Source organism: Cydia splendana, chromosome 20, assembly GCF_910591565.1.
Source record: "Cydia splendana chromosome 20, ilCydSple1.2, whole genome shotgun sequence".
In the NCBI taxonomy this organism is placed as follows: Eukaryota; Metazoa; Arthropoda; class Insecta; order Lepidoptera; family Tortricidae; genus Cydia; species Cydia splendana.
Genome location: NC_085979.1, coordinates 10099658 through 10388015, shown reverse-complemented (window position 1 = coordinate 10388015; position 288358 = coordinate 10099658). Strand labels below are relative to the sequence as shown.

The 288358-nt window shown below is 39.2% G+C and overlaps 10 protein-coding genes, 2 long non-coding RNA genes and 1 other non-coding gene across 17 annotated transcripts in view; 8 read left to right on the top strand and 5 right to left on the bottom strand.

Moving 5' to 3' along the window:
- LOC134800754 (transcription factor AP-2-epsilon) overlaps positions 1 to 56712 on the top strand; it is an 85674-nt gene extending 28962 nt beyond the window's left edge. For 3 of the 4 annotated variants that reach the window (XM_063773297.1, XM_063773295.1, XM_063773296.1), the window contains 9 exons: positions 35748 to 35894; positions 36709 to 36846; positions 38376 to 38486; positions 39403 to 39457; positions 42290 to 42473; positions 53563 to 53681; positions 54569 to 54711; positions 55220 to 55387; positions 56372 to 56712. In XM_063773297.1, coding sequence (XP_063629367.1) covers positions 35748 to 35894; positions 36709 to 36846; positions 38376 to 38486; positions 39403 to 39457; positions 42290 to 42473; positions 53563 to 53681; positions 54569 to 54711; positions 55220 to 55387; positions 56372 to 56479 — 1173 coding nt within the window. In that variant the 3' untranslated portion in view covers positions 56480 to 56712. Of the gene's footprint in view, positions 1 to 35747; positions 35895 to 35997; positions 36047 to 36708; positions 36847 to 38375; positions 38487 to 39402; positions 39458 to 42289; positions 42474 to 53562; positions 53682 to 54568; positions 54712 to 55219; positions 55388 to 56371 lie in introns of those variants that run through there. The other variant, XM_063773298.1, reaches the window with a different exon arrangement.
- Positions 56713 to 65138: 8426 nt separating this feature from the next.
- LOC134800484 (uncharacterized) lies at positions 65139 to 67737 on the top strand. Its single transcript, XM_063772950.1, has 2 exons — positions 65139 to 67288; positions 67558 to 67737. The coding sequence occupies exons 1-2, from the start codon at positions 65162 to 65164 to the stop codon at positions 67660 to 67662; spliced, it is 2232 nt and encodes a 743-aa protein (XP_063629020.1). The 5' UTR covers positions 65139 to 65161; the 3' UTR covers positions 67663 to 67737.
- Positions 67738 to 70657: 2920 nt separating this feature from the next.
- Positions 70658 to 90658, bottom strand: LOC134800857 (probable enoyl-CoA hydratase). Its single transcript, XM_063773414.1, has 6 exons — positions 90464 to 90658; positions 88678 to 88910; positions 87522 to 87672; positions 75640 to 75789; positions 73337 to 73534; positions 70658 to 70850 (listed from the first exon to the last, which is right to left on the bottom strand). The coding sequence occupies exons 1-6, from the start codon at positions 90612 to 90614 to the stop codon at positions 70735 to 70737; spliced, it is 999 nt and encodes a 332-aa protein (XP_063629484.1). The 5' UTR covers positions 90615 to 90658; the 3' UTR covers positions 70658 to 70734.
- Positions 80388 to 81534, top strand: LOC134800866 (uncharacterized). The gene is made up of 3 exons (XR_010145571.1): positions 80388 to 80895; positions 81343 to 81405; positions 81489 to 81534. It is a non-coding gene; the product is annotated as an uncharacterized LOC134800866 (long non-coding RNA).
- A 298-nt stretch (positions 90659 to 90956) lies between the features above and the next one.
- Positions 90957 to 97300, top strand: LOC134800933 (derlin-1-like). Its single transcript, XM_063773466.1, has 5 exons — positions 90957 to 91383; positions 91760 to 91963; positions 92567 to 92715; positions 95966 to 96076; positions 96597 to 97300. Exons 1-5 carry the CDS (start codon positions 91231 to 91233, stop codon positions 96718 to 96720), a joined length of 741 nt encoding a protein of 246 aa, XP_063629536.1. The 5' UTR covers positions 90957 to 91230; the 3' UTR covers positions 96721 to 97300.
- Positions 97301 to 106919: 9619 nt separating this feature from the next.
- LOC134800800 (derlin-1-like) lies at positions 106920 to 114722 on the top strand. The gene is made up of 5 exons (XM_063773354.1): positions 106920 to 107319; positions 110641 to 110832; positions 111642 to 111790; positions 113654 to 113764; positions 114434 to 114722. The coding sequence occupies exons 1-5, from the start codon at positions 107167 to 107169 to the stop codon at positions 114552 to 114554; spliced, it is 726 nt and encodes a 241-aa protein (XP_063629424.1). The 5' UTR covers positions 106920 to 107166; the 3' UTR covers positions 114555 to 114722.
- Positions 114723 to 116443: 1721 nt separating this feature from the next.
- LOC134800932 (NADH dehydrogenase [ubiquinone] 1 beta subcomplex subunit 9) lies at positions 116444 to 117875 on the bottom strand. The gene is made up of 3 exons (XM_063773464.1): positions 117727 to 117875; positions 117157 to 117299; positions 116444 to 116669 (listed from the first exon to the last, which is right to left on the bottom strand). The coding sequence occupies exons 1-3, from the start codon at positions 117852 to 117854 to the stop codon at positions 116479 to 116481; spliced, it is 462 nt and encodes a 153-aa protein (XP_063629534.1). The 5' UTR covers positions 117855 to 117875; the 3' UTR covers positions 116444 to 116478.
- A 14903-nt stretch (positions 117876 to 132778) lies between these two features.
- On the top strand, positions 132779 to 132885 carry LOC134800962 (U6 spliceosomal RNA). The gene has a single exon (XR_010145605.1). It is a non-coding gene; the product is annotated as a U6 spliceosomal RNA (small nuclear RNA).
- An 8544-nt stretch (positions 132886 to 141429) lies between these two features.
- Positions 141430 to 168249, top strand: LOC134800773 (clavesin-2-like). 2 transcript variants are annotated; one of them, XM_063773324.1, is made up of 6 exons: positions 141430 to 141599; positions 163358 to 163623; positions 164457 to 164678; positions 165713 to 165906; positions 166871 to 166987; positions 168002 to 168249. In XM_063773324.1, exons 2-6 carry the CDS (start codon positions 163365 to 163367, stop codon positions 168242 to 168244), a joined length of 1035 nt encoding a protein of 344 aa, XP_063629394.1. In that variant the 5' UTR covers positions 141430 to 141599; positions 163358 to 163364; the 3' UTR covers positions 168245 to 168249. The 2 variants fall into 2 exon arrangements, with proteins under 2 accessions (XP_063629394.1, XP_063629393.1); XM_063773323.1 differs by lacking the exon at positions 141430 to 141599 and adding an exon at positions 152910 to 153031.
- A 2528-nt stretch (positions 168250 to 170777) lies between these two features.
- On the top strand, positions 170778 to 231984 carry LOC134800825 (sister chromatid cohesion protein PDS5 homolog B). Its single transcript, XM_063773382.1, has 19 exons — positions 170778 to 171034; positions 177541 to 177630; positions 179768 to 179962; positions 182059 to 182249; positions 182832 to 183039; positions 183465 to 184511; positions 185741 to 185918; positions 191507 to 191695; positions 192268 to 192361; positions 193355 to 193538; positions 193730 to 193951; positions 199313 to 199450; positions 200661 to 200720; positions 208205 to 208364; positions 209503 to 209618; positions 210419 to 210562; positions 211267 to 211431; positions 224529 to 224624; positions 228322 to 231984. The coding sequence occupies exons 2-19, from the start codon at positions 177550 to 177552 to the stop codon at positions 228421 to 228423; spliced, it is 3570 nt and encodes a 1189-aa protein (XP_063629452.1). The 5' UTR covers positions 170778 to 171034; positions 177541 to 177549; the 3' UTR covers positions 228424 to 231984.
- A 144-nt stretch (positions 231985 to 232128) lies between these two features.
- On the bottom strand, positions 232129 to 233350 carry LOC134800862 (uncharacterized). Its single transcript, XR_010145566.1, has 2 exons — positions 232753 to 233350; positions 232129 to 232343 (listed from the first exon to the last, which is right to left on the bottom strand). It is a non-coding gene; the product is annotated as an uncharacterized LOC134800862 (long non-coding RNA).
- A 30-nt stretch (positions 233351 to 233380) lies between these two features.
- Positions 233381 to 251550, bottom strand: LOC134800848 (facilitated trehalose transporter Tret1-like). The gene is made up of 8 exons (XM_063773404.1): positions 251221 to 251550; positions 247406 to 247617; positions 246112 to 246285; positions 244882 to 245031; positions 243698 to 243830; positions 242858 to 243075; positions 241138 to 241320; positions 233381 to 235910 (listed from the first exon to the last, which is right to left on the bottom strand). Exons 1-8 carry the CDS (start codon positions 251297 to 251299, stop codon positions 235674 to 235676), a joined length of 1386 nt encoding a protein of 461 aa, XP_063629474.1. The 5' UTR covers positions 251300 to 251550; the 3' UTR covers positions 233381 to 235673.
- A 12322-nt stretch (positions 251551 to 263872) lies between these two features.
- On the bottom strand, positions 263873 to 281324 carry LOC134800849 (facilitated trehalose transporter Tret1-like). The gene is made up of 9 exons (XM_063773405.1): positions 281193 to 281324; positions 273521 to 273747; positions 272740 to 272806; positions 271934 to 272190; positions 270653 to 270785; positions 267090 to 267223; positions 266169 to 266264; positions 265404 to 265583; positions 263873 to 264302 (listed from the first exon to the last, which is right to left on the bottom strand). Exons 1-9 carry the CDS (start codon positions 281263 to 281265, stop codon positions 264009 to 264011), a joined length of 1461 nt encoding a protein of 486 aa, XP_063629475.1. The 5' UTR covers positions 281266 to 281324; the 3' UTR covers positions 263873 to 264008.
- Positions 281325 to 288358: the final 7034 nt, after the last annotated feature.

Below are 288358 nucleotides of genomic sequence, written 5' to 3'. Positions count from 1 at the left end.
TGCCGTCCCTTTCTAATATATGGCACTATCCCTTTCGTCTATTTAGGGTTGTCAAAATTCAAGCCATTATCTTTCTGTGGTCGTGCACGCAAAGGGACGTCAAAGTGTGTCAACCCTTATAACTGCTCGGAGCAATGCTGAGCCGAACGGAGCCGAGTTTGCCCGAAGTTAGAAGTTTCGTACCTCTGACGTATGCTAATTTAAAGCAATTATAGCATTCTAGTCTCACTAACTCACTTTCATTGAACTTTATAATCTTTTGCAGTTGTACCTATTGTTGTAAGTACAGTTGAACCCGCTTGTAATAAGTATGACATTGAAGAAAAGTAATAAATGTGTCATTCAAAGCAAAGGTAATCATCTCTCTATTTTTGTTACGTTTTTCAATTTAATCCCCAATTCCTTTGAGAAAGATGGGTTTTGTATTGGTTCCCTTACATTCCACGACTCTTCTCTTTCCGCACAGACTCTACCAAAGATATGTGTAACTGTAAAGTTCCTGCCTAGAGTCTAACAAAAAAGAGTAGAAATTAAAAAGTGGCAATAGGGTATTATACTGTATTTCAAATAAATTATTTAACACCATGCATGAAATAAAATAAAGCACCAGATAATTATTAGAAAAACACAGATAGGAATTATTTTTAAACACAAGTTCTATTTAATAAATCAGATAGAAATATAAAAAGTAGGTGAGTTGACCGTGACGTCACGATGTAATGTTTCATATAAATTCCATATTAGCAAATTTTGACAGTTCAAAAAAAGTAACTGATTTAAACTTTCACGATTATTAAACATTATCAAACTACACAACAGGACTTAATCGCGTATTTAAGTTTTAAGATTTACCTCTGACGTTTCGAGGACGGCGTTGTCCCCGTGGTCTCGGAGAAGACCCGTGGACGCGATTAAGTCCCGTTGTGTAGTTTGATAATGTAGTAGCTGATTTGACTAGTAGGAAAATACCCTATACTGTAGTGTCGTCCATTTCACATCAATCTATATAAGAAAACGGGAAATTCAAAAATGGCGACACCACAAGGGGCCGATTTTTGAATATCTGCCGCTTGATTTCGTGATTTTCCCTTCAATATATCTCCACTACTAGGCATTTAATTTCTACTAATAGAATTGAAACGAGTGGTCAATGCCACTAGATTCCCAATATCTATTGCTCGTATTTCAAAATTATCAATTCGCCGTTTTCCACAGACTTTCGAGTGACGAAATCGAGCGATCGAAATTCAAAAACAAAACCGCCCTCTGTATTGCCACTTTTTAATTTCTACTCTTTTTTGTCAGACTATACGTTACATTTTTTTACTTATTATAGTAGATAATACTTATTTCTTCGCTTTTTAGGGTTCCGTACCCAAAGGGTAAAACGGGACCCTATTACTAAGACTTCGCTGTCCGTCCGTCCGTCCGTCCGTCCGTCCGTCCGTCCGTCCGTCCGTCCGTCCGTCCGTCCGTCTGTCACCAGGCTGTATCTCACGAACCGTGATAGCTAGACAGTTGAAATTTTCACAGATGATGTATTTCTGTTGCCGCTATAACAACAAATACTAAAAACAGAATAAAATAAAGATTTAAATGGGGCTCCCATACAACAAACGTGATTTTTGACCAAAGTTAAGCAACGTCGGGAGTGGTCAGTATTTGGATGGGTGACCGTTTTTTTTTTGCTTTTTTTTTTGTTTTTTTTTTGTTTTTTTTTTGCATTATGGTACGGAACCCTTCGTGCGCGAGTCCGACTCGCACTTGCCCGGTTTTTTTATAGTTTTTATTCACATAGCGGGATAATGGACCCATCAGTTATACTAAAACTGCCCAAACGCAATTTTGGCATCAATCAAAAGCTTCGTCACTTTCCTTAACTCGAGCTCATTAAAAAAGTTCAATTCAATCCCATACACACACACACTTACACACACACACACACACACACACATGCACTATAAACTGGATATGAAAGAAACAATATTATAGATTCGCCGCTGTACGAGGAAGCTTTTGGCTGTAGTATATGTAGAGACGTCAGATGCGGCATGAAAGCTGTATCTTTTTTCTTAATTTCGAGTGAAAGTAGGTACACAACAGCAAAGGTACTTGTGTTTCTTTTTCAGGTGACATAGATGCATATTTTACATAGATAATTTATATGCATTATTTTAGTTTAGTTGATGTGGCATAGACTCAAACTTGTCATAGGTTAGGTAGGTAATTGAACACCATGCTAAATGCTGTTTTTTTTCAAATCTCATGAAAAATATTTAGCTAAAACTTGCATTTCATACTGTTTCAAATGTGTCGACCATCTTCATAGTACCTACTACCTACATCTATAAACTTAATTGTTAGAATTTAAAATGTTACGTACCTAAGTCACAAGTTCTAATTGTACAAAAATAAAAACAAGATTTATTTAAAATAATTAACTGTTTTTTCACAGTACGTTATACAACTCAGGCCGACTTATCGTTCGCATCCATCTCAGCCAGTCAATCGTGCCACTTTTCCGTTTCATCTCACATCTCGTCTTGTACTCGCAGCACCTTTGCCACGGCATGTGATAGCCGCGAGCGCCCGCCGGCGGCCGCGTTCGAGATTCAAAAAATAAAAACGCGCGGGAAAATAATGTTTAAAAAATAAAATCAGCTGATCGTTAGTCGGCCATATTTGTGTGATGTTATTGTAATTTTTTTGCGTTTTGATTTTGCATTTAGAAAATAGTTGTAAATTTTTGTTTTATGTAATTTGTTGATTACCTATTATAATTTTAGTGAGTGTTAAACTTCTTTTTATCGGGTTTGAGAACGAATCAAATTATATTACGGTTTGAAAATCAATCAAAGCTCCTAATCACATATTGAACGTGAGATGCACCGTAGACCAATAACGGGGCAAGGTAAACAATATTATTCATTGTTAAAACGAAACGCAACTAGGCGAAAGAGTGAGATGGGAAACAAATCATCGATCTAAAGAAAATAGAATTCTCATACGAAAGGTAATGGCGGAACAATAATCGTGTAAAAGTTCACGATAGTTGCCCAACGTGCGGTAACAATGCAACGCGCCCAGATAAGTAGACCTCACACTAATCGATTTTGAAGGTACTATAGTCCCGCACCCAGAGGTCAGGGTGAACTGGACCTTAAAAGCGGTCATCTCGGATAATGATCTGCAGATGACTTATATCGCGCTAAACCGACAATGGCGGCTTAAACCCAACAATATGACCAATTAGTTCGCCAAGATGACCAAAACCGACGAAGCTACGATGACTGGCGGATTAGACGACGACATTCTAAACGACAAAAGAAAAAGATACGATTTAGACAAAATGTCTGATAAATTTACCAACAATAACACCATCAAATTAGATACAAACTTAAAAAGAAAAGCTAACGAAGACTTTATAGATAAAATAACAACTGATATAAATATAGAATTAGACAAAGATAAGACTATTAGACTGGAGCTGCGGCAGCCTGAAACTGAGTTTAAGAATAATTTAGAAAAGGAAGTTAATGGAGGTTTGCTTACTGATGACTATGCGGTGCAGGACGAGAATAAAACTATAGGAGATATCGTTAGCAATGAAGATGGATACATACAGAATGGCCAAGATGATGTAAGTACTTAATATAAATAATAAAACCTGTAATATCAGATTCAACTTCTTAATCTGTTGTGGATACAAGTTGGTTACGCTTATTAAGAACAGATTAAGAACATGCTTATTACGTGGAAATCTATGTTGCAAAACGAAAATAGATTACTAGGATATGTTTCAAGCTAAATCTTTATACTCGTAAATCAAAGCTTGAAAAGGAGGGTTTAGTTTTTTTGTAGGTAATACCTAAGATCACATCCAACCCAACTCCCAATGGACGCTTGTGACATTGCTGTCTCGCTAAAACTTGCAATATTCATTAATACCTACCTACATATTGTACACTTCAAGTGTTTAAAACTTTTAAACACCAAAATTTTACATTCCCTCGGTGACATAGTAGACAACTTTTTTTAAATTTGCAATATCTCCATCTATTTAAAGTCAATCATCTGCGTTACCAATCACATTTGTGACAAGTTTTTTTTCTTATAGAGATTTTAATCATACATTTACGACAAAAAAGAAATTATCTAATCTTTTACCCGACATGGACATAACTGTTTCCAAACAGATTCGCCGAGATAAAACGGTCGAAACTTTTTGCAATAAAGTCAAACGCGGAAATAATTGCACTCACTATCAAATATAAAGTAGGATGCAAAGACATTATGTAGCTTTTTGCTAGTTAATGTGATAGTAAAGCCTAGACCAAAAAAAACGACGTCAAAGGAGATCGTCGATTTTCTTAGGCGTTTGGGCCCACTCGCAAATTGAACGTATACATGTAATATATATAGGAAATTAATCGTTATAATTGCTAGATCATGATGATAAAAACAGAATCACGAAATATAACGGGAATTTTGAGAAATACTGCAATAAAATTGAACATGACAAGAAAAACTTTTATATACAAAAGCATATACTACTCACACTATTTTGTAAAAGTGTTTTGACTTTTTAAAAGAAAATAGACAAAGTCTGACATGTAAATGAAACTGAAATCGTATCCGCTTTCAATAAAAAGTTATATTTTGATCTTATTCGGAAGTTCAATGTTACTTCTACGGAGAGTGAACAGATTCATTTTAAATCTTCTTTCAATGAAGTAAGGTTTATTTAAGGTTTAAGGTTGGCGTTACTTGAAAATATTTGACAGATTGTTAAAAATGGTTGCGTTTAGTTAAATAAAAGTAGCATGATATCGTCGTATTCTGAATTCGTTTAAATCTCCAAACTATGTAACTAAATAAAAAGTCAAGTTACTATATTTCTTAACTACTTATATTAGGCATTTTAAAAGTCGATTTAGAATTTAAAAGTAGGTATATATTAAATAAATAATGAATGACACTAATAATATTTGAAAGGTATCGAAACGCACTTATGTCAACTATGACTTATGGCTACCCACCTTATAGTTTAATGCAATGAGATTTTATAACTGCTTAGTGAAAAAACCTCACGGTTTGTGTGAATTTGAGCGTTAAGTATGTCAATGCTAATAAAGATGTTGACGACGGCAAGGCTTTTGTTAATATATAATACATTGATTTACGGAAATGAATAATATAATGTTTTTTAATTATATATTTCTATTTCCCGTTTCATTTTTACCCAATATTATATATTTTTCAGTAATAAAATGCGTATATAATTACTGTAATAGTCTGTACCATATACCTACGTGATAGATAACTCTGGGCCCAAAATCGACGATCTCCTTTCTTTAATTTTTACAAGCTTTTATTTAACTTGCAATGTACCTATGTATGTATGTAAACTATGTAACTATGTTTGTACGGGTCAAATCTTGCAAGTTAAATTTGACTCACTTCCCGGTTTCCGATGAAGCTGAAAATTTGCATGCATATGTAAGTTGGGTGACAATGCAATATGATGGTACCGTCGAGATGATCTGACGATGGAGACAGGAGCTGGCCATATATACTCTGTAATAAAACAACGCAACCTAATTGTGTTTGAGGTTTTTAGAATATTCTCGATGAGTAGGTATTAGTTGTCTATGTAAAGAAAAGTACAGTCAGCGATAGAAGCTTGTACCAAAAATGAATTTTTTGCCAAAAGTTCATTAAAGAGTAGGTACGTAACAAATTATATTTGGGAGTATCATTTATTCAGTCTGTTGTACAAAATCTCAAAACCTTACACGAGCAACGTAAAAACACGAGGAGTGCGACCGGCGCTCAAAGGTTACAATTTGTGGGTCGGTCGCTGACGCATGGTGCATACAGTGCCTGCACATGCGCGAAAGGGTGCACATAACGGTTTCAAAAGCTATTGAAAAGGTTATATTAAAGATCAATATCTGGGAGAGGTCTCCCAAAACTTTGCTCCGAAAACATAAAAAAACTCAAAAAGAATGGCGGTTTAAATGTATTGTTGGAAATAATATGACTTTATAAATATCTGGGAGACCGAGCTTTGCTCTGCTCGGAAAACATATAAAAACTCAAAAATGTGCGTTTTCCCAGAGATAAGACCTAGCTAGATCGATGTATCGCCCCGAAAACCCCCATATAGCAAATTTAATCGAAATCGTTAGAGCCTTTTCTGAGATCCCTGAAATATATATATAAATAAATATACAAGAATTGCTCGTTTAAAGGTATTAGATAGATGGATAAGATATAACCTAGGTATGGACAATTTTCAAACTCAATCAATCTGCCGAAGACCGTCTAAAAGGGAAGGCCGTCTACAATAAGGTATTTCGTTGCTTTTTCTTTAAGCTGTCAATTTATCTCATACCTTTAAATTCTTGTATATTTATATATTTCGGGGATCTCGAAAACGACTCTAACGATTTCGACGAAATTTGCTATTCGGGAGTTTTCGGAGGCGAAAAATCGATCTAGGTCTTATATCTGGGAAAACGCACATTTTTGAGTTTTTATATGTTTTCCGAGCAGAGCAAAGCTCGGTCTCCCAGATATTTATAAAGTCATATTATTTCCAACAATACATTTAAACCGCCATTAATATCTTCAGCCAGAACCCTCAGTCAAGAACTGCACTCTTACTTTTAGCACCTGCGCCGCGTCCGATTTGCTGTGCCCTTTGCCCTATGCCGGTAACCGCCGAATTCACATTAAAATGTCGGCTCGGAACACCGTGGATGTAATTAAGGAAATGACAATTTATCAACCGCGAGTCGCGTACTGACATGCGGCGGTGATAGTAAACATGGTGCTTTTAAAATTTCTCGATTCGTCGGTATCTTTGTTATTTTATGGATATAACTTCGCAACTGGTCCCATAGTGAAGTCAGGAATTAAGGATCTGATATTTAAACTGTGTGCCTCATAAGAAGGCTCAAAGTCACCCAAAGGGCAATAGAGAGGGCTATGCTGGGAGTCTCTCTGCGTGATCGCATCAGAAATGAGGCCATCCGCAGCAGAACCAAAGTAACCGATGTATTAGCCCTCCGAATCGCTAAACTTAAGTGGCAGTGGGCGGGGCACATTGCCCGTATAACCGATGGCCATTGGGGCGGAAAGGTTCTCGAGTGGCGACCACGTACCGGAAGGCGCAGCGTAGGTAGACCCCTCACAAGGTGGACTGATGACCTGGTAAAGGTCGCGGGAGTCAGCTTGATGCGGGTGGCGTAAGGCCGGTCATTAAATTGTGGCAGTCTTTGGGGGAGGCCTATGTCCAGCAGGCGGCTTAGCACGGTCGCGTTTCTATCCCTTGTCACCATACCTGTCACGTTCTAACAAGTATGTAAGTGCGAAAGGGACGCGCATAGTGATAGTCGATAAAAATGGAACCGTGCTGAGCCCGCAGGAGACGTCCTCTGGCTGATATAATGATGATTTTTAAAGGTACTTACACATAGATGTGTAGGTATAGTCTGTGCCGAAAGAGAAGAGTCGTGAATTGTATGGGAACAGACTCTATGTTTTTAGTAGGTAGGTAACGTGAATTTGCCCTCGGAACTGAAAAATATTTTATATTTTATTTTCTAAACTTAATATAACAAGTAGTTTTCCCATATGAAATTCGTGGTATGTTGATGTAAAGAAATAAAGACATCAAAATAGAAAAATTGGGAATGGGACATTTTTCGAAAAAGTTTTTCCCAAAATTTTACGCAGAAAGCTCAAACTGCATTGATATAGGTATTAACTTTCATACGAGTACAGTGGCGGATCTTGGATTTTGGTTTTGGAAGGGCTCGGGGGAGCTTTGCCCCTTTGCCCTTTTCCCTAATTTAATATTTTATTAAAATATTTCATAAAGGGTCTCCAGTGTTTTTTTGGGACTTGAGCACTTTAGTCAAAACCCGCTAGTTAATGCTGTTTTCATACCAGAAATTTTTGAAAATAGTTATCACAACTCGCTGCCAAAGCAACAACCAGGTCACCCCAGATATGTCAACAAAAATTTTATATTCACACTTACTTTTATTACATAAGCATACTTAAATATTTGTTCAATAAACCCGATAAACGCGCGAAATAAGATCGTGAGATACACCGAATATAACCCAAGCGCTTTATTACGCAATTACACCCATTTACACCCATAAATAAGCATGTTTATAATGCCACGGGTGCTTATCTCGAACAGCTTTATTTGCTGTCATTTGTCAAACACTTAAGAGGATAGTATAGTGGATCACCGAACTTTTAGGTTTTTAACCATCTCAAATTCTACGTTAGGGGTTGTGCACAAATCACGCGAGGTGTTTTTGGCTACTTTTTGAGGTGAATACACGTGAGATTTCCTTATACTCCCCCTCCCCCAACGTGATCTGTCGTGATTTTTTCGTGACCCCCACCCCCCCTCTCGAACCTCGCGTGATTTGTGCACAAGCCCTTAGTAAATCAGATATACTATCCATGAGTCTCAAACTGTCATTTAAGGATATAATAAGTTTTTGGCACAAATTTCATTTTTGGTACAAGCTTTTATTGCTGACTGATGTAGGTGCCTACTTTTCTTTCCACGGGCAACTTATACTCATCGAGACAATTCTAAAAACCTCTAACACAATTAGCTTGCGTTGTTTTTTCACAGAGTTCCTAATGGCCACCTCCTGTCTCCATCATCAGATCAGCTCGATGGTCCCATAATATTGCATTGTCATCCGACTTACATATGTATATCGTCGCTGTGCGTGCAAAAGTCGCCATGTGTTTTTAACCTACTTTACAGGAGACACAAAAAACTGTTTATTTCGATAATTATTGAACATATACAAATCAATATTTTTATGACAAAAGTATTTGCACTTTTACATATATTACGGAATTATCTGAAATGATAGTTTAGTTTCAAAAGCGTGAAAAAATTTTTTTTCAAAAATATGTTACATAGCGATTTTTGTTTGAGTCGTAAAAACCTCTAAGTGTCTTAACCCGTACAAGGCCAGATTTAATTATTAAGGACCTTATACAATTTGTGTGCTTTATCGTTACATGGTTATTTAATAAAATGACGTGGGTGTTCAATAAAACAGAAAAAAAATATTTAAGACGATATAATGGAAATTTTATCATGAATGAATAGTTTACGTATTTTTTTTTATTATAACTAGATATTACTACATATTAATATTTCCTTGCTTGTAAATTGAAATTTTGTTGTCTTCTAATATTTCTTTAAACTTCTTTCTCCCAACAGCATACGAATAAAGGATTCAAACGACTCTTCTACATATATTCTGGTACTATTTATTATCTGGTACTAGTTATTTATAATTTTCATTTGAAAAGACATGAATAATATAATAATGTATTGGTCTGATGTTTACTACTTTTTTTTCATTTATTATCTATAAATTTACAATATTAAACACGACGCGATATTGCCTAACTGAGTTTTAGCCGAGTTGAAAATAAACAATTGTCTTTAAGATAGCGACCTTGCCTGTGAAGCCGATGGACCTGGGTTCGAATCCCAGTAAGGGTATTTATTTGTGTGTGATGACACAGATATTTTGTTCCTGAGTCATGGCTTGGTCATGGTTGTTTTCTAATATGTATTTAAGTATTTATATATTATATATATCGTTGTCTGAGTACCAACAACACAAGCCTTCTTGAGCTTACTGTTGGACTTAGTCAATCTGTGTAAGAATGTCCTATAATAGAATATAAAAAAAATGTCTTTAAGTAATGCATAAACGCACTACATGTTCATGTTATAAAGTACATTGCGCTAACTTTATAATTTTTTTTATTAGATATAAATCACAATTACATAATATTTTGATCCAAAAGCATCGTTAAACCAGAATGGTTTGTCTCGATACTCCATTCCGCAGTACTTAAATCATGAAATATACAATAGGCAATACATATTTCTATCTTTTATGTAATTTTCCATTCACTTATTACCTTTAAAACTGCCAACAACTTGTAACGAAAACTCACAAAACTCAATTATTTGTACACACACGTAATTTATTTTGCTTGATGACTTTTTAGTGCCAAATCAATCATGATACACTTTAAAATGAACATGTTAACGTGTTTAGTATACAACTTGAGGGTAAGTAAAAGTACTTACCTATAACGTAATTACGGTAGACTGGATACTGGATTGTTATAAGAAAATTCCGCCATGTGTCGTAAAACGCACGGCCTAGAAACATAGCCTCGACTCCAACCAGTACAAAAATTATCGCTATGTGTGAAAAACTACATATCGGGCGCAAGCGCATCTAATCATTTTTCAATAAACTTGTAGAAAATATCGCTATGTGTCAAGAATGACATAGCGAGCGCACGTCTGTAATTGCTGTTCAAATAAGCTAATGTAGTTATGTGATTTATTCCAGTTAGCGATTATAGGAAGAGCATTCATTGTATAGGCATCACATACCTACATTTGTTAAATCCTTAAATATTGGAATAAGCTCAACGCTGTTTTTGGAGCATATGCGTATGGAAATAAGGTTCAAAATGGCATCAAAACCTAAAAATCGTCAAAAATCACATAGCGACTTTTGTAGGCACAGCGACGATATGCAAATTTTCAGCTACATCGGAAACCGGGAGATGGGTCAAATTTAACTTGCAAGATTTGATTACAGACAACGGGACAGGTGAAACTAAAGAAAAGCTTGTAGAAATAAAAGCTTAGCGAATGTTTTACCTTTTCAGGGTGCTTAGCCAAGATGCCAATCGTTTATGCTCCGTGGCGAACGAAACGATGATGTCTCTATCGCACTAATATGGAAGAGTGATAGAGACACAAAGCATTTCGTTATCGTAGCGCAAACGATTGTCCTGGTCCCGAAAGAACATAATTACAAAATATGAACATAATTTTAAAACTCCCTAAAACAACGTTGGAATTGGTTTTGGGCTATGTGTTAGGTACCTTAACGCCACTTGCACCATCCCACTAACCCGGGGTTAACCGGTTAAATCTGGAGTTACCATGGTTATCAGTACAATTTGACACTAGGTTAACGGTTTAACCGCTTAATCCCGGGTTGGTGGGATGGTGCAAGTAGTACCTATACATACTTAACTTTTTAGCTATATACTTCTAGAAGTATAGCTAAAAACATTGTATAACATGACGATGACAACTTCTAGAACTTGTCATCATCAATCTCGCAATAAAATGATTGGCGAGCGTAGCTTTTTATACATTTTATTGATACGCGTATGTGTGTGTCCGTAAGGTCAATGAACTGTCGTAAATATGTCATGTCAGTCGTCAGGTGAGCTGTTTTTGTGTCACTCTGAGTGTGAAGGCACTTTGCGTTAAATCGAAGTCTGATATAAAGTTTCGATATTTTTTTTCTCACAGTCCCGAATTGACAGTCATATTTGTATAACATTATTTTTTATTGGGTTCCGTACCCAAAGGGTAAAAACGGGACCCTATTACTATTACCAAAGAGAATAGATAGTATAGAGGGCTATTGCCATAGTAAATTTTGTAGTTACGGTACATTTACTGCCATCTATCGACACACGATTAAAACTTAAAATAAAATTGAAAATGTATAAATTAATCAAAATGTGTTTACGGATAAATGATTTCTAATTTTTATTGTCCATACTGACCCATGTTCTTTCACTGATATGTGTTAAAATTGTTAAATATCAAACGGTGGTGTCGTCAACGCCATCTAGCCGAGAATAGGCCAAAGGTATGGCGCCATCTATTCGAGAATGACTTTTTCTTGATTTCCGAGGCACGTTTTTTTCCTAGACTTTATTTATCTTATACGGAGTTAAGTACATATATCTTTGCTATTACTTATACGTCATGTCGGAGAATTTTGACGTTTAAAATAACACATTTGAAAAAGTAGTCGATGGGTCAAAAATATCACTGTGTTATGTCTTTCCTGTAGACATACACAAGAGTTAAGGGCTATAAAGGTTAATTTTCTTATTTAAACCCTAATCCACGTGAAAAGGTCCTCCTTTTATTTACAGAACTATGATAAAATCATTGCTTACATGCCCACAAGCTGTTAACTATTGCCCACAGGAGAGAAAACTAGTGTGTTCGCGCGAACTGTACATTTTTCTCTCCTGTGGGCAATAGTTAACAGCTTGTGGGCATGTAAGTAATGATTTTATCATAGTTCTGTAAATAAAAGGAGGACCTTTTCACGTGGATTAGGGTTTAAATAAGAAAATTAACCTTTATAGCCCTTAACTCTTGTGTTTGTCTACAGGAAAGACATAACACAGTGATATTTTTGACCCCGATAAAGCAATCAAACACTGACAGATTATTAAAACCTATGTCGTAACATGACATCACTATTTTTTATCTCACATAGACAATTTATGCACACACTTGCATTTCATTTTGGTCGCACTTTTGAAGATTGACAGTTGTTCTTGTTCATACTAATTCTATGGTATGTCTGCCACCAGGCTGTATCTCACGAACCATGATAGCTAGAGAGTTGAAATTTTCACAGATGATGTATTTCTGTTGCCGCTATAACGACAAATACTAAAAAGTACGGCACCCTCAGTGGGCGAGTCCGACTCGCACTTGTCCAGTTTTTGTTTTTTAACGTAGTTACTATCGGAGGCACAAGTTTACAGTGTGGCTAGTGGCTACCACCAGTTTGGCACTGACATAAACGCACGTAACTTACTTTCTATGCATCTCGCTCGTACTCGCATAGGTATATTAGTGCGAGCGTGATGTTTAGACATAGACATAGATATACCTTTAATAGCTATTTGTCTCACAAGGCGGCGTGTGGTTAATTCGTTCGATATGTGAAATTTTGAGCGCAGGGAGGATTTCAAGGCACGAGGGTTAAATAAACTTTGCTCCCGAGTGAAACATATTTTTTTACCACTCCAATGCGCGAATAAAATGAACTGTGAAACGTTATAAATCACATTAAAATGAACGTTATTAATTATTTTTCCTACCAAATTACAAGCTGGCCAAAAAATAAGTGCATTCCCGTTGCCAGGGAGGTTTTGGGATTAAGTATACTGAGCAACTTTTACTATGGGACCAACCCCGAAAACGCGGACAAAAAATGTAGGGTACATAGACAATGGACCAGCCAAAATGTATGAAACAGCCAAATTTATTTTTCACGATTTCGAGTTTGATCCCATAGTAAAAGTTGCTCAGTATAATCCCAAAACCTCCCTGACAACGGGAATGTACTTATTTTTTGGCCGCCCTGTATAGACAACTCAATATTAGCATAAGATTAATTTGGCACTCTTGTGGATAAAATGTAACTTTCTCATCAGTATTTAAAGCATAAAGAGAGCCTTTACGAGCTGGTGTGGTGAAAACATGTACAATACTTTTTAGAAATCTGAGTGTCATATTGTCTTGCTTTTCCGAAAACCGGATCTCCCGAATTTCGAATAGATCAGTTAGTTACGATCAGCGGCGCACGATTGCACATTGACAATAGATCACGATTGAAAATGAAGATCTATAACTATTTGCTGCGATGGATGGCATCCTGATTACTATTGGGAAAACCAAAATATTCGGTAAATGTGGGTTAGCTATGCACACAACGACGGAATATAGACGACTCTCGGTTCTTTTTTGCCTTCGAAAAAACGGTGAATATGGCTGCAAATGCTGAAATGGGAATTACACATATAGGTAATTCTACCCCGCCGGCACCTTTATATATTAGGTAGGTACCTATATACTTTCCCGCTATTACAAAAAAAATTCGGGCAAGTGCGAGTCGCACTCGCGCACGAAGGGTTCCGTACCGTATAAAAACAAAAACAAAAAAAAAGCAAAAAAAAAACGGTCACCCATCCAAGTACTGACCACTCCCGACGTTGCTTAACTTTGGTCAAAAATCACGTTTGTTGTATGGGAGCCCCATTTAAATCTTTATTTTATTCTGTTTTTAGTATTTGTTGTTATAGCGGCAACAGAAATACATCATCTGTGAAAATTTCAACTGTCTAGCTATCACGGTTCGTGAGATACAGCCTGGTGACAGACGGACGGACGGACGGACGGACGGACGGACGGACAGCGAAGTCTTAGTAATAGGGTCCCGTTTTACCCTTTGGGTACGGAACCCTAAAAAGCTGTGATTGGTCAAATGGTCAATAAAAGTTGATTGTCTAAAACAAATTCTATACTTATGTCAAACCTGAGCGCTATGTTAAATTTGTTTTCCTAGGATAGCGGTGCCGTCATGTAGCGGCCATCTCCATACAAAATAATACGGCTAAATATGGATGTAGTAGAATTTTGTATGGAGACGGCCGCTATAATATGACGGCACCGCTATCCTAGCGTAGCGAGCTTTCTATACCGGGTGTGGCCTGTAACACGAGCAAAGAATTAAAACATAGATTCTACTCCTCAAACCGTGACACTTTTGTTTAACAACTTTAAAAAATTATGAAGTATTTAGACTCCCTATTTTTCATACAAAATAAATATTATTTTCAATGGACGCCATCGCCACGACATATCATTGTGATTGACGTTGCTTGTCAGCTTGTCACGCCTTAAACATAACAAAATTCGCAATACATTGCGTCTTAGAATAAACTTTAAAGTGTATTAAAAATCAAACCACACGTTATTTTTAAAAGTCGCTGAACAAATGTTGGTCAGTATGAGGAGTACAGCCTACAGTTTAATTTTTTGCTCATGTTACAGGCCACACCCGGTATTTGACGTTGTCAACATGCCCGCTGTACAAATGATTCGCGCGTTCGTTGCGCGCGGCACATTTCCAGTGGGGTCACTTTAGAGCTCTAGTCAGACATCTATAGGTAGTTATTCTAATTCGTTATATGCACATGACGAAATAGAAATGAACACTGACGGGTGTGTGTGACTTTTATATAGCCTTATTCTGATTGTATTTTACATCCAAACCTCGCGAGGTCCTTGATGAAAAAAATTTGCCGACACCTTCGCTGATGCCCTCCATTACCTCCCCCCCCCCCCCCCCCCCCTAGATGGATAGGCCCTTGCTAACGATCCTAACGATAGAACCAAGGAGATCAGTCGAAGATACAGACGTACAAAGACCCCCCCGGTGATAGTGATAGCTATTAAGAACATACGCCATACCTACTGTACGATTGTTCTAGCCATGACGTAACAGCCAACTAGTTTTGAGTCGCGAGCCGCCCACGCATGCGTACTCGACAATTTCACAACGCGGCGGTACGAGCGGTTCTCGATCCGAAGTTGTCGACTGCGTGTCGCCCGCGGTCTCATATATGGACCTAAGGGCAGGCGTGGCTCACTTCGCGATTTCGTCGCGTCGCTACAAGTACATGCGGCCCACACCAATTTTGGTGTCTAGCTATAGTAGTTGCCACGTACCGCTACGGAACGGACGCCTGCTTGCGCTTGCGCCACCTTGCGGTCATATCTGGCGTAATAGATGCGTTTTGTTAGAGAGTGGACCTTTTGTACCTGGTACATAGGTACTATTATTTTTTCTGTGCTATGGGTTCCATCTGTCCAATGTGTATTGTGTCTCACATTTTGCTTAATGAGAGAGTGAGATGCAATGACATTGGACCAAGATATTGGACAAATGGAATACCACCCTAAAGAACACAAGGACACCACGCCACAAAGATAAAACAGTGACTTCACAACAAGCCTATTTTGCATGCACACATTTTTAAGCCTTTCACTTGGCCATTTTGTTTAGCCCAAAAGTTGACTGGTTGAGAATTCCCCGAGGCATTAAGTACGCGTTTTGTACCTTTCTGGTGTACAATAAATGTACAGTGGCGTGCAAAAGTGTACCTATGGATAGATGTCGACCGTATGAATGAATGAATGAATGAACGTTTATTCACAAGAACATATGGTGGTCGTAATGCCTTAATATTACGGTTGAAACATGTCCATGCACGTTTGAACGCCAGTACCTATTTACTGTACTGAGTACTGGATGTACAACGCACGCATGAGATTTTTACGAGAACCAGTGTTACCACACTTAACAAACCATTTGGCCGAATAATAATAATATATGGCCAGTTCATTTGGAATACGTCCATTGTATTTTTTAGGTATGGCAACTATTTGATAGATAGTATAGCAGTATATCATTTTCCGTTACGCCAAGAATGTGATTGGACGTTTTTTTTAAGCGTAGGTGGTAATGTAAATATGACAAATAATCCGTTAGCCACATACGTAGAAATGTAGGGTACAATGTTACATTATGATAATCCGACATTTACATATAAGTAAAATACATGACAAAGTCTAAGAATCTAATAGTAATAAATAAATAAATAAATAAATATTAGGGGACATCTTACACAGATCAAACCTAGCCCCAAACTAAGCAAAGCTTGTACTATGGGTACTAGGCGACGATATACATACTTGTATAGATAAATACATACTTATATACATATAAAACAACCATGACTCAGGAACAAATATTAGTGTTCATCACACAAATAAATGCCCTTACTGGGATTCGAACCCAGGACCATCGGCTTAGCAGACAGGGTCACTATCCACTAGACCAGACCGGTCGTCAATAACTAATAAATATTAAAAGTCACATCACGAACCCACCGCCAATAAATATAAATAATAAATAAATATTCTGCGTCAGCTTCAAGCCGATAATTGGTAGGAAACGGCGCAGAATCGGGAAAAGTGGCATGCTCTCGTTTCGGAGGCCAAGATCCTCTTTGGATCGCTGAGCCATATTAGTTAGTTAGTTAATAAATAAATATTAGGACATTATTACACAAATTGACTAAGCCCACGGTAAGCTCAATAAGGCTAGTGATGTGGGTACTTAGACAACGATATTTATAAATACTTACATAGAAAACTACCATGACTCAGGAACAAATATACGTGCGCATCACACAAATAAACGATGACTCACGTTAGACCGGGCCGTGGCCGGGCCGGAGCTTCCGGAGCTTCGTTTTCACCGATCAACCGTCATAGAAAATGACATGTTGGACGCCTCGGCCCGGGCACAGCCCGGTCTAGCATGAGTCATCCTTAAATGCCTTTACCAGGATTTGATCCAGGAACCATCTGTTTCATAGGCAGGGTTACTAGTAACTATTAGGCCAGATAGGTCGTCAAATACATTTTCATAAACGATTATCATTGCTAGGCCCGAAAAGATTAGAAAAAACTTGGCATTACGCAGCCTCATACATATATAATAAGACCCGTTTGTCCGTATGTAGAAAGTTGATCTACTTGCCCAACCCGAACGTCACAATCAATGTTGACAGATGACAACTTTGACAACGCTGTATCTCGGATGTCATCGCAAATTCGACTTTATTCCGAATGACGTAAGGAAGTTGATATGTTACGGGATTTTCGTAATACCGGAACAGCGTAATATATCTTAAATCGTTACACTTAATGGGTCAAAAGATTTGAAGTTATTCGGTGTTTTAAGAGAGGAAAAAATAAGTTGGTAAAATAACTTTATTAAGTATGCCTATAAAGTTTATTTTTTCCGTTTTAGGGTTTCGTATTCAACAAGCCATGACCTATAGTTTTATAGTCTGTGCGGAAAGAAGAGTCGTAGAATGTATGGGTTCCCTTACATTTCCATGATTCTTCTCTTTTCGAACAGACTATAGCTCAGTGACCCTTCTTCATGACTAGAGGGTAACCGCTTTTCCCTAAAGAGGCAGTAAAAGTAATTAAGTATAGTCTGTCAAGCCATTTCCGTCAGTTGTAAAGAGCGGCAAATTAAAAAATGCAGGCGAGAAGTGTTATGGTCCCATAGAAAATTAGGATTTCGCGCCTTTTTCTACTGACAAACTTATTTGACCGGCTATATCTTATACAAAATATTTGATTGAAAATATTCCAACGTTTTTTATTGGTCTAAAAAAACGCAACTTAATTATCGACCCAATCATCCTCTTGGCCAAAAAACTATTATTAAATATTACGTAATTTAAAAAAACATACAGAAGCTAGTGTTGCCAGCGAAAGCCGAACAACGAATCAATCACGCCCTTCCGCGAAGTAACGGCCACTTCACATTGCGTTCCTTTTTCAAAATTTCGTAATTAACCTGTTTTTGCGGAATATCGCGGGAATGCGGTCCGGCGAAAACAAGAGACGATCAGTGGATTCCCAAGTGATACTGTGTTGATACTCGCGATGTGTATGTGCATAAGTAGGTATGTGTAATGTTAAACTTGTTAAAGCGTTAATAAATCATACTAGGGTATATGTATGGGCAAAAAGAATAGATAGTATAGAGGGGTCCTGTCATTGTAAATTTTGTAGTCACTGTAAATTTACTGCCATCTATCGACACACGACTAAAACTCAAAATGAAAACGTATAGAGTTATCAAAACATGTATATATATGGATAAATGATTTTATTATTTTTATATCATTTTGATCCATGTTCATTCACTGATATCTATGTGTTAAAATTGTTAAATATGAAACGGTGTCGTCACGCCATCTAGCCGAGGATAGGCTAAAGGTGTGTGCGCCATCTATTCGAGAATGACTTTTGCTTCAATTCCGAGGCACGTTTTTTCCTTAGACTTTATTCGTCTTATACGAAGTTACATATGTCTTTGGTATGGGTAAAGGCATCTACAGACCTTGAAACAAATCGCATGTGGTTTTAGATTTAGGTACATTTCCAGCTATGTAGGTTCAACTTACTAAATTGATCGATCAAATGTGAATTATAGGCCTTAATAAGTCAATATTTTATCTTAAGTACGCCCACAAATTCAAAGTACTAGGATGAGAGAAGCTATACTTTAGTACTATAGTTGGTCAAACCAATTTGTCAGTCAGTATAGGTAAGAACCAGGGAAACTATAGGTACTCATCCTTTTCTTTTGGGTGCTAGTACTAGTGTAAGGCCTGAGTTACACTTGTAAGTTTTACTTACGTAAGTAGGGACAAAGCTATTTGTTAGAATGAGATAACGATATTCATCTCTCATTCTGTAGTATAGCCGTGTCCCTACTTACGTAAGTAAAACTTACAAGTGTAACTCAGGCCTAAGACAAAGATAGTATGATTCTCTCTGTCTATGATTGAAATGAGACAGTCCTTTGACAAACTATAGTACAGTCGCCATCAGATATATCGGAGCGGCCAAGGTGTTCACAATATCTGAACACGCGCTCTAACGCCCTGACAATAGAGGCGTGTTCCGATATTTGTGAGCACCTTGGCCGCTCCGATATATCTGATGGCGACTGTACTACATATTATTTATTCAGTGCGAAGCTATCAGCAGGTGAAACTAACTTAAAACCCGATCTGTTTCGTAAGACAGGAAAATGAATCATTTCGACGTAATTATATCTCGTCATTGTAACCCACTTTTGCCGAAGGTATTACTCGGAAATTAATCAAGCGCTATAAAAACCTCCTTAAAAGCTTTAAACGGCCATTGTGTAAAATATTAATTAGTATTAATAACCTGAAAATGAGTGCGAGAAATAATAATTGCCATTTAAATTACAGAAAAATATTTATGTTATCGGTGCAATTTCGATAAAAAGTCTGTGTTGACGTGATATTAAGTAAGTTAAAATGCGTCAGTTTACCGTCCAGTGTCAGTTTCCGTCCACTTGACGGATTAGCAAATAATACATTTCATTTTTAATTTGCTACTTGCGAAATATAATTATTTATAGAGATAGATAAATTGTTTAGATATTAAGGGTTGCAATAAGTCCAAATTTGTGCAGCAATGAAGGTTTATATTCAAATTTCGTCAAGTGGACGAAAACTAGAGCCGGACGAAAACTAGCGCAATGACCCTACCTTGAAGTGAGGTTGGTTCTCTAGGGCTTGCATTCCGGAATTCCGGAATTTCGAAATTCCGGAATCTCGGACAAATTTTCCGATATTACAATTCCGGAATTGATACCACTCAATATCGAAAATTCCGGAATTGGATTTAAGTACTTTTTGTAGGTTGTAATACATTTATTATTAAAAATTGTTAAGAAACTACACTGTACGGGTATTTTTTGTCGTTTTTAAGTGCTTCTTAATCATTCAGTGAACTACCTATAGTATAGGTATATTTTACTTTTCCGTTTGGCAATGGGACAATATAGGCTCATAATAAAAAAATAATAAAGCAGAGCGATTTACTAAGAATATTCAGAATAGTCTGAATCCTACATAAGCCAATTTGTAGAATTGTAATTTAAACATATTTGGACTATTTATCTTGAATTCAGAGAGAAAGAGGTTTTCTCTATTAACGATTTCGAATCCTGTAGAAGCACATAATATATGATATTCTGAATCATAATTAGGAACTAGGAAGGAAAAAGCCAAACTTAGACCATCAACTTCTTAAACAACATCACTACCTACTAGCTTAGGAAGAGTAGGAAGTTATTATATTTAACTATTTTATAAAATTATGCATCGAATGGTTTGATAGCAACTATAGTTTCCCCAAATAAATACCCCGTATCATAGAAGTGAATAATTGTAACCATTTTAATAAGGTGGTATAATGGGTGGTAAAACAACGTACCTACTTCAAATTAAATTTCTCTGAAACATTACTAACTTTAATAAACGTAAAGTATCATAATTTCACATTTTTGATAGTTTTTTACAAAAAAATCGAATAAAAATATGATAAACCCTAATTCCGGAATTCCGGAATTGGACTCCAATATCGAAAATCAGTTCCGGAATTGGAAACCATCCGATATTGCAAGCCCTAGTTGGTTCTTAGTTTCGTTCAGACACTCAAAAGAAGGTCCCAAATTCATATGTTTTTACCTCTACCCTTTATTTACTGACCTTAAAATAGTTATGTATTTGTTTTACAAGGGGGCAAAGTTGTTGTTTAACCGCTCGTGCTAATATTGATACCCGAGCAAGCGAAAGATTCCAAAATTGATTTGATTACTTTGCCTCACATGTGAATAAAATGCAACTTTGCTATCAGTTTTTGAAGTGCAAAGTAAGCCTTTCCGAGCTGGTGTGGTGAAAAAACAATACTTGAGCGTTGCAATACTTACACAATACTTTTATTTAAAAAAAGTGTTGAATAAGCTCACGGAATTCAGTTACCGAAAGGATTTTTAATAGTAATTTAAAAAAAATCGAACAAGCACTGGCCAATTAGAATGTAAAACTACTCAATGGAAAGAAAAATGAAAATCCATTGTAGCAGAAGCAGTTTGAATTTTTGAATAAAGAACGCGCGCCTATTGGTCGTGTAGCCTGAGGCTACAAGCGGGGGGTCGCGTGTTGCCAACCTTTCGGACGGAAATATGAATTCTATTTGTCTAATGAAGTTCGAAATTTAATTCAAGAGTAACAGGAGGTTGAAATGTTTTGAGTGCGAATTATAAGTGGCAATAAATAGAATATAAGTAGGTACATAGAGTTAGGCCAAGATAAGTTTGCAACGATTTTGATAGCACACGCAGTGCAAGTGTTATTTATATAGATGGTCAAGCAAATCTTGTCAGTACAAAAAGGCGCGAATTTCAAATTTTCTATGAGACGATATCCCTTCGCGCCAATTTATTTCAAATTTGGTGCCTTTTTCTACTGACAAGATCTGCTTGACCAACTTTACCTGCGTCATAATTTCATAAAAGTTTGACATTTAAACTAACACTTGCACTGCGTGTGCTATCAAAATCGTTGCAGAATCATCTTGGTCTGTCTTTAAACTAATTTAGCTTGGTCTAAAATCATACTTAGGTCTGATTATATGGCACAGCTTTCTTCCTATATACTTAAATACAACTCTATGTACCATTTCCCTTATTTACTTTGCCCCATAGCCCCGGGAAGGGTGACTGGCGGATATTGCCCAAACTGAATCAATTGACAGATCCGAACCTAGGGGAGAGTTGCCAGATGTAAATGAAAAGTCCTTTTGCAAATCAGTGATTTTTATTGGATTTGAATTAAGTGTCATTATGTATATGTATTAAGTATTTATTGTACAAACTATGTCACTATTTAAATGTAGAATAAAAATAAGTCAATAAAGCTTATAATTTCATATAAGATTATATATAACATTTGTTTCGGATTTTGTCGTTCTAATTCATAAGAATCGTACGCCATAATGTGTTGTATGTTTTTATGATATTGCACGAGACCTGTTTAGTGTACGTAATAAAATAAAATCTTCTCTACTTATCTGTTTGACTACTTATATGGGATTTTAGGTTCTCTTCTATTTCCATTTTTTTAAATAAAATGTAAGAAAACTAATGTTATTAGAGTCGTGGTATTAAAAGTAAAAAAAAAACTGAAAATGTTAACGTTGAGGTTATGCATTTTCATTTTATTTATTTGCATAATCAGGTACATTACAAATTGTCATTTACAATCAAATACACAGGTGTTATCTGTAAAGTATGAGGTAGGTGGTAGGCTTTCAGGGCATTGCAAAATTCTTAAATACTATATGTTTTTATCACTTCCATAAATTGCTCATTTTCCATGTATTTAACTAGATTCTGTTATAAAATTTAACATGTGTCATCATCCCTGTAGTCAAATCGGGGAGACTATTCGGCCACTTATCTTTGACCAATACATAAAGCTCAATCACCGTACCAGGTCAAAAATGCCCAACTTACAAACTGTTCCTATTTGACATAAGCCATTTCTCCACTGGCAACATAATCCACGGCTGGATAGTCGCCAATCGGCGCGCGGCAATACCTACTAATTAATAGAGGGAGGGGCGAGCTACCAGTGGAACTCGAGGGAAAATAGTTCCGAGTTACTTGAGAGTACACTGATCAAGTGATCACCGATGCAGGCCAAAACTATGGGAGAACTCTTACGGGAGTTAAGGCTTATCTAGACTAGTCAATTTATCACCAATCTGATTAAATTGCCCGATCGAATCAGGACGTGCGGACGCAAACGCCAATTTGGCTCGCAGAATTCAACCGCCGATAATGACCGATATTACCGATAAAATGAGGTGCGGACGCAAGAATACCAATTTGTGAGGCCAGTATTTTCGTTCTGGGGCATTTTTCAAATTTAGAGGGCTCTAATATCACCATAAATCTAAAATTGGAATTGACGCCAATTTCATTTCTGATCAAATCGACCGATTTGATCAATCCCGCATGGATGACACTTTACTTGAGAACACTGTTGAAGTGATCACCGATGCTGGCTAAAACTATAGGAGAACCCTTGAGGGAGTTAAGGGGCCCGCAGATTACCAGTTCGCCGGACGATATCAGGCTGTCAGTTAATCGCAAAAGGTGACAGTTGCGAACAACTGACAGGCTGATATCGTCCGGCGTACTGGTAATCTGTGGGCCCCTTTATCTAATAAATGACAAAATATAAGAGAGATTCTGATGGGCAGCTATCTCGCGCAGAAAATTGCAGTCGCACTCCAGCGCGGGAATGCTGCCTGCGTGATGGGCACTTTTCTTAATGCTATAAATGTCCCAAATATTTGTTTTTATAAGTAAATAAACTTTTCATAACGGATGATTAATATACCAGCGGATAATTTGATTCTAACGAGGGCAGCGACAGAGCCTATCATTAAATGGTTAACTTTCATTTAAGTATGATTTAATTGATTATAACACCTCTGAATTTTAACGCGTTAATAATTTGTCCAAACCTTAACACACTATCGCAGGTACCTTTAACGGTATTTTAAATTCCAATTAAAGAAATAGAACTTTACAATTTTTTTTTTACGAGTAAGTTTTACTTTGGTTCATAATTTTTTTTAATGTCAGGTAATCTGGCTTTTTTCGTTAAAACAACAGGTGCCATAGACAATATCGTAATTTATAAACTGATATAAATTTCATCAAGACAAAGTGACCAAGGCCTCCAGTGCCCCAGGCTGGAATCGAACCAGCGTCCTCTGCTATCGCGGCAGGTGCACTGGAGGCCTTGGTAACTTTTTCTTAGTATATGACATTTATATCAGTTTATAATTTATATAGTAGTGTTTCTACTTGAAATAAAAACAAATAAAAATATTTACTGAAAATAATTTAATTTGTTCTAATACTTCTCATAGCAATATCGTAATTTATTTTTTAATCATAGATATTTCGTTTCGGTGCTCAATTTCTGACATTTTCAGCCCATGCGTGATTGATTGATTTTTAAAACTAGCTCTAAATAGGTATATTACAGTTTCTCGAAAAGTAGTAAAGTCACAATATCTCGCTAAACACTAGTAGCGCCAACTACAAAGGTCAGGGCGTAAGGTCGTCGAGAACACATGGTACCCCGAGGGTCCGCCCTCGGCAGTCGGCTACGGACCCGCGGCGCGCGCGGTTGCAATCCGTTTTTGCACTGGCAACATTTTTGGCGGGAAATCGAAAGTGCTCTTTTTAAATTTCGAAATTCTTACACTTAGTACTTGATTGAGATATTTGCGGTTTTCTATCTGGCAACATTGTGGTGGCGGGAGAATACTGTGTTACTGTTTTGACAATTTCAATTCTTGGTTCTTATTTTGAATTATGTACCTATTAATTTGTGTCGTTTCCAAGCAAAAAGTCCTTAGTCGCTTGCCATAAGGAAGATTTGACAGGTTATTCGTATAAAGATACAAGCAAATCTCGTCCTTATGGTAAGCGACAAAGTCGGACCTTTGACTAGACTTCGACAGTTTGACACATTTGTTCCTTATTTAGTATGTTGCTATTTTAGAGTCAGTCCATGAAAAGTCTGCAGCGAATTTGATAGTCCATGCAGTGCACGTGTTATCAAATCCGCTGCAGACTTTTCTTGGTCCGACTCTAACACAAGTCGTCGTCTATGAGATATGACGACCGGACTGGCCTAGTGGGTAATAGTGACCCTGCCTATGAAGCCGATGGTTCCGGGTTCGAATCTCGGTAAGGACATTTATTTGTGCGATGACACAGATATTTGTTCCTGAGTCATGGTTGTTTTCTATGTACTAATTTAAGTATTTATATATTATATACCTCTATCGTTGTCTGAGTACCCACAACACAAGCCTTCTTGAGCTTACCGTGGGGCTTAGTTTTGAGTAAAAATGTCCTATAATATTTATTTGTTTATTAGTTATGATATTATTTATAGCCCTTCTAATCAACTTTTTAACAGTTTTCTGAAATAACGGTTTCATAGAAGTTAATTGCTCCAATCAGTGTTAGTGCAGATTGAATTATATTTTAACTATTAAAGATCAATCTCGTTATTAACCGTTATTAAGTTATACTGTTAATTGGAAGCACTTTCCAATTGAATATCTATTAAATTGATTGATAAATAATTATAGCACGTGTTGAAACTAGGCGTTTGAAAATATTAGACCAGTATCGTAGTAATACTAGAGATGTGTATACACCTATGTACCTACATCACTAGTACTACACTACTTACCGAACTCATGACAACTACTGTAATCTGTGGTAGAATATGTAGTACAGATGGGCAAAATTGTTTTCCATCGTGTTTTCTCGGAAACGTTCGTATTTGTCATGCTACTTCAGTCAACCTCACCTCAGTACTTTTTGTACCGAGACTGACTGAAATAGCAAGATACGTTAGTACGTTTCCGTGAAAATACGATGGAAAATAATTATAGATGGTCAAGCAGATCTTGTCAGTAGAAAAAGGCGCGAAATTCAAATTTTCTATGAGACGATATCCCTTCGCGCCTACATATTTCAAATTTGCCGCCTTTTTCTACTGACAAGATCTGCTTGACCAACTTTATGTACTATACTGTATTCACTTCTACTCATGAAAAATGTTACAGAAATCTTTCTCTCACTTAAACACTTTACTTCTCTACAGTCAAAATATCTCGCCTTGTGCAGTCAAAATATAAAAACATACAATGAGATAAAAACTTTTAAAAAGTGTTACCAGCTTAAAAAAAGCCTGTAGTTTTTCTGTGAAAAGTGAGCCGCAGCCCTGGCACTGGCGTACGTGGACTTATCCAGCGTGATTGAGGTGCAGGTAAAGAAATTTGATTCTTATATGCCAACACTTTGGGCTCATATTAGCTTAGATGTGTTTTACTTTTATAACCACTTTAACAGCTTCAAAAATCTTAAAATCAAACCTGTGATACATGATTGGGTTAAGAGTGTTTTCCTTCTAATTGGTAAGTTACTGTTTTGGACATCATAATAAACTTACGCGTTCCAAAATCCAAAATGGCGGTATATAAACAGAATAACGGTCGAATAACGTGTTAGTTAAGAATCAGCAAACGTAATAAAATCGAGCAATAAATCGATTAGACGAGATCTGAGCAGTGGGGAGACGCTCCTGACTTCAGTCGAACTCGGCTCGGTTCGGCTCAGCATAGCCCCGAGCAATTATTATGGTTAGCACCAGTTGACTTCCTTTTGCGTGCATGACCACAGATAAGAATAGATAATGACTTGAATTTTGACAACCCTAAATAGCCGAAAGGGATAATGCCATATATTAGAAAGGGATAGCATGATTCCACCCTGAACCGCTGTCAAACTTCGGGTTTGTAGGAAGTGTCCTTTCTGTACGGTAGCACTATTATTTCTTCTGTGATCTGAGATGTTCATTTGTCAACGAAGCTCAGAGTCCGATATCTACTGTACAGTCGATAGATATATCGGAGCGGCCGAGGAGCTCAGATATATCTGAACACGCTTCTTTTATCAAGGCGTTAGAGTGCGTGTTCAGATATTTTTGAGCACCTCGGCAGCTCCGATATATCTGATGGCGACTGTACAGTAGGCGAAACTTTTATAGCTACAACTCCATTGCGTTTCGTTATTTTCAGTAAAGTTGAACATTTGTTTGTAGCTCTGAAAGAAAAAAAATAAAAATAATGTTCTATACCATGTCTATGAATATTTTTAACACGTCGCTCCAACTGCTAAACTCGCAAGAAATGATACGGACACTAGTTTTTACGACAGTACCTGACATTTCAGACTAGTAGAAAAACTGAACCTTGTCAAATAAATGTTGTTGTTGTTGTGTAATATTGGTCAAATGGGTTACTAACTTGATATCCTATTATAATCGTCATGGCAGTAACCCTTACAAAATCTAATAAATTTGGCCGAATTAATCACCAAAATCATAACAAAATCAATATGCGATTCCATAAAAGGTTTATGGATGATAAAATCAGTGGAATAGAGTCTTTTAAAACGTATTTTCCTGTCATAAAAATCCTAAATTGAACCTTAACTCTTCACTAACAAGTCCCAATTTCTAAGGAACGAACATTTTCATAGGCATGCCGCATTTAATGACAACATCACTTCGAGCAACACCGGCTTCCGACACATCGGAAGGGAGGGGCCCAAGCGATATCTCACCGTACAAATCTTTCTGCCATTTTTCGCGGGGGGAAAGGTGCACACAGTCGCACTTCTCACACACTTACATACAAAATCCAATCCATAATGACGACACAAATACATAGAAAATGACACACGTCAAAGACAAATCTTGCAAACCTCGATCTCTTTTTGTGTACGGACGAGTGACAAGTGTCACAACACGCACACTAACACATTTTCTTTGAAGTATGTTATTGTATTCTGAGAGATGAGAAGTCGGATTTGTCGCTCGACCGATCCGCAATTTGTACTGAGCGAGCAAAATCGATAAATCCAACAATTACATGAGACTAAAATATAATAATTGTGTTTGAATGTAATTAAACGTATGATATGTAAAAAAAATATTACATGTGAAATGTAACACTTTCTTTTTGTAAATTTGATGTCCCCGACCTCTTTTTATAACAAAAAACCGAGCAAACAGGCATTTTTGTGCAGCAGTGTTCACGCGCTCGTCTGGACTCGGTCTAGTGAAAAATCCAAGTGCAACTAGTTTATTACCCGCGCTAGATTAGATTGACGCGCTAATCTTGTACCTCGGCAGAGGGGAAATAGTGCGAATGCCGCCTGCCTTCCGTGTTGCTCGAAGCAACATCACAATAATTATCCACTTGATTACGACATTTATGTGTTTTATGGTTTTTTTTTTTTATGGATTGATTATTATAATTACTGTAAAGTAGAGCGCCTTAAAATAACGTATTAGTAAAATCAATAGAACAAGTCGATTTTAGACTTGTTCTTTTCAACTTTGTTCCAATACAAATTGGCTTTTTTATCGGCCGACGCCTTCCTATGCGACGACGTCTTTTTCGCTTTTATAGCGCAGACATTAACCCCCTTATTCATTTAAACTTTAGGCCTGATTTAGTTAAATTATGTTTTATCCCTTTCTTACAAATACACAAGTCAAAATGACAGATCAGGACAAACGATTATTAGCTAATTGAGGTTTGTAGCGCGTTTATAAGGGGGTACGTCTATTTCCATCGACTATTGCCGATTCCGCGTCGATAGATTGTGGGCAGACCCTAAGGGAGGAACCCTGTTAATTATGGAACCCTAAAATTTTTGAGAATTATATCAGGAATCAAAAATTGGTGATAAACACAAGTTCCTAAATTAGTTTTATCTAGATATCTATCTATTTAACCTTTTGAACGCCAAACGGCGCATCCATTTGCCGTGCCACTGACGCCACGGGGGTAAAATTTAGTTTTGTGAATAAATAATGCCAACCTAAAAGTGGGTTGTCTTTCAGTAGATTTTCATCAAAAAACGATCGACGTCAGATGCCGTCTTTGGCGTCGATGTCACGATTTTGTGTTGACGTCAATTGCCGTCTGTGGCGTTCAAAAGGTTAAGAAACTATGAATATGGTCGCCTAGTACCCATAGTACAAGCTTTGCATAGTTAGGAACTTGGTTGATATCTATAACATTGTCCACAAACATTAAAATATAACATTTAGTGCCACTTTGTCACTTTAAAGTCTGTATAGCTACTCTACTAGTAAACCCTAAAAATTAAAAATAATCTCAACTATTACACCGTAACCGTAACCGTAACCTGATCTGACCGCATCCGGCCCCCGAATAAATTAAACTAGATCACTTCGTAATCGATTGCTTGTCGTTTGCCAATCGATCTTTTTGTAATGTACACTCGGATACGATTTTAATTACGTACAGATTGTTGGGTGTGGTACATAGCAGGACTGTGAGTCACAAATATCAATATCCAATATTTCCATATGAGCATATTGGAACAGTTAGGAAGCCCCGAAATATTATTACTTCGTAATTCTTTTACAAAATGTGATAAAATAGTTCCTTTTGTACCGAATCCTAATATTTTTAAATGTTTGATGAATTTGCTTTTTATTAGTATTTTACTCCTATGAAGGAAATTACGCTATTATATTTATAAATTACTAGACGGGCCCGCAGCTCCGCTCGCGAAATGAAATAAAGAGTGTGTCAACCCTGCCAGGGTTCATAACGGTGATAGGGATTTCTTATTTGTACCCGTTATTTGGATAACTTAATACGCAAAATATCTGCAAAAAATTATGTGATTTGATAAAAGGCAATTTATACTTTTTCATCTACGTAGTTATTTATTTAAAACTCGTTTCAACATAAAATTATTATTTATTTTTATAAGCCTAATTGCAAAAACGTTCATTAGATTAATTTCCGCCTTAAGACGAATATGGACGACCACCGCCCATAAATCGCCTTTTGGTACAAACGTACGTACTCCCCATTTCCCTTTCTGAATACTAACATTACTTACTACGGTTATGTGAATCCTGGCCTCCGAGAAAAGATCACACCATGTTTCTCGGTCTTGCGATAGCTCTCGCCAGTCCCCATGGCCGAGGATAAGCAGATCTCGAGCAACTACGTCGTTCCAGCGGTAGGTACCTATGACGTCCAATTGGGCGTCTCCCATTTCGTTGTCCCAAGTACGCTCTCGTCACGGCACGATCCTCTCCCATTCTCTCTAAATGTCCGAGCCAATGTAAGCTTAGCCACTTTTGTCTCTCAGTATTCCGCCAGTATATCGGAACACATCCTTATTTCTATATTAGCAACAGAGTTATATTACGATATTTGGCCGACTGCTGACTGTACGTTTGCTTATTTTCACCAGGTCGTTTCGCTCAAAAATATCTGAACATGCACTTAAATTTTATCTACCTACATTATAACTTGCTATCAACTTTGTATTTTTGGCCCATCTCGGCAGCCCGGTCCCCGGACGAATTTGTTTGCCGAAGCTGTGAAAGTAAATCTGAATAACATAACTCAAAAAGAAATTTAAAACAACAAAATACATATTACTATTGATATTGATAAGTCATTATCAGTCATTATATGGCATGTCACTCGTATGGGCATAAACTAAGGTAAAAGGTTGAGGTTGACAGCACTTTTTATTTTACTTCGAGTAAAAAAGGCCGAAATCACTGCATACCAACATAACAAACATAATTTTGGTTATTTAAAGTTCGAAACGAAACCAACCGAGAGTTTCCGAAAATAGCCGATAGTCGTAAAATGAAGAATGTTATGAAAATTTCTTTTGCTTATTGTAAATTAAATACGCATCGAAAGCGATAGTTTTTATGCTCTAGTTATATTCTCATACTTAGATAATAGATTGGAACAGTTTTTTCTTATCATACGTGCGTCGTATTTGAGAAACGTGTCAAAAACTTTTTTAGAAATTTGTAAGGCGCCATCTCGCTTCTTCCCTCGTTTTTTATCCCGTTCTGGTTTTTCAATTTTATATATATGATAGGGTTTTAAATGACAATATATTTTCAAGAAAGTATTTTTGCCAATTCCTTTTATGTCAGCGTTCAATTATTTTGACATTATTGTAAAGACCCTATAGGCAAACTTAAACGAAATCATTTTTTGGAGAGATTTATTTTTTAATGATAATACTTATTAGAAATACGTGTAACTTCTTTATCTTGGCAGAGGACACTGGCCGCGTAGCCAAGATGCCAATCGCTCACGCTCCGTAGCGATCGAAACGCAACTGTCACTGTCACGATAATTTGGAAGAGTGATAGAGAGACATAATGCTTTTCGATGTCGAAGCGATAGCGATTGTAACCTTGGCTAGGCCGGCTGATGATTAAAAGACAAATTTTACTAAACAGATACTCAATGTTTTTCCTACTTATTCGAAAAAGAGAATTTCTTTTCAGTTTTAAAGCGAAATTCTCTATCCTGAGTAGGGTAATTCGCCAGTAACTGGCCACTTTTAGTAACTGGCCGCCCTAAACCAAAAATTAATTATATTCACCTATAAACAGGTATAAGGTTTCAATAACTGGCCACCTTATACTAAAATCAATCCTATTTACTTATAGGTGAATAGAATTCATTTTTGTTTTGGGGTGGCCAGTTACTAAAAGTGGCCAGTTACTGGCGAATTACCCTATTCTGGTTCTTTTTAAAGTTAATGAGTCAACCAAATTTCTGAACAAACTGTACGATTACCTAAAAAGAATAATTGCCCTACTAGAGAAAGCGAACTTGACACTTGTCCGAAACTGTCAGTAAATCTTACATGTTACCATTTCGTTGACAGATCAACGCATTATAAAATGTAGATTAAGCCTGATTTATGTGTAATTTGTTTATTACATTAGCCACTTATATGTTACTAAGTTAAATGTTACCAAATAGGTAGAGCGACCTTTAAACGCAGATTGTGCAACCGTCGCATTAATTACAGTAGCATAAAATAATAATCAAGCGATATATTAATGAGCAACTATTTTTTATTAATAATGGACAAATACACTTTATAGGCTCTTTAAATTTTTTTTACAAATAAGTTAAACACATTATCAAAAAGTTAACTAAAGGTCTATCGCCAAAATCGATTTTTTTATATCGTTATCTGCTCGTTCTTGCTTTTTCGAGCAACAGAGTTGTGGATAACGTTTTTAGGGTTCCGTCCTATTACTAAGATTCCACTGTCCGTCTGTCCGAGACAGTTGAAATTTTCACAGATAATGTCTTTCTGTTGCCGCAATAACAACGAATACCTACTAAAAACTACAGAACCCTAGGTGGCGAGTCCAACTCGCACTTGTCCGGTTTTTCGATGATGGCAATAGACCCTCTGCTATCTCCAGGCGTATGCCAAATTTCCTCCATAAGATTATTTTATTTTATTTTATTTATTGAGAAACAAACGGTCATATACAAAAATGTGTACATAAATATGTTATATCCATACGAGACCTACAGTTTCCTTAAATTGTAACTGTGCTATATACTATATAATACAGTGAAACCTGGATAAGTGAGACTTCAAGGGACGAGCAGATTTGTCTCACTTAAAGAGGTATTCCACTTACCCAGGCTCTCAGTTAGCCAGGTACAAATAAATTTTCTGTCTCATTTACAGAGGGTCCCATTAATAGAGGTGAGAATAGAGGATATATCTCAGTTATAGAGGTGGTTAATAAGGTATTTTGTAATTATCTTTAAATGTTTAGGTAAAATAATCCTTGTCCCTAAATAATTTTTAAGTCAGTTTAAATATTTCTTTGAATTTATTTTGAATGATTTTCCAAAGGATAGATTTTTTCAATTAAATTTGATACGGACTTCATTGCGTCTTAGAAAATTAAATGAAAATTTGTTTATTCTTGTTACTTATCAAGATTTCAGCTTTCGTTTCGATAGTTTTAACTACATAAAGTAACAAAATTAAACTTGAAGTTGTTTAGACACAATTAAGCAAATGCGGAATTTGTGGATAGACTAAGAGTTAGTAAGAATACGGAAATTGATCAATAAAGTCCAAGTTAGAGAGGTCATAGATTGACGTTATCTCAGATACAGAGGTAATTCGTATAAAATTCTAAAAAAAAAAACAATTAGGAAAATGTAATCTTATAAATATAGTCTCAGTAAAAGAGGTAAAATACACTCTCTGTCTCAATTATAGAGGTAAATGTGACTATAAAATCACAACAACTAATCCCAGTTATAGAGGTTCGTTTTATCTCACTAACAGAGGTAATTCAGTGCTAAAGTGTCGGGACCGCACCATGAGTCCCAGCTATAGAGGTTTCTCACTTATCCAGGTCCCACTTAACCAGGTTTCACTGTAATATAATATATAATATATGTAATGTATTTTTTATTGTTTTGTAAGTGTTTTTATATTTTACTTTTATATTCATATTATAAAAACCTAGCCTAAGACGAATGATGAATAAAGAGATTATAATATTATAATAAATAAATAAATAATAATAACGAAAAGGATTTTCTACGCTAGTAATCGCGACTGGGGGCATTATATTAATTAGAGATCGAATGTCACTATAAATCTAAAATTGCTAATTAATTGATTAGATAGGTATACATAAATTGTGTATCTACGTATGGACGCTAGGTGAGATTGGCGCCAACTTCTTTTCTGGCCAATCTGATTATTCCGTGTAGACCTTTAACCCTTTATAAGGCATTAAGGTGTCAGAATCATGCAAAATTGAACTCTACCACTTTGAAATAATGTTCAAAATCAGGTGGGAGATATATTAGCTCTGCCTTATAAAGGCTTAAACGGTCCATAGCTACGACCGAGTCATCATTCAACAAGATTAATCTCAAACGACACCATCGTAGCCTCACATTACATTACAAGAATGCGTGCAATCAATTTAATTCAAACATTTACTAATTCAGAGTTCGCGTGCCCGGAGAATATCATTACCTGTCTGTCTATACGTTCATACAATCATTCTGTCGATTCGTTCGTACATCATACAATTATATGGAGGCTTTGATGGTACCGCTACGTTCCGATTTCCGATTGACATTTGCCTATGTTGAAAAACCGAACAAGTGCGTGTCTCTCGTGTGCCGCGAGAGTAGGTTTTTTTTTTTCAAATAGTTCCCTCTTACGGCTTGGCAAAAAAGAGAAGAAATTAAACAGTGGCAACACTGTAGTGTCGTCCCGTTTTCTTATATAGGTATATTGATTTGAAAGGGACGACGCTACAGTATTGCCACTTTTTAATTTCTACTCTTTTTTGCTAAGCTGTACGCGGAACCTCTTTCCGGCATACGAAAGATAGGGATAATATGAAAATAGTAACATACAATGGGGCGTATCAAATGCGTACTTGCTTTAAGAAGGGAAGTAATTTGGAGAAAACTATTTTCTTCGAAAGTATTTTGTTAGGCTGAGTTAGGTATTTCGATTTGTTTAAATTTTGAATAGTCGGCTCGAAAGTTAGAAGGGACGTTTTTTGAACTTTCTAGTTATTTCCCAAAACACCTTTAAACACCCTTCGACAATTTGAAAAGGACTACCGTGACTTTCTCGAAAAGTTCGTGGTATCTTTAAACATACCACGAACTTTTTAGTTTAAAGTGTCAGCTTCGTATCATGTCGCATGCTTGAGTTAAGTAGTAGGTAGTTAGTTTTAGTCATGTTTTATGAATCGATAATGTTTATAACTTTATACCTACCTATACCTATAGTTTAAACTGATACTATAATAGTAAAAAATAAAAATTGACCTAGGCCTATCTAGTGCCCGGGCTAAAATCGAACATGATGGGTCTTCTGCATTCACGGCGGACACCTTAACCACATGGGCACCCGGACCGGATTACTTACAAGTGGCACTGGTCGAAATGTTTCAAGTATATTAATCTATGCGAAGTTAGGCGCTTTTGAAATTTGTATAAGCCAATAGGGAATATTACGCAAAACTCTGCGTAGGGGGCGCCACTACCACTATCCATCACAATCTAGGGGTCTACCGCGAAACAAGAAAATCAAAATTTCGTTATTTAACCTCTCTATCACTCTTCCATATTCGAGCGATAAAGAAGCAGATAACTAAATTTCGTATTTCGCGTTTCCCGGTAGGCCCTTGTTAACAACCCGCCTTGATGCATCAATGTCATATTTTATTGTCTGTGAAAACTAGTCAAAAAACAGTTTAAGGCACAGTATGTATAAGTTACTCTATGGTTTACTAGCTAGCTTAGTGCTGCACTCTGGCGGCAGAACATTGCAGTAATACCCCCTATTGTGTAGTCGGGTAAATTGCATCTAATCGAGTTGTTTATATCAAACTAAATATGTAGTATAATCTAATCACCTCTAGACAAGTTATCCACCTGACATACACTTTGCACAATAGCCCAGCGCGTAAATTACTCGCTTGTAAAGAGATTTGATTACAAAATTACAATGTAATTAACCTTTCTGGCTTAATATGGTAACGGCTATGACTAAAGAGCAACAATAATTATGATTGCGGCTTAGTCGTGAAAGAAGTCATTAAGCTTTTTGTATGGAAATCAAAGTGACACCGGATGGTTATAGATGAATGGTTGAAAGGGCATTAGACAGTTTGTTGTAAAAATATATGCTAAATTAAGCTTCGATACTAACACGTCACTTCGATTGGCCGATTTAGGTACAGTCACCTGCATTAATGTGTTACTCTTTGAAGGCCGCAAAAATATGTGACACGCTCTTATACTCTCTAGTCTCTACAAATAAGATCGCCTCAGATATTTTTGCGGCCTACGTTATGTAACATATTATTGCAGGTGACTGTACTATACTTAACCGTTCCGCTTGTGTCAATTTTGTAGCAAAATGACAGTTCCAATGGGCAAATTGAGGCAACCGACCTGTCATTCTAGTATGTGAGACATAAATACAAGATTTAGCAATGGAACTTTTTATGTATTTGGAACCGTTGCCTGGTATGCCTTCTAACCGTTTCTTCCTTGTCCTCAGGAGCGCCTGGGCGGCGGCGGGCTGGGCCTGGGCGGCGGCGGCTTCCGCGGCGGCGGGCAGCCCTCGCTCGCCGACTTCCAGCCGCCCTACTTCCCGCCGCCCTTCGCCCCCGCACCGCATCCTGCCAGCCCGCACCATCAACAACAGGTATAGATATATACACACCTCTTAACATGACTATCATACCATAAGCCATCGTTACGCAGAAGCGCCTAGGTGACAGCGGCTTTCGCGGGGCCGGACGGCCTTCGCTCGCCCCCGCGCCGCACCCTGACGCAAGCCCGCACCAACAACAACATGTATAAATTGATAGTACACCTTAATATGCCGGCCAAGATATTGCTTGCCGACTTCCAGCCGCCCTACTTCCCGCCGCCCATCGCCCCCGCACCGCAATCCGCCAGCCCCCACCATCAACGACAGGTGTAGACACTGCACCCCTCAGTATGACTAATTGTCTATCATGTCATAATCACTTGCTTGCCGACTTCTAGCCGCCCTACTTCTGCCCTTCGCCCCTGCTCCGCACCCCGCCATCCCTCTCTACCAATACCAGTGACAGCTAGTTTAGATAGACAATATCAAACCTCACCAATAGTTTTTGAGCGACCATTAAATCAGAATGATATCACAGTCTTATCTGAGCAACCCTACTATCTTTCATCCCTGTGGACCGAAGCCAAAGCACAGAATAAATAATAGTACTAAGTACAGAAGATTCACTCTCTAACACAACGTGTCTGTTACGATTAGGACAGATATGACCGCTAGGTGGCGACAGCGCCACGCGCGGCTTATGGCTAGCCACCAAAATTGGTGTGAGACGGATCGGATGTACTTGTAGTTGTAACTACCTGTTGCAAAGCGACGAAATCGCGGAGTGAACCACGCCTGGCCAAAGTAAAAATATGTTAACGAATATTTTCACAGAACATGTAATAACCGTACCATTTGTCCTCAGAACCATGGCATGGAATACAGCGGCGGCGGCGAGGCGTACGCGCAGCACTACGCGCCGCAACAGCTGCTGCCGCGCCACCATACGCACCACGAACACGCGCGATTGCACCGCGACCATCACGACATTCATACACACCATGTAAGTCACACTGACTGGCACCATCATAGCTCGGCAAAAAGTATTTCATGTGTACGATGAATAGGGTAAAACGGCCAAGCCACATATTTTGACTAAGGTGTAGAGTTTGTGAAGTTAGAAGCTTGGCTCTACAAGAGATCTGATAACTTTTTGGTAGTGCGAGCCTTATGGTTTCGTCTTGGCAACATTTTACATGAAAATGTTTTTGGTGGGATTCTATTCTAGTGCATGTATACAAGCGCCCAAAACCAGAAAATTTAACAAGACAAATTCATCCAAAATATACAAGATGCAAATGTAATACGTATAAAATCTCTTAGTCAAACGCACGTAAGAAGCTAATCGCTGAATAACTAGTTATAATACACAAATCTGAACTATTCTATGCTCGCGAATTCTCCCCTCGAAATATGTTATAACGGGGCTCAAAGGGGAACTGGGAAGAAATGCTGCTTACATTTAAGCAATAATAACGAACTTAACGAGCAATAATTAGTAAGATTAATTAAAATAACGGAATGCTCCTCGCGCTTACCACTTGACTTAAATATTTGGAAGTGTTTAAACAATGAGATTTTTCAGAGAAAGCTAAGATTCCCCCGTCTTACCTACATTCCTTTCATCAGTAGGCACATTGACTAGGTATCCTAATCCTAAGCTAACGTTACAGTAAATTAACTATAATATTAGCAAACCTAACTACCAATTGAAATCTCCGAACTTGAAAATCGAGCCCCGTTGTTCGATTTACAAACCCGATTTCTTTTCAAAAATCGAACGTATAACTTCAACGTATATTTTCGGCCAGCAATACTATGCTTCAGAATTGAAATGGCATATTTTCAATACGTTATCCAATGCATTTGACCATTAGGCGATGAAGCAAACATTTATGGCACTGGCACTTTGGCAGATTAGCCCTAATGTTCCGGCCCAACCGAGACGGGCTGGCAACACAAAGAAATTCACTTTTGGCGGGAAACTCTACGTCATTTTGTGATTTAATGGCGATTGAAGATGAAGTTGAATGGATATTTTAGTTGCTGAAATTGCTTGAACATGTTGACAATGTTGTAATAATTCGCCATTTACTGTTACCGATTCGATTATAGATTTTTGCAATACCTATAGCAATTCAACAGTAATTATTCTAAGCTAAGTACTTAACTATACTTGGTCAAGCAGATCTTGTCAGTAGAAAAAGGCGCGAAATTCAAATTTTCTATGGGAAGATATCCCTTCGCGCCTACATTTTTCAAATTTGCCGCCTTTTTCTACTGACAAGATTTCCTTGACCATCTATATATATCTGTTTTCACATCGAATATTTAAGCAAAGCAACTTGTTTTTTTTTCTAGTTGAATTTTTCGATGACTGGCTTGTCCTAGTTCTAGGTCGAATGCTTACTTATTTATGATTTATTAGACACAAAACATACTTAACTATCGATATAATGTTAGCTTAAAAATGATCATGTTAAAAAAAACATTATAGAGGCTTATTTTCATATTCGTTTGTTTTTACAACAGTTGGGGCACAGTGGTTTCGGCTACGGCGGCGGCGAGCGGCGCGCTGACTACGGAGCGAGGGAGCAGCATGAGATCGCTCTTCATCACGCACTGCACTCAGAGGAGGCGCCGGTCAGTACAAACTTGTGTTTAACAGTAAGGGCACAGTGACTACGGCGCTAACTACGGTGCGGAAACAGCATGAGATCGCTCTACACCACGCACTGCACTCAGAGGAGGCGTCGGTTAGTACAAACTTGTGTTTTAACAGTATGGGCACGGTGACTACGGCTCTACCTACGGTGCGGGAGCAGCATCGGATCGCTCTACATCATGCACTGCATTCAGAGGAGGCGCTGGTCAGTTTAAACTTGGTTAGCAATAAGGGCACGGTGACTACGGCGCGAGAGCAGCAAGGGATCGCGCTGTACCACCCGCTGCACTCCGAGCAGGTGCCGGTCAGTTCAAACGTTAAACATTCCTTATGTTTAATAGTTAGGGCACTGCGTTTTAGACTACGTCACACGGTACTGTGAGTATGAGTAGGTATGACTACGGATTTTTAATTCAGTAAATTAATCCTTAATATTGTCACGTACTTTATACTAAAGCGCGAGTGTAGCAGGTTACTAAATCATAAGGTTTGGCTCAAGTAATATTTTTTTACGTTAATGCGAGAAATTTTTATGTTATCATCCAAGTTTCCAACCTTTTCCTTACGATCTTTTTCTTCAATTTGTAGTCAGATTACATACTTTCCACGCAGATACACCTAGTAAATATTATGGAATATTCTGTATATTGAAATTGTGGCTTCATATCATTTTATCTAAATTACATTCTATTGGTTATAATAAAGTCATAAAACGATCACCCCCGGTCAACAAGGAATGAATATGTCCGCCAATCCGACAGGAATTTAATAAAGCAAATTAAGTCGACCCGTAGTTGGAATGCCGGAATTTCGTCCATATATTTTTCCCTCCAATGTTTTCTTAATATGCCAATCATATCGCGAAACCATAGATAACTTAGTTTTTTTTTTCAGAATGCCGGCATGGATGATACTACAGGGTTCATGACTGATCTACCTTTATTAAAAAGTAAGTTATTATTTTTATAATAATATAGGCAGTGACTACAACTTTACAACTGCAATACGCAGTGTGAATATAATAAAATGAATAATACCTTATATTACAGTATATACAAATAAATGATACTAAACTTGCTAAGCATCAAAAAAATCCTTATCTTTAAGTATAATAAAGTTCTTCAAAGTATAAGTAACGGTGACTTTCCGTCAGAGAAGGTTCCATGTGCTTCATCTGCAATAAGGACGTTTCTATCAGAATTTTTGTTGGAATTTCAGACGAAAACGTAACGTCCTTATTGTACTTGAAGCAAAGGACCCTTCTGTGATGGAAAGCCAATTTTTTTACACACACAAGAGCAATGAAATGAGTCACCTTGTAATGTAGGTATGCATTTGTCGAAACCTACAAGCTGGATATTCCTTTTTCTTCTTTTTACTCATCAATTTGAACACAGGGAGAAAGTAAACTCATTAGAGATTTGTCAGTTGTTTGATTAAAATTATTGATACCAAGCTATAATACCTACAAGTGCCTAGCAATTATCTATCAATATTTAGACTGCACGTCATCCGTTAGTGGAAAGAGGCCTATTCTTAAAAAAAAGTAGTGTTGCCTTATTATTTATTTATTTAATCGAATGGCATAAAAAAATTCAAATGCCTTATTAAGAATAAGAATAAGAATAATTTCATTTACTCATGGCAAACTAAAACTACATTTCATTTCATTAAAAGTATAATTACCGGCTAAATTACCTGTGCTCTTCGATGATGATTTTTGTCGAGTCATCGGTATTTGAGAGACAGACAGACAAAAAACATGAAGTATTATATATGTAAATTGATATTTCATATTTTTTACGTCATTCGATAGTTGAATACCAAATTTTGTGGAACAGGTACCTGTCAACAGAAGCTTCTGACCACAAAGAACGCGAGAAAAACGCATACCTATTTTATAAACGGGAGATGTATGAAACACCAATTATTAAAAATATATATAGGAAAAGTATAAAGTATCTGGAATTTCTGAAAGATAAAAACACACCTATTAAGCGAATAGGTAGGTAAATAATACTTTTTCGTAAGATGCCTTTTTATGGGATACCAACGCTATTAAATATAGGTCATACCTAACAGAAACACGTGGAATAAATGTCATATACTAAGAAAAAGTGACCAAGGCCTCCAGTGCCCCAGGCTGGAATCGAACCAGCGTCCTCTGCTATCGCGGCAGGTGCCTGAACACAAATTGAACACACTTGATAAAAACAAATTAAAATATTTTCTGAAAAATAATTTAATTTGTTCAAATACTTCATAGTATAGAAACACGTGGGCTTAATTTATACAATATTTTACTTACCGTACTGAAATTATTCAAATTGCACGTGCGTGCGTCGATAAAATAAATACATATTATTAACTTATCAAATATTTCATTGTTACCCGCTCAAAGATGACCTCTTAAAGATAAAACTGTAATTAGGCCTCATACCGCACTTATCGGATAGGTGTATCGACTTTTCTAAATAGATTGTAAAAAAGGTCCATCTCATCTCATGCAACGGGCCAATGAATCGATATCGACAATAAAACTATCGATCAATCAATCTATATTTGAATAGAGCATTCGAATTTGGAATCGATACTCGTAAAAACTCGATACCCTAGTATTTTTAATTACACTTCCAAATTTGAAGTTGCATTCCAATTTCAAAACTCGTAGTAGCTAATTGGCTGTTTTTTTTCTTTTTTCAAATGGCAGGGTGTTAAGAGCCAGTATGGTGCAGAGTTAATGACATACTAATGTTTATTGTATTAGGGTTGCCATAAAGAAATATTACAATGTGAATGGCTCACGCTGCGTTCATGTTTGGGGCGTGGCGGACGCGGGGAGTGCCATTGTAGAACACGGTGCTCAGAAATTTGTAATCACCCGTATTTTTTGTGCGAGATACGCATTTATTAGCTGTATTTGTATTGTAGCAGTAATAGGCGCTGGTAGATGGGGTCCGCCGATTTGGGGTACACTGAATGATTATGCAGTTCTTAGAACATGTATCGGAGTAGCTAGATCATTGTTTGAAGTAGGTTCGTTTAAAATTGTAGCGATGAATGTTTTATTTATTTATCGATGCTATTTATTTAGAAAAAATAGTGCGCTGTACTCAGAAGCGCTGGTGGCCTAGCGGTACGAGCGTGCGAACCGGAGGTCGCGGGTTCAAACCCCGCCTTGTACTTTGATACCAGACGCTTTTCTGTGAAGGAAAACATCGTGAGGAAACCGGACTAAGACCGGAATAAGGCCTAGTTTTACCCTCTGGGTTGGAAGGTCGGATGGCAGTCGCTTTCGTAAAAACTAGTGCCCACTCCAATTCCTGGGATTAGTTGCCTAGCGGACCCCATGAGTCGTTGCAAAATGCCGGGACAACGCGAGGAAGATGATGAGTATGCTGTACTCAGTATAGTACCTAGATAAAAATAGGTGTCAGCTGACTCACGAAAACTTTTTTACAATATCTTATTAACAAGTTTTACCTATTCTAATACTTTAGCATATTTATGATGCCCGAATAACCCTAATAGCCAGCAATATTTAGCGTAGATATGTTTTAATTTATCCCCCAAGTTTCCGCTAGTTTAAGAACCAAAAGGAAAACCTAACTTTATCTTCTTAAACCCCTTATAAACGTTTACTAAAGTTGACAAGCCGATAATAATCGTTTGTCCCTTTCCGACGTATTGGTATGATGGAAAGGGACAAACGATTATTATCGGCTTGTCAACTTTAGTAAACGTTTATGAATAAGGAGGTTATGTTTTATCTTTGTCGCAGCGATAAAAGGGCGCGACGGCCTCGGCGGCTCATGCGCCCCCAACGACGTGTTCTGCTCAGTGCCCGGACGGTTGTCACTACTGTCCTCGACGAGCAAGTACAAGGTGACAGTGGGGGAGGTGCAACGTCGGTTGTCACCCCCAGAATGCCTCAACGCATCGCTGCTCGGCGGAGTTCTACGCCGGTAAGTACACTAAGAACAGTACCTACACTTGATACAAGTTTTGGTTAGAAAACTGCGACTAATCACGATAGCACCTCATGTTCTACTCTCGTAACGGGAAAACTCAACTTAACTTTTGTAACTTCTATGAGATTATGACGTTTAAATAACACTTGCGCAGTCTGTGCTATCAAAATCGATGCCAGCTTAGCTTGGTCTAGCTCTACAATGTTATTGATAGCCGGGGAATTCATTATCATAGACAAAGTATAGGTAATGATCTTTATGATCTGCTCAATACTGCGCGTAATAAAAAACGAACTGGAAAATCGCACTCAAACCTGTCTGATAAATTAAAAATAAACACTTCAACGTCACATACTCATCAAAGCTGATCATGATTAAGACATTAATTTAAATCAAGGTTACAAGATTATCTCTAATTTTTACACCTAATTATGATCTGAATGTCTGTGTCTGTTCTTTAAAGTCATAAAGATTTAGTATCTTTTTTAAATAGGACCTTAAAGATATTGTTTCCTAACTTAGATTGACTTGAGTGGTCTTCAAGTCAGATTCATTACAATTAAGTCTGAATTCAGGTATTCTTAAAGGTAACATAAGTCAAGGCCAAAATATTACATATAGCTATACGCAAATATTATTTTTATATTGCGGTTTTGTCTGTGGCAAGATAAAGCTGCTTTTCAAAAGGAAAAAACGGAACCCTTCTATAAGGAAGGAGGAGGAGGAGGGGGAGGGGTGTGATCCTATGATCACTCGTGCTTCTGTCTGTCTGTCACAGCCTATTTTCTCGAAAGCTACTGGACCAATTAAGTTTAAATTTGGTACACATATGTAAATTAGTGACCCAAAGACGGACATTTTTGGGGGGTACATGAGACAATAAAAAATAAAGTTTTTCAAACTATACCGTGTTATATGTCAAATGAAAGAGCTCATTTTTAGAATTTCAAATATATTTTTTTTATAATTTTAAAATTAATAGGTTAGAAGTTATTTAAGAAAACAGCCAAAAAATTACCATTACCTTTATCTCCGAAACTACTGGGTCAATAATTTTGAAAAAAAAAAATACACAAAATAGTTCTTTACCTATAGATGACAGGAAGCCTATTAGAAATGTGCAGTCAAGCGTGAGTCGGACTGAATGTACGGAACCCTTGGAACGTCCGACTCGCACTTGGCCGGTTTTTTTTGCGTCAAGCTAGAATGTTGTCCCTAGAAAATTATCAAAGAAACTGAGCGGCAAAAATTTTCCGTTTCACAGCAAAAAGTTACCACTGTCGGCGGTCAATAAGGCAAATAATTAAATGAAACCCAATAAGAAATCGCACTTATTACCGACGTACAAAGTAGATTCGCTAGAAAACGTCTAGTCTCGTGGCGCCCACCATACAAAATTAATAGCCAAGGAAGTTAGAATCTTGTAGTATTTCCAATTAGGTTGAATTTCATTTGTTCGAAAATTTTACAAGACTAATAAACTAAACTGTTGATACTCATCAAAAAATGTACTTAGTTCTAGTTCTTGTACCTACACAGTTTACACAATAAATATATAAACTATATTTACTATATATATATATATATATATATATATATATATATATATATATATATATATATATATATATATATATATATATATATATATATATATATATATATACTACTTATATATACTTTGTTTTTAATTAAGGTTGACATTCCATCGAAACTGAGTGTACATCCTAATGTACATTGGGCGGCACGAGGCTAAATAACATCTTTCCATAAATCTACATACAAACCATAATAACAATACGCACCTGACGTAAAGCCATTATTATAATGCCTACGATAAACGCTAGATAATATTTCAGTTAACTTCATGCATAATGTAATAATTCATTTTAAATATTCTTTAAGTACAAGCCGCCGCCACCAAGCATCTTGTTTAAGTACAATTAAGCCGGAGAACTACCTATAGCGGCGCGCGAGCGATATTTTTGTTAGCTTTACGAGTTCTATTGAAGTTACCTTTCAACTAAAAATTCAGAGCAAGGAAACATAAAAAAGTCAAGACACACATAATATTCTCGTATAAATTAACGTCGATAAGCGTTTTGGCTGTTTTCTACTATAACCAACTAAAAAACTGGGTATTAAGAAGTTATTGTGATGTAGAAGTTGTCTATCTTGTACGAGATTTTATCTCCTATAACAACGGAAAGTATATGTGATATACGACAAAAATTCGACGAGTCTGACGATAAGCTACCAAAGCGTTGATAAACTTATCGCATCGCATGTCCATGAGCGACAGGCTGTCTGTAATTTTTTTTTGCACTGGCAACACTGTGTAGCTCGGTCAACTCGGTTTGCGGCCAGTGCTTCGTCTGCTATTAGATGCTTTTTATTCGCGGTTGGATCTGGGTCGTGTTTAAACACACATATCCATAACTGGTTTATAACCGCTCTTCCCAAGTTCAATTAAACCCGTAAATTGTAACAAGTATGCGTTATTGGAAGTCCTACTTTAACTGAAGCGCGGTGGTTTTGGTGGAGCGCTGGGTCTAAAGCGCGGCGAAGGATATACTGTGTATCTCACCCAAGGGAAAAATAACCTTACGACATGGCCTTTACGGCCTAGGGATGTTGCGGATGCAGATATTTTGACATCCGCGGATGCGGATGCGGATATTTAAAGTCTCACATCCGCGGATGCGGATGTCAAGATTTGGTACTTAAAAAACGTCAAATACTTATTACATTTTTAGCAATTTTTATTTAAAAAAAACGAAACGTTTAGTATTTGAGCAAGAATATAGGTGCGTTTTATTTAATAAACAGTAACTTGGCCGACTTTTCGGGATCTAGACGATTTCGTTATATATAATGACGAAGCACTTACGCCGCCGGCGCCGCCGCTAATACATTCTGTACCGACTTGGTCGACATCCGCATTATGCGGATGCTCCGCATCGATTTCATGCGGATGCGGATGTTGAAAATCATGCGGATGTTCCGCGGATGCGGATGCGGATGCGAATATCCGCAACATCCCTAGTCTACGCCTTGAAACGCCGCATTTACTATGTAGCATCCAAGAATAACGTAAACGCCAAGTACCTTTCTGTAAACATTTTTTTAGCTGACCGGATGTCTATGAGTATGATGTGACAGAACATAGTAAAAGGTCAGATGGACTCTATGTTAACTACATTGTATGGCATAATATAAAGTATCTCATTAAATGTCAGCGGGGCTGCCAAACCGCTTTGCAACTCACCCCGTAAACACCATACATATTTATTGCTAAAAATAATTAACACTTAAGGATCCGTACTTAAAATAAACCAAGCAATTATTGTAAAAAATAATAATGAGCCAAAATACTTCACACATTAAAAGAGCACATTTAGTTAATAGGGCACATTAATTGAAAGACTGTCGCGCGACAAGACAAAGGTGCTGTCACGAGCGACGGTAACCGACGTGACATGATGATTGAACGTCCGCGAAGTAATTGCCAATAGTGACAATTATTTACGGCCACTTTTATTAGTTACTTCCATAAGGATAACCGGATGTCGGGAAATCGCAATTTTTTTTTTTTACTGCGCACAATTTACCTATGTCAGTTTCGCACTGATGAGGCAGTCGTGGTAAAGCTATGGGTGCCTACACGGATTACATTAGTACGCCATAATCAATAACTCACCGACTTATCTTAATTAAAAACCCTGATTTCACTCCTCTGTCACGAAAATCACGATTCGGCCTCGTTAGTGACATTAGTGAGGCAACACCCTGATAAGTTTAACAATGCGATATTATTTTATGCTAATACTATCTCGCGGGCGACAACTATATGACATAACTACAGTATTCAAAGTTTATTTGCATTGCATTATAAAATTAGATTTATTTACGTTTTACGAAAATATAGAGTGATGTTCCTCTTAGAATAGTTGCGTGTAAAACTTAACAACATTTAAATTTAATGATTAAAAAAACTTTCATGTTATTTCTACTGAATTTATTAAGACGCTTGATTAAACTAACTTATAGATGGTAAGAGATAATAGATAATACTTATCTAATTTAAATTTTAAAATTAAGTTGATAATAAGTTATGTATTTAAACAATAATAATATTACCTATATTTTATATTCTAAAATACTAGCAAATACCTATTTTTAACTTACACGTTTAACTAAATAACAACAGCAAAAATAAACATCTCAAAATGGTTTAAATGCGACTAAAATTATAATTTAACTTAATAAGGTGTCCGCGTAAATTGGCAAATAACTGTTTAATGATAACTACTCCAACTATTTATTCCATTACTGTCACTTCAATGCATTTACAATTGTACTTTACATAAATACATTACATCAGACCTGAATGGGTCATCGGGTACTCGATATTTCAAGATTAACATGAAAATTGCCGTTTTAACGCGTAAATTAGGTGACATGTGACATTTTCTCACTTTACATATATCGTTGCTTTTAATAAATATGTCTAGGTATAATTACGAGGACCAGCCGGCGTATTATGGATGGATTTATCCACGAGATAAAATAAATATCACTTTTTAACATCGCGGGATAGAAAGTGACGGACAACGTTTTATCACGCTGTCACGTAGACAAGAACGACCATCATATCCGTACAGGAATGTAGATTATTCTTTACAGAACATTGCATTGCAGTGTCAGAACACAAACGACAGTTGTTATTTTGCCGCCATTTGTAAGATGTTGTCCGGTATAATGAGGTTAATAGATGTAAAACATAAAAAGTAATTATTTATTAATAATTAAAGACAATATTTAAGGTCCAATCCTCATACTAAATCATTTTATGTTATTAAATTAGAAAACACCCAAAAAATACCTACATAGAGTCAGACCAAGACAAGTCTGCAACGATTTTGATAGCACACGCAATGCAAGTGTTATTTTAAACGTCAAACTTCTATGAAAAAATTAAGACTTATTAATTTATAACAGTTGCACTGCGTGTGGTATCAAAATCGTTGCAGACTTATCTTGGTCTAACTCTAGTTCATAATTAAAGCCGATTGTTAATATTTCAGATATTCGTGCATTTTATATGATTAAAATAAAAGAAGCGTTTTTGATAACGATTAATATTAGTCCCATGTTAAACGCAATTATTTTGGCCCCATTTAGTAAAAACGCTATGATAAAATAGATGCATTTTAAAGCCAAAAATATCTCCGTTTTGACAATCGCCGCGTAATGAGGGCAATTACGAGCGCGTTCGAAATTCAATTTTAAATACCGACCCGCGACAGTTATTTATTGTGTGAAACGGTTTTTAATTTGTAATTACGGCTATTATAAGGATACTGCATGAATTATTAAATCGACCGGATAGATAATGTCATTCAAGCGTAATTTGCCTATTTCTGTGGCATGTGTTAAGAGTCTTTAGTGCGCTTGGCGCTTACGCCATTATTGTGACGATGTTTTCGTTAAAAGTGACGTTAAAGTTGTAAGCGCCAATCGCTCTAAGGTTCATTTTCAAACAGTACGCGACATTTTTATTGAGGTGTAGGCAATTTCTACATCGCTTTTTGACGTACATAAATCTTATACCATTATCTTTGTTTTTGGATCGAGTTTTAAAAACGTGTCAGGTTTTATTTCTGCAACTAAGTAGGCACCTTTATAGAAAGGTTACATGGAAAGATAGACTTGAAAGATTATAAGCAAGACCCAAGATGCGAATGCGAATATCCAAAATATAATAAAACTTTGGCTTAACTATACTCTGTATCTTTTTGTATTTAAATAAAATAAAACAAAATCTACCCTCAAATGGCTCCTTAAGCCAGTTGAGGGTAGAAGAAAACATTACACGATCAAATAATGTAGGTTTAGTCAAGTCGTTCAGTGACTGATCCAGCCGGTTTTGCAATTGGTCGGTTAACCAATAAATGTTATAACTACCCGTAAATGTACAAATTGTTTGTTTGCTTTTATTTAAATACCTAAAGATACAGACTATTACTGGTTGGCTTAGGGCATGGGCGTATCAATACGAAGAACGCATCTTACATAATGCTGACACTTATTAACATTACTATCTACCAACACACATAAAGAACCCACTCGAAATGTCCCGTAAAACCGCCGTCAAAACAGTACAGTACCACGGCCATTATTTCGAAACGCAACACAATGTCTCGTAAGTATAGGCACGCCATTTCGATTTAATCAATCGTGGATTATTAATGGATCTTAAGCTACACAATATAAGTTGCTTATACTATTTTACGTATAACCTTTCAAATTGAACTTAAAGAGATAACAGACATACGCGCCTAAAATAGAAAAAAGCTTTGAAAGCTTTTCAAAAACGGAACGCGATTCGATATTTTTTTAAGAATCGCATTCGGGCTAGAGTCAATAATCTTTAAATCAGCCGCTTGAATCGATACGTACTGGCCATTAGTTTGTGATCTGTCGATTCATCCGATTTAGTTTTCCATTGATTCTAAATTCAAATTCATTGTTTGGCTCGTTAGTCGCGGACGGTTGGATCTTTTGTCGCTGGCTAAGCGGACGTGTGAAAATATTAACGATTGGATGTAACGGTATTTTCTCTAATTGCGGTATTTGGTATCGTTTGATCGGAATATCTTACTCATTGACCGAGCAACGAGATTATCATTATACTTGAATGTGTGAACGACCCAGTAACGTAAAGCATTAAATCGCCCAGCAATTTCGACGGTGTCATGTTTAAAAGCTTTTATTTAACTTTTAATGGTGATTAGTAAGCTTATTGGTGTCTGCTAAATCCTGATATGTTTCTTATACATATAAAGCTGATCTGATAATGAGACCAGAAATGGTTAATAGGATCCATTTGATAAAACTAATTGAATAGGTATTTGGTTTGCATGTCAGAATTGTCTTAATGAGTAGGTATAATAGTAATAACAATAACTGTTAAATATGACAGTAAGCAAGACACTCTTGCATATTTTTTAAACAAAAACGTATTTTTGAAGTGTAATTCGAAGTAGAGGGTGCGTAGCCAACGTGCCAATCGTTAACGCTCCGAAGCGAATTTTTATTTTTTTTATTAAAAAAAAAATAAACAAAAGTAATGAAACGCAAATTACTGGTCGCATTAAAATGCAAGAGTGATAGAGATTAGCACGTTGGCTAGGCACCCTGATGTGCCGTCGTAACCTTTCCAAAATTGCGAAATTTCCACTTTGTACTAAAAAGTTTTTCGCAACAATCTGTAATTATCAGTGATCGTACATTTTCCAGCATTTTTGGTGCAGCGGAGTGGTGTTAACGGAATTGGTATAAATAATTACAACCTTAATGATTAATTAGCGTTAATTACGTTAATATTAACCTTAATTTACCATTTCAGTTGAAATTATCTATAATTACCAATGCCGTTAACACCACTCTGCCGCACCAAAAATGCTGGAAAATGTACGATCTCTGGTAATTATATTGTTGCTTCTAAGTTGCGTAAAGCTTCTAAAAAGATTTCAAAACTTTACCATTTTGTAAATCATTTCTATGTAGGTACCATTTTCTTTCTAGAATTACATTATACCTACCTAATCAATAAGTTAAATATTTATATTTCAACAATAAAATATGATAATTATCTTTTCAAACAACAATAAAATGTCACATTTTATGAGCGGAAGTAATAAAGGACAATAAACATTCACAGTCGTTCACGCTTTTTTAAAACCGCAAAATATTCAATTTGTTCATCTATAATAGTAAATTATGTATATTTATATAGTAAAAATTGAGATTAGTGACGATTTTTTGTACGAGTAGGTGTAAAGCAGGCTGGCTAATAAATAATATTCAAATCGCATGAGTAGAGCCAGAGCGAGGGGGGCGATTTTTGAATTTCGATCGCTCGATTTCGTCACTCGAAAATCGGTGGAAAACGGCGAAATGCTAATTTTTGAAATACGAGCGATATAAATTTGGAATCGAGTGGTGTTAACCACTCGTTTTCAATTCTATTAGTATAATTTAAATGCCTAATAGTGGAGATATTATTGAACGAAATACACGAAATCGTTTGGTCGAAATTCAAAAATCGGCCTCGACCAACTAACAAATTTCAGACCGGCCCTCATATAACAACACAAGTAAGGGTGGTATTCCATTTGTCCAATATATTGGACCAATGTGTATTGCGTCTCACAATTTTTTTATAGTGTGAGACGCAATGCACATTTTTCTTATAGTGTGAGACGCAATGACATTTTTTTTCCTAGCCTATTTGAGTGTCCCACTGCTGGGCAAAGGCCTCTCCCCTTAATTTCCACGACTGCCGATTTGGTGTTTCCTCCGGCCAGTTGTTCAGGAAGCTGTCCAGGTCATCCCGCCATCTCCGTTTGGGCCATGACATTGGACAAAGAAATTGGACAGGTCGATTAACGAACCATCACAAAAATCGTACAAAAAATCTATTAAATAATTTTTATTACGTGATAACCTAAAAACGTTCGAAATACACTTTAATTTCAATCAATCATAATCTACGAGTCGCATTCCTCGCTCGCTTATTCGGAAACTTCATCAAAGAAATTTATCGAAAACAATTTCGTTAACGAGCCTTTATATTCCGGCGGTTAATACTGGTAGCCAGTTTCGGAGTAACAACATCCGACATACATACCGACAAAATTAGCTTTGCGTCTTTAAAACAAAAACATACACAATTTTAAACCTCACCCCGTCGACATAAGCGACATGCCACTTTATTTTAACTACGTAAATCGGAACGGTTTCGAATAACTTTCTATGCGTCAATCAAGTAAGTACATTTGGCGGTAATCGATAGTTTATCGGTAGCTCCATCTGCCGGCCAGTAGCGATACTACACGCGACCTGTCAAAAGTTTGACAAACGTCATTTTTTACTTTTTTTTGCCGCGCGTGGGGTCAACGGCTTTTGGTGGGGTTTGAGTAAGTGGCCTGCTAATATGACATTTTGTTTTAAAAAATAACTCATAAATCATACATGAATTGATTTATACACTCGCATATGGTTGTATATGAATAATTTTCTTTGGCTAGGTCAGGGGTCGGCAAACTTTTAAGAAGAAAAGCCCACCGTAGTAGAAATCACCAGTTTTATACTCTGTATCTTTAGGTATTTAAAAAAGAGTAAACAAAATCTACCCTCAAATGGCTTCTTAAGCCAGTTGAGGGTAGATGAATATTACATGATCAAATACAAACGGGACGACACTACAGTGTTGCCACTTTTTAATTTCTACTCTTTTTTGCCAAGCTATAATGTAGGATAAAGTCAGGGCGTTCAGTGACAGATCCAGGTGGTTTTCTAATTGGTTAATCAATAAATGTTGTAACTACCTGAAAATGTACAGATTATTTGTTTACTTTTATTTAAGTACCTAAAGATACTGAGTATAGGAATCTCAAAGAGCTGCAAATGTTGTTTTCAGTCGTCTAAGAACTCTAAATCTGTTTTCTTGGTCGTTTGAAGAGCTGCAATTGTACCTCCAAAGAGCCGCATGCGGCTCGCGAGCAGCGATTTACCGACCCCTGGGCTAGGTAACTTCAAGCAAAAAATACGACAACACTATTTAATATGGCGTTTTAAGATCTACATATCTAAAGTTCTCAATACATAAATTTAATTACTTTGCGGTCAAGCGACATAATAAACGATTGCCCAGTTATTCATATTGAATTAATGTACTTAGGTTTGAATAGTTCGTTAACGGTAATGTCAAAATATTTGGTGTCGAAACAATTTCGCGCCATCTTACCTTACACTTTCTTTGTCGATCAAATATAGCTTTTATAAGGTTGAAAGGTTAAAGATTAATACAAATGGTGATTTTCTGGTCACACCACACGACATAAATATAAATAATTTGTCCGACTCACGCTTGGCTGCATATTTCTAATAGGTTTTCCTGTCGATAGGTAAATAACTAATTTGTATACTTATTTTTTTTTTCAAAATTTTAGACTCAGTAGTTTCGGAGATAAAAGAGAGGGGGAGATAAAGAATCGTAATTTTTTGGCTATTTTCTGAAATAACTTCTAAACTATTTATTTTAAAATTACAAAAAAAAATATATTTAGGATTCTCAAAATGAGCTCTTTTATTTGATATGTAACACGATATAGTTTAAAAAACATTATTTTTTATTTTTCTCATTTACCCCCCAAAAGTGGCCTCCATGTTTAAAATTCATTTGTTTACGCAAAATGTCCGTCTTTGGGTCACGAATTTACATACCGGGTGTGGCCTGTAACACGAGCAAAGAATTAAAAGATAGATTGTACTCCTCAAACCGTGACACTTTTGTTCAACAACTTTTAAAAATTATGAAGTATGACTCCCTATTTTTCATACAAAATAAATATTATCTTCAATGGACGCCATCGCCACGCCATATCATTGTGATTGACGTTGCTTGTCACGCCTTAAACATAACAAAATTCGCAATACATTGCGTCTTAGAATAAACTTTAAAGTGTATTAAAAATCAAACCACAAGTTATTTTTAAAAGTCGCTGAACAAATGTTGGTCAGTATGAGGAGTACAGCCTACAGTTTAATTTTTTGCTCATGTTACTGGCCACACCCGGTATATGTACTTACCAAATTTCAAATTAATTGTCCAGTACTTTTGGAGAAAATGGGATGTGACAGACAGACTGACGCACGAGTGATCCTATAAGGGTTCTGTTTTTTTCCTTTTGAGGTACGGAACCCTAAAAATAAATGAAAACTATAATTTTAACCTTTTAGCCTTATGAGGATAAAATAAGAAATGGGTAAGGTTTGATCTAGGTTTGTATAGTTGTCTGGCTCATGGCTGCCCGACAATTTCAGTTTCAGCAAAAAGCGGGTTTTAATCGGACAGTAGTTATTCTTATTGCACACCTTAAATAAAATTATAAACGAGCTGATCAAGACAATACATTTTTTGTATTAAATTCTTGGTGAATTGGTATTACGTAATTAGAAAACATCTCCATGTTTTTCTAGTTTTCTGATTGAATTTTTCCTCTATTTGTTACAGAGCGAAGAGTAAAAATGGCGGCCGCCTACTGCGGGAGAAACTGGAAAAGATAGGACTGAACCTGCCGGCGGGGCGGCGGAAAGCTGCCAACGTCACTCTCCTCACTAGCCTAGTCGAAGGTGCATATATCAACAATCTCTATAGTATTTTTTCTATTCGACTTTAATGGTTGAATTAAGACTTTGTAAACTATAATCGCATAATTTTTCTATGGGCTCCCGATTACCATACCACCGTCTTTACCATAACGTCACACGGGGCCCGTGCCCAGGGCCCCCATCCTCAAGGGGCCCCGAAGGATATACAGTAACAGTATATTTGATTACCCATAATAAATAGAGGATCATAGTAGAAAAACGTTAGTTTAATTAGCTTTCTTTACTTTCCAAAAGGGCCCCAAATTCTTATTGGCCCAGGGGCCCCAGAATAGTTTAAGACGGCCCTGCTCCCGATTCAACTATAATGACTTCATAAGGAAACGCTTTAGAGAACTATCTAGAGGACAAAACAAAAGGTTATAGTTAGACCAAGAAAAGTCTGCAGGGATTTTGACAGCACACGACTGGCCAGTGTTATGTATACGTCATAATTTCATAGAAGTTTGACGTTTAATTAAACACCTGCACTGCGTGTGCTATCAAAATCTCTGCAGACTTTTCTTGGTCTAACTCTAGAAGAAAAGACATCAACGAGTTTTTTTTAATGAAAAAGAAGCCCAATGAGGTCTTTTGTTCCATCCATTTATCTACTGAGATACTTACCTAACTTTGTTCAATTATTTAGGTTATATAGTAGAAATAGTGTATACAATAGTTATATAATCTAGCTTTTCAATATCGTACCTTACTTAAGCCACTCAGCAAGCTTCGCTGCACTGCATGTTAACCTGTATGAAATGAATACTGTATAAAATTATCTTTATCATGCACGGCTACAGAATTAGACTCAAATCTTTAAGGCTGACAATTAACCCATTCGACACTCATTCTTGTTTTTCTGTTTCCAGCGGAGGCAGTGCACCTAGCACGCGACTTCGGCTACGTGTGCGAGACGGAGTTCCCGGCGCGCGCGCTGGCGGAGTACCTCGCGCGGCAGTACGCGGAGCACGACGCGCGACGGCGACGCGACCTCCTGCAGGCCACTAAGCAGGTAACTTCATCAATAGCCGAACTGTACTGTATCTGTGGCCATCTTTGGCTACCACCTTCAGAGGCAGTGTAGTTAATGCATCTTTGGCTCATGTGGGAGACGCGACTTACTACATGCCACTAAGCAGATAACTTCAACAGCAGAACTGAAGTCTTAACTTATCTGTGGCTAAGTAGCCAAGGCAAGGCAGTGTAGATAGAGCATCTTTGCGAGAGCGATTGCGTCCGCAGGATGAGAATACTGCAGGCCACTAAACAGGTCTGTATTGTAAATATAGTCCCCAGAATTGAATTGATGATAGTTCCATTGTCTTTCCAGTAGTCTTAAAGATTCGATGCTTTGAGCATTATTACTACAGAAGCCTTATGTTAGCCTTCTACTCTTGACCTTCAAGATTTCGCCGAGGTAACTCACACTGATCTACTCTATGTAAAAAATCCACCTACTCGTATTTCCTCATTATGACCATTTCGTTTATAAAACTCTTATAACAATGTATACGTTTCAGGTGACCAAGGAGCTAATGGACCTCCTGAACCAGGATCGTTCACCGCTCTGTAATACGAGACCGCCGCACCTACTGGAGCCCGCCATACAACGGCACCTCACGCACTTCTCGCTCATCTCACATGGCTTCGGTGGACCGGCCATAGTGGCAGCGCTGACTGCTATACAGGTACTTATACTTGTGACTGGTGGACCTCTGAACCAGGACCGCTCTGTAATACGAGACCGCCGCACCTACTGGAGCCCGCCATACAACGGCACCTCACGCACTTCTCGCTCATCTCACATGGCTTCGGCGGACCGGCCATAGTGGCAGCCCTGACTACTATACAGGTACTTATACTTGTGACTGTTGGACCTCTGAAGCAGGATCGTTCGCCGCTCTGTAATACGAGACCGCCGCACCTACTGGAGCCCGCCATACAACGGCACCTCACGCACTTCTCGCTCATCTCACATTCATTCGACGGACCGGCCATAGTGGCAGCCCTGACTGCTATACAGGTACTTATACTTGTGGCTGTGCGACCTCTGAACCAGGACCGCTCGCCGCTATACAATACAGCCGCCGTACTTGCTAGAGTTAGCCAAATAACGGCACTTTACGCTCTTTTCTCTCATCTCGCACGGCGTCCATAGGTTGGCTATAGTGACCGCGTTAACTGCTATACAGGTACTTATCATAATTGTGATTACTGACTGGACCAGGACCGCTTAGCAATATCCCGCCACCGCACTTACTAGAGCTGACCGTATTTAACGGCATTTTACGCACTTTTCTCTTAATCTCACATGGCTTCGACGGGCCGACCGTCGTGACGGCACTTACTGCTATTCAATAATCTTTAGCCTGACCTGCTGGAATTATTAAACTCACCTTTGAGACACAATTATTAAAAAAATAGCATTACCTACAGTCGTCCCTTACATCATGGCTGTAGTGGATTTATGACGAGTGACTGGATATTCTAATTGTTGACAAACCCTTTATAAATTAAAGAAAATAATAAAATGCGAATAAACAAATACTGGTATTTAATACCCACTAGTATTTTAGAAACCAGTAGGCGCTATCACAATTTATAATTTGCAGATAGTCTTAAAAGGTTAAAATAGTGTTTTGTTATATTTAATTATTTTTTTATTGTTTCAGAATTTCTTAAACGAGTCCCTCAAGCATTTAGACAAATTATACCCCCAAAGCGGTATGGTTTCGTCGTCAATGGATAAAACCAAAATGGACCCCGACATCAAGAAGTAACACCAACATAACGGCGGAAACGTCGGCCGCACCACAGAGTGTAACCATGTGACCAAGGAACTGTCCATACGGACGCGAATTATCTTCATATCGTTCTACTGCCAACATACAAAATTTAAAAGGAGATTGCGTATTTATTTTTATGATGATCTTCGTTTGTGGCCCGCATACAAATAAAGTGCAATTATAATACTCAAGATTGTGAGATTTGTAAATATAGATTTTAAAATGAATACCCATAGTATTAATTAGCATTTAAAGTAGTATTAAATTCTCAGGCCATGATTTCGTGTTTTCGTCGAGACGAACTATTTTTATTACGAGGTTATGATAAATGCAAAAACTGCAATAAGTAACACATATCAAATTGTAAATAATTTATTGTACAGTATGTATACATTACATACTAAGGGATAACATAGCATTTTCACCGATCGTTCGAATTTAGAAACAACCTCTTTAGTTAAGGTTAGATATAATTTTGCTAGTGACTCAATGTGAAAGTGTGCCAATTAGTTTAAAAACGGATACATGTGTCCGATGATTAAGTAATTTAATATTTATTGATAATCTCGCATGTATATAATAATTATGAGTACCGTATTGCCAATTTCTCAGTTGTAGTGTTTGTAGAACTAAATTACTTTGGTGTAAATGGTGCCAATATTCCAAAAACTGGTAACTAAATCATACTTTTAACTATTGTCTGAATATCATAAATTTCGCAAAAATTTAAGTTCGACAAGGTTACACTTTATTGATTAAATGAATATGAATATGGCTCGATACGCACAATTCGCACCACTGAATATTCAGTTTAGTAAAAATATCATAAACTCTATCTCTCATACTTGCTCAACAAATTCTCCAAAATGATCTTTAATCGTGTGCCAAATGATACCTAATTAAAGTAATTAAAAAATTGTATTAAACTTGAAGTAGATTAGCTTTTTTTGTTACTTTTACCACCACAAAGACTACCGAATAAGTTTCATTATTTTTGTAAGACGATTGTCATACTCAATAAAGAAGAATTACATTTTAACCTTTTAACAATATTGTAAGATAGCAACCGTAATATGAATGCAGTCGTGGTAATTAAATATATATGTAATCTCTATTACCATGACGATAAATTTTACCATTGTTTGTTTAATTTAAATTTTTTACTTTTAACCACTAAGTATTTTAATAAAAAAATACATTAAATTACAACACGGCAAAGTGGAAAATTACGATTTTTACGTTTTGGTCTAATCAAAAGGACTGACATTGGGGTTAAAAGGTTAAAATGGTCGCACCTATTCTGTCAAAACAATAACACGTTCAATAAATCGATTTTGCAAATAAAACCTTATACATACTTGGTCCTATTTTGTAAAGCTACTAGGTATTCTAAAGGGATTCGAACCTAAGACCACTAACATCACAGTTATATATGTAGCGGTGTGATACGCGGTTTATATATGTAAAATATTAAATTGTAGATTTATAAAATAGGGCTCTGAAGTAATTTCATTATTCGTTACTTTAAGACGATAGTGGACAACCGCTTCTGTGTTCAGTCAGCAGCAGAAGTTACTAAGCGGGCGAGGTGTTCAAAATTACCTTGACACGCTCTTATTCTCTTAACAATAAAGTCCCGTCAAGATCGTTTTGAACACCTGGCCCGCTTAGCAACTTCTGCTGCTGACCGTACAAACGTAATCCCCGTTTTTCTGCCTGGATATTAACTATTAATTTGTTGTATATTAACCAGAGCCATGCTCCTTCGTTTGACTTTTTTTAGATTTGTTTATTATTATAATGAGCTCTTATAATTTAATTGAGCGAAAAACGAATTCGATATTTTTTTATGAGCTCTAACTCTCCTAACCTTATCTCATGTAAACCTGTGTTGTGTACTTAACATTATTGTACAGTGTATTATACATGTTATAATTATTTAAAAATCTAATAAAAACAAACGCAAGGGCATGGCTGTGGTTAATATACGTCAAATTGCGTAAAAATATTTTCTATAATTTTTACCGCATGTGCAAAATTCCACGCTCTATTATTCCATTATCCTAATAAATAAATGAAAAGGGGGGTCAAGAGTTATGTTAATTTTTACGACTTAGGGCCACTTGCACCATCAACTAACGCGGGGTTATGTGATTAAACCGTTAACCCAGTGTCAAATTGCACTGGTAACCATGGTAACTCCATGTTTAAACGGTTAACCCCGGGTTAGTGAATTGGTGCAAGTGGCGAAGGGTTAATATACAAAGAGGAAAATGTGAACTACATTTGTATGAAGAAGAGAGCACGTGACGTCGTCCACTCTCCTCTTAACAATGCTTTTAGTAGTATATTTTATACTTTTCGGGGATTACCTCATTGTAACTTAAGGCTCTGTGAAGTTTTTGAATCAGAGTAAAATTGTGTCGCACATTTTGTTCAATGCACTATGTTAATGTTAATTCTTTGGACACGGACTTTGGATATGGACACGGTTTGGTTGAAGTGTAATGACGATTTATCATCCTCATGGAGATATTTCTTGAAAAATATGGATAAGATTGTGTTTGTTTCATTTCCCAGAGTAAATGAATGATGTTATTTTAATAATTGTTTAATTTATTTCTGCTGATTCACCTAATTGACCGAGCGTTAGCGAGGTAAAGGCAAGCCAGAGTTGAGTATGCTGTGCCCCTGCTCAGTGGTCACTCCGGCCGGCAAATGAAGGCAAGCCGGAGAGAAGGGTCTGACCGACTTGTGGGTATGGGACCCAATGAATACGTCTAGAAAGAGCAAATACATTTTGATCCTAACTCGTTAAACTTTAGGCCGATTTGTCTCATATAAGTACCTAATAAACTTAAAAATTCTTACCACATGAATGGACCTAACAATATTCATGTAGTCTAACAAACAAGCAGCATACAAAGATGAAAATGACACCTGCGGGCTCAGCACGGTTCCATTTTATCGACTATCACTATGCGCGTCCCTTTCGCACTTACATACTTGTTAGAACGTGACAGGCATGGTGACAAGGGATAAAAACGCGACCGTGCTAAGCCGCCTGGTTACATGATGTTCCGTATTTTTACAGGGTACATAATGGACCTACTAGCGACATCTAGTTTGTTATTGGTGAAATTCATATTTTCTAATTTTGATTTACACATTCGTTAGGTTTTCATAAAAATCTAGGCAACACAAGACACAAGGTTTCGGAATTTTAAAGTTACAGTAAAGCTAAAATTAGGTTATGTCTGCAGCGATATCGAGGGCTACTAGCGCCATCTAACTGCCCTGAGGTAACTAACGATATGGGCTTAGGATGGTGTACACAGATTATTAACTATACTTGGTCAAGCAAATCTTGTCAGTAGAAAAAGGCGGCAAATTTGAAAAATGTAGGCGCGAAGGGATATCGTCTCATAGAAAATTTGAATTTCGCGCCTTTTTCTACTGGCAAGATTTGCTTGACCATCTATAGTTACTTCGTAACGATGGACGGTTATTCTTATACGAACATTACCGAACGTGTTCATACTTATTTCTGAACGTAGCCAGAATGTCAAAATGACATTTAAAAAAATTACCGCTAAACACGGTGCCGTGCCGGTTGCCGCGTTAACTACCAGCCATATTCGAACTTTAAGATACGTCAAATAATAGATATGGAAACGATATAGATTGGATATGTCAGTGTCAAACCAGTGTCAAAAGTGACGTTTTTGTTTGTAGAAACCCACTGAAATATGAAACCTATGGAAGTGAAACGTCAACGAAAAATGCGTGCCAGTGTGACGTCATCCGGTGACAAAACATGGCGGTTTTAGTGCTGCCCCGAAGATTTTTACTGCTACTAGGTTTTATCGATTCACCGATAACTTTTTAACGTGTTCGGCTCATTTTATTTATGTATTTCTTGTTTGAATAAAATGATAATACATTTTAAAATACTAAGTATAAATTATTTGTGTAGTTTATATTTTAATAGGAAGTAAGTAAATATTTTTTGATTATATTGTTATGTGAAAAGATATTTTGATTGAGTAAGATGTGTAAAATCTAAGACAATTTCGTGTTTCGAATTTGACAGGTAAACGAGATGTCGCTGTACAACTCCATACATATTGGGATGTTTGCGGTAACTCTGATTTTCAAAAGTTGACGTTTGACAACTCAGTGACCGCAAAACACATCGCGCAGTACAGCGCCATCTGTTTTGGATGTCAAAATAAGTGTACGTGTTTTTCTTAGACTCTACCTCTCTATTACAATCAATTTTTCACATCACCTATTCGGAAAAGGGATTTTTCTTCACTGCTAGGAGGAATCAAAGTGACACTTTTCTTCCCTGCTAGGAGGGATCAAAGTAACACTTTTCTGTTCTAGCGCACTATTTTACATTATTTTTTTAGCTTAAATAATCTGTTTAAGCATCACATTGGGTCAACACTAAGTTTTTTTTTCTCATAGTTGATGTGAAAAGCAGTTTGTGTCACACGGCATCACAATAAAATTATTTCGTCTTGGGCGTTAACACTTGAATCCTTCATTACGCTTATAATCCGTCGCTTCATTCAGGATTCAATGTACGCCCTTGACGGAAATATATCATTATGATCCGGATCGTAATGATCATTATGACGGGTGAAAAAAACAAAACACCTCCAGAACATTTATTTAATTACAAAAATAAGGAATGACTTCCGCTCTTCAACATTTATTCAGCAAATAGGCCACAACACAAGGGCACTTTTACACGTTAACATTGAATTTACATAGAAGCAAAAATAATAACAATACATCAACAATTTTATAAAATATCATCATCTAACTGCAACTACCAGTTCAAATCAACGTATTACAATTACTTAGAGATGTATAATAGCTCGTGTTAGCGTAAACAGACCAGTCTCCACAAACAGCACCCGTTCACGAGTATGACGCGTATCTCAACCATCTCCTCTAAAATCACTTTATTTTACAGATACAAAAACACAAAAAATGTATCTATAATAATTAGAGGTGTAAATGTCTCTAGGTGTCAGAACTATAACATTATATAGTTTATCAAATTATCCTTAGAGATGTATAGGGTGTCCAAGAGTCAAAGTCCTGTATAATTAACTCATTCATTGAGGACATTACGAAAAAGACTGAAAAGATTATTAAGAGAAAAAGAAACATACGAGAGCACAATGAGGCGTCTCACTGTAATTAAACTCCAAAATAAAGTTACTAAGTATAATAGCTCGTGTTAGCTTAAACAGACCAGTCTCCACTCTCCACAAACAGCACCCGTTCACGAGTATGACGCGTATCTCAGCCATCTCCTCTAAAATCACATGAAAATAGACTTTAAATTTGGCCTTATATTTTCTATTCCAATAGCTTCCAGCCACTTTTTCTTTTTATATTCATTATTTGGTAACCTATAAAACATGTTTTAATTATTTAATTAAGATAATTTAGTTGGTTTTAAGCGCAGTAGCATGATAAAATAAGAAAATATAAATAAGCAATCATAATATATCGATATCAAAGTCGATAAATAATGTACAACCCTAGCTAAAATGTTTACAATATTTAAGCGTAAAAATATAGTTAAATAAGGCAAATCACTTCATGACCTATAACTGCGCATAAGAACCTTGCTATTTATAATGTGAAACATCCTTAAATTCCCCAGGAACATTAACAATAACCAATATTTTTAATGTAAATTATAGCGTACCTGTGAAAGGTTAAAGATGGCTGATTTGCTGTTTTTTTTATGCGGCACCCTAATATACTACACGCTGGCATATTCACGACGTAATTATTGATATTTGGCTTCAATTATATTCAAACACAAGCAAAATCTCGAAAGATAATTGATAATTTTAATTTTCACCACATCCTTTTGACAGGACAAGTACCGGCTGAACTGACTGACAATGACATTTGCGTGACTAAACATGGCGGATTTTCGGCCGCATTAGGTATTTACGTATTTTCATGAAACACTTTATGTACGTACTGAAATACTGTCATCTTTTTTTGCTGTGTAACCCAGTGCTGAGTAAAAACGAGATAGATATATATTTATGTGTGTGCCGTCAAAATGGGTGCTATTTGTATAAGCAATTGTACGTATAGAACAATATGTCTTGTCCCTATTATATAGGTCTATGTAGAAACCTGACTTTTGACACTTGTTTGACACTGACATATCCAATGCATATCGTTTCCATATCTATTATTTGACGTATCTTAAAGTTCGAATATGGCTGTACGTATTTTAGGTAGGTAACACCAAAGAGAATATAATCACTACGTTTTAAGAGACGGGACTTCCATACTAGCGATTTAATTAGTATGTGTGTATGTTTGGTGTCCCAATCATTACCAACATGTATGACAAAGAACTGTCAAAGAACAATAGTACCAACATAACAGACTTAAATAGTGTAGTATGCCACACGCTTGCGTATTTTATCGATATCGATAAATTGGGGAGGATTGAAACATAAGCCCCTGTCAACAAATTTCGTACTAGAAATCAGGTTAGAATCGAGTCCACATTTAAGTCGTATGTTATATATAGTGTGGACTTTTAGTGGACTAATACATGGTTGGACTTAAATGTGAACACGATGTTTATTTGTTAAAATAAAAATATGTATGTCAAATGATTTTTTTTTTATAATATTTTAATATAATTAATTTAAAATACATCCCGATGGTCCGACGGTCCACAGGTTACAGAGGAAAATGTGTGTTCACCTGATTAAATGATTTTTTTTCTATATACATATAATATTCTTGAATAATAAAATTAAGTCTTCCTTTACAACTTATTTGCGCCACTGCCTGCATCTGAAAACATTTAATAATTAAAACAGAGATACATACTTTTTCTTATATTTTAGGTTAAAATCTTAAATAATAGAGAATATCACGCAAAACTCTGCGTAAGTAGCGCCACTACCACTATCTGTCACAATCTGAGGGTCTACCGCAAAACAAGAAAACCTAAATTTCATTATCCTCTCTATCACTCTTGCATATTCGAGCGATAAAAAGGCAGATAACTAAATTTCGATTTTCGCGCTTACCAGTACTTAGGACCTTGTTAACAAAGCGCCTTGATGCATCAATTCAATTCAAATTCAATCAATTTATTGTCTGTTAAAACTTGTCAAAAAACAGTTTAAGGCAGAGTATGTATAAGTTAGTCCATGAATTTACTGGAGTCGGTAGTACTGCACTCTGGCGGCAGAACATTGCAGTAATATCCCCTATTACTAGATTCCAAAAATATATAATGTAATGTCCATTCCATTACTGCACAGATGATAAATAATTTTCCACTAAAAATATTCGGAGAAATAATTATAGTCATGTTGTATAACAGGATATTCACTCATTTTATTTTATTTACATTGATAAAAAATTTGGCTGCAGTCGATATCGATACTTGTAGTACATCACTAGTTCACAATGAAAGTGGATATGAAATATCTAACTTTCGATGTGTTTATAGCCTGCTACACCAAAATAAGGCTAAAAGTATCTAAAGCAATACTTACCGGTCTTCATCTAATGGAAATTTTGCCATAAACTTCCTTTTTTGCGATTTTCGCGAGCGTATCAATTGCCACATATTTCGCACTGAAACAACTTAGTTTTCGGTGGCATTTAAACAAAATCTATTGACTCACTGTATGTTCATAGAGTCTGGCTAGCCAAAAATTGTTGACAGATATTTCGTTGTTGTATCACCAATTGTCTATGATTAAAAAAAAAAGCTAAAAGTCAGTTGTCAATTTATGTCATTCATTCAAATTGTTTGCGGTTTATAAGGGGTTTATTTTAAATAATATTAATAATGTCTATACTGAGTGAGGTTCGCAAAGTATTATTTAAGCTCGTAAATAATTACGACAATGTGCGAAGTCGACGTGTAGCGTTGTATAACGAAAAACTGCAATGTTTACAACTCCTAAAGAAATGTAAACAAATTCGGAGGTTGGTGCTCTATAAATATTTTGATACTTAGCTTTTAGCATATTTGGCATAGTACTTATGTATTTTTTTGGTGATGGATTAATATTACGGTATTATCGAGCTAGATCTTATTTACACTACATTTCATTTTTCGCCTTGTTACAATGGTATATGGTGAGAAAGTGTTAACATATGTGTTTATCGTTGACTGTACTTTACATAGTGGTAGAAATTATGTGAGCTGACTTTGAGTGCACGTCAACGTATATTTAACTTATATCCTTAGGTACCTTACATGTGCACAGAAATAAAAAATATTTTCTAGTATCAAAACTATAATTCCTACTACACAAAGTGTGACCAGCCCAAGATTTTTTGAATTTCCCGCCAAACATTTGTGTAATATTTCAGTAGCCAGACTCTATCACGTTTGACTGTTTTGGAAAATAACAAAGGCTTTTAAAAAAGAAATTCCAAGAAATACGTAAGTAAAACCTACGAACCGCCATGACAAGCAACAAAGTAATGTGGCTGACAGTTGACTTGACAGATAAATAGCACTGACGTTTTATTTTGTTTTTTTGGCTATGGCTAGGTCACTGAAGTCCATACAAAACCTTGTTTTGTTCCTAGTTGCGTCAGCCTGGATAACACAATCAAAACAAGAATCTTAAATAAGTAATAAACATGGATTTAAGCATGGGTGAAATGGACGTCTGTGATGATGAACAATTAGATACGAAGAAATGCTACAGATGTGGTTACGAATTATTGGACAATTTAAACGTAGTGTATAACTCATCAAATTCAATCTTTATCTTCTGGAATAAGTACCAGTTATTTCTGTACGAAAATATGAATTTTAAAGAAGCTAAAAGAATATTCACTCCAGAGTTTAGTGTGCATCAGATTATAATATCGAATAATTACTTAATTTGCCTAGACCGTCGTGGAAATGTGCACGTAACTTCGCTTAAATTCAAAAATACACAGAAACGTTTAAAGACGAGTTTTTCACCGCGAGAACGGAATATTTTAGGCTTCGTTGAATGTGGTGAATATGTAGTGAGTTTGAAGGCAGAATCAGACACTTACTTACTGTGTTTAAATAGAATCAACAGTGATTTCCAAGCAAAAAGAAAGATTCCAATTTGTTATAAAGGTGAGACCGGGATACCGCAGAAAACTAGCCAAGATAAATGCTTGCTAATTGTTTCCAAGGTTACTAGCCATGATGAAGGAATAAAGCAACTGTTTAGCATTAATCTTATAGCAAAGGATACAAATGTTGTAATTATGTCCTTTGACAGAATGAATGTGTTTGCCTGTTTATTCAGTTCTAACATGTCGCAAGATGACATTCAGTTGATCAAGCTTTACTCATGTCCATCGGAAATATGCAATATCCAAGTTGTACAGTTGGAAGAACTTAATGTGACAATAGTTCTCAAGTCCGGAACCATTTTGAAGCTTCCGCTTCAGACAACAACACAAATGGTCGTTCCAATCCATTTAAACACTGCAGTTAACAAGTTTATGTTACTTAAAGATACATTAATATATACAGATGGTCTTTCTATGTGGAAAACCGAAAACACGTTTTCAAAAATAACTTTCAAACAATATTTCCTCCGACAGGTCAAGGACTTTGTCAGGGTCGGAGACCAATTGATCGGCACAACATTTTCGAAGCTCATATACGTGATACCAGATGATGACTTAAGTTATCTCGAACCAGAATCTGAACACTGCCCTGCTGAGAAATTATTAAACAATTCTGAATACTTGTACAGATTATTAGAAGAAGTGGATAAAAACAATGAATTGATTGAGAAACTTAATGAGGAAGGGAACTATATAACGGCATTGGCATTATCTAACAGACAAGATTTAATGGACAGCATTTTGGAAAACACAATCACTGTTTACGAGCATTATGAGGATGCTGTCAAAGAAAATCCAGATTTATCAATAACTGAGGATTTAGAAGAGTATTTCAAAGCAGAATCAGTTTACTTTCTCATAAAAATGAGAATAATGCAAATGGAACATTCAGTAAATCAAGTTATATCTCAATTGTTTAAGAATTCCAAGATACACATGTCACTGTTTTCTGAAGACAAGCTGTTGAAGACTAACAGCCTTAATGTATCGGACTCATTTTATAAAATAAATGTGTTAATACCGCTAGATTACCAAGCGATGACAAATGTGTCAGTTGTTAAAGTAAACATCAGAATAGTCACGCATCTGCCGGGGGCTTTTGATTCAAAAGAACCAATATGGACAACACTGTACAGAAAAGAAATAATTCTAAACTCGGAACACTTCATCAAAACAGATTTAATTTCAAGCAGACCGAGAAGTTTCAAGGAACCTCAAGAATCAATTGATGACATGATTACAAAAACCGCCAGTAATCAACATGGAAATCTTTTTAATTTCACGGATACAACAAATATATCAGATTCTGAATTTTCCATGTACGTTAAATTACCAGTTTATTACACTGAAATATTTAAAAACCAGGAACTACTCAGTAGTTTGAATACAAGAAAAGCGGAGTATCTTTCAAAACAACTTTCTTCGGAAGAGTTTTTGAAATCGAATAGTAACCTAACTTTTGAAATTGGTAGACACAAGCTGGACGTTGAGATAGTAACAGATGATAGCCCGGTACTAAAGGTGTCTGGTACTGATATAAGCAAGGTGTTGGGTGTTCGAAACTTCATTGCCGATTTACTTTATGGAGATTACAAGACAACTGGGCCAGAAATTCAATTTACAGATTACGCTTTTTATACCAATGTTGAGGTATTTTATATTTTTATTTTATTAATAATAATATTTACAATTTGCGCAAATTAGAAATAGATTCTATCTAACTTTGCACCAACATGAACAGAACAAAGTGAGGGAGTGTCACTATGAATATCATATTTTCATAGAAATTTGACATTAATTATAACATTACCAAACTTTGTCATTAGTCAGCTTCGGTTGAACCAAAAGTATTTGAAGTAAGTAAATTATTGAGTTCACTCATGATTTTACCCAGTCTGACTGTATCCTTTTTTTTTCAGAATATGCAAAAGACCATCAAAGGCAGCATGGAGAATCCACACTCAGAGCATCTTCAAGATTTAGCTGAACAGTTACAGAAGATAATAGGGAATTTGCCAATTTGAATTTACCAGTTTCAATAATAATAATATTTTTATAAATAAAGATACTTTATTTATGACAATACCGTTTATAGTATAAATAAATAAACTGAATTTACTGTTGATTTTTATCCTACATTATTATTTTGAATCTGTCTAATAAAACCGATGTTTGTCAGCTCAAGGCCACAAATCTATCTTAGAACAGTCAGAATATATACAAAAACGGAGTCGAGGGTAACGAATTACATAATAAAATAACAATAGGCCGGATTAATACTGTTTTTATTAAAACCTTGTTAAAACATATGCTTTGGTTTAATCAACATCGCCAATAGATGGCATTAGTAGTAGAGCTATTTCCACAGAAAATATTAGTGGCTATTTCATTATGTTATAGTCTGACAAAAAGAGTAGAAATTAAAAAGTGGCAATATTGTAGTGTCGTCCCGTTTTCTTACATAGATTGATTTGAAAGGGTCGTGACACTACAGTATTGCCACTTTTTAATTTTTACTCTTTTTTGTCAGACTAAATGTAGTTGGAATATTATTAGCTTAAATCATGATGGTAATGTTATTAGCTTAAATCATGATGATCTGTTAAACAAAACATGATGGTAATATATAGTTGGTCAAACCAATTTGTCAGTCGGTAACAACCAGGAAAACTATACTCATCCTTTTCTTTTGGGTGCTAGTACTAGTGTAAGACAAAGATAGTATGATTCTCTCTGTCTATGATTGAAATGAGACAGTCCTTTGACAAACTATATTGTTTAGTTTAACAGATAACTATATTGTTTAGTTTGGTTGAAAAATGTTATTTTTAACAAAATTCTTATTCTTCTATAATACATAGAGTAGTTAACAAAAGTTTTTGTGCTATTTATTCAATGTGATAAGTTTTGAAGTAACATTGAATTTCATGTCACATAGTTAAACAGGACTAGAATACTATGCTACATAATACTTAACAAAAACTTATAGTTTATATATTACTAGCCTCATCCACATAGATCATCATAATTTTTATATTCAACGTGTATTTATATAACTTCACTATACTTCGTTTCTTTAGCATTAGAAAAAGACTACACAATCTTGACATTTTATTGAAAAATAAGTCACAGCAAATATGTAACAATTATAATATAGCATACTAGCTTTTGCCCGCGACTTCGTCTGCGTGGAATTAGTGACAGCAGCTAGAGTAGGTATAGCGCCTGGATAATGCTAATCATTCAATTCGAGCATTGCTTACTTCAATCAGAGATATATATAACTCCGTATAAGATAAATAAAGTCTAAGAAAAAAACGTGCCTCGGACGGCCAAGGAAAAGTCATTCTCGAATAGATGGCGCCATTACCTTTGGCCTATTCTCGGCTAGATGGCGTTAACGACACCGTTTGGTATTTAACAATTTTAACACATATCAGTGAAAGAACATGGGTCAGTATGGAACAATAAAAACTAAGAATCATTTATCCGTAAACATATTTTGTTTATTTTATACATTTTCAATTTTATTTTAAGTTTTAATCGTGTGTCGATAGATGGCAGTAAATGTACCGTGACTACAAAATTGACAATGACAGGACCCCTCTATACTATCTATTCTTTTTGCTTCAATTATTAGGCAATTATTAACTCTTTCAATTCCACCCCCCTTTGCACTCTCTTCAGGGATGATTTCCGACATAAAAACTATCCCATGTCCTTCCCCGGGACTCAAACTATCTCTATACCAAATTTCAACTAAATCGGTTCAGCGGCTTAAGCGTGAAGAAGTAACAGACAGACAGACACACTTTCGCCTTTATAATATTATATAGAGTATGGATATGATCATTTACATTTATTTGGTTTCATATACTATTTTTAAAAAGCGTTTTTCAATATTGCAAGATTGTGTAGTCTTTTTTTAATGTTTAAAAAAAACGAGGTATAAGAAATGATCTTTAGAAATGGTTTATACAAAGATGAAATTGCCGGAGGTTAGTAGACATAAGTTGGATGATGTTAAGCAAAAATATGTCAACCCACATTAATTATCAAAGGCTTTTATTTAACCTTTTTGACGCCAATGACCAATATATCCGCACCGCAGGTTCAACGCCAAAGACTGATTAATCGGTCACAAGCCACAGACCAACATAGACTTACGTGCAATGCATAAAGTTCAATTTCAGCTTTGACATTTCGGTGACGTGGCGTCCGCGTGACAGCTTTTGTGTTTGACACGGCGTCGAAAAGGTTAACTCGCAATGTACAGTCACCTGCAATAATATGTTACACAACGAAGGCCGCAAAAATATCTGACACGATCTTATTTGTAGAGCCAATAAGAGCGTGTCACATATTTTTGCGGCCTTCGAAGAGTAACATATTATTGCAGGTGACTGTACGTAAGTATGTTTGTACGCGTCAAATCTTGCAAGTTAAAACAACGCAACTTAATTGTATTTGGGTTTGTTAGACTGAGTATTAAATAGTTGCCTGTTGAAAGAAAAGTACAGTCAGCGATAAGTCTCTATCAAAAATAGGGAATATTACGCGAAACTGCGTAGGGGGCGTCACTATATCACTGTTGCATATTCGAGCTATAACGAGGCAGATAACTAAATTTCGTTTTTCGCGTTTCCCGGTAGGCCCTTGTTAACAAAACGCCTTGATGCATCAATGTCATATTTTACTGTCTGTGAAAACTTGTCAAAAGACAGTTTAAGGCACAGTATGTATAAGTTACTCTATGGTTTACTAGAGGCGCTAGTGCTGCACTCTGGCGGCAGAACAATGCAGTAATAACCCCTATTTAATTTTTGAAAAAATATTTTTTTTGCAATAAAGATGTCGAGCGTATTTTTAACCAAACATTATCCTATTCGCATGGATGACTTAAATTTTCTAATAAGTAGATGGCGTTACTAGTAAGCTAAATGACATCTTATTTAAAATAAATATAAAACTAAAACTAACTAGAATTAAAATAACTAAAGCTAAAAAAAATAATGTAGATTGACACATTTTTGCTTAGCATCCAGATGAACCATCCTCGTAACGCATAACAGACCTTCACACTAGCTGCGTAAGGTTCATTTCTTCTTATCAACGTCGTGCGTGACCACAGTCTCTTCGACCGTGTTTTCCAACTCCCAATCTTCTACCGGCACCTCTGTCAGATTGTGGAACTTCCCGTGCTTGCCGATTCCTGAAAAAAGTACAATAGGCTAGTTAGAGAACCCAAAGGGTATAAACGGGACCCTATTACTAAGACTCCGCTGTCCGTCTGTCTGTCACCAGGCTGTATCTCATGAACTGTAATAGCTAGACAGTTGAAATTTTCACAGATGATGTATTTCTTTTGCCGCTATAACAACAAATACCTACTAAAAACAGAATAAAATAAATATTTAAGTGGGGCTCCCATACAACGAACGTGATTTTTTGCCGTTTTTTGCGTAATGGTACGGAACCCTTCGTGCGCGAGTCCGTCTCGCACTTGTTGTTTTTTAACCCCTTGAACGCCACGCATATTGTGCGCGGCGCGTCATACTGAATCTTGCCGGAATGGAATAAGGTTGATATTGGACTGTAGGCGCGCGCGTCAATTGACGTCTGGCGGTTAAAGGGTGGTATTAGTCGATCCGGTTCGTTTTGAGGGCCAAATGTCTATGGGACCCATTGCATTTATCCGTGTAATCATTAATTAAGCAGAAGAAGTTTTTTATAAATTACACTTAATTATGAACCCGTAATTAATTTTGAATGCAATACAACATTCAGAAACGACAGTCAAGTCTGAGAATCGTACAAAACGCCCCTACTGAACAGTCACGTCACGATCACGAAGCCGTCTTCAAATATGGAAAACAAGAAAATTGCTATTTTGACGGTGAAATAAGTCAAATCTTATAGAACAAAACTAGAAACAGGGGAACCCTATGCTGGCGCCATCTATCGCCTTTGACAGTTGCTTTCAACATTTATTAAACTCTGGCACACCCACCCAAAAAGGCGGCAAGTTAAAAAAATGTCGGCGCGAAAGTTGACTTCCTATAGAAAAATTTGAATTTCGCGCATTTTTTCACTGACAAAGTGGGTGTGCCATATGATCAAGTGACAATCAAAACTCACTAATTACTAAAAAATAATTAACCTTTTGAACGCCACAGACGGCAATTGACGTCAACGCAAAATCGTGACAACGACGCCAAAGACGGCATTTGACGTCGATCGTTTTTTGATGAAAACCTACTGAAAAACACCCCACTTTTAGGTTGGCATTATTTATTCACAAAACTAAATTTTACCCCCGTGGCGTGTGGAAAATGGATGCGCCGTTTGGCGTTCAAAAGGTTAAACAAAAATCAACCTTATTCAACGTGTATTATTCAAATGTTATATTAAAAATCAACCTTATTTTATTACTAATATGGTTCACTACGGCTATGAACTTGAGGTGATATATTAGTGAGCTTTGGTTGTCATCTGACGATATGTCATTCGACGCCCTCCTAGCCTAGTAGGTAGTGACCCTGCCTACGAAGCAGGAGGTCCCGGGTTCGAATCCTGATAAGGGCATTTATTTGTGTGTTTATCACAAATATTTGTTCCTGCGTTATGGATATTTTCTATGTATATAAGTATTTACATATAATTATATATTATATATATATCGTCGTCTAGTATCCACAACACAAGCCTTATTGAGCTTACCGTGGGACTAGATTGATCTGTGTAAAATTATCCTATAATATTTATTATATGTACAGTCAGCAGCAAAAGTTGGTAATCGGGCGAGGTGTTCAAAATGATCTTGACGCGACTTTATTGTTAAGAGAATAAGAGCGTGTCAAGGTAATTTTGAACACCTCGCCCGCTTAGCAACTTCTGCTGCTGGGAGCGTTCAAGTATTACGTAACGCATTTTTTTTGTCATTTTTGACCCCAACCCCCCTAACGCGCCGTAACGTTTTTCGGTACCCCCCTCCCCCCCCTAGTAAAACGTTACGTAACCACCAAGTGACCATTTTTTTTACCTAAAAGCCACAATTATGTGGCGTAAAGTACCGGAAAGTCGCTAAAATATCTTTGTTATTGTTTTAATCGCGTTAATATTATTAATTAACATTTGAAATGTCTAAAATTTTAAGAAAAATCACGTTTTAAAAAATGCGTGAGAGAATCTCTCTACGCGACCGTTCTGAAGGGTTAAAAAAACAATGTTACGTAACGCGTAGTTCAAACCCCCCCCCCCCCCCCTCCCGCCCCTGTAACGCATCGTAACGTTTTACAAGACCCCCTCCCCCCAAATTCGTTACGTAATACTTGAACGCTCCCTGACTGTACTTACCATCTTGGAATTTCTTGACGCCGTCCTTCAAGTCCTCCAGAGCAGCGCCCAGTAGACTCTGCATGACCGCCTCGTCCCGCATAGACTCCTCACTGTTCGGGTTCAGTTGGGAGTTTGCCCGAAGCGAGGAGTTTCGCACCCCTGGCATAGTTTCACTACATCTGTACTCACCATCTTGGAATTTCTTGACGCCGTCCTTCAAGTCCTCCAGAGCAGCGCCCAGTAGACTCTGCATGACCGCCTCGTCCCGCATAGACTCCTCACTGTTCGGGTTCAGTTGGGAGTTTGCCCGAAGCGAGGAGTTTCGCACCCCTGGCATAGTTTCACTACATCTGTACTCACCATCTTGGAATTTCTTGACGCCGTCCTTCAAGTCCTCCAGAGCAGCGCCCAGTAGACTCTGCATGACCGCCTCGTCCCGCATAGACTCCTCACTATTAGGGTTTAGCTGAGAGTTGACCGCAGCCAACTTGTCCATCATGAGCGCGTTTTGGGGGAACTTCGATATGGACTTGGCCAGCTTTATTGATTCTCCTAGGGCTGAAATAAAAGAGTTCCTTGTTAAAACATTGTTAACCGACTTCAAAGTAAAAGGAGTAGCTTAAAAAAAGGCTTTAAATTCGTTGGTTGTTTTAAGGTTTTATATATATCTTTACACATTCATCAAAGTTATTATCACGAGCCCAAACCACAGAATAAGTAATAGTACTACCGTACAGAAAGGAGACTTCCTACAAAACCGAAGTTTGCCAGCGGTTCAGGGTCGAATCATGATATCCCTTTCTAACTTATGGCACTATACCTTTCGACTATTTAGGGTTGTCAAAATTCAAGTCATTATCTTATCTGTGGTCGTGCACGCAAAGGGATTTCAAGTTGTGTCAACCCTAATAATTGCTCGGAGCAATGCTGAGCCGAACGGAGCCGAGTTCGACCGAAGTAAGGAGTGTCTCCCCACTGCCCAAACACAATGAGCGCTATTTTTGTCATGGTACTTCAGTCAACCGTTCGTTCGTACGTTCGTGCGTTTCCGTGAAAATACGATGGTAAAGGATTATTCACTCTCTTTAATAGAATTTCTTTAAGCGCCACCCTAATAAGTAATAATTATAATACAGAGTGAATATAAGGGCATTCCACCTGTCTATTTTTTTTGTGCAATGTGTATTTTGTCTCACATTTTGCTTAACGGAATACTACCCCTAGTAAAAGCATGTAATAAAGTTGTCCCAATCGCTCGCTAGATGGCGCTGTACCGTCGGCAAACTGGCGAACGACATGTCGACAGAGAATAGGTAGTCCGGTTGACCGGCCCACGCTCGGTGATAGACTTCGGTCTTCATCATCAGATCTATTTTTGCTAGGACATCGCGCGACGCCTGCCGTCGCGAGGGATGTCCTCAATTATCAAGTAAAAGATGATTTTAAAACTGCGACCATTATACAGTTGGAAAGCTGGATAGGCATACGAAAGCATTTTTGTACAATCTGAAATGAAGACCTTCGCTTACGATCTGTTTATTCTATTTCTTGTTGTTATTCTGTCCCATCAGCCAGGAGACAATAGTAGCATAGTTTCTTAGAAGAGCTGCTGTACCATGTTCTACAAACGTGCTTAGTGTCCCATTATGGAAAAGCCTTATAACTACCAAAAAATTCAAGTTTGGTTCATTTAAATACGAAATAACTGGTATTTTAAGGGTGATTCAGGAGACCGTAACCATGGCAACTAGTGACAAGAAAAAGTTGATTCACCCTATTAACAAAGTAGAGCAAAGAACGACATCTCTCACTACACCGCGCGACGCCGTACAAAAAATATAAATGATATGATTTGATAAAAGAAATGATATCAATAAATGCAACAAACAGTTCGTTCTTTGTTCGAGACAGTTCGAGATATCGTTCGCTACCTTATACCACAGAATAATTAATAGTACTACCGTACAGAAGGAAACTTCCTACAAAACCGAAGTTTGACAGCGGTTCAGGGTCGAATCATGCTGGCCCTTTCTAATATATGGCACTATCCCTTTCGGCTATTTAGGGTTGTCAAAAATCAAGTGATTATCTTATCTGTGGTCGTGCACGCAAAAGGAAGTCAAGTGGTGCCAACCCTAATAATTGCTCAGAGCAATGCTGAGCCGAGCGGAGCCGAGTTTGACCGAAGTCAGGAGTTTCGCACCCCTGCTTATACACGGTACAGTGCCATCTAGTGACAAATTATTAGGGTATTTGACTGTATTTAAAATAAATTATTTTACACCATGCATGAAATAAAGCACCAGAAGATTAATAGAGAGACGTAGACAGCAGTTATTCTTAGACACAATTTCTATTTTTAAACCCGTATAAAACTATAAAGAGTAGGTAATTTGATCGTGACGTCACATGCTAGTGTTTCATATAAATTCCATAGTAGCAAAATCGTTTTGACAGTTCGAAAAAAGAAACTGATTTGACACTAGTAGTCAAATACCCTATAGTATGCCTGGGCCTATAGCACGAAACTTTACAAGTGTACAATTCGACAGTATTGTTAAATTGTAAACAAAAATACGTACCACAATAATTTTACATATGTCACATGTACAAGTCCACAATTTTTCAATAAAAAAAAAAGTTAAGCTGTAGGCTTAGATTACCTGTGCCCGTAGCGGTGACTTTAGCAGCCAGGCCTTTCTGGTGGGCCTCTGTCCCGGAGACGAGTCTGCCGGTCATAAGCAAGTCTAAAGCTTGTGACAGACCGATGAGAGATGTAAGTCTGCGGCCACCGTACAGTGTTGAGGGTACTCCTGAAAAACCGATACAATTTATAATTATATATAAAACATATTACCAGGCGTGGCTCACTCCGCGATTTCGTCGCTTTGCAACAGGTAGCTACAAGTACATCCATTCCACACCAATTTTGGTGGCTAGCCATAACCGCGCGTGGCACCTATTATTATTTATTATTATAGTTATTTATTATACAAGAAGTTACAACTTTTTTGTAAGGACAATGCTCCACAAAACTACAATTAGTTTGACTGTGGAGTCTCACTATACTATACTTAATAAAATTTAAATATTATAATAGGTTTACATTTGGGAGTTAAAATACTTAGGTAAGTAGGTATGTCATGAATACTCTGTAGGGTAACAACACATCTCCTATAGAGTATTCAGGAGATACCTTTTTAGACTATTTTTAAATCTACTTTTTTTGGGCTCTTTGACTATGTCCGCGGGCAAAGTATTCAGTAAATAGGGTAAACGTTTCTTAAGTGTCCTATCGCCGTAATAATTATACACCCTAGGTACTTCATATTTGCCCGCAGTTAGTGCTCTGGTATTATGACTATGTTTGACTAGATCTCTGTGTTCCTGGCTGCCATGACTGTTTATAGCTAACATATATTTAAGTTTTATTCCCACTGGTAAAATTTTACATAATTTAAATAATTGTCTGTAGTCAGATTTGCAACTGTATTTTATCTTTTTATTAACTAGTAGTTTTAGAAAACGGATTTGTAACATTTCTAATTTATCTATGTTTGTTTTAAACGTGAGGCCATAGCAGTCAAGACCGTAACTAATAATAGACTCTACTAAAGAAGTATAAATACATTTCAACGTGCTAACAGGAACTTTAAAACTAAGATGGTAAAATATGCTTAAAAGTATTCTTAATTTATTACTAATGAAATCTACATGAGTCGTCCAGGAGAAGTTTTCATCGATTTTCATGCCAAGATATGTAAAACTGTTAACTTTTTCTATGGGCTGACATTTACAAGTTCCGGGGTTATTAATACTATGGAAACAATGGAAACTATGAGTGAAAATCGATGGGATATCGTTTTTAGGTACCAAGTATGGAGAATGTATTATCATAAGTTTTGTCTTATCGGCATTTAGTACGATTCCATTATCGTGAGACCACTTGACAACAGCATCGACGTCCTCCTGTACGAGCCTGCAGGTCTGCTCTAGGTCGGTGCCGGCGCGCAGCGTGCACAGGTCGTCCGCGAACATGTGTGCGGAGCAGTGACGCAGCACGCCGCACAGGCTGTTCACGTGCATCAGGTAACAGAGGGGCCCGCAGCCCGAGCCCTGCGGCACTCCGTAGCGGACGACCTGCTCGTCACTGAGCGCCGACCCGACCTTCACGCGGAAGGACCGCGCGGTCAAGTAGTCGCGGAACCATTGGTTCAGCGGCCGCCCCACCCCGCACTCCTCCATAGCTTTCAGCAAAGTATCGGTCTCTAGGGTGTCAAAAGCCTTTTTAAAATCAAAAAAGATAGCTACCACAAACTGTTTATCTGCTAAGTTATTGTTAATCTCATCTGTAAAGGCAGATAATAGTGTGTTCGTACTTTTCTGTTTTTGAAATCCATGCTGGCGACTATTTAGAATATGGTTAGTTTGTAGATAATGTGATATTCGGTCGGTAATACATTTCTCTATTATTTTGTCAACGCTTGATAGTATAGATATGGGTCTGAAATTAGAATAATCTTTAAAACTGCCTTTCTTATGGATTGGACGCACTATTGCCTGTTTGAGTTTTGTAGGAAATTTTTGTTGATTAACTGATAAGTTAATTAGTTTGGCTAGTATCGGGCTTATTTTATCTACAACTGTTTTTAGATCAGACATGCGTATGAGATCGCTTCCTGGTGATTTATTACTGTTCATGTTTCTAATTACTCGATTAACATAATCACTGGATACCGGTTGCCATCGCAAACACATGTCAGACTCATGTACGTAGTTTTCCCTAGTCATCCATATGTCGTTGCACGAGTGTTTTATATTGTCTATTTCTGTAGTAAATGAGGTTGCAAATTTATCACATATATGTTTTTCGTTACTTTCATCCATATTTGATAATATCTTAGTATCTAATGACTGCTTTTCCTTTCCCATCATAATATTAATCCTATCCCATATTTTTTTAATATTTTTATTACAGGCTAAAATACTCTGCTTGTCGTATTCATTCTTGCTTTTTAGTATAGCTTTATTGCACTTGTTGCGATATTTTGTATATTCTAGCCTCTTTAACATGTTTTTTGGATCCATGCTCCATATGTGGAATAATCTGTCTCGCTCAGCTATCATCTTCTTTAAGTTGCCAGTTATCCAACATTTATTATTCCTATTACTATTACTTATTATAACCTGCTTTTTATAACATTCATTGTAAATATTTTCAAATAGTTGCCTAAAAGCTTCGTACAGTTTGATAGGGCAGTCTATTAACATAAGGCTATTAAAATCAGTCGAAAGTAATTTTTCTCTCACTAATCTACTATCTAATACGAGCCGCGTAGCGGTGGCGGGGGAAGCAGGCACGCCGCCGCGCCGTGCGCGCGCGCAGGGCTTTTCTCGGTTCGGAACGGTTGCGGCCGTGCTTTGCCCGCCGTCGCCAACACCATCGCGAGTGTGACTCCACTCCACTGCAACCGATACATAATAGTGGTCCGATAGTTTGTGTTGAATAACAGCTGAGTTGATAGATGCTAAAGGTGCTCTTAGATAAATGTGATCTAGGCAGGATTCTACTAAATTTCCCATTAAGACTTCTCTCCGTGTAACTTGAGATATACATCTGGTAAAGCCGTATTCACACAAAATAGTTTCGTATGTAGATACTGTTTTATCATTAATATTTAATAAGTTAATATTAATGTCCCCACAGAGCACTGCTTTTGTGTTTTGAGGTATGCTAATAAGAAGGGCTCGGAGCTCTGCAAAAAATTGTGTTAGTTTATCCTGTTTGTTTATTTTAGGTGGCCTATAGATTGCTATAATATTGACAGTCTCTCGATGGTTGGTTAGTGTAATGGAGACGCACTCAGCCGCGCGCATGGCGGCCGCGGTGCCAAGCAACGGCGCGCAAGAGCGGACCGGGAGTGAGGCGCGAGAGTACACCATCACTCCGCCCCCGCTTCGCCCCGCGCGAATATAACTATTTATATTAAAGCCATCAATCTTATATAAGTTTAACAAATTAAATTTTATGTTTGGTTCCGTAATCACAATGACATCGAGATCGTTTATATGACTATTCAATGTAACTAGTAAATCGTGAAAATTTTTCTTTAATGATCGTATATTAACATGTAACAAATGAAAATCTTTATTACTAAAAGTATGAAACCAGTCGTCTAAATTACTATAAGTAGCCGTGTTACCTACGGCGTTTGTTATTATATCTATGTTATTAAGACAATCCATTATTTGAAATAAAAAGTTAGTACCTATTTAAGCTGTAGTATCAGTATCGGTAGGTATAATTTCGAATATTAATTTTGGTGATGATAATACATACATACACAACTCAAATCACCTTCCTTTTAATAGGCTGTTTATTTCAGTTTCAGCTCGGACCCATAAAGCCTTGTCACCTTCCGTTTTTTTTACCAGAACCTTTCCGTTGGACACCCAGATGAACTTATATACTCCGTTTAACTTATGCTTAGTATTCCACAGGAGAGATCGTGTAGTCGGCGTCAGGTCTTCATTAATATATATCTTAGTCTGCAGCGCGCCTCCGGTGATGGTGCTGCTGGTGACGTCCTTGAGCATCCGTTTCTTCATCAGCCATGAGTCCCGGGTCTCAGTGCCCGAGGTCTTAAAGCCCACGGTAATTGGCGCATGTTTGTCCTCTGGTTTTCGCGTGTTTCTTCGCTTCACCCACTCGACATCCTCGGTATTAACTTGTATTATGTTGCTTATTTTATTAACTATTTCTTTGATGTTTTCTCCTGGCATCTGCTCTACTCCTATTATCTCTATATTGTTCTGGCGGGTCGATTGTTCGTAATCATGTATTTTTTGCTCAAAAGCAATATTGCATTTCTCTAAGTATGTGCACTTATTGTTCACAGCTGTTACAGTTTTTTCAAGGGTGTTAATTTTAACCTTGGACTGCTCATGTTCAGTTACGAGCGAGTCATATTTATCCGACAGTAAACTCATGCTCGCTTTTATTTCGTCTAGTTGTTTTTTGAATCCCGGTATTATGCTGACTTTTTTCTGAATGTCTTTGAGTATTTTATCATAGCTCTGTCCCTCCTCTTCATGCTCATCTTCATGCTCGTCTGAGTCCTCTTCGTCGCAGTTGCTACAATATATACGGTTTTTTCCTGCTTTCAGGTCAGCGGCCAGCCCTTTTACGCAAGCCCTATGAAATGTACCTTGGCAGGAGCCCTGGCATATAAAATGCGACCCCCTTTTTGATAAAACCTTCCTACATTTGTGGCATTCCATTTTGTCCGTTAAGGCCGTTCCCTGACCCAGAAATGTAAAAATACCCCAATAATTATCCTATTTTTCTAAGAAACGGTGATATTTGTAGACGTGGGAAAAATAAATATAATTCTTGATTATATTATCTTTAATAACACAGCTTTCGATACACAATTCATAACACTTCGCTCGATACAATTTATTCCCAAAGTAACCTCCAATTCGAATTTTTACTCCAACTTTACTCGTTTCTTTACTATGTGACACTATGAAACAAAAAAAGGAGAAAAATCAATCATAAGTATAACAGTAATTTGACAGCTTTAGAAAAACGATAATTAGAGGCAATATTTTTAAAATAAATAAACATCAACTAATTCTATCGTAACAAAATATCGACTCCGGCCTGCATGCTCTATCTCCGTCCGTCTTTCGAAATGAGACAGTGATGGCTGAGCGCTCGTGCCAGACGGACCTGTACTAGGTGTCCCCAAAACAAATATAAGATTTACTTATAAAAACTGTGCTGTGTTGTGTGTCCTAGTGATATACCGTGTGCACCAAAACCTTTAAGTTATAATGGGTAACAAGCAATTGAATAAAAAGAAGACATCTCGAAAAAGACAACTCGGAAGATTCCAACAAACAATGGAACTAACGTAAGTAAAAATGTATATTTATTACACAGTGAAATACGTAATTATTACTTAATTTAATATATACTTGATCGTACTAATTAGTAATCCATATAACTTAAATCATTCTAGAATTTAATAATCGCTCCATCTACCGGTAAACATTGTCATCAATTCATCATCTAAATAGCTTAAAAGGATATTGCGATTCGCGACGTTTACACCACGCGGCACTAGCGCCTTGCACGGCAAAGACAGAAAACGTTGCCGTCTATGTGTGCGTCGTGAGTCGTAGTTACGCGGTTGCGGTGTAGTGGGCCTTCCTATAAATACGAGCACACAGTGATACATGTAACGCACACAATTAGACGCATAAAGCGTTCTTTTAGCAATCCATCCACCTATCGAGGGTTCGAACCTCAGCTCGTGATTTGTCATGCGTCTAAACTTTTTACTTTTTTGTCTTTCTAGGAAAAGAAGAAAATTGGATAATTTCACAGCCGAACATGATACTATATCTTTAGACTACATCGAGTGAGTATAATTATTTGACTTGTGCTTTTTAGCCCTCTACCTACGTAACACAATACACTACTACAATTTATCTTTATTTACAGACTGCAAAATATGGAAATGGAATCTCCGATTTCATCAACCACTGACTTTCAAAGTAACGAGTAAGTTCTAATTCTAATTGTGGCATTATCTATGAAAAGGGACCTTATTGTCTATGGCGCTTACGACGCACTGCGTCGCACGGCGTGGTATTTATATCAGAGCATCGTTAATAATGGCGGAAGCGCCATCGACAATAAGGTCCCTTTTCATAGATAACGTCACAAATACCTACCTACTCAAGTACTCACAGCGGCGGCGTACGAATAGACCTTAGTTAGATTTAGATACCTACTGTTTTCCTATCAGTGCAGATTAGTATTTGTTGTTATAGCGGCGATAGAAATTCAATCATCTGTGAAATTTTAAACTGTCTAGCTACCACGGTTCATGAGATACAGCCTGATGACAGACGGACAGACGGACGGACGGACAGCGAAGTCTTAGTAATAGGGTCCCGTTTTTACCCTTTGGGTACGGAACCCTAAAAATGTACACTGATAGAATGTAATAGGGTTGCCTGAGTAAGTCCCGGAAATTAAAATCCCGGGATTTACCGATTGTCCGTACTTTCGTTATTCTTTTACGTATTTTTTAATGAACTGCTAGTTATTTTATATTATACCTACCCTACACAATAGTAAATGATTTCCTTTTCTTGAGCGTGTTGACCGATTTTTTATTTTAATAAAACTAATAATCTTGGGCAATTATTTCCATTTTCAATTTCTCATTTACCTGTGATAGAGCTTTTTAGGGTTCTGTAGCCAAATGGCAAAAAACGGAACCCTTAAGGATTCGTCATGTCTGTCTATCTGTCCGTCCGTATATACAGCCACTTTTTTCTGAAACTATAAGAACTATAGGTACTGTTGAAACTTGGATTTTTCAACAAAAATAGAAAAAAACAATACATTTTGGGGGTTCCCCATACTTAGAACTGAAACTCAAAATTTTTTTTTGCATCGATCCCATACGTGTGGGGTATTTATGGATAGGTCTTCAAAAAATATATTGAGGTTTATGATATCATTTTTTTCTAAACTCAATAGTTTGCGGGAGAGACCACCTCCAAAGTGGTAAAATGTGTGTCCTTTAACTTCTAAAATAAGAGAATGATAAAAAAAATATATATATATATATGATGTACATTACCATGCAAACTTCCACCGAAAATTGGTTTGAACGAGATCTAGTAAGCAGTTTTTTTAACACTTACGTCATAAACCGCAATTTTATTATGTTACTTGCTAGATGTTTCTATTTGGCTACTTTGTTGCTACAAAGTATTTGACGCCGACTGTACCTGTAACCAGCACAATGGTTTATTTACTTTCAAGTAGTTTTCTCCATTGTCATCACTTGTTATAATATAGGTACCTACATAAAAATTTTGAAATTAGTCTGTCTCACTTTTCGAAATAACTGCATTTCTGGAATGCTGCGTTTCGCGGGTCCATGATCAATTTATGAAATAGTAATGGACTAATTTATAAATTGAGTGATGTTGTAAAGAAATGACTGGCTGCTACAATTCTTCCACCGACAGATTTGTCCGGATGCTTAATGAGAGGCAAAATGTGGCTGTTATTGTTCATCATCACTTGATGATAAAAAATAGTGCGAAAAATAGTTGACATGAGTTGCGTATTACCTATTCTCACATGTACCGTACAACGTTTTACAGTACATATAGCCCTATAGGTTAACTGGAAGAGATCCCTCAAAGGGATAAGTTCGCCTTTGTACTTCTTGCTAATTGTATGTTATTTTTAATATGTCTTTTTGTACAATAAAGAGTTTACTACTACTACTAGCCCTTTAAATATTTGACATAGTTACGTAATGTGTGTGTGCATTATCGTACTAGTGCGGTAAAGTCCATATGTGCTGTAAAACATCATACATTTATTTAATTTTGGTTTTGACAGTGAGGCGACCGGCTCAAACATTTTGAACCCACGCATTGCACAGGTGGATGACACTTATCGGGTTCCTAGTATATTAGAGGAAGAAGATACCCATGAGGTAGGTGATTCATGCTAATTATGCTTATTGATTGTAGAGCAGAGAACAATTTTACCTTTTGTACTAACTACCTAGCTAGAATAACATTGTTTCAACTTCGTGTGCCAGAATTCCATCGTAAATTGATTTATCACACGATTCGTAGTCATTATACAGGGTCTTACTTTTATTTCTCTCGTTGGTTCTTTACCACCGGTGCTTTATATGTACAGTCGACGTCAAATATATGTATACATTTTTCACCTTATTACAAAGGAGTATGCTGCAATAGGTACATATCTTTGACGTCGACTGTACATGATGTGACAAATTGTAAATGCTAACACATACAATATATTTTATTTTCAGTTACAAATATCGTTCAATGTGGAAGAAGAGCTTCCTGACAAAACCGTCGGTCGAAGAATTGTCGCAGTTAGTTACCATTCGATTCGATTCCTCGCATTTTATCCAATAAAAGATTGTATGGAAACTATATACATAAACGCAATATTTCACCGACAAAATCGCAATTTTCTTGTTTTGTTCATACTTCAAGATGGACTCTTTGTGACCTTGACGTCACGGTCACATATCGTTTTGTTCGGGGCGTTTCGCGAGTGAAGTACGACTGTCGGACTTTGACTATCATTTCTGACTTTTGTATTCCTTTAATGCAATGGATCCCATATAGACTTTTGATCCTAAAGACAAACCTGATCGATTGATACCATAAATGAAAATTAGTCATCTATTATCGATAAGTATATATGTTTTCTTCATCAAATTATCAATAATTTTCATTTTTTAGATTTTTCCCTCTATAAACTCCTAATAGTCTACCTTGGTGCCAAATAGGGAATGCAAATCGGTTATTTTTTGTATGGAAATAATCGGTTATTAACCGAAACCGCGGTTATTTCCATACAAAAAATAACCGATTTGCATTCCTTAGTGCCAAATTTCAAGTTTCTAGGTCAGCTCGAAGTGGGTTAGGTTTTTGATCTATTAGTCAGTCAGGCACAAAAATGCCGGTTTTAAAACGTTAATTTATGAATAACTGTTAGAGCTACGTTTACGAAATTTTGTATTCTAGACAAGATAAGGGGCTTGAATAAATGTGCAAAATTGCATGTGAGTAGGTAAAAATGGTAATAAAATTATCAATAGGAAGGATCAAGAAGTTGTTGCAGCCAGAATTAAGAATTTACCAAGGAGAGGACATGTCACTATAATATTTTAATTCATTTTAAAATGTCATTCAGATTATCAATAAGAGTTTCTTATACCGTATTCGAATTAAAAGAAATATTTTATTAATAACACAATTCTCTCTAGTTTTTGCTCGTATTTAGTATACAACTAACTAATTATTCGTATAAAATTATTTATCGTAGAAACACTCGTATAGTTTCAAAATAAGCTATTTTATTTTGTTGGCATTGTCAAACCCATTGACTATTTTTGTTTTGCTTTAATATATGGTCAGTCGTAAAAGTATTAGCGTCAGCAATGGATTTATATAATGTATTTCTTTAAAAAACATGATATTTCATGCTAAGTAACAGAAAACAGTCAAATATTGTACCGGAAATATTAGTCCCGAAAATCCCGAAAGTACCGGGAATTTAATTTTGAAATCCCGGTTCTTTGCTTGGCTCTAAATCCCGGGAATTCCCGGTACTTTCGGTACCGGTATTTCCCGGGAGCAAACCCTAGTATGTAGGACTGTAGGTACTGTAAAACGTTGTACGATACATGTGCCAATAGGTAATTCGCAACTCGTGTCGATTCAAAACACTCCCTTCGGTCGTGTTCGAATTTATCGCCACTCGTTTCGATTTTCCTATTTGCCGCACTTGTAAACGTAATGTAGGTAAGTACTATTACAATATGGTGCTACTTTACCGCATTAGTGCGATAATTAGCACATTACGTAACTATGTCGAAAATTTAAAGGGCCATATTATGTACTGTAAAACGTTGTATGATACATGTGCGAATTACCTATTTTTCGCACTTGTACCGGTATGCCCTAATTAGGGTTCCGTACCCAAAGAGTAAAACGGGACCCTATTACTAAGACTTCGCTGTCCGTCCGTCCGTCCGTCCGTCCGTCCGTCTGTCACCAGGCTGTATCTCACGAACCGTGATAGCTAGACAGTTGAAATTTTCACAGATGATGTATTTCTGTTGCCGCTATAACAACAAATACTAAAAACAGAATAAAATAAAGATTTAAATGGGGCTCCCATACAACAAACGTGATTTTTGACCAAAGTTAAGCAACGTCGGGAGTGGTCAGTATTTGGATGGGTGACCGTTTTTTTTTTTGCTTTTTTTTTGTTTTTTTTTGCATTATGGTACGGAACCCTTCGTGCGCGAGTCCGACTCGCACTTGCCCGGTTTTTTTTTAATAAATATCGATGATATACCTGCACAGTATACCTAATAAATAATGATATTATAAAAAACTTGCAGTCATTAATTTGTTTAAATATAAACTGTATTTACCCTTATAATTAAATATTATTGAAATAAGAGTTGACTTCATTAAAATGAATATTTAATTTGCACTATGTTTCATTTATTTTTCCAATTTAACTTTAACGCCATCTATGAGATGCAGCATGCTTTTTTTCAGTATTTAGTAACACGTTTTACAAATCAGTGTCCTGTTAGTTTATTTAAGTCGCTACTTCTTGCGTGGCGCTGTTGTATCGTCATTGTATCTAGGGGCGGGATGGGTGGCGTGAGGGGAGGCTCGATTGTAGATTTCATTTGGGTACGGGAACGGCCTTAAAAGTTTACCAAAGTTCACTTTAATTCCTGGAAATCGCTCGCATTCCTTGGCAACAGGCGTTAGCGACTTCGCGTCCAAAAGGGCTTAAGATCGGCAAATTTAGTATCCGCTTACGCGTTTCACTGAAATCGGGGTGTTTTTTTGTTTTTCGTTTTAAATTACACACACGTTAAGTCACACTAACTTTATTCTAAGCACTATATTGTAACGAGTGTTTAGGTATAATTTTTGTCTTGTTTAGCACATTTTAAACTGTCATAAACAATTAATTAAACGGAGCAAATAGACCGGCAAGTTGCGCCGGCTCGCCCGCGCTATGAACCTAGCGGCCTAATCGTAACAGACGCGTTTTGTTAGACAGTGAGTCTTCTGTACCTAGTACTATTATTTATTCTGTGATATTACTAACAATCTGTGGATCCTGGTTATGTAAATAAAGAACTTTTATTATTTATTATACCTTTATTTTTATAATAGGGGGTATTACTGCAATGTTCTGCCGCCAGAGTGCAGCACTAGCGCCTATAGTAACCCATAGAGTAACTTATACATACTGTGCCTTAAACTGTTTTTTGACATTTTGACAAGTTTTCACAGACAATAAAATATGACATTGATGCATCAAGGCGGTTTGTTAACAAGGGCCTACCGGGAAACGCGAAAATCGAAATTTAGTTATCTGCCTCTTTATCACTCGAATATGCAATAGTGAGATAGTGGCGCCCCATACGCAAGGTAATATTCCCTATTACAATAGACTCAACAGGAACCAATACATTCCACGACTCTTCTCTTTCCGCACAGAATCTAATCTTTGTGATTATGAAAAAAAAAACCGGCCAAGTGCGAGTCGGACTCGCAAACGAAGGGTTCCGTACCATTATCTATAAAAACGGTCACCCATCCAAGTACTGACCCCGCCCGACGTGGCTTAACTTCGGTCAAAAATCACGTTTGTTGTATGGGAGCCCCACTTAAATCTTTATTTTATTCTGTTTTTAGTATTTGTTGTTATAGCGGCAACAGAAATACATCATCTGTGAAAATTTCAACTGTCTAGCTATCACGGTTCGTGAGATACAGCCTGGTGACAGACAGACGGACGGACGGACGGACGGACGGACAGCGGAGTCTTAGTAATAAGGTCCCGTTTTACCCTTTGGGTACGGAACCCTAAAAATGGCTTATCTCTGTTGTTGTCTCTGTCAGGCAGTATGATACTCACCGAACCTACGGCCGAGGAACCCCATAACAGCCGTGTCCTCTATGACCCGCAGGTCGCACGCCAGCGCTAATTCAAAGCCCTCGGCTACAGCGAAGCCGGTGACGGCGGCTATTGTTGGCTTGTCGCATAGAGGGCGCCGCAGCAACCGGGACTGGAATGGGTTGAATAAATAATCAATATTGGGTAAAAATTTACAGATGGACCAACAAAGTCACAAAGTGGCCAGAACCCCATGGCAAAAGGAAGGCGGGAAAACCCATAACAAGATGGTCCAGGGATATCATAGCCACAGCTGGAGAAAATTGGCAAATCAAGGCTAAAGACCGAGAAAGGTGGAAAGATATGGAGGAGGCCTATACCCGACAGGGGTCCTTAATATAGTAAAATAAACAACAATATTATCAGAAAACTTCTTAATGAAATACTATTTAAGGAAAAATAAAGGCTTAAATAAAATAAATAAATAAATTGGGTAAAAATATTGACATGGAACTATTTGTCACACAAATGCCAAACTATAAAGCATAATTTTATAAACACCCGCCCGCACCCGCCCCGTCTTCGCACGGGTTAGCAAATTATACACTTAAACCTTCCTCAAAAATCACAAAACCGCATGAAAATCCGTTCAGTAGTTTTTGAGTTTATCGCGAATATACAAACATACAGACAGACGCGGCGGGGGACTTTGTTTTATAAGGTGTAGTGATATTTCAGTACAGAATACTTTTATTCTTCCTGAACATTTTTTTATGTTTTTACAAGCTTTTATTTAGTTTCACCTGACCGTTGTCTGTCTGTCTGTAATCAAATCTTGCAAGTTAAATTTGATCCACTTCCCGGTTTCCGATAGAGCTGAAATTTTGCATGCATGTATAAATCGGATGACAATGCAATATTATGGTACCATCGAGCTGATGTGATGATGGAGACAAGAGGTGGCCATAGGAACTCTGTGATGAAGCAGCGCAACCTAATTGTGTTAGGGGTTTTTAGAATTGTCTCGATGAGTATTAGTTGACTGTCGTAAGAAAAGTACAGTCAGCGATGAAAGCTTGTACCAAAAATGAAATTTTTGCCAAAAACTTATTTTATTTTATCAGCTACCTATCCAAATATACAATTAGCAAAATCAATATGTAACAAAAACACTTACAGCAGCATCTTTCAGCACATAATATCCCTTCTCGCTCATCTCATCCATATCAAACCCGGAGCAGAACGAGCCACCCTCTCCGTTGAACACCAGCACCTTAGCCTCGGCGTCCTTGTCGAATGCATCTAAGGCTGCAGCCATCTCCCGCAGTGTGGGCTCGTCTAGGCTGTTGCGAGTCGTCTGACGGTCTATGTTCAGAGTCATTATACCACCATACTTTTCAACTACAATATCTGGAAGCAACGGATTATTATTTTTTTATCTATTTTTTGACGATGTCACCCTCGTAATGAGATCTAATAGTAATAATGATGTAGTAGTGAAGTATTACCTACACCACTACATCACATTTAAGTATAGATTGCACATCAACGGGTTATTAAACTTAAACTTAAATACTTCTGCGGAAATGGCTGGATAGGACATGTTTTACGAATGCCAAACAACCACCTATCCAAGCATGGGCTGACTTGGAAAATTCCCGGAAAAAGGGGACAAGGTCGCCCACGTACCACCTGGAGGCGCACAGTGGAAAAAGAGGCGCACCCGTTGGCCTCGGCTGGGCGGAGCAGCAGAAGGCCGCGCCGGACCGCGAAAAATGGAAATCCCTTCTGATAGCCCTATGTCCCTGATGACAGGATACCATCATCAAAATACTGTGGTATGTCACCGTGTTGCAATAGTGCGTCATATTTCCCAAATTAAGAAAATCTATGCAAGAAGAATATTTATTATTTAGGCTTTGGCTAAGTCTATTGCTAAAATTAACAATAGGTAAAGTATGATCGTGTTGATCAATGGCTTTTCTTACATACATACACAGGCCATATGTAAATCGGGTCAGTATCATAAGAAAGATAGAGTTTCTGTTGTCTCGTACGAGGGAGTTAAAAGGCTGGCCCTAAAAAAAGAAGAGCGGCGACTACTCCACCGACAAGAGCATAGCTCTTAAATCTGATGATGATGATGATGATCATAAGAAACCGAGGTAATAGTTATTTGTTTTACAAGGGGGCAAAGTTGTTGTTTGACCGCTCATGCTAATATTGATACCCGAGCAAGCGAAAGATTCCAAAACGGAATCTTGAGCATTGCGAGGGTTTCAAAGCACGAGGGTTAAACAAAATTTGCCCCCGAGTGAAACACAAAATTTTTCACCACACCAACCCGAAGCCCGAAGTAAATATTAAATGTAAAATATCAAACAAAATCAAACCAAATCAAATCCAAATGAATGTTATTAAATATTTATCATCCAAAGTCATCATTTAAAAGTCGATTCTACCAGCAAACATAAGAAAACAACTCAAAATTTGCATTTGATTACTTTGCCTCACATGTGAATAAAATACAACTTTGCATTGCCATTCAGCGCGGCAATGCCACCAGCCTTCTGGGCACCCTACCATCCGGCGCGGAGCTAGCTCCCATTTTTTATTTGTGAATATGTGTATATAGTTGTTAGTTTAGTTTTAGTTTTAATTTTGATGTTTAGTTTAATTATTTTGTTAATACTTTTGTTTTTTGTTAATAAAAAGTTACCAGGACTTTGCTATCAGTTTTTGAAGTGCAAAGTAAGCCTAATCCGAGCTGGTGTGGTGAAAAAACCATTGTTATCCAATCCAATGGTAATTCAAATATTGGTTTAATAGAAATTACGAGGATTTAGGTAAAGAAAAGAAAGAACAAAAATGTGCTAGGTTTGATAGTTTGTTTCACAAACTTAAAACAAGAATTTAATGCGTTCAAATTTAATGCGTTCCAAAAAAGCAAAAGATAACCTTACTTTTTTTTACCGCTGCTTCCTCTAGCTCCGGCTTAGGACTTTCTTTTTCTTGAGTCTTGGCTTTTGAATCGCTGGAGCTCAATCTTATTGCGCTTAACCGAATGAACGATAGATTTGAGGCCGAAGCCACTTTCTTTATTAACATTCTCATTTTTAATCTTCAAAATAAGTTGCTATGTATAGCTCGAGCTAATGTCAAATTGTGTTTTGCCGCTGTCAAAAGTGCCAAACTGTCAGCTGCGCTGCTCGTTCGAAAACATCAAAACTTTAAAAAAAAGGTCGGTGTTCGATTACCCAAATTCTGAGATACATTAATCTTCAGCCTAACTGTTCTTCCATTTCACAGTACGAATTTTATTTAACTTACTGAAATTTAAATAAATATTTCAAAATAAAATTAGTGTTGTTTAAGTTATCTAAAGATCTGCTAGCCTCAACCAACATGTGAACTGCACGATTTTTTTTGAAGTGATCCAACAAATCCAACAATGAATGTCAAAATGATGTCAAAACAAAACGTCAGACAACAAAATCTACGAAAAATTCTGGACTAATTCGATCGGGACACGTGTACAAAGCTGCAGTTTGCATAGAATTACATCAGGAATATTTATTTATCAAACGACAATTCCTAAAACAGCGAGTCACTCCAGAATATCTCGCGTAACCTTATTGTGTTGTGTTATCTAGCACCGGTGTTATCTACACAGCCCTATATTTGTTTTTAGCACAATAACATAAAATAATTGGCTTTAATTAAATATACAATGACGGAATTTAGAGACTGGTATTATGGGATACCTTTCTTCACCCGTTACTGGTTATCTTTAACTGTTGGACTCAGTATATTAGCCAAATTTAATCTTCTCGACTTCAGGTATTTAATTTTGGATATTGGCGCCTTCATCAACAGATTCCATGTGAGTGCTCTTAATATAATTATCTTTATTTTTATGTGAATAAACTTTGAATATTTTTCTATTTAACAAATCACCTACAAAGCTACAAATACACCTAACAAAAATTCTGACAAACTATAATCTAATATAAATTACCCTAGTACAAGCTTTGCTTTTTGAGGCTAGATTGATGTGTGTAATATTGTCCATACATTTATTGCGTGCCGCATGCATATATACTCAAGTGACGGTTAGATTGCCCAATCAAAATTTTCTCTAAACATAAAATTACTTTGCAAATAGGCTGCTGAAAATAGATAGAAAAAGAAGATTCTTTAAAGAATGATTTTTTTTGATGGTTTTTTTATATGTATATAAAAATATTTTCTTTTTATAGTTATGGCGGCCAGCAACAGCACTATTCTACTATCCCATCACCCCATCAACCGGGTTCCACTTCCTTGTGAACTGTTACTTCCTGTACAGTTATTCCGAGCGGCTGGAAACCGGGATCTTCGCTGGCAAGCCGGCTGACTACTTCACCATGCTGATCTTTAATTGGCTAGTCTGCATTGGTATTGGAGTTTTGGTTGGATTAAGTGTGAGTACATTTTACCATTACAATTATCTGTTTTAAAAGTGTTAACTGTTATCCTCTAGTAGACAACCATACAAGAAATATTGGCAGTCAAATTTGAATTTGAATTAAATATACAAAATTACAAAATTCTTTATTTTTGCAAGTTACAGGATAAATATAAGCTAAGGGATGGAGCCTCCCTGTAAGAAAAAATAGCTTCTGTTGGGAGATAATATAACAATGATTTAAATCTCATTAGAGGTCATTTGTACTAGTATTAGGACTGTGGGATGCTAGGAATTAAAGCCGTAACTCACTACCGCACCGCACCGCGACATTGGTGCGCTGCGGTAGTGTGTATGTATGTATAAACTCTTTATTGTACAAAACACAATTTTATGGCACAGGTTAGGCAGTACAAAGTGTGTTACGGCTATTATACAAAGAAACAAATTGCAAAAACACTTGCTGAGTTTTCAGCTCGGCTCGTTCTGTGTGGACCTGTCTTTTCGTGAATCATAAAATCATAAAGAACAATGTGCACTCGTTATAGGGTAGTTTTTGATCGTTATTTTTCCTTAATCTTTTGTGGGTAAATAATTAACATCGAGTTTCGTTCCTCAGTACGTAATGGACCCCATGGTGATCTCGGTGCTGTACGTGTGGTGCCAGCTGAATAAGGACGTGATTGTGTCCTTCTGGTTCGGGACGCGGTTCCGCGCCATGTTCTTGCCGTGGGTGCTGCTCGCGTTCAACGTTATCGTCAATGGAGGGTGAGTTTTTTGATATATACAGTTTTATTTAATTAAAAAAAGGCTTTCATCAATGGATGATGTTCCGCTACCATACAAGTTTGGCCCAACACTCGCTAAACATGGGTGGTATATTATTAGGCTCCAAACATGAAATGAAAATCCCGATAGTTATTAGAAATTCACGGACACTTCACAGAACATTATAAAAGCGGAATTTCTCTACGATTTTGAGGTTAGGAATTCTGCCTAGCATCGGGCCATGTTAAATATTATTATGCCTTATTACAAGGAAATAAGGTGCCGTAAATAGTGTAAACATATCGATGATATTGGGCGTCAAGGAACAAAAATCGAATGAGTGGGTATTAAGTTATATATTTATAATATATTTTTTTTTAATAATATACTTAATACGACTTCCTTAAATGAATAAGACATAGCATGCGAACCGGAATAGACTATTTCAACTAGAGCTGTTTTATAGTAAGAATAGTTGTTATAGCATCAAATGTAAAACCAATCACATAAGTAAACATATTTACTTCAATTCCAGAGAGAGAAGAAATACAGTAACAATCACAGGATTGTTATAATGAATTCGATAAGTAACTCATTCCAAAAAATAATTTTTCAAAAACCAATGTTTGCCTAAAAGGTACTTAATAATAAACTTAATTTGGCGTAGGGATGTGACGACCCCATCGCCCGCTGGTTTTACCAGTGCAATCGGTCAACGCAGGGCAGCTTGTGGCGAGCTGTTGGGGAGTAGCGACCTCACGTACCCGAGTGCTCCTGGGGAGTTCTGTTACCCGCAAGGAGGGTGGGTGTTACAGGATTCTCTGCCTCTGGCTTGCCTTATCCGGCCGGCCAGAGTGGAGTCGTTAGAGCTATAAGCTCCAGGGGTGGAAGTGAAATATGCATAAGACGCGAGTTGGCACAGTGGCTGTTAACAGCCACTGGGTAGAAAGCGGCGCACACCTCTCGACACCCCTGAGCCGCTCACACCGGTGTTGCCTTTGAGCCATCCTAGATGTCGCTTTTTGTGGGGGCCTATCTTGTGAGGGCGAGTCACCGTCTGCCGGAAATAAAATTGCATACCGTTTTATTAGGCAGGCGTCCGGTTTTTTACCCCATAGCTCAGTACTTAGTCCATCGCTTTCACCCAATAACCTAGTTCATTTTAGATACCATCAACTCTCAATAGCCCTTACACCCTGGCGGGTGCTGCCTCTGCGTTCGTCCCATGACACGGGTAAGGGCAGCATCCGCTCGGTGTACCCCTTACATTTCATTAAACAAAAGGGCCTCTACGTGTTGGCTTCGGCTCCGCGCACGCCTCCCAAAGGTCCGGAACACCATTGTTCCGTGATGGGGAAAACTTAATTTATTTCAAAGAAGTTAGAATTCCTATTTTGTAGGTTTTTTGTATTATCATATAGGTCATTTATAAAATAAAGTTAGATATATATTTTTCCCTTTATTTTAATGTATTTTTAAGTTTTAACCTATTTTCGTGTTATTCATATTCATACCCTGATATTGATATCAAATAAGGTTTAATTAAAAAAGTTAATCAATTTTAAAGAAGTAAAAAACGACTTCATTGGGGAAAACCGGTGAAAGCTAATTGTAAATTGGTGCTCTTCTAGATTTCATACAATACTATCAGATAAATATGTAATAATTAATATGAAAACATAATCCATAGCGACTCTATTCGTTCCATATTCGTTCGCTATTCACTTTTGACGTAAGTCATTTGGGTATGTTACAATTTAAGTCATTGGAATAAAAAGTTTTTACTGTATCGCAGTTCTTTTTGCAATTTTGATACTTAGTGCTTAAAACAGTAGTCGTTAGTGGTATGAATGTTTTTCTTTGAAGTGAGCGTTATTAGCATCAACAGGAACATCGTAGAAGAGTATTTTGCTGCCATACTTTTTTGTTTGGCTCTGGACGTCCATTTATAAAATGTCATTGATTCTATGTGGGATGTGTTTATTTGGTTTAATTACTCTTTATAGTAGTTTATGTGACTGCTACATAATGAAAGGCATTAAAATACGAGTGTGGGTTTATGAAACGAATGAAATGAGTTTCATAATAGTATCACACGAGTGTTTTAATGGCTAATTATGTACAGTTACATACACTGCTTTATCTACACACATATTATAAACTTTCTATGATATATTCACTAACCTCATATTACAGCCGACATTGGGGCACTTTCCTCTCTGGCGGAACTCGCGGATATGAGATGGCGTCTCCGAAATATCTTTATCGTACATTTTACACGAAACTTTTGTTATAGTTACTTTAAAAACAACAAAACAAACTGTACGTCAAATGGCGGCAAATGAAAACTTTTTTCACGCATGTCACGCATCCGTAGTTTTTTTTAATTCAAAGACAAACTAGAGTCGGGGTCGATTACCATATCGTCCGATACCAACTTACAAGCGAGATTTGTCAATATTGTATGCAATTGTCATTTGATTTCGAATAAAACGTCATCTCGACTGATATTAGAATAGGGGTCAAATCAAATTGCCTTTTTTTCCAGAGATGTTCGAAATTTGAATGTCATTACCAAATCGATTTTGATATAGTAATGAAGCTATTACCACATTTTCACAGATAAGAAATTTGCTGTAACAAAACAGTTTATCGTAATGTGGGCCATTATTTACGGATTTTGAAGGTATCATAGAGAGTTTATGATATGTGTGTAGATAAACTTATTTTCTTTACTAAGAAGTGTCCGTTGGAATCTAATATCTGTATGACATTGTAAGAAATATGATTAAATTTATCGTATATATAGCATGCTTATCGAATCGTAGGCCAAATTCGGCATGATCCTTTATGATGATTTCGCCAATGGCAAAAGTGAGCTGTGACGTTGTTCGATAGTTGCCTTTAGTAATGTGATAGCTGGACTTTACAAATAACCACTCCTAACAGTGACAATACGCCATGTATTTCTAGTCCAACTAATAAATATTGACACTAGGCCAGAGTTAATTATCGAACAGGAAACTGTCAGGTGTCAATAGGCGGGTCCACACAGAGCAGGCGGAGACGTGTCTCGCTCGAGGCAATGTGGCCGAGGCACGTCTACACAGACCGAACTGTTTCGCGCGGCATATTGCTGGCGAGGCAGCTCGTTCTGTGTGGACCCACCTAACCAGCGTAGTGAAATAGGCCGTAAGCTGTAATGGTCTGATTATAATGGATTCCATTTAATTAAACATTATGTCTCCAGTGGCGTTGAAGAGTTTCTGGGCATCCTGGTGGGCCACCTGGCCTTCTTCCTGATCTTCAAGTACCCGCAGGAGTTCGGCGGACCCGCTTTACTTACACCACCTGCTATTCTGTAAGTATATCCCGTGCCTACATAGTCTTGTAATGCGAGGGCAAATAAATTTTAAGGCGGGTCCACACAGAGCAAGCCGCCTCGCGAGGAAATTGCCGCGCGAAGCAGCTTTTTCGGTTGAGACGTGTCATGGCCGCATTGCCATGGGCAAAAAAAACCGGCCAAGTGCGAGTCGGACTCGCGCACGAAGGGTTCCGTAACATTACGCAAAAAACGGCAAAAAAAATCACGTTTGTTGTATGGAAGCCCCACTTAAATATTCATTTTATTTTGTTTTTAGTATTTGTTGTTATAGCGGCAACAGAAATACATCATCTCAGAAAATTTCAACTGTCTAGCTATCACGGTTCATGAGTTACAGGCTGGTGACAGACAGACGTACGGACAGACGGACAGCGGAGTCTTAGTAATAGGGTTCCGTTTTTATCCTTTGGGTACGGAACCCTAAAAACTATCGTTTTTCCAATACATCATGTAATTTTTTACCTAAAAATACAATTTTACTTTATTTTGTTTGTAGCAAGAAGTATTTCCCTGACTTCCGTCGCCCGAACAACTTCGGCCCTGCAGCAGCGGCACCAACTAGAGCCCCCGTCCCCGAAGGACACCAGTGGGGCCGCGGGCAAACCCTAGGAGGCCTCTGAATACACAAACTACCCTTTAGCTATTTTACCACCACTTGCACCATACCAGGGTTAAGCGGTTAAACCGTTAACCCAGTGTCAAATTGTACTGGTAACCACGATAACTCCAGATTTAACCTGTTAACCCCGGGATAGTGGGATGGTGCAAGTGGCGCTTAGTATATTAAACTGGGAGAAAAAACATCAGTGAAATATTAATCACCAGCCATACTGCGTAGTGACTTTAAAGGTCTTACTGAACAACTTTTATAAAGGGACCAATGCTGAAATCGCGAACGAAAATTTGGCTGTTTCATACATTCCGGCTGATGTGATGCCGATATTTCTATGGGACAGCCAATTTTTTTCCGCGATTACTGCATTGGTCCCATGCTAAAAGTATGACCTATAAAATCACTACGCAGAGAGAGCTAGTGATTGGAATTTCACCCTGTATTGACGTTATTTTTTAGATAGTGTTGTGTGATTGATGTTAATGATGTTACATGTGTGTTCAGATTAAGATGGTCTCATGTATCTGTTAGGTACTGCTAATAGAACTTCCATCTATATCAGATTTGTTGATGTCAGAAATATAGAGTCTGTTCGGAAAGAGAAGAGTCGTGGAATGTATTGGACCCCATACATTCCACGACTCTTCTCTTTCCGCACAGACTCTATACTGTCTTCTTCTTCCTCGCGTTATCCCGGCATTTTTGCCACGGCTCATGGGAGCCTGGGGTCCGCTTGACAACTAATCCCATGATTTGACGTAGGCACTAGTTTTTACGAAAGCGACTGCCATCTGACCTTCCAACCCAGAGGGGAAACTAGGCCTTATTGGGAATTAGTCCGGTTTCCTCACGATGTTTTCCTTCACCGAAAAGCGACTGGCAAATATCAAATGATATTTCGTACATAAGTTCTGAAAAACTCATTGGTACGAGCCGGGGTTTGAACCCGCGACCTCCGGATTGAAAGTCGCACGCTCTTACCGCTAGGCCACCAGCGCTTCTCTCACAGACTCTATACTGTAATATTAGTTATATCAAAAATATATTTTGTACATAATTATTGTAATATACTTTTATGTATGGACTTACACTAATTTAATTTTAAATAAATAATATGATAAGCAGTCAGTATTTTTAATTAATTTATGTCTAAACTGTGGTGTCGTTTGCAGACGTTTCTGTTTAATACAAATAGTATAGTGCGACATAAATAGTAGAAATTAAATAAAACGGAACTAAAAAAAATCCATAGTAAATTGTTGCCATGTTTAAGCATTTTACGTCAAAATTATGACAGTTACGTAGGAAGTGGCGCCCTCAATAATATTCTACAATTTCTTCTTGGACGACTATGGGTGGACTTCAGCACAAAAAATTTCACCATACAAAAAATTAATTTTTTTAAATGTTTAATTTAACACGATTCTAGCTGGGTAAAGTAATGGGGGGCTGTATATTGAGGATATGTATGGTATTTATACAATCATTTGTGGCTTATATTTGAAGTTATCGCTTTCGGAAAATAAAAACGCAAGATGGTGATGACAACCATGGTATGGTAATGACTCTTTTATAGACGGTAATGACACTGCATGTACGGTAATGACGATTTGGGAACTAATTTACATATATTATGTATTAAAAACGTATTAAAAAAAACAAAAACTTTTTTTAATTGTAAGACTTTAGAACTTTAATAAACATTACAAATAACATGTTTTTGAACATAAGACTAGCTACATAAATTATTTTTAGAAAATTATAAAAAATACATTTTATTCATATAAATAAATATATAACAAGTATTTTTATTGTATAATTTTAAATAATTTATGTTCCGAAATAGGCAATTTATGTATTCATTTATTTTTTTGGGTTTTTTCAATGTTAAATCATATTAACAATATTGTACTCTTATTATCAGTTTAAACCCGCATCTTCTTTTATCTACTGCATAACTTGGTATTTATGTCATATTATAAAATTACTGGCTTACCAATGAGCTTAATTTTTATGATATATTACTTTTTTTTGATAGTTTGATTCATTGCACAAGTTTGTATTTTTGTTGTTTTATTAATTAACTTTAAAAATAGCTATAATGATTTAAATCCATATATATGTTGGTTAATAGCTAAACATTAATATATAATCAGTGTTTTATAAGTTGCAAGACCCCTACTTGTAATGCATGTCATAAGTTACAAAATGTTAGGTATTGGGTCCGGTGACTACCCAATGGTATAATTATTAATTGCTGTAATTATATACATCAATTAATATAATATTATCAAAAAACATAAAGCCATCACGATAGTGAGCCAGTACCGTAGCCTATGGTCGCCTAAAACTTAATATATGTTGCTTGTTTAAATACTTTGTTTTAACACGACTAACATGCAATTACAGACTCTAAGTTGCACGATTTACATTATTAGATTATAAAAAAAAAACATTTGTATGTTCTAAGTTCTAAATGACCTAAATTTTGCCTACTTCAGTCAAAATGTTAATTAAAAACTAAGCATCCTCTAGTGTGAAAGAAATAGTTATATCTTCTTTTACATTTATTCTACATTTATAAGGTAGACATTCTATAGTGTTAGAAGACATAGAGAACGTTTTTCAAACATACAGCTTAATTTCATAATGAATTATAGCAAAATAACTAGAAAAGTTTCTGAGAACCGTCATCACCATACACATGAAATCATCACCGGTCGTAATTTTTTCCCGGTGATGATGGGTATGGTGTTGACGATTTGAGAGTTTCTTGTTTTTATTTCTAGAATACGAATAATAGTAGTTAATGTCTATGCTACACAATAAACTTCATGTAGTTTGCCATTCATTTCAGTAATTATTTCTAATATATGTGACGTTCCACGGGAAAAGGTACCTTATGAGGGTTTCTAGTTTCGGAGATATGAAATGTTTTGTAAAGAGGTGAAAAAATGCTCAATTTTTTTTTATTGTGTGATCTGAAACCTTAATGCGTAACGTTTGTTTACCTGTTTTTATTTTTGTTATAAGTTAGTTATAAGCCTAGTAATGTCGTCTCAGAGTTTAGTAGAAAAGGTACCTTATGGAAAAAAGATTGAAAATTCCCAAAAAAACTAGTCAATACGGGAAAAGAAGTTTGGTAGATTGGTAACTGTATTAGCATTCTGCAAAACTAATTTGATCATTTCAGTTCTGGTTGGGGCGCCTCGCAAATATTATAACCGTACATAGACCGACATCACAAATCCAAGTAGATTGCTATTTAAATACCAAAGTTACTCTCGTCAAGTCTTTCTTAACTAGAATAATCTTCATTTGGTTTGGTCGCATGCAGTAAATCAGCCATTGGTTTGCTGAAAAATGCCAATACCCGACGCATTACCTTATGGAATATCTGAGGTCATTGAACCTCAATGCCGCTTATCTTCAATAGCAACCGAAATATATTATTGATAAGAAATAGACGATTTATACCATCTTAACCCCAAAATATTATTAGTTTATCCTAACTGTTCCATCATCATCATGCCTCATCATGTAACTTGACCACAAGGTACCTTTTCATTACATACAAATTATTGGTCTTTTTTAAGATTATTATGACGAAGAACTAATTAAATTTGGGGCAGTTTAATGTAAATTAATATTTTCTATTCATAAAAGATAAACTGTAATATGATTGATATTTTGTAGTGATGTATTATTAGATTTATTTCCATAAGGTACCTTTTCGTAAATGTATGGAGCAAATACTGTTATTGTTATGTAAGTTTAAAGTGGCATAAGGGGTTAAATATAGTATTTAGTTGGGGTTTTAGGATTTATTTAATTTGAATGACAGAATTTCTTTCATATGTGCTCAGAAAAATTGATTGTGTGTCACATTAAAAGTAAAAATATTCAATTTTGTGATTTTATATGAAAAAGTCAGAAAATACATTTTCACCTCTAAATCGGTATTGTTTTTTGCTTAAACTGTCTGTCAGTGTCGTTTTCTAATAGATAAAATTTAAATCTTGAGAGCTCATTGCAATCAATCGTAAAAATGAAATAAAACTTTATTTTCAAGAGATTGGTTAGTATACACATAAATCAGTCGATATCAAAAGTTTCTATTTGCATTACAGAACAAGTCGCAATATTTTTTTAATCTCAGATATACAATGTGTCTGGTCAACGATGTCGGAGCCGTTAAGGGCGTGTAGTACAATCGATTTCATCGATAAATCGCCACGTGTTTTTTCTTTTAAGTCAACGGTAATGAAATGGCGGCATTTTTAATTTTTCAAACAACTGAGCACGGGTGCACGTGGTATTTTTGACATTATCTGTCATTTTTTCGTCCTACGAATACAAAAAATATCTTATTGGATAGCTAAACATGTAAGCAATCGATTAAAGCTAATAATTGTACGCAAACATTTCAATAACAGGGCAAAAAAAATATTGAAAGTAAATAATTAGGACAGAAATGCATTACTTTTTCAGTTTTTATTTTTTTATGTAAAAACTAGGTCATTTACCTACATTTTTTTCGTACTGCATTTGTAGTACAGGATATTAGCTAGAAATGCATACCAAAATCATAGCTCTATCTTTGATATTTCAAAAATAACACGTGTTCAAATATGACCCTGTTAATTACCATTATTAATAACTTGAGATAATCCCAAGAATTATCATCCCCACTCCCAGTTTTTCTTTTACAAGCAGGTAGATAAGTCAAGGGGTGCTGCCAGGTCAATTAGTCATCCCTCGCTCTGCGTTGTGATAACAAACTTCTGCTATCTTCGGCTTACTTCAGTTCGATTGTGTTATTGTTGAAACTTTTGTTAGTTGTTGGACCTGCTGTTTATTTTCCGTTTTTGTTAAAATGAAAGACGGCCACTATTCTAGTCAGCACACTGCTGACATACATTTCGTTTATGGGTTTTGCAACGGGAACGCTAATGCTGCTGTTCGAGAGTACGCAAGGAGGTTTCCTAACAGACCCATTCCGAATGCTCGCACATTCATAAGAATTCATGCACGGCTCGCTGAGAACGGCATAAGAAGACCCGCCGATGAACGTGTTCGACTTGTAGCACCCCAGGACGAAGAAGAGATCTTAAGATTAGTCACACACGACCCGAGACTGAGCATTAGAAGAATAGCCAACAGGATGAATTTATGCAAGTGGACAGTCTGGAGAGTATTAAAAAGAGAAGGATTACACCCTTACCATTTCAGACGAGTACAAGACATTATTGGACCAGATTACGCTGCAAGATCAGTTTTTTGTTCCTGGATAACAAGAAGAGCACGAATGGATCAAACGTTTTTGAAACGTATTATGTGGACCGAAGAGGCCACTTTCACGCGTTTGGGATACGTAAACCACCGCAACGAGCATCTGTGGCAGTTGGAGAATCCTCATGCTGTGAGACCAAGTTCATTCCAGCACCAATTCTCAGTAAATGTTTGGGCGGGAATCATTGACGATATTTTAGTTGGGCCAATTATTCTACCTGGGACAATGAATGGCCCACGATTTTTAGAATTTCTCCAAACACAGTTCCATGACGCATTAATGGAGCTGCCTGTAGGATACAGGAGGAGGATGATTTTGCAGCTGGATGGTGCTCCTCCACATTTTGCAAGAGATGTGCGAAATTATTTGAATGAGCATTATGTCCCGTGGGTTGGACGTGACGGACATGTCGCTTGGCCACCTCGATCACCGGACTTAACTCCACTCGATTATTTTCTATGGGGCACCTTGAAACAAAGAGTGTACGTCGACATACCGGGAACAAGGGAAGATTTAGTGCAAAGAATAATTGAACATTCAAACATGTTAAGAGAAGATAAGGAGATGATTCGGCGGTCTACGCAGCATATTGCGATAAGAGCAACTGCTTGTCTACAAAATCGAGGGGGCTATTTTGAGCAGTTACTCAACTAGTTAGTCATCTTTAGCCTTAAGATACTTTTGTTATGATTTTTATTAAAATTTAAATTATTATTAGCGCTTTGTTTTATTTTTTCTCCTTTTGTAAAAAAACAACATTTTTAGGTACATCTTGGAACCTCTGTAACTTCTAAAGTTATTATGTCAGATACGTAATTTTGGTATTGATGTCTATCCAATATCCTGTACTACAAACGCAGAGCAAAAAAAATGTAGGTAAACGACCTAGTTTTTACATAAAAAAATAAAAACTGAAAAAGTAAAGCGTTTCTGTCCTAATTATTTACTTTTAATATTTTCTTTTGCCTTGCTATTGAAATGTTTGCATACAATTATTAGCTTTAATCGATTGCTTACATGTTTAGCTATCCAATGAGATATTTTTTGTATTCGTAGGACGAAAAATTTACAGATAATGCCAAAAATACCACGTGCACCCGTGCTCAGGTGTTTGAAAAATTAAAAATGCCGCCATTTCATTACCGTTGACTTAAAAAAAAAACACGTGGTGATTTATCGATGAAATCGATTGTACTACACGCCCTTAACGGCTCCGACATGGTTGACCGGACACATTGTATAAGGTATTATTATTTGTAGTCAACTAAGTATGTAACTTACTTCAGGAACATAGTTTTTTAGGCGGCTAAACTTAAAACTTCTCTATCGTAAAGTTGCTCATTTCACAACATTATTTTCAAAAAATCATATCTCTGTAACTACGCAACCTAGAAGGTTGATCTTTTGTGTTATCGATAGCTTATTTATTGTAGATTACTGGGGTATGCATAACTCCATACCCGCCATAAGGTACCTTTGACCGTGGGACGTCACATATCATTTGTAACTTTTTTAAACCAAAGCATAACGGTGATGATGCTCTGTTGTGACAAACTACGTTTTACAAATTTGTTCGTAATATTTCTCACGATTCAGTGATGTGACTTTATAGTGAAATCATTTTTGGCATTCTATCTTTCCAGTCGTATCCTCATTGCTGAGGGTCGTGATTACCAACGCTTAATACCACTTTCTTCCAGGCACTCCTATCCTGCGCCATTTGCAGGCAGGTCTGGGCCTTGGGTCCTGCATATGCCTTTACTGTGTCTATCCACCGGGTAGGCGCTCTTCCTCTACTTCTCTTCCCTTCTACGTGACCGACCATTATCAATACCTCTAGACTATCTTCGCGTCTAGCCACGTGTCCGAAGAATCGAAGTATGCGCTGTGTGCAAATAGTGGAGAGTCGTGTTCGAATTTTCAGCTGGCTAAGGATTGATTCGTTTGTGCGGCGGTCCGTCCACTTGATCCCCAGCATTTTCCGCCAACACCACATTTCGAACGCATCAATCCTTTCCTTTGTTCTTGCCTTCAGGGTCCACGTTTCTGACGCATATAGAAAGATGGAGAAGATTAGGGTCCGCATTAAATTCACTTTTGTTTTCACGCGTATTCCGCGGTTCTTCCATATCTTCTCCAATCTTTTTACCGCGGCTTTTGCCATCTGACCTCTGCGCACCACCTCTTTGTCGCAGTCGCCATTGGATCGTATTAGAGAGCCCAGGTATATGAAATCGTCCACAGTATCCAGATCTTGGAGTTCGTACGTACGTGGCGCAGTGTTGTTCCTGTCTACGAACATCAGCTTGGTCTTGCCTCTATTGATTCTCAAGCCGTACTCCAAGCTGACTGTTTCCAGGGTCCTCAACATTTCCGCTAACTCCTCCTCGTTCGATCCCACCAGAGTCGTATCGTCGGCGAAGCGTAGATTACTTATGCGATTTCCTCCTATCTTTACACCGCCATTCCAGTTTTCCAGTACTCTACGCATAATGTGTTCTCCCACCAGATTAAAAAGTACAGGGGAGAGTATACAGCCCTGGCGGACTCCACGTTCTGGCTTAAAATTGCCTGAGACGGTGTTATCTAGCCTTACTTTCGACTGTCCATCTAGGTATAAGTTTTGAATCAGAAACCTTAGGTGCTCGGGTATGCCCATCTCATCCATGACTCGCAGCATATGACTCCAGTTAATACAGTCGAACGCTTTTGCGTAGTCTATAAAACATAGTGCTAACGGTATGTTGAATTCCCGACTTTTTTCTATTAACTGTCTCAAGTTAAATATTTGCTCACGCGTCCCTCTGTTTTTAACAAAACCGGCTTGTTCCCTGGAAATCACTTTGTCACTGTAGTAGGCTAGTCTCTCTTTAATAATATAGAGAAGAATTTTGCTCGCATGTGATATCATCGAGATAGTCCTATAGTTCTCGCATTTGCGCGTCGATCCTTTTTTATGCAGTGGTACTACGATCGACTCTATCCAGTCTTCTGGCCACTGGCCCGTACGCCAAACCTTGAGGCATATGGTATGGATCAGTTTAGTACCGGCGTTTCCTAATTGTTTTAGTATTTGTGCTGTTATTCCGTCACTGCCAGGTGCCTTCTGTTTTAGTTTCCCGATAGCAAGTTCCACTTCCCGAAGGAGAATGTCAGGTTCTTTAGTATTGTAGTCCATTCTCTCGTCACCTTCTTCGGATGCGTTACTCCTATAAAGACTCTGACAGTACGATCTCCATCGCTCTAGTACTAATGCCTTGTCAACAATAGGCACTCCCTTTTCATCTTCTACTGTCCAACTCTTAGGTTTAAATTCTCTTGCAAGAAATTTCACTTTTTGAAACATATCTCGAGCGTGAGCTTTTTGGGCGTTTTTCTCTAATTCCTGGCATACTGTATCCAAATAGGCACTTCTGTCTCTTCTGCACAGGTTCTGCACCTTGCTATGCAACTTTGAGTAACGTTGCCGCCGCTCCTCCGTGGTTATGCCACTCTCTTTAAGGGCTTTCCTCTCCAGAACAGCGGACCAGGCTTCATCACTCATCCATTCTGCCTTAGGGCGATTTTCACTCCGGTCTTGCCGTACTCGTTGAACTGTTGTAGTGAGTGTCACCTTCAGCTTCTCCCAAGTTGCGTTGGCTGACTCAAAATCGTCTACTTCGATGTCTTTGAGTGGGGTCTTTACTTGCTCTTTAAATGCTGCTAGTTGAGACTCAGAAAGCGTCACCGTTGCCCTGATGGTGCTGCTCTTGGGTTTTTTCATGTGTTAAACAACAACATGGAAAAGATATAAGTAAAAGAAAAATCGCAATCGTACGATAGGTATGCTATAATTTTCACTGCAAACAAAAAGGTTCAGATTTTTCCGGTCGACGGTGATGATTTTAGACACATAAAACATTTTATATAAAAAAAAACTATTAAGTTATTGGAGATGGTAATTGAAGGAACATGAAGATAATAGTTCTTAAAAACATATAAAAAAGTTGCAACTCGCACAACCTACTAGTTTTTTTTATAAAGACCGAACCATAAGTTTTCGCTGGATTTTGAAATCCACCCCTAACATTATTGTCGAGACTCGGAAGTTGATGTTGAGTAGTGAGTATTATATTCTTTGATGTTGAGGCTGTGCGGAAAGAGAAGAGTCGTAGAATGTATTGGTTATTATATTCCACGACTCTTCTCTAGATAGAGTCTGTGCGGAAAGAGAAGAATCGTGGAATGTATTGGGCCGCATACATTCCACGACTCTTCTCTTTCCGCACAGACTAGAATATTAAAAGCGTTCCGTAACGGAACCCTTATTAAGATTACATCACTGCCACATCACTCAAACCACAGAATAAATAATAGTACTGCCGTACAGGAAACTTCCTACAAAACCGAAGTTTGACAGCGGTTCAGGGTCGAATCATGCTATCCCTTTCTAATATATGGCACTATCCCTTTCGGCTATTTAGGGTTGTCAAAATTCAAGTGATTATCTTATCTGTGGTCGTGCACGCAAAAGGAAGTCAAGTGGTGCCAACCCTAATAATTGCTCGGAGCAATGCTGAGCCGAGCGGAGCCGAGTTTGGCCGAAGTCAGAGGGGCTACCGCGAAAACCGAAATTCGCAAATTGAGGGGATCTTTCTCTTTTACTCCAATGAAGGCGTAATTAGAGTGACAGAAAAATGCCCGCAATTTGCAAACTTCGATTTTTGCGGTTATAGCCCAGTGGCCTATTTTATAAAGCTACAATTTACAAGCGGAAGTCTCGTTCTAACACATAGGGTTAGAAAGAGACTTCCGCTTGTAAATTGTAACTTGTAGCTTTATAAAATAGGCCACAGGAGTTTCGCACCCCTGCTCAAACTTTTTGGCATCTAGAAACTTCAAACCTGACAGATAACCTCTCTCTTCAGTTCCGTCAGTATCTGTGGTGTCGTGTAGAGTTGCAGTGCAGTGACTAAACAATAATAAAATAAGAAAGAATATTCAATGAATTGAGCATAAACTTAGTCAAATGGTGACACGTATGCGATGACATCATTTTAACTCATTGCCAATAGCGTATTTACAAGTTAGCGGTGTAAATTTAAACATAAGCAGTGCATACGAACTTGGTATCCTACATTTGTTTATTTTACCCAGAAAGCTTTATAAGATTTTATAAAAATGACTGAATTTAATGAGTTCTACTACGGAATACCATTCTTTACACGATATTGGTTGACTGCTACTGTAGTGATCAGTATTTTAACCAAATTCGGTTTTTTCAATCCTTTCAACTTGATTTTATTATGGACGCCGTTCTATTCCGAGTTCCAAGTAAGTAGTAACTTTGCCGTCATATATTTACAGTTTTATCCATTAGATCCTTACAATAAAGTTGTATCCAGTGTTTGCAATGGCTTGGTAACATTTTCATGGTTACTCCTTAATGTTTTTCATGCATGCTAAGCTTTTTAACGCCAAGTTAACTATGTATATGGAAACCGCGATTCCTCACACACAATAGCTTCATCTTTTTGTCCAGAAATTTCTATCAAAGTCTGTAATCAATAGTAGAGTCTGTGCGGAAAGAGAAGAGTCGTAGAATGTATTGGATACCATATGTTTCACGACTTTATCTTTCCAAACTCTACCAATGTTTTTTTTTGTATTGACTCTTTTGGTGTATGTTATGACACCAAGGTTGTATCACCTTTTAACTTGTTTTTTTTTGAGGTACGAATAATCGATGCTCAATGCAGATAGCGTCCTTGGGAAGAAATTCTATGACAGACGTTTACATTATATAAATCTGAGCAGTATAAATTCGAATGCAAACCAAGCAACTACACTATTAGCCAGGTCCACACAGAGCGAGCATACGCGCAAGGCAATTTCCTCGCGCATATAATGGCCAGTGTAGACGTGAGTCGCCCGCGCCACCCTTTGGCTCTGTGTGGATTTACTGTATTTATCTATTTAGATTTTTTACTGTATTTATGGACTTCTAGCCAACAACAGCTGAAAATATTATATATTAATTCATTACTGGTAATTATTATTATTATTTGTTTGTCCTTTCCATATCTCGGGACCATGGGGTCCCGGACCTTTGGGAGGCATGCGTGGGGCCGAAGCCAACAGCGCAGAGGCCCTTTAAGACAGTTTACTCTAAAAGCAAGGGATACACATGGCAGATACCATCCCCGAGCGCACAATATGATACATCCGGAGATGGTCTCCGCCAGGTGCAAAGACTATTGCATTGCAGCACTTTTGTGCTGCGATGGGAACTAAGGTCATGGGCTATTGATATGCAAGTTGGATGGACTGGATAATGGGTTATGGGAGGAGACTAGCGGACACCTGCCGTGACAATCAGTCTCAAAATTGTGTAAGACAGGTGGTGACTCGCCTACTCATTTCACGGCCGCACGCACAGTGCGACAATAGGGCAACACTTCAGAGCGGCTGTAAGGTTGTCGAGAGGTGAGTCTGCGGTAGCCAGATTCCGGTGATCCGTTCAGCAGGCCGCCGGCGTTATGACATTTTACTCTTCCAACCTGGAGCATAGGTCCCGCTCTTGCGACTCCACTCTGGCCGGCCAATCAAGGCAAGCACAGAGGCGAGGGCCAGATGACAGGGCCCTCTGGAATAGGGGTCCGCGATGTCGCCACTCACCGTCAGCTCGCCACAAGCTGCCCCCGCGGGGTTATTATTATTATTTGTATCTCCTTGGATATCACGGGCCTATAATCCCGGCTTTTTGATAGGCTTGCGTGGGGACACAGATCCAACACGTAGAGGCCCCTTGGAGAGTTTTTATGTCATGTAGAACGCCTGCTGGAACCCGTTCACAGGTGCTACACTAGACACCCATGAACCGGTCTCAGCAGGCATTGGGACTATTGTAGGAAAAGAGAACAGTATACCGGTCTATGGATTGAAGTTTGGGTGGACTATGAGACTGGGTTATTACAAAGACGTACGGACACCTGCCATAACAATGTTCACACAAGTTATCGAGGCAGGTGGTGACTTGCCGCGCACTAGATGGGCCCCTGAAACTGCCGTCGCGAAGACGACCAGGAGCAACATCGGTGTGAGCGGCTCAGGGGTGTCGAGAGGTGTGCGCCGCTTTCTACCCAGTGGCTGTTAGGGGTCCATATTGGGTTGCATATAAGTTTAAGTCATATCTTTGATGCGCATAACAACTTGTGTCATAATCATAATCATCATTGCGCATACAAATGAAAAATCATATTATATTGTGTCATACATTTTTAGCCATAATATTTGATGACATACTCAACAGTTGTCATATATTTTTTGTGCATATAGGTTTAAATTATAATGAATCAAATGTCATACCAGCTAAAACCATATTCAATGATACTTATAATGATTTTACGTATAACGTTTTGTAGCATAATATCTTTCAATCATAATGGTTTAAGGCATACTTATTTATTGATAGCCGTATATACACCCTCCTCCATAACGTTTAAAAATAAATAATAAGTAACACATGAAATTCATTCTAAACTTATTACATCAAAAAGTATACCAAGTTTGTAATTGCACAAAACTATTTCTCTACGTTTATATATGAATACGAGTTTATCATTTTTTTTTAATAAAGTTACATAAATAATTTAAGAAATTATTATTAGCCTCTCAATATATCCTCGAAAAACACCTTTTCCCTAACCTCCGTCCAACACTTAATTCGACGGAGCCCCGCTCACGCGGGGCTCCTATTTCTGCGTAGTTTGCCCTTCGGGCATCTAAAGAAACCTAACGAAGCTAACCTACCTACTATGATTAGTTTCTTTTATAAAAGCGTTTCTCCTACTAGAGGGGGCTCCTCTCCTTCGATCTCCTCTTTTATACGGTCTTTGTGTGGTTATGATTATGACCACAAAAAGATCGAAAAAACCTTTTCCCTAATCTGCGTCCAAACACTTAATTCGACGGAGCCCCGCTCACGCGGGGCTCCTATTTCTGCGTAGTTTGCCCTTCGGGCATCTAAAGAAACCTAACGAAGCTAACCTACCTACTATGATTAGGTTCTTTCATAAAACCGTGTCTCCTCTTTTATAAGGTGTTTCTGTGGTTATGATTATGATTAAAGTAATATTTGCTTCATAGGTTGCTCACAACAATACATATTTATTATTCATGTTTTGTAACATTTATGAAAAAAATTTATTATGACCACAAAAATATGACTAAATTTTTAAGTCTATATTAATACTATGCACTGCAATACTTCGAACGAAAATCAATTATGGATATCAAGCTGATGACTTAAAATTTTATGCGAATTAAATTTATGACTGTAAAAATTATGACATAACTCATTTATGACAAAAACCCAGTTATGCTCAGGAATAATTCTGACTAAAGATTTTTATAACTTACAATTTTATGCATAAAGTGTTAAAGCAATTACAAATATGACAAAAGTTGCTATGCAACCAGAGGGAGTCCCGGCTGTTAGCAGCCACTGTGCCAACTCGCGTCTTATTATTATTATTATTCTTTAAGCAGGCAGGCAGTTGTGACAACTGATATTGCTATTGATATTGGTAATTAATTTACTGGTGAGAGATTAATTCGGTACCACTCATCTATAATCTACACAATATATTCCAGATATGGCGCCCTCTAACAGCTCTCTTCTACTTCCCTCCGAGCTTCCCGTTCCTAGTGAACTGCTACTTTCTGTACAGCTACTCGGAGCGCCTGGAGACGGGCATGTTCGCCGGCAAGCCTGCCGATTACTTCACCATGCTGGTGTTCAACTGGCTGGTGTGTGTGGTTATTGGATTCTTGATTAATATGCCGGTGAGTGTATATATTATTTTGTAAATCAAAACTTTATTTACAGCTTTGCACATGAAGTAGATAACAATAATTTGTCTAATGTATGATTTAAATGGGCGAGACTACACAGAGCCAGCAACCTCGCGAGGAAATTACCTCGCGCAGCAAATGGTCAGTATAAACGTTCCTCAGCCACTCGGTGTCGTGTCGGTATTAGAAGTTCATATTTTGTTACCGTGAAAACTTTTTAACCCCAGTACGATTTATCTCTTTCTAACAAACACAAATGTCAAAATGGTGGTTGGAGAAAAATAAATTATTATCAATGGTACTTTATTAACTGACGCTTATGAATAGACATAAAAGGAGAGGAGACCTTACTGCATATATTTTGGCCCTTGATAAATATCTACTTTTCCTTAGAAAGTACCAAACAATCATCAGCATCGGCCTCACCGCACAGTCTCTCGCCACGCGCGCCGCGCAGACGCGCTCGATGCGGGTCGCTCGTTCGCTCGACGACAGTTCGGAACTTGAAGTGTTTTTCGGGACAGTTTTCACTTTGTCAGGAATCGGGAACACATGCTAAAAATCGGGAGAATCCTGCCAAATCCCGACCATCTGGCAACCCTATCAGCATCAGCCCATGTGTTCGGTCTAGCACAGATCTAGAATGACGCTTACGCTTAAGAAAAGGCGACATTAGTACGAAAGAAGCAGACTACAAAAGAACAAACGTGACCACTTTTGAATTGGATTGTTGACCGCACGCGTCGCGAAACAACGTTAGGGTTGCCAATACTTTTTAACTAACCTAAAATCTGTTTCAGCTATTAATGATCCCGATGGTGATCTCGGTGCTGTACGTGTGGTGCCAGCTGAATAAGGACGTGATCGTCACCTTCTGGTTCGGGACGCGGTTCCGCGCCATGTACCTGCCGTGGGTGCTGTTCGCGTTCAACCTTATCGTCAGTGGAGGGTAAGTTATTGGTCACTTTACCCTTTGATCTTCAAAGTCGTCAACTGACACGCGGCTACAGCCAATTATCAACCTTCGTGCATTCCCACAAGGTTGACGATGACGCGCTGCGCGCCATACGAAATAATGTATGGAAACAGTCACGTGACTTCGTAGTTCATCCCGATACAATGTTTTTTATTCGTTTGGCGTTTATCGATGTACGATTGTCATCTTGACTATAGTTCGTTTTTTTTTCATTAGAAAAAAGGTAAACAATCTGGATGTGTCTTTTAATTTAAAAACACGTTATAAAAATAAGTCACGGCAAATATGTAACAATTATGAATCTAATACCATAATTTATAGTCTTCTTCATAAGTAATAGCAAAGAGAATAGATAGTATAGAGGGCTATTGGCAAAGTAAATTTTGTAGTCACGGTACATTTACTGCCATCTATCGACACACGATTATAACTTAAAATAAAATTGAAAATGTATAAATTAATCAAAATATGTTTACGGATAAATGATTTTTAATTTTTATTGTTCCATACTGACCATGTTCTTTCACTGATATGTGTTAAAATTGTTAAATATCAAACGGTGTCAACGCCATCTAGCCGAGAATAGGCCAAAAGTATGGCGCCATCTATTCGAGAATGACTTTTTCTTGATTTCCGAGGCACGTTTTTTTCTTAGACTTTATTTATCTTATACGGAGTTATATATATCTCTGGTAATAGTTACTGATTTTTAAAAGTGTTTTTCAATTAAAAGACGTCAAGATTGCTTACCTTTTTTCTAATGCTAAAAAAATTAACTATAGGCCCCCGGTGTAACGCGAAGTTTCCCAAATCTAATACATCAATAAGACAATAATTATGTTTATTTGTTAGCCTCAGGACAACTAGATGGCGCTATTAGTCCTCGATATCGATGTAAACAATAACCAAATGTGACCTTTCCCGTAGCTTTAAAAATCTGAAACCTAGTGTTTTTTGCTGCCTAGATTTTTTTTGTGTAAACGTAACGATATTAGTGAAACCTATTCAACTTAATATATAGTATATCAATAACTAACTACAGTAACTAAGTATAGTTCATCAATACCTAACTAGATGTCGCTAGTAGGTCCATTATATAATAATCAATCAATCAATCAATCAAAGCATTTATTTTCAGGCTACTAAGGCCCATAGATACATACCTTACAAACTAACATATATATACAATAATAAAAAACTTAAATACTAAAAAAATCATTTTCGTGACGCAGTTTTCTGTTGCGGCATCACTTGCTCTGGTGTAGGATTCGGCAGATTCCCAAGTGAGTACCCCGTTTGAGAGGATAGGGGGTGACCGGTTCTCCATACAAACGTAGTCCCCATTTTCCTCTAACATTTAAGTGATATCCAGACGGGACTGATCAAATCAGTCGATTTGATCAGAAATGAAATTGGCGTCAATCTCCAATTTTAGATTGATAGTGATATTAGAGCCCTCTAAATTGAAAAAATGCCCCAGAACGAAAATACTGGCCTCACAAATAGGTATTCTTGCGTCCGCACCTCATTTTGTCGGTAATATCGGTCATTATCGGCGGTTGAATTCGGCGAGCCAAATTGGTATTTGCATCCGCACCTCCTGATTCGATCGGGCAATTGAATCAGATTGGCGAAAAATTGACTAACCTGGATACGCCTTTATTAACATTATAGAAGTAGTAGTCTATGTCGCCGCGAGATACTGTCGCGCCAATCATGTGCTAGGCCTACAGCGCTCTGCGATGCTTTTCGTTATGTAGCGAAAAATGTCAAGCAATTTTCGACTTAAAATACGTGAGTGACCTGTGCAGTGGTAATGTTCTTTTTTTTTTGCAGTGGAATCGCCGAATTCATCGGTATCCTGGTGGGCCACCTGGCTTTCTTCCTGCTCTTCAAGTATCCTCAGGAGTTCGGCGGACCTACGCTGCTCTCACCGCCAGCTATTGTGTAAGTATTATGGTCGGTGATAGGACGACCATTTTCCTTTTCCTCGGAGCTCGAGCACAGATTGAATAGAATAAATTCGATTAAAAAAGAAGAAAATAACGCGTAACACAACTTAAGGATAACACAACTTAGGGATAACTTCGCCTTTGTACTAATGATGTGTTCTTTCATGTTTTATGTTTCTTTTTGTACTATAAAGTGTTTTACTACTACTTAACATATGACCCACGAAATGGTCCCGACTCAGCATGGTGCTGCTGGCTAGCGCTGGTTTTCCATCGCGGCCATGATCTTGTGCAGCACTAAGTGTCACACAATATATAAAATAAATAATACGAGACACGTCATGATTATAAATTTATAACAAACAAGACATGAGATTGTGAGACCTACGCGGCGTCTCTTACGAAGCATTGAAAATGAAAAAAGTTTATTGTATAAATTTAAACATACAGTCAATCACGACCCTGTGTCCTGAGCTAGGAAACCCTGTGTTACAGGACCCAGTTTCGTTACTTATACTAGTTTCTTAATCTATAATATATTGGTACAAATTGTACAGAGAGTTACATTGAAACTTACAGATAGCTATGCCTATTTTAACATATTGTATCAAGTTTTAACAAGTATACAGATAACAATATTAATACTATTATTATCAACTTGCAGTCGGAAATGGTTCCCCAACTCGCGGACGACGGTGACCGGGTTCGGTGGCCCCGAGCCGGCGCCCGCGCCCGCGCCGGGCCGGCGCAACTGGGGCGCCGGGTACACGCTCGGGGGCAACTGAGTCTGATTGGCCGTGTACCCGCGGTGGTCTATCGCTATTGGTCGAATTAAATCGACTGGATGTGGGCAAGGAATACTATGACGCGTAAACTGGAGAAATATAGATGATCAAGCAAATCTTGTCAGTAGAAAAAGGCGCGAAATTCAAATTTTCTATGAGACGATATCCTTTCGCGCTGGCAAGATCTGCTTGACCAACTATATAAGGGATGTAAAGGGCGTTTCACAACTCCACATAAGGTTTTTTTGTCGCGAAAAAATTTTTTTTTCAATGGGGCCGTCGGCCCACCCTCCATTTAGGCCAAAAAAATTTCACGTCAAAAAAAATGTTTAATCTTTCATAACACAATACCGAATATGCCTTTAAACGGATCCCCACTATTTTTTGTTACATTCAGATGTACAGCGCCATCTACTTCAGATGTTAATTAGTGACTACATTATTTTGCAGTACTTATTTACGCCTCCTAGTATTCCTTTGTGTAAACTACTTTTTTAATGCTTCGTTTTAATGCAACGACTAATGTCGTGAAGAGTTAACTTGTTATTAAGTCTTATATGAGTTCTCAGTTTTATGTAAACAATGTGTTCTATTTTTAATCACAACAATTTTCACTGACCTTGCGTTGTATCTATTATTTTTGATAATTTCCAGTATACCAATTTGTTGTATTTTTTTTTAATACTAGCATAATACAGATGTAGTGAACAGTCCTTTGTCATCGTATTTTCTCGGAAACATTCGTCAGTACTTTTTGTACTGAGACTGACTGAAATAGCATAACACGTTTGTGCGTTTCCGTAAAAGTCCGATAGTAAAGGATTATTTACTAATCTGTACCTACCCATGTTTAAATGGGGTCAAGTTTTCAATTGTTATATAATTAAATGTCTATGTTCTAGTCCGTTGAGATAACTTTGTCAAAAGTTAGAATTATATGTATTTTTGAGAACTTCGTAAGTGCACAGTTTAGTGCAGTTTTTGCAAAAACTTCGAAATAAACATATATTTCGAATTATTTTATACTCCAAATGTAGGACTCAGTTGTGTTTTTTACGTAACAACTTCGTATTATTAGATTGCCCTTTTTAATTAGAACAAAGAACGAAAAAATACCGGTTTCATTCCTATTAAAAAAATACCGGTATCCGATCCCTGGTTTAGTAACATACGTACTCACTTTACGGGCATCAAAAATCACGCAAGGTTTCGCTTTTGTAACTTAATGCTGTATTATTTATTAATGGTACATTCCTTCCTGGACATATCACACATTTTCTTGTTTCAAACAAACCTGATTCTAATATAAATATAAATTTGTACATATACAATACCCACATCAAGTACAAGTGTATATAACATGAGTATGTAATATTTATTTAACAGAGTAATTTAACTTTAATAAAGAATTTAAACACAATGTAGGTGTGATTTGATTAATGTGAGTGCCTTTTTAACCCCCAACGCCACTGGGGTGTTTGTTTGACACCAATGTCTGTCTGTGGTGTCGTAACTCTCCAACGGATGGAACGATCCCGATGCGGTTTTTTTTACGTGAAAGCAAAAGTCCTTGGTATTGTTTTCTTCTTAGCTATATTTGATAGTAATCGATCCAGCAGTTTGAAGAGTAAATGGCGTAAAGCATTATTGGCGTATAATGTTTTTTTTGGCATATTGTGTAGCGGTTTCTTTTTAATATATTTAATAATTTTTAATTTATCATCTGATTGATATAGTCGAAAAGTGGTAGACCACTTTCTTGGCTGACCGTACTACACAACCTGTGACTTAAAATTTGCATTTAGTGCTAAAAAAGCAGTGTTGGCCCGAGTATAAAATTTTATATCCAAAATTTTCTTGGGGTGTTAAAATAAAGTCTTATTACAATAACGAATATTTACTAATTAACTATGATACAGAATATTTAATGGTGCGGTTTCTCTTCATGCTTCCCGTACTGTTTCTCCCACATGGCGATGAACTCCTTCTTGCGCTGCTCGCGCCGCTTGAAGTACTCGGGGTACTGCGCCTTCTCGAGCGGATGCCAGTAGTCCAAGACCCAGTCCGGAGGGTCCACTTCACGCTCGTAGGCCACGCCGCCAGGACTCTCGGCGACTAGAAGAAAAAAACATAAGGTCCACAAGCATTGCAACTTACCAACATAGTAACAATAAGTTTTAATAACGAATAATAGCTTTGTGTTATATAAAAGCAGTGGCCTGCTTCAGTACTTGAACAAAATGAATTCCTTACATTTAGAATGCATGAATGACTTGTAGTGGTCTAACTGGCAACCCAAAAACAACTATTGTGAGATGTGCCAAAGTGGTTATGGCATATTTCAGCATGATATAATTTTCAGCATCACTACAGAACTACTCACTTGTTTATTGTATTGATGAAAATTGGCAGCTCACCATTGAAAGCTAAAATTTCCTCACAAGGTGGCTTGCTCTGTGTGGATTCACCTAATCCCAGTAGTTAACACCAGGATATAGGTAGATTTTCTCAGTTGTTCCCAGCCAGTGGTTTTTTCAGCTGTTACCAGTGGAAATAATCCAAGGAGCAGCTGATATCCAAGGTAACCATTAATATTACTTACACTTCTTAGGAATGGGATGCTGCTGCAGAAAGAGCTCCTCTTCACCCTCCTTCAGGAGCTGAGCTGCCTTACGCATGTCCTGGATCTTGGCATTATTGTCAAAGCGGTCACGCAGGAGAACAGCTTGGTAGCGGTATACATCGCTGCAACAGAATAGTAAGAAAGCGCTTGATTTTAGTACTCTTTTGGTAAGCTAAAATATTATATCAGTCATATATCAGTCTTAAAATTGACTTTAAAGATTAGCCTAAATAACAATTTCAAAGTATTTGACAAAATTGGGAAACGAAATCTACTAACTAAAATCGAATAAGATTGCTAAATCTATCTTACGAATATTAAAGGTAAAACTAAAATACATAAAGGCCTACAAATTAATAAAAGAAACACCTCTTATCGTTCAAGATCTCAACAAAAAGCAAATTGATAATCTTGCAAAGCTGATTTTCAGTTATCTTGGAAAATAAACCTGTAAATCAATGAAAAAATAGGTTATAGTGTTGACAAATAATTACGTAACCCTATGGGAGTAAGGTTGCAAAAGTATTTTTAATCTTTGTAATAACTTACCGTCTATCGTAAAACGCTTCAATATTACGCAGAGCCCTTTTGTAAAGGCTGCAAACTCTTTGAGAGTGGGTCCTAATTCCAAGAGGCAGTGCGCCTGCCATCTTTGTTTTTGCACTATATTCTGACATTTATCTGACATTGACATTTCAGTGAGTCTCAGATATCGTTCAGAAATCTGAATATTATTGCACACGGCGCATATAGGTAGATCAAGTAAAAGTAAACACGTGGGCTAGTTGCGGAACTTGCACGTTAGGCCCCATTCGCACGACAGCTTAAAAAGCGTTGCGTTAAAACCCGACGTTGGCGCTTTTTTACCGTTTCCAATATTTGTGTTCATACGAACGCTTAAAAATCACTTGTGAGTCGTACTGTCACGTACGCGTCTCAGCAAAGCCATATTTTATTTGCTATTACGACGTATTATTTGAATATAGCTTGAATATTTCAGGAATTTGTAAGCATAAGTTGACATTTTTAAGGTGAAACTAATAATAATCTTGACGATTGACACCAAAAATTGACACTTGACAGCCAACTGACAGCAGCGCCGGCGCTTTTTTAACGCTTGTGAGAACAGATACACGGAGATCCGTATGCTCTATTCAATTTGACGCCAACGCTCAACGCCGAAAATCGAACAGTGCTCGATAAAAAAGCGCCGCGCTTAAAAACCGCCTTCGTGTGAATACATACATGGTTATCCATTTGCGTCATTCAAACGCTTTTTAAACGCGCGTTGAAAAAGCTGCCGTGCGAACGGGGCCTTACTTGTAGGAGCCCGCACCTTTAGGCCCCATTCGCACGACAGCTTAAAAAGCGTTGCGTTAAAACCCGACGTTGGCGCTTTTTTACCGTTTCCAATATTTGTGTTCATATGAACGCTTAAAAATCACTTGTGAGTCGTAATGCCACGTACGCATCTCAGCAAAGCCATACTTTATTTGCTATTACGACGTATTATTTAAATATAGCTTGAATATTTCAGGAATTTGTAAGCATAAGTTGACATTTTTAAGGTGAAACTAATAATAATCTTGACGATTGACACCAAAAATTGACACTTGACAGCCAACTGACAGCAGCGCCGGCGCTTTTTTAACGCTTGTGAGAACAGATACACGGAGTTCCGTATGCTCTATTCAATTTGACGCCAACGCTCAACGCCGAAAATCGAACAGTGCTCGATAAAAAAACGCCGCGCTTAAAAACCGCCTTCGTGTGAATACATACATGGTTATCCATTGGTGTCATTCAAACGCTTTTTTAACGCGCGTTGAAAAAGCTGCCGTGCGAACGGGGCCTTATGTTCTGGCCATAGATTTATAATATGATACCGTCTCAGCGAGCTGTCACTGTTGCCACTTTTGTTTAGTGTACGATTAACAATTTAACACCACCTTGCTGTAGCCATGTCGATAAAGTCATATCGATAAACTATCGACATTTCTAGCAATTTTAATTTTACTTCAAAGGTTTAACGATACCTAAAATTAACAAAAACGCTTTTATTCTTTATTGTGGTTTCAGATCACAATTTTATCGTCACGCCCCAGCAGGGAACGAAGGGAAAGTTTAGATATTTAATTACAATACATAAATACCTATTAAAATATGTGTTCCGCAATAATTAAATTATTTTATTATATTCTAATATATTTATTATTGATTAGCATTTCAATTATGTTTATGTTTAACGAAGATATTGAAGCTTCAATTAATAGCTATTTCGTTCCGCTGTGTAGCGTTTATCGATATATAACATTATTAAAATCGACTTTTCACATCCCTAAAAGAGCACACATACACGTTTTTACGCACACATACACAGCCTGGATGCACCAAAAAAGGCAACACTTTGATTTGAAGTACATCTTGTCAACAGTATAGTTGTCCTTTTTTGACAAACGGCATTTTTAAAAAAGCGAGGTGAGAGAAATTATACTAGTTGCTGCGCCGTCAAAGAGAACAGAAAACCAGGCTGACGCAACTAGGAACAAAAAAAAGTTTTGTATGGACTTCAGTGACCTAGCCATAGCCAAAAAAAAAAACAAAATAAAACGTCATTGCTATTTATCTGTCAAGTCAACTGTCAGCCACATTGCTTTGTTGCTTGTCATGGCGGTTCGTAGGTTTTACATACGCATTTCTTGCAATTTCTTTTTTAAAAGCCTTCGTTATTTTCCAAAACAGTCAAACGTGATAAGAACATACAGTGAATCAATAGATTTTGTTTAAATGCCACCGAAAACTAAGTTGTTTCAGTGCGAAATATGTGGCAATTGATACGCTCGCGAAAATCGCAGAAAAGGAAGTTTATGGCGAAATTTCCATCAGATGAAGACCGGTAAGTATTGCTTTAGATACTTTCAGCAGGCTATAAACACGTCGAAAGTTAGATATTTCATATCCACTTTCATTGTGAACTAGTGATGTACTACAAGTATCGATACGAAGTATCAATATCGACTGCAGCCTATTTTTTTATAAATGTATTTAGTGTTCTTGTCTAGAGCACTATTTCTATGAAATAATACGCGGAGGTAGAGAGGATGAATATTTACATATAATGAGAGAATATTTACAATGATTAATTACAATTGCATTTACAAATTAGATTCTAGCTTCCGTATCGTACGAAGGAAAATTTAGTTGTGAATGACATTGACTCGTTGTCTCGTTGACGTAGACGGTTTGTGGGCAGCCAGCATTGCGGTGCGCCACAGGACCCCCCTGGGAGAATCAGAGTCCTGCCTGTAAATGAGAAGGAAAGGTTACTTTCCGGCCAGACCGAGTGGTTCTCACCGGGACAACAGCTTGAGTAGGCTTAGCACTTGTGCCTGTAGGTGAAGCTGTGTCGTTCTGCATGTAGGCTGGTTTGACGCGGTCAATGGAGACTGTCACTGGTCCTCGTAGTAAGTCCAGTGTGACGGTCTTGTCCGTTCTCTTTAGAACGCGATATGGGCCAGTGTATGGCGGTTCTAGTGATCCACGCAGTGCATCCTGTCTAAGGAAAACATGGCTGCATGAACTTAGGTCCTTGTGAACAAAGACTGACTTGTTTCCGTGCCTCGATGCGGGGACAGGTCTGAGGTGTGACATCTGGCGTTTCAACTGAGTGACAAAATCATCAGGCTGCAGGGTGTTTGAGGTGTGAGAATGAAAGAACCCACCCGGGATGCGTAAAGGCTCACCGTACACCATCTCTGCAGCTGAGCATTTGATGTCTTCCTTCCACGCACTTCTTATGCCGAGTAGGACGATCGGCAACACCTCAGTCCACCTCGTGCTGTTGTGGGCCATGATTGCAGCTTTCAGGGAGCGGTGAAGACGCTCCACCATCGAATTGGCTTGAGGATGGTAAGCCGTCGTGTGACGCAGCTGTGCACCACAAAGCTCTGCCAAGACCTTAAACATACGTGAGGTAAATTGACGTCCTTGGTCAGTAGTTACGGTTTGAGGACAACCAAAACGCGATATCCAAGTATCGTAGAATGCATGGGCTACCGATTCAGCCGTGATATCAGACAGTGGCTTTGCCTCGGGCCACCGTGTGTACCTGTCAATGGCTGTGAAAAGGTAACGGAATCCTGATGAAGGTGGCAATGGGCCGACCAGATCAATGTGAACATGACTAAACCTTTCTTCCGGTAATTTGAAATTTCCAAGAGGAGAGGAGGTATGACGTTGCACTTTAGCACGTTGACACGATTCGCATGCACGTACCCAGGTACCGCAATCTTTGCGTACAGATGGCCACACGAATCTCTGAGTAACAAGTTTGATTGTGGATCTCGTACCTGGATGACTCATGCCATGGATAGTGTTAAATATCTTCTGGCGATGCTGCTTGACGATAAACGGACGTGGCTTTGCTTGAGACGTGTCACAATATAAATAAACATTGGTACCTGGTACAGGTACTTTCTCAAGCTTCAGTGACGAAGATCGATTGGCAAGAAGCTCTTGTAGTTCTGGGTCTTCCTGCTGAGCTTGTGCGATGGCTTCGAAGTCTGGTGGCACGGCAATGGTCTCGATACGGGAGAGCGTGTCAGCGGTGATGTTGTCTTTCCCGGAAATGTGTCTGATGTCGCTTGTGAACTGCGAAATGAAATCAAGGTAATTGAATTGTCTCGGGGAACATTTCCTGTCTTTTTGCTGAAAGGCGAAGGTGATAGGTTTATGATCTGTATAAATGACGAAATGTCTGCCTTCAACCATGTAGCGGAAATGTTTGACACTTTCATATATAGCGAGCAACTCCCGATCATACGCGCTGTATTGCGTCTGTTGCCGTGTCATCTTCTTTGAGAAGAAAGCAAGTGGTTGCCACTGTCCTTGCACCAGCTGTTGTAAAACGCCGGCCAAGGCCGTGCTTGAAGCATCAGTAACTAGAGCGAGTTCTGCGTCCATAATGGGATGAGCCAGTAATGTAGAGTTTGAAAGACTAGACTTACAGTTCCGAAATGCCTCTAACTGTTGATCTGTCCAAGTTAGTGGAGAAGAACTTTTCAGTTTAGGTCCAGTTAGCATGTCGTGAAGAGGGGCTTGGTGTTCGGCAGCGTGAGGAACGAATCTTCTATAAAAGTTCAGCATGCCGAGAAACCTGCGTAAGCCACCGACGGTCTTTGGGGGAGGAAATTCTTGCATAACCTTTACCTTCTCGTCGATGGGACGCGTGCCTTCTTCAGATACAGTAAATCCTAGGAATGTGACTTCTTTCTGACCAAAAGAACATTTGGATTCATTGATGAGCATACCGTACTCATGGAACCTATCGAACACTTGCCGTAGATGATCTAAGTGCTGCTTGGCATCTTTAGAATAGATGAGCACGTCATCGATGTAGGAGTACACGAAGTCCAGATCTCTGAGCACCTCATCCAGGAACCGTTGAAAGGTTTGGGCAGCGTTTCGGAGTCCAAATGGCATGAATGGGAAGGAAAACAATCCAAATGGAGTCGTAATTGAAGTTTTGCAGATATCATCTTTGTATACGGGAATTTGGTTGTAAGCTTTAACTAAATCTATTTTTGAAAATATTTTACTACTAGCGAGTCGATGTGCGTAGTCCTCTATGTGGCGGACAGGGTATCTGTCAGGGATAGTGCGTGCGTTCAGCGCGCGGTAATCCCCGCACGGCCGCCAACCATTGCCTTTCTTTGGCACCATATGTAGCGCTGATGCCCATGGTGAATCAGACGGTTGTGCTACACCGTCGCGAAGCATCTCTTCAAACTGCTCCTTAGCAATCTTCAGGCGATCTGGAGCTAAGCGGCGTGGTCTACAGAAGGTAGGAGGACCTGGAGTAGTTCGGATGTAGTGAACAGTGGAATGCTTTACCTCTCGCGGCAGTCCAGATGGTTTCGTTAAGCTGGGATACTCTGCTAGCAAGCGGTGGTACTCACTGTCACCCGAAATTGCCTTAACGCTGGGTTGGTTGCAGTGCTTAAGCTGTCCCGTAGTCGACAAAGTTGTTAAGCTGTCAATAAGTAGTCTTCTATTTCTGCAATCGATAAGAATACCATAATGTGCAAGAAAATCAGCGCCAAGTATAGGTTTGTTTACGTTTGCTACGACAAAGTTCCAAATAAAGTCTCTGCGTAATCCTATGTCTAACTTTTGCTTGATTATGCCGTAAGTATGTATGAGTGAACCATTAGCGGCAGTAAGCGAGTAGTTGTCAGGCGACTTGCAATTAGGCATAAAATTGCGTGGCAGAACGCAAAGGTCAGATCCGGTATCAATGAGGTATTGAATTTTAGTTACTCTGTCCGTGATAAATAGGCGGCAGGTTGTAGTAGGAGGACAGTCGGCAGCCGCCACGGTAGACTGTCTTGCTAGTTTTCCGCTTTAAAGTTGCACGGCGGAATGCACTTCCGTGCGTTGGTATTAAAGTGACTATGATACCAGCACATACCTGATTTGACAGCTCGATACCGACCGTGTGACTTGGATCTGCTACGACTGCGCGACCTGCTGCTGTTAAAACGCGAACGTCGCTGACCGCTGCTGCTACCGGTGCTTAGCTGAGCAATTTGTTGCGTCATTTCGCTCTGGATGCGCGCCGTTATAGATTGCTCCATCTTCTTAAACATGTCTTCGAACGAAGTCATGCTTGCAACCTGCTTAAAAGAAGAACAAGGTGTCACGTCGATGATTTGGTCTGCAAGGATCGCGATGTCGTCTAAAGAAGCCGTCTTCTGAGACGCGATGATCGCTTGCACTTGAGTAGGTAAGCGAGTGGACCACAAACTTCGGAGAAAATCGTCAGTGACACTATCGCCAGCTAATCCACAAAGGTGACGAAGGAATTGGCTTGGTTTCCTGTCTCCAAGTTCTTCAAATTGCAGCAACTGACGTCTTTTGTTTTCTTGCGACGTTGACAGTCGGTCGATCAATTGTTTTTTCAACTTTTCGTATTTATCTGTTTCTGGGGGCTCCGTTATGATATCCCGTAATTCTCGAGCCGTTTTGGGATCTAGCTCTCTGATAACCTGGAAATATTTCGTTGAATCCGCTTTCACGCCCCAAACGGCGAACTGCGCCTCGACCTGGGCGAACCAAACTTCCGTATCTTCTGCCCAAAATGGTGGTAACCTCATGGTTAACCGATCCACCGCAGCACCTGATCGTTCGGGCTCTATTTTCTTGCAAACTGAATCTTCGAATTCATCGGTCATTTTGAAAATTTTGAAAGTCGCGGGTCACCAATTTAGTGTTCTTGTCTAGAGCACTATTTCTATGAAATAATACGCGGAGGTAGAGAGGATGAATATTTACATATAATGAGAGAATATTTACAATGATTAATTACAATTGCATTTACAAATTAGATTCTAGCTTCCGTATCGTACGAAGGAAAATTTAGTTGTGAATGACATTGACTCGTTGTCTCGTTGACGTAGACGGTTTGTGGGCAGCCAGCATTGCGGTGCGCCACATGTAAATAAAATAAAATGAGTGAATTTCCTGGTATACAACATGACTATAATTATTTCTTCGAATATTTTTTGTGGGAAATTATTTATCATCTGTGCATTAATGGAATGGACATTATCTTTATATATAAACGCGAGCGGCTTTGACGGTAGAAACAAATTAAATTATGCTCAAACAAAAGAGCGTAAAAAAAAAACACTTTTGAATCGACAACATATATCCGCAAAATTCGTATTGTCGCGTATTTTGCATTTAAAAGTGAAAAAATTTGGACAAACAGTACTAAAGGCTCAATTTGTTGGTTGACATTTGACAGCTATGCGTTGCGTTTAGAAACTGCAAACATGCTTACAAGTTAGGTTGGTCGTATTTTTTTTAATAAAAAGCAAGACGAATATTACTGTTTATTTGATGACTTTCCGGTATGTATAATGGTTATTATTTGCATTAAGTTTCGTTTCATATGGATATGTATACCGGTATAATTATTACATAAATTTGTTTTTAAGCCAGAACGTGCGATAGTCTGTTACGGCTTTTAAGACAATAGCAACACTGCCTAGACGTCAACGACGGCTGTTATTCGAAAATACTTTATCCGGTACTCCAGACGTGATAAAAACCTGTTAAATAGTGTATTGTGTGTGTTAACAATAAAAAATAGTCACCGAACATAGTGCAAAGTGCAAACGCCATCGTAACGTAACGAGATTTGAACTTCAAAGCGTTCCATGGGTGTATTGTGTTTAGTATAAACATCGGTCTCTCAGTTGTATTTTAATATTTCAGAATGATTCCAAATATTCTTACATGTCAAGGCACTACTAGCTACCTGGAAATGCAAGTGAAAGCAACCTTGAAGCAGCTGTGATAAACTAATAAGTGAGCGAGATGAAAATGACGTTGTTCAAAGAAACTTTGAGTTAAGTGCCAGCTGACTGTAACACACTCTAATTAAGTACATTGCCAGTGTGAAACAGTGCAAAAAGCTACAGTGTATTGTGGACATATTTAATAACTGTGCTTTAGACTATGAATCAAATTTGAGGTGTATCGGTGAATTGGAAAGTCAACTGCATAAAGCTAATAAGTTATCTCCGGAGTCAATGTAAGTTGAATATAAGATTAAATATAATAAGATATATAGATAGTATATATGTCGCAGTCAAAAGTGTGAACTGGTCAAAAGAACTTTTAACCGACAAAAACAGGCAAAACTGCTTTTGACTGAGCATGTTGGTCAAAAGTAGTTATACCTGAAAATCATTGGTTAATAGTAATTGTGTTGTGACTGTTACTATCAGTCAAAAGTACTCGCAGAGATAGGTAGGTTAGGGTTATTTTTTTGCTACGCCCAAAAAACTAAACTGTTCCCAGAGATAGGTAGGTTAGGGTTATTTTTTTTTTGCTACGCCCTAAAAACGAAACTGCTGCCAGAAATAGGTATGATTTTCAGGTAAAACTACTTTTGACCAACATGCTCAGTCAAAGCAGTTTTGCCTGTTTTTGTCGGTTAAAAGTTCTTTGGCCAGTTCACACTTTTGACTGCAACAGGTTGGGCTGGACATATGGCAAGGGAAGGTAAAGATAAGTGGGATAGAGAGGAAGCGGAATGGTATCCTAGAGATGGAAAAAGGAGAGAAGGGAGACCAATAATGAGGTGGTCGGATGACATAAAGAAGCATGCGGGACCTAATTGGATAGGGACGGCAAGGGATAGAGAGCTGTGGAGAGAGCTGGGGGAGGCCTATGCCAAGAAGGCAGACTGAAATAATTATTAAAAAGCAATGACATAAAAATTATTTAATAAAGTTACTAAGGAAAAAATATTGAAACTAATTGATATAAATGAAATGTGAATTTATTTAAATGTAATATGTGCTGAAATTTAATTTTTTGGTCAATAAAGGCTATTCTATTCTATTCTATTCTAATTTGACAGGTGACAACAAAAAAAATATTAATTCCTGCTAAAATTTCAGAGTCATAGTGAAGCATAGTACATAGTACCAAAACAAGGTTGATTTTTAGGGTTCTGTAGCCAAAGGGTAAAAACGGGACCCCTATTACGAGGACTCCAATATGTTATTAGATCAAAACAAATTATTTTCAGAAAATATTTAATTTAGGCTTAGGGATGGCGAGGCTCCATAAACCTTCAGTAAGTAGTGCATAAGTATCCTTGGAAAAATTCGACCTATGCCGCCGTGGGTGGCCCGGTGGCAGAATGGCACAGGCACCTGCTGCAATAGCAGAGGACGCTGCTTTGATTCCAGCCTAGGGCACTGGAGGCCTTGGTCACTTTTTAGGGTTGCGTACCCATAGGGTAAAAACGGGACCCTATTAAATATTCTGCTGTCCGTCTGTCTGTCACCAGGCTGTATCTCAAGATCTCATGAACCGTGATAACTAGATTAACTAGACAGTTTCAATTTTCACAAATGATGTATTTCTGTTGCCGCTATAACAACAAATACTAAAAACAAATTAAAGAAATATTTAAGCGGGGCCAATGCAATGCTAGGCTGGATATGACTGATGAAATGAGTAAATTTTTATTAATATGTTTTAATATGACATGTTGGTGGCAAACAAGCATACAAGGCTGTTAATGCCGATGGTAAGTGGGAGTTTAGACTAGACCTCTGCTTCTCCAAGGGACTCACATTGCTGACCGAGTAAATTTTTATTAATATGTTTTAATATGACATGTTGGTGGCAAACAAGCATACAAGGCTGTTAATGCCAATGGTAAGTGGGAGTTTAGACTAGACCTCTGCTTCTCCAAGGGACTCACATTGCTGACCGAGTAAATTTTTATTAATATGTTTTAATATGACATGTTGGTGGCAAACAAGCATACAAGGCTGTTAATGCCGATGGTAAGTGGGAGTTTAGACTAGACCTCTGCTTCTCCAAGGGACTCACATTGCTGACCGAGTAAATTTTTATTAATATGTTTTAACATGGCATGTTGGTGGCAAACAAGAATACAAGGCTGTTAATGCCGATGGTAAGTGGGAGTTTAGATTAGACCTCTGCTTCTCCAAGGGACTCACATTGCTGACCGGTTACAAATCTATTACACTCATACTAGGGTTCCGTACCTGAAGGGTAACTAAAAAACGGGAACCTATTAGCGATTCCGACTCGCACTTGGCCGATTTTTCTTAGTAGGTATATGACATTTATTTCAGTTTTACTTCATTGTCCGTCAGTCTGTCTGTCTGTCTGTCACCAGGCTGTATCTCATGAACCGTGATAGGCCTAGGCAGTTGAAATTTTCACAGATGATGTATTTCTGCTACCGCTATAACAACAAATACTAAAAAGTATGGAACCCTTCGTGCGCGAGCACTTGCCCGGTTTGACATTTCAGGCTCCGTCACACAGGCGCGTTTCGCGTGCGGCGCGTGAGCGGGGCGCGCCGCTTTTTCATATAAAACGCTCAGGCCCGGCTCTGAAATCGCGCCGGTGTGACGGAACCTTTATTTCAGTTTACTCCACTGTCCCTCTGTCACCAGGCTGTATCTTATGAACCGTGATAGCTAGACAGTTGAAATTTTCACACATGATGTATTTCTGTTGCCGCTATAACAACAAATATTAAAAAGTGTTCCGTTCTTGAGTCCGACTCGCACTTATTCAGTTTTTTTTTTGTAAACGAATTTAATATTAACGGATAGGCATTAATATTAAAGAATGAAATAGTAGTGATAATTTCCATACTTATACTTTAGTGCCATGAAGGGTAGGTACAAAAGGGTTCCCTCTTTTGAGATTGGAAAGTGGGCTAGGTTATAAATGCGGCCTTCACAGAACCGATCTGCTACCAGAAAAGTGGCTCAGGTTAGAACTGTGATCCTTACAGAACCGAACTGCTACCAGAAAAGCGGATTAGGTTTTTTTAATTACATATTTGTTTTTAGATATAATTATCGGAATAGTAAATTTTTCGAGTTATGATTGTATGTTACGGATTTAAAGTTTTCTGAGATGAGATAGGTTTGTAACCGCCTTGATGAAGGTATGAAGTCTAAAAGTAAATAATTACTTAATTCTAAATGAGTATTACCTATTACTATTATTTATTTTACCCGAGCGAAGCCGGGTTTTCATCTAGTATTATATATTTTTCGAATCCAGTAATAGGGGATATTACTGCAACGTTCTGCCGCCAGAGTGCAGTACTACAGACTCCAGTAAATTCTTAGACTAACTTATACATACTCTGCCTTAAACTGTTTTTTGACAAGTTTTCACAGACAATAAATTATTATGACATTGATGCATCAAGGTGGTTTGTTAACAAGGTCCTAAGTTTACCAGTAGGTAAACGCGAAAATCGAAATTTAGTTATCTGCCCTTTTATCGCTCGAATATGCAAGAGTGATAGAGAGGATAACGAAATTTCGGTTTTCTTGTTTTGCGGTAGACCCCCAGATTGTGACAGATAGTGGTAGTGGCGCTACCTACGCAGAGTTGTGCGTGATATTCTCTATTATTTAAGATTTTAATTTTAACTTAAAATATAAGAGACAGTATGTGTGTCTGTTTTATTTATTAAATGTTTTCAGATGCAGGCAGTGGCGCAAATAAGTTGTAAAGGAAGACTTAATTTATTATTCAAGAATATTATATATAGAAAAAAAAACATTAAACAACTGTACCGATATTCGAAACCTAAGAATAATATTGAGAATGGCAACATTGTGTTGTCGGTCGTACTGTCCTTTTCTAGCATATACGTCCCTCTCTCTCTCTCACATTCCCACCACAGAGCAGTTGGTTTTGACAGGTGTTTGACAGTTACCGCCAAAACAAATTTCCAAGTCATTGGCTTGCTGTTTTTCCATCTGGAAGGTCGTGAAGCTAAACTGCTGGTGAGTTTTTGAATTTGTACCCCAGTTTAGCTGACTATATTGAAAAACAGTTTCTAACGGCTTTTGCCGTTCGAAATAAATATTTAAATTTAATTGTCCGTTTTAAACAATCTAGCAAATAAAAACGATCCGGAATAGTGATGTGCATGTGTTTTCAAAGGCTGCCTGCGCGCATCGTGGCTATGCCAATGAAAATACTAAAACACATGTTAGAAAACACATCGAGCTGGTAAAGCGTGCACGTGTCACCATTATAATTTAATTTTATACCTACATTAAGTCTCTTCAGAGTCTTGTTAGTTTAAATCTTTGTGTGTGTGTATAATAACGGTTGAAATTTTAATACTTAAATGGTGATCTGTGGAGGCATACCCTTCAGTTTTCAAGTGATTTGTGTTTTCGAATACGAAAGGATCGGATAGTTAATACGTGTTACGTAGAACCTACGTATGAAGGTAGAAGCTTATAGACGTGTAGGTTTTATCTGTCCAAGTATCTATCAGCAATTTGTCTTTTATCCCGTTCCGGGTTAATATAATATTTATTGCAAAATTTATTTTTTGGTAATAAACTTGCTGATAAATAATGTGTATCCGCTTAGGAGTCGACGAAGCGGGGCTTCTATTTCCGCTCTGAGGGACACAAGGTAACGAACAAACCTACATCGCAAACATTGCATTTATTTTTGTGGAAAGTGAGTACTTCGGCAGTACATAAACTTAAATCTGACTAGACATACAAATACAAATACAAATACAAAATACAAAATTCTTTATTTCATTAAAAACCATTACATATTTTTACCAATGGCTGGTGTCTCCCTGTAAGTTATTTACAAAATAACCTGTGCTGGGAGGCACCGCTCTTCCATATCTAATTTACAATTTATTTAGTATTATACTATCATATACTTAATTATTATGTGTGTGTGTGTGTGTGTGTATGTGTGTGTGTGTGTGTATGTGTGTGAGTGTGTGTACTTGTGCGGCTTGGCTAGGCTACATAACCTAGCAAGTCTTCCACCTGATCGTAATTTTTATCTACTAACCAATTTACTACCTTATTTTTTACATCGTATTGTAGCTTTGGGTATATATCTAGTGCTTTGTTTAAAATATTGTATAGGTGCGAAGAACGTTTATTATATTGCCTATTAGCAAAAGTGGTGTTGGTTTTAGGTAGGTGCATGGCAATATCTTTCCTCCGTCTTGTCAAGAGATTGCGATCAAAAGTTGTGGTTTTATGCTTTCTTAGAACAGAGGTTAGTATATATAGTTTTCTAACAGTAAGCAACTTACACATTTGATATAGTTTATCAGTTGAGAACCACATCCTCTTAAAGTACATAATTTTGAGAAGACTACGCTGGGCTCTCTCTACGTCTATAAAGCGAGTCTTAGCAGCGCCACCCCAAACAGGCAAACAATAGGTTAACACAGACTGAACCAACGATGTGTAGATTTCTTTTAAAAGGTCTCTACTGTGGCCATTTAGACCCGGAACGCTTCTTGGCACCACATGTCTTAAATTTTTAAAAATCCAATTAAGCTTTCGTAAACGTAATATAACATATTCGAGATGTTGGTACCAGGACAGTCCCCGATCCACAAAAACACCCAGATATTTGGTGCTATCAACTTTTATTATAGTGGGACAGGTTTGCTGGGAGCAGTTCAGTACATTCTTACAACAGCTATGTATTTTAATGTCAAAACTATTAACAGGTTGTGTATTGCTGTATATACTATGACATATATAATTTGTTTTGGCAGTATTTAACGTAAGGATATTGTTCTTAAGCCATTCATTAATAGTTTCAAGTCCAGTCTCCGTAAATTTCTGAACATCTTCCCATGAAGACCCAGTGAAGACGATGGCGGTGTCGTCTGCGTACGAAAATATATCTGCGTGGGGGATCTTTAAGTCACACAAGTCATTGATATAGATTAGGAATAGCGTTGGACCAAGCACAGATCCTTGTGGTACACCGTACGTCACGTCTTCATCTTCACTGGTACAACTGGAGTCACCCAATTTCACCCTCTGTTTCCTATTTGTTAAATAGTCCTGGAGAAGACGAAACGGAATATCTCTTATCCCCATTCTTTCCAACTTGTGTAACAATATGGGGACAGAGACGGTGTCAAAGGCCTTTTTGATATCTAAATACACAGACATACATTTCGATCCATTGTCAAGATGGTCAACTATTAGTGAAGTTAGAGCAGATACAGCATCTTCAGTAGATTTTCCAGGTCTGAAGCCGTATTGAGATGGGGAAAATAAGTTGAATTTATTTAAGTACTTCAGTAATCTGGTATTCAATAACTTCTCCAATATTTTGGAAATTGCTGGTAAAACAGATATGGGTCTGTAGTTATTGACATCGTCTCTGTCACCATTTTTATAAACTGGTGTAATGATTGATTGTTTAAGTGGAGCTGGAAAAATTCCTTTGTCAAAACAAATATTTACTAAATGGGTAATTATTGGGATCACCACTGACTTTGCAAGCTTAAGAAATTTATTTGATATATTATCCCAGCCTGGTGCACTATTGTTCTTAAGGCTCGATATTACGGATTGTACTTCATCGTGGTCAGTATGGGACAGTATAAAGGAGTTGGGTTGAGACTGAAGGTTTAGAAGGTATGTTTGTTGTACAGTTTTATCCGGATTAATATTTGTCGCAAGCTGCTTTCCTATATTGGAGAAGTAGCGATTGATGTAATTTGCAGAGGCAGTAGGAGTTGATTTTATATGAAGGAGTTCAGAATTTGTGCTATTATTTTTATTAGTGTATGTAATATTTTTTATATTTTTCCACAGCAATTTATTGTTTTTAGAAGATTTACTTAATAGCTCTCTTTCATAATTACGTTTAAGTTTTTTTATTAATTTATTACAATTATTTCTATATCTTTTATATGTTATTTTTAGTATTTCGTTAAAAGGATCACTTTTTAACTGCTTTTGCATATTATCCCTATTTCGTATACAGCGTAAAATTCCTGGTGTAATCCAGGGTTTTATATTTCTGTATTGTTTAGGTATCTTTTTGATTGTAGTATGTTTATTTAGAACCGATGTTAATTCAAAGATTAGTCCATCTATAACTATGTTTGGATCGCTGATATACAGTAGATTTTCAAGATTATTATGTTTTAAGTCCTCAAGAGCTGCATCAAAATCTATTACAGTTTTAATCTTTTTTAAGCTGACGTTATTTTTCATTTTAGAAATACATAACAACACAGTAACAACACAGTAGAGAGAGATTAGCATGGCTCTGCGCAAGAATGACATGCGAAATCGTGAAGTATTTCACTCTTTATCTACCAACTTATATCTCTCCAACTAGATCTTTGATAAAAAAAAAAAAAAAAATTGGTTAAAATGTAGGTAGGTACCTACTTAAATAAATAACTTAGCAGGTACTTACAGCCTAAAAAGGTTAAGGAAAGTACTCTTGCATGTAGTTGCTATATGTGCTTGTGTTATTTTGGATTTGAATAATTTAATTATTAATTCTATACGTAACTACATACAAGAGGGTCAATTCTTAAGCCTACCTACCTACCTACATAAATAGTACACTTGTAAACGTTTCAAATAAAATCGGAAGCCTGTGATTTGGAAGGGCATTAACGATACGGGAATCTTTAGATTGATTCATTGACGAAGACGCATGGTTTGGTTCATATTGTCAAATTATATTAGTTAACTGTAGAGTTAAAGTTTAGTTTTGGCAAATCTGCGCATCACCGTGAATGACACTGTCTAAAAGTGCCTGTTAAAGCCTGCTTAAAGCCTTTCACCTTGTCGAGCAAGGAACCCGCAACTAAGGGAATATTACCCACAGGGTATTTGATTTGAATGATATTCTTAAACCTATGTCTGTTATGGTTCCACCTGCGTGAGGTGTGCCTAAGAGAATCTTTTATTCGTTCACAAACTAACGTCATGTTATTTGTGATAAAACCAATATATTATGTACCTATCTAAGCCTGCGCAAGGCTGCCATGTTTCCACCTGCGTAAGGTGTGCCAAAGAATCTTTGATTCGTTCACAAACTGACGTCAAGTTATTGATGATGATATTATAACCTATGTAAGCCTGCGCAAGGCATGTCAGACATATTCACAGAAATATAAATGATATGGTTATAACACAAGCGAGCGAGTAGGCCACAATCAGAAAAATATTACAAAGATGAATTTGTAAATATCTCCTCTTAGAGAAAGTAAAAAGGGTTTAAAATAATGTTTTGAGTAAAAATCAGTCGAAATAGGCAAGGCTTCGTTATTAGAGTTTTCATTTCTGTTTACCAATCTATTCTAAGGGTCCCGAACACCCTGTTGGCTAAACCCAAAATTGGGCTAATTAACTGTGGTAAAAGTGAAAACTACTTACTATTTACAATAACATTTCTAAAATCATAAAAGGTAAAAAATAACCTAAGATTCCAGGCCTATCTCGACTCATTTTTATTTTAAAGATGATAAAATATTTGCAACCTAATATATAAATAAAATTGTGGTCTGGAGACGCTAAGCCTCATAACTTGGGCGGCATAGATAATACTAAGAAATTTAGTCGCTGAATTTCGACTATAAGCCCAGGCAGAATATTGATAATTAGAATAAGGAGTGGTCAATCCTCCAAGGTCCAGATAATCTGTGGACTCTAATTAAATCAGGCTCGGTAAGCTCACGACACGACAGAGCTTACGATTCCATTCTGAAATAGGCTATGTTTACAATATATATTACTCATAGTGTGAAACAAACAGCCTGCTCAAGGTGTACAAAAGGTCCGTTTAATGGCCCTATGAATATCTAAAAACCTTTGAAGTCTAGGCCTGCTAAGGCAGACTAGAAATAAATACATATGATCCCAATGTAAGAGCAGCTCACAGTTGCATAAATTATATTTGCCTCGAGAGCACTAGTCTTTCCGTTAATATGTTTACGAGTACCTACCTATGTACACGATATGACCAAGGTTACCTACCTATTTAATTATTATATCCCTGACTGCCATGGTATGGGAAATTATTATGTGCTGGCGGTGCTGCACAAGCATGTTTGAAATAAAATATACAAAACTGGCCTAACGGGCCTTTATGAATTATGTATTTTACACCCTTATGTCTGTATTGTGACCCTGGAAGTTTTAAACCACCTGTATCGTAAGTGCTCCCATGCACGTATTAAGTTTATTATAAACTACCCATGCCCTAACCTCAAGGGCAAGTGCTTCTATGCACGGACCAGATACTGTTACCACTTAATTCACTTATCATGACTTGTCATAGTTTGATACTACACGTTTAACAAATTTAAGAACGTGGAATGTACCCACTACAAAAGGTTTTTAAAAACAGTGACTGAATGGTTTGCACGAAAGGTTCTAGCACAACTTCTGGGCGGTCACGCCTAGGGCATGACCCTCTAGTTCTCAATTTATACAAAATTATAGCATTGTGATACTGTTCGCTTGCACAATAAAATAGAGAAACAGGAGCACGCCTTGCGAAAAGGCGAAGCTATTTTGAAACGCCAAACTTTCAAAAATGGATTGAAATATGTAAATATGTCTTTGGTGTGGAACATGTACACCCAAACAAATGCAGTCATTTATTATATGTTGGCAAAACTCTGCCAAAGTGTTAGTCTGTCTGTACAGCGTAACGTGAAGGCATCAATGCACATGAATCTCTTGAAACATGGTGGATTAATTAATTTACACCCCGCCTGTGTCTTGCTCTTACAAAATCCACAAGTTAAGGACCTCAACCTATCTAGGTACCCTTCTTGCCCGAGACCTGAAAAAATGTTCACAATAATCTCATGCAGTCAAGTGTCGGAAAACTAGGTCCACACACTTAGCGCTACTGTATATCTAAAAAGTCTGCCTTCCAGGAGGCGGGATGCTAATAGACTAGCCTATATAGTAGGCCAGAGATATAGTATTCAAAAGCACACTGGTCCAAATCCAGTAATATTATATGTATTTCAAAATATAAAATAATTGACAATTCGGCGTATATTTGATATCAAAAAGTTACAATTATCCTTAGTTCATAAGGAGGATAAGTATACATAAATATCAAATAGATTCGACAAAGTGTTGACTCTAGCATTGGATGAAATAGGTCCCTCCTAAAGGGCCTCTGCGCTGTTGGCTTTGGGCCCACGGGTGCCCGGCAAAAGGTCGGGGACCCCATGGTCCGCACAGTTATTGCAAATAATGTATGATCACTAAATAAACACACAAATTTGCATTTTGGTTAAAAACACATATGCGATGAGCTAAGGTTTCGAATTAAGTACCTTATTCTTAATAATTTACACACTGGAAAGAGGAAACTGAATATTCAGAATTAAGCAATGCTATGAATGGTTTACATAAATTAAACCACTTTAGCGTTCAGAACCAATCAAGCTTATGCCTACTAGTAGGCACCAAATAAGGTAAACTACTCTTACTGCATATATAGAAATTAATGAGTACAATTAAGGTCACTTGATGATAGCTAAACATGAATATAAGCAGAATGAGCCTGCACCTTTACAAATATAATTGATAAGGTTCTGTGGCATTTATATATTAACCATTTGAACGCCAAGAGCACCAAAAAGCGTCATAACTATATAGGCGTGCCCACATGAGTGTTATGTTATGGCTTAAGCTCTCAAAGTAACCTTCACAATTTTAAGTAAGGTTTGTTTAGGTACATTAGCTCGCGTTCGCGTTAGTAAAGCGTACAAAGGATTAAATGCATTTTAAAGCTATAACCAAGTATATAGCTCACACTGACTCACAGTCATTAAAGGAATTCAGTAATTCCCTATGACATTTTAGTAAGTAGGTACCCAATATTAACTTTGTGGGTAGTGGTAGTGAATTATAACGAATATTTAAAATATTCGTCTACTTAATCCCGAGGGATTCTGGAAATAAGAAAGGTCTTGTCCTTGTTATATTCCTGCAACTGCTTACTTTACTAGATGATTATTATCAAATTTGTTAATAATTGGGAGTTATAAATAAAAACTACTCGAGTAGTTTATGATTTTATTCTTTTCATACTTGAATTACATCACTCCTTACCACAGATGTTGTATGCTCCTTGAAGAGTAGACTGACTTATCTCATCTTCTTTTACCTAGTTTTCACATACATATAATTAAGTATAGCACCATTGTGGTGACTCATTTTTTCTCTTTGAACATTTATAAGTACATTAAATACGTATATGAAATGTAAAGTTAGTAACATAATATAATGGTATATCAAATTGTATGCTTTACATAATACCTCTCTCCTCACAGGTGTTGAAATAAAGGGTGTACTACATAATTAATTAAACACTCGTAATATAATAATATTACATATACATAATAAGTACATGTATAATCACATTGGCTTGGCGTCTTCCCACCACCAGGCGATAACAAACACGTCTCAATATTATTCTTAGGTTTCGAATATCGGTACAGTTGTTTAATGACAGCGTTTTACACAAAAATAAAACGCTAATTAAATAACTTACCATATTCGAAACCTAAACTTTTAATCCTGCCTGGTGTAAATATGTATAATTTTGAGACAATGACTTGGAAATTTGTTTTGGCGGTAACTGTCAAACACCTGTCAAAACCAACTGCTCTGTGGTGGGAATGTGAGAGAGAGAGAGGGACGTATATGCTAGAAAAGGACAGTACGACCGACAACACAATGTTGCCATTCTCAATATTATTCTTAGGTTTCGAATATGGTAAGTTATTTAATTAGCGTTTTATTTTTGTGTAAAACGCTGTCATTTAATCAGGTGAACACACATTTTCCTCTGTTACCTGTGGACCGTCGGACCGTCGGGATGTATTTTAAATTAATTATATTAAATTATTAAAAAAAAATCATTTTACATATTTTTATTTTAACAAATAAAAATCGTGTTCACATTTAAGTCCAACCATGTATTAGTCCACTAAAAGTCCACACTATATATAACATACACGACTTAAATGTGGACTCGATTCTAACCTGATTTCTAGTACGAAATTTGTTGACATGGGCCCATGTTTCAACCCTCCCCAATTTATCGATATCGATAAAATACGCAAGCGTGTGGCATACTACACTATTTAAGTCTGTTATGTTGGTACTATTGTTCTTTGACAGTTCTTTGTCATACATGTTGGTAATGATTGGAACACCAAACATACACACAGACTAATCAAATCGCTAGTATGGAAGTCCCGTCTCTTAAAACGTAGTGATTATATTCTCGTCGCAGAAAACGTTGGGGCCTTGGTTCTGGCATGCCAGCATTGTCAGGAGAAAAAGGCGGCAAATTTGAACAAAGTATGCGCGAAAAATTGATAAATGAAAATGTAGAATTTCTCGCCTTTTTCTATGGACAAGGTTGGGTTGCTAGAGTATGCTTGCTCCAGTCTCGCAGATCGAACGGTTTGGTTATTTAAAATGACATCATTCAGATGTCAATGTACGTTCGAATTGGCCTGTGAGCAAAGAGTATATAGCCGGTCAAACAAATTTGTCAGTAGAAAAAAGCGCGAAATTACAAATTTTCTATTTTGCGCCTACATTTTTTAAATTTGCCGCCCTTTTCTACTGACAGAAATGGGTTGACAGAGTATACTAAGTATATGCCCGTGAGTTGTGATCAAAGAGTATAATAAGTATGGTTGTGAGTTCTCCGCGGTCGGGTCGTAAAAACTGTTATGGTATACAAAGCGCTCATTAGATGGCGCTGTACGCTTGCAGTAACAAGGCTACATCTCGCTGTTAAGATTTTTCCTGTGATCATAGGGTTGCAAGAATTTTCTGTAAATAACGTGATTACAATCATCAATAAATTTTTGAAAGCGTTCTTGATAATTTTAACAAGAAAGCTTATCAATTAAAGAAATCAGCATTTAATTTAAATATGATACAAAAACAAAACAAGGTTAAAAACAATAAATAATAGTAGCTTAAAATTAAAATTAAACTAAATAAGTAAATACAAACTATAGGCTACATTCCTACTAGTATAGTCAAATCAGTTTCTTTTTTAGAACTGTCAAGTCAAAACGATTTGCTAATATGGAATTTATATGAAAACGAATGTAGTGACGTCACCGTAAACTCACCTACTTTTTATATTTCAATCCGATTTATTAAATACAAATTGAGTTTAAAAATAGCTGCTATCTATGTTTTTCTAATAATTATCTGGTGTTTTATTTCGTGCACGGTTTGAAATAATTTATTTTAAGTACAGAAAACATCCTTATTCTAAAACAAATATGGATTTTAAAAATACGTTTTTTCTTGCTATACAAATATGTTCCAAATAAATACTTATACATAGATAAATGATGTACATAATCTTACACAAAATGTTCATGTTCTCAGTATGATTACAATACTCGCCAAATATGGCTTAAGTGACTCTATTCACAGAACAATAGAATGAAAATTTTGCAACATGCATTTTCCAATTTCGTGAGGCAAGGTTCATACGGCACCTCGACTCTGTTAACTGACAATTCTATTGTAAAGCAAATAAGGTCTACAACACAAAGTCTAGGGTATACACAAAGATCTAGTGTTGGTTAAGACTCGAATCAATTCTTCAGACTCTTATAGAGTCTGTGCGGATAGAGAAGTCTTAAAATGTATGGCGTCCAATACATTCTAGAGTTAGACCAAGAAAAGTCTGCAGTGATTTTGATTTTTGATAGCCCACGCAGTGCAAGTGTTATTTAAACGTCAAACTTCTATGAAATTATGACGTATAAATAATACTTGCACTGCGTGGACTATCAAAATCGCTGCAGACTTTTTTTGGTCTAACTCTACGACTCTTCTCTTTCCGCACAGACTGTAGCTACGTCTGAACTCAAGAGAGATATATTTTTTTTACAAAATAAATCTAAATGCTTTCACGTAGGTTATAGGTACCTACACAAATCATACATCGCTTTTATTTACCTTTATCAAAAAGAATAGATAGTATAGAGGGGTCCTGTCATTGTAAATTATGTAGTCACTGTAAATTTACTGCCATCTATCGACACACGACTAAAACTCAAAATGAAAACGTATAAAGTTATCAAAAAATGTATATATATGGATAAATGATTTTATTATTTTTATATAATTTTGATCCATGTTCATTCACTGATATCTATGTGTTAAAATTGTTAAATATGAAACGGTGTCGTCACGCCATCTAGCCGAGGATAGGCTAAAGGTGTGTGCGCCATCTATTCGAGAATGACTTTTGCTTCAATTCCGAGGCACGTTTTTTCCTTAGACTTTATTCGTCTTGTACGAAGTTACATATGTCTTTGCCTTTATTAATATAAAACCTATGAAATCGTTGATGGAGTCTTTATTTTGAGTTGCACCTAAAAGTACCCATTAACTCAACTCGTGCTTTCAAAGACTCTTTGAAGTTTTTTAAGCGTTGCCATAAGTACCAACTTTAAAATGCACTCAAATTTATATTGAAAACACTCGAGTCCCTACCAACACTACAAAGATCGCGTCTTCACATCTGTGACAAGGCCGGTGGTTGCATGCGAATATCATTGCCAGACACATACGAATAACTACACTCCTAACTGTAGGTACATCAGTGGACCTTATTACAAAATGCATAAGATCCATCGAAGTACAGTTAACAGTGTGGGCGATACAATACAATCGACTCTAACACATCATTATTTTATACACGACATGCTCACGACATGCGATGCCAAATGGTGCCTTAGGGTGGTATTCCGTCTGTCCAACAGGCAATATCTTTGTCCAATGTGTATTGGGTCTCACATTTTACTTTAATGAGAGAGTAAGACGCAATGATATTGGACAAAGAAATTTGACAGATGGAATACCGCCCTTAGATGATGCCTACTCCAAAACTTGTTTGATGCCGAGTTACCAGAGGGCACACATCTTTCTTTTTTACTCCAATAAAGGCAAAATTAGAGGGACAGAGATAATTGTTAGAAATTCATTAACTTCGATAAGGACCGGTAGAGACGGACTGCAACCCGACTGCAACAGAACTTGTATGGGAACTGCAGGTCGACGTTGCAGTTGGCGTGCAGTCGGCGTACAGTTCCCATACAAATAGCAGTCGGGTTGCAGTCCGTCTGTATAAGTAAAATGAACCCTTGGCATAGAATAAATAATAGTACTAGGTACAGAAGACTCACTCTCTAACAAAACGCGTCTGTTACGATCAGGACAGATATGGCCGCTAGGTGGCGACAGCGCCACGCGCTTATGGCTAGCCGCCAAAATTGGTGTGGAACGGATGACTTTTAGCTACCTGTTGCAAAGCGACGAAATCGGGGAGTGAGCCACGCCTGCCCTTAAGCAGTTCCTAAAAGTTTTGAATGTTAGGTTGAACTTGGACTGGATGGTAGTGCATTTAACATCTTCCTGGCCACATTTTGACACCTTCCGTTTGCTATGATATTTCCCCGTGAGCTTGATAATGATAAGCAATTAATTCTTAATTCAACGCTACACAGAACGAGACTTAAAAATCAAAAGCCCATAAACGAGGTCGGAGAAAGTTGAAACTGACGCGATGCTACTGCCACAAGATGACTGTTGAGTGTTGACCAATCAGAACCGGTCTTGACCGCGCCATTTTAAAAATTTTGAAATTGAAATTGGAACACCCCAATTGAGAGCTGAAAGGTTTTTTATTGTGCTGAGATCAGAGGAGAAACGAATTGTGAAAAATACTGAAATTCGTTTGTTGCGTTCACTCTAGAATCACCTGAATAATGTACCTAGCGCTAGAAGTTGGTATTCTACGTCAGTGTTCCGCTGACACTCGGTGCGGTGGTATCTACGTCTACCACACCACTACTTTTTTAAATTTAAGTTTTTGACACTTTCGTGCCAGTGCCAGACTTTGTGATAATTTTATTTGTAAATATTTAGAATTAATTGCAATTGCAGCAAGTTGGAAGTGTGATAGTTTTGTGGGAAACCGTTGGAATTTATCAGGTACGTTTCACATTTTCTTTATTTTTTAAAAGTTATTTTTAAGTAAGCCCTTTTTTGAAATGTAGGGTAAAACACCCATTAACAGGCACTCGAAATGTTAAAAAGGAACACCAAGATTTTGTTAAGTTATCAGACAATAAATTACTAATGGAGCCCATTAAATGGAAAAGTGCCGAAAATTGGTAGATTAAGAAACCAGGGTAAAGCTAAATCTGTGATGAATAAATTCAAACATCTTGTAATTTATTTACATTAGTAAAATGACTAGAAATGTAAAGAAATGACAGGAATGTCCGAGTTGTTAATTATTTTAAGTTACTTAAGTACAGTCAAGTCTAAAAAATATGGGTGCATACAACTTTCTCAAAAATATGTCCCATAGTTCTTAATTCACTGACATAAGAGCTATGGGACATATTTTTGAGTGTGATGTGTGCACCCATATTTTTACACTTTACTGTACATTACTTAGAGTTAGACAAAAGAGAATTCTGCAACGATTTTGATAGCACACGCAGTGCAAGTGTTATATTATTTATAGGTAAGTCAACTCATAATTTCATAGAAGTTTGACGTTTAAAATCACAATTGCAATGCACTGATCAAAATCGTTGCAGATTTGTCTTGGTTTAACTCTCTTAGATTTTTGAGATGAGTCTAGTAGAGTACCTAGACCTAGTAGACCTATTCATACGTTTGCTTAGTTTTTCTCTTCTCTTATTAGGGGTCATCCATTAATTACGTCACACGTTTAGGGGGAGGGAGGGGTCAAGATAATGTGACATGTTGTGACATGGGGGAGGGGGGAGTCACAAACATTGTGACGTCACTTTAACTTCATCAGTAACCGAACATTCATTTATATTTTGTTATTCGCTGTACAGTTAAATAATGAGTTTTTGGAAGTAATTTTCGTTCCTAATTGGTTTTGTGTTATAAAATTACTAATATTTCTTTTACCAAAAATATTTTTTCATTAAAAAAAATAATGCCGAGTTACTATTACCGATTTCGTTGAAAACAAAATTGCCTAAAATGTGACGTCACACCAGGTGGGGAGGGATTTGCAAAATGTGACTAAGTGTGACAAGGAGGGGGGGGGGGGGGGGAGGGGTCAAAAAACCTAGAAATTCGTGTGACGTAATTAATGGATGATCCCTTATCTGCGTCTGATCGTGATGCATATACCTAATGCCAGCTAATGCTAATAGGCCAAACCTCCATACAAAAATAAAATAGGTAGCTTAGTGCTAATAAGAATAGGTCCCATATATTGATTATGCCCTTAATCGTATCATTAGTAGTTTTGTGACGTCCTGTATTTTTAAATAATGAATAATTAATTCACACAGACACGTTCCATTTTGAGCATCAACTTAACACAGAAAGCTTTCACTTTTTGACGGCCACTTTTTAATGTGAATCATGTTGCATTCCGAACTTTCGAACTAACCTATTGTTGGCGGTGGCATTAAGGAGAAATTGGCATTAAAATGAAATGTTATGAAAAAAAAACCTGGCAAACACTTTGTGAAAAAAAACCGGTCAAGTACGAGTCGGACTCGCGTTCCAAGGGTTCCGTACATTACCCAATTTTTTATGTATTTTTTTATGTGGAACGTGAATGAAATGTCTTTAAAAAACTCGTATTAGGGGTCGAATCAAAAACTAAGTAATTAAGTCCGACTCACTGTTGACTGCACATTTCTAATAGGTTTTCCTGTCATCTATAGGAAAAGAACTATTTTGTATAGGTATTTTTTTCATAATTTTAGACCCATGAGTTTCGGAGATAAAGGGGGGGGGGGATTGGTCGGACAGACAGACGCACGAGTGATTCTATAAGGGTTCCGTTTTTTCCTCTTGAGGTACGGAACCCTAAAAAAGGAAGAAGGCTCCGTTATCCGTCTGTCCGTCTGTCTGTCACCAGGCTGTAACGCATGAACCGTGATAGCTAAACAGTTGAAATTTTCACAGATGATATATTTCTGTTGCCGCTATAACAACAATCACTAAAACCAAAATAAAATAAATATTTAAGTCGGGCTCCCATACAACAAACGTGATTTTTTTGCCGATTTTTGCGTAATGGTACGGGTCCCTTCGTGCTCGAGCACGACTCGCACTTGGCCGGTTTTTTGTAGGTACCTAAAATGTAGTTTGTATAAAAAATATTTTTATTTCAATATCGGGACACTGCCAAGCACTAACTTTTTAAATTACAAGGGAACCTGCCGCGAATGTTGCGAATTCGTCAGCGACATCAATTTAAACTTGATTTTCTCCTTTTGTAAGTCTCCTCCCCAAGGCCAATAACGTTGACGGTTGGCCAAGTGTTAACGCAACACGTTGTGACAGTCTGTTAGCACATGGGTCGCTGTTCACAACGACCTAGACTGACCAGTAAACGCGTGGTCTCTAAAGAATGGTATCTATTTACTTCTAGGTCTTATCTAGGTATAGTTGGAATTTTCTGAGGTGATTTTTAGGCTTATACCTACCCCTAATCTCTATATTTTACCCCAGAAAATACCGTCTTTCGTCTACACAGCACTGATTTTAAATATTCTAAATATTGGCAGTATTGCGAGAAAATTAACGACAATAGCGAGAGGCGATGTGAACAGATTACTGGTATTAGTAGGTTCATGACATACTGGCTCTGAAAGCTTATGACAGAGCAATATTTAAATTCAAACCGTGACTTTGGTGTTGCCACACTAATTACAAAGAAAATCCTAAAAATACAGAGCTAAAGCTGAACATTCCGCCCACCAAAATGCATTTGTATTTTGACTAAGCGAAAAGGAAACAACTATAAGTACACATAGTGTTTTTATTTGTTGTTGTTACAGCTAACGTTGGGGTCAAGATATATCGGTAATAGCCACACGTTTTAAGGGCTTGGTGTATGTGCCAATTACCATGGGCAGTTAGTTTATCGATCATATTATGATAATGGACCACGTTACATTTTGTAACACGGTGTAATGTGTATGTAAATAATGACAAGTAAGACTTGAAGTAAGTACTAAATGTATAACAGGTTTAGATTAGAATAGCGTAAGAAAGTCGGTTAGCATATTAGATCCAATAAAAAGCGACGGTTAAATCACCATTTTTTACTAAATTTGTTAAAAATACTGAATGTAAAAGTGCAGTAGTGATATTTATCTAAATGTCAAGGACACCCTGTTTATAAATATTGTATTATAATTTAGACATTATATAAGTACCTACCTATTAGTCTCAATCTCTAACATAAATTATAATGATGCTAATAATATAGAATGAAGATCACACGAGACACGAGTGAGAGCGAAGATTTGATTTTTTGCAGGGTTTTAGCGAGAGTATCACTTATTATCACAACTTTCAATTTAGTTTTATAGATTAGTTCTGTTAATTAGCTAAGTGCGAAATAGTGTAGTTATTTTATAGCCAGAAATTGCTTATTAAGTTAATGGAATTCTATTCAAGTTATGTCTATTAACTAATACTTATTAAGTAATGTTAATAATATCTGGTTCTCTATTAACAATCGTCAAAGATTACCTTTAACCGTGGAACGTCACATTTGATGGACTTCTGAGGGTTCCAGACATTTCCAGAATGTCATAAACCCAAATACCTAAGTATCTAAACGGCATATTCTAGAAATAGACTATGTTATGTAGGCTTAGGCGGGAAATGGTAAGTAAAGTATGCCACTCGGTTAGTCGGTGGGCCTGATGTTATGTAATGGTGCTTCACATGATGGCTTGACAACTAAAAGTATATACTAAAACTGGAAAGTACTTCATCATACCATACCATTCAATGCCAGTAATTGACGCTATGTTAAACGAATTTATGATCAATGCGGACATAGGATAAGAACAAACTTCACGTAATTGTTTGTCACAACAGAGAATGTCATGTCAATGCAAATACATAATTCATAACTTTACCTATCGCTCACAACACCATTAATTGACTTATAGTTAGTCCTAGAAAAGTCAGCAGCGATTTTGAGAGCCCACGCAGTGCAACTGTTTTGTATTATGTCATAATTTCATAGAAGTTTGACGTTTAAAATAACACTTACACTGCGTGGGCTATCAAAATCGCTGCAGACTTTTCTTGGTCTAACTACATATAAGTCAATTAATGGCGTTGTGAGCCAATGATAGGCAAATTGTGTTATTTAAACGTCATAATTTCATAGAAGTTTGACGTTTAAAGTAACACTTACACTGCGTGGGCTATCAAAATCGCTGCAGACTTTTCTTGGTCTAACTCTACCATAAAATGTAAAACTTTTATTCCAAATTGTGTTATTTAAACGTCATAATTTCATAGAAGTTTGACGTTTAAAATAACACTTGCACTGTCGGGGCCGGCGCGCTCATTCTTTCTTCCGTGGTCGGGGCTATCAACATCGCTGTCAACTTAGCTTGGTCTAACTCTACCAGCTTCCATAGGCTACATCGAGGTCGTCGAGCATACCTAATCGTCATTAACTAGCTAACAACAGTAACGTATCTAATAAACTCTGCGTTAACTGCGTTTGCGCGCCGGCGCATGCTACAGTTAACGCGATCTCGTTCGGCTTCGCTACTTTCACTGGGAATGCGCGGATTTTGGTCTCATTTCGGACAATTTCGCTAGAAACAAAAGAATTATGGCGGCTGTAACTTCGCTGCCCCAATATTACAGGGTTCTATGTTACATTTTCAAGATAGTTGAAATTCGACTTAATGTCACTATGACAATGTTCAAATTTCAGTTCGATAAAAGTGAAACATAGAACCTTGTAATATTGGGCCAGCGACTTGTAGAAAGTCTAGAAATGTTCTATTAAAGGTCAACGAAATGAGGGTGCTATTACATTCTTGGTACCTATATGGTACCTACATACATACATATAGTCTGTCAAGCCCTTTCCGTCAGTAGTAAATAAAAAGCGGCAAATTTAAATATGTAGGCGCGACGCGCGAAGGATGATAGTTTCATAGAAAATTTGAATTTCGCGCCTTTTTCTACTGACAAAGTTGTTTGACCGAGCTGTATGTGGTTATTTATTTTTCACCGCGTAGCCTATGGACTCTGGCAAGGTTTATTAAGTCAGAAGCTCATGTTGCTGCCGTTTTAGATCTGTACGCTCCCTTTTATGTCAGTAGTTTTAACATGTCCTTCCGTCAACTCGTATTCTACAAACTTTCATGACCACCCTAAATAATATTTCAAGACCCCCCCCCCCCCTTTCCGTCAACTGTTTGCCTTTTTAGCGTATAAGGATTTTAGAGCCCTTCTATCATAATATAGGAGCCTTGAAAAACGCTTTGTGTACTCCTGAAGCCTTACCACGACTGCCTTTGCCTTGCCTTATCAGTGTCAAACTGAGCTCGAGATGCATAAAAAGTAAATTACGCAGACGCTTAGCAAATATGTCAGTGTCAAATTCGTGGTAAGGCTACAGTTATATATCTCCGTATTGGCATACTGGAAAACCTAATAGGATATTAGTTGATATTACTAAGATATTAATAAAATAAATATTAACTCCACGTATTGGAAGGCTTTACCATCATGTTATCTAAGAAACCTGACGACCGGTCTGGCCTAGTGGGTAGTGACTCTGCCTGCGAAGCCGATGGTCCTGGGTTCGAATCCCAGTAAGGGCATTTATTTGTGTGATAACACAGATATTTGTTCCTGAGTCATGGTTGTAATCTTTGTATATATAAGTATGTATATCGTCACCTAGCACCCATAGTACAAGCTTTGCTTAGTTTGGGGCTAGGTTGATCTGTGTAAGATGTTCCCTAATATTTATTATTATTATTATTAAAAAAAAAAAACATTTATCTTAGACAACGTGGGACCTTATTAGAATAGAAGAATGTACATTTGTGTGGGTACCAATATAAGGTAAACGTACTAGTGCTCGACATGCTAATGCCCAATAGATGACACCTTGCTGTCACCTCTATTGACAATGACTTAAGTTTCAATATGATATGTACTGGGACCGCGTCAAGCACCAGTACGTTTACCTTAAAGGTTTCTGGTTAAGCCAGTTTTTATGGAATCCCATGGGTCAATAAAGCACCTGTGTTTGACTATTTGATAATTATGCAAATTATCAGCGGTTTCCATGTTGGAAAACGTGGTAGAATAGAATAGTTATTCTCTTATTGTTTGTTTTTGTATACAAACACGTTGTAAAGCAATTAAGGTTATTTCTCAGTTCATAATTACTCTTCTCAATTCGCACTTATCGAAACTGTATAATTGGCTTACTTGTTTTGTACAGAGTTAACAGAGTAATATTTACGCGTAGAGGCCTAGAGGTACTAACAGCAAATTTGCAATGTGTATTAATTAACAGAGTTAATAATGTGCACGATGGTACAGTCAAGATATTAAATATCGGCATGTGCAAAGTGCCAACAATATGTATAGGTACGCCACCTTATTGCCCATTATATATATTATCTTGACTGTACTTGTATAATATGGTATACCTACTTACTGTCTCCGTTTCGTCACGGAAAAAATATATGACGATAAAAAATATACCGAATAGAAAACCTTACTTTTAAATTTTGTATTTAGTTTAACATGAACTGCTGACTGATTAATTTTTATTAAATTCAGTTTCCGGAATCCCTGAATGATTCGCGACACTAATCAAAATCACCACTAACATTTTCCGTGTACCGTGTAGGGTAAGTGCACTTAGTATAGGACATAATTGATCCATACATGGCTGTTGATGGCTTCGCTAGTAAGAAACAAAGGAATGACACGGGTAAGACGATTTTAATGATGAATTATGTACGTGAGTTTGTTTCTAATGTGTATAGTAATGTGGACTAATTTTATTATTGGAAATTTACTGAATGATCATAGAATTCATAGAGGATACATGGAGATGATATTAATATTAACATAATTGGACTGTCTAGAGGTCGTCTGCTATCTTTGCTTTAAAAAATAGAACATTGCCTATTATATAATATTTGAATGAGAAAGAGAAGATTAAAAGTACAAATTCGTAAAAAATAGCAAAATAACTTCCGAAAAGGAAGGGTTTAAAAAATTTAAACACAACGTACTCGTACTAACCCATAATTCATTGCCAGTTTTCGTTAAGTGCCAATAAATTATATAAAAATATTTGCATTCCAGGGTCCCAAGATAGAGGCTCAGCCTATAGTTCGTTTTTTTAGCATTAGAAAGAACTTGTAAGAAGGTAAGCGATCTTGACATGTCTTTTAATTGAAAAACGCTTTATAAAAATCAATAACTATTACTTATGAAAGCAGAAGAATATAAAAGATCGTATCAGATTCATAATTGTTACATATTTCCCGTAACTTATTTTTAAAATGTGTTTTTCAATTAAAAGACACATCAAGATTGTTTACCTTATTTCTAATGCTAAAAAAAACGAACTATAGTTTGTGGTCAGCCAGACGTTCATATATGTATACCTACTGGTATGGTTGTAATTTTTTTTTATATTATGGAATGGACCATTGTAATATGCCAAAACTTTGATCCGGTAATAGAACAATCCTTCTGTGAAATGGGATCTGCAATTATATACTACGGGCTTGGTATAATTTAGGTGTACATTTATAGCAGGTTATTAAAAAGGAACCCCTTTTGCTGCAATAAAAGAAACTGTGAATGGGGTTGGCCGGTGGAAGTTAGCAGATGGCGCCATCATAGCTTGCCCCGTCAATCCCTAGAATTGTGTCAAATTTTTGTTTTTTTAATACCCTGGATGCCAGCTCTTTAAGCCAAATCTCATAGAAAAAGGGGCAAGCTATGATGGCGCCATCTAGGCAAACCTTTGACAGTTGCCAACCCCATTGGGACCGGTCTGAACCAATGTAAAATCGCCTTGTGTGGCTCGCGGAAGAGACCAGTCCAGTTTGACTGGCAAATAAAAAAAAGTATAAGTAGCTGTTGGTTTTAAAAGTCAAGGGCCCGTACAGTTCATTCTCTTTAGTTTAATTTTCATGTTTTATAATATAATTATTCACAGAGTTTTATTAATTTAACTGCCCTTGTGTAGGTTTGTCTGTTACAGACAAATTGAAACCACTTCCCGATTTCTGAGATGAAATTTTGAATAAGTACTCTATACATGTATAAACCACGTATAAACAGAGCAGCCAGCCAGCCACTATGGTAGAGGTAGATCCTTCATTATCTCAAATACCAAATACCTACAACAAAATTCACGAACGCTCAGTTATATTGAACTACATCAACGATCGTAAGTTCAGTGAGAAATTGACAATGGGCTGGTAGATGTACAGGGGCGTATTTACCCTAGGGCCATCCGGGCCATGGCCCGGGGCGCCAATCCGCCAGGGGCGGTATATCGGCCGTATGGCGCCCCTGGCGAATTGCATTTTGTTTTTCTTCCTTGACTTCTGGGGCGGCGAAACGTATTGGCCCGGGGCGCGAAATTTCAAAATACGCCCCTGTAGATGTATAAGTAATACTGGTGCTCGACGCGGTCCCTATACATGTCATCTTGAAACTTAAGTCATTGTCAATATAGGTGATAGCAAGGTGTCATCTATTGGGCATTAGCATGTCGAGCACTAGTACGTTTACCTTAATAGCTAGTCTGATAAAGGAGAAGTCTGGCGAAGGTGTGGCCATAAGAACTCCGTAATAAATTAAGTTCGAGCTCGTTAGAAATGACAGACGGTAAAAGCTTGTATCATGAATTCATCTTGATAATAACCAATGCTTGGTTATTACGTAGGTAGGTACTACGAGTATGATTTTATTTCATCATCCACACTGACAATAAGTTACATGCATGATTATTTTGGAAAATGTCAAACGATTCTACTTCCCATGAGATTTAAATGTTTCTAATAAACTTGATATTTATTAATTATTGTGCCCCGGAAACTTCCAAATTGCGAAAATAAATGTGGTGCGTGCACCGCGAGTAAAAACGCCCCATGCAAAAAGCGCGCGATTCTGTGACATCACAGGTATAAGGTTGGGTTGATTGCACAATAACCTAAGGTAAATAAAATATGAAGGAAGGACGGAACCCAAGGATGCACCAAGTGCAGTCAATGACTCGCAATTCGGGTGTAACGGTGCATCTGGGTGCATCGACCGTAGGCACTTTTCGACCACGTGCATAACAGTACCTTTTTAATAATTTGGTTTTTTGCTGCCGTTTTTATGGATTATTATGATATTATGACTGTTATTCATTGGTATTTAATAAAACATTAATTGGGGAAACTTTTATTGTGTCATTCAAATGGGAAATGAATGAATGACGCCTCACAATAATTAATTAAGGTAAATTAAGATTTACGTAACCTAATTAAAGATTGCGCGGAATGAAGATTCCAAGCAATAGAGCTGTTCAACACTAGGGTTTTTAGTGGTTAGGGTTTATTTTATTGCAATATAGGTAATTAATTTCTTAAGTACCAAGATTATAAATTGTGTTTAGTAGCTTTAGTATCACTTCCATCGCTGGATCACCGAAAAAGGTGACCAGATTGAGGACCACCAATAGATCTATTCAATATTTAATATAAATACCTACTAAGTTTTGTAACGTAAAAAGTTCGTTGGCACAGTGTTTGCGAGTTTATGGCAAATATAAAACATTAATTAGGCACGTAGTTGACATTCACATGGGAAAAGCAAACATTTTTTTCTTGCGGTCTTTAAGTAACATTTTAGATTATAACCGTTTATAGCGATAATTTACCAAAACAAGACAATCACAACTTCCCATAACCTTACATTAAATATACGTTCTTTTTGTGCCTTTAATATACCAGTTATTTTATACAACCTTCATTTTCGAGGTCACCAGATTACGCCACTTAAGGCACTTACCATAAAATATTAATGCAAGTGTATGCAATGATTTACTTATGATGGAAATAATAGCCACAGCCAGATAAACTTCGGTAGCTCAGTTAATAGAACGGTGGGTCAGTGTCCTAGAGCTAATTTATGATTTGAGAAATCATGGGGCAAGCTGCAAGCTGTATCTCAGGATGAGGATACCAGCGAAACCGTCTCTAACATGACAAGATTGACAAGATAAAATGTATCTTAATACATTATTGTTTCACAGGGAACCCATCTCGTCTGTTTACGTAACAGTTTTATATCAACGATCGGGTTACATTATGCCGATAGCGTGACTATGTTATTCACTAGTTACATAAGTGTTACATGTAACGAGTCAACCCTAATCTACTAGGCCGATGGAGCTATTGACCTCAGTTATAATTCATGCTTAATATTAATATTACAGATCCAATTCTAGTAATGTATGGCACCGCCATTATGAAAATACATATTTCAAAAACTGAATCGATAAAAAAAACAACGGGTTGCACTCCGGGAGTGCCGGCAGAAGTGAAAACTCAATGACATTGTAACAGTTTTTCGATCAGGTCACGTGTCCGTCTACGTCTTACGAATCTTACGGTCACGTGACCTGTCGCGACTTTAACATTTTCCCCCGTCGCAAAAAGTGCACAGCGCCGCTAAAGAAGTTTTCACTTCAAAAATATGTTTGATCATCGATCTTGCTCACAAAATTTCACGAGAATCGGTTGAAAATTGCGACCTGTAGAGGAGAACACCTGGACATACGAAAGCAATTTTCAGTTTGAAACGGAGACCTTATCCCAATGATCTCAAGATTGATGGTATGGCGATTATCTTTTCATTATATTCAATAACGATAACGATTTTCCCATACACAGCGTCCAAAATTCACAAGCAGCAGGTCATCAAACTCTAAAAACTCGTACAAATACCAGCTAAGGGCAATACTCTACTTATAAAATAAAGTCGGCATGTCGCAATATTTCGGGAGCGACCGTTACCCCGCAGTCGGGACGGGCCGCCGGGCTATACCGACGTGCCGGCTACAGGCGCGTTTACCCTACAAAATGGCGTTTTGTAGGGATGTGCTAATTTTAGCATAGACAAAATAGAGTTATCAGTGTAATGTTGCCAGGATGAAAATAGCAGTTATTTTTTTATTGGTGTGTGATGTTTCTTTTTTGATAGTAATGTGAATTTTGCGTCGATTTAAAAAATATATATTAAAAATTCTGTGATTACAATCTCGATTAATAAAATAATCATACTATATTTAGATTTATTTAAAACGAGTATGAAAACACAAAAGGCTATTAAATAAAATTCAGCATCCGTCTCAGAAAAAACAACAAAGAAGCATGTTAAATTGTTAACACTTATATGCCAGGAAACTCGTATCTTAACTCAATCTTTACAACATTTTCATATTCTTAATGCAACTTTAAGATTAAGTTTCATTCTTTTAATAATAGCCATTATAAGTGACAATATAGCGTCTAAAATGCTTCAGAAGGTGAAACAATGACGTCAAACGTAAGGTAAGGAGCGCGTTGAATGAATCCAAATAGCTTTATTGAGAATGAGTCAATAGAATAACAATTAAGCTCCCATGTTCACTATATTTTATTAATAAGGGGTCATCCATTAATTACATCACACGTTTAGGGGGAGGGAGGGGGTCAAGAAAATGTGACATGTTGTGACAAGGGGGAGGGGGGAGTCATAAACTTTGTGACGTCACTTTAACTTCATCAGTAACCGAAAATGTATTTAAATTATTTTATACGCTAATTATCATTTAAATAACAAGGTTTAGAAACGATAATCATTTTTATTCGTTTAATTTTATTTCTTAATCAGTTTTGGGTTATAAAATTACTAATATTTCTTTTGTCAAAAATATTTTGATAAAATATTAAATAAATATTTGCCGATTTCGTTGAAGAAATGTGACGTCACACCCGGGGGGAGGGGTTTGCCAAATGTGACCAAGTGTGACAAGGAGGGGAGGAGGGGTAAAAAAACCTAGAAATTCGTGTGACGTAATTAATGGATGACCCCTAATTAAGTAGTAAATTTAAAACACCCTCTACGAGTCTACGCTAATCATTAGATGCCTTGGGTACCTACATTATTTCGGAATAGAGCTGAGGGCCTACCGCGAACCACGTTCGACGTGTTGCCTCCCTGTCACACTTACGTACGAATTTACAAGTGCGACAGAGAGGCAACACGTCGAATGTGGTTCGCGGTAGGCTCTCTGATACTCTTCAAACTGCTGGATCGATTTTTATCAAACTTAGCTAAGAACGGCGCAAGGAAACTCGCTTTCACGAAAAAAACCGCATCGAAATCAGTTCATCTGTTTGAGAGCTACGATGCCACAGACAGACACACAGACGGACATTGGCGCGGGCGCTCCAAGAAATAATTACTACCTACCATAGAATCATCAGTATCATCACACATTAAAGTGTTTTTAGGGTTCCATACCAAAAAGGTACAAAGGGAACCCTGGTGCGACTCTGTCCGTCCGTCTGTCTGTCACGTCGCTAAATATCTCGGGAACTATTTTTCTAACGAGCGTACGGTAACGGGCCTACGAGCCGTCCTACAAACGGCTAAACGGTAGGACGGCTCGTAGTCCGCAACCCCCATACACAATCCTACCCAACGCGGCGGACTACGAGGCGGCCTACACGGTAGGAGTGTGAATGGGGGGCTTAAGGCGAACTCACGCTTAACCAGTTTCAATTCCATTTATGTTGTCTCGATTATTCCATCTGTGGATCCTAAGGTTAATCTTTACGTTGATATTCCTTAGGTGTCGCGTTGGGGTGACAATTCAATTTGCTTTTTGTCGCGAATATGACTCTGCACTGCATCTCTTTTATTTTTTTAAGACGCTATGCAAGACGAGGGTTACATCATTACCAAATTGTTCTATACCTAACTACTAAATTAAAAATTTAAGAGAGCCCCTACGCTATATCCCAACAAAATCCATTTTATCCCAAAACTGCCTTATATCTTTTTCAAGACTTTTTTCCAAAACCATGCCTTCTATTCGATTACTGAATATTTATTATTAAAAAATATTTTAATTGACGCAAATTGTAAATAGATTTTTATTATTACTAAGCGTATTTACTTTGTAAATTCATACTCTTTAAGTATAATATTGTGAAATGCTGACTTACCATGTAATGATCATGTTACATTATGGTTAATAAACAAACCAAACCAAACCAAATCAGTTTGGAGAAGAGCCTTACATTTCAAATCCTGAATCGATTTCTATTAAACATATCTAAGAACCACCGCAAAGAAACTCACTTTTACGTTACAAATAACCGCATCGAAATCGACCCATCCTTTGGAGAGCTATACGATGCCATAGACAGATTATTAGACAGGTTTGGCCACGGAAGAAAGAACGAGCGCGCCGCGCTCTGATTTGGCCGTCTATCTAAGCTTTTTGACAGCATTTCTGAGGTCAAAAGAGCGGACATTTAATTTTCTTGAATGATTTGCACTTTGTGACTATGCGCTGAAACTTGGCACAGTTGATTCTTAGCTGGTCATGAGCAGATACAGACCGGGAGACCTCGAGAGCCAAGTCTCATTTAGTCGGGGGGAGGGGGGGAAGTTCGACGCCGCCGCGCTTCACTTGAAGCAACATTTCTCTAAAACTGTACCTATTAGGGCATGTGATATATCATTTTCGGATAAATTAAGGATGAGGAATTTTTTTTTGGAACCAAAACAATGCACTTTCTAACAAAAAAAAAAACATAAAGTAGAAAAGCCAAAAAAACGTATCCTGGATTTTTTCATAATTAACAATTTTTTTTAAAGTGTAGTAGGAATCTGAAAACAAAAAATATAGTTGTAAAGCTACACTTATTACGTTTAAGAAGTATATATAGTTTATTATACAAAACTGTTGTTACATGGGAGATAAAAAATATTATTAATGTGGGAAAGTTACTTATAATTTGTTCTACAATCGTTTATTTTTTTAGTTTTTCGTAAATAACTCGTAAACGGTAGCCCACAGCAAAAAAATATTTTTACGTAAATAATCTGTTTCAGATTTCTTATAAAATAAGTGCTACTTTTTTTCGCTAAGATCAATATTTAAAAAAAATATTGAAGGGAGAAAATAAATACTAAGGTCCCCTTTTTTTAGTCATTCGTAAATAACTGGTAAAGGATGGCCAATAGAAAAAAAAATATTTGGGATGCAATGTATGGGACGTGCAAATTTTGGTATCGGATGAATTCACTTTGCACAGATGTAATATACGTAAAGCTAAGCTAATACAGCCCGTTAGCCACTCTCACTAATGGAGCGGTCGTAGTTGAAGTGCTTCCCATTTCTCCTACATCAGATGGCCATTATGAAGAAATAGATGCATTGTCCGTTAAAACATTGTTTTGCTTTTAGTACGAAAACGAAAACACATCGTAAACTTTAAGGGCCACTATGGGAAATGGCGTCGCTCCGCAGTTGCGCCAAGTCGCCAACGCGTTGCGTCGAGCAGGAGCCATAAAGCCCTTGCTACACGGTCGCCGACAAGCCTTCTAACCGTCTGACCTTGGTCTGTCCTTGGTCAGTTTTGGTCAAATTTTGTTGGAAACAATCGTCTACACTACACGGTCCGGGACGGACCAAGGCCACGCGGTCTGGGGGCTTGTCGGCGACCGTGTAGCAAGGGCTTAAAGTTGACTATTTATTAGACGCCGACGCTCGAGAGACGCTAGTGGGGGTTGGCCCTAACAGCTGAATAGTAAATAGATAAAGACGACAGGAAAACGTCATTCGACCTTCAACCTAGCTGTCTAGTCATCCTCAGGAGTTTGCATGCACAACTTTCACTTTATGACTTTCGCATAGAGTTCGTCTAGGCTAACCCTGCATCTAATTGGAAGTGGGAGTGCACAAGTCATATTTTCATAGGAATTTGATGTTTTTGGTGACACTTCCGCACACTGTTACGACAGATTATATGGAGAGTTAACTCGGGCTGATTCTGGAGGTGTCTCTTAGTGCAAGCCGAAATTTCGTACTTAACAAATTAGGTCAAAATGGGACATTGAAACTTTTCTCCTCCTTATCTTAAATGTTTTCCTGGTTGCATACTAAAGGAACCCAGGGTACGCTTTGGCAATAATCCCAAGAATTGCCGCAGGCTCTACCCTTTACGAAAGTGACTGCCGTCTGACCTTCCAACCCAGAAGGGGAAACTAGGTCTTAATTGGTCTGTATTTTCTCACGTTTGATTCACCGAAAACTGGTTTATAAATATCAAATAATATTTCGTACAGAAACTCATTGTTATATACGAGATGGTACGACCCAGGGTTCGAACCCGCAATCATCGGTTTAAAAGCCCCACGCGTTATCGCTAGGCGACCAAGAAGATTAAATTTATTCTTTTATGCTTATTCCTTAAGGGGCCCACTGATTAACAGTCAACCGGACGGTATCGGCCTGTCAGTTGTTCGGAACTGTCAAAATTTTGTTCTAACTGACAGGCCGATACCGTCCGGCGAACTGTTAATCAGTGGGCCCCTTTACATCCGGTTCTTACGGTAAATTTCTAGTTTATGCTTCAATTAGAATCTTCTTACGAGTCCAAATACCGGGTGAGAAATCTAAACGAATTCCTTGAATAAAATTAGCACGAATGAATCTCACAGTGTGCTCAATACTACTTATCTTAATTTAATTAATGCCAACCGACAATGCTCAAAACTAATTCCCGTGTTCGTGAATTACGAGATTAGCAGCTGTATATTTATAATTTATATAATGAATTCGACCAATCAGGTGCCGCCCGCGGCCATAAGACGAAACAAAACAATAGAACAAACAAAATGCATCAACGCGGATGCACAAACTTATTAAAGTTTGGCTCAATATGCACTGCACTTTGTTATGGTGGGTCTTATCTTATACAGTGTGGCTAAAAAATAGGTGCATTCCCGTTGCCAGGGAGGTTTTGGGATTTAAGTAACTGAGTAACATTTACTATGGGACCAACCCCGTAATCGCGAAAAAAAATTTACCCTTCCATAGAAAATGGACCAGCCAAAATGTATGAAACAGCCAAATTTTTTTGTTGCGATTTCGGGGTTGGTCCATAATAAAAGTTGCTCAGTATAATCCCAAAACCTCCCTGGCAACGGGAATGCACTTATTTTTTGGCCTCACTGTATAGATTTTCAATAGACAATCAAATAAACTAATGTTTTGTGATATCGGTTGATTCGTAGGAAAAGATGGTTGAATTAGCTTTTCAAATCTCGTACCCTCCCAAGTAGCACAGATTAGCTGTATAGCAGCCGCATAATGAAGTACGAATACGCTTGAAGCTGGAATATAAAAACTGCATAAGAGCTGTATAAGCGTCTTTTCAGCTTTTATAACTCTTAAATGGGCACAAATTAGGCAGCCTTAAGTTCACATAGCTACTTAAGAGCGTTGTAGCAGCAATTTAACGGAATTATAAGGGGTAACAGGAGTTATAAGAGGTGTATATTGGCTGGGTAAGAGACCACCATTTACCCTTTATTCAGCTAATATGTCACATGTGCGCCCTAATACCGGGAAAGATTGACGTTGGGCTGAATAAAAGATAATTAATAACATACTTTTACACCTCTGCCTTAAAAATCAGCTATTATATTTAGTATAGTGACGACGAACGCAGAGGTGAACATATTTATATTGAAGCAAAAACGTTAAGCGCAACGACACCATAAGTCATTTTGTTAAAGTGTTTAGTTAAATGTTTGTACATGATCTTTTATATATTAATGCGAGAAAGATGTTTGGGAATGCAAGTTTATTGACATTATATATATACATTATCTAAGAAAATTTCAGTGCGCCACGAAAATAATCAGTATTTATTTAAATTAATGATATAAATAAGCTGTGTGTAAAAACTATTTCAGTGGTTCGGACAGAATTATGAGATAAAAAGTTAATAATACGTTATAGGAAGTACTAAACTAATGATTTAGGTTAAGAACTCAGGCACAAAACCATATTGTTACCCTTAAAAGTTGGAAAAGCAATTTCAATTTTGTAGGTTATATACAATAAAATGGCGGTCAATGTTAAAAAGCAACGTGAACCGTTAAAATTCTTATATGCAGCATACGACTGTTATATATCCCACTATAAAGTCCAAGTCGTTATTTCGATACACTAGTGAACCTCTAAGCAGTTATAAGGCATCTTATGAACGTTTTAACAGCCGCTATGCAGACAGTCCCAATGGTAGTATAATAGGCTGCTTAGCGGTAAACATGTTCAGCGCTAAGCCGTATTATGCGCCACATGTGTTCGATTATACGTCTATTGGTTTCATAATAGTTCACTCGTTCTCCCTTATAATAAGTCAGCGAAATAAAAGCTGCTTTAGCGGTAAACATGTTCAGCTATAAGCTGTATTATGCGTCCCATGTGTTCCATTTATACGTCTATTGGCTTCATATTAGTTCACTCGTGCTCCCTTAAAAGTCAGCGTAATAAAAGCTGCTTAGCGGTAAACATGTTCAGCGATAAGCTGTATTATGCGCCACGTGTGTTCCATTATACGTCTATTGGCTTCATAATAGTTCATTCGTGCTTCCTTAAAAAGTCAGCGTAATAAAAGCTGCTTAGCGGTAAACACGTTCAGCGATAAGCTGTATTATGCGCCACATGTGTTCCATTATACGTCTATTGGCTTCATATTAGTTCACTCGTGCTCCCTTAAAAGTCAGTGTAATAAAAGCTGCTTAGTGGTAAACATGTTAAGCGACAAGCTGTATTATGTGCCACATGTGTTCCATTATACGTCTATTAGCTTCATAATAGTTCACTTGTGCTCCCTTAATAAGTCAACGTAATAAAAGTCCACAATTACCTCCTTATACAGCACATGGCGTAATTTTATCCACTAAACAGACCTTATAACGGTTAAAGCATTTGATAACCCTTAAAGCTGTATAGGGTCGTAGCAAATATACCTTTATATCACTCTTTGCGTATTAATGGTAGTTTTCAGAGCCGTAATGCAGCTTTTAATCAGCCCTAAGCTATATAAATATCACTGAGATCTATTATACAGCTGTAGGACCACGAGTGTGCTCTTATAAGTGTCTTAATACGCACAGAGCGTTAGATAGAACTAAAAGTGAGTAGTTATAGAGCTATCTGTGCTACTTGGGCTACCTTAGACGACTAAGGTAGCCAAATTAAAATAAAAACATTCATCTACGCTAATAAAAAAAACCGGGCAAGTGCGAGTCGGACTCGCGCACGAAGGGTTCCGTACCATACAAAAAAAAAACAAAAAAAAAGCAAAAAAAAAACGGTCACCCATCCAAGTACTGACCACTCCCGACGTTGCTTAACTTTGGTCAAAAATCACGTTTGTTGTATGGGAGCCCCATTTAAATCTTTATTTTATTCTGTTTTTAGTATTTGTTGTTATAGCGGCAACAGAAATACATCATCTGTGAAAATTTCAACTGTCTAGCTATCACGGTTCGTGAGATACAGCCTGGTGACAGACGGACGGACGGACGGACGGACGGACGGACAGCGAAGTCTTAGTAATAGGGTCCCGTTTTACCCTTTGGGTACGGAACCCTAAAAAGATATACACCTAGCAAATTGCATTAGAAATCTGTTTCACGGCCATACGTTATTATAATTAAAGCTGTCAGTAATTCAGATTCAGCTAAACATACATTAGGTATTCATAAATATAGTATTTATCTCTTAAGTATTGTACTTGCCCGATTTCTACGACCTAAGTAGGACAGTAGTTTAATTACTGCAAAGAGTTATAGACGTTACAAGACGAACTGTAAGTAAAGATCGTGCCTCGTTTGACAGCCGAATATGGAGTTGTTTGCTTTTGTTTAGCCCCCTCCTCACTCGTGCGCGAATCGCACAGCGAAATCGACTCCACACTCACGTTCGCGGCTTCGCCCGCGATTCACGCGCATAGTCTGGAGGGGGCTTTAGATATTTGCTTTGCTTTGTATAATTATATTTGCTTTGTATAATTATTTAGCTATAGATAGCCTTATACTAAAATCGTTTACGCGTTAGGTGATTAGCCAATAGGATTCTAGATATAGGATGGTGACTATGAGAGCTCATACTAACTCTAGATATATGTAAGTTATTGTAATACCTAACCCTATAACATGGACTTCATGTTCGAAATAAAAATATTTCATTTAATTTCAGTCCTAAACGGTCAGCTTAAAAAATTTCAACTATACTTAATGCTCTACATTTGCTGGCACTGGAGCAACTCGATGGTATTTAGCCGCATTTTCTCTTTTTCTTAAGCTGTGATATTCCTTAGTTAACATTTTAAATTGGTCATTTAATACTAAAGTTTTTGCGTAACGCGTTGCATTTAGCTAACGCAGAGATCAGAATTCTCATTGGTCCAAAAGCTTCGACCAATATAAGTGCACTCTCCGATTACTCATAGTAGTTACGAATGTTACGATTCTCGAGTTCACGTTAATGTGGTACGACTTGGAATACCATCGTTGACACAGTTTGACTATTCGGGAACTTTATGGCAAGGAGATAAGGGATATTTTTAATCAGATTTTAGTGCTATTCTGAGGGCCTTCCGTGAACCACGTTCGACGTGTTGCCTCTCTGTCGCACTTGTAAACTCGTACGTAAGTTTGACAGGGGGGCAACACGTCGAACGTGGTTCGCGGTAGGCCCTCTGTTACTACATGATCTGCAAGCGGGTCAAACTCCATGTCGCAATGTTGGTTGACGTTAGTGTTCGTCGGACTAAAGGCCTCTACAACCTCACCGATAAACGCATGCGATGCGGCCTTTGATTGTTCGATTGGGTTAAGCAATTATCTAAAATCGCATGCCATTTGTTGCAAGGTCTGTAGGAGCCTTTATAGCGATACCTTAGTAAATATGACTCATACTGTGTGAGGACTATTAAAGAGTTAAAGACATATTTATTAGAGCATTTATTCAGCTTTAACGTTTAAATTTAAAAAAACGAAACGACTGCGTAGGCAGAACGCCTACCGCTAACCACTTTCGACGTGTTGCCTCTCTGTCGCACTTGTAAATTCGTACATAAGTGTGACAGGGAGGCAACACGTCGAACGTGGTTCGCGGTAGGCCCTCAGGGCTATAATCAGAAAAGGGCTCTACCACGGCTTTACTCACGTTGCAATACTTGCAACTAATCGCTTACGATTTTCGATACCTACATTATGGCATTTGACAGATCGAATTCGTTGTATATACTTTTAGTCAGTATCTACATTTCGATTTTCGCTGTAGACCCTCTGGATTCTGAACTTGATGTGAGGATGAACACCGTATACAGGATGATTCATGAGACGTGAGCAGGACTAATCCTGCACAATCAGTAACTGATAATTGATCGATCACCGTCGTATTTAGGTGAAACAACCACACTTTTTCCTATTTTTTAACTTTTTGGTGAGGGCAAATTTAATCCTTTACAATCATGGTCACCCTACAAGACCTAATTAATAAGCATAAAACCTCTAATTTTTGATTACGAAGAAAATAAACTGTCAAACTTGAGTGAGATACGAGTTTTCATAAGTAACCAGACCGCGATGACAGTGGTGACATTCAATTTGACACAGAATATCGGTAGTTTAGTATTCTAATTTTAGGGTGACCACGCATGTCGTAAATAAATTAATAACTTTTTTTTTCAACACGACTCGAAAATTAACGTTAACCTCACTAATACTGATACGAAAGTGTTGCTTATCATTTACGAAATGCGCAGTATTAGTCCTGCTCACGTCTCCTGAATCACCCTGTATAGACTAAACGCTGTCTATAAAATTGAAGTCAAACACAATGACCTTTTATTTATGTAGACGTGTGACGTTCATAGTTGACAAAGCTAAAATTTGATCCAACGATTTTGACAACTTGACAGGTTGGCGTCAACCATACGACTAACTAAATATAGGTTCCGTAACCTATATTTAATGGCTCACGATCGTGCGCCTGGTACCATATATACCTCAATTTACTTACATCTATGGTCAAACATATTATTGACAAGTTGTATCTTACAAATAAATGGTGGCCTTACAATACTTTGGGTCTCAGTAATTGTACCACCGCCCACACTGTTAACTGTCCATCGGTGGACCTTATTGCAGAAGGCATAAGGTCCACCGATGGACAGTTAACAGTGTTGCTGTTGTACGGGGAAATGAATTAGTGTTTGTTTTCCACCTGCTCCAATTTCACCACGGTGATAGGTGCGACAATTGTAAAACATCACTGTTGCTGACGTCACAGGCATCCATGGGCTACGGTTACCGCTTACCATCGGGCGGGCCGTATTCCTGTTTGCCACCATCATTGTTTTATTAAAAAAACTTTATTATATCGGAAAAAAACAGATATTTCTCTTGCTAAGTTTATGACAATTGTCACAAGAAAGACTACAATTGTCACGAAATTCCGACATATAACTCATTACCTGTCAAGAATTACCTACAATTCTTCTAAATCTTGACAATTGTCAGAAACTTCACAAAAGAAATATCTGTTTTTTTTCGATATAATATAGTTTTTTTAAATAATACAATGATGGTGGCAAACAGGAATACGGCCCGCCCGCGGTAAGTGGTAACCGTAGCCCATGGATGCCTGTGACGTCAGCAACAGTGATTTTACAATTGTCGCACCTGTCACCGTGGTGAAATTGAGGCCAATAAAAATCCTTCCCAACATCTTGGATGCTACTTGAGCACAAATTCAATACAATCAAACTTAACGCTTTCCTCCCTTGTTTCAGAACCAAGATGGCAACATCAGTCCTCCAACCAGAATTGCGACGCGAACACGAACCGAAGGCGGAAATAGCCGAGTCCCCCCGACTGACCGACGACGAGCGCATGGCGATCCTCGAAGCGAAAGAGAGGGAAACAGGCGAGCTGCCTGCGGAACTGAGGGAGAGAGCTAGATTGGAGATGAGAGAAGAACCGGCGATTAGGGAGCATGCTTTGGTTCAGATGAGGCATTTTATTGAGAAGCATCCGGCCATCAAGAAATCTAGGACAGGTTTGTTTATATTTGCTATTTTAGCAGGTTGTTGCTTAGAGCATTTAATAACTGGAGTCGCCTTTAAGAGCTTACCCCTCTGCCAAAAAACTTGCACAATTGTGCAAACTTTTGTATGGACTGACATGGCTATTTGTACGTTACGTACCCCCCCTCAAAAATCGGCAGACTGTTTCGTACAGAAAATGACAGCCATGACGTCTCTAGTTAGTAAATGCTCTAAGGGTTGTTATGTTCTTAAAGGGCAATCCGCATGTGATACCCCTTAAGATACAGGGAAAAAATAAACCTTGTCGCCCCATGCACCTAGGCAGATATCGATGGAGTGATGAAGTCATAAATAATTAATCAGTCCTTGAAAAATCCAACTGGCGTGTTGGCTTACTTAATTGGCTTATAATAGGGAAGAGTGGCGTTCTCTGGTATCGGAACCCAGATTCTCATGGAGCTACAAAGGTAACGTATTTAGTTAGATATCTTCTTCTTTGTACATTTCTGTCAAGTTACTTTTTACACATTATAACACTTTAAACTCTCGCGTTTTGTACACATATTTAATTACACAAACGGGTCTACCGCGATATAATTTCATTGTTTTTACCTTTAATTCCGAGGTTTCAGCTGAGTTGCACCAGCTGAAACGTGAGGTGTTTTATTAAATATCTCCGTTGACATTTGTTGGGTCGTCAGTCTTTCCGTGACCACAGCTGGTGCAACTCAGCTGAAACGTCGGAATTAAAGGTAAAAACAATGAAATTATATCGCGGTAGACCCGTTTGTGTAATTAAATATTTTTACACATTCTCCGCTAACATTACATAACTCAATTTCAGATGCACCATTCCTCCTCCGTTTCCTCCGCACCAAGAAGTACTCCGTCCCCCAAGCCTGCGCCATGCTGGAACGCTACCTCACGCTCCGCCAGGTCCATCCCCACTGGTTCCAGAAGTTAGACCCACTAGACCCTAAAATAGCGGCTGTGATTGACGCCGGGTATCTCGTTCCGCTGCCGAAAAGAGACGCTGAGGGCCGACGAGTCGTATTATCATGCATGGGTAAGATTTTCTTGGGTTAGTGACACTTGGAGTGGCTTACGTAGCGTACTCGTAGGCGAACAACACGCGAACGCGAAGCGAAGGGATGCGGCGCGGGGTGAATCATTCCTTTGATACCTATAGAAGTGTCCTACGTGGGCGATCTCGTTGCGAACGCGAACGCCTTGCCTTGGGCCCGCCGCGTTCGCGAGTTGTTCCATTACGTAAGACGCAGCGTTAGACTGCGTCAGATCCATCTTTACAGGTTCCAGAAGTTAGGTACCTCAGATACTAAAATATATATCTAAAGATACTGATACTTTGTCATGTCCCCTGCCTGAATTTTTTGATTTGTTTATGAAATCAAGAGTTGAAGTGACTTGGAGCTTGGTTTAAGTCAATTACAGGTGATTAATTCACAATGACGTGCCTCCTTTGGATGATGAATCAGCTTCTAAAACTCATGCCGCGATGTATGTTGGTGACATTAACAGTGAGAGTATTAAGGCATAATTCAGATACGGGTAGTCAGCAAAGTGTACATTTGCTCATGCTACTTACTGCTCCGAAGTTACCAGTCCTTAGAAATGCAACCCAAATAACCGCCCTGGCGTTGATTACACCCTGTCCTTGTTCCGTGCTCTGCTCGAAGGCAAAGTGTAAACGGACCACGAAGACATACCTTTTTTTCTTTTTTTTTAATTGGGAGGAAAATCCGTTGTGGATACCTCCGCACCGCAGGGACAGCGCGGAGGTTATGTCGGACTTTCACCGACTAAAAACCTCCCAGCTGTCCTTCTCGGCGCATTTCAGACGGCTCTGGGATCTCCAATGAACGCGCCAGTGCCGTCCTAGCGTTATGCCCCTTTGTGGGTCCCCTCTTTTTCCAGTCGCAGTCCCTAGCTGCGACCGTCTCCGACCCCGAGAACCCCTTTTAGTCGCCTTTTACGACATGGGGTACCGTAGCCGTATTCTTGCGCCCGGGCTACAGGGCGATGAAGACATACCTAACACGTTTTATTAAGGATTAATTACTTATCTTACCATGTCTGCAGGTCGCTTCGACCCCCACGTTTATGACAGCTGCGTGATGGCGCGCGTCCACTCCATGATAGTGGAGATGCTGCTGGACGAGCCCCGGAGCCAACTCCTCGGCTACACGCACGTGAACGACGAGGCCGGCATGCAGATGCCGCACGTTAGTTTATGGTCCTTCAACGATGTGCGGACCATGCTCAACTGTATCCAGGTATTCTTCTTCATTCTACTCTCCATACTTCTACAGCTTGGCAAAAAAGAGTAGAAATTAAAAAGCGTCCCGTTTTCTTATATAAATTGGTTTGAAAGGGACGACACTACAGTGTTGCCACTTTTTAATTTCTACTCTTTTTTGCCAAGCTGTATTTCTACACAACAATACAAGTAACCTTGCATGCGCAGGGTAACAACACTAGGATTGGCGACTACACTTAGTTTTGTCAGAAAATAACTTTCAAATTATCATCAATCATCATCAAATCATTCTTAAGCCTCCACGAATTCACGCACGAGTGTGGAGCGGGCTTTAACCTCTAGCCGCCCATACGTCAAATCTTGCCAAGCAAAATGAAATTTTATTTTGTCAACACAAAGTTCAAATTAGAATGGATCAGAAGTCCTTTTTATAGGTCTCTGGGCGGCTAGAGGATAAATGTTCTTAAAGCACTAACAGACGGGCGTACCAGATCGTGACCTTGGTAAAGTCTGAAGCCGGCCTGTTCGATCGAGTGGAAGGTGGTTCGCCGTATGTCCGTTAAGGACGCAGTTATGAGTGAAAGCGAGAAAGAGATAAAATGTCTGGATCAAGTTCGCGATCCGGTACGCTCGTCTGTTAGCACTATTAAAAGTGTTCTGTCCTGACAGCATAATACTTTTAATAGCCCTCAAAGGCACCTAAAGCTACGGTGTCTAATGAGGCCCATGATTGTCCCATAATATTTCATAATCTGTTTGTCTGTAGGAAAACAGATGAACACACTCCGCACCTATAATTTGGTCAAGCAGATCTTGGCAGTAGAAAAAGGCGGCAAATTTGAAAAATGTAGGCGCGAAGGGATATCGTCTCATAGAAAATTTGAATCTCGCGCCTTTTTCTACTGACAAGATTTGCTTGACCATCTATATTTATTTTACTATCCCAAACTTATGTTAATAAAGTTTGTGTTTCTTTTCAGAATTCAACACCGATGCGCCACAAGTGTACTCATTTCGTCAACGTCCCTCACTACGGAGCCAAGTTCTTCGAATTCGCCGTATCACTGCTCAGTGATAAATTAAAGGACCGGGTTATGGTATTATTCTTTTATCATAATTTATCGTTCTAAACATTTTAATTAACTTCATTTTAATTACGTATGTTTTCAATTTTGAATATCCCTGGCTGTTTTTAACCAATCATAGTTGCCAAAGAAAGTTGTTGCCAACATAACAACATGCAGCTAGCTTCATGGTATAGAAGTTTAGCGACCACAGAATATAAAATTTTAATGAAATGCAGTATGACCGAAGTATGACAGGTATTAAACTCACACTCACTTTGTCAGTAGAAAAAGGCGGAAAATTTTAAAAATGTAGGCGCGAAGAGTTGACTTGCCATAGCAAATTTGAATGTCGCGCCTTTTTCTACTGACAAAATGGGTGTGTCTGAGTATACTTTTCGATTGATGAAAATGGAAGCGTAATGTTTTTCTAATGTGTATTTATAAAAATTATGTAACTTAAGCCCTTGCTACACGGTCGCCGACAAGCCTTCTAACCGTCTGATCTTGGTCTGTCTTTGGTCAGTTTTGGTCAAATTTTGTTGGAAACAACTGTCTACACGGTCCGGGACGGACCAAGGCCACGCGGTCTGAAGGCTTGTTGGCGACCGTGTAGCAAGGGCTTAACTCTGAGGCCTAAACTGTGTACCTAGATTTTAACGTATGAAGTTTAGTTTGTTTTAGTTACGAAAATTGAAAAATTTGTTTAATATTTACTTTAAACTTGCTTTAAACACTTCACACATATTCGCCAAGCGTAGTCTGGATGCACTAACTAAGAAATATTTTTTAGGATGCTAGAGTTAGACCAAGCTAAGTTATCAGGGTTTTTGATAGCCTAGACTGTGCAACTGTTATTTAAACGTCATAATTTCATAGAAGATTGACATTTAAAACAACACTTGCACAATCTGGGGCTATCAAAATCGCTGCCAACTTTAGCTTGGTCTAACTCTAGTATAGCTAGTTAGGACATCTGAAAAGTTAGGTGTGTGAAGCGCTGTACTGACAATATCGGCTTAATAATATAAATCTGTTCTTTTTCAGTTTCACCGCAACACCCAAGACCTGAACAAGCACGTAGATCCCGCTATTTTACCCAAAGAATATGGCGGCACGGTTCCTCTGCGCGACATGATCGAAGAGTTGAAACGCAAACTTCTTAAACACAGGGAAGAATTACTTGCACTGGACGAAATGTGTGTCGATGTAAACGCTCTCGAGAAGAATGATATTACTCAAGATGTTCATTCAACAGCTGGATCATTCAGAAAACTTGAATTGGATTAGGATATCTTATACCTAAGCTAGCCATACACGTACGGATTTGCCCGCCGGATCTACCTGAAAGATGTGTCTGACGGGCACATCCCGATCCGTTGGTTTTTAGCACGGACAGCGGACAGACATCCGGCGGACAAATCTGTGTCTATTTCTCGCCACACATTGACGTATGTGCCCGTCAGACACATCTTTCAGGCAGATCCGGCGGGCAAATCCGTACGTGTATGGCTAGCTAGAGTCGCACCAAGAAAAGTCTGCAGCGAATTTGATAGCCCATGCAGTGTAAGTGTTATTTATACGTCATAATTTCATAGAAGTTTGACGTTTAAAATGACACTTGCACTGCGTGGGCTATCAAAATCGCTGCAGACTTTTCACGGTCTGACTCTATTGTCTCTGGAATTTCGGCTTAGTTTTTATTTCATTATTATAATTTGTGACATTCTACTCTATTGTTGTTATGGATTTAATTTTTAAGTATGTTATAGTAACATGAGCTGGCAAATAATTCTAAGCTTTCCAATAGTTTTACAGACTTCATATTATTTACATAGATCTCAATGGCTTCCCCTTCTAATTAAGGAACGGGTTATATGCAATTATTTCAGATTTAAATAAGTTTTACAACACATTTACTTGTATCGGTTGTAAAATCCATAGCGTCATCAGTGGGGAGACACTCCTGACTTCGGGTAAACTCGGCTCCGTTCGGCTCAGCATTGCTTCGAGCAATTATTAGGGTTGGCTTGGCACCACTTGACGTCCTTTTGCGTGCACGACTACAGATAAGATATTCACTTGAATTTTGACAACCCTAAATAGCCGAAAGGGATAGTGCCTAGTACATTAGAAAGGGATAGCATGATTCGACCCTGAATCGCTGTCAAACTTCGGTTTTGTAGCAAGTGTCCTTTCTGTACGGTAGTACTACTATGTATTCTGTGGCGTCATATTTAAAAAAAAAACTTATATCGACACTTGACTTTTCCATACACGACCATAGCCAATTTATCTGTAGAATAGGCGCAATATTCTAATTTTATTGGGGTGACCGAAACTTCGTACCTACAACTTTTCAAATTTGCCGCCTTTTTTACTTATGAAACTGGTTTTCCAGACTATAGTGATACTTATATACTTATAAGAGGAATAATTGCATTAACCCAGTACTAATTAAGTAACTATAATAGTGACCTAGTGGCAGCCGTCGGTGGTGTCACGTTACCATTCTTACCTTGCTGGGTTTGTAAATCTCTCATAATAACTGATTGATCATGTATGTGACCGATAGAGTGGAATTTTTGTAATTGTATAGACAACCGATTGGTATTTGTCGAGCTTGAATTATTGCGGGATTATAATGTAGACCCCAATACTTGAATTTACAGCTGTACTCTATGCTTAAATGACTTTGTTGAAGTTTTAGTTTATTTATGCATGATAAGGGGTCATCCATTAATTACGTCACACGAATTTCTAGGTTTTTTTACCCCTTCCTTGTCACACTTGGTCACATTTGGCAAACCCCTCCCCCCTGGTGTGACGTCACATTTCTTCAACGAAATCGCCAAATATTTATTTAATATTTTATCAAAATATTTTTGACAAAAGAAATATTAGTAATTTTATAACCCAAAACTGATTAAGAAATAAAATTAAACGAATAAAAACGATTATCGTTTCAAAACCTTGTTATTTAAATGTTAATTAGCGTATAAAATAATTTAAATAAATTTTCGGTTACTGATGAAGTTAAAGTGACATCACAAAGTTTATGACTCCCTCTTCCCCCTTGTCACAACATGTCACATTTTCTTGACTCCCTCCCTCCCCCTAAATGTGTGATGTAATTAATGGATGACCCCTAAGTAAAATACTGTTATATTATTGCTTAAGAATTAAAATGACTTCTTAATTACTTCAGTTTCATTTCTCCTTTTAAAATAATATGATTGATATGTATTGATATGATACATATAAAATTTTATACTTTTTTGGATATTAAGTACAAAATTTTAAGTAGGTAAATAATTGTGCAGCACCGACCGTTTGACTTTGTTGTGAAAGTTACGATATTCCAAATCAAAATTGAGGGACCTATAGCACAATATAATATAGGTATCTTGCAAGCTTGCTTCTTCAAGCAAATCTTGTCAGTAGAAAAAGGCGCGAAAGTCAAATTTTCTATGAGACTATATCCCTTCGCTCCTACATTTTTCAAATTTGCCGCCTTTTTCTACTGACAAGATCTGCTTGACCAGCTATAATTATTTTTTACTTAATAAATTGAGTTTAAAAAAACATTTAAATACCATAGAAGAAACGTACTCCTCAATTTTTTTCAGAATATCAATCCCGGTTACAAATGGACCAAACCAGGCAAACCATATATTTCCATTTTTGAAGTCGGGCAAAAAATGGTTTTAAAAAGAAATATTACAGCGTATATTTTTAGCCAACATAACAATATAATTTATCCATACATAGACAATGAGCTAATCATAGACACGTCTTTTGAGCATAGACAGTAGAACGACCTTGAAAATGCGAACACGATCGTAGCTAACTTCGCTGTAGTTTTTCCCGCAGTTTGGCGTCCACACGGACTGATATAAAAAATATTATACAAATTTTCTATGAATTTAGATCAATAGGACATTACAATCCCAGTGTGTTTTGTTCTTCAGTGATGTTCTAATGGACGGAATATGTTTGTTCTGTGATTGTTTTGTTTGATAGCTAGTGCCGTGGCGGTTTTGTAAACACGGGAAACGGGACCCACGTCTATGACTTATCGTACGTATTTTAGCCATTATCGGTAGCAAATCATTGTTTCTTTACAAGCATTCCTCAAAATCAAGTATATTTTGTTGATATTTTGTCTACTTCACACAGATTAACCTCGAAATGGTTGCGATGTTTGCTTAGTATGAAAAAAAAATGTTGATATGCCATAATTTGATTGTGGTGTTGTTACGACTGAATGGTGTACAAACGTAGTTTATGCTCCACAAAACAGTGATTTGCTTGAAATATACTGTTATTTAAATGTAATGTGTGTTTTCGGACTGTTTCTGGTTACTACGTATTTCATGTTTTCGTATGAGCGTGCAAGGTGTAAGCGTTTTAGAGATATGTGCCCAATTTGATTGTTTGGCAATAGGTAAGTTGTGCACAGTGCACGGATGTTATGATTTAGGTTAACAGTATTGAATAAATCAACATTTTTTTTAATGAATCAATATGTACACTAAGGTATATTGGCTAAAAGCTAAAAAGATAGACTGAAGCTGATATGAAGATACTAGAAATATGGCAACTAATCTATAGTAAAATATGGCTCTAGAAAATAGACAACATTCTTCTAGTCTTATCTATTTGCTATTATAAATTGATGTATCATCAGTTTGAAAATAAATACAACTAACACACTTTATGTTAAAGGCTGCATTTTTAGGGTTCCGTACCCAAAGGGTAAAACGGCACCCTATTACTAAGACTTCGCTGTCCGTCCGTCCGTCCGTCCGTCCGTCTGTCACCAGGCTGTATCTCACGAACCGTGATAGCTAGACAGTTGAAATTTTCACAGATGATGTATTTCTGTTGCCGCTATAACAACAAATACTAAAAACAGAATAAAATAAAGATTTAAATGGGGCTCCCATACAACAAACGTGATTTTTGACCAAAGTTAAGCAACGTCGGGAGTGGTCAGTATTTGGATGGGTGACCGTTTTTTTTGCTTTTTTTTTGTTTTTTTTTTTTTTGCATTATGGTACGGAACCCTTCGTGCGCGAGTCCGACTCGCACTTGCCCGGTTTTTACTAAAATACCTATAGATATGTTAAGTATTAACATTATGATATTTTGTAGTTATGTTATATGGGATTTATATTTCTTTAATGATGCTCTCTTGACATTATGCTGACATAGGGTCATTCCAGTGAAAATGACACCCCAGGTGAAAAATTCATGAAATCAATATCTAGACTTCTAGAGGAAAGTGCATGAATCATATTTATTTATTTTAAACTTTATTGCACAGTAAAAAATATACAGTGACAAAAGGCGGACTTAATGCTACACGGCATTCTCTACCATATAATCATATTTATAGGAATTAATAAGTTTGATTCAAATTTTAATAGTTTTTGCATTTTAATAATTTTTAAACGTGCCTATAGTAGTGGATTTGATCATGCCGTCACAAGGTGTCTCACCCATCACAAGCTATGAGAAGCATTTTTATGTTTTTTTTACAAATTGCATAAGTTTCTTTGCATAAATTATACATGTACCTAATTCAGACAATCTCAGAAACAATATATAAAAAAGCTGTTTAGTAAAAGTTGCATAGTTCTTTACAATTTGCGTAGTGTCTCAGGAACCTCGCAGAAGAGGGGCCATTTGATGTCCCACCCGTCACAGAAGCATGAAGCATAAGGACCCTTCTCCGATGGAAAACCGCATATATTCGCATTTTAAGTGTGAATGCTTAAAGCACGAGAATACAAATTAGACCATTGGAGGGTGGATATCATAAATCATACAACTTGTAAAGACAAGGGAAAGTATTTGTTATTAAGATCATTAAGAGTTGTTTGCTGGTAAAACAAAAGAATTAAAAATGTTATTCTCTTTTATAATAGACTTCTATTTACAATTAATTAATACCTAATCCTTATCAAGGGCCAGTATTATAAGGAAAGGAGAGCATAATAACTATTGTAGCCCTGTAACTGATGGTTTATGTTGGATTTATGCAGTGGCGTAGGCGTGGGCGAAGTGGGCCGTCGCCCATGGCCTCGCGCCCCAAGGGGGGCTACGCGCGAGGCCCCTTCTGGCACACTGAAATAAAAGGGCCTCGCAGATGCGATTTCGCCCACGGCTAGAGTAGTTCATGCTACGCCACTGTATTTATGGAAAAGCCTGCCAACACTACAATGTGGTTATTGCAAGGAATTGGGACACTTGGTATTAAAATATAATAAAAATGGGGGGAGGAGGGGTATGTTATTTAACAATTTCGAAGCTGATGAAGTCAGGGCAGTCTTGTGGTAGTTAGTATACGTATTTAATTTCCTCAGTCTCTTGAAGGCGCAGAATAGTAATTTTATATAATGTTGTCATTTCCTTGCTATAAATAGTAAACTGGGTCAAGATTCTATTGATTTCACATTATTGCCTACTTTATTTCGGTTTTGATACATAATTTAAAAATATTTGTGAATAACTCAAAATAAATGCCCTTACCAGGATTCGAACCCGGGACCTCTTGCTTCATAGGCAAAGTCACTACCTACTAGGCCGTCATAAAATCCATTTTGTAAATAAGTTGATGATTTAGCCAAATGTATCATTAAATATTTACATGCCTTCTGTGCAATAACGCCAATAACTGTAAAATGCGTTAATTTTACCTAAATAATAGCCCCCTGTACCCGCTAGGGTACAGTTAGAACAAAGAACAAAAATGAATATTAGGAGAAGAAATAATCCATACATTTTTCGTTTCTTCCATTCCGTTACCGTCATATAAAGTGTATGGGAACTGGTAACGGAATGGAAATAAAAATCATATGAGACTTTTTTATTCTATTTAGGTCGAAAGAACGCGTTAGATAGAAAGAATGAGTAGCCGGGCTAGCGCATGAGTGGCGCGACAGTATCTTGCGGCGAGATAGCCTACCCATCCATCTTTAATTAACATACTTAGAAAAAGACTGGTAGTCTATCTCGCCGCGAGATACTGTCGCGCCAATCATGTGCTAGGCCTACTGAAATAATAACATCAAAAAACCCAAATTAAAAAAAACTTTAAATAAAAAAATTACAGTTGCCATTTCCCTTACACTAAATTTATATTTTCGAGTTACTTTATGGGTTCATGACTTTGAGTAAGCACACCATTTTCTCAAGTATAACATTGCTACTTATTTCCACGCTCGTCGCCTTGTATTATTGTTTTAAATATGTTATGTTACAAGACGCATAACATAACTATTTAAATAATGTTTAAACAGCATGGTCAGGGTCGAATGCGACAATGAGGTTTACAGTAATGTGTATATATTAACATCTATTTAATTTATTAAGGTCCTTTACTGACTATGATACTGATGATAAATTACTCTCAAGTGACTGTGGAATTCAATATGTTTATATGGTTCCACCAATTATTCACCCTTTTAAAATAAATTGTTTAGTTTAACACCGAGAAAATTAAAGAAGCCAGAAAGTCATGTCTTATACTCGTATGTCTTACAACATTTTTAAGTACAAGTCGTTTTTTTTTAGACTCATTGAAATCACCAAAAAGTTGTGGGCACTAAAAACACAGTATATGGACAGACAGTAACCTATCTCACACTGTTTAAGTATTCTCACGGTGTCATTTGCGCCCTTTATTGTGTAACATAATTGTACAAACAGCAACACTCTCACTGTCCATCGGTGGATCTTATTACAAAAGGCATAAAGGTCCCCGATGGACAGTTAACAGTGTGGGCGCTGGTACAGTTTGGGCTTGTGCACAAATCACGCGAGGTTCCACACGGGGAGGGGGGGTCACGATAGATCACGTTGGGGGAGGGGGGTATAAGGAAACCTCACGTGTATTTTTCTACAGTGAACGAAACTATAGTTCGTTTTTTTTAGCATTAGAAATAAGGTAAACAATCTTGATGTGTCTTTTAATTGAAAAGTACATTTTAATAAAAACTTTTTACAAAAAAAAGCAAACCGACTTCAAAAAGGATGAAATAAAATATTATCCTTTTTGAAGTCTATGCGTTACCAACTGATATGTTTGAAGTCGGTGCCAAGCCAAATTTTGAAGCATACCATGATTTTGGTGCGATTCGATAAGGATGTACCTACGTTGGATTGCCTTACACGACGACAATAAACGTACTTTCTGTAGGTACAGTCGACGTTAAAAATATGTTTACACTTTTCGCCTTATTACAAAGGAGTAAGGTGCAAAAGTGTAAATATATCTTTGACGTCAATTGTATCTAAAGCCCCCTCCAGACTATGCGCGTGAATCGCGGGCGAAGCCGCGAACGCGAGTGTGGAGTCGATTTCGCAGGTCTGCGTTCAGGACTCCACACTCGCGTTCGCGGCTTTGCGCCGCGATTCGCGCACGAGTGTGGAGGAGGCTTAAGAACACACCTCAGAACACACGATCAAACCTTCTTGGCGCAGTCTGTACCATGTTTGTCGGCACATTAGTGGAAATCCAATGCATTTTTTTTCGTCGTATTTTTTAAAGAGCATTTCTTACTAATGCTCGAACAGTCTATAGCACGCAAGTGTGAGATTGGGACTGAGTAATTTCCCGTCCCTTATCCAGAGGACTACATTTCAAAATATAAAACAATTTAAGAAATTTACTTTCTTGCCAGATTTCACCTAAAGCGGTTCAGTTGTTTAGCCTTGAAAAGGCGACAAAGAGGCAGACAAAATTACTTACACATTTGTAATAGTTATTAGTGCAGTTTTAATGGGATTTATAGCCATAAAGCTGATTATTTTGACTGGTATTGTTACTACTTGGCTTGGCACCGACTTCAAACATATCAGTTGGTAACGCATAGACTTCAAAAAGGATAATATTTTATTTCATCCTTTTTGAAGTCGGTTTGCTTTTTTTTGTAAAAAGTTTTTATTTTTCCATTTTTAGTTTTAACGCATTGCTAAGAGCGCGACGCATGAATGAAAAACAAGATCATGTTTAACACTAAATTCGTGTACCTATTACTTTAATAAATATGTATGTAATCAGGAATTTTCTCGAGTCCGTCTGGGAAATTATAATTCCTGTCACTACTACACTAAATCCATCCTCCGCCCCGCCACTGGCCCAATCCCTCAACGCCCCGATCACTCAACCTCACAGCGCATCAACCCCTGATCCAGGAACCCCTCGACCCTGAACCAGGAACCCTTCAACCGCCATTCCCCGACCCGTTAATCTCTGACCCCCTAACTCCTAACCCTAACCCCCGATCAGTAGCCTTACCAGCTTACCACGAGTTTGACATTGATATATTCGCTAGCATGTGTGTAACTTACTTCCTATGCATCTCGCTCGTACTAACCTTAGTGTGAGCGAGATGCATAAAAAGTTACATTTAGATGCATAAGACGTTAGCGAATATGTCAATGTCAAACTCGTGGTAAGGCTACAGTTGCAGTACATCAAATTGGTGGTTTTCGGAAGCAAATGCTCGAGTTACTTTAGAAAACCCCGAAATCACTTAACACGTGCCTTTAAAAATTGAGGAGTTCCCTCAATTCCTCATGGATTCCATCATCAGACCAGAACCAAAAATAATACGGAAACGCCTTGGAGGTAACTTCTTCCAAACAAAAAAAGAATTACTCAAATCGGATCACAGGTGCCGGAGTAATAGGTGAACATACTTACATTTAAAGAAATCATCATCATTATCATCAAAATAATCATCATCATCAGGTCTACTTCATCAAATTAGTGGTTTTCGGGAGAAAATGCTCGAGTTGCTTAAGAAAACGCCCAAAACACCATGCATGTGCCTTTAAAAATTGAGGAGTTCCCTCAATTCCTCATGGATTCCATCATCAGAACAGAACCAAATTAAAATGGGACCAACTCGGAGGTAGCTCCTTTCAAACAAAAAAAGAATTACTCAAATCGGACTACGGATGTCGGAGTAATCGGTGAACGTACATAGAAAAAAAAAAAAAAAAAAAATAGCCACAACCGAATACAGAACCTCCTCCTTCTATGAAATTGAAGTCGGTTAAAAATAAGTTACGGCAAATATGTAACAGTTATGAATCTAATACGATCATTTATATTCTTTTGCTTTCATAAGTAAAAGTTACTGATTTTTTAAAAGTGTTTTTCAATTAAAAGACATGTCAAGATCGCTTACCTTCTTTCAAATTCTTTCTAATGCTAAAAAAAACGAACTATACGAAAAAAAAACCTACCACTTGAGTAGATACTTTTTCTCGGTTTCGTTAAACATAAATCTTCACTCTCCACTTCAAAATAGCGAGTCTATTTAACGAAAATAGAAAAATAAACTAGATTTTCTATATACAATACTATTTATCTTAAAATTAGGTCGAACGAAAAATTAAAAAAATATACGGGGTTGTGCGGGGGGTGGGGGGGTAGTCAAAAACCTCACCAAATATCACCAAGGGGGAGGGGGGGTCAAAAAGTAGCCGAAAACACCTCGCGTGCTCTATATATTTTTTCGTGGGTAAAACTCGAGGGATAAGATTAATAATAGATTATTTGTTTCCAGATTGGCAGTATGGCGGAAATAGTGTACCCGCAAGGCTGCAGGCCTATCACCGATGACCTAGGACCCGATGAGCTAGTGCGGAGACTTAAGGTAGGTATCCTGTTTACATACAATCTTCCCGTTCTACCCTTTGTCCCATTTTTTTATGATATTATGTTAGAAACGAGAAGACGAATCGCCTGATCCTGCAACACCAGAGCGGTTGCAAGTACGTTGCCGGTTTAAGATAGGAATACGCTCTTTTCTTAAAGGTTGAAAGTCGTCCCGGAAATACCGCGGGCGACAATTCATTCCACAGTTTAGCTTAGTTGCAGGGTTCCATCCGAAAAAAGCCCACCTTTGTTAACGTAATCCCGATTCACTGGCACAGGCACCAGTTTTTATGAAAATGACTGCCATCTCATCCCAAATGAGGAAACTAAGGCTTAGTTGGGACCAGTCCAGTTTCCCGATGTTTTCCTTAACAGAAGAGCACATGATATTTGTACGAGTCGGGGTTCGAACCCTTAATCTTTAATTTAGAAGCCTCACCGCGAGCCGTGGCAAAAACCCACACGTTATGAAGGTTTACGACGTCAGTTTGTAAACATGACCACTGTTATATTGAAACGAGAGTGAAATTAAAGAATGCTTAAGGTGGACTATTTTTACCGCGTGACCCACATACTGTTATACTAATGTATCGTTTATTCTCACCTTTCTTTAACTAGAAGAATTTTAATGGTCATGACTTATGACACTTCGTAGTTGCAGTTTTGAATGATTCACGATTAGTTTCACTAGACTTATATCGACTCCCCGACTCATATTAGTGCAAGATGCATGTTACTGCGTCGAAATATCGGGAGCTCGAAAACAATACAAAAGGTAATCACGGTTCATGTCCCGGTCGATATAAGTCTATAGTGACTTCGTAGTTGAATTGTAGTGTCTCGTAGTGGTAACTCTTAAATCTCGTAATGGTTATTTTGCTCATTTGATTATAGTTTTTTTTTACTGAGCTAGAGTTAAGATGTAGATGTAGTGTAGGGACGCCCGGCCGGAAGCAGGTGGGCTGTCGATCACGTCACACGTGTCGCGTTCATTCAGCCCAATTCCCGGGAGTTGGAGCTGCAGGTTACTGTCCCGGCGGCATTCCCACACCATTCTCCTCGAATCTTCTTGTTTTCCTGCAGAAAAGAAGGACATCTTTAAGTTCGACGTCCTTTAGTTCGTTTTCTTCCAGTGTGTCTTTACCGAATGTATTATATCGCGAGCAAAAATGCTTTCATTTGTCCGGCTAACCAAATGTTCTGTATCGAATACCGAATGGTCGCATTTCTCAAAATATTGTCGTAAAATTTTGTGAGCCAGTTTTTGGTAATTTTTAAATCTGTCGGATCCATGGGGTTTCTTAAATTCATTTTTCCGACTAGGTAACAATGTTGAGTACTCTATGTGCCAGTGTTACTGTACGAAAGTATGGTATATACTATAGGTTGTAGTCACTCAAATGATTCAGACGTTTAGCTACTGAACTGATTATTTAATTATCGCTAACATGTGCCATACGACACATTAATTATGCATGAACAATGCGCTAGCATAATCAATCGATTGCAAGTACAAATTTCACTTATCAAATCATGTCGATAAGTTTCTTAATAAATGCTCCATAACACACAGTCCGTGAAGAAATTAAATTAAGATATTGTATTATAATTGACCGAGCGTTAGCGAAGGTCTCCATTTCAGCTTGAGCAAAAAGGCTTATGTCCGAATGTTCTCTACAAGTCGTAATTCTCAACCGATTCTAGTGAAATCTTGTGAGCTCTGCGAGGTTCGGCAGTTAGAATTATTCTGTCGTTTCGTTTTTTGGAATATATTCGAAATGGCGAAAATTGGCATAAAGAGGTATAAGACTCAACGAAGTATTTTTCATTTTTTACATTTTGTAAGCTTATCGCGATGTCTACTCGTACAGATTACTGGGCCACTAGATAGTTATTTAGTTAGACGACTTTGTTAAAAAATGTAGACATTATAAGCGAGCATTCCACTATTTTTAAGGAAAAAAATGGAATCCTTATACTCCTTATAGGATCGCATATCTATCTGCCTGTCACAGTCAATTAGCTAGAAACTATTAGACCGACATAGTTGAAATTTAGTACACATTAGAGTAATAGGGCACTTTTCAAACTGAGCTTTTAGAGCACCAGTTTACATTTTTATTTTTTGTCTACAGGCGTTGGCACACACCCTCCAAGGTCTAGGCCAGGATGAGGGCATGTACCAGCAGTACATCCCTCTAGCGATCCACCTCGCCGATGACTTCTTCCTCACCAACCCCTCTCGCGACGTCCAGCTGCTCATAGCATGTTGTATCGCGGATGTACTGCGCGTGTACGCGCCTGAAGCGCCGTATAAAGACCAGGAGCAGGTATGTTATATAACATCCCACATAGAACTGAACTTAAAGCATCTGGCGCTCTTTGCTGGCGAGCTCCTCACCAACCCTTGTCGCGACGTCCAGCTGCTCATAGCGTGTTGTATCGCGGATGTATTGCGTGTGTACGCACCTGAAGCGCCGTATAAAGACCAGGAACAGGTATGTTATATAACATCCTACAGATAACTGAACTTAAAGCATCTAGCGCTCTTTGCTGGCGAGCTCCTCGCCAACCCTTCTCGCCAAGAGTGCGATAAAATAGAAGATGTTCACCATGTGTTGATGAAATGTGTCCGTAATGAGGCGCTGAGGAATGACATGACATTTATTAAATCTACCAACATAGGTAGTTGCAACATCGTCCTGGCATCGCCACTATCAGACGAGGCCAGGTTGATGTGCAAACTATACTTATATGTGATGTAGTGGTGTAGGTAATACTTCACTACTACATCATTATTACTATTAGATCTCATTACGGGGGTGACATTGTCACTGCGTGACAAAACCCCTTAAAAAAAAGTGATTAAAAAAAAACCCTTCTCGCGACGTCCAGCTGCTCATAGCATGTTGTATCGCGGATGTACTGCGTGTGTACGCGCCTGAAGCGCCGTATAAAGACCAGGAGCAGGTATGTTATATAACATCCCACGGATAACTGAACTTAAAGCATCTGGCGCTTTTTGCTGGCGAGCTCCCACCAACCCTTCTTGCGACGTCCAGCTGCTCATTGCATGTTGTATCGCGGATGTACTCCGCGTGTACGCGCCTGAAGCGCCGTATAAAGACCAGGAGCAGGTATGTTATATAACATCCCACATAGAACTGAACTTAAAGCATCTGGCGCTCTTTGCTGGCGAGCTCCTCACCAACCCTTGTCGCGACGTCCAGCTGCTCATAGCATGTTGTATCGCGGATGTACTGCGCGTGTACGCGCCTGAAACGCCATTTAAAGACCAGGTATGTTGTATTCATAGTAGACTAACCTGTTGAGCATCCAACTACCCATTGCAAGCCTTGAGACTTTGCTTGTATGCCTATGAATATTGTAAGATAATGCCATTGTCTACTTCTGGTATCGCTATATATACATTCCGCGTCTTTATGTTGTCTGTATTTTAGCGATAAAGTCAAAAGCTACTGCACGGATTTTCCTGCACTTTTAGTAGTAGTAGTAGTAGTAGTAAACTCTTTATTGTACAAAAATACATATTAAAAATAACATACAATTAGTAAGAAGTACAAAGGCGAACTTATCCCTTTGAGGGATCTCTTCCAGTTAACCTTTGACGTTAACTTTTCACTTACCTATCAATAGAGTGATTCTTGAGGAAGGTTTGAAGTCTATTTCAATAGAACTTGCTAACTATGTAAACAAACAACTTAACTTTGTTGTATCACTGTTTCTCTTTGAATTTTCACACAACCTCATCAAATACCATTGAAACCATACACATATACACTATTGAAACGGTCCGTTCCGTAAAATACACAAATATATAACTGTGTCTTGGATATTTCATTAAAAGTTTAAAATGGGTTCATAAGTTAGGTTATTAGGACCTGTTGGAATTACGGTTTTGTTTCTTTTAAATTCTACAATTGTCTATGATGGGTAGTGTTGTGACTAAAGTTTGTGATATAAACCCGCTGCACACTACCCAACCCACGCTCTGTACCTACCGCCGCGGTTATAAAATACATCAATACATCATTCTTAAGTACTAATTTGTCTTCTGATCGTGATTAAACAAATTAAAAATAAGTAACTACTTGTTTTTTACTTTTGGTATTTTATTATTCGATATGGTTTGACATTAGTAAAGTAGTAAGTAGGAGTCTTGCCCATCACTAGTAAATTCATCATTCAGAGACAATTTCAATATGGCGGTTTGTTTACATAGTTAGCAAGTTCTATTGAAATAGACTTTAGGTGTATAATTTGTTAACCCGCGCGAAGCCGGGGCGGGTCGTTAGTCGTAGCTAAATTTTGAATGGTCAAAGCGGACTTTTTCGCTACAAAACTGATATTTGCAACGGCCTCTGTAAAATGTAGAAATGACGTTAAAACTGATCTTTATCCACAGGTGAAGACAATATTCCTGTTCCTGATCAACCAGCTGCAAGGCCTCCGGGACCCAAAGGACCCGGCCTTCAAACGCTACTTCTACCTGCTCGAGAACCTTGCCTACGTCAAGTCGTTCAACATGTGCTTCGAGCTGGAAGACTGCCAGGAGATCTTCTGCGCTCTGTTCTCGCTCATGTTCAAGATTGTCAAGTAAGTAGACCGATAGCTAGATCTTTATCTCTCGAGAACCTGGCCTATGTGAAGTCGTTCAACTTGTGCTTCGAGCTGGAAGACTGCCAGGAGATCTTCTGTGCTCTGTTCTCGCTCATGTTCAAGATTGTCAAGTGAGTAGTCTGATATCTGTGTTTTAAATGTCGACACATTGTGAGCGTCAGAATAGAAGTGTGTGTGCAAATGTTTTGTCATACCTTATATGTGTACAGTTGTACAGTCAGCAGCAGAATTTGCTAAGCGGGCGAGATGTTCAAAATTACCTTGACGCGCTCTTATTCACTTAACAATAAAGTCGCGTCAAGATCATTGTGAACACCTCGTCCGCATAGCAACTATTGCTGCTGAGTGTACACATTCGCCATAATTTGTGAAGTAGGTACATCAATGTCTGATGTTACTTCAGATAACTTTTATATTTTACAAGGCTGACTTCAAAATGGTAGTTAGTTGTCGTTGTAAAGCGTCGGTAAACACTTTTTGGCACCTTTAAGTCTCTAAGGTCTTTTCGTCTCTGGAAAACCTTAACGAAACTTAAAACTATCACCTTTATTTTCCCAGCACGGAGCACTCGTCTAAAGTGAAATCCTTCATGCTGGACGTGCTGTGCCCGCTCATCACCGAGTCGGACGTGGTCTCCAACGAGCTGCTGAACGTGATCCTCATGAACCTGGTGGAGCCCAACAAGCGTGAGAGGAAGCACGCGTACGCGCTCGCCAAGGAGCTCATCAGCAAGACCAGCGAGACCCTAGAACCTTACATACAGGCGGTGAGTTTCTTATAACTAAAGTTTCGTCTATGGTTGACACGTTATCGGTAAGTTACTATTAGTCTATCTCTAAACTTTATAGTAGTACCTCTCCAACTTCCTCAAGTCACCAAAAGCAAGACTTGCCTCAGAGTTTCCCTTAGAGGCCATTTTGCTAAGATGCCATGCCAGGTAAAATGTTCTACTTAAACCAAGTTCTTGTAACTTCGAATCTCATATTATGGAATACTGAAAAACTGATTTCGTCACGCTTTATAGTCATTATAAAAAAAAAAATGTCTTGGTAAAACATAAATATTGTAATGTCCTTTGAGTTTTTAGAGATATAAACCACCTTAAAAATTGCCAAAGTAAATAATGCTATTAATATTCCAAAATATATAGATTAAAAATTCAATTTGCTTAAATTACTCTATCATTTACAGTTCTTCAACCACGTCCTAATCCTCGGTAAAGAAGAGAAAACCCTCCTCATCTTCTCCAAAGTATACGAGCTTATCTACGAACTGAACCAATGCTGCCCATCCATCCTCATCGCCGTGCTACCCCAGCTCGAGTGCAAGCTCAAATCCGCCCAGTTCCAGGAGAGACTCAGCGCTGTAGCGCTACTTGCTAGAATGTTCTCCGAACCCGGATCAGGACTTGCCAAACAGTACCCAGCCTTATGGCGAGCTTTCCTAGGACGCTTTAATGATATAGCTGTCCCGATTCGAATCAAATGTGTCCAGTACTGCATGCACTTCTTAGTGCACCATCCGGACTTGAGAAAAGATATAACAGAGACATTGAAAATGAGACAGCATGATGCTCACGAACAGGTTAGGTATGAAGTCGTTATGGCTATAATAGCGACCGCTCAGAGGGATTTCCAAGCGGTAGCTGAATCAGAAGACCTACTACATTTTGTTAGAGAAAGAACGTTGGATAAAAAATTCAAAATCCGCAAAGAAGCTATGTCCGGGTTAGCTATGATTTACAGAAAATTCTTGACTGAGGAAAGCGTGCCGCCTGCTACAGAGAAAGCAGTACAATGGATTAAGGATAAAATCCTCCACGGATATTACATGACTGCTCTAGAAGACAGATTGCTCGTTGAAAGACTGTTAAACACTTCTCTCGTTCCTTACACTCTGCCTCCTCAAGTTAGAATGAAGAAGCTATACTACCTTATGTCAAATGTCGACGCTAACGCAACTAAAGCATTTATAGAACTTCAAAAGCATCAGTTGGCGGTGCGTCGCACGGTCGCCGAATGGGTAGAGCTGCACAGAAAACCACCAACACCAGCGGTGCAGAAGGAATTGATCGCTAAAGTGTTACACATAAGCTCCAAATTCCTGCCGGAGTCGGTTAAGGCGCAGGAGTTCTTAAATAAGTTCTCAGCTCATATGAAACAGGCGCCAGAGTTGCTGCAGGGAATGGAGATGATATTGAATCCTAATGTTAGCTGCGAAGTGTGCGTTCGTACTACGGTAAGTTTGTGTATTTCCTTTTGTTAAAAAAATGCTAATCTTATTTCATTTGGGTAAGACTATTAGTACCTACTCGACACTAAATTTTAGTAATTAGTACCTGAACTTAGAGGATATAACCAAACGGATTAGCCATTAACAGGCGTTCCCCTCTGTCGAAAATAGACGGCCAATGGTCATACGCATTGTATCGACTGACGTTTATCTGACATGTCTATTTTTTTACGTTACGTATACATTTGACGTGCCCCTCCCCCGCAAAAATTGGCAGACTGTTTTGTACCCAAAATTACAGACAAAGCGTCTCCGTTTGGTTATATCCTCTAAGTACCTGACTGACGAAGTGACGAATTTTACTACGGCACGACATAGGGGCTGTCCATAAATTACGTCATCGATTTTTGACAACCCCCCCCCCCTTAAAATCATCCAAAAAATCATGCTTCTAATGACCCCGTTTACGTCATGCTACCATCATCCGATGTCCAGACCCCCCCCCCCCCTAATTTGAAATGACGCAATTTATGAATAGCCCCATAGTGAAAATATCATGGGTCGCCATGTTTATACTATTTGGCTGCTGCCACATTTTGCTTTAATGAGAGAGTGAGACGCACTGACACTGGACAAAGAAATTTGACAGGTGGAATACCACCCTCAGACCTAGTGGGTCTGGGCGGCGCCACAGGAGCGCATAAAACAAAATCTTGAGGGATTTTTATTCTTTGATACCGGTACCAATGTTTTAGGTACATAGTTTAATTTTGTCGGAAAGGGCTTGTGCACAAATCACGCGATGTTCGATAGGGGGAGGGGGGGTCACGGAAAAATCACGATAGATCACGTTGGCGGAGGGGGGTATAAGGAAACCTCACATGTATTTTTCTACAGTGAACGAAACTAAGAAAAGAAAAACCTATCACATGAGTAGATACTTTTTCTCGGTTTCCTTAAACATAAATCTTCACTCTGCACTTCAAAATAGCGAGTCTATTTAACGAAAATAGAAAAATAAACAAGATTTTCTATTTACAATACTAATTATCTTAAAAATAGGTCGAATGAAAAAAATCAAAACAATTCATGTGAGGTTGTGTGGGGGGAGGGGGGTAGCCAAAAACCTCACCAAATATCACCAAGGGGGAGGGAGATCACAAAGTAGCCGAAAACACCTCGCGTGATTTGTGCACAACCCCAAACTATTTACAATAAACATTTTTATTTGACAGTCGAACGTGCTAAAGAAGCTCGGCCAGCCCGTGATGACAAACCTGTACTACAACACAGTGAAGATGCTCCTCGAGCGCGTTAGCTCCGTAATGATAGACCACGAGGCCCTGCTCATCCTCGTCGGCTACGTAGAGGGCGCCTGTAGGGGCTCTGACGACTCCATCGCTGAGGAGTGCGGTATGTATCCAATCATCCGCTAGATGTCGTTGAGACGGCCGCGTTGTTTTCTACATCGCGCTAACGATGTGTCAACGTGGAATGCATAAGTATCTAGGGCTATTAAGAACTTAAGCTACCTGTACTACAACACTGAAGATGCGACTCCATCGCTGAGGAGTGCGGTGTTTGTTTACTCTATCCGCTAGATGTCGTTGAGACGGCCGCGTTGTTTTCTACATCGCGCTAATAGTCCGGTGGCCGGCTGCATGAAACAAACCTCATCAAAAAATAGAATATACCTACCCTGTAGAGGTACCTGACATTTAGTAGCTTCCAACGCACTTGGTCGGCCTAGGCTTAACCTGGCAGATTTTGTACAAATGGCAAAAACGTTGGACAAAAATTCATCAAAAAAAACCTCATCGAAAAATAGAGTGAAACTTGTATGGTATTATACCTGACCTTGAGGACAGTAAAAAAAAAGTGGTCGGCCTCACCTTAGCCTGGCAGTTTTTGCAGTCCGACCAGATTTATTGGGTCACGTGAGAGCTACAATTTACCTCATCGAAAAATAGAATGAAACAAACGGATTATAATAGCTAAAATAAGCCTGTTGACGTATGTCTTGGTCGGCCTCACCTTAACCTGGCAGTTTTTGCAGTCCGACCAAATTTATAAAAAAATCATCAAAAATTTTTTATCGAAAAATCGTATGAAACAGGCCGCGTAGCCAAGATGCCAATCGCTTACGCTCCGCAGCGATCGAAACGCAACTGCCACTGTCGCGCTAATATGGAAGAGTGATAGAGAGACATAATGCTTTTCGTTTTCGAAGCGATAGCGATTGTAACCTTGGCTAGGCCGGCTGGTATGGTACGATGGCTGCCTTTGAGGACAGTAAAAAAAAAGTGGTCAACCAAATCCTGTGCTGGCAGGTTCCTGTGTCCGACCAATTTTGTGGTACCACGTGAGAGCTACAATTTTACCTCATCGAAAAATAGAATGAAACAAACGGATTATAATAGAATAAGCCTGTTGACGTATGTCTTGGTCCGCCTCACCTTAACCTGGCAGTTTTTGCAGTCCGACCAGATTTATTGGGTCACGTGAGAGCTACAATTTACCTCATCGAAAAATAGAATGAAACAAACGGATTATAATAGCTAAAATAAGCCTGTTGACGTATGTCTTGGTTGGCCTCACCTTAACCTGGCAGTTTTTGCAGTCCGACCAAATTTATAAAAAAATCATCAAAATTTTTTTATCGAAAAATCGTATGAAACTGGTATGGTACGATGGCTGCCTTTGAGGACAGTAAAAAAAAAGTGGTCGGCCAAATCCTGTGTTGGCAGGTTCCTGTGTCCGACCAATTTTGTGGTACCACGTGAGAGCTACAATTTTACCTCATCGAAAAATAGAATGAAACAAACGGATTATAATAGCTAAAATAAGCCTGTTGATGTATGTCTTGGTCGGCCTCACCTTAACCTGGCAGTTTTTGCAGTCCGACCAAATTTTATAAAAAAACATCAAACATTTTTTATCGAAAAATCGTATGAAACTTGTATGGTACGATAGCTGCCTTTGAGGACAGTAAAAAAAAAGTGGTTGGCCAAATCCTGTGTTGGCAGGTTCCTGTGTCCGACCAATTTTGTGGTACCACGTGAGAGCTACAATTTACCTAATCGAAAAATAGAATGAAACAAACGGATTATAATAGCTAAAATAAGCCTGTTGACGTATGTCTTGGTCGGCCTCACCTCAACCTGGCAGTTTTTGCAGTCCGACCAAATTTATAAAAATATCATCAACATTTTTTTATAGAAAAATCGTATGAAACCTTTATGGTACGATAGCTGCCTTTGAGGACAGTAAAAAAAAAGTGGTCGGCCAAATCCTGTGTTGGCAGGTTCCTGTGTCCGTCCAATTTTGTGGTACCACGTGAGAGCTACAATTTACCTCATCGAAAAATAGAATGAAACAAACGGATTATAATAGCTAAAATAAGCCTGTTGACGTATGTCTTGGTCGGCCTCACCTTAACCTGGCAGTTTTTGCAGTCCGACCAAATTTATAAAAAAATCATCAAAAATTTTTTTATCGAAAAATCGTATGAAACTTGTATGGTACGATAGCTGCCTTTGAGGACAGTAAAAAAAAAGTGGTCGGCCAAATCCTGTGTTGGCAGGTTCCTGTGTCCGACCAATTTTGTGGTACCACGTGAGAGCTACAAATTACCTAATCGAAAAATAGAATGAAACAAACGGATTATAATAGCTAAAATAAGCCTGTTGACGTATGTCTTGGTCAGCCTCACCTTAACCTGGCAGTTTTTGCAGTCCGACCAAATTTGTACAAAAATCATCAAAAATTTTTTATCGCAAAATCGTATGAAACTTGTATGGTACAATAGCTGCCTTTGAGGACAGTAAAAAAAAAGTGGTCGGCCAAATCCTGTGTTGGCAGGTTCCTGTGTCCGACCAATTTTGTGGTACCACGTGAGAGCTACAATTTACCTCATCGAAAAATAGAATGAAACAAACGGATTATAATAGCTAAAATAAGCCTGTTGACGTATGTCTTGGTCGGCCTCACCTTAGCCAGGCAGTTTTTGCAGTCCGACCACATTTGTAAAGAATAATAATTTCTATATTGAAAATATGGTTCTTCGCAGCTTGAACTTAACTTAATAATGCTAACTGAAAAAAGTCATAAGTAAATGAGTCCATGGAGGTCTTAGAAGGCTTTAAAAAAAAAGAAATCATTCAGTTCAAATTTTATTCATAAATCTATCTAATATCTAAATAACGTTTTCTAACTACTGACGTGGTTTCAGAGTAACACTTACGTTGAGATGATGTCTCACAGATGTCAAAAATAAAAAGGTTTTCATCGATTTTTGACAAGTTTTGAATCGTATATCCTACTTTTCCACTACAGATAGAATGAGGAGGCATAACTGACATTTTATCACGCCAGGTGGCGCCTCCATAGTGGAGTTGCTGTCACTGTCAAATCACATACATTGTTTCCAATAAATTGTAAACATTCTCCTTTTTTAACCGACTTCCAAATCCCAAAGGAGGAGGTTATCAATTCGGTTGTATGTTTTTTTTTCTCCACAATACTGCAATAGTGTGCGACAAATTGTGGAAATATACCTATAGGATCTCCCTTTTTTCCCAAGGACCCGATATGCATAAATCGGTGAGAAAAAGCTTTGAGTACCAAAAACTAAGGCAAATGACAAAGACCGTTTGTGTAGGCTGCATTTTAAGGAAGATAAATATTTTGGAAAGAGTAAATACACAGGTAAGCTAAGTTTTAACGAAGTAGTACATAATTTAGGGCATAATGGCTTGGCCACATATGCTGTATTCCATACGCATCATGACTTTGTGTACCTATCTGATGGGCGGGCGTATATGAAACGCCTTCTTGTACATGCAGGTGATCCAGGTATACACCAAAGCTTAGTTTTCAATCGAACACTTGTAATATAAGAGGAAAAACTGCACGTGAGCCTTCCAAAATTTTTATAAACGGTAAAATACACAAGATAACCTCACATATATTAAGTGATTATCTTTGCATCAAATCAGCCTTTTTTCCATCAACTGTAGCATTTCTCCTTCGAAGCTCGGTTTGTAGAAAAGAAATTCCCACCTTTTACCAGTGGTAACTACTGGGAATAAAAATTCCCAGTAGGTACCACCAAACCGAGTTGGTGGTAACTACTAGGAATTTTTTTTCCCAGTAGTTACCAGTGGTAAAAGGTGGGAAAATAATTCCCAGTAGTTACCACTGATAAGAACTTGGTGGTAACTAGTGGGAATAACCCTTTTATTGTTAATAATTACTGTTAATCATAATCATCTTCGGAGTCGAAGTCTGACGAACTTTCCCCAGACTCCGACTTATCTATTGTTATTTCTTGGACTCGCAAAGGCGTTATGTGTCCTTCAAACCATTTGATCTTATACATTTCATCTCTTAATGTCCAGCCACAATGTGTTGCAACAAATTTGATGCAAGTGGATTCTGCCGCACACTGCCACATTGAATTTATGAAAGCCGTCCGTAACAAGCCATACGTCAACAGGTTTATTTTAGCTATTATAATCCGTTTTTTTCATCCTATTTTCGATGAGGTAAATTGTAGCTGTCACGTGGTACCACAAATTTGGTCGGACTGCAAAAACTGCCAGGCTACGGTGAGGCCGACCAAGCCATACGTCAACAGGTTTATTTTAGGTATTATAATCCGTTTGTTTCATTATATTTTTCGATTAGGTAAATTGTAGCTCTCACGTGGTAGCACAAAATTGGTCGGACACAGGAACCTGCCAACACAGAATTTGGCCGACCACTTTTTTTTACTGTCCTCAAAGGCAGCTATCGTACCATACAAGTTTCATACGATTTTTCGATAAAAAAATTTTTGATGATTTTTTTATAAATTTGGTCGGACTGCAAAACCTGCCAGGTTAAGGTGAGGCCGACCAAGACATACGTCAACAGGCTTATTTTAGCTATTATAATCTGTTTGTTTCATTCTATTTTTCGATGAGGTAAATTGTAGCTCTCACGTGGTACCACAAAATTGGACGGACACAGGAACCTGCCAACACAGGATTTGGCCGACCACTTTTTTTTTACTGTCCTCAAAGGCAGCTATCGTACCATAAAGGTTTCATACGATTTTTCTATAAAAAAATGTTGATGATATTTTTATAAATTTGGTCGGACTGCAAAAACTGCCAGGTTAAGGTGAGGCCGACCAAGACATACGTCAACAGGCTTATTTTAGCTATTATAATCCGTTTGTTTCATTCTATTTTTCGATGAGGTAAATTGTAGCTCTCACGTGACCCAATAAATCTGGTCGGACTGCAAAAACTGCCAGGCTAAGGTGAGGCCGACCAATTTTTTTTTACTGTCCTCAACGTCAGGTATCCTACCATACAAGTTTCATTCTATTTTTCGATGAGGTTTTTTTTGATGAATTTTTGTCCAACGTTTTTGCCATTTGTACAAAATCTGCCAGGTTAAGCCTAGGCCGACCAAGTGCGTTGGAAGCTACTAAATGTCAGGTACCTCTACAGGGTAGGTATATTCTATTTTTTGATGAGGTTTGTTTCATGCAGCCGGCCACCGGACTATAACGATGTGTCAACGTGGAATGCATAAGTATAAGAACTTATAGAACTAATAATAACATACATAGTGTTAGAAGATGCTAATAGAACTATTTACCATATCATCATATTTATGCCACCAGCCGGCGTATTATGGATGGTTTTATCCACGTGATAAAATAACTCACTTTTTAACACCGCGGGATAGAAAGTGAGGGACACCGTTTTATCACGCTGTCACGTAGACGAGAGCAACCGTCATATCATATACGTACAGAACGTGGTTTAGAAACTTACTTATAATCTCAAATTAATAGAAAAGGCATCTTTTATAATTATGTTATGTTGGATTTGATGCTACAATAATGCAAGAATTTACTTTTTCCCACAAGGATTGTCACTTTATGGCTAGCCCAATAAATCTGAAGATGGTTACATTATTTACTGATCACATGCATTATTTCTCAGGCACAACACAAAAAGTGGCAGCGGAGCGCGGCCTGAAGCTCCTGGTGATGCTCTCCTTCGTGTTTCCGGCGCATTTCTTACACTCGGACGTGTTGGAACGACTCACAGCTCTATTGGAACACGAGGATGAAACTGTGGCGCCGCATATACTGGCCGCGCTCACGTTCCTTGGGAAATACCGCCCGCTGAGTAAGTAGCTTACCGAATCGTCCGCTAGATGGCGCCAAAGAGAATAGAGTGCATAGAGGCGGATTGTCAAAGTAAATTATGTAGTGTAGCCACTGTAAATTTACTGCCATCTTTCGACAGAAGATTAAAACTGTTAGAACGCCATTTGACTTTGATCCTTATTCTTTCACTGATATGTGTTAACTTGTTAAATATTAATATTAACGCCATCTACTCGACACTAGGCCAAAGGTACGGCGCAATCTTTTCGAGAGATGGCGCCATAACCTTCAGCCTACTCTCGAGTAGATGGTGTTAATATTAATATTTACCAAGTTAACACATATCAGTGAAAGAATAATGATCAAAGTCAAATGGCGTTCTAACAGTTTTAATCTTCTGTCGAAAGATGGCAGTAAATGTACTGTAGCTACATAATTTACCATGACAGTAACTCTCTATTTCAAATTCTCTTTGATGGAGTTATAAATCCGATAAAATAGTTTTATTCTTTACACTCTTACTATAATCAACAATAAATGATCCCATAACTATACCATACGGACATGAGTTATAATTGTATTTGTTAACAGGCGAGGCGTGTCCATCTCTGTTCCCGCGACTGATCTCGCTGTGCAAGGCGTACGCCGAAGTGGGCACGCCCAAACAGGCCAAGAATGCTGTCAGGTAATTTAGTACTTAATCTTAACATCTGACGAACCACGCTCCAGACCTATAGGAGAAAACTTTCTTATAGGGACCGTGCGCGTTGGAGGGTCTGCCATCTTGTGGTCTGAATCGGAAACATATGTGCAAATGTACATTGCCAAAGCAAGTGCTACCATCAACCATTCTCGTCGGTACGTTTCCTTGTGTATAGTAACTAGGTTCTGCCATCTTGTGGGGTACATCGGAAGCATAAACGACACATTTACGCCTCGTGCCAAAAATCTGACGGCTCCTATGCTGCCCCCTATACTTCATGCACGCCCAATAGAAGAACAGTCGCAAAAGTGTCCAGCTGTCAGCTATAAGTAACAGTTCCAAATCACTCCAGGGGGCGCTGGAGTAGCTATAGGGCATGAAATGAACTTAGCCGTTATTGACGGAGTGAAGTTCGCTGTTGAAAATTTTTATCAAATATTCTAGGTATTATATTAACCCTCTCGTGCTTGAGAGGAGGCCTGTGCCCAGTAGTGGGACGTATATAGGCTAAATTATTTTTTCTTCTTCCTCGCGTTATCCCGGCATTTTGCCACGGCTCATGGGAGCCTGGGGTCCGCTTGACAACTAATCCCAAGAATTGACGTAGGCACTAGTTTTTACGAAAGCGACTGCCATCTGACTTTCCAACCCAGAGGGGAAACTAGGCCTTATTGGGATTAGTCCGGCTTCCTCACGATGTTTTACTTCACCGAAAAGCAACTGGTGAATATCAAATGATATTTCGTACATAAGTTCCGAAAAACTCATTGGTACGAGCCGGGGTTTGAACCCGCGACCTCCGGATTGAAAGTCGCACACTCTTACCGCTAGGCCAGCAGCGCTTTTTTTGGCTAAATTATTTTTAATTTTATTTTATTCTAGGTATTCTGGCGCCACCGATTTAAGGATTTTTGACGGACACCTTTTCATACAATTACGCCATGACACTTTTTAACAACGTCCATTTTTTCGCAGATGTCTATTCGTCAACGTACCTGAGCAGCGCTCCGCCATCTTCACGGAAATCCTGGAGACGCTCAAAGGCACGCTAACTCCTCACTCGGAGCATTACCGCACGGCCATAGTGACGCTCGGCCACATCGCCCACAACCTGCCAGAGAGCTTCCCTCTGCACATTAAGAACATCGTCTCCAGAAAGGTCAGTCCTATTCTATGTTTTTGAGCTCTTTATGGGCATTTTCACTAAACTGTGTAAAATTTTATTAATGGTCGGTTAGCAATCGTCACAAAACTGACGTGAATGTGAGTTAATATGTCTTCAAAACGCGAAAGTTTTAAATATTATTATTTATACTTATTCCGAGGCTAAAACGCATTATATTTCTCTAGATCGTGAAGGAGCTCCTAGTCCGTGAAGGCGGCGGCGGGCCTCACGCGCCCGACGAGGAGTGGTGCGCCGAGGAGGAGCTCCCCGAGGAGACGCGCTGCAAGCTCGAGGGGCTCAAGTGCATGGCGCGGTGGCTGCTCGGGCTCAAGCGGGACGAGCTCTCGGCGCAGAAGACCTTCCGCATGCTCAACGCGTTTATAGTGCACAAGGGGGACCTGCTGCAGGTATATATCACTACACTGGAGGAGTGGTGCGCCGAGGAGGAGCTCCCCGAGGAGACGCGCTGCAAGCTCGAGGGGCTCAAGTGCATGGCGCGGTGGCTGCTCGGGCTCAAGCGGGACGAGCTCTCGGCGCAGAAGACCTTCCGCATGCTCAACGCGTTTATAGTGCACAAGGGGGACCTGCTGCAGGTATATATCACTACACTGGAGGAGTGGTGCGCCGAGGAGGAGCTCCCCGAGGAGACGCGCTGCAAGCTCGAGGGGCTCAAGTGCATGGCGCGGTGGCTGCTCGGGCTCAAGCGGGACGAGCTCTCGGCGCAGAAGACCTTCCGCATGCTCAACGCGTTTATAGTGCACAAGGGGGACCTGCTGCAGGTATATATCACTACACTGGAGGAGTGGTGCGCCGAGGAGGAGCTCCCCGAGGAGACGCGCTGCAAGCTCGAGGGGCTCAAGTGCATGGCGCGGTGGCTGCTCGGGCTCAAGCGGGACGAGCTCTCGGCGCAGAAGACCTTCCGCATGCTCAACGCGTTTATAGTGCACAAGGGGGACCTGCTGCAGGTATATATCACTACACTGGAGGAGTGGTGCGCCGAGGAGGAGCTCCCCGAGGAGACGCGCTGCAAGCTCGAGGGGCTCAAGTGCATGGCGCGGTGGCTGCTCGGGCTCAAGCGGGACGAGCTCTCGGCGCAGAAGACCTTCCGCATGCTCAACGCGTTTATAGTGCACAAGGGGGACCTGCTGCAGGTATATATCACTACACTGGAGGAGTGGTGCGCCGAGGAGGAGCTCCCCGAGGAGACGCGCTGCAAGCTCGAGGGGCTCAAGTGCATGGCGCGGTGGCTGCTCGGGCTCAAGCGGGACGAGCTCTCGGCGCAGAAGACCTTCCGCATGCTCAACGCGTTTATAGTGCACAAGGGGGACCTGCTGCAGGTATATATCACTACACTGGAGGAGTGGTGCGCCGAGGAGGAGCTCCCCGAGGAGACGCGCTGCAAGCTCGAGGGGCTCAAGTGCATGGCGCGGTGGCTGCTCGGGCTCAAGCGGGACGAGCTCTCGGCGCAGAAGACCTTCCGCATGCTCAACGCGTTTATAGTGCACAAGGGGGACCTGCTGCAGGTATATATCACTACACTGGAGGAGTGGTGCGCCGAGGAGGAGCTCCCCGAGGAGACGCGCTGCAAGCTCGAGGGGCTCAAGTGCATGGCGCGGTGGCTGCTCGGGCTCAAGCGGGACGAGCTCTCGGCGCAGAAGACCTTCCGCATGCTCAACGCGTTTATAGTGCACAAGGGGGACCTGCTGCAGGTATATATCACTACACTGGAGGAGTGGTGCGCCGAGGAGGAGCTCCCCGAGGAGACGCGCTGCAAGCTCGAGGGGCTCAAGTGCATGGCGCGGTGGCTGCTCGGGCTCAAGCGGGACGAGCTCTCGGCGCAGAAGACCTTCCGCATGCTCAACGCGTTTATAGTGCACAAGGGGGACCTGCTGCAGGTATATATCACTACACTGGAGGAGTGGTGCGCCGAGGAGGAGCTCCCCGAGGAGACGCGCTGCAAGCTCGAGGGGCTCAAGTGCATGGCGCGGTGGCTGCTCGGGCTCAAGCGGGACGAGCTCTCGGCGCAGAAGACCTTCCGCATGCTCAACGCGTTTATAGTGCACAAGGGGGACCTGCTGCAGGTATATATCATTACACTGGAGGAGTGGTGCGCCGAGGAGGAGCTCCCCGAGGAGACGCGCTGCAAGCTCGAGGGGCTCAAGTGCATGGCGCGGTGGCTGCTCGGGCTCAAGCGGGACGAGCTCTCGGCGCAGAAGACCTTCCGCATGCTCAACGCGTTTATAGTGCACAAGGGGGACCTGCTGCAGGTATATATCACTACACTGGAGGAGTGGTGCGCCGAGGAGGAGCTCCCCGAGGAGACGCGCTGCAAGCTCGAGGGGCTCAAGTGCATGGCGCGGTGGCTGCTCGGGCTCAAGCGGGACGAGCTCTCGGCGCAGAAGACCTTCCGCATGCTCAACGCGTTTATAGTGCACAAGGGGGACCTGCTGCAGGTATATATCACTACACTGGAGGAGTGGTGCGCCGAGGAGGAGCTCCCCGAGGAGACGCGCTGCAAGCTCGAGGGGCTCAAGTGCATGGCGCGGTGGCTGCTCGGGCTCAAGCGGGACGAGCTCTCGGCGCAGAAGACCTTCCGCATGCTCAACGCGTTTATAGTGCACAAGGGGGACCTGCTGCAGGTATATATCACTACACTGGAGGAGTGGTGCGCCGAGGAGGAGCTCCCCGAGGAGACGCGCTGCAAGCTCGAGGGGCTCAAGTGCATGGCGCGGTGGCTGCTCGGGCTCAAGCGGGACGAGCTCTCGGCGCAGAAGACCTTCCGCATGCTCAACGCGTTTATAGTGCACAAGGGGGACCTGCTGCAGGTATATATCACTACACTGGAGGAGTGGTGCGCCGAGGAGGAGCTCCCCGAGGAGACGCGCTGCAAGCTCGAGGGGCTCAAGTGCATGGCGCGGTGGCTGCTCGGGCTCAAGCGGGACGAGCTCTCGGCGCAGAAGACCTTCCGCATGCTCAACGCGTTTATAGTGCACAAGGGGGACCTGCTGCAGGTATATATCACTACACTGGAGGAGTGGTGCGCCGAGGAGGAGCTCCCCGAGGAGACGCGCTGCAAGCTCGAGGGGCTCAAGTGCATGGCGCGGTGGCTGCTCGGGCTCAAGCGGGACGAGCTCTCGGCGCAGAAGACCTTCCGCATGCTCAACGCGTTTATAGTGCACAAGGGGGACCTGCTGCAGGTATATATCACTACACTGGAGGAGTGGTGCGCCGAGGAGGAGCTCCCCGAGGAGACGCGCTGCAAGCTCGAGGGGCTCAAGTGCATGGCGCGGTGGCTGCTCGGGCTCAAGCGGGACGAGCTCTCGGCGCAGAAGACCTTCCGCATGCTCAACGCGTTTATAGTGCACAAGGGGGACCTGCTGCAGGTATATATCACTACACTAGAGGAGTGGTGCGCCGAGGAGGAGCTCCCCGAGGAGACGCGCTGCAAGCTCGAGGGGCTCAAGTGCATGGCGCGGTGGCTGCTCGGGCTCAAGCGGGACGAGCTCTCGGCGCAGAAGACCTTCCGCATGCTCAACGCGTTTATAGTGCACAAGGGGGACCTGCTGCAGGTATATATCACTACACTGGAGGAGTGGTGCGCCGAGGAGGAGCTCCCCGAGGAGACGCGCTGCAAGCTCGAGGGGCTCAAGTGCATGGCGCGGTGGCTGCTCGGGCTCAAGCGGGACGAGCTCTCGGCGCAGAAGACCTTCCGCATGCTCAACGCGTTTATAGTGCACAAGGGGGACCTGCTGCAGGTATATATCACTACACTGGAGGAGTGGTGCGCCGAGGAGGAGCTCCCCGAGGAGACGCGCTGCAAGCTCGAGGGGCTCAAGTGCATGGCGCGGTGGCTGCTCGGGCTCAAGCGGGACGAGCTCTCGGCGCAGAAGACCTTCCGCATGCTCAACGCGTTTATAGTGCACAAGGGGGACCTGCTGCAGGTATATATCACTACACTGGAGGAGTGGTGCGCCGAGGAGGAGCTCCCCGAGGAGACGCGCTGCAAGCTCGAGGGGCTCAAGTGCATGGCGCGGTGGCTGCTCGGGCTCAAGCGGGACGAGCTCTCGGCGCAGAAGACCTTCCGCATGCTCAACGCGTTTATAGTGCACAAGGGGGACCTGCTGCAGGTATATATCACTACACTGGAGGAGTGGTGCGCCGAGGAGGAGCTCCCCGAGGAGACGCGCTGCAAGCTCGAGGGGCTCAAGTGCATGGCGCGGTGGCTGCTCGGGCTCAAGCGGGACGAGCTCTCGGCGCAGAAGACCTTCCGCATGCTCAACGCGTTTATAGTGCACAAGGGGGACCTGCTGCAGGTATATATCACTACACTGGAGGAGTGGTGCGCCGAGGAGGAGCTCCCCGAGGAGACGCGCTGCAAGCTCGAGGGGCTCAAGTGCATGGCGCGGTGGCTGCTCGGGCTCAAGCGGGACGAGCTCTCGGCGCAGAAGACCTTCCGCATGCTCAACGCGTTTATAGTGCACAAGGGGGACCTGCTGCAGGTATATATCACTACACTGGAGGAGTGGTGCGCCGAGGAGGAGCTCCCCGAGGAGACGCGCTGCAAGCTCGAGGGGCTCAAGTGCATGGCGCGGTGGCTGCTCGGGCTCAAGCGGGACGAGCTCTCGGCGCAGAAGACCTTCCGCATGCTCAACGCGTTTATAGTGCACAAGGGGGACCTGCTGCAGGTATATATCACTACACTGGAGGAGTGGTGCGCCGAGGAGGAGCTCCCCGAGGAGACGCGCTGCAAGCTCGAGGGGCTCAAGTGCATGGCGCGGTGGCTGCTCGGGCTCAAGCGGGACGAGCTCTCGGCGCAGAAGACCTTCCGCATGCTCAACGCGTTTATAGTGCACAAGGGGGACCTGCTGCAGGTATATATCACTACACTGGAGGAGTGGTGCGCCGAGGAGGAGCTCCCCGAGGAGACGCGCTGCAAGCTCGAGGGGCTCAAGTGCATGGCGCGGTGGCTGCTCGGGCTCAAGCGGGACGAGCTCTCGGCGCAGAAGACCTTCCGCATGCTCAACGCGTTTATAGTGCACAAGGGGGACCTGCTGCAGGTATATATCACTACACTGGAGGAGTGGTGCGCCGAGGAGGAGCTCCCCGAGGAGACGCGCTGCAAGCTCGAGGGGCTCAAGTGCATGGCGCGGTGGCTGCTCGGGCTCAAGCGGGACGAGCTCTCGGCGCAGAAGACCTTCCGCATGCTCAACGCGTTTATAGTGCACAAGGGGGACCTGCTGCAGGTATATATCACTACACTGGAGGAGTGGTGCGCCGAGGAGGAGCTCCCCGAGGAGACGCGCTGCAAGCTCGAGGGGCTCAAGTGCATGGCGCGGTGGCTGCTCGGGCTCAAGCGGGACGAGCTCTCGGCGCAGAAGACCTTCCGCATGCTCAACGCGTTTATAGTTCACAAGGGCGATTTACTGCAGGTATATATATCGTCGTTGCGCTTACCAAATCTTATATGTGCGAGATCTTAATCAAATGAATTAACACCTTATGTATTTTGTTGCTAGGTAACTATTTGTCAATCAAAAATCGAACACATATCAGCTTTGAAAAGCGCAACGACGATATATGTCTTTTTAGTCTTTCAAGCAAAGTATACATCAGTGGCAATGTACAGCAAAGTGAAGTAGGGCAACACTCAAAGAGCAGTATTGCGCTAAGAACATTGTACATTGTAGGCACCTTGATTTTGCTTAAGTTCACGTAAATGCGAAATAAACCCTATTTGTACAGTTCTAATGTCCTATTGATGTCCACAGCAAAACCAGCTGTCTAAAGCGGAGATGGCGTGGCTGCGGCTCGGCGCGGGCGCCGCCATGCTCAAGATCTGCGAGCAGAAGGGCGTCGGCGACCAGTACACCGCCGAACAGTTCTACAACCTCAGCCATCTCATGATCGTGAGTCTATCATACCGCCTCACTGTACAACACTATACAAAACCAGCTGTCGAAGGCGGAGATGGCGTGGCTGCGGCTCGGCGCGGGCGCCGCCATGCTCAAGATCTGCGAGCAGAAGGGCGTCGGCGACCAGTACACCGCCGAACAGTTCTACAACCTCAGCCATCTCATGATCGTGAGTCTATCATACCGCCTCACTGTACAACACTATACAAAACCAGCTGTCGAAGGCGGAGATGGCGTGGCTGCGGCTCGGCGCGGGCGCCGCCATGCTCAAGATCTGCGAGCAGAAGGGCGTCGGCGACCAGTACACCGCCGAACAGTTCTACAACCTCAGCCATCTCATGATCGTGAGTATACCAAACCGCCTTACTGTACAACACTATACCAAACCCGCTGTCCAAGGGCGAGCCGTCTTATGATCGTCGTAAGTCTGTCAACTATAACGCCTTAAGTTTCAGTTTAGACGAAGACTATTTTCAGCCGCCTAAATTACGGCGCCTAAAAAAGGCACCGTATAAACACTTTCGGTGCCATTTTTTCGCGGCATGCCAGCGCTGGCACGGAACACGAGTCTATTTTTTGGCGCCAGTGACTTCCGCCCGCGTCTCTCGCTGCCCCCGCGCCTATTTTTCGGACTCGTGTAAACACGTCGCTTCCAGTCGCTAGCACGCCTCTTGCTGTTGCTTTGCTTTTTCAACTTCAGAGCTTCTGAATTCATTTTAAATGATAGAGATTCTGAGATAGACTACAGATATCCTGATATCCTGAGATCCTGGATAGGAGATCTAGGAGATGCGCAAAAACTAGAACCGTCGGCTGTGGCGGCGTGCTAATGACTGGTACAGAAAAGGCACCGTGTAAACGACTAGTGTCGGTTTGCTGGTCACTGGCGGCGAGATTTAGGCGGCGTCATTGTCTAAAGTTTAGAAGATGTGCGGTCTGAAGATGTGCCGTAGGTAGACATTTAGGCGTCTCAAAATAGTCTCCGTCTAAAGTCTAAATCAACCAACTGTATAATAAAGTTGTATCTCCAGCGCATGACGTTTTAAAGTCACGTGTTGTTGTTTGTTTTGATTATGAAAAATTGTGCCTTTTTGTTTTTATATACTTTTGGTCCATCTAATATTGATATTTAGTCTTGTTATAGATGGAATAGTCTCTAGAAATGGCTTAAATATTGTAATTCTAAAGCGAACTTATATTTCAGGATCCGGTACCACAAGTCAGAGAAGCATTTGCAGCCAAACTACACAAAGGACTTTCAAAGGTTTTTATAACATTACTCATATTTCTTGCACATTGTCTTTTTACAAACTCGTTTAAGTTCAGTGGACTGTGAGGAGTTTATTCAACTATACGTAGTCCTAATAGTAGTAAATGTCAATATATAAAGCTTGCTATTGTTGGCTAAATACCTTGTAACGTAGACATTTTCTTAAATTTTAAATTAATATTTTTAGGTTGAATTCCTTTTCTTATTTCGACGATTTTAACAATATCCCAAACTAACTCGATTGGTTGCACTTATTTGCATAATCTGTTGCATTCAAATGCACCTCTTTATGCTTATCTGTTGTCGGGGTTGTCATACGAGTAAAAATAATTAAAACTTGAGATATTTAGGTTGTCACTCCAGGAAAACTTTGTATGATTTAGATATGTTTTTTTAGGTAAGAGAGAATTTAGATGTTAAATAAAACATAGGAATTACAGACTCCAAAAAGGGGGCTCTGAAATGAAACTTTATTAGATTTATTGGTAAAATATATTTCTTAGGCTCAGGAGTGAATTGTTAAATAAATCAGTCAGAATTTTCGTAGGATTTGTGTCTTCAAGGGATTGGCACCCTACTTTTGTTTTGGCCTTTTGTACTCAACATATGAGGAGGTCATTTTGAGATGACATGCACTTTTGATGTGTGGACCCCTCCGGGGACGCACGCTCGCATGAATACTATTTGTGGTGAGACCACACATTCGCCATGTTGGTCGAAATGCTGGAAGCAGCTCGAGTCCTTCGGTGTGCTCCACTGAGTAAGTACAAATGGAATTTAGGTGTGATCAACTCCACAATGGCGCGAAACGTTGTGGGTTCGTCCTTAACCAGGTTTTTGGTTCTTTACAGAGTTGACTCCTGCTCGAGGGTTGGGAGTGCTCCGCCAGAAGTCCTAACAGCTTCCAGTGCGGTGAGCTAAATTTCCAATTGTTTCATATTTTCTTTAGCGGCCATTAAGGCGTCGGCTAATGTATCCATTTCTCGGTTTACAGGAGCCGGGAGCTTGTAAATTTTTTGGAAGAGCTTGTGAACTTTCTTTTGAAGAGCTTGTGAATTTTTTTGGAAGAGCTTTCGAATTCTTTTGAAGAGCTTTCAATTTGAAGAAGTTGTAAAATGAGGCTGTGGGATCTGTACCACGCCATCTGCAGCGGCCGGCTCCAACCAGGTTAGCGGCCAGCTTCCCGGGGAAAGGCGAGTTCGCTCCCCGCTGCTGCAGTTCCAGCAGCAGTTTTTGAGGTCGGTCTGTTGCATAACTTTTGAGTGGCATTCACCACCAACTACAAATTTAAAATGGTTAATTATAATTTAATTTTATTCAGTTTGAAGTTTTGAAAGTTCTGGTGCATAAAACTTAGGTATTTCGAAATTTAGTTTTTAATTAAGGGGTGTAAACCCTTATTACTAGAACCTGTGAAGCGACCCAGCTTTACCACTGAGCATTTTACAGTAACTGATTAGGTTAATAAAGTTAATTAGTTATAAATTTTGTTTAATTGTTTCTCCTCCTAGCTTTCCTACAGCAAGACACCATTTAGTCTATTTAATTTAATTTTGATTTAATTTTGTTTTGTTAACATGGCTGTTTCCATTTTCCACAAGCCGGAGCTTTTCATTTATTATTTTACCCCCTTTCAAAACAGCCGTGTTACAATGGCGCCCAAGGATTTTCATGTTTCTAAATAATTACTTGCTGGAGGAAAAGCCTAGACTTATTTTTATGCACCAGAAAATCATTTTGTTTAACTCACCTTTTGTAGAGTATTTTGTTACATTGCAAAGATGTTTTAGGTATTGCATACCATATTTTGGGCATTTGCCTACATTTCTGTTGAATTTTGTGCACATTTACATGAATTATTTCTGAAAAAGATTGAACTTTGTATGACACATTTTGAGGTTATAAAATTTTGCTGACTTGACAGATGTCAAAGCACATGTTGCATTTTTAGTCAATTTGGATACTATTTTGAAGTTTTGACACTAGTATTTCGTTTGGTTTCACATTTAACATTTTAATTTCAATTAAAAATAAAAATGTTGTATTTTATAACATAAAAAAAGAGAACACAATTTTGCCACTTGGGATCACATGTAATATTTGTATTTAGTTTAGAATTTCATATTTTAAGAGAAAGATTTGTGAATTTTAATAGAAACTTGTCACTTTATTATTTTTATATGTTTGCTGGAACTGCATTTTTTTCAATAGTTTGTATATAAATTTTGTAACTTTTTACACGGAGATTTGTTTTGTATGGTTAAGCCTAAAGGCATAGTAATTTCACCACATACCAAGTATTGTTAAGGAAAACAATAGTTAACACAATTAACATAATTTAATTTCATTTTATTACACAGCACATTTGTTGTAAACATGAAGCACCAGAAATTTCAATGCAGTAGCATATCTAGTATATTAAAGTTGAAACGCAACACTCAATTTCACAGCTTATTGATAATAATTTATTTAGGAAGGTCAATGCCAATCAGGAGCTCATCCTAGGTCCAAGCAGCTGTGGAAGCAGTGTCGGCAATTTTGTTTTTCAGAGCTCTCCGCATAGCCGCAGGGGAACCAGTTTATTATGGAAGTATGGTCTGGCAGTAGTGTCCGGCAAGCTTCTTGTGGTGTTTCATAGTGATTTAAACTTCTGGAAGATTGAAGATATTCTTCTTTGGCGTGCTAGCGTATTCAGTTCCAGAACAATTGACATCATTTAATTTTCAAAATTAGCAATTTCTGTGATCCGGCTGTCCAGTTGTGGAAATGGCTTAATGCTTTTTGTTTTTGTAGTGGTAATATATCCAAAGTCAGCACGGTTTTGATGTAATCTGTAACAATTTCACTTAAATTTTGAGGTATGCAATACATTTTTGGTTAGTTTATTTTATATGGCTTTGCAATGACATTTAGCGTTTATTTTGAAGGGAGAGGGATAATCGTGTGAAATAAGATGACTCCTGATCTCATAATTTAGTGTTTTACCTGTATTTTTGGTAGTTTTCGATTAACTCGAGTTTTGAGTCGCTGAAATCGACATTTATTTAGCGGTTTCGAGTTTTTAATGGTATTCCACACAACTTACGACTTGTGTTTCATATTAAATGGTAATTTTCCAAATTAGAATGGTATTCACAACCAAAGTTTTACTTTTGTGATTTATTTTAATGTGCAAAGTAATTTTTTTAAAGCATAAAATTGTTTTCTTTAAACACAAGAGACGTCACTAGGGTGCGTTCGGAAACGCGTAATTTTTAGTAATGTTTTCTTTATTTCGTAACGAGTTCGGCGTTTAAAAAAACGCTCGTTTTTTTTTTTAAATGTGATTTTGTAATTTGTTTGAATATTGATATTTATTTAGTTAAATACAATATAGTTATTTTGGTTTAGAACGTTACGAGATTTGGTTTTAGTCAGGTTGTAGTACTCAAATTTAATGAGATAAATTAATTTGAAGTAGTTTTTTTAATTCGGCCAAGATTTTAGTTTAAAATTTCGTTTTGAGATTTGGCGGGAATTTCGAATAAGGCTCGTGGCATGTTTTGGATTTTGACACAAGTTTTTGGTAGGTTTTCAATGAGGTGGTATTTTCCAAGGCCTCGCCTACACAATAACGTTTAGTTTCACGGTTGTCTCGTTTGGAGTGTTGGGTATGATGGTAAAATATCCAATCACGACTTTATGCACGGTACGTGGTGAACAGCACTGACTGTATTCACTACTAATTTTGTTTGGGGATGGAAGAACGGGATTTGAAATGCGTGAAGTATGGTAGGGGCGACAGATGAGATATGAAAGGTATGGTAAAGTGTGTGAAGTATATTTGGGGCGAAACAACTTGCTCACTTTTTAAGGTCAGAGCGAGTCCTTAACATGGCAAATTTGGATTTCGGTAGTAGGTTTCGAGTGCTTACCACACTCGAGCACGGTTTTGTGCAATTTTGCGTATTTGTGGCTACGCTTTTGGTCGGTATGGGGTTCATACCCAGCAGTTACCATTTTTGAGGGGCTGTTTTAAATTGGGTTCTTGCTTTTTTGGACATATCGACCGCGGTACCCCTTTTGGTTTGGTACCTCTTTTTATCGTGTTGACGATCCAATGTGCCATTTTTGAAGGCGTTGGAACGGCACACGGTGTCTCCGCCACCTTTTTACGCCTGCTACCGCAATGCAAGTCAGCCAAATGGTTGAAGTTTTTTAGGTTTAGTGTGGTTTGAGAGTTTTGGGGAGTTATCCTTGGACGCACGATCCCTCGTCTTGTACCAGTCGTCGTGCCGCCAAGGACGACAAACCACTCACCTGCTGTTATGTACCTCGTTTTGTTTAAGTATACCATATTTTCATATTTTTTGGTATGGGTTTTTTTTGATTCCGGAGAGTTGGGGGGGACAGGTGTACCTCACCAACTCAAAGGGCCGTTTTGGATTTTTTAGGGTTCTTTGATGATTGTTGTCTACCTGAAGGGTTGGGACAAACCTTAGTGTCCTCAACCGGTAGGGTTGCAACGAAGGTTTTAGTTGAAGGCTTATAGTTAGTGGACTATAGGTCTCATTTCGCCCGGTCTAGCTGAGTTTTTTGAGGAATGCTGAACATCGGTCCTGGCGGTTGGTTTTGGCTTTCTCAGCACAACAAGCTTTTATCGCGTTGTACTGGGAAGGCCAACAGTTTGTTTACGGGTTGGAAGGATAGACGGAGGTTTTTTTCTATGTGCAGCGCAGTTGGCCGCATAGTTTTTTTTCACCTTCCGTGGTGTTGACGTGGGTTCGAGATGTTGTTTAGATTTTTTTGTTCGGTCAGAACAGCAGTTTGTTTAGATTGATTAACGTTGGTATGATTTCACTTTTAGATTTTGGGTAGTTTGTTTGAGCATTTTTGGTAAGTTTGAATCTCGAAGTTGCGTCAGACCGTTTGTTGAGATTCTAGGTTTTCTAGATCAGTTTTTTGTGTAGATTAGTTTTCTGGCCCTCATTTTGTTTTAGTGGTGCACGTCGCTGAGGACAGCGAGCGGTTCACCTACGTTGAACCTTAAAATCGGGGAGGGGGGTATTGTAACGTAGACATTTTCTTAAATTTTAAATTAATATTTTTAGGTTGAATTCCTTTTCTTATTTCGACGATTTTAACAATATCCCAAACTAACTCGATTGGTTGCACTTATTTGCATAATCTGTTGCATTCAAATGCACCTCTTTATGCTTATCTGTTGTCGGGGTTGTCATACGAGTAAAAATAATTAAAACTTGAGATATTTAGGTTGTCACTCCAGGAAAACTTTGTATGATTTAGATATGTTTTTTTAGGTAAGAGAGAATTTAGATGTTAAATAAAACATAGGAATTACAGACTCCAAAAAGGGGGCTCTGAAATGAAACTTTATTAGATTTATTGGTAAAATATATTTCTTAGGCTCAGGAGTGAATTGTTAAATAAATCAGTCAGAATTTTCGTAGGATTTGTGTCTTCAAGGGATTGGCACCCTACTTTTGTTTTGGCCTTTTGTACTCAACATATGAGGAGGTCATTTTGAGATGACATGCACTTTTGATGTGTGGACCCCTCCGGGGACGCACGCTCGCATGAATACTATTTGTGGTGAGACCACACATTCGCCATGTTGGTCGAAATGCTGGAAGCAGCTCGAGTCCTTCGGTGTGCTCCACTGAGTAAGTACAAATGGAATTTAGGTGTGATCAACTCCACAATGGCGCGAAACGTTGTGGGTTCGTCCTTAACCAGGTTTTTGGTTCTTTACAGAGTTGACTCCTGCTCGAGGGTTGGGAGTGCTCCGCCAGAAGTCCTAACAGCTTCCAGTGCGGTGAGCTAAATTTCCAATTGTTTCATATTTTCTTTAGCGGCCATTAAGGCGTCGGCTAATGTATCCATTTCTCGGTTTACAGGAGCCGGGAGCTTGTAAATTTTTTGGAAGAGCTTGTGAACTTTCTTTTGAAGAGCTTGTGAATTTTTTTGGAAGAGCTTTCGAATTCTTTTGAAGAGCTTTCAATTTGAAGAAGTTGTAAAATGAGGCTGTGGGATCTGTACCACGCCATCTGCAGCGGCCGGCTCCAACCAGGTTAGCGGCCAGCTTCCCGGGGAAAGGCGAGTTCGCTCCCCGCTGCTGCAGTTCCAGCAGCAGTTTTTGAGGTCGGTCTGTTGCATAACTTTTGAGTGGCATTCACCACCAACTACAAATTTAAAATGGTTAATTATAATTTAATTTTATTCAGTTTGAAGTTTTGAAAGTTCTGGTGCATAAAACTTAGGTATTTCGAAATTTAGTTTTTAATTAAGGGGTGTAAACCCTTATTACTAGAACCTGTGAAGCGACCCAGCTTTACCACTGAGCATTTTACAGTAACTGATTAGGTTAATAAAGTTAATTAGTTATAAATTTTGTTTAATTGTTTCTCCTCCTAGCTTTCCTACAGCAAGACACCATTTAGTCTATTTAATTTAATTTTGATTTAATTTTGTTTTGTTAACATGGCTGTTTCCATTTTCCACAAGCCGGAGCTTTTCATTTATTATTTTACCCCCTTTCAAAACAGCCGTGTTACAACCTGTAGGATGGATTTTTTGTTAGATCCCTACAAAATGCTCTAAATATTACCACAGGAGCCACGTAGTACATAGACATAGAAAAAAAAAATTTAACACCACATTGATAAATGTTTACAGGCAATGCTACAAAACATTACAAGCCTTAGAATTAAACTTAAATAGGCACAAATTAATATGTTTACATGTAGATATAAAAACTTTTAAAAATATGATGATAAAAAGGACCGAACCTCGGCATGTGTTGCAGCAGTACTCATTTAAAATAGTGGTTTCAACCACAGAGTTGACAGATAGAGTTAGGGTCTTTATGACAGGCCGAATTTGCACGGACATGCTTACTTATCGGGTTCGAGCCACCTACAGCTAGTTATGTCAGGCGTGGCTCACTCCGCGGTTTTGTCGCGTCGCTACAAGTACATGCGGCCCACACCAATTTTGGCGTCTAGCCATAGTAGTTGCCGCGCACCGCTATAGAACGAACGCCTGCTCTCGCTTGCGCCATTTTGCGATCATATCTGTCGTAATAGTCGCGTTTCGTTAGAGAGTGAACCTTCCGTACCTAGTACTATTATTTATTTTGTAGTTATGTGTGTCACGTATAAACACAAAGATATCGGCGGGTTATAAAATCACAGTTGTGTCACAGGGCGGACACGCCATACATCAAAAATCATTTGCGTTTACATGTGTGCGCGGCACGTCTGTACACGCGACATTGTGTATGTGTAGGTATGTGTGGGTAAGTCGTTTTACTGAGAGGACGCCAGAAGTCCGCCAGATTCATGTCACGGCCAGTCGCGGGGCGAGGTAATTCGAGTCGGGGCGGGGCGGTGCGTGGCTGTTCTGTATGATAATACTATTACTTATTCTGTGGTTGTGTCTTTGCCTGTTTTTCGAGCGTTAATGTGTTTGTTGTCCAGGGTATCCCGAACAAGTGCCTGCCGCTGGACTTCATGGGCATGTACGCGCTGGGCGGTCGCGAGCCGGAGCGGCGCCTGCGCGGGCTCGTGCGCCAGTACATGCTGGCCGACGTGGTGCGCCGCCGCGAGTACATCCGGAACATCACCGTCGGCACCAAGGGTCAGTCGTACACACACATTACACCTAGAGTAGTGACCGGGTTGGTCTTGTAGTTGGTAGCTTCCAATCTTAATAATGTGTCTCACGGAAGTTTTGTTATTAAAAATCTGTTATTAATGCTATAATAAATGTATGTTTTAGTGGAACGAGCGGTGTCTCAGCTGCCACACATCCTGCCGGACTACATGCTGGTGTTCGCGGTGCCGGTCCTCACGCACGACCCGTACTTCGAGGCGTACGACAACGTGGCACAACTTAAGGTATACTACATTAAATGTATCAGTGGAACGAGCGGTGTCTCAGCTGCCACACATCCTGCCGGACTACATGCTGGTGTTCGCGGTGCCGGTCCTCACGCACGACCCGTACTTCGAGGCGTACGACAACGTGGCACAACTTAAGGTATACTACATTAAATGTATCAGTGGAACGAGCGGTGTCTCAGCTGCCACACATCCTGCCGGACTACATGCTGGTGTTCGCGGTGCCGGTCCTCACGCACGACCCGTACTTCGAGGCGTACGACAACGTGGCACAACTTAAGGTATACTACATTAAATGTATCAGTGGAACGAGCGGTGTCTCAGCTGCCACACATCCTGCCGGACTACATGCTGGTGTTCGCGGTGCCGGTCCTCACGCACGACCCGTACTTCGAGGCGTACGACAACGTGGCACAACTTAAGGTATACTACATTAAATGTATCAGTGGAACGAGCGGTGTCTCAGCTGCCACACATCCTGCCGGACTACATGCTGGTGTTCGCGGTGCCGGTCCTCACGCACGACCCGTACTTCGAGGCGTACGACAACGTGGCACAACTTAAGGTATACTACATTAAATGTATCAGTGGAACGAGCGGTGTCTCAGCTGCCACACATCCTGCCGGACTACATGCTGGTGTTCGCGGTGCCGGTCCTCACGCACGACCCGTACTTCGAGGCGTACGACAACGTGGCACAACTTAAGGTATACTACATTAAATGTATCAGTGGAACGAGCGGTGTCTCAGCTGCCACACATCCTGCCACACTACATGCTGGTGTTCGCGGTGCCGGTCCTCACGCACGACCCGTACTTCGAGGCGTACGACAACGTGGCACAACTTAAGGTATACTACATTAAATGTAAGAGTAGAACGAGCGGTGTCTCAGCTGCCACACATCCTGCCGGACTACATGCTGGTGTTCGCGGTGCCGGTCCTCACGCACGACCCGTACTTCGAGGCGTACGACAACGTGGCACAACTTAAGGTATACTACATTAAATGTATCAGTGGAACGAGCGGTGTCTCAGCTGCCACACATCCTGCCGGACTACATGCTGGTGTTCGCGGTGCCGGTCGTCACGCACGACCCTTACTTCGAGGCGTACGACAACGTGGCACAACTTAAGGTATACTACATTAAATGTATCAGTGGAACGAGCGGTGTCTCAGCTGCCACACATCCTGCCGGACTACATGCTGGTGTTCGCGGTGCCGGTCCTCACGCACGACCCGTACTTCGAAGCGTACGACAACGTGGCACTACTTAAGGTATACTACATCTACATCTAAAGTATTACTTAAGAACCCTGCCGGCCTAGCCAAGGTGATAATCGCTTGCGCTTCGCCATCGAATCGCGTGTCTCTGTATCACTCTTCCATATTAGTGTGACAGTGACAGTTGCGTTTCGTTCGCTACGGAGTGTTAGCGATTGGCATGTTGTCTACGGGGCCAGAATGTCTTACGCTTCGACCACAAAAAAAAAAAAACAAGCGATATCACTCGACACCGTCAGTCAGCGTCAAAAATACAGCGATGTTTTCGACTTTTCGTGGCTTTCGAGTTAATCCGGGCATAGGACCAGTCTTTATTTAAAGCAAACTATGGGATAAGGAGCGTAAATCAACTGTAGCATGACAACACAGCACATTAAGACGCAAGGTAGAAAACCTACCTACATTACCTACTTACATTGAAACATTCATAATCAGCATACTCGTACTGGATTTTTTATAGAGAGATCCATTTATAATATCGTTTATTATATATTTTAAATTGTTTGATAGGTGATGAAGCAGTGCATCTGGTTCGTGTTGGAGCCGTTGATCACCCGCAACGACTTCTACTGCTACGGCTTCTACAAGAGCCTCGTCGAGCGCATGAAGAACCACAAGGACGCCCTGCACGAATCTGACGACAACTACAATTATGTAAGTTTTTATATAAACTCGCAAGTTATTGACGACCGGCCTGACCTAGTGGGTAGTCTTCTTCTGCTACAGCTTCTACAAGAGCCTCGTCGAGCGCATGAAGAACCACAAGGACGCCCTGCACGAATCTGACGACAACTACAATTATGTAAGATTTTATATAGGCCCCGTGCATGAACTATAGGGGGCAGCATAGGAACCGTCATATTTTTGGCGCGAGACGTAAATATGTCGTTTATGCTTCCGATGTAGTCCATAAGATGGCAGAACCTACATGCACAAGGAAACGTACCAACGAGAACGGTAGATGGTAGCACTTGCTTTGGCAATGTACATGTGCACATATGTTTCCGATTCAGGCCACAAGATGGCAGACCCTCCAACGCGCACGGTCCCTATAAACTCGCAAGTTATTGACGACCGGTCTGGTCGGTTTGATCTATCCATGAAGCCGATGGTCCCGGGTTCGAATCCCGGTAAGGGTATTTATTTGTGTGGTGACACAGATATTTGTTCCTGAGTCATGGTTGTTTTCTATGTACATATTTAAGTGTTTATAAATATGTACATATTATATAATTATATCGTTGTCTAAGTACCCACAACACAAGCCTTATTGAGCGTACTGTGGCACTTAGTCAATTTGTGTTATAATGTCCTACAGTATTTATTTATTATTAATATATTAACTGTGTGTATTTCAGAAAATGTGGGCGATCTGCGACCTGGCCATGTCGGTGATCTGGGCGCGCTCGGCCAGCTTCGAGATGCGCGACTTCCCCTCCGACGCGCGCATCCCCACCATGTACTTCGCGCCGCAGAACGAGTTCTTCGTCAACACCCGGGTGTTCCTGCCGCCCGAGCTGCAGGTACGTGGCTCAGGGTGCTATTCCATCTGTCCAATAGGCTAGATCAGGGCTCTCCAAACCCCGGCCCGCGGGCCAAATCCGGCCCGCGAAGCGTTCCAATCCGGCCCGCCGACAGCGGTCCAATCCGGCCCGCGAGAGCCAGGCTCCAGGTGTTCAGCCCTAACAGCAGCAACCACATACACCCCACCCCTCCCCACGGCGCCGGCGGTGGCCCGCGCTAAAGCGCTGAAACGCAATATGGCCCTCACTTAAAAAAGTTTGGAGACCCCTGGGCTAGATGACAAATTTTCATTTATGGTATATTCAATCAGGTTTGTTTTTAGGATCAAATGTCTATATGGGACCCATTGCATTAAAGCAATACAAAAGTCAGAAATGATAGTCAAAGTACGACAGTCGTATTTCACTCGCGGAACGCCCCGAACAAAACGATAAGTGACCGTGACGTCAAGGTCACTGAGAGTCCATCTTGAAGTATGAACTGTATGAACAAATAGAAACAAAGAAAATTGCGCTTTTTCGGCGAAATATTGCGTTTATGGATATAGTTGCTATACAATCTTTTTTTGGATAAAATGTGAGGAATCGAATGGTATCCTTACTTATTTCGTTTTTGGAAGTTAAAAAAAAAACTTAAATTTTGAAATAGAAATAGAAATGGAAATAGAAATAGAAATATCGTTTATTTGCCAGAAATGTGGTACATAAATTAGGTGGTAACATTCATCTTAAATCGAACATTACATCTCGCCGAGAGTGTAGGCATGCAAATATTACTTACAATCTAGCATTTTAAGATTATCTATATACATATTTACAATTACAACAATATGCTACAATTGCCAACACAAAATATAAATAAATTCAATGTTAAGAAATAATTTTCGAATGTCAAATAGTTCTATTACAAGTTAAAATAAATAAATTACAAGATCAGTACGTATAAATTATGATACATTATTAGAATTTACAACTATTCAGTGTCACATACATGTCAATTAATACCAAACTAAGTTAATTATTAAAAAAATCGTTTAAGTTATAAAAACATTTATCCATCAGCCAATGTCGAAGTTTACGTAAAAACAGATTTTTAGGTAACAGTCTTAACTCTAAAGGGATATTGTTATATACTTTCCCTGACATCATGAAACAGTTTTTGTTATACAGGGCTGAATTAACAAACTGCTGTTTCACTCGACATACATCTCTATCCCTGAGTCTTGGATTTTGGGATCGTTTTTCAAACAGCTCAGGATTGCTTAATACGAATTTCGCTTGCTCGTAAATATAAATACAAGGCAAGGTCAGGGCATTAAACTTTTTAAAAAGAGGTCTACAAGACGCTAATGACCCGACACCTCGAATAGCACGTATACATTTTTTTTGCGTTAGAAACACCTGATCGACATCTGTAGAGTTTCCCCAAATAATAATACCGTATCGAAGAACAGATGCGACATAACCATGGTAGGCTGTTAGAGCAGTGGATTCGTCTGCTACCCTCCTCAATCTTTTTAGAGCAAATACAAATCGACTCAGCCTGTTGCAGATAGATGCTACTTGTTGCTTCCAATTTAAATACCTATCAATAGTGATCCCCAAAAAATGTACCTGGTCGCAGCCGTTTATAAGTTGACCTTTACAGTCTATTTTTAGTGAGGCTCGTTGCGTTTTATAATTTGAAAATTGCACCCAGTTTGTCTTATTTACATTCATTGTTAAATTATTATTAATTAACCAGTTATCGATGTCATAAACAGCATTGTTTATCAAATTTTCAAATGTATTAGTCATGTCTAAGTCTGGTATAATGATTGATAGGTCATCTGCATACATAACAACTTGATGTGTTGTTGCGTGAGGAATATCGTTAACGTAGAGAACGAAAAGTAGCGGTCCTAGAACGCTACCTTGGGGCACGCCTCTCATAGTAGTTTGAAACGACGACCTGTATTGAGTTAATTCATTGTTACAATTTAGTCTACTTATTTCGACACATTGCCTACGATTAGATAAATATGACTTGATCCATTCAGAAGCGTTTCCACGAATACCATAATGTTCACACTTTTTTAATAATATTGAATGGTCCACAAGGTCGAACGCCTTAGACATGTCAAAGAATACTGCTACTACTGACTTTTTCTTGTCGATAATGCCTGTAACGCTACTAACTAAAGAATAAGCGGCATGAGTTGTCGACTTACCCTTTACAAATCCGTTTTGTTCCTTCGCTAGTATATTATGTTTTTCTACAAACTTTACGATCCTATCTCGCATAACCCTCTCAAATACTTTAGAAAGAATAGGGACTAAAGTTATGGGCCGATAGTTATCGAGTAGTTTCTTATCTGCTTTTTTGAATAAAGGTTTAACCACAGATTTTTTCAGTTCTTCTGGAAATATACCATGCACAAGAGATTGGTTAATGAGATGAGTCAATATGGACTTTATTTCATACACAACATACTTTAAGACATGAGTAGATATGGCATCAATACCAACCGACGCCGTATTACGCAAGGTTTTAATGATGCTTACTATTTCGTCTTCTGTGCAGGGATTTAGAAATAAACTATTACTTACACCACCCTTATCTATTAAGGCGTGTCTGTTGGTCGAGGCAGAAGTGTTGTTGGTTACATTAATAAAGTAGTTATTAAAGGCCTCCGTTATTCCCTGTGCATCATTAATGCTTACTGCGCCTGTTTGTATATCTTCTATACATTCAACTACCTTTGTAATATCGTTTTTGTCTTTAATTACATCCCAGGCAGCTTTGCCTTTGTTATTTGCAGTTAGGACATATCTTTTATTAACATTTTTATCTACACACATATCATAAACTCTCTATGATGACTTCAAAATCCGTAAATAATGGCCCACATTACGATAAACTGTTTTGTTACAGCAAATTTCTTATCTGTGAAAATGTGGTAATAGCTTCATTACTATATCAAAATCGATTTGGTAATGAAATTCAAATTTCGAACATCTCTGAAAAAAAAAGCAATTTGATTTGACCCCTATTCTAATATCAGTCGAGATGACGTTTTATTCGAAATCAAATGTCAATTGCATACAATATTGACAAATCTCGCTTGTAAGTTGGTATCGGACGATATGGTAATCGACCCCGACTCTAGTTTGTCTCTGAATTAAAAAAAAAACTACGGATGCGTGACATGCGTGAAAAAAGTTTTCATTTGCCGCCATTTGACGTACAGTTTATCTTTTAATTAGTTTGTAGTAAAAAATAATTTGTTTTGTTGTTTTTAAAGTAACTATAACAAAAGTTTCGTGTAAAATGTGCGATAATAGTACATTATTGTCGAGGCTCGGAAGTAGCTACTTGCAGGCTGAGGATTCGTATTAAACGGACGACCTTGGGAGTCCGTTTAATTGAATCCGAAGCCAGCAAGTAGCCTTCCAGCCGAGTCATATATAGTGCTTTTCTCAAAAATGGTGCAAGAAATATAAATATAATAAAAATATTTTACAAAAGCAACGTTCTTACGTAAATATTTTCACAGAAAAAAGTAGAAACAATTAGCTTTGCCGCCTGTTTATTTTTTTTATTAAAAAGTAGAAGTGTATTTTTCTGCCGAAAATACGCCAAGCTATTTGAGACAGCTAAATAGTTGCGGTACCAACATTATAATTATAAGTATGTACTATCATCTGTTTGGCTGTTTATTGGGCCTGTGCCTTCATTTGATATGGCCATTTCAACTTTTAAAAAGTTTGGAACACGACAAATAATGGAATTTGTATGCAACATTGCAGTCCCAAAATCGAGACTGCAATGTTTTTAACTTTTTAATTTTTGACTGACCATAAACTACGCGCTTCGCGACCAACTTTTTAAACGGCAAAGTCGACTTTGCCGTCCATTTTTGAGAAAAGATATTTCGGAGACGCCATCTCATATCCGCGAGTTCCGCCAGAGAGGAAAGTGCCCCAATGTCGGTTGTAATATAAGGTTAGTGAATATATCATAGAAAGTTTATAATATGTGTGTAGATAAAGCAGTGTATGTAACTGTACATAATGAGGCATTAAAACACTCGTGTGATACTATTATGAAACTCATTTCATTCGTTTCATAAACCCACACTCGTATTTTAATGCCTTTCATTATGTAGCAGTCACATAAACTACTATTTTGCGATTGTGCTATGCATCTCTTTAGCAGTTTTGTGTATCGCTTGTATTGTGTCTTGTTATGTAGCTCGTCCTCGTCCTTAAAAAAGCATCGAGATTTCAGAAGTCTTTTTGTTTTACATGACTTCTTTATACCTGTACTAAGCCACCTAGGTTTCGAATTGTTTGACTGTATTTTAATCCTTTTATTTGGAAAACATAATTCATAAAACCTGCAGAATTCATTATGAAATACGGAAAAGGCTGTACTAAAGTCTGATTCGTTAAACACTTCATGCCAACTTAAACTATTTAAACATTCTTTAAATTTATTTATATTTTCTTGATTGTAGTCCTTAGTGTATATATACCAATAATCAATATCCAGTTTTTTGTAATCGCTTAAAAACTCTAAAGTTTGACAAGTATCATGATCAGAAAGGTGCAAAGTATGTACCCTCCCTACTACCTTTTCTACATTACTAGCAAATAAACCAAGACAAGCGTTTTGTCTGGTAGGAACCTTGATATTTACTTGCAACTTGAAAGTATGCAGCAGATTTATAAAATTTACAGTAGCATAATTTTCCTTTAGAATATTTATGTTCAGGTCTCCAGTGAGTATTATATTCTTTTTCGATGATAATTTAAGTAGCAATGTTTCTAGCTTATCATAGAAAATTCCTAGATTATTAGCTGTATTACCAGGAATGCGGTAAATGCAAATGATTACTGTTTTCAAACTAGGTATTTCTATCCCGCAGCATTCAAACATTTTTTCTTGGCAGAGTTCCTTACAGAATAAAATTGGCTTAGAATCAATATTTCTACGGGTAAGGATACATACGCCACCGCGCTTTTTATTGCTTCTTGAAAAAGACGAAGCCAATTTATATCCTTTGAGGAATATGTTTCCCTCACAGCCTCTTTTGACAAAAGTTTCTGAGAAACATAAAACGTCCAGGGCCACTCCCTGGTCAGAAAAATCATTTATGCAAGTTTCAATAAGACTAAGTTTGTTATTAAGGCCCTGTATATTCTGATGGAATATAGTGACATTTCTTTTAATATTTCTAGTGCTAATAATTCCCAAATTATCTATTTGATCTGGTGATTGTTTATTTAATGTTATTTGTGGTATATCTATTTGTTCATCAACGAAAAAATTCTTTGGTTTCATTTAGTGTCATTCTTTGGAAATAATATGGTATCGTTCCCTTTTTTATGAAAGTTGTTGCGCTTTCACTGTCAATAGTGTTGGTTTTTAAGGGTTGCTTTGAGCGTAATTGGTTTTTTGCCTTATTTGTAAAATTTAGGAATTGTGATTTGTACTCTGCATAATCTATAGTGATGTTTATTGCCTTGCATATGTTCGTTAGATAACCGCTTCTAGATGTGTAGTATCGATTACATTCTACCAGCTTACAATTGTGGAAATTTTGGGAAATGAATCTAATATTTTTATTGAGTCGTGCTACGTCTAGAAACTTACTTTCAGACACCGAAAGTACAAAAACATATTTTAAATGTGACAATTTAGCTAATGCTGTACTTAAGTTAATATTAAATCTAAATGGATTAGTATCGTGACTTCCAACTCCCAATATTACCACGTCCTCTATTGTTGCTGATTCCTTGATCTGGTCGCAGTTCTTGAGGACCACACCAGAGTCGCCGTTGGGCATAATTAGAGCGCTTGGTTGGTACGAGGGGCGTTCAAAATATTCTCGGTATTGATATCTTACAACCTCTTCTTAAATTTCTTTCGTTACTGGCCGCTAAGGTTTATTCATTGACATTAAAAAAAAATATAATTGGAACCGAGATGTTCTTTTGTTTTTCTGCAATTGCTGAACAAACATGAACATCATGTGCGAATTGACAATGTTAACTAAATTAGAACATCAATGCGTCATAAGATTCTCGACAAAACAGGGTAAAAATCAAAAAACCATAAAAGAGGAAATGGATTGTGTTTACCGTGAGTCTGCTCCTTCTCTATCTACCATTCAAAAGTGGTCAAGCGAATTTAAACGTGGAAGGGAGAGTATTGAAGATGACCCTAGACCTGGTCGGCCTGTAGTAGCTACTTCACAAGAAAATATTGATAAAGTGGAAAAACTTATATTGGAAGATGGTCGAGTGAAGGTAAAATCTATAGCTCAAGTAACCAATCTTTCTATTGGTATCGTACATGATATTATCCATGACCATCTTAATATGTCAAAAGTAAGTGCAAGATGGGTTCCGCGAATGCTGACTCGGCTTCAAAAAGACATGCGTGTAGCGTGTTGTTCCGATGTTATTGACCTGTGCGGTGAAAATCCTAATGAGGTGCTGCAAAGAATAGTTACTGGAGATGAAACCTGGGTTCATCATTATGACCCAGAGAGTAAACAAGAGTCCATGCAGTGGCACATTAAGGGTTCAGCTCATCCCAAAAAGTTCAAGGTCGTCCCTTCAGCTGGCAAGGTCATGGCCACGATATTTTGGGATTGTGAAGGAATATTACTAATCGATTATAAAGAAAAAGGTGTAAATATCACACGACAGTACTACGCTAACATTCTACGTCAATTAAAGGATGCAATCAAAGAAAAGAGGCGAGGAAAGTTAACCAAAGGTGTTCTGCTTCTGTGTGACAACGCCCCCGTCCATACTGCTCATATTGCCAAGGCAGCTATTGTTGAATGTGGGTTTGAAACTGTTACTCACCCACCGTATAGTCCGGACTTAGCCCCCAGCGACTTCTTTTTGTTCCCCAATCTTAAAAAGGATCTGCGTGGAATTTTTTTTTCTGACGATGAAGAGCGCTATTACATTTCGGCGTTGAGCGAGTTTAGGTATTTTACGCGCTGCGGCAGGCCGTGCGAGCTCAGTACGCCGATCCCTTCTACCACACTCGCACTACAATGATGGATTAAACATTCTTGATCCTTCGCGAAGCATATTGAAATCAACCATAACAACACTAACTGTACTTAACTTTTAAAGTTCTAAAACTGTTATTTGGTAAGAACGAAAATACTAAATGCAGTGCAAATGTACATAGGGGCTGTTCATAAATTACGTCATCTATTTTTGACGATTTTTGACCCCCCCCACCCCTCAAATCATCCAAAAATCAAGCTTCGGATGAATCTGTTTCCTCCTACGTCATGTTACCATCATCCGATGTCCAGACCCCCCCACTCCTCCCATTTGAAACGACGTAATTTATGAATAGCCCCATACTTGTACTTATGAAGGTATATTACTCGAAAGAAATTATAGGTACCTACTCGCTTATTTACATGTTTCGTCATTGCATTTGGTACCTATAGGTTGTAAAGTTTGTATCAACGAGGGTTTAAAAACGAACTGGTACTGAGGATCTGATGATGATTAAGGTGGTCACGGATACCAATCAACCATGTAGTAACATGATTAGGCTCGTTTGATTCGTCTCAACAAGATCTTTGACACTGAAGATACACAGGGTCTGATGATGGAGCTTGAAGGTGGCCACGGGTACCAGTCTATCATGTAACTAAACAACTTCGTGTTTGGGCTCGTTTGATTCGTCTCAACAAGATCTTTGACACAAGACAGTACTCAGGGTCTGATGATGGAGCTGGAAGGTACCATTACCAATCAACCATGCAACTAAACCACATCGTGTTTAGGATCGTTTGATTCGTCTCAACAAGATCTTTGACACTAGGTGATACTCAGAGTCTGATGTTGGAGCCGGAAGGTGGTCACCGGTACCAATCAACCATGCAACTAAACCATTTCGTGTTTAGGCACGTTTTATTCATCTCAACAAGATCTTTGACACAAGGTAGTACTCAGGGTCTGATGATGGAGCGCGAAGGTGGCGACGGGTACCTGTCTGTCATCATCAGCTCCATCATCAGACCCTGAGTAGTATCTTGTGTCAAACATCTTATTGCGACGAATCAAACGAGACCAAACACGAAGTGGTTCAGTTACATGGTAGACTGGTACCCGTGGCCACAGTCCAGCTCCATCATCAGACCCTGAGTACTAACTTGTGTCAAAGATCTTGTTGCGACGAATCGAACGAAGCCAAACACGAAGTGGTTTAGTTGCATGGTTGATTGGTACCGGTGACCACCTTCCGGATCCATCATCAGACCCTCAGTACTACCTTGTGTCAAAGATCTTGTTGCGACAAATCAAACGAGCCCAAACACGAAGTGGTTCAGTTACATGGTAGACTGGTACCCGTGGCCACAGTCCAGCTCCATCATCAGACCCTGAGTACTAACTTGTGTCAAAGATCTTGTTGCGACGAATCGAACGAAGCCAAACACGAAGTGGTTTAGTTGCATGGTTGATTGGTACCGGTCACCACCTTCCGGATCCATCATCAGACCCTCAGTACTACCTTGTGTCAAAGATCTTGTTGCGACAAATCAAACGAGCCCAAACACGAAGTGGTTCAGTTACACGGTAGACTGGTACCCGTGGCCACCTTCCAGCTCCATCATCAGATCCTGAGTACTATCTTGTGTCCAAGGTCTTGTTGAGACGAATCAAACGAGCCTAAACACGAAGTGGTTTAGTTGCATGGTTGATTGGTACCGGTGACCACCTTCCGGCTCCAACATCAGACCCTGAGTACTATCTTGTGTCAAAGATCTTGTAGAAACGAATAAAACGAGCCTAAACACGAAGTGGTTTAGTGGCATGGTTGATTGGTACCGGTGACCACCTGCCGGCTCCATCATCAGACTCTGAGTACTATCTTGTGTCAAAGATCTTGTTGAGACGAATCAAACGAGCCTAAACACGAAGTGGTTTAGTTGCATGGTTGATTGGTACCGGTGACCACCTTCCGGCTCCATCATCAGACCCTGAGTATTATCTTGTGCCAAAGATCTTGTTGAGATGAATCAAACGAGCCCAAACACGAAGTGGTTTAGTTGCATGGTTGATTGGTACCGGTGACCACCTTCCGGCTCCATCATCAGACCCTGAGTACTATCTTAAGTCAAAGATCTTGTTGAGACGAATAAAACGAGCCTAAACACGAAGTGGTTTAGTTGCATTGTTGATTGGTACTGGTGACCACCTTCCGGCTCCATCATCAGACCCTGAGTACTATCTTGAGTCAAATAAATACATATAGAATGTCAGGTCGTTTCAAATATTTTTAATCCTGTCCGGTAGTTTATTAAACTGTACCATTATAAATTATAATACTATAAAAACGGTGCTAGGATCAAAGTCTCTCGTTGCGGTTTACACGCACACAGTATAGCGTTTTACACGGCGCCCGCCGCACACAATGATAAAAAACCTCGTCGTCGCCGTTGAAAATGTGCGGAGCCGACCGACACACGTCCTGCCTCTACAAGCTTTGCCGCGGCACTGAGCTGGCGCAGCGCGCGTCATCGGTAATATAGAGTAGTTTTCAAAAAATTGCCAAAAAAATATAGTAGAATTTCATAAACACTAATGTATACCAACAGTATAAGCAAACGTTGCAGATTGCTTGAGTATGAAAATGACTTCGATATTAAGTAGATTTTCGTAGGAATTGACACTTGTTTCGGAGAGAAAATCGAGTTCGTTTTACTTTGATTTTCTCTTTCTCAAAGGTATGTAGGAAAAATATAGTTTGATATGCCTAAAGTACAGGGTATTAGTAATACAAAATAGCCAGGTTTAGCAGAGTAAAATTCTCAACATTTCCAAATAAGAGCTCGCCATTCAGTGCTTCACGGGGTTTTTCGGAAACGACCATCAGAAAAAAAATCATTACTAATTTAATAAGTCCTTTTTCTAATATTTACAACGATATTTATAAAGATAAGAAGACGCTTTTACTGGAACAAGTACTCATTGTTTCTAATAATGAGCGCAAAGTCCTGAATTTCGTCGACTAGTATCATCAATTTTGCATTATTTCGACTTTTCTTGTAAGAGCGCTCTGAAGCATTGAAGGCTGCAGTGGAGGAGCATTTTTACACCAAAGATAAAAAATATTTTTATGAGGGATTAAAAAAAAAAATTGATCGATCTTTTAAGGGGATTAACATAGGGGGGGAGTATATTGAAAAATAAAAATATCAAACTTTTCGTACTTGTTTGTTTTCATTCTCATACCGAGAATATTTTGAACACCCCTCGTAGTTGTCGTTCCAATTTCCTGTCCTGGTGTTTAGTAGAGCTGCAGATAAGCCAAGAACTTGTTCGTCACCGAGAATATATATTCGGTGCTTGTTTTCTATATTTTTTTCTTCTTGCGGTGAAATTAAGTCTAGTTTAGGACCGTGTGAATCTTCAGTGGGTACTATTTGTGGGGATTCTAGTTTCAGTGATAAGAACTCTATGTGTTTTTTCAGCTTAATGATCTCAATATCTGCGATTTTCAGCTGGTTCTCCAATTCTGTTATCCTTATTTGTAAATTACGCACTTTTTCCGAATGCTTACGAGTATCTGTGTCAATATGCTGAGGGGCTACTGGCGACGATGATATTGAGCTTCCCTTTGAGGCTAATGAGAGCCGTTTTCTTTTTGTGTAGCTAGTATTTTCCTTATTATCTGGTGACGATGTGAGGCAAAGTGTTTGCAATAATTTATTTTCCTTCGTCAATTTCTCTATTTGTCTTCGGAGTTCACTATTTTCCAAAATCTGATTATCCAACTCATTCTGTGTACTATTTAATGAAGCAGTGATATGCGATATTTTTTCTTGCATTTCCTTCAATGAGTCGCTGTCAATTAATGATCTATCCAGACTTTTTGATAAAAAATTCGGTGACACAATTGACGTATCTGAACCATCCTTTTCACTTTCCAAATGAGAATGAGAATCTATCAGTGGGCTACACGGTGTGCTCTCTAGGGTAGAATGTAAATCCCCCATACTATAAAGAGTCGTGTTTATTGTACTGTCCGTGGTGGGAGAATTACGTGAGGTATGTAATAAGTCTGTAGTAGGTATATTTTCTGTAGTAGGCAAAAAGTTCGTGGTATGCAAAACTTGCGAATTCGATAAATCGTTCAAAGTAGGTATAGTGTTACTAGAGGGAATGGTTTCACTATCCAGCAGGTCCAGAAGCGGGGAAGCCGTTTTCGGGGTTAAGTTTTCTGTCTCGCTCCGTTCTGAAGTAGCCGGCTGGTTTGCCGGTTTAGGTGCCAGTTTAGTATAATTTTTACGAGCATTGTCCCTTTTCCTGAGTGTTATATTTGATTGTACAGGTGATGTTTTTTTTGTTGGCTGACATGATTTGCATTTCCACTTATTACGGGATTCTGTGGTCATAAGGCGATATAGCTTCTCTGAGAGCCCTGCGCAATCGAACTCATACCGGTTTTGGCAGATTGAGCAGAGTGATGTGCATTTAATGTCTACTGTTTTTTTACATTTGAAGCATAGTACATGTTCTGCCGCCTTACGGCCGCTGTGTGTTGGTTTTATATTCAATTTTTCAGACATATTTCTTACTTATACAGTTTTCTTACAGTAATAAAAATATTTAAATCATTCAAGTTCCCGCAGTTAGCAGCTATCGCCCGTATAGCAATAGTAATAGGGTAACTAATCGTATGCTAGTGGGTGTCCCCGCACTGTCTAGGTGTTGTTTGTTAATTGTCGTAGTATAAGTAGTATTTCTATATATCAACAGATGGCGCTTGTTGTTGATACTGTTTCAGTTATGTATAAATACGCTCGAATGACTATGGCAGTGTAGCAACACTGAGTTGTTTGCTTCAGGTTGGTACCAGTGAACACCTGTCACTGTCAATGCAACGTCCAATAGTGTTGAGTGAACAGCTGTTGTACCGTTATCTTATTTGGAGAACAATCAGTAATTTTTCCGTTTTATATTCAAAATATGTGTTTACTCAAAGTTCAAGGACAAAATAACTTCTCACCTTAAGTATATCGTTCAGTGCGTGCCTCAAAATCACTGTTGGAATGTTGTTACTGGTGGTATGTATCTTGCTTATGTTCTTTGGTGCACTTTCACTCGTTTTAAGCGTGTTTATGTAATATTCCGCAATTAAAATTATACGACGATCTCTCCATAGTTGTTTACTTGGCTAGGGTTGCCAGGTCGATGAAACTTTCAGGTGCTATATTTTTGTATTATTTCCATATATTATTTTAATATCCACATTATTGTGATAAATTGCTCATTTGCTATCTATTTTACTAGATTTTGTTATAAAATTCAACATGTGTCATCATCCCTATTAAGTCTCACTCTCTCATTAAGCAAAATGTGAAAAATACTCCCTTACGATATCGAATCATGCGTACGGCGATAGGTTTCATTCTGCTGGACTTTTCTGAGGATCCTAAGACCTATTTTCGATTGACCAAATATTAATCTTTTGAACGCCAAACGGCGCATCCATTTGCCGTGCCACTGACGCCACGGGGGTAAAATTTAGTTTTGTGAAAAATGCCAACCTAAAAGTGGGGTGTTTTTCAGTAGATTTTCATCAAAAAACGATCGACGTCAAATGCCGTCTTTGGCGTCGTTGTCACGATTTTGCGTTTACGTCAATTGCTGTCTGTGGCGTTCAAAAGGTTAATATAGTAAGATACACCTTTATAAATCAGAGTTGGCTATCCCGCAATGATATTTAATTTCATTATAAAGCATAGGGCTAAATTTTGTTTGATTTCTGCCGCCATCCTATGCCAATGGGCTACTTTCCTACTAGTGAAATCAGCTTCTTTTTTAGAACTGTCAAAACGATTTGCTAATATGAAATTTATATGAAAACGCGACGTCACAGTCAACTCACCTACTTTTTATACTTCCATCCGATTTATTAAATAGAAATTGTGTTTAAAAATAACTGCTATCTATGTTTTTCTAATAATGATCTGGTGCTTTATTTCGTGCACGGTGTGAAATAATTTATTTTAAGTAGAGGAAAGTACCCAATTAAGCTTATGATATGACGTATCGATTTACAGTTCCAGCCCAAGAAGCCGATGACGGCAGAGGCGGCGCCGCGCGGCAAGAAGCGCTCGCGGCCCGCCACCGACAACATAGACACCAACGACGTCGAGGTAACACACTATCACATATTTGTTCTTTTTTTTTTCCTAGCCTATTTTGGTGTCCCACTGCTGGGCAAAGGCCTCCCCTCGTTTTCTCCACTCGACCCTGTCATCGGTATTTTCCCACCATTTGGGGTAGAATCCGTCCAAGTCGTCCCGCCATCTCCTTTGCTCTTATAATATTTAAAACTTTCGCGTATTGACTCATATTTATAGACGGTGTCTATCGCGAATTTATTTTATTACCTTTATTTACCGACGTTTCGTCACAGGTTTCACTGTACAATTAACATTATGTGTAGGTGGTTTGAAAATGTGATGTCTACCCCAAACTTTTTCATACACTTTTCGTCGGGTAGTACAAATCTTTGTTTTGACATTTTGCTGGGACATCAGTTAGCCGCGACCACGATCAGTGAAACCTGTGTCGAAACGTGGGTAAATAAAGGTAATAATAGTTATTTGTTTTACAAGGGGGCAAAGTTGTTGTTTAACCGCTCGTGCTAATATTGATACCCGAGCATGCGAAAGATTCCAAAATTGAACCACGAGCGTAGCGAGTGGTTTGAAAAATAGATCTTGAGCGTGGCGAGGGTTTCAAAGCACGAGGATTAAACAAAATTTGCGCCCGTGTGAAACACAAAATTCTTCACCGCACCAACCCGAAGCAAATATTAAATGTAAAATATCAAACAAAATCAAACCAAATCAAATTCAAATGAATGTTATTAAATATTTATCATCCAAAATCATCATTTAAAAGTCAATTCTACCAGCAAACATAAGAAAACAACTAAAAATTTGCATTTGATTACTTTGCCTCACATGTGAATTACTGATAGCAAAGTGCAACTTTGCTATCCGTTTTTGAAGTGCAAAGTAAGCCTTTCCGAGCTGGTGTGGTGAAAAATAAATTCGTTATAGACCCGTCTATAAATTTGAGTTAATATTTGTTCTTGCTAAGGGTTTTATTCCACCTTGTCCGAGATCTTGGTCCAATGTCCATTGCATCTCACTCTCTCATTGAGCAAAATGTGAGACGCAAATACAAATTGTACCAAGATATTGGACAAATAGAATACCATTCACCTATGAAATGTCAGCCGCATGTACGAGGGAAACGAGGCAGTTTAGTAACACGAGGCTGGCTATTCCCTATTGCGAGCTTCTAGTGCTATTCTCCAAATACGAACTATATTTATTAGGAATAGGGGGTTGGGAAATTGATGCATCAAGGCGGTTCGTTTACAAGTTTACAAAGGGCCTACCGGGAAACGCGAAATTTAAATTTCGATTTTCTTGTTTCGCGGTAGACCCTCAGATTGTGAACCCTATTAGATAATTTCCGTGGAACAAATAAGGCCCTGTACCGTGTACCGTGAACCGTTTGTTGCAAGCTGCCCCGCCCGCGCGCCGGCAGCCCGCAGGCGCGCGCGCCGCCCGGGGTCATTGACCTCAAGGTAACCCGAGCCCTGCCGTGCCCTGCGACTGTACTCTGTGTTGCATACTCTAAAGCTCGGTTTTCCTAGGATAGCGGTGCCGTCATATAGCGGCCGTCTCCATACTATAGTTCGTTTTTTTTAGCATTAGTGTCTTTTAATTTAAAAACGCTTTTTAAAAATCAGTAACTATTACTTATGAAAGCAGAAGAATATAAATGATCGTATTAGATTCATAAACGTTACATATTTACTGTGACTTATCTTTAAAACGTGTTTTTTCAATTAAAAGACACATCAAGATTGTTTACCTTTTTTCTAACGCTAAAAAAACGAACTATAAATAATACGGCTAAATATGGATGTCGTAGTATTTATATGGAGACGGCCGCTATATGGCGGCACCGCTATCCTAGGAAACCAGAGCATAAGGGCTCATTTAGACAATGCGAGAACTCGCATGCGAGTTTCATTACATTGCGGTTTTTGATTCGTCGGTTGAATTGGACGTAACCAACAGTCCACAATGTAACTAAAATCGCACGCGAGTTCGCGCGCCGTCTAAATCAGCCCTAATGATTGCCTGCCATGACATATTTCAGATTTTTGCTTCTTGCAATGTAGTGAATCTGCTTTTAATAGATTAATTATTTTATTTTTACTTTTATGACTTGTTAATTATTTTTTTACATCTACAATATTCGCTAGCGCGTGCGTAACTTACTTTCGATGCATCGTCTGGCTTGTACGCCATATTAGTGCAAGCGAAAAGTCGGTTTACGGACGATAATTTTGCGTGATAACTGTGAGGGGGCAGGTAGAGGAGCCTCACGGGGATGATGGGAATGAAAAGGCAGGATCCAGAGCGATGAGGGGTATTTATTATTTAAATAAAAAGGCACCTGTAACAATACAGGTTACGTGTTAACAGATAGGTATGTATAAAAACACTTTCGTAATTCAGAAGGTTAGAAATCAAATAACTTACAATATGTGCCTTGGTGATGATGTAGATATATATATCTGGAAGGTGTGCAGGGCCACAAAACGAGCACTATACTGAACTGCACGCACTTATGAATTATTACGTTTACTAATAAAAATCACACTTAAACGGTCGTGTTTAGAAACTTGGGAAGTACAGTCTGTTAGATTAAATGATGTTTATCGATCAGAGTATGTGATCGAACTGAAAATAAAAATCATTGAATGGAATTTGGAATAGGATTTGAATTTCAAAAGGGAATTTAGAATTTGTATGGTGCCAGAAATAGTATGAAGGTCGATAGTGTAACGCTTCGTTACACGCACCGTTACAATAACGTCATAAGAAAACATTAACATTACATTACGTAACGTTACTATGGAGATTTGTCCACAACGTTACCATGGAGATCTGTCCACAACGTGACACTTTTTCGTGCATGCTACCGGTGTTCATCGATTTATAAGACGTTATCACGTCAAAAAGTTACGCAGACGTTAGCGAATATGTCAATATCAAACTCGTGGTAAGGCTACTGATGTCGATAAAAGAAAATCTTATATCTTGTTGTGCCTTTTTTGTAGTGTTTTAGTATTGTTTTGTATGGACAAAGGTTCTTGGTCCAAATAATTCACCATACAAAACGATGTTATATTATATAGATATGGAAACCAAAAAACATTTAAGCATGGATTTGTAAATATGAATTTCACGTAGAGTTTATTGTAAGTTTTGTTTCTTGCATGTAATATTACTCGTGTCGATGTTTCTCGTGAAAAACTCACAAATGAAATCAAATCAATCATATACACGGCGGCAAAAAAATAACTGCATTCCTGTTGCCAGGAAGATTTTGGGATTACACTGAGCAACTTTTACTATGGGACCAACCTCGAAATCGCGAAAACAAAATTTACCCTCCCATATAAAATGGACCAGTCAAAATGTATGAAACAGCCGATTTTTTTTTTCGCGAATTCGGGGTTGGCCACATAGTGAAAGTTTCTCAGTGTAATCCCAAAACCTCGCTGGCAACGGGAATACACTTATTTTTTAGCCACCGTGTATTTTAGATAATATCATTATATTCCGAGCATAATTTGTAGGTACTCTTTTCGTACTTAATATTTTATAAAAACAATATTCAACGTCAAAATTTTATCATATTATACTTTCAGCCAGGGGCAGATTCAATTACCTACAATTTATGTTGTTTTTATTGAAGCCCTACAGTAATACTAATCTCGGTACCCACATTCTCATCGTAACATGTCCTTTCCAGCCATCGGAGGCGTCCGACACCCAGATCCAGCTGCCCGGCCTCGAGCACCCGCCCGAGACCGACGTGGACGAGCCGCCCGGCAAGCGACCCAACTCCGAGTGAACCACTTTCAACAAGATATTATACACGGACGGATAGAGGCATACTCATTTTGTACATTGACGGGGTAATGAGGCATTAAAAATGGTACTAGTTAAGCGGTGTTGGTGTTACGAATTCCAGCCAATTGTGCAGTCTAACGCAACTAGTTGCGACCAATACCGCGCAATGCGAACTCATCAACCAATCGCGCGCGTGATGCGAACTCATCAACCAATCGCGTTGTAGCGGTTTCACACCGCTGTACTGGCCCCTGACGTGCCTCATTATTATTGCCCGTTTAGCCAGTCCCTAGATATCTATGTCGATGATTTTGTACTTTTGGGGCATTCCATGAAATTGTCTACTGTTCGTCCCGTACAAACGCGAATTTTCTGAAGATTTACAGAAGAGTTTCCTTTTCTATGACAAATGGTCGAAAATATGCACAGAATAATAATCGCCTGCTTTAAATGCCGAAAAATAAGTCGCAACACAGGAAATAAAATGCGTTTGTACGGGACAGTCCGTGGAATGCTACTTTTACCCTTTGAACGACACGGTCGCCAAGTTTCCGACCAACCTGGCTGGTTTACCACCAAATTCCTTTGTGAACTAACCACCGACCAAGGCCAAGGCCACCCTTAAAAGCCGAACTACCGACCAAGGCCAAGGTGACCTTAACCCTTAAGCTTGGTTGGCTCTACATCATACTCTAAAATGTCACCCGTATGCGAGTGAGCCAATATAAATCTTACCTGAAAGTATATTACATTAGCAGCGTATAACACTTACACAATGTCATAGCGTTCTTGGCGCTGTGGGCTATGGGTACTACTCGTGACGATTTTTTGGCGTTCTTGGCATCAAAAGGGGACAATACTGGACAAAACTGGACTTGAGTAGCGTTGAAATTTTAAATGTGTACCATTTTTTCGATAAACTGTAAAATTTTGGGTGTTTTCTATGCAAAATCACTGGTATTGTATTATTTTAATAACAGAACAGTATTTTCAGTTTTTCATACTACAACAGGTATACTTGTTTTGTGATGCTCGATAAAAATATTCATAGAAATGTGTCTCAAAACTGTCTGATTGATAAATTAAACTAAATAAAATATTCGTGATTTTGCGTACTTAATACCCGAAATTTCTAATATAAAGTAGCAAATTGTTTTTTTTTCTGAATATAAGTTATATTTACGTTTTATGCCTAAACATATTGCGTTCAACATTGACCGATCACTCCAATGTTTGATTAAAGGCATGTATTAAACTAAAACGCGTATCCATAGGTGAAAGAAAATCTTGAAAAATGCCAGTGTATGTATTGTACAGTCCAGTGTAAAAATATGGGTGCACAGATCAAGAATATGTCCATATGCTCTTGTGTCAGCGGATTAAGACATATTATATGCACCCATATGCATTTGAGTATGTTATATGCACCCATATTTTGACATTTGACTGTACAAAATATTGAACCTGCCTACTGCCCAAATGCTTTTGATGTAGAAAAACTAATTCTACATAAATCAGAGCAATCATTTTAGTTTTTACAGCTGTGAATTATTCCCTCTTACTATTTGTTATTGTACCAGCGCCCACACTGTTAACAACTGACAGTTTGTACACCTTATTACATGGCATAAGACTGTGTCAAGGACAAACAATAATAGCTCTTTCGCTGCTACTCCTACTGAAAGATACATAAGACTATCCTGTTCGGTCACTTCCCCCCGCCTTTCATGCCAGATCCAGTTATATACTAGATTCATGCAATATAATAATATATTCATGATGTCCAATTTAAAACACTGCCAGGTGGTTTTCTTTTATAATACCTATTCTAGCGATTTCTTTTGTCGTGTTATAAGATCAAGGTTATGTCCAGTATTTTGGACGTTGTCGAATAAAACGCGATTAACACTACTATCCTGAATTGATACTGTGAAAAAGAAAGGATGATTTCGGCTTCTAACCTCGTAAGTCCCTTCGTGCTGGTACAAGTACAAATTAATATCGAGTTTTACTCTTATGAAAACTAGTGGCTCTGTGAGCTGTAGATCTTGCGTTAAGCCCAAAAAATGTAAGGTGAGGTGAGGTAAGACTAACATAGTTTTTAGTTAGCAAGAGGCAAGACAAACAGTATGAGGATTCCATACAAGTGATAGTCTTACCCCACCTCACCTTAACAATTTTAAATAAAATAAAACGATTGAAACTGATTATATCGCGTATATTGAATTCATACCACATCCCCCCGTACCCACCCGTTACCCACGATGTAAAGGGTTCGAAACGTCGGGATGTAGTATGAATTCAATATACGCGATATAATCCGTTTCAATAGTTTTACTTCATGAATAACTATCGCGGTAACCGAAGACAATTTGAAATACTTCGTTGAGCCATTATCACAGTGAACTAAAATGGTCAGGTGGCATAGACCATATTGGCGCGTAAGTCCTCTAAAATCCGCCATTTTGAACTTTTACCAAAAAACTAAATTCTATCTAACTACCAAACCTGCTCGCAAAATTTCACGAGAATCGGTTCAAAAATGCGACCGACAGAGGAGAACATCCGGACCTTCGATAGCATTTCTACCCAAGCTGAAATGGAGACCTTCGCTAACGCTCGGTCAATAAAAGAAAGTTCCAAATTCAAAAGCGCTTAAGTTTACGAGGTTAAATTTACCGTCTCGTCAGTATTCTGTATACGGGTAAATATAAATAAATCTAAAATTACCCCAAATGCCTATAGGGACCGTGCGCGTTGGAGGGTCTGCCATCTTGTGGCCTGAATCGGAAACATTATGTGCACATAGTGTACATTGCCAAAGCAAGTGCTACCATCTACCGTTCTTGTCGGTACGTTTCCTTGTGCATAGTAGATTCTGCCATCTTGTGGGCTACATCGGAAGCATAAACGACACATTTACGCCTCGCGCCAAAAATCTGACGGCTCCTATGCTGCCCCCTATAGTTCATGCACGGGGCCTATAGGAGCCATACTTATTTGCTCCATACCGATTAAGAGTGACTTTATATTGGAATGATATGTCAACATGTCTCAAATTGAGAGACGGATTCACAGAAACTTGGCATTTATATTATACGGAATAAAGCCGAGTTTCGACTGTCGAAAAATTGGATTTGTCCGAATAATTTATTTGATAGGTATTTAAAATGGTGTGTAATGAGCTTCTCATTCTTAAGAGATGAATAAATACATGTAATTTGTGTAAAGAATGACGAAAGACCAGGCAAGAATGGTACTATAGTTATTTTAATAGTCATTGGAAATTATACTTCTTATTATTCGGTTTATGTTATGTGACTGCAGCATTTATTTAGTTTGCTTTTTCTAAAAGTCATAGTAATAAAATTTGGGTTCCGATATAGCATTAATAACTGTAATTTCACAAACCATCAGTGTTACGTTTTAAAAACGCAAACTTTATGATGTTATGGACAATCATCAGAATCAGATATTTTCAACTACCTAAGCCCCTTAATGACTGCCAATCCTATTTAATGGGCCAAAATAATCGAAGTTTTTAGTAAATCTTGAACTGATTACTTAAATGTTAAGATGAATTTTGTCTATTTTCGGGATTATTCTATTTTAACTTTAACGTGTTCTAAGTTAAGGACATTACCGACATGTTATGTCATTATTATAACAGTATAATTTTGTTCTTTCTGAAGGACGTTCTTTTACATTTTTCATCACCATGTCCTAAGTTGACATTCGAAGGAGTGATATATGGATTAAGTCGAGTCTGTAATATAGAATTATAATCATAAGTTTTTAGACTTTAATACGTAAATATGTTTGCCCGTTGTTTTTAGTTTGTATTTACGGCTGATAGTTATCTGTTCATTTTCGTTACGAATTGACAAAATCTTAAATTTAAACAATTATGTTTTTACTATTCTGACTTAAGAGCCCATCAACGTGCACACTAGCGCCACTGCTAAATAATCGTGATTATTTAAATTTAACGAAAGATATTTAAAAAGGGGGGCCGCTACGTACTGTATTGTGTATACAATACACAATACATATGCAATACAATATGTGTGTTTTTAAGTACCTTTTGAATACATCAAACTAGTTTTTATGTTGCTGGATTCGTCGATCTATGAACTTAAAACAAAAACGGCCGTTTTAACTTTGGACGCATGGATTGACAAATCCAGCAACATAAAAACTAGTTTGATGTATTCAAAAGGTACTTAAATACACAATACAGTACGTAGCGGCCCCCTTTTTTAAATACCTGTCGTTAATTTTAAATAATCACGATTATTTAGCAGTGGCGCTAGTGTGCACGTTGATGGACTCTTAATTGTATCAATTATAAATCAGTTCGGACACTTCATGGACATCGCAGCTAGTTTAACTTATGAATTTTAAGTCTTACATTTTCTTCGTGATAATCTTACAAAATGTCCTTTTTGAAGAACTAGTAATCTTTTCGCCGCCGCGTCAATTAAGTAATAGTGTCATTAAGCCATGTCAAAAGTTGCACGTAAACAAACCTGACCAAAACCACGACTTGACATGAAGTCGTGGCGTGTGGGGTACGAAATGTACTGAACTGACTTTATATCGAGCCAATGGCGGCGAAAAGGTTAATTTCCTGGCTTCTGCTATAAAGATGTGTGTAATTTCTCGAAATCGTTTCACTTATTAATAAGTTTAATTTTAATATTTTTTAAAAGATTAACTCGGAAATATTCGTATGGAGATGAGTAATGTGTTGTAGTTAGGGACAGAATATTACAGTTCCTATCTAGTTAGGCTGTGTAGGTTTGTGGCATTTTTAAAGGGGCGAAAAGATTTATGTCAGAGCGAAAAGGACTAGAGTCAGTTTTTCAATGATCACAATGAATGTACCTGGGGCCGATTGCATAACAAACTACAACTAATATTACAAGCGGAACTCCTTTTCTAATTTCACTTATTAAATAAGGAGTTCCGCTTGTAATATTAGTTGTAGTTTGTTATGCAATCGGCCCCTGGACTCTAATCGTTTAGGGGACTAGGGTGCCTAGCCAAGATGCCAATCGTTCGCTCCGTAGCGAACGAAACGGTAATCTCTCTCACACTAGCCTATCGTTTGCTACGGAAAGAACAATTGGCATTATGGCTAGGCACCCTGAGATGAAAATAATATACATTTCGTTCTCTCTAGGCTCGTGGAAAAGAGATGAAAAGATAAGGGATACGCATCCCAGATTGAATTTAATGGTCAAAGCTACCCAACGAAAATTGTTCTTTATAAATTACGTACATGAAGTATTTTTGTAAATGTACGTTTGTTTGCTCGGTGTCCAAACTGTGTTTCGAGCCTGGCAATAGTGTATTGTTTTTAATTTAAATTTAAATTCACTTTTGTATCATTTAAGTGTACCAAAAATTGGATAACAACTGACGGCGGTGACGCGACGCGTGCGTCGAGACGATTCTCTGTAGTTATATATTAAATAATAAATATAACACTTTGTTTTTTTATTTAATTCCTCCATAAATAAATACAACATGGTATACATAAAAAAACAATATCACATATTATTACAATCTAAATCTCAACCAAATCTCCCATAATTGGCACTTAGTAAAAAGTTGATGACAGTTTAGCACCTTACTCCTTTGTAATAAGGCGAAAAATGTAAACTTATCTTTAACGTCGACTGTACCAGCGACACCAGCGCCACTAGCATGCAGCGGAACCACAGAATAATTAATAGTACTATCGTACAGAAAGGAAACTTCCTACAAAAACGAAGTTTGACAGCGGTTCAGGGTCGAATCATGCTGTCTCTTTCTAATATATGGCACTATCCCTTTCGGCTATTTAGGGTTGTCAAAAATCAAGTGATTATCTTATCTATGGTCGTGCACGCAAAAGGAAGTCAAGTGGTGCCAACCCTAATAATTGCTCGGAGCAATGCTGAGCCGAGTTTGACCGAAGTCAGGAGTTTCGCACCCCTGGCGGAACTATATTTTGACAGTAAGCCCCCATTCGCACGGGACCTTTTTCAACGCGCGTTAAAAAGCGTTTGAATGACAAATGGATAACCATGTATGTATTCACACGACAGCGGTGGCGCTTTTTATCAAGCGTTATTGGATTTTCCACTTTAAGCCTTGGTCGTTAAATCGAATTTGGAGTGCGGACAGATTCAAACGCTTTTTTAACGCGCGTTGAAAAAGCTCCCGTGCGAATGAGGGGTAATGGGATTGTGTGTGCGAATAAGTTAGCAAGTCTCGCCTTGGTTTCGCCGTCATGCAAATATGTATGTTGAAAAAGCCTCGTGGCTGGAGCCATGGAGTGTAATAAGACTAAGTTACACAACATGATTTGAGTTCACATCTCGACCCGACCATATGTTTTGTTTTTTATTTATTTTATTTCATATTTTTGATAATTGTGTGGTGACGTCTTCAGCCATCCGCACAGTTCGGCCGAGGTGTGAGGCTGCAAAAGAACTAACGCACGTGGCGTCCCATAGGAGGTAACCGTAATAATTTACAACAATTATTTAACTTCTTTACTAAAAGATATTTTGTTTTACGGGGGTTTTCAGAAAAAATAGTACCATTTACTTTTTTTCGAATAACCAACTTTCGAACAACCAAAAAAGTGTCCCCAGTTTATCATACAAATTTTGGGTGTTAGTTTTGTAACGGTTCATATAAAATGTATGTGAAAATGCGTTAAAAAACTGACTTTTTTTGGGACTTTTTTCTTTTTAAATCGATAGTCCTCGTGATTCTGAGTAGAAATAACCCAAAAGTTAATGGGTTTTCGCAAAAAAGTAAATGGTACACTTTTAAGTGAAAATGCCCTTACGCGTCAATCTCCAGTACTGGTGGAATGGTATACTGCTGTTAAATTTCTAAATTGTCTACGGCAGCGGTTCTCAATCTTTTTTTTGACGGAACCCTTTTGGAAAGCGAAATACTTGATGGAACCCTACAATAAAACAATAGTCACTCACAAGTAGGTATCGGCCAAAGAGTATAATAATATATGGTATCGGCGGTGGCGGCATAGTAAAATTTTTCGAGGCGACTAATAAAGCATAGTGTTCTAAATTCGTGCGGAACCCCTGCAGGGGTGTCGCGGAACCCTAGGGTTCCGCGGAACACACTTAGAGTATGGCTGGTCTACGGGATGTAAACTTGAGCTCACGTCGTTTTTAATAAAACCTGTATCTATAGATATGTCACATCTCTATTCTCTTTCAGTTTTTTTTATACATGTACGGGTTCAGGCTTGGCCCAATACTCCCTAATCTCCTGCAGACTCTTCCCCCTCGTCTCGGGCACCCAGAGGGCCGTGTACACCACCCCCCACGCCGTCACGGCCGCGAACACGTAGAACACCACGTGCACACCGAACGCGGTCGCTATGGGCGTGTAGAACAGCACGGTCATTGAGCTGCAGAAGAATGAGAACGCCATGGACGCGCCGGCCATGCGGGCTCGCATCTGTGGACGAAATGTTTGGATAAGAATAGTTGCTGGGGAAAAAATAACACAAGAGGGTCTTTAAGTGAATATTCTCATTCGCCTTCGCAACTTCGTCAGCGTGGCACACCGTGGTAAGGTTGCCTGAGCTCAACAAGGGTGCGGTGTGTGAGGGCAACGCGCATGTAATACCTCTGGAGTTCCAGGCGCCCATAGGCTACGGCGACTGTTTACCATATACGGGCCGTATGCTTCTTTGCCACCGACCTAGTATTAAAAAACCGTGGAATGACGATAATGATGATTGATGAAAACTACCCTACGTCCTTCCCCGAGGCTCAAACTATCTCCATAATAATAATAATAAGTCAGTCAGATGCAGAAGGCGGTGATCTTGGACACGGCGCGGATAGTCCGCCGGTTCCTCTCTCTGCGGCCCTGAACACCGGTAGCTTGGGCCCTGCCCCGCTGCTGGCGGCACCCTAGGTTAGGTTTTTTATAATGTGTTTATATGTTTTTTTTATGTGTTTTGTATTTTACTTTTATATTCATGTTATAAAGAGCCTAACTTATGAAGGAAAATAAATAAAGAAAAAATAATAAGTCTACCTTAGCTCACGAGATAACCACCATGTGGGATATGCTACCGTCAGCGAACGGTCTCATAGCGTAGAGTCTCGACCAACACCTAGAGAGACTCTCGCTGGGTGGTTGGATCAAGGGTCAGACGCAGAAGGCGGTAATTTTGGACACGGCGCGTATAGTACGTCGATTCCTCTCTCTGCGGCCCTGACCACCGGCAGCTTGGGCCCTGCCCGCTGCCGGCGACACGCTAGGTTAGGTTTATTATAATGTGTTTATATTTTTTTGTAATGTTTTGTAAGTGTTTATTGTACTTTTATACTCACGTTGTAAAAACCCTAACCTAAGACCCAAATTAAATAAAGAGAATAAGTCTACTAATTCGTAAGAGTGATGAGGTAACCGACAGACAGACAAGAATTACTTTCGCATTTATAATCTTAGTAGTGAGAGGTGTACCCACGAGAGGTAGGTATCCTAAAAAAGTCTTTATTTTACCACATTGTCGGCTTGATTGATATGTGAATAACCAAGTATAACTATGCCAAATTAAAGTTCTAGAGCTAACTACCATTGAGTAAACTGCGGACGGATAGACAGACAGACGAACATGGAGAAACTGAAACTATATTAAGTACTACGGAAACCTAAAAAATAAAAAGAGAACCTTAGGAAGGATTTACCTGGTACGTGAACACCTCAGCCATCACCACCATCGGTACGGGCGCTAACCCAGCGCCGTATGACAGTAGACACAAACACACAGATGCCACGGGAAGCCATCTTGGACCCGAGTGTGTGAGGAAGTAGGTTGCTGGGGCGGTCATTTCAATATTGTGTCTAATCGTGGTATAAAAGGCTGAAGGATTTACCTGGTACGTGAACACCTCAGCCATCACCACCATCGGCACGGGCGCTAACCCAGCGCCGTATGACAGTAGACACAGACACTCAGATACCACGGGAAGCCATCTTGGACCCGAGTGTGCGAGGAAGTAGGTTGCTGGGGCGGTCATTTCAATATTGTGTCTAATCGTGGTATAAAAGGCTGAAGGATTTACCTGGTACGTGAACACCTCAGCCATAACGACCATCGGTACGGGCGCTAACCCAGCCCCGTATGACAGTAGACACAAACACACAGATGCCACGGGAAGCCATCTTGGACCCGAGTGTGCGAGGTAGTAAGTTGCTGGGGCGGTCATTTCAATATTGTGTCTAATCGTGGTATAAAAGGCTGAAGGATTTACCTGGTACGTGAACACCTCAGCCATCACCACCATCGGTACGGGCGCTAACCCAGCGCCGTATGACAGTAGAGACAGACACACAGATACTTACCACGGGAAGCCATCTTGGACCCGAGGGTGTGAGGAAGTAGGGTGCTTGCTAGGGCATCATTACAATATTGTGTCTAATCGTGGTATAAAAGGCTGAAGGATTTACCTGGTACGTGAACACCTCAGCCATCACCACCATCGGTACGGGCGCTAACCCAGCGCCGTATGACAGTAGAGACAGACACACAGATACTTACCACGGGAAGCCATCTTGGACCCGAGGGTGTGAGGAAGTAGGGTGCTTGCTAGGGCATCATTACAATATTGTGTCTAATCGTGGTATAAAAGGCTGAAGGATTTACCTGGTACGTGAACACCTCAGCCATCACCACCATCGGCACGGGCGCTAACCCAGCGCCGTATGACAGTAGACACAGACACACAGATACTTACCACGGGAAGCCATCTTGGACCCGAGGGTGTGAGGAAGTAGGTTGCTAGGGCATCATTACAATATTGTGTCTAATCGTGGTATAAAAGGCTGAAGGATTTACCTGGTACGTGAACACCTCAGCCATCACCACCATCGGTACGGGCGCTAACCCAGCGCCGTATGACAGTAGACACAGACACACAGATACCACGGGAAGCCATCTTAGACCCGAGTGAGTTAGGAAGTTGGGTGCTAGGGCATCATTTCAATATGGTGTCTAATCGTGGTATAAAAGGCTAAAGGATTTACTTGGTACGTGAACACCTCAGCCATCACCACCATCGGTACGGGCGCTAACCCAGCGCCGTATGACAGTAGACACAGACACACAGATACCACGGGAAGCCATCTTAGACCCGAGTAAGTTAGGAAGTTGGGTGCTAGGGCATCATTTCAATATGGTGTCTAATCGTGGTATAAAAGGCTAAAGGATTTACTTGGTACGTGAACACCTCAGCCATCACCACCATCGGTACGGGCGCTAACCCAGCGCCGTATGACAGTAGACACAGACACACAGATGCCACGGGAAGCCATCTTGGACCCGAGTGTGCGAGGAAGTAGGTTGCTGGGGCGGTCATTTCAATATTGTGTCTACTCGTGGTATAAAAGGCTGAAGGATTTACCTGGTACGTGATCACCTCAGCCATAACGACCATCGGTACGGGCGCTAACCCAGCGCCGTATGACAGTAGACACAAACACACAGATGCCACGGGAAGCCATCTTGGACCCGAGTGTGCGAGGAAGTAGGTTGCTGGGGCGGTCATTTCAATATTGTGTCTAATCGTGGTATAAAAGGCTGAAGGATTTACCTGGTACGTGAACACCTCAGCCATCACCACCATCGGTACGGGCGCTAACCCAGCGCCGTATGACAGTAGACACAGACACACAGATGCCACGGGAAGCCATCTTGGACCCGAGTGTGCGAGGAAGTAGGTTGCTGGGGCGGTCATTTCAATATTGTGTCTAATCGTGGTATAAAAGGCTGAAGGATTTACCTGGTACGTGAACACCTCAGCCATCACCACCATCGGTACGGGTGCTAACCCAGCGCCGTATGACAGTAGACACAGACACACAGATGCCACGGGAAGCCATCTTGGACCCGAGTGTGCGAGGAAGTAGGTTGCTGGGGCGGTCATTTCAATATTGTGTCTACTCGTGGTATAAAAGGCTGAAGGATTTACCTGGTACGTGAACACCTCAGCCATAACGACCATCGGTACGGGCGCTAACCCAGCGCCGTATGACAGTAGACACAAACACACAGATGCCACGGGAAGCCATCTTGGACCCGAGTGTGCGAGGAAGTAGGTTGCTGGGGCGGTCATTTCAATATTGTGTCTAATCGTGGTATAAAAGGCTGAAGGATTTACCTGGTACGTGAACACCTCAGCCATCACCACCATCGGTACGGGCGCTAACCCAGCGCCGTATGACAGTAGACACAAACACACAGATGCCACGGGAAGCCATCTTGGACCCGAGTGTGCGAGGAAGTAAGTTGCTGGGGCGGTCATTTCAATATTGTGTCTAATCGTGGTATAAAAGGCTGAAGGATTTACCTGGTACGTGAACACCTCAGCCATCACCACCATCGGTACGGGCGCTAACCCAGCGCCGTATGACAGTAGACACAGACACACAGATACCACGGGAAGCCATCTTAGACCCGAGTGAGTTAGGAAGTTGGGTGCTAGGGCATCATTTCAATATTGTGTCTAATCGTGGTATAAAAGGCTGAAGGATTTACTTGGTACGTGAACACCTCAGCCATCACCACCATCGGTACGGGCGCTAACCCAGCGCCGTATGACAGTAGACACAGACACACAGATGCCACGGGAAGCCATCTTGGACCCGAGTGTGCGAGGAAGTAGGTTGCTGGGGCGGTCATTTCAATATTGTGTCTACTCGTGGTATAAAAGGCTGAAGGATTTACCTGGTACGTGAACACCTCAGCCATAACGACCATCGGTACGGGCGCTAACCCAGCGCCGTATGACAGTAGACACAAACACACAGATGCCACGGGAAGCCATCTTGGACCCGAGTGTGCGAGGAAGTTGGTTGCTGGGGCGGTCATTTCAATATTGTGTCTACTCGTGGTATAAAAGGCTGAAGGATTTACCTGGTACGTGAACACCTCAGCCATAACGACCATCGGTACGGGCGCTAACCCAGCGCCGTATGACAGTAGACACAAACACACAGATGCCACGGGAAGCCATCTTGGACCCGAGTGTGCGAGGAAGTAGGTTGCTGGGGCGGTCATTTCAATATTGTGTCTACTCGTGGTATAAAAGGCTGAAGGATTTACCTGGTACGTGAACACCTCAGCCATAACGACCATCGGTACGGGCGCTAACCCAGCGCCGTATGACAGTAGACACAAACACACAGATGCCACGGGAAGCCATCTTGGACCCGAGTGTGCGAGGAAGTAGGTTGCTGGGGCGGTCATTTCAATATTGTGTCTACTCGTGGTATAAAAGGCTGAAGGATTTACTTGGTACGTGAACACCTCAGCCATCACCACCATCGGTACGGGCGCTAACCCAGCGCCGTATGACAGTAGACACAGACACACAGATGCCACGGGAAGCCATCTTGGACCCGAGTGTGCGAGGAAGTAGGTTGCTGGGGCGGTCATTTCAATATTGTGTCTACTCGTGGTATAAAAGGCTGAAGGATTTACCTGGTACGTGAACACCTCAGCCATAACGACCATCGGTACGGGCGCTAACCCAGCGCCGTATGACAGTAGACACAAACACACAGATGCCACGGGAAGCCATCTTGGACCCGAGTGTGCGAGGAAGTAGGTTGCTGGGGCGGTCATTTCAATATTGTGTCTACTCGTGGTATAAAAGGCTGAAGGATTTACCTGGTACGTGAACACCTCAGCCATCACCACCATCGGTACGGGCGCTAACCCAGCGCCGTATGACAGTAGACACAAACACACAGATGCCACGGGAAGCCATCTTGGACCCGAGTGTGTGAGGAAGTAGGTTGCTAGGGCGATCATGCAGAGGGAAACCACGGCGCAGCTGCATGCCAGTGGGATCTGGGGATGAAAATTTTAATGTTAACCCCCTTATTCATAAACACACTACAAGCCTCAATTAGTTAATAATCGTTTGTCCTTATCTGTCATTTTGACTTATGGTATTTGTGAGAAAGGGATGAAACATAATTTAACTAAATTAGGCCCGTAAAGTTTTATGAATAAGGGGGTTTGTCGTTTGTCATCATATCAGCTGAAAGACTCACTGCTGCTTACGACTTCGAACGCCTCTTTGTACCGACGGGACTTTAGCTGAAGAAAATCCCTAAAAATCTTAATAACAGAATGGACGCTTTTTTCTACTTTATCATGGGCGTCCACAAGGTGTATTCCTATTTGTCCCTGCCTCATGTGTGGCAGGGACAAATGGGAATTTACCGTCTACGGTAACGACACTAACGACTAAGATGTATCATCAGGCAGGACCGTACGAGATAGTATGCAGTCGCTTTTAGCCTAAGCGCGCACCACGATTTTAGTTTTTGCGACACGATTTTAGAATCGCGCTGTAATATATCGCAGAAAATTCACTGCGCGCACTGCGATGAAAAAGTCGCGGTTTGTTCATTCTCAACATGGATTTCGTACCAGTCGTTTGTCATGAAACGTTGTCTTTAATATGTGATCGCTGTATGACTTTGAGTATTTATACCACAAAGGTGATCTCCTTCTATTTCCATAATTAAATGGTCAACATCTAGCGTCTTCAGCAGCAGGTTCCGACATGTTGACGCTTAGAGAGCGATATGCCGACTGAGGTCCGGGTGCGATTTTATTATCGCAGTGCGCGCGGGGCCATACAACTCCGTATGCCGCAATTCACTTTGCGACAATCGCGTCGCGAGCAGTCGCGGAAAAATGTGACAAATCACAATTTTAAAATCGCTGCGATTTTTTTGTCGCATATGCGCGCACTGCCATATAAACACATACGTTACATTTCTGCGACTATTTTATCGCGCGACAAAAAGTCGTGGTTCGCGCTTGGCCTTAAACAATCGTCGACGTAGGGTTAATCATGGACAATATCGACCACGATGGTGTAAAAGCAAATGCATACAATCTCATAATTTTTGTGACGATAAATTGTGTCGTTACCGTGGACTACAAAACATAGGAAAATAAGGTACAGGCACCAGTAATGGGATGGTATAGACAAATCTTCTAAACTAAAACAAGTATTTATCATCAGTTTTTAGGCACTGGCAACATTTTACCATAAACAAGAGCCATAGGCCATAGAGCTGCTTAAGTTTGATGTTTCATTGATTTTTGTTTGTTTTTAAATTAATGGCGCCATACTGCCCGTTGCCACAGTGGAGCAAAAATACATTTCATAAATCGGTAGACATTTTACACCTGTAGGTGTCGGAGAATATCAAAAATATTCAAAATTTTCTCTTAAATGTCCCATGATTAACGTTAACATAGGGCTAGTCTTTGTCTTTGAGACTTTCTAAATTAGGTACCTACATTCAAGAGGAAAAGGGGTCAGAAGACCCGTTTTCTTTGTTTGTTTCAATAGTGACTGTCTTACCTTTCTCCCAAACTTCTCGATAGAGACCGTGGTGAAGAACGAGCCCGCCAACTGCAGGAACCCCATGAGCAGCGTCAGCAGATTAGGGTCCCACGTGGAGCCGGCCCTGGCGAACACTTCCGACGCGTAGTTCATGAGGGCGAAGCACCCAGAGAGGGTCTGGAGCGCCATCAGCATGAGCGTGACTCGGAGAGCAGAGAAGGTGGCCCGGTCCCGTACTGGGAAAATAATGTAGGGTCAGAGCGGGAACAGTGACTCAGCTTCAACAGTGGCGCAGCCAAATAAAATTTACCTACACTACGGGATCAGATAAAAACCAAAGACATTGTTTTTACCTGACTAAAGGAATAATCTAATAATTGCAGATTAGCGTAGTTAAACAGTGTGTTTATCTACGTCTAGGTATATCACCGAGATTTTCATTAAGTACCTAATCTTCATACACACAGCAATATTGTTCTTGCCTTAGGATTATTAAACTCGTATTTATATCGAACTAAGGCTCATAGTCCTGTGAATACGAGTACTTATAATAATTTTACAACGGATGAAGGTACCTAATTATAATTCCGTATGATTACAGAGTATGAAATAACCGTTGGATTATGCTTTAAGTGTGTAGAAACTTGATATAATTACAGCATATGTACTCAATGAGTAAAACATTGAACTTTGAACATCATAAACGTATTCACGTGAATTTAATGTATTAGGTACCTTTATCATACTTTTTTTCAAAGATTGGTAGGTAGGTACTTATTCGATTTATATGACCGTTTGTCCATTGCCATCCTAGCCTAGCCTATCCTAGCACAGATAGGTCCAACGGTAGGTACTTACTTATACTGCACAGGGTGACCCTGGGCATCTCATCGAACCGCCTGTGCTCGTCTTTCAGTTTGTGCACTTCATCGAGGACGGACGTCTCTCCTCTGTTGAGGCTCCGTAACCACGCTATTGTTTGTGTTGCTTTCTGGAATAAATGCAGCATATACTTGAATTAAGAATCATCATCATCATCATCTCAGCCATAAGACGTCCTCTGCTGAACATAGGCCTCCCCCTTGGACCTCCATACGTACCGGCTGGAAGCGACCCGCATCCAGTGTCTTCCTTCCTTCTGACGTACATTTGTTACCTACGTGCGCCTGAACTAGGAAATAGGAATATAAACCTGTATCTCAGGCAAAGATAATATACAAATTTAAAGAACATTAAAATAAATTAGAATCATGAAAAAATCGGGCAGGTCGTGAAATTCCTAGGCATATCGTGAACCGTGAAAATCATTGTCTCGTTACCTGAGTCGACGAGCGCGGCTCCTATTTCTGGACAGTTTGCCCTTCGGGCATCTTTAGCAATCTAGCGAACCTACCCTCCCTATCTATCTTATACCTTTAAACGAGCAATTCTTGTATATATATATAATATATATTTATATATTTCGGGGATCTTTGAGACGGCTGTAACGATTTCGAGTAAATTTGCTATACCTATGGGGGTTTTGAGGGGCGAAAAATCGATCTAGCGAGGTCTTATCTCTCGGAAAACGCGCATTTCGGAGTGTTTATATATTTTCCGAGCAAAGCTCGGACTCCCAGATATTTGGTTTAATAATATGTGACTAATACCTATCGTCAAAACATTACACAGTAATTTTACTATCAGCTGCCGACATCTATAATATCTACACAGAGTAGATCGATCGCGTTGATTTTATTATTACGTTAATTGTTATTCTAGTCTACCTTATTTGCAAAAAAATGCATTTTGATAGGTGTACGGTTAGCAGGGCAAATTAAATAGTAACGTACCTAACGATTAGTAATTAAGAGGAAAGGGGACGCCGCCTGTTTTTCCATACAAACTTTTGTGCAGGTAATGTGCTACTTACCTGCGGTTTTACTTGACAATAGACAAAGGATTAGCCGTCAGGGCCAGTTACGAATCGACGGACTATACAGCTAGTTAGGCGACACCGCCTGGTTGTGAGTGTAGGACAACCATGTGCCGCAAGTTTTTACCTTCTCTCTACCCCGCTTCAGCAAGTAGTTAGGCGACTCCGGCATGAAGCAGAAGGCTAGCGCATGGACGATCGCCACGGTCAAGTAGACCGCCTGGTTGTGTGTGTACGGCAGCCATGTGCCCAGCCCGTATACGAAGATGACGCCTAGCTTCAACAAAAACAAATCAAAGTTAATTTCGTACGAAATAAAGTATCGAATAGCGGGCAAAGCGAAAAATACCAGGGTCCTATGACCCTCTCTCTCTCTATGGCTCTCTATAGAGGCCAAGCGATTTTCTAAGTAGATACGCTCTCTGCAGCGATTTTGATAGCACAGACTGTGCAAGTGTTATTTTAAACGTCATACCTAGTTTCATAGAAGTTTGACATTTAAAATAACACTTGCACAGTATGTGCTATCAAAATCGCTGCCAACTTAGATTGGTCTAACTCTACACATTTTATTAGTAGGTATTTACGCTTAAAGGATGACTCACGTCAGTCACGCTAGACCGGGCCGTGGCAGGGCCGGAGCTTCCGGAGCTTCGTTTTCTATGGAAAGCAGCACGTGATCACCGATCAGCCGTCATAGAAAAGTACGCCCGCCCGGGCACGGCCCGGTCTAGCGTGAGTCATCCTTAACTCGTTCGCATCTTTCCGGATTATTCCCCACTATAGTTACCACCAAGTTGTCACCAGTGCAACAACTAGAATTCTTTTGCCTGCTGTCCTCAGTGGTAATTAAATTTAATTCGAATCGAATGTGTGTGACTGTGAATGAGGCCCTTGAGTATATTTATTCAAGGTTGCCGGTTACTAAGATTCAATGAATCTCAATATAGTAGAGTGGGTCTAATGATAGAACCAAAATGATATTGCGAGTTTGCTACGGTTAACGGGACGCAATAAAGCCTCAGTTGTCCGTCTGTACGTCCGTTCGAAAAAAACAATTTACTTAATTTTTGAAGGCCAATTTTTTTGTAGACAGTCACAAGCAGTAAGATAGGTCTGTGTTGCTTACCAGAAATTCATAGCTAGGTATCTCTTTAACGTATACCTACCGGTACCACAAGAAAGCACTCAGGATCTCGCTAATTATCATCAGTAGAAATTTAAGGTCTTCAGAAAATACTTCATAGACGGACATAGTAAGAGACGCCAAGTTCATCGCCTGGAGTAACTAGCAATCTCCTAACATAGGTACCATTTTTTTCTTCTTAGTTCCAGAGAGTCTGGGGCCAGAAAGTACCTTGCAGACAGTCATAGTAAGAGAAGCTAAGGCTCCCCGCCAGGAGTCCTCAGCGATCTCCTTGACGTAGACGGGCACCACGACGAAGCACCCGGCAGCCGCTACACCGGCGATGGCGCGCGCGGCGATCAGTAATGGGGCGGAGAGGGTGGATAGTTTGATGGTCCATGATATCTGTGAATAAAATACCTCGGCTATTACTATGAAAAAATAAGGTTGGGCCTGAACCCTGGTTTAACCTTGTCGCCGCCACGTCAATGAAGTAATAGTGTCGCCAAGCCACAGATTGCACGTAAACAACCTGTATAACATATCAAGTCGTGGCGTGTGGAGCACGAAATGTACTGACTTTATATCAAGTCAATCGCGGCGAAAAGGTTAACGTGAAACGTATATATACCTACATGTGTCATCTTCATACTATAAGAAATACAATAATATTCGTAGAGAGAACTGAGAGGAGGAGAATTTTGGTATAAGAAGCGTAATCTCTAAAGAAACACGCTTCGAAATCACGCGATTAGTCTTGCAAGTTTATTTGTATGGCGCCTTATGTTCTTTGCTAAGTGGATAATATGTCAATATTTGTTTTTATAGGTACTACCTATACGCTTGTAACTCTTGTAAGAATGTGTTGCTGACGTCAGGGCCGTCTTTAACGACGCTGGGGCCCTGGGCACATACGAATTTGGGGCCCTTTTATAAAGTAAAGAAAGCGAATTTATTATGGGTAATCAAATATACTGTTACTGTCTGTCCTTCGGGGCCCCCTGACGACGGGGGCCCTGGGCACGCGCCCCGTGTGCCCTTATGGTAAAGACGGTACAGGTTGACGTCGACTCGACTGTAAGAGTAAAACACATCACTTTATGTGGTGAAGGAACTATATTCACTCCGTGCATGGCTGTGAGTGGCGCCGCTCTAATGGATGTGGGACATATCAATTGCGTATTTGAATGTAACTAGTATGCCATCTAGTTCAGCCGTCAAAACTGCTGCTACAATATTTTCTTGTTTATGGTTATAATCGTAATAGATAATAGATTTGTAGGTGGTTACTTGATATTGCGGAGGATAGGAGTTACGGGATATACGAGTAGCAGGCTCTTTCTGTAGTCTTTAAGGATGACTCACGTTAGACCGGGCCGTGTCCGGGCCGGAGCTTCCGGCGCATCGTTTTCTATGGAATGGATCACGTGATCGTCTGACATGTCATAGAAAAATAGGAACGCCGGAAGCTCCGGCTCGGACACGGTCCGGTCTAACGTGAGTCATCCTTTAAACAAGGACTTACACAAGATAGAAGAGACACTGTGATGATACAGATCTTCCTCCCGAAGCGGTCACTGGAGTAACTAAAGAACGGTATGCCGCAAATAGCCGCTAGTGGTAGTGCGGCCGCTAACCAAGAGATGTCGCTGTCAGTCACGCCGGCGGCCTTCAGGTGGAGACGGGTTGGTGATAGCCAGCCGATCTGAATGCCGTAGGTGAATGTAGGGATTGTTGCTGTGAACAAGTAATTATGTACAGTCAGCAACAGAAGTTGCTAAGCGGGCGAGGTGTTCAAAATTATCTTGACACGCTCTTATTCTCTTAACAATAAAGTCGTGTCAAGATCATTTTGAACACCTAGCCCGCTTAGGAACTTCTGCTGCTGACTGTACTTAGGGTCACTTGCACCATCCCACTAACCCGGGGTTAACCAGTTAAACCTGGAGTTACCATGGTTACCAGTACAATTTGACACTGGGTTAACGGTTTAACCGGTTAACCCCGGGTTTTGGCGCTTAAAGAAATTACAGGAGGGTGCTTTGTCAACAATTTTTTTGTGTTTTGGCCCGTGATCATATATTTCTGGTCATGCTTTATAAACGGGATTAAAATCAAATCAACATCATATTTCTTACACCTGAATACGCCTCTAGATTCGATTAAATGCAATACTCGTTTGCTTGCCATACCGCGTCTCGTTTTACGACACATGTTGCAATATGCAATATCGACTTCAACTGTTTATGTTATGAGCCAATGCTATTTTTATTAACCTGCTGTTTTCAAAGAAGCACCTTAAATGATGTATCTAATATCATAGAGAAAAGTAAGCTTAGAGTGTTCATTCCATACATTAGATAAGGGCATTTTCACTTAAAAGTTTACCATTTACTTTTTTCGAAAATCCACCAACTTTTGGGTTATTTCTACTCAGAATCTCGAGGGCTATCGATTTAAAACGAAAAAAATGTGTCCCAAAACAAATGTCAGTTTTGTAATGCATTTTCACATACATTTTGTATGGACCGTTACAAAACTGACACCCAAAATTTGTATGAAAACCTGGAGACTCTTTTTTTCTTTGTCTTATTCAATAGTACTCTGTACTAGTATAGTGATTTTGAGTCTAAATAACCCAAAAGTTTCTAGTTTTTCGAAAAAAAGGAAAAGGTACCATTTTTTCTGAAAAACCCCATACTTAAACACCCATTTATTATAATAATATACCTAATAAAATAAATTTTAAGTGATCTTTGCCAAAACTTATTTGTAAGATTCTGATTTAACGATTTGTTACGGTTTTGATATTGTTTTGATACGAGGTTGATGATCACTCAGGCTAATTGGTTAGGTACCTGTCAAAATCATAACAAATCATTAAATGAGAATCGCTTATTTCCATTAATCTAACAACGCACTACTCGCCGTCGGCCAAAGATTATGTCGGTCGGCACTCACTCGCCCGACTTTCAATCCGGAGGTCGCGGGTTCAAATCCTGGCTCGTATGATACCACTGAGTTTTTCGGAACTTATGTACGAAATATCATTTGATATTTACCACTAGCTTTTCGGTGAAGGAAAACATCGTGAGGAAACCTGCATACATCTGCGAAGAAATTCAAAGGTGTATGTGAAGTCCCCAATCCGCATTGGGCTAGCGTGGGGTCTATAGCCCAAGCCCTCGCGCGCATGTGAGGAGGCCTGTGCCCAGCAGTGGGACGTATATAGGCTGAATTATTATTATTATTATTATGTAGGCACGGTGTTCATCCTCACACCCTATACTCTGTATCTTTAGGTATTTAAATAAAAGTAAACAAATATTTTTTACATTTTCGGGTAGTTGTAACATTTATTGGTTAAGAGCCAACGGGAGTGGTCATTTCTCCATACAAACGTACTCCTCGTTTTCCTCCGTGGTTTTTGAAGCTAGAGCAATGATTTTTTCAACACAGATTAATATTGTCAATATCTGTGTCGGACGTTTTGCTTTTTTTGATATTTTTGTTTTTTAAGGCGCTAGAGCCCTTCAAAAATGGCCATAATGGCCTAATTGACTATGCCGTAATGAGAGGCGTGGCATTCAAAACTGATATCAATTAGCCAAAAAAGCAAAACGGTCCGACACAGATAATTTCATAATCATTTAGATTTCCAAATTTGGTTACGATTGGTTAAGTTTTGGAGGAGGAAACAGAGGAGTACGAAACCTCGATTTTTGAGATTTTTACGCAGGATTTTTCGCCTTGTCCTTATCGCACTACTTTTAGGTGCCGCTTCCGTTAGCGAGACGGGTATATTTACCTAAAATATTTAAAACTCAGCTCCTGTTTCGTCTTAACCAACCAAACAAAACCGCCTGGCTCTGTCACTGAACGACCTGACTTGTGCCTGACTTTAACCTACATTATTTGATCATGTAATGTTTTCATCTACCCTCAACTGGCTTAAGGAGCCATTTGAGGGAAGAGTTTGTTTACTTTTATTTAAATAGGGTTTACTCGGGTAATTCCGAAATTCGGATAATTTCCAATTTCAGATGAAAATCACCCAAAATTCCATCATAATAAAAGTCTCTTTTCGGAATTATCCGACAGTTTTCGACATTCGGAATTACCCGAATACACCTTACCTAACGATATAGACTATAGAACCCAAATGGTCACGCACTATGCGGTTTAAGAGGAAGTTCCTACTACGGACGCTCGCTCCGGCTGTGGAATAAGCTCCCGTCGAGGTTTTCTCGAGGGGTTACCGTATGGGATTGGGATCTTAAAAACAGTGAACAGGTTATGGGTCGGCAACGCTCATGTAACACCCCTGGAGATGCTGGCGTCCATAGGCTACGGTGACCGCTTACCATCAGGCGGGCCATATACTTGTTTGCCACCGACGTGGTATAAAAAAACGCGCATGTAACACCCCTGGAGTGGCAGGCGTTCATAGGCTACGGTGACCGCTTACCGTCAGGCTGCCCGTCTGCTTATAGACCACCGACGTGGTATTAAAAAAATGTAAGATCCGGAGCGAGGGTCGCCATCCCAATCTCTTAAACGCCGCTTCAAAGCTCCGTGTAATATCTATATCCACACAAAAAAGCCCTTAATTTTTTTGCGTACTATATACCTACTTTAATAATATTAAAACAAAAATATCGAAATTATAGCTGGTCAAGCAGATCTTGTCAGTAGAAATCCGCGGCAAATTTGAAAAATGTAGGCGCGAAGGGATATCATCTCATAGAAAATTTGAATTTCGCGCCTTTTTTTACTGACGAGATCTGCTTGACCAGCTATACCTATTATTATCGCTACGACTAAGACTAAACTGACTAACAACGACGCTCTCGTATAACCAATCGGTGCGAGTACAGCTGCTGTGAGAATACATATTTAATTAAGTAAGTTAATTTGACATTCATTAATATTTATCTAATACCTTTAAACGAGCAATTCTTGTTTATTTATTTAAGTATTTATATGTATATGAACCTATATATTTCGGCGATCTCGGAAACGGCTCTAACGATTTTGATGACATTTGCTATATAGGGGTTTTCGGGGGCGATAAATCGATCTAGCTAGATCTTATCTCTGGGAAAAAGCGCATTTTTGAGTTTTTGTATGTTTTCCGAGCAAAGGTCGGTCTCTCAGATATTATATATAGATACAAGGTATTTATTGCAGAATTTTGAGTCATATTGTTTATAATTATAATAAGTATTAGGTGTTCTATTGAACACCTAATACTTATTAAAAATATTTTTAATAAGTATTATATTTATTGTATTTATAAAAAAAAATTTTTATTATATTAAAACAAAAACTTTCTCTTACCTAACAGTGCTGTTAAAATTTGTCTCTTAGCACTACTTTCGACAGGCGGCCGCTTTCTTTCCATGGCTGTATGATTCATTGCCACTGCCACAGTTCACCATTGATGACGGACGATTTAAAAACAAACACTACACTCGATACTTTTAGAGGTTATGTTGCGTAAACATTACCATACGCACAATTACATTAATTTACCGTTTGATTACTAGAAATTAATGATAAATACAACTTTTTATCAAATTTAAAAGTAAAGTTAAGTTATCACAGCTTGGTTTTTAGTCGTAGTTTATTTTTAATACGAACGTAGAGTCATACAGACGGCGCGAATCGTACTGAAGTCGGAATATAGCGTTACAACTTACATGTATGTTTTATCTATGTCCACATACATACGTGCTCGAGTGGCATACATGTGTGTAGACTTTATGGTATAACTTCGCATGTTTTCAGATTTAATTAGACAACATTTTTGCTCAGATACCGTGGCATTGTCGTCTACTGATTTTATTGTAATTAGTAATTAGTTATGCCGAAACGGTTTGGGTTTATGTTAATATTGTTAATTGTCAAGCATCGGTATCTTCCTACAGTTAATTAAAAATAACTACTGAAGCTATTTTGTATGTACAATACATACATGTAATATGTAATATTCATGAGAATAGATAGAGTTGGGCGTAATGTGTGTTTATAGTTATTTTTTATTGAAATCATATTTTTTATAAATTTATACAGTACCTAAGTTTTTGTCTTTGTATTCGTATTGTTTAAAATGCAATTACCTATCCACCCACGTATCTATTCCAATTAAATAATTAAAAATGTCAGACAAAGATATAAAAAACTTTTAGGTAGAGTCGCGAATTAAGTAGGTATGTATAAGTTAATTTTTAAGAAGCAGAAATGTCCACTTTAAAATTTTGCTGAGGTAGGTATAACGTTTGAAGTAATGATACTATACGCCCCAAAAGTACGTAGGGTCAATGCACTAGTTTCTGTCCATGCTCTAGTTTTCGTCCACTTGACAGATTAGCAAATATTATATTTGATTTTGAATTTTCTACTTGCGAAATATAATTTTTATGTAATTAGATATATTGTTTTGACATTAAGGATTGCAAATATTGCAATACGTACAAATTTGTGTAGCGACGTAGGTTTATATTCAAATTTCGTCAAGTGGGCGAAAACAAACGCACCTACCCTATATCTATAGCATCTATCGGTATCCAATAGCTCTACAAAAAGACGTACTATGTCTCTACATATAAAACAGGCCGTATGTATAGTCAGATACTTTTAAACGCTACCTATTTAGAAATATAAATAAGTATATTCGGGTAAAGTCGAATATTTCGGAACTTCGACTAATTCCTATTCTTATTTTCATCATGTTAAGGGGCCCACTGATTAACAGTCCGCCGGACGGTATCGGCCTGTCAGTTAGAACAAAATGTTGACAGTTCCGAACAACTGGCAGGCCGATACCGTCCGGCGGACTGTTAATCAGTGGGCCCCTTCAGAGTCCATTTCTGGAATTACCCGACACTATAACTATTCGGATTAACTCTCTCTGTTTGGGAAATTTATATTAATATATATATATTTATAATGTTCCTACCTATCTTTAATCATATAATCCGCCGAAAGGTGTCGTGATTCGGAGGTTCCGGGGCAAACTGCCGAATCCGACACAAGAGCAGCCGATGCAACGGAGCCACGCCGTTTTGTCGTCTAAATAGTGTTTAGTTTTAAGTTTATAAAATACATATGTATGTTAGCCTGTAAGGTATTTGTAATATGGGCCTTGTTGCCTGAATTAAATTTCTAAATAAATAAATAATCATATTTATTTGCAGAAAAAGGGTTAGTTACAGGTCTTAAAGTTAGGTTAGTAATGATCCACCTTGATCAGCTATCTCATGACAGCATGCAAATTATTCTTAAAACTACATTCTACAACATTCATATAGGTATATTTATGTTAACCAAACCTAACCTACTTATTATTTTACGTCCACACGAATAAGATAGTACCTACCTCCTGCCTAGGTACCAATCAACAATTTTATTGCCAGTTAGTCTAAAACACTTCAACACAAACCAATAAACCGATCAAATAAATAACTTAAATAAGTTTTTGGCAAAAATTTCATTTTTGGTACAAGCTTTTATCGCTGACTACTTTTCTACGACAGACAACTAATACTCATCGAGACAATTCTAAAAACCCCTAACACAATTAGGTTGCATTGTTTCATCACGGAGTTCCTATGGCCACCTCCTGTCTCCATCATCAGATCAGTTCGACAGTACCATATTATTGTATTGTCATCAGAACTACATACAGCTGCCAATTTTCATGACGCTACGATCCTTGGAAGATGGTTAAAGTAGTTACCTTAGATTCCATTAGGTACATGTTAGTTACATTACATACAGGTCGAGAGTGCCTGAGGCCACCTCCTGTCTCCATCATCAGATCAGTTCGACAGTACCATATTATTGTATTGTCAACTACATACAGCTGCCAATTTTCATGACGCTACGATCCTTGGAACGTGGTTAAATTAGTTACCTTAGATTCCATTACATGTTAGTTACATACAGGTCGACCTAATAAAAGCTTGTTAAAAATAGTATCATAGCGTAAAATAAGATCTACACCACTCTTTGATAAATTTCAATCGAATCGAGTGGTCTTGGCCACACAATTCAATTGCTAATCTAGTCAAATTATGCAAAAATTGTATCATCTGGAATTCTGGACGAGGTATTACAGCACCAACTTTTTGATACCCCATCTTTCTGAATACATGCGGCAGATCAGCAAAGAACGGTATGAACCAATCAAATTAAAACAAAATAGGTAATCACAAATCTTCGTGTGATTCAGTTGGTCTGCGGTCTACTAACTACTCGTAAATAGCCATAATCATTTTATAGGAAACGTACACCGAGAACAATTGAACATTCTGGCAATACGTTTACCCGAAAATGACTCATGCACGGAATACGAGTATGATGTAATTGATGTAAAATATATGTACACACCAAAACTAGTTTTTTTTTCCGATGTGGCGCGCGCACAGCTCTTGTGAGCAAGGACCCCGCTAAGGATACGGGCGAGCCTTGCTCATATGCATATCTGTCGCCAGTATTCCCTTAGTCACCTTATACGACACCCACGGGACGAGATGGGGTGGTGCTATTCTTTTCTGATGCCGGCACCACACGACACTACCAAAACTAGATTACGAGGAATCAATTTTATTTTGAATGGCGGTTTTCCCGTAGGCATTAAAAATATCGCGAAGTACAAGTATGAGTCACAGGGATTAAATTAATCGCAACTCGCAATCATCATCTTCCTCGCGTTGTCCCGGCAACGAATCCCAAGAATGCGTAGGCACTAGTTTTTACGAAAGCGACTGCCATCTGACCTTCCAACCCAGTGGGTAAACTAGGCCTCATAGGGATTACTCCGGTTTCCTCACGATGTTTTCCTTCACCGAAAAGCGACTGGTAAATATCAAATGATATGTTTTACTTAAGTTTCGAAAACCTCATTGGTACGAGCCGGGTTTTCAACCCGCGACCTCCGGGCTGCTTACCGCTAGTCGCAACTCGCAATGAATAATGCAATTATTTTAGGTTAATTGTGTCCAATTTTAATAAATAATTATCTGAATCAGGTCAGAACTCAGAATGGCCGCGGACCAATTTATTTTTGTCTGTCTGTCTATCCATATGACACTGCCATTTTGTATAGAAACTTCGGCAAAAATGGCAAGATAAACGAAAAGAATTGAGTTCTGACTATTCAAGATGGATAAAATACCAAAAATATGTACACACTACCTACCTTAATATATGGACAGTAAGGTTGTGTATACATATTTTTAGCATTTTACCTTGATGAGGAGAATACGGACGCCTATACAAACCAGCTGCGCAATAGTTCACAATACTAGACGTTGCGTCACTTTAGCATACAGATATAGAGTCTGGCTACTGAAATATTACACAAATGTTTGGCGGGAAATACAAAAAATCTTGGGCTGGTCACACTTTGTGTAGTAGGAATTATAGTTTTGATACTAGAAAATATTTTTGATTTTCTGTGCACACGTAAGTTACCTAAGGATATAAGTTAAATATACGTTGACGTGCACTCAAAGTCAGCTCACATAATTTCTACCACTATGTAAAGTACAGTCAACGATAAACACATATGTTAACACTTTCTCACCATATATACCATTGTAACAAAGCGAAAAATGAAATGTAGTGTAAATAAGACCTAGCTCTATAATACCGTAATATTAATCCATCACCAAAAAAAATACATAAGTACTATGCCAATTATGCTAAATGCTAAGTATCAAATATTTATAGAGCACCAACCTCCTAATTTGTTTACATTTGTTTAGGAGTTGTAAACATTGTAGTTTTTCGTTATACAACGCTAGAATATGAATCTCGCTCGTACTGGCATATTATATAGTGCGAGCGAGATGTGTAGAAAGTAAGTTACGCACACGCTAGCGAATATGTCAGAGTCAAGCTCGTAATAATGACCTAAATAAAAACTCACTTTGTTCCTGGTTCAATCATACAATCCCTCGTTTTCTTGGCTTTCTGTGAAATAATTTGCGGTGGTACAGTCACCTGCAATAATATGTTACACAACGAAGGTCGCAAAAATATCTGACGCGATCTTATTTGTAGAGCCATAATTGCCAGGGGGGTGTCACTACGCAGTTTAGGTACATTTGGCCGGCGCACCTCCCGGGCAGGGCAGGCGTATGGCAGCGCAGGCCGCTCGCCTCGCACGATAGTCGTGTCACGTGGCGCTCGCGCAAAGAAGATTCACGGTTCGTGCGCGGTTATAAGTTTCAATTTTGTTGCAGGCAGCGAGTATAGGTATAATTGTATACCTAAATCTGACTTTTGTGAAGGAGTGAATTTTCTGTACGGTAGTACTATTCTCGGAGTAAATATCTATGGAGCGGCCATTAACAGGCGTTCCCCTCTGCAAAAAGTCCGCGGCCGCCGGTCAAGGAGGTTATATAAAACTAGTTGCCACACGTCATACGCCATTCAGCAAACGTCAGTCTAAGCGGAATGATAGGAGCCGAAAATGCCGAATTGCAGCGTTTTCTCGTTCAAAATGAGATCGAAAACGTCTAGTCTACAAAAAGAACACGTTTCTTATCATATGTAGGTACTATTACATCTAAATATTATCAAATAGTGCATTAACTTTGCAAATAACTAAAAAACATTGTCAATCTGACAGTGATACCAGTGATATGGTATTAGATCTAATTTAGGGTAATTCTAAAGAAGACTTCCTAAATATTATTTAGGTACGAGTAGAATTTCTAATAGGAAATATTATGCGAAACTCTGCGTAGGGGGCGCGACTACCACAATCCATCACAATCTGGGGGTCCGCCGCGGAACAAGAAATATTAAATTTCGTTATCTAACCTCTCTATCACTATTGCATATTTGAGCGATAAAGAGAAAAGAGAAAATTTACTAGCTAGCTTAGTGCTACACTCTGGCGGCAGAACATTGCAGTAATACGCCCTATTTTTGTTATATAATTTATGTAACACATTATTTTTATATAACACCTTAGTTTCATATCAAACTAATCTATTTAATCAAATAAATAGATCCATAAGAATAAAGAAAAGGGGGACGGGGGATCAAAAAGTAGTCGAAAACATCTCGCGTGATTTGTGCACAACCCCTAAATAACGTAAAATTACCGATAGACTATTTTTTGAAAATTATTTTTTCCTTTAGTTTCTACATATAGCTGGTCAAGCAGATCTTGTCAGTAGAAAAAGGCGGCAAATTTGAAAAATGTAGGCGGGAAGGGATATCGTCCCATAGAAAATTTGAATTTCGCGCCTTTTTTACTGACAAGATTTGCTTGACCAGCTATATATTTTTATTTAACATGTCAAATATTTTATTAATTTAAGATATTTACGGCTGTCACTTTCCATAAATAGGCACTTTTAATTTATTACTCTGGTATCACCGTACCAATATTAGTGATGGGACACCATAAAAACCAATATCGGTAAAATCGATATAAACATAATGAATAATATACAGATGGTCATGATGCCTAGCGAACACCAGCCATATCGTACAAAACTCAAGGAGTGATATTCCTAGGCAGATTATGATCTGCCTAGTGACCACCAGCCATATCGTGCTAACTTCAAGGTGTGATATTCCTAAGCAGATCATGAAACGCCGGCATGTCATGTTCTGACTAGTGATCACCCGCCATACCGTGCAAACCTCAACATTTAGGCATATCGAATAAGTAGGATGTTCTACATTTTAGCAAATGATAACCATTGAAATGGCTTGACAGCCTACTTATAGTACGTGTTTGGGTAGCGTATGATTTTAGTACCTACCTAGCACCTACGCATTCTGCTCCAAATGCCACATAGAATGCAGCACTAGCAGTGGCAAAAAATGCAAAAGGCAGATTATTAAATGGCGGAGTTTCATGATATGCCTAGGAATATCTCGTTATGCCCGATTTTACGATCTACCCTAGTAGCATTTTCGTTGGGGCCCACGGTGCCAACGGTAGGGAAAACGTTGGGATGAGGTTCGTTCCGTAGCCAACATTAATTTTGTATTGGCCCACCATCGCATTTACCAACATTCGCTGTGGCACAGATGCCCAACAATGGGCCTTTGTGTATTTTGGTACCGTTGGCTAAACAACGATAATATTCGTTGGCCCAATGATGACATATATCGCATTTACCAACATTGGCAGTGGCAGTGATGCCCAACAATGGGCCTTTGTGTATTTTGCTACCGTTCGCTAAACAACGATAACATTCGTTGGCCCAATGGTGACGAATACCGCATTTACCAACATTGGCTGTGGCACGGATGCCCAACAATGGGCCTTTGTGTATTTTGGTAACGTTGGCTAGTCAAGGAAATCATCAGATGGCCCAATGATGACAAATATCGCATTTACCAACATTGGCTGTGGCACTGATACCCAACAATGGGCCTTTGTTTATTTTGGTAACGTTGGCTAATCGACGATATCATCCGATGGCCCAATGACGACAAATATCGCATTTACCAACATTGGCTGTAGCATTGAGGCCTAACAATGGGCCTTTGTGTATTTTGCTACCGTTCGCTAAACAACGATAACATTCGTTGGCCCAATGGTGACGAATACCGCATTTACCAACATTGGCTGTGGCACTGATGCCCAACAATGGGCCTTTGTTTATTTTGGTAACGTTGGCTAATCAACGATATCATCCGATGGCCCAATGACGATAAATATCACATTTACCAACATTGGCTGTAGCATTGATGCCCAACAACGGGCCTTTGTTTATTTTGGTAACGTTGGCTAATCAACGATATCATCCGATGGCCCAATGACGACAAATATCGCATTTACCAACATTGACTGTAGCATTGATGCCCAACAATGGGCCTTTGTGTATTTTGCTACCGTTCGCTAAACAACGATAACATTCGTTGGCCCAATGGTGACGAATACCGCATTTACCAACATTGGCTGTGGCACTGATGCCCAACAATGGGCCTTTGTTTATTTTGGTAACGTTGGCTAATCAACGATATCATCTGATGGCCCAATGACGACAAATATCACATTTACCAACATTGGCTGTAGCATTGATGCCCAACAACGGGCCTTTGTTTATTTTGGTAACGTTGGCTAATCAACGATATCATCCGATGGCCCAATGACGACAAATATCGCATTTACCAACATTGACTGTAGCATTGATGCCCAACAATGGGCCTTTGTGTATTTTGGTAACGTTGGCTAATCAACGATATCATCCGATGGCCCAATGATGACAAATATCGCATTTACCAACACAGACTGTGGCACTGATGCCCAACAATGGGCCTTTGTTTATTTTGGTAACGTTGGCTAATCAACGATATCATACGATGGCCCAATGACGACAAATATCGCATTTACCAACATTGGCTGTAGCATTGAGGCCTAACAATGGGCCTTTGTGTATTTTGCTACCGTTCGCTAAACACCGATAACATTCGTTGGCCCAATGGTGACGAATACCGCATTTACCAACATTGGCTGTGGCACGGATGCCCAACAATGGGCCTTTGTGTATTTTGGTAACGTTGGCTAGTCAAAGATATCATCCGATGGCCCAATGATGACAAATATCGTATTTACCAACATTGGCTGTGGCCTGACGCCTAACAATGGGCCTTTGTGTATTTTGGTACCGGTGGCTAAACAACGATAACATTCGTTGGCCCAGTGAGCACAAATATCGCATTTACCAACATTGGCTGTGGTACTGATGCCCAACAATACCAGTTGAGTTTGCTTGTGGCGTCACTAGATGGCTTTACTGTCTCCAAACATCGAAGTTATAGTTATTTTCTCCATTATTCCGGATATAATCATAATATTTTTTTAAAGTAACTTATAAATCTAATAGCTATAACTATAAAATTTATACATAAATTTAAAAAATTGTATATTACCAACATTTTCTCAATTTAAATCTCAAAAAACATAAATCTCGCTTACGAAGTTTCGAAGTGCGGTTAGTATATATACAAATTAGAGTGTATAGTAAGTGTACTTGCTTCGGCAGTACATATACTAAAATTGGAACGATACAGAGAAGATTAACAACAACTGCTGCCTAGCCTAGGGCCTTCATGTGGATACAACCAATGCCTACCGTAGTGTAATTGTAATATTTATCAACAAAGGCCCAACGTCGTATTACACAACCACTTACTTAACGTAGGGTAACTGTAGGATTCGTAAACAAAAGCCCATTACATAATTAGACTGTAGGCACACTATAAATTACACAACTATTTACCTACGGTAGTATTGTAAGAATCCTACACAAGGCCCAACGTTAAAGTTACAATGTTGGCCCTTTGTGGGACAAGCTGTGTTGGGCCTTCAACCTGGTGCACGACTACCTACCGACCTACCTGACTTGCCGTTGGGTAATTGTTGAATTTGCAAACAGAAGCACAACGAAAAAATTGCCCTTTTTTATTTTTTTGCAGTTGGCCCTACAGCAAGCCATACGGCCAAATGTAACAATTAACCAACCATCAAACAAATGTGTATAGGCCCAACCACGGCCCAACCAAAACCACCACCGTTGAATAATTGTATTATTTATTTAAATAGGCCCAACGAAAAAATTACTCTAATGGCCCTCTGTTGGGAATCTTCGGGAGGGCCTTTGTCGAGGGCCCTCCAGCAAATCGTACGGCCAAATGTAACAATTAACCAACCATCAAACAAATGTGTATAGGCCCAACCACGGCCCAACCAAAACCACCACCGTTGAATAATTGTATGATTTATTTAAATAGGCCCAACGAAAAAATTACTCTTATGGGCCTCTGTTGGGAATCTTCGGGAGGGCCTTTGTCGAGGGCCCTCCAGCAAATCGTACGGCCAAATATAACGGTTGCCCAACTAATACGTAAACAAAGGCCCAACAAAATCCCTACAAGAAAATGCTATTAGGGTAACGCCGATATATATACTAATTATCCCCTACTCAATATCCCTTAAATGACATCCTATGGCCGCGTTCCATCTCTGTCATCAGATCTGCATGCTCGACAGTATATTGCATTGCTTTCAGAAGTAAACCAACATGTAAAATATTAACTAATGAACTGATAATAAAAAATCATTATATATCAGCTTGCAAGATTCGCCCTAAACAAATTGACAAACTATTAGAACAACATCTAAAAACAATACAAAAATTGAAAGTTAGTAAAATGCTGGTATAAAGACTTGATATTGTAATATTATTATAATTGATAAAAGCAGAAATTAAAATTCATTGTCAATAAAATATCGACAATATTATCGGCGCGTCCCTCGCACTATCTAGGTTTACTTAGAACTGACGTCATCTCGTTCACGGACAGGGTTGTCTGTGTTTGTTCTTGTACTTGTGTGAATATAGTTTTTGCTAGTGTTTGATAATTTTGTCGTGTGCGTGTGTAGCGACGCATGCTAAAAATGCATTAGTGTTAACATTATTTGTGTGCGTTACCTCGTCCCCCGCGCCAAAAACGACAGAATTTTTCAGATAGAAATTAGTGCGCGTCTCTACTCCATAGATATTTACTCCGAGGTACTATTAGTTATTCTGTGCTATTGCGGCCTTCGTTGTGTAACATATTATTTCAGGTGACTGTACCTATAGGTAACTAATAACTATATATTTAATGGATTTTTACATAAAGAAAAATCAACACACATTTTACGTATTTTCTATTTTAAGCCAAACAACTCGTAACTAGTTACAATTCTGCTGCAATCGTTGATTATAATCTACAAAACGTTGTATCTAACTAATACCAAAGACATATAATATATATGTAACTTCGTATAAGACGAATAAAGTCTAAGGAAAAAACATGCCTCGGAATTCAAGTAAAAGTCATTCTCGAATAGATGTCGCACACACCTTTAGCCTATCCTCGGCTAGATGGCGTGACGACGCCGTTTCATATTTAACAATTTTAACACATAGATATCAGTGAATGAACATGGATCAAAATGATATAAAAATAATAAAATCATTTATCCATATACATATATACATTTTTTGATAACTTTATACGTTTTCATATTGAGTTTTAGTCGTGTGTCGATAGATGGCAGTAAATTTACAGTGACTACAAAATTTACAATGACAGGACCCCTCTATACTATCTTTTCTTTTTGCTAATACCTAATACATATATTCTAAACTTAACGAAATAGCTGTAATACCTAGTAAACTAATCAACTGACAAAATAATCTAATAGAGCTAGTCTAAGTTTAGCGGGTAAGGGGTTCAACGTGATGTAAACATACCGAGATCTGCAGATCATTTTGAGCACCTCGCGCGCTTTGGGGCTATTCATAAATTACGTCATTTCAAATTAGGGGGGGGGAGTCTGGACATCGGATGATGGTAGCATGACGTAGGAGGAAACGGGGTCATTCGAAGCATGCTTTTTGGATGATTTTAAGGGGGGGGGTCAAAATTCGACAAAAATCGATGACGTAATTTATGGACAGCCCCTTTGCACTATTTTTTACTGACTGCAACAGTGCAACTACTTAGGTACTTGGTCCACTTGCACCATTCTACTGATCCGGAGCTAACCGGTTAAACCTGGAGTTACCATGGTTACCAGTAGAATTTGACACTAGGCGGTTAACGGTTTAACCGCTTAACCCGGGTTAGCAGGATGGTGTAAGTGGAACAACGCGACGACCAGAAGGCTGAGTATAGTAAATCATAATTTCGTAATTTCTCCCTCATAATCGTAAAACTTCTCTTTCACTGAATCATGATATGGTAGCCTCCCAGTGCCGTCAACCGGGGTGAATAGAGATGACTGGGGTGAATAGGGACAAAACTTAATATTAACCTGACAATTTCTTAAAAAAAGGCCCAAACAAATTGTATCATACGAAATTTAATATTATTTCCACTCGAATGATGCAAATTGTGTGGGTATATTTTAAGAAATTCAAGGTCAAGCAAATCTTGTCAGTAGAAAAAGGCGGCAAATTTGAAAAATGTAGGCGCGAAGGGATATCGTCTCATAGAAAAATTGAATTTCGCGCCTTTTTCTACTGACAAGATTTGCTTGACCATCTATAGTTACTAAAGAAGAGACACTTCCACATAGATTTTCGTACATTGACCTGCTTGTAGCTATCTCTATTGCACGCGCATAATTATATTTCTGTCAAACTCGCACAGTGACATGGACAACCGGCATCGTGGGCGGAATAGCAATATAATTTCAGCGGGTGCAAAAGAGATAGCAAGAGGCGGGGCAATGTACGAAAATGTATCTGGAAAGCGTCTCTGCTTTACTGTGGCCACAGAATAAATAATAGTACAGGTACAGAAGATTCACTCTCTAACAAAACGCGACTGACGATCAGTACGGTTACCATCAGTTTGTCACTGACATTTTAAACGCCGTTGAGAACGTAATTTACTTTCTATACATCTCGCTCGCACTCGCATATTAGTGCAAACGGGATGTATAGAAAGTAAATTACGTTCTCGACGGCGTTTATGTCAGTGACAAACTGATGGTAACCGTACTGGACAGATATGGCCGCTAGGTGGCGACAGCGCCACGCGCGGCTTATGGCTAGCCACCAAAATTGGTGTGGAACGGATGTACTTTTAGCTACCTGTTGCGACGAAATCGCGGAGTGAGCCACGCCTGCTGTGGCTAAACATTGAAAATAATTACCGTATGGGTTGTTTTTTATTGATTTTACATCTCAAATTATACAACTTTTCTTTCACTCGACTACAAACTGAAATTACATCTCTTTCACTACACATATTTCGGTAATTTTATTACCAAAGTCCACAACTACTTACTTTTCTAAACAAACAATAAATAATAACCTAAAAACCGGCCAAGTGCGAGTCGGACTCGCACACGAAGGGTTCCGTACCATTACGCAAAAAACGGCAAATAAATCATGTTTGTTGTATGGGAGTCCTAATATTTATTTTATTATGTTTTTAGTATTTGTTGTTATAGCGGCAACAGAAATACATCATCTGTGAAAATTTCAATTGTCTAATAGCTATCACGGTTCATGAGATACAGCCTGGTGACAGACAGACAGACAGACGGACAGTGGGGTCTTAGGTACGGAACCCTAAAAATTAACCTACAACCGCGTTACGTGAGGCGCTTCGCATCCCCGCTTCGCGCCATCTTTTCCATCCTTTCCGCCATCTTGAATTTTCCCGCCAATCCTAGCGTAGATCTCGTCTATAGTCTTCATCTTTGTCTCTGGCACGCAGATGACGATGTAGACGGTGCTGACGAGGCAAACGCCGGCGAATAGGAAGAAGACTGTGTGGAGACCCGCCAGTTCGGAGAGGGGGTGAAAGAAGCGAAGTTCGATCGAGACGAGAGCGCAGGCGAAGGCAATGACTAGGGATGTAACGGTGCCGCGGAGCTGGAAAATAATGGGAATTATGAGTTCAGTATTGACAATGAAAAACTATATTAACACGACCACAGACACATGAGAGTCTGAGACACATAATAGTCGATGTCTCTGATGTTTCTGATCCCGAAATTTAAGAAGTTTTGATAAATTATGACGTTTTGATAAAGCTTAAAAATTACACTGGAGTGTTGGTCGATATAAAAGTCTCAATCAGAAATTAGGCCCCATGCAGTGTCTTCTCATTACAGCCTTCAAATTTTGACATCAAGTTGCAGTCTACTTGCCTACTTACAGTTAGCCATCCGCCGCCGTCGATAGCGAAGCAGGCCGCGTAGCCAAGATGCCAATCGCTTACGCTCCGTAGCGATCGAAACGCAACTGTCACTGTCACACTAATACGGACGAGTGATAGAGAGACATAATGCTTTTCGTTGTCGAAGCGATAGCGATTGTAACCTTGGTTAGGCCGGCAGGTGCCCAGGTGGCCTAGCCAAGGTGACGATCGCTTGCGCTTCGCCATCGAATCGCTTTGTGTCTCTCTATCACTGTTCCATATTAGTGTGACGGTGACAGTTGCGTTTCGTTCGCTACGTATCGTTAGCGATTTGCATGTTGTCTACGGGGCCAGGAGACACATGGCCACGCCGGAGACGCAAACCTCAAGTTATTATGTACATTGTTATGTTGGAAGTCTTAGTAACTTACTTGGAAGGAGAACATCTCGGTCATGACGACAAATGGTACAGGTTGCAGCCCGGCCGCGTCGCAGTAGATGCAGAGACACAGCGCCGCCACGGGCAGCCAGCCGCCGCCGCCCATAGCAAACCAGGTGCCCAGGAGATACATGGCCACGCCGGAGACGCAAACCTCAAGTTATTAGGTACGTTGGAAGTCTTAATAACTTACTTGGAAGGAGAACATCTCGGTCATGACGACAAATGGTACAGGTTGCAGCCCGGCCGCGTCGCAGTAGATGCAGAGACACAGCGCCGCCACGGGCAGCCAGCCGCCGCCGCCCATAGCAAACCAGGTGCCCAGGAGATACATGGCCACGCCGGAGACGCAAACCTCAAGTTATTAGGTACGTTGGAAGTCTTAATAACTTACTTGGAAGGAGAACATCTCGGTCATGACGACAAATGGTACAGGTTGCAGCCCGGCCGCGTCGCAGTAGATGCAGAGACACAGCGCCGCCACGGGCAGCCAGCCGCCGCCGCCCATAGCGAACCAGGCGCCCAGGAGACACATGGCCACGCCGGACACGAAACATGTCACGCCCAAGAGCGGCTGAGGATAAAAATGTGCAGTGAAGTGTCATTCTATGGAACTTGCTAACTATGTAAACAAAGGTCACTTAGTAAATTCATCATTCTATGACAATTTCAATATGGCGGTTTGTTTACATAGTTAGCATGTTCCATAGAATGACACTTTAAGTTTTATCATTCATTTGTTATTTTCTTCTCGGGTTTGTGGCGTAGGTTTAGTAGGTTATTGAAACCGTTTTTGAATTCATAAGTGCAGTGCCTGCTCACTGTTAGGCAATGTACCTACACAGGACAATAAAAAAAAATTACAGAAATAAATTGGCGTCAATCTCATCTAGCGTCCACACACAATTTGATCACCAATTTTAGATTTATGGTGACAGTCGAGATGCCTCTTTGATTCTCGCATTTATCCGAGGACCCAATCATTCGAGAAGAAATGAGCAATTAAAAAATATGGTTGTCTGTAAAGTCGGTTTACGGACTATAATTTTGCGTGATAACGTCATAAGAAAACGTGGCCGTAACGTTACCATGGAGATCTGTCCACAACGTGACACTTTTTCGTGCATACTACCGGTGTTCATCGATCAAGTGTTGTTACCTTCCTTCCAGTCCTCTCCACCAAGGTGGAAGCAGTGACAGAGCCGAACAGCTGCACAGCGCCCAGCACCGCCGCCTGCTGGTTGGCTGTCAGCACCTGCAACGATAAGAAGAGTCTCCGTGTAAGCTTGCAGCTTGGGCAAAAATGGTTTCCTGTCTTTTATACAAAGTTTCAGAGCAATATAGTTCGTTTTTAGGGTTCCGTACCTCAAAAGGAAAAAACGGAACCCTTATAGGATCACTCGTGCGTCTGTCTGTCTGTCCGACCATTCCCCCGCCTTTATCTCCGATACTACTGGGTCTAAAATTTTGAAAAAATACACAATATAGTTCTTTACCTATAGATGACAGGAAAACCTATTAGAGATGTGCAGTCAAGCGTGAGTCGGACTTAATTACTTAGTTTTTGATCCGACCCCTAGGGGTTTTTTAAAGACATTTCATTCACGTTCCACATAAAAAAATACATTGTTAAAAATTGAGTAATGTACGGAACCCTTGGAACGCGAGTCCGACTCGCACTTGGCCGGTTTAAAAAAAATAGAGAGCGTAATAACCACGTTTGTAATTGTATGGAGAACCGAGCTTGCTGCGGACTTTTATCAAACGAGCTTATAAATCAAACGAGCGGTGCTGCTGCTGTGTTTAAAATACCTACATCAAATTGTGTCAAAATATTTTCCATGATTTCAATATCCAGGGAGGAATATGAAGACTACGTTTTTATGGAGTAGTGATCGTCCCCTCCTCTTAAGTTTTTGGATTTGTTTTTATAGGTTTTCTGGACTTCTTGAGATCAGGTCAATAATGTGTCAAGGGTCTTGTGTGGGTAAGGTCAAATATGTCAGTAGATAAGAGGGGTTATGTCGTATGAGGGCTTAGAGATGCAGAGGTAGGTACATCTAAAGTGAGTGGTACGCACCCAGCTGCCACTGTGGTTCGCCTCGCTGAAGATCTTAGAGGCGAAGTGGAGGACGGCCAGGCAGCCACAGAGTTCTCTGGCCAGGGTTATGGTGAGGACTATGCGGAAGGCGCGGAAGGCGATGCGGTCTGATGCTGCGAAAATAAAAGGATAACTGTATTTATAGCCGGTCTAACAACTTTCTCAGTAGAAAAAGGCGCGAAATTCAAATTTTCTATGGGACGATTACCCTTTCGCGACTACATATTATTTCTTATTTTGTGTTTTCTTTTATATAATGTATTGTACCGATTGTTTGTGCCTACGAATAAATCAATTCTATTCTATTCTCTTTTTTCTATTCTATATTTAAATTTGCGGCTTTTTTCTACTGACGGAATTGACTTGACAGATTATATCACTTAATACATAATAGTATATACTTAAGTGTTGAAATGAGATGATCAGTCACGCGGCTTTCAAACGCGCGCGCGTTTTGAACCACGCATGGCAAAAAGTTTTTTGGAACAAGAATCCTTTGATATCTATTAAGGTAAACGTACTAGTGTTCGACATGCTAATGCCCAATAAATGACACCTTGCTGTCACCTCTATTGACAATGACTTAAGTTTCAAGATGACATGTACTGGGGCCGCGTTGAGCACCAGTACGTTTACCTTAGTGACTGTAGATATCATGTACAAACTAAATTCAAAATTCTCCTTTAATCGACTCTACACATTCTGGAGTTAGCCGTTTAGCCTACGTATATAAAACGTTCCACATAAACCATCGAAGGTATCACTTAATCAGCGCCATACGAATTCACACAAAGGGTTGTTTTTCGTGGCCTTCATGTAACACGGTCAATCGCTCCTTGTATCATTCGCTGTTACGAAGAAAGGTAACAAGGTCGTATATTGCCATTTATTGTGCGATATAATTTCTATAATCTCCAGAATAAGCTGATCTCAAGATCAGTATTAACAACAATGAATAATAGGAGAGCGATTATACTGGTTACTGCTGAGCGTCATATACCTGTGAATGTTACCAATTTAATGATAAACATTGTTATCACTAATTGTTTGCACGATTCGCGGTGTCAATAGAAATGGGGATTTTGGTAGTCACGTGTTTTTGGTATTTATTTAGTGTCAATAATGTTGATTTTGGCGCTGGTGGCCTAGCGATAAGAGCGTGCGACGTTCAATCCGAAGGTCGGAACTTATGTACGAAATATCATTTCATATTTAGGTACCAGTTGCTGTTCGGTAAAAGACAACATCGTGAGGCAACCGGACTAATCCCAATAAGGCCTAGCTTCCCCTCTGGTGGTAGTCGCTTTCATAAAAACTAGTGCCTACGTCAATTCTTGGGATTAGTTGTCAAGCGGACCCCAGGCTCCCATGAGCCGTCGCAAAATGCCGGGACAACGCGAGGAAGAAGTAGAATTTTAATAACAAAACTTCCGTGAGACACAGACATATTAAATATATCGTCGTCACAACGTCGTCCGTCGTCCGTCGTGAGTGACCCGTTTTTAATATATTTAATAAGAAGAAGAATGTTGATTTTGGTCATCGCACACGTGTTTGGTCATCGGCGTCATCGCACACGTGTTTTCTTAAATCCCCTATTAAGGCTTCGGTGGCTCGGCCACGTAGAGCAAATGGGAGGCTATAGGGCGATAAAAAGCGATTTAAGGGAAAAATTACACGACAGTACTCCCCCAGCTAGGCCGGTCGGTCCTTCGTTTTGGAAAGTCCTCGATCCCAGCGCGCCCTCGCTAACGGCAAAGAGGGTGTTACGCCGGAGTGGGTTTAGTGGGTAGGGTTAAGCTCTCCCCCCTATCTCCAGGAGAGGGGAAAGGAGCGGCGAGTCCCACACAACCCCCCACGAAAAGCCTTGCCGCGGCCGCGGGGACGGTGCGTAAGTCCATTCCCACTCCGTCAAAATAAAGTACCTATACCTACCTATATTATGTTAAGCCCAATTTTTCATACTATTTGAAATAGGTATGTCAACATTGCCAACTGTCTAAACAATGTCTCCAACAGCTGCCAGGCAAGCGCCACTGTCGCATACTCAGTCGTAGCAGGGGTGCGAAACTCCTGACTTCGGTCAAACTCGGCTCCGCTCGGCTCATCATTGCTCCGAGCAATTATTAGGGTTGGCACCACTTGACCTCCTTTTGCATGCACGACCACAGATAAGATAATCACTTGATTTTTGACAACCCTAATAAATAGTCAAGAGGGATAGTGCCATATATTAGAAAGGGACAGCAAGATTCGACCCTGAACCGCTGTCAAACTTCGTTTTTGCAGGAAGTTTCCTTTCTGTACGGTAGTACTATATTCATTATTCGTAGTAAGCTATTGGAATTCAGTTTGCAAGTCAGTTTCAAGGACTCATTTCACTAAATAAATAAAATGTTGTTTGCAATATCTATTTTTTGATTTGATTTGGACTGTCAACAGGAGACTGATAAAATAGAAATTGAATGTAAACAATGAAATAAGAGGCTTATTACTTAAGCCTGTCTAACAGACCGTCGCCAGACACTGATATAGATTTTTTCTACTCGTCGACTGTAATTCTTGAATTAAGATTTGGTATACCAAACTGCAATTGGGTACTTTTAATGTATGCGCTCCCAACTCAACTATAATATTCATTTCGAAACGGTTTAGTCAACTATAATGAAATTGACCAATCACAGCTCGCCGCGGTCAAGAGGACGAAACAAAACCATACCTCAACTTAATTATTTATTTTAGGTTGTATAGTAGAAACAATTTCTTCATAAGTTAGAAACGCGCATGTGACACCCTTAATATAGCAACATCCATAGACTACGAAAACCACTTAGCGTTGCTTGTTAGTCTCCAATCTCTCCATAGGCTACGGTGGCCAAAATCGAGAAAAAAACTGTCTAAAAATTGAATTTAGCAAGGAGCAAGTACCAGGGCCTCATGAGTATCCATTCTGATTGATAAAAATGAGAACGCTTTAAAGAGGGAACATAGGTCTTGCAACAAATTGCATACGATTTTCAATATAGGTACATTACCGTTAAAGTACCTAGGTGCAACGTATACATCGATCGATCAAAGGCCGCAATGCAAATAGCAAGCAATTTGTAGCAAGGTCTATGGAGCTCTTTACTTTGGGTCCCTGAGGATTTCCGTGCGTCAAGTAAAGAGTACCAAAGTGCCAAGATCAAGATCAAGAGTGCGAAGTCTGAGCGGAGTCAAGTAAAAACAGACTCACCAAGAGTTTTGATGGCATATCTGAACTGGTTGGTCTTGTTCTGCTCCAGTTCTATGAGGAGCATCTTCAGCTCGCTGTCCACCGCCTCCGAGCTCTGATACCACCAGCCCAGCTCCCAAACTTCTTACAGTAGACCTACCAAGAGTTATGATGGCATATAATATGAACTGGTTGGTCTTGTTCTGCTGTCTATGAGGAGCATCTTCAGCTCGCTGTCCACCGCCTCCGAACTCTGACACCACCAGCCCAGCTCCCAAACTTACAGTAGACCTACCAAGAGTTTTGATGGCATATCTGAACTACCTACCAAGAGTTTTGATGGCATATCTGAACTGGTTGCTCTTGTTCTGCTCCAGTTCTATGAGGAGCATCTTCAGCTCGCCGTCCACCGCCTCTGAGCTCTGGCGGCAACGCAACCATCCCAGGGCTTCTCGAGCTTCCTGGACAAATATTAAGAGTGCTGTCAAAAATTAAACACGAGCATAATAAAATGAGGCTCCCTAAGTATGACCTATAGTCTGTATGTTTAGGTATTTAAAAAAGACTAAATAAAATCTACCCTCAAATGGCTTCTTAAGCCAGTTGAGGGTAGATGAAAACATTACATGATCAAATAATGTAGGTTAAAGTCAGGTCGTTCAGTGACTGATCCAGGCGGTTTTGTATTTGGTTGGTTAACCAATAAATGTTATAACTAACCGAAAATGTACAATTTATTTGTTTACTTTTATTTAAATACCTAAAGATACACAGATAGTGACCTACTAACTTAAAATAACAGTAACACTCTTAAATGCCCATTGGTCGACTTTATATCTTTGGATAAGGTCTACAAATCGTTAGTTAATAGTGTGGACGATGGTACATATTGGTGGCTAAAGGGTTTAAAACTCCCTTTATAATAATTATATACTATAGATTGTTTCGCCAAAGCTTCACCATATTAGTCTGCAAGGCGAATGTTCTAAACAACTTTTGCTATGGGGCCGAACCAATCCTGAAGTCCCAGAGAACGGCGAAATCTGATCAATCTAGACATACGAAATAGCTAATGCTTTGGCAGCTGGGATTTAGTTCATCTATTTTAGCCCACATTCTAGGTAATTAGTTAGACTAATTACCTATATCTCACTTGGCCATCAAAGTACCGTAAAACGGGGTGAGTAGGTTTCGCGGGGAGCTATGGGTTATGAATGGGGAGAGAAGGATTGAGAGGGGGGTGAGGTGGGTTTTTAAGGCTACTGCTACAAAAATAATGTATTCCAATTTAAAATGGAGCTATAGTAATATTCATAATAAAAAAAAATCGATCCAACAATCTTCCAAAATCAACTTTGTATGAAAAACCCTCTCACCCCAAATACGAGGCACTACGGGGTGAGGTGGGTTTCCTCTTTATCGTCAAAGTTATGAAATGGAACTACCCAAAATAAAATACTTGAACGTCCGAACCACTTATTATATACACCATTCAGTTTTCACATGTAAAAATAAAATTTTATCGAGGTATGAAAGTCAAATTTCACCCAACTCTCTCCATTTTGCGGTACTAAGAGAAATATTATAATAATATCAAAACATATCTCACCTCAACCTTCCCACACTTCAGCAAATACGAGGGCGTCTCCGGCATCGTAGCAAACACCAACAAATGCACCAGTGGCACCGCCAGACAGATCCACAGGACCGCGTGGTAACTCAAATATTCCCCCATGATGTACACCAGTAGGTTGCCAAGGTTCTGGCTGAGCACGACCAGGCTTCCGAGGGTCCCGCGGATGGAGTCTTCGCTAATTTCCTTGATGTAGAGTGGGGTAACCACGTAGGACCCACTGACGCCCAGGCCTGTCAAAAATAAAGGTAAAATTTGAAGGTGTTTGATGTTCTCTCCCCGCTTTGGGACTATTGCCCAAATCATTTTGTGAGAGACTTGCCAAGACATGTCAGAAACGAATGAGAATACCAGTTGAAGGTAGATTTAAGGGTGTAAGTAATAGGTATGTATGATGTTCCCTATCGCATTATGACTACTGTCCAAGGCCTTTTGTGGGAAGCCTATGTCATAGTGCGACGAATATAAAATTTATCAGATGATAATGGTTTCAAAGTACCTACCAAGTTATTGTACAGTCGACGTCAAAGATATGTTTACACTTTTTGCCTTATTACAAAGGAGTAAGGTGCAAAAGTGTAAACATATTTTTGACGTCGACTCTACCAAGGAGAAGTTTCCGAGCTAGTCAAATTTCTAAACAAAATTTAATTATTAAAATGTCTCTTCCTGTCTTATTAAAATGTCTCTTCCTGTCTTATTAAAATGTCTCTTCCTGTCTTATTAAAATGTCTCTTCCTGTCTTATTAAAATGTAATAGGACAACAACAAACAGTAAGCACCTATAATGGCTCGCGCGGTGATGAGGGCCCATGTAGATGTGGAGTAGAGTTTCAGACCCCAACATGCCTGGAAAGATATTTAAGATTAAGTACAGCCATGTTACGGGGAAAATGTTTGAACTGGGGTCATCAGGTACAAAGAAGATACAGAGAAACTTTCTTAGATTGAGAACCATCACCATCAGTTGAGAATTTAGAAGAAGAAGCCTATTAAGATGTACAGTCAGCAGCAGAAGTTGCTAAGCGGGCCAGGTGTTCACAATGATCTTGACGCGACTTTATTGTTAAAATAATAACAGCGTGTCAAGGTAATTTTGAACACCTCGCCTGCTTAGCAACTTCTGCTGCTGACTGTGCCCAACCACTTCCGTGTAGACACATACACGGCTGCTTTTGACGACTTTTATCGTTGATGAGCCGTGGACCCGTGGGTATTAACAGCCAAACCAAATATATGACATTTCAACTTTTGGAGCCCCGAGACTGCGTTCCAGTAGCTACTTTCTTCTTAATTTCGCACGATCATAAACATCCTGTATTTTGAGACGAGTAGGTATCTACCTTATAAACTATTTAATACACCTTAATTTAAACAACCACAGGGTTTTTTCCTGGCAGACAACTGAGATGTTTTCTTTCATGGTATAGGAGGCAAACGAGCAAACGAATCGCCTAATGGGAAGCAATTACCGTCCCCCATGGACGCCTGCATCACTTGAGGTTTACTTGGGGTGTGTGGTTTATTAATTTATTTATTATATATGTTAGTCGAGATACTCACAGCCATAGAGAAAGAAGTAAACATGAGCGCCCTCTTCCTCCCATAGTTATCCACGATGTATCCGAAGAGGAACACGGACGGCGTGCCCACCAGGTACACCACGGACGCCATCCACGACACCACGTCCGTGGACACGGACGCGGACAGGCTCGGGTCGTTGATGAGACGCGGACCCATCGGGGACAGCCAGCCGACCGCCATGCCGTACGAGAATACTGGGAGGACCACTGGAAAACAAATGAAGGTGAAAACCTAAAACTGTGTGGACGCTCGAAGGCACGATCTAAGACGTACCCCCAACTTGCATTTTAGATTTTAGTATTTTTACATTATAGCCACTCAGAATCACGAACTCTTTCGATAGGAATACGAGAAAAAAAGTGTCCTTGAAATTTCATAATTTTTTGGTTAGTCCGCTTTATCACGGTAATAGGAGGTTGTATTGAAAATGTAAACAAATGGACCAAACAATAAGTAGGGGACTTTTTTTTCCTTGGTAGGGAAAACGCTGTATGATTGAAGCATTAGTAAAACATACCCAAATCGTTCATAGGTATATTGTGAACAATACAGGAAATACACCTGTTTTCAGAAATGATTATGACCTGAATTGTGGAACGTGTAACTTTTCGACCGTCCAATTAAAATCCAACCTCTAAATCTTCCCAAAACTTGTTTACAAACAAATATTAATGTCAATAACAATAGACAATCATCAATAACCATCAATTGCCTAACCTCATAAAAGCCACTTGTCTTCCTACGGGAAAACAACGTAATTTAATCTGGTCGGGAACAAATTCCAATGCTACATTGTCCCATTCACAAAGTTTAATTATAGGAACGTGCGGAGAATCACTGGTGAAGAATGGAGATAGGTTTATAGCTAAGGGCTAGGAATTAATTGAGCACAAGTTTTCAAATTTTAGACCTGTTCAAAACTGAAATTGGCGTTGTATTCCAGAATGACGAAAGATTACAAAACTCCAATTACTTCGACAAAGGTCGCACTGGGAAACGATGCCGTTCCTACTTGAGGTTGAACATATCAATATGGACATAAGCATTTTCTTTTTTTGACGATAAGTTTTTATATTGTTATTAAATCTATGAATTTTAGTAAGGATCTTGGGAATCTGTTCAGGACTATCCCTCCCAAGTTGTACGATTCTTTGTAAACACCATAAAAAGACAGAAAGTTCTCATGTCCAACCTCAAGTATGGCGTCTTTCCATAGTGGGCCGCCATGACCAGGGTGGCTTGAGGATTACGGCTCGGCCACGACGTCGAGCGACTTGCGACGGCGGCAGCGAATAACCATTGGTTGGAGCGAAAGGTCTGATCACTGTGTCACGCTCCAACCATTGGTTGGAGCGAAAAGTCCGATCGCTATGTCACGCTCCAACCTATGGTTATCGCTGCCGCCGTCGCAAGTCGCTCGATGTCGTGGCCGAGCCGTTACGGCGTCAGCCGCGAAAGCTAAAAATGCGAGCTCAGACTTGAGAACTGGATGTCTTGGTTTCTTTTTCTTCCATTATATTAAATTAATTAGCCTTTTTGTACATTAGGTACCAAGAAGGGCTGGTGGCCTAGCGGTAAGAGCGTGCGACTTTAAATCCGGAGGTCGCGGGTTCAAACCCCGGCTCGTACCAATGAGTTTTTCGAAACTTATGTACGAAATATCATTTGATATTTGCCAGTCGCTTTTCGGTGAAGGAAAACATCGTGAGGAAATCGGACTAATCCCAATAAGGCCTAGTTTCCCCTCTGGGTTGGAAGGTCAGATGGCAGTCGCTTTCGTAAAAACTAGTGCTAACGTCTAGTGGATTGTTGTCAAGCGGACCCCAGGCTGACCAGGCTCCCATGAGCTGTGGCAAAATGCCGGGATAGCGCGAGGAAGAAGAAGTACGCTGGGTACCAGCTTATCGGACTTTTAGGGGTTGCACTGACAGGATAATAAGCTTTGAAATAAAACCGCTCATGTCAACCCTATTCCTCAACAACACGTGCATAAACAAACCAAGACCCACGTGCCCCTTACGTTTAATAACTTATTAAGGAAGTAACGAAGGAGCTAGTTCAGTTTAAACTGGTTCTTTAATAGGCAGATCAATTGGGCAGTGCAAATATTGCAAGCAACTTAACATCTGCAGTTGTGTCGGTACATTTTGTACCGAGCATAGTCTAATAAAACATGGTCTTCCATTCCCAGAGTGACACGGGGCTACGTCACAACAACATGGCCGCTATATATAGCGCTATCGCATATTATCATATAGCGCTGTCGCATGATGACGTAAGCCCGTGTCAGTTAGGTGACCTAGAAAAGACGGGAATGGAGTACCAGGCGGAGTATATTATTATACCATGGTACCGAGCTGTATTGGTTATGTTTGTGTATGCATGACGTTTTCTCGAAGGCTCGGTGGCTGGAATCAGGACATTTCTAGATATTCAATTCAATTCAATTCAATTCAATATATTTAATGTCAAAAAACACATGTCAAAATATACAATAGGTACACAATAAAATTAAAAATACATAATCCACACAAATTATAAAGGAATATATACAAATGTCAGAGTACATAATATATACAATGTCAAAAATAGTGGTATAAACAAATGTCAATAAAACTAACAAAAAATTAAAAATTAAAAAATACAAATGTCAAAAAATATTACTAGACTCATTTTACACATGGTATAATAATATACTCCGCCTGGTACTCTATTCCGAGATTCGCGTATGACCTAACTGACACGGGCCTACGTCATCATGCTGTTTACAGGTTCTCAAACTTTAAAATGTGGGAGAATTTTAACCAACGGTGAAAATTATTTTAACGGTTTAATTTTAAGTTATTCATGTAGAAACATAGTAAAATAAAACAAATCTAATGTATTAAATTAAACTTTATTTATCTATACAAGACAAACGTTTGAAAAACTAATTCACAGTTACACATTAATTACCAAGCTTACGACGTGAAAAGTTTGGAAAACACTGCGACTGCTGACACTGAGCGAGAAGGAAATAACAATTAACACGCGTTCGACAAGGATGACGGTCAGGGCATGAAGTTATCTAGATCCGAATTGTCAAATGTGACAGCGCTATCCTATGTTGCCAGTAATGTAAACAAAATTACCCGAACGTTTGAAATTTCTTTCGTGAATCGGAAGATATTTCTAACGAATAATTAAAAATGACGTGTTATTGTAAAATTTAAGATAAAATACATATAAATGAAAATTATAAAATTATAAAGAAATATTTTAACTTATTAACCATAGGTATAATGTACCCCTGTAACATGTTATGTTGAAATAAAGTGGCAATGTTATTGTGACGTAGGCCCGTGTCACTCTGGGAATAGAAGACCATGTTTTATTAGACCATGATTTTACATTAAATTTACAATAAAATTCTTTTACCGTGAAAAAAGCCTGGTCAATCAAAAAATCTTTCAACTTTTTAACAAATAGCTCATAAGAAGCCGCCTCTTTTATTTCACGGCTCAGGCTGTTATAAATTTTAATGCCAACTACCCCCAGCGAGTTGGATGATTTTACGAGCCTGACAAGGACAGATTTAATATCGCGATTTGTTTGCCTTTGATCAGGTCGACGCATAACAAAATCACTCTTGTGCTTAAACATATATTTTGCTACCTCAAAAATGTATAAACAGGGCACTGTTAGAATTTTTAATTCCCGGAAATACTCTTTTGTTGGAGTGAATGGCGGCACCCCAGACAACATTCTAACAGCCCTCTTCTGCAGTATGAAAACTCTATCCCTGAGTATGATAAATCAGAGTCAATGTCTCTTTCACTCATTAACCTCTATCGACTGCTACACTTTAATTATTTCTTTGATTATAAAAACAAAACAATGACACTACTCACTATAAGTTAACTTATTACTACTTATTATACCTAATTACGAAATAATTGCTTGGGTAACACTCGGTACATTTAACGATTACATTTAAAATGGTGTATGAAGGATGTGCAAATTTTCGTTGATGACGGGTAAATCTCGGTAGCTCAGCCAACCCCCAGGGGCGGCATGCCGCCCCTGGCGGAATGCATTTTGGTTTTCTTCCTTGACTTCTGGGGCGGCGAAACGTATTGGCCCGGGGCGCCAAATTTCAAAATACGCCCCTGATATAAATACGACATTTCCATAAATGTTGAGAAGAATATTAATATGTATGTGTTTTAATGTAAAAGCGTGACTAACCTACCCCAATTATTCTTAGGTATATTATAACAGATGTTACACAATTAATTGACTTACTTACTCTGGAGTATTAATTTCCAAAGCAGGTCATCTCGATATTATTAATTTATTATTTACCTACCTACTAGATACCATACATAAATTACAACTTAAAAATGTGGTGTGGGTATTTCAAGCGGATGTAACTGAAACGTTTAGCCGTGCGATTTTCTACCCTGAGGTCGAGAGTTCAAATCCTGACTGGTACCAAAGACCAGGGCCAGTTCCGCTTGTAATATTAGTTGTAGTTTGTTATGCAATAGGCCCTAGGCTTTATTTTTCAGAACTAAGCTACGAAAAGTCGGTGCTAATCATTACAACAAAGCCTATTTTTTCTCAAGGAAAGGTCATGGTAAATAGTTCTCGCGAAAGTACCTTTGCCAAATCCTGGGATTAGAGAGCCAAGCAGACTCCAGGCGCTATAGGGATGCAATTGGCGAGGGCCAAGATGAAAACACTCAAACCACGGGCGTAGTCAGGTTTTAGTATCGGGGGGGGGTTCAAGAAAATAAAACGACTAAAAGTACATAAAATAACCCTTACACAAGAAAAATATTAGAGACTAGCTGTGCCCGCGGTTCCGCCCGCGTGGAATTCTGTCTGTGTCAGTAAGCGGCTAATTTCTAATCCTAATTTCTCTCCCTCTCCCCTGGAGGTGGAACTTGAAGTAAAGTTGACAGATGGATATGCTAGAGGACAGTAGACCAGATAGAATATTTTAGGTACCACTAAATAAAACGACACTCCAAAATCAATAATTTTTTTCGCCCTTATTATAATTTTACACGTGATTTTAACGACAGAGTAGGTGTATATCGGACGATACAGTAAGGTATACGCACGCGAGCGAAAGCGAAGCGGCCTGCCTGACTAGAGCGCCACTCACCGTGGTCTTCTTCAGACTCCTGAGGAAGAGCGTGTGCCGTTTGTAACCTCAATGCGTTGCGAGACTTTCGCGAATGATTCGATTTTTTTCGGGAAGGCATGGAAATGTGTATAAATTGCGAGTCCCAAATCGTTTGACTCCGCAAACGACCAGTGCCGGATTAAGATATTTTGATGCCCTAAGCATTTCTAGACCATGGTGCCCCCTCTCCCTAGGGTCATCAAGATTACATTGAATTTTTTTGGTAAATTGAGTGACGTTCATTGTCGCATTACAGCTGAGAATGGAAATCAGTCATATCATTTTATCACGAAAGTTGACAGTGCCGTAGCAGTAACTTTGCAACAGAGTACCTAATGCTGCTGTAGTCGCCATATCTTAGAATGTAATTAATAACGCGAGCGGAGCGAACGCGAAAATTTTTCGATATAAGAACGCAATTTGATAGACAGTTGTACATTTTTACTTTTTAGTATGGAAATCAGTCACATAATTTTATCACGAAAATTGACAGTGCTGTAGCAGTAACGTAGCAACAGAGTAATGCTGCTGCAGTCGCTACCCGAAAGTCACCTTTGTCATATCTTAGAAAGTAATTGAAAACGTGAGCGAAGCGAGCGCGAAAATTTTTCGATATAAAAAACGCAATTTGATAGACAGTTGTACATTTTTACTTTTAGTATGGAAATCAGTCACATAATTTTATCACGAAAATTGACAGTGCTGCAGCAGTAACGTAGCAACAGAGTAATGCTGCTGCAGTCGCCACCCGAAAGTCACCTTTGTCATATCTTAGAAAGTAATTGAAAACGCGAGCGAACCGAGCGCGAAAATTTTAGATATAAAAAACGCAATTTGATAGACAGTTGTACATTTTTACTTTTAGTATGGAAATCAGTCACATAATTTTATCACGAAAATTGACAGTGCTGCAGCAGTAACGTAGCAACAGAGTAATGCTGCTGCAGTCGCCACCCGAATGTCACCTTTATCATATCTTAGAAAGTAATTGATGCGATCCGATAATCGACGATGGCGCAGAAATCCAAAATCCAAACCACCGTATACTATAGGTAATAGTTAGTGATCAATGAAATATGCCGCACGCCTGTTCTTATTTTAATTCTATGAATGTTAATATTCTGAACTTTTCGGGGGGGGTTTGAACCCCCAAACCCCCCCCCCCCCCTGGCTACGCCCGTGACTCAAACCTTATTATAGGTTTCCATACTCGAAGGGCGACAGTCCGAGATCTATTTCTAAGCTTACGGTGTCCGTCTGTCTGCCTGCGGGCTCTATCATATCTCAAGAACACTTGCGAAGGCCCGGCGAAGGCCCGGCGAAGCCCGACATTCAGCGCGCTTGGCGCGTTCTTAACTTACTGGGTGCCTGCGGCGCCCGGCGCCCTTCACACTAAAAACATTCAGCGCCCTCCGCGCGCTCTTTCAAACTGGGTGCCTGCGGTGCCCCCCTTCACATTCAGCGCGCGGATCTTACATACTGGGCGCCTGTTCACACTAAAAGGCCGGGCAAATAATTCTAATTCTATTCTCTAATTCGTAAATTATATCAGTAAAGATTTATGGGACAAATGGTCGGTCATAAAATGAACATAGCATTTGACTTTTGACTGTATACAATTACTGCGTCGCCTTTGACGATCAACTATATTATTTTCGAGTAATCACTGTACTTTCTTTATTAAATACATGATAGACCAAATTAATTAGATGAAATTACTAGATAATAAGTATTCACAGCAATAAGTACTCGACACCGATAGTGAATTAGTAATAGGAACTCGAGTGTCAAGCAGCCGCTGTATGTACCGGTACTTACGTTCTATGTGTTCTATCTAACTCACCACCGCCGCCATAGATTCTAATGCATTATTTGAAATGATGAGATGAATATATTCAAGAACCTTTTATTTCCTTAGTATCCGAGGTATGTTGCGTTTCGTTTTATGCATTAATTTTCACCTCTAATATTTTTGATCTCAAACGGTTGGTTCAAACCCCGGCTCGTACAGTCACCTGCAATAATATGTTACACAACGGAAGGCCGCAAAAATATCTGACACGATCATATTTGTAGAGCCATAAGAACGCGTCACATATTTTTGCGGCCTTCGAAGAGTAACATATTATTGCAGGTAACTGTACTTACTAATGAGTTTTTCGGAATTTATGTACGAAATATCATTTGATATTTACCAGTCGCTTTTCGGTGACGGAAAAACATTGTGAGGAAACCGGACTAATCCCAATAAGGCCTAGTTTCACCTCTGGGTTGGAAGGTCAGATGGCAGTCGCTTTCGTAAAAACTAGGCCAAGCCAATTCTCGGGATTAGTTGCCAAGCGGACCCCAGGCCCCCATTGAGCTGTGGAAAAAAGCCGGGCTTACGCGATGAAGATGATTTCGTATTTACTTATTTAGGTTAACAATTTTATTGTATTTGCGATATTGTTTTTTTTCATAAAGTATCGAAAAACTTACTTAAAGAAGCCATAATCACTTGATTAATCCTGCTCCCTTCAGAACAATATTTCTTCACCGTATACTTTAACATTTTAATTTTTTAATATACACTCAAATTTAAAAACAAAAAAGAACAGGCCGCACGCAAAACGCAAAATTAAAAAAATTGTGTTCGAATTTCGAACAATTGCCGCGCACGACCGCTACTGAATTCCGTACGCGAGTGAGAGCGTTATGGCGGGACAAGCTTTTGCCACAATAAAGCTAAGCTAGAGTTAGACCAAGAAAAGTCTGCAACGATTTTGGTAGCACACTTCTATGTAGATAGGTAATTATGACGTATGAATAATACTTACACTGCGTATGCTATCAAAATCGCTGCAGACTTTTCTTGGTCTGACTCTATAGCTACTCCTATAATAACTAGGTATCACAATTCAAAAGGAAACTAAACAATTTAATATTCTTATTTTTTTTACGCGAACGGAAATAAAATAACTGGAAAGGGTTGGCAAATAATTTGTTATCGCGTTAGAGCTGGTTTAATCTAGTAATAGCTTTAATGAGTACCTACTGTGCCTAGCCTAAATGTCCCAGGGATACCAGGCTTTGAGCTGAAATTAATTAGGTACCAATGAAGAAAGCTATTTTCTCAATCCCAAAATTACCTATAAGGTTGTGGGTTAATCTTTTGGACGCCAGTGACCGATATATCCGCACCGCAGGTCCAACGCCAAAGACCAATTAATCGGTCACAGACCACAGAGCTACATAGACCTACGTGCATATGCATAAAGTTCAATTTCAGTTTTGACACCTCGGTAGCGTGGCGTCCGAGTGACAGCTTTTGTGTTTGACACGGCGTCGAAAAAGTTAAAGTTATGGGGAAGGGAAACCTTCTCATTGTAAACCTACTAGGGTAATTGCGTCAGTTTACCGTCCGGTGTCCGTCCACTTGACGGATTAGCAAATAATACATTTCATTTATAATTTCCTACTTGCGAAATATAATCTTTATGTAGATAGATACATTGTTTAGATATTAAGGATTGCAATAAGACCAACTTGAGCCGGACGAAAACTAGCGCAATGACCCTATTACGTTTTTTGTGGAAATATAATAAGTAAGTAAATGAAAATGTTCCTCCTTTTGCCCGCCAGTCGCCTTGGCAACGCATTGTCTATCCAATTTAATAAAATGTTTAAATTATTACCTATATTGTGTCTTAAATACATACGGCTGTATTTATTACTTCATTCTAGCAACACACATAATAATTAAGGCTTTGTAAATAAGCTGGCATTCATTAATGAATAAAAATAATTTATTCCAGAAACATAAAGTAGTTTTATCTACACACATATCATCCAATTTCCAATCCTCCAAACCCATGAGTTCAAAAACCGCAAATTACGGCCAACATAAAGATAAACTATTTTGTTTGAATAAATTACTTATCCATGTATTTCCATTATTGCATGGATTGTTATTGCGTAATAATAACATCGATATCAATTTAATAATGAAATTTCACATTCTCTAAATCTAAAAATGAATTTGATTAGACCTCGTTTCCCCTCCGGCCGTTTTGGCAACCAAGTTTCGCAACCAGTTGTTGAAAAAGAATTAATAATCTTGTTACGCAACTAGTTGCCCAAGAAGAAAATATATTCCTGTTTTACATCCAGTTGCCAATGAAGAATAGGTCTCTGACACTTAGAACGTAGAAATATTTTAAATCAATATTTCCGAGAACATTTCCTACTTACCGAGAGTTGACGGAGCCCCGCTATGCGGGGCTCCTATTTCTGGGCGGTTTGCCCTTCGGGCATCTGAAGCTACCTAACGAACCTAACCTACCTACCTATTGAATTAGTTTAGTGTGACGTCCGTGAAAATAGTACACTTTGGGGGAAAAAGCCTAGGTAGGTAGGTAGGTTAGGTTCGTTAGGTAGCTTCAGATGCCCGAAGGGCAAACCGCGTCTAGTTAAGTTGTATAGGAAATGTTTTTTGAAAAGAAAGTTTCGTACGTTAGACTCTTTCAGCTAAGGTCAGCTAAACGTAGGACAAATGTCCTTAGATTTGCCATTGAAATGAGAGTCTTATTTGGTAACTATAGTTGTAAACAAAGACAATTATTTCCTTTTCGTCAACTGGTTGCGAAACTCCACTGTCATCTACGCTAGTTTTGGTTCAGGAATATATTTTCTTCTTGGGCAACATAGTTGCGTAACAAGATTATTAATTCTTTTTCAACAACTGGTTGCGAAACTTGGTTGCCAAAACGGCCGGAGGGCTCGTTTCTTAGTTTCAATCGAGATGACATTTTATTCCAAATGATATGTCAATTGCAAACAGATTGACCAAATGCCACAACGGTGGTCGTAACATGCGGTTCCTGAACACAACATAGAGACCCTATCATACCTTACCTACCTACCCTACCTATGTCATCCAGAAATGGCGCAAAAACAAGTAAATACTTAAATAGTAATATCTAGTAATCGTCACACAAGGTCGTATGTGGTCGCATTTATCATGTTACAATAGAATTGAATAGAATCGTTTATGCGCACCAATGGTGTTGTGGAGGGTCGCAAGTTTTGTGATGAGACCTGGCGGCCTAGCCAAGGTGACGATCGCTTGCGCTTGGCTATCGAATCGCTTTGTATCTCTCTATCACTCTTCCATATTAGTCTGAAAGTGATATTTGCGTTTCGTTCGCTACGTGGCGTTAGCGATTGGCATGTTGGCTACGGGGGCTGGTGCGCCGCATTCCCTGACAAGAGGCAAAAACGACGACATGGCGTAGGCGTCTCAGTATCGTTTTCCGCAAATCTCTCTTGTCAGACCTGTGGTAGACTATGCCGGGCTCGCATCTAATCGGTCTATTCAGCCACCAAAATGGTGTCTCTCCGGTGTTACACCATAAATCGTCTTCAATAGACGCAAAGACCAGTGATGATGATGAAGGTACTTAATACAGTTGTTAAAAAAAAAATTGTGGAACACAAGGCGCCTTGGTAGGACATTGCGAATTAATCTTATATCTAGTTATTAATGTTACCATTTTTATAAATAGTGTTTGTTCATAAAATAAATAAAAATCTTAAATAATAACATCTTTACCTAGGTTATTACAAAGTCCTAAGAGACATTGCATTAGCAGCGGTATTTGATAAACGACTGCTATAAAATTTAAATAGCGGATTGGGACCTTGGTATCCAGGGGGGATGATCAAATCGACTGATTTGATCAGAAATGAAATTGGCGTCAATCTCCAATTTAATCACCAATTTTAGATTTATGGTGATATTAGAGCCCTCTAAATTGAAAAAATGCCCCAGAACGAAAATACTGGCGTCACAAATTGGTATTCTTGCGTCCGCACCTCATATTATCGGTAATATCGGTCATTATCGGCGTTTGCGTCCCCACGTCCTGATTCGATCGGGCAATTTAATCAGATTGGTGAAAAATTTACTAGTCTGGATACGCCTTTCCTGTTCTATCCAATAAGTACCTACCTACTTAATTCAATGTCTGATTTGCTTACATTATATTGTTAAACAGACAAACTGCCATATCCCTGTTATTACAAGATTAGTTCCTTTCTTACGACGTTGTTTACGTGTGAGTCGTTCTCAACTTCTCACGCAAAAGGCACTAGTATTAGTTTAATACATTTTAGCTACTTGTGACTGTTTTTTGCGTAATTCATAAAATGTATTTAGAAGATTTTTTGTCACATTGTATTTTTATTTTACCCTCTAATGATGTAGAAGCGGTGGTGGCTGAGTGGATATGACGTCCGACTTTCAATCCTGAGGTCGCGGGTTCAAATCCTGGCTCGTACCAATGAGTTTTTCGAAACTTATGTACGAAATATCATTTGATATTTACCACTAGCTTTTCGGTGAAGGAAAACATCGTGAGGAAACCTGTATGCATCTGCGAAGAAATTCAAAGGTGTATGTGAGGTCCCCAATCCGCATTGGGCTAGCGTGGGGTCTATAGCCCAAGCCCTCTCGCGCTTGAGAGGAGGCCTGTGCCCAGCAGTGGGACGTATATGGGCTGAATTATTATTTTATTATTATAATGTTCTCACTGCTGAGGTGAAAAGTTCTATGCGCCATAGTAGTGAGAAGACCAAAGGTTTCTTGCCCTTCGTGCCTTAGAAACCCCCGCTAAACTAACCTTGCTTTTTTGCACATACGGCCAAAGAATTTTATTTCAGTACCATTTCGTACCTTGTCACAGTGACAATAGTATTACACAAATACAAAAAATTTGCCAGCCTAGGAAATTTGCATTTACACAGGACAACTCGGTTACACCATTTATAGTTGAATTATCGAGAAGATGGAATTGCATTTGTAGTGGTTGTATGCTGATAGTACAAGAAAATAGAAAATTCAAATATAGAATGCCTGTAAACAAACAATACTACTACATATGCAATTCCACGCTCTCGATTATTCAACTATACTATATTATTAGGTATATAGCGCATCCGTTATACGATTTACATAATACCTGTTGCCTGAGATCGTCACATTACTCCTGGGAAACGATTAAGATACGGAACGTGAGGTATTATCGGAGGTACATAAATAGTACCTTTTGCATTCTAGTTGGCTATTACTATTAATAGATAGGGTAAATGACCCACGATCCCAGTTGTGAATGGACGTAGTACTTAGGTACGAGTAATTAATGAATAATATCATGAACGGAAATTCTCGGATATTTCAATGAACATTTCAAAATTTTTGTTTTTGGAAATTGACAATTTCATTCCCCCATACAAAATTATAGTTTTAAGTGATCCACCGAAAACCAGCGCCACGGTAATACCGCGGCATTATTTTGAGTGGGGGGTCCTATTTTAGTGTCCAATGTTTTTTTTTATGTCTGTATGTAATATGTTGGCGTTAAATAATAGTTATTTACGATACATGTGCGGAAAAGAGGAAATTCGAAACGAGTGGCGATAAATTAAAACACGACCGAAGGGTGTTTTAAATCGACACGAGTTGCGATTTACCTATTCGCACGTGTATCGTACAACGTTTTACAGTACATATGGCCCTTTAAACCTTTGACATACGCTCGAAAAATAGGACCATATGTTCTTTCTTGCTTTCTTTCTTAACTATCCGAATTTATTCCATGTGGCAATTAAGCATTTTGGAGACTTCCGACGCCATATCAATCAGTAATCATGATCATTGATCACTAGCCCGTCCTCAGCCCACGTCCCACTGCTGGGCACATAGGGCCTACCGCGAATATCAATTTTTCATTATTTGCCTCTACTTGATGATTTTGGGGTCGTGGTCCTGAAGGTCAAAAATGTGTTAAGATGGTCATACTCCAACTCAAACAAACTCCATGGGACTAGGTACCCACAGTATCACGACACTACAGCCGGCGTATTATGGATGGCTTTATCCACGTGATAAAATAACTTTTTAGTTGTGTAATAGAAAGTGACGGACACCGTTTTATCACGGTGTCACGTAGACAAGAACGACCATTATCAAACTGCACAACGGGACTTAATCGCGTATTTAAGTTTTAAGATTTACCTCCGACGTTTCGAGGACGGCGTTGTCCCCGTGGTCTCGGAGAAGACTGGCTCAAGTTGACATATCCATCAAACCCATCACCAAAACGAACAACCATCATATCCGCACTGCGGGCTCAGCACGGTTCCATTTTTATCGACTATCACTATGCGCGTCCCTTTCGCACTTACATACTTGTTAGAACGTGACAGGCATGGTGACAAGGGATAAAAACGCGACCGTGCTAAGCCGCCTGGACACCTTGATATTGATATGAGGGCCCCATGTAAACGTTTTTCACGAATTTCATATCGGTCCCATGGGAAACATTGTTCAGTATGACCACCGTAGTTCATCCAAAATCACCCAGTACATAGGTACCGGTATCGGTCCTGCATATTCGAGCGAGAGAAGTCGATAAGAAGTTATAGAGGTATATAGACCCTCTGATCTCTACCCAAAGCGGGTTAGTAATTTTTTTTTTCAAGTTGCATATTCAGGTTTACTGGTTACGGTGTTATCTGAACTGATTTTTTTGTCGGGTTTGTTAAATAAAAGTTCAGAGTTATTGCACATATTTCATATATTTAACGGATTAAAAAATAACATAAATTATTTACAGTAGAAATTATTTCGCAGTGTCAAACTGACATATTCGCTAACGTCTGCGTAACTTACTTTCCATACATCTCGCTTGTACCACCTAGTACTAAAGGGGCCCAATGATTACCAGTTCGCCGGACCATATCAGCCTGTCAGTTAAACGCAAAATTTGACAGGTCCGAACAACTGACAGGCTGATATCGTCCGGCGAACTAGTAATCTGTGGGCCCCTTAATATGCGGGTACGAGCGGGATGCATAGAAAGTAAGTTACGCACACGCTAGCGAATATGTCAGTGTCAAACTGGTGGTAGCCATACTTGTGTCGTCAATATTATGTTTCCGAGTTAGGATGTTAGGATACACTATGCCCATATTCAGGTACCTATAGATTTTCGATTTATAAAAAACCGGGCAAGTGCGAGTCGGACTCGCGCACGAAGGGTTCCGTACCATAATAAAAAAAAAAACCGGGCAAGTGCGAGTCGGACTCGCGCACGAAGGGTTCCGTACCATAATGCAAAAAAAAAAACAAAAAAAAGCAAAAAAAAAAACGGTCACCCATCCAAATACTGACCACTCCCGACGTTGCTTAACTTTGGTCAAAAATCACGTTTGTTGTATGGGAGCCCCATTTAAATCTTTATTTTATTCTGTTTTTAGTATTTGTTGTTATAGCGGCAACAGAAATACATCATCTGTGAAAATTTCAACTGTCTAGCTATCACGGTTCGTGAGATACAGCCTGGTGACAGACGGACGGACGGACGGACGGACAGCGAAGTCTTAGTAATAGGCTCCCGTTTTACCCTTTGGGTACGGAACCCTAAAAACGGAAAAAAATGCAATAAAAAAAACGGTCACCCATCCAAGTACTGACCACGCCCGACGTGGCTTAACTTTGGTCAAAAATCACGTTTGTCGTATGGGAGCCCCATTTAAATCTTTATTTTATTCTGTTTTTAGTATTTGTTGTTATAGCGGCAACAGAAATACATCATCTGTGAAAA

Bases quoted from the DNA above. Each gene is read 5' to 3' on its own strand.
- LOC134800484 (XM_063772950.1), top strand. From the start codon at position 65,162: ATGGATTTAAGCATGGGTGAAATGGACGTCTGTGATGATGAACAATTA. The intron at 67,289-67,557 runs GTATTTTATATT...TTTTTTTTTCAG, and splicing joins CTTTTTATACCAATGTTGAG to AATATGCAAAAGACCATCAA.
- LOC134800857 (XM_063773414.1), bottom strand. From the start codon at position 90,614: ATGAGAATGTTAATAAAGAAAGTGGCTTCGGCCTCAAATCTATCGTTC. The intron at 88,911-90,463 runs GTAAGGTTATCT...CGTTGCTTCCAG, and splicing joins GGAAGCAGCGGTAAAAAAAA to ATATTGTAGTTGAAAAGTAT. The intron at 75,790-87,521 runs GTGAGTATCATA...TCGGTTTTTCAG, and splicing joins GTTCCTCGGCCGTAGGTTCG to GAGTACCCTCAACACTGTAC.
- LOC134800933 (XM_063773466.1), top strand. From the start codon at position 91,231: ATGACGGAATTTAGAGACTGGTATTATGGGATACCTTTCTTCACCCGT. The intron at 91,964-92,566 runs GTGAGTACATTT...TTCGTTCCTCAG, and splicing joins GAGTTTTGGTTGGATTAAGT to TACGTAATGGACCCCATGGT. The intron at 96,077-96,596 runs GTAAGTATATCC...TTTTGTTTGTAG, and splicing joins CTTACACCACCTGCTATTCT to CAAGAAGTATTTCCCTGACT.
- LOC134800800 (XM_063773354.1), top strand. From the start codon at position 107,167: ATGACTGAATTTAATGAGTTCTACTACGGAATACCATTCTTTACACGA. The intron at 110,833-111,641 runs GTGAGTGTATAT...AATCTGTTTCAG, and splicing joins GATTCTTGATTAATATGCCG to CTATTAATGATCCCGATGGT. The intron at 111,791-113,653 runs GTAAGTTATTGG...TTTTTTTTGCAG, and splicing joins AACCTTATCGTCAGTGGAGG to TGGAATCGCCGAATTCATCG.
- LOC134800932 (XM_063773464.1), bottom strand. From the start codon at position 117,854: ATGTCAGAATATAGTGCAAAAACAAAGATGGCAGGCGCACTGCCTCTT. The intron at 117,300-117,726 runs GTAAGTTATTAC...ATTCTGTTGCAG, and splicing joins GAAGCGTTTTACGATAGACG to CGATGTATACCGCTACCAAG. The intron at 116,670-117,156 runs GTAAGTAATATT...TTTTTCTTCTAG, and splicing joins GCATCCCATTCCTAAGAAGT to TCGCCGAGAGTCCTGGCGGC.
- LOC134800773 (XM_063773323.1), top strand. The intron at 163,624-164,456 runs GTTTGTTTATAT...ACTCAATTTCAG, and splicing joins CATCAAGAAATCTAGGACAG to ATGCACCATTCCTCCTCCGT. The intron at 164,679-165,712 runs GTAAGATTTTCT...CCATGTCTGCAG, and splicing joins AGTCGTATTATCATGCATGG to GTCGCTTCGACCCCCACGTT.
- LOC134800825 (XM_063773382.1), top strand. From the start codon at position 177,550: ATGGCGGAAATAGTGTACCCGCAAGGCTGCAGGCCTATCACCGATGAC. The intron at 182,250-182,831 runs GTAAGTAGACCG...TTATTTTCCCAG, and splicing joins CTCATGTTCAAGATTGTCAA to CACGGAGCACTCGTCTAAAG. The intron at 208,365-209,502 runs GTCAGTCGTACA...ATGTAAGAGTAG, and splicing joins CATCACCGTCGGCACCAAGG to AACGAGCGGTGTCTCAGCTG.
- LOC134800848 (XM_063773404.1), bottom strand. From the start codon at position 251,299: ATGAATCATACAGCCATGGAAAGAAAGCGGCCGCCTGTCGAAAGTAGT. The intron at 247,618-251,220 runs GTAAGAGAAAGT...ACTTGTTCACAG, and splicing joins AATTTTAACAGCACTGTTAG to CAACAATCCCTACATTCACC. The intron at 241,321-242,857 runs GTAAGACAGTCA...TTTCATCCCCAG, and splicing joins TCGAGAAGTTTGGGAGAAAG to ATCCCACTGGCATGCAGCTG.
- LOC134800849 (XM_063773405.1), bottom strand. From the start codon at position 281,265: ATGTTAAAGTATACGGTGAAGAAATATTGTTCTGAAGGGAGCAGGATT. The intron at 273,748-281,192 runs GTAAGTTTTTCG...TTTGTTTTCCAG, and splicing joins AGTGATTATGGCTTCTTTAA to TGGTCCTCCCAGTATTCTCG. The intron at 264,303-265,403 runs GTAAGTTATTAA...ATTATTTTCCAG, and splicing joins CCGAGATGTTCTCCTTCCAA to CTCCGCGGCACCGTTACATC.